This window comes from Xenopus tropicalis, chromosome 5 (genome assembly GCF_000004195.4).
Source record: "Xenopus tropicalis strain Nigerian chromosome 5, UCB_Xtro_10.0, whole genome shotgun sequence".
In the NCBI taxonomy this organism is placed as follows: domain Eukaryota; kingdom Metazoa; phylum Chordata; class Amphibia; order Anura; family Pipidae; genus Xenopus; species Xenopus tropicalis.
The window spans coordinates 88201625-88433499 of record NC_030681.2 but is presented as its reverse complement, the minus strand read 5'-3'; the positions used below and the strand labels follow the sequence as shown (position 1 = coordinate 88433499).

General features: G+C 38.2%; 2 protein-coding genes across 2 annotated transcripts in view; one reads left to right on the top strand and one right to left on the bottom strand.

The window, feature by feature from the left end:
- Positions 1-1794: 1794 nt before the first annotated feature.
- me1 (malic enzyme 1, NADP(+)-dependent, cytosolic) lies at positions 1795-167701 on the bottom strand. Its single transcript, XM_002938454.3, has 14 exons — positions 167421-167701; positions 136996-137129; positions 132070-132219; positions 103906-103981; positions 103002-103163; positions 80209-80312; positions 53015-53124; positions 37558-37655; positions 36734-36847; positions 21781-21886; positions 19049-19191; positions 9689-9862; positions 3285-3383; positions 1795-2065 (listed from the first exon to the last, which is right to left on the bottom strand). Exons 1-14 carry the CDS (start codon positions 167550-167552, stop codon positions 1898-1900), a joined length of 1770 nt encoding a protein of 589 aa, XP_002938500.1. The 5' UTR covers positions 167553-167701; the 3' UTR covers positions 1795-1897.
- A 61845-nt stretch (positions 167702-229546) lies between these two features.
- The window catches only part of prss35 (serine protease 35), a 5482-nt gene continuing 3153 nt past the window's right edge, over positions 229547-231875 (top strand). The window contains exon 1 of the mRNA XM_004914525.4: positions 229547-229880. The gene's annotated coding sequence lies outside the window, so the exon portion shown is untranslated. The remainder of the gene's footprint in view (positions 229881-231875) is intronic.

Sequence of the window (231875 nt, the reverse complement as noted above, 5' to 3'; positions counted from 1 at the left end):
CTGGGGTTTAACTTAAGTTTGTTAAAAATCATTTAAATATTGAATAAAACCAATAGGCTTGTTTTGCCTCTAATAAGCATTGAATATATTTTAGTTGGGATGAAGTACAAGGTACTGTTATTTTATTACAGAGAAAAAGGAAATCATTTTTTTAAATTATAATAATTTGCTTATAATAGAGTCTATGGAGATGGCCATCCCCTTTCTGGATAGTGGGTTTTCAGATAAGGAATCCCATACCTGTATTGGGGATTACCTCAGGAGTCATATATTTTCTGGCACTTATGCAATCTAACCCCACCACCCCCTGTTCTCTTCATATAACTCAACTCTTTCAGTCGTGGATACAAATGTGTGTATTGCTTCTGAGCTATTATTTCCATTATGCTATAGTATCCCTTGCATAGTTAATCTGGCTATTAACAAGAAGACAACCAGAGGAAATGAACCGGACAGGGTTGGTACAGATGTATCACTTAGTTTGAAAGCAAGATAAACACTCACATTCTCGTGCACTGCTCCCTTCCAATGGATTCTCCCCTTGTAAATATCTATATGGGTGGGCTGGTCTCAATATAAGATTAAGATATTTATCTTCTTTTCTGGGATATTTAGAATGCTGGACACACCCAACATTTAGAAAGTATTTAAAATGTGTTTAGAAAGGTTTCTTACAAGGGTGCAGCTGGGTTATACACAATTAACCTCTAATGAGCCTGGACTGTAAACAGCTAAAATACCAGTTATACAAACATATTTTTGACCGTGTGTTTGCATTTTCTGCTTGTGCATGCAGCATTTCGCATTTCATTACCTGTACAGACAACAACATTGCTGATTTTTTTGCAGTTTGAAAGAATGTCCTTCCTTGGTGGTACTGTGTGCTTACGCTTCTATTTAATCCTTCCATGACCTAAATTGCAATATGCAAATAAGGATTCAGATTTGGTTTATTATTTGGCCGAATCTTTTGTGAAGGATTCAAGGTTTGGCCGAACCAAAAAATAGTGAATTCAGTGCATCCCTAGTTAGCATTCTCAACAGTGGCGTAATCCCTTAATTTTCTGTTCTACAAACCCCAATAATACTCAAACCTTAGAATAAGAGTTGGAAAACTGCAGCTGGCAGCAGCCTCAGGCAAAACGCCTGATGAACCTCAGTGTCAGGGAGTGGCCAGTTTAATTTTAAGAGCTAAATTTATATTTTTATAACGGAAATTCAACTGCAAACTCTCTTAACTCTAAAGGTCGAAGTGGGGGTGGGGGGCAAAAGCCCCAGAAATGGCACTGATCTAAAGCTTGGGTTGTCAGCCTGCTGCTCCTATGAAGAAAGCAATTTCAAGGTGATAGGTTCCCCTTACTTAGTCCAACTTTAGTTTGCATTCTTAAAGCTACATCACTGAAAAAATGCTCCTGTGCTTAGGGCAAGTGGCCCAATCAATGCAAGAGAATCCTCCATAAAGAATTCCACCTCATCTGTGAAACCCTTGCTCAGTGTTCTGTGTTTCTGCAGCTGGAACTGGAATTCTACCATAGAACAGCAGCATTATTATTGTTTTCTGAAGTTTGAGCATAATACTAGGAATTGGTTTTTTTTCCATGTGCAGTCTCTCTACCTGGCATATAATACTAGGAAGCCAAAACTGCACAATGTGTTACATAAAAGTAAAATGCAATGTCACAGACACATCGCTGGTAACAGGATTCTCTTGCATCTGTAGTTAGATTTAGACCAACATCTTTAAAGATTTACTGGCTGCATCCTGTTTATTTGTTACACAAAAATACACCATGATGAAAAAAAATCAATTATTTATTAGATGTGAAAGTAGAAATGTTACTCAGACATGGGAGGTAATCATGTAGCTGCATAATCATCTCCTCTTTTATTGTAATGCTTAGAGTTTAACAGTCTGCACTGCCATTGCTTGTTGAGGCCAGGAGTAGGAGTCCACCATAAACTGGTCATAGTCGGTGCTATACATCTGCGAGCGGACAAACGCCTCCTTATTTTCAGGCTCGGGGAAGACAGATGCAGAGTTATCTTTGTAGGCATTTTCTACAATCTGGGAAGGGAAAATATGGCCTTTATATTTCTTATTAATACAGAATAATGACATTACTGCCCAAGGATGTATTTGTATTATACAAATTTTGCTCTCATTATAAAGCTTATGTTCATTCCTTCCAGAGTAAAAGAGTGTGGGAACAGAGCAGGCTTTCATTCCACAGAAATACTCTAGTTTGGGATCATAGTTATACAGCGTTACTGGATCTCAAATCCCAAAAGTCTTTAAAGCAGTCCATGTGTTCTTCCCTAACTGCAGCCCTTGTCCCACCCTACTGGGGTATAAATTTGGATACTATTTTTAAAGGATAAGGACTTTATGGGGGGGGGGTGACAATGTGTCAAACCTCAGTGGCTAATATTATTCACCTTTTACACTAGTCCATTGCACCTCTATAAAACGCAAACTGGCTTAAGATACTCTCCTACAGTGCACCATGCCACAATGGTTCCCAAGTATCCCACACATAGATATACTGTGAGCTGGGCACATGAACACTACAGTAAACTCCCAGAAAGTACCACTTTGCTAATGTACCCAACCAAGGCGGCACAAGGTGTATCTGGTAGCAGTAAAAACAAGCCAGATTAGTGCTCTGTAGGAAAGTACCCAGTTAGTAGCCAGTTCATTTATTAAAGAAGAAAGGAGCACCAGCCTTTTCATAACATATCAACAAACCCTAGGGAATTTGACTTTTCTTGTTCTTGCCCTGACCTGAATTTTCATTGGCGGAGACAGCATTTCAATAAATCACATGCCTATATCTCTCTCACAATAAGAAATACAGAGTTGCATTCAGATATTTTTTACACTATTCTAATCTTTCAAAAAATATCAACTTCCATCAGCAGCATTTTTCAGTAACATTGTAGTCTTCAGTTCCAGGGTAGCAGATGGTCAACAATTTCACCCAATTTGCTCTGTTTACAAATCTTACTCACATCCAGAATATGGGAAAGGGACAACATACAGGCCATATCTTTAGGGTTCATTAACCACTGCAGTGGTGGCTGAGCAAAAATGGGCAGTTGTTTATTAAAGGTGCTTGTGTTCAAAGATTTTTTTTTGCCTATAGTTGTATTTGGCTATAGTGAGTCTGTCCCACCTTATGTTTATAAATCACTCACAAGTGCACATATTGATTCAAGGAGGAGCCATTGTGTCAGTGCCAACAGTGCACCTAAAGAACTGTCTAACGCTTGAATTCTTTTCTTACCTTTACAGCTATCTTTACAGAGACCTCTTGTATTGTTTGCAAAGGTGGATATAGACGTCCCTCCTCCAAGTGTTTATCAGAGACTTGTTGAGCTATGATCTAAATAAAAAAACAAAACAAGTATTTATTAATTACATTGTCTGATAATCAGTTCATTCAAATAGGAATAAAAAACCAAAGCTCAATGTCTGTTTTTAACTAACAGCATTTACTTTGTGCATACAAAATTCCATACAGTCCATTAGCTCATTTAAATGGCTACTAATGGATTTGAAAAGATGGAGCTGTATTTTTAAAAGTACAAGAGGCACCATGGCTCGCATTTCCCTTTGAATAAAAACCTCAGTCACTTGTATAATGTATTTTGGTGAATTTGGGAAAAGAGTTATGTTTCACCTTTCATACTATAGTTGAGGATAACACAGGACTGACAAGTGTTGGCTTAGTACAACACACTCACCCACACCCTTACAGCTTAAGGGAGAACTAAAGTTTAACAAAGAAGTAGGATAGAAATACTGTACATTATGTTTTTAGATTTTGTACTGGCCAAAGGCAACCACAACCATTTAGCAATAAATATTTGAGAAACCAAAGATGCCCAGTAGCTCCACGTCTTCCTTTCTGCTGATTCACTGCACATGCTCTGTGCTGCTGTCACTGAGTTTAGGGACTCAATCCAAGATGGTGACCCCTTGTGCAAAACTTTGAAGGCCTGGACCAGTCCTATTATAGATTTGAACCGTTAGGCTGGTGCAGTAAGTTCAGTATGTCAAATACAGCATTTCTACCAAAACTAGGTTTAGTTAATAACAAGAAGCTGGAAAATAATTTAAGTTTCTTCTTTAAAGGAATGGGACCTCAAAGTTAATGAACAGCTTCGATTTGAGGGTCATCTGCCCAGAAAAAAATTATGGCCAAAGAAAAAATTATGGAAAGAATTGGATCCAATGTTTTTCTTCAAATACACTGACAATTTAAGCATCCAATCCCTTAAAATAGATCTAAACTGCAGTTTATTTAAGTTAAAATAGATCACTCTTGCAGTTTATATTAATTATTTTCTATTTTTCTTGGTTTTTTATACCAGCTTTTTGGCTCTACTGAGAGTCAGAAACCCTAGGTTTAGGGCGAAGACACACGGAGCGATTAGTCGCTGTGAAATTCAACTAAGCAAGTTAATCGCAGCAACTTTTTGCCATAGAGTATTATTAGTATCCCTGCGATAATTTGCGCAACTAAATTCGTTGCGTGAATTGTTGCTGTGGCTTTTTCAAAAAGTCACGGTGACTAATCACCCTGTGTGTCTTTGCCCTCAAGTGGAAGTGCACATTGAGGGTGCTAGTAATGGCTTGCATCCTTTTAATGTCCCAGATTAAAGTTTGTGACCTGTTTCTGGCACTATAAAACAGGAGGGATTTTTAAGTTCGCCTTAAACAATGCAACAGAATAGTGTGTTACTCTGCTGTAAGGCAAAATATTCAATTCAAATAACGCAAATATAAGATAAATAAAGTAATGGGTCAGTCAGAGATGTCTGTAAAAACAAATAGACAATAAAATCTGCTGTATTATTTTCCACAAAGTGACTAATGATCTCAATCTGGTTGCAAATAAGATAAATTGGCCCCACTTGGGCACCAATTCGAATATTCTGTGGGTGTATTAAGCTTCAAGGTTATATAGCTAAATTATCTCTATAAATAAGGCAAGGCAGAAGCCACAAACATACACAAACATAACAGATGGTATAGTCATATTTAGGAAAATACAAATTATCTTACAAAAAGAATAATATGACAACCTGTATATGTAGACTACTACAGTTAAAGAAATGTGATTATTTTCTTATATTATAGCCCTTTGTCTTCCCCAGGTACTATTTTCCTTTCCTGTAAGGAAGCAGGGCTGAGAGAAAAGCAGTATGATCTAGAGGGATTTTACCCTGTAGATCAGAGGTCCCCAACAGGCCTGGAATGGGATTTAAAATAGGCCCTGACAATTCAAATACACAGAGGCCTAAACAGCCCCACCAGCCAATTAAATATAACTGTCTATAGCTAACAGCAGCCCCTCTGGCATTTGCCAAAATCCACAGATTGCCAGTCCAAGCCTGGTCCCCAACTGTCTTTATCCGTGAGCTCCATTCAATTGTTACAAAAGTTGGGTAGCAACACAAGCTTGGGGTGCCAAATATGGGCTGGGAATATCTATTAGGTAGTCGCTATGATGGGCAGCCTACAGAAGGATCTGTTTGTCAGTACACATGGTTTGTATGCAACCAAAACCTGCCTCCAAGCCAGGAATGAAAAAATAAGCACCTGCTTTGAGGCCACTGGGAGCAACATCAAACTGGTTGGGGGTCACTGCTCTAGATGCATGTGCAGCCCACATGGCTATGGAAGGGATCTTAACATGAGATAAGAACACATGTTCATTACCAAAGTGTGAGACTACATTTAGTTGTTACCCCATCAAGATCTACTATTGAAGATGAAACAAGTGTAATACAATAACAATATTGGTGCCATTACTTTCACACATACATCTCCCTTCAGGATTGTGCAAGTATTTGTGCTAGTTTTAGGTTACCTTCGGTACAGGCTCTAGAAACAATTGTTCCAGCTATAAAGTGACCCATTTATGGTTCTGTTGAGATCACTACATACATTTTGGCAGCACTCTATAAGAATATAGTACAGATTACGGACAGGTGAGAACACTGAAAGGGCTCCTCAGTTTTCTTCTGTATCACTCAAATATCAGCTGCTCCCTATCTGAATTCAGGCACACATCTCTTCTGTTAGCCTTAGCTGCCCATCTACTTCACATCCTAGCTCTGTGTTAAAAGTTTGGACACCTCTGCACACTTAATACATAATTTATAAGAGGTTGTTGTTTAATTAATGACTGATCATTAATTTGGCAAAAATAATCGAAATCTTATTTGTTCCATTGTTAGGCTATATCATTTGCTAAACTACAATTCCCAGTCCCCCAAGTAAACAATAACCCACTCCACATTTTTAGTAGCGTTGTGGCTATATAAGTAAACTGAAATAAAAATTTGTTAAAATTAGAATTTGCTTATTGTAATGCCAATCTGCTATGTGCATCACATATGTTAGCAATGCTAAAGAGCTTACAGGCATCATCCTCTCCACCAAAGACTAATTTATTGTGACAGATGCCATTACCAACAATCCGGCACAACTGTGTGCCTCATCTTGCTTCACCACCTCTTTCGTCATTAAAACAACAGTTCACTTATTGTGAGTAAGACAGGCCGGCATTTAGTTGTTCCTTTTCTGAAGCCAAATAAAACAGAATACAAATTTGATTTAAGCTGATAAATGCAAGGTATTTCAAGCTGTAATGCTTTCTAATTGCAGACAATTTCACAGTGATGACAAGCAATGCTCCCTGCTTTTATGAGCTTTACCAAGCAGAACAAAAATGTCAAGGATTTATGGACTAATGAAATAGTTCTGGCACAGATCTCTGTATGCCTGAGCAACTTCGTAGATTACCTGCTTAAACTATTTTACAGCAGAAAGGCCTGTACTGCAACATTAGTGGCATTAGAATGTGTGAAAATATCATCTGCTGAGTCTAACAGTGGGATTAATTATTAAGTATGGTTTAAACAGCCCTAACTGGTGGCAAAGTTGACAAGAATGCCAATGCACAAACCAGGGAATTAATATAATATATTATTATACTGTTGGGCGATAATTTTTTTTTATATAAAGTTTTTGGGACCTAATTAGTTAGTTATATATTTTGGCAAACATGATGAGTGCCATGTGCGTTACCACATGTTTGCTGCTTGAGAGAAAATACACATTGTTTAAAAATTATACAAGAATATAGTTAATTGCATGCAAAAAATATTCCTACCATGAATAAATGCCATAGCTATGTCTGAAGAAACATTGTAGCAGGGCCAAGCAATATGGCAGCTCCACATAAATGGAGAAGCACAAATATGCAGAAAATGACTGTTCTGTCCAACAGCATACCCATGTGCACATACTTAGAACCATTCAATGTTTCCCTTTAATCACCTTCTAGACACATGGAAAACAAAAAAAGCTTTTTGATATTGTGTATCAAAGTCTACTAGAAACTGGAATTCCCAGGAACCAACTGATCAGCTTGGATGGCAAAATGTTTCTACATTATTCTGTTTAAATAGTTTAAATATATTATTATACTGAAATGGAAAAAAAACAGATTAGCTGTCAGTCTCTTCAATCCCATGTATCTGCAAACTGAGGCAGATGAGGATAGCATGCAGAGTGGGATGATTTGCTAGAAACATGAGCCCAAACCTAAATTACAAACAATCGGTAGCCATTATTAGGTTTGGAACTGGTATACGGCTGAAAATGAGCCAGAGTGGAACACATATGGGTGTGTAAGCATTTTGATGGATGAATTCATTACATTCACATTATTGTATTTCTATGCTTGCAGTCTATCTGAAACCAAATCACTGTATCTCTTTAACATCTTACCTCTTTTGTCATTAGAAAAAAGTACTAAGAATTAGTATGGACAATCATAAAAGAAATGCTAAAACATGTCCTGTTAGGGGTGAATCAAGTTTATTTATGAATCCTGTGCTAGCTTCAAGAAGCAAAACATATGTATTTGACACTATAAAATATAGGCAATTTGTAGTGCAAACAACATTGTGTTCCCCCACACAAAGAAAACAAATGAATGCACCAAGCGACCACAGCCTTTTCTTAATATGGTTGTCATTATGGATAAGACAAGCACCATGTAGGGACTTCTGCAAAGTTAACAATATACTACTTTGAAGACACATAAAATTAAAAAATCATTGAATTAATGTTTAAATCACAAGAATGGTTTGATTACAAACTCCACAGCATTTCCTTCATGAAATTATATTTAGATATGTCATCCTCTTTAAAGGAGACAAATCCTATAAAACATAACAATGTACCAGTGAATTATACTCCTAAATATAGAAGGATTGTGCTTAAAAAAGTTGTGTTTCAGACTGATTTATTGAGAAATTCCACCAAAACCTCCACTAGTCCCGCCCATCTGTTCCACTTCCTGCTGGCTGAATTCTCTGGATGAGCTGGGGAGCCGGCGGCTCTCAGTACAGGCACTGTAGGATAGGAACCAATCAGCAGCTAGGCTGACCTGATAGGGAACTGAAGCCTGTCTGTGCTTGTGTGAGTGCAGGGCTGTGATTGGCTCTCCCCCTCCTACTGTATTTCTGGCTGGGACCGTTAGGACACGCCCACTCTTCATTTCAAACTTGGACAGAGAAGTGATAGGATCTATAGGGAGCTCCAATAAAGGGGCCTTTTTTATAGATAGGATTAATTTTTAGCACAAAGTGAAACCAGCACCGTATATTATTTATAATTGCCTACAAAATTAGGGGTTTTCCCATTCATCCAGTATGTCTCCTTTAAACCTCTGTGCCATGTAATTACAAACCTAAAACCTAAGGGACCTTCTGGTTGCAGCACATATAAGATGAGAAGTATACTCGCTTGTGTTGCATCTACTATATAGTTGCCAAAAATGGTGTGATAATTCTAAGCCATAGTGAGTGACAACAGCTTATTATATTTGCATTATGTTTTGTGTGGTTTATGTAGGCAGTCTCCTGTGGTCTGTTGCACCACAAGGCAGATCCATTGCCACATATGGAAAATGAGGACTGCAGTTAGATGTAACATCGGGAGACAGCCTGCTACTGTATAGGTTAGCTTGATCATATATACATCAGCTGAGCAGAGATGTCAGAATAACAGCTAATGTGTCATGTGTGAGGAGTGGTGGGACAAAAAAAACTGTAAATAAAGGGAGCAAAGCCAAAGCAAAAACAGGAAGTACTTCTCCATGCTGTGAGTTAACAATTTAGAACCATTTAAAAACAATACACTCTCTCTCATACTGGTGCCTTCAAACATCTTTATCAAACTTGTGTTTATGTACAAACAAAATTTTTGTCTTAACTGTAGGGATCTATAGGCTTAACATCCCCCATAGTTTTAAACCCTACCTTCCAAATGTCCATGGCTACTGGGCAGATGCCCATGTATCTATTTTTGCTATAAGCATATTGTATATTATTGCCCAAATATTGCCATCCTAGTTTTAAGCAAATGCAAAAGCAGATGTTATACAACACAGTTAATATCCAGGTTTTAGCGCTCATAAGTCATTTTGTTATTATGATGTAGAAGCACTGGCTATTTGTCTACACTACTTGTCTACATGTGCCCTACTGTTCTCTGTAAATTCTTGCCTCTTTGTACCTTAATGGTGCTTGTAAGAGCTAATCTGTTTATAATGAAACTGGTCAATTACAATCTTTTGTAAAAATAGACCATAATAGTTTTTCTTACCTCAGCAGTGGTGAGAAAGACATCATCACTTATGTGTCTCACTCCGCATGCAACAACTCCAAGAGCTACACCTGGGAACACATAGGCATTGTTGCCTTGCCCAGGGTACAATGTGCGTCCATCTGGAAGAGTGACGGGATCAAAGGGACTTCCACTTGCAAAGATGCCACGACCCTGCAATAAGCAGTCAAGAATGGGCACTTTAATCTACATTACATTAAGTACAGTCTATTTTCTTTTTGTATCTTCATTATTTAAAAAGGACAGTTATCAGCTATTGGAATTGTGCGTAATCCAAACTAATTGAGACTGAGATTTTTCCCCTGGTTTTCCACACAAATATATGAAAAATTTGGATCACATAAAGCTGCTGGGAACATTTTCAGGAAATTCACAAATCAAAGTATTCCATGACTTTTCAAGAAAGTTAAAGAATTGCTACTTGCACAAAATTCTAGAAAAAAAAACAGATTTTCAACTCACCAAAACATTAAAGGTAGTTTTTCAGATTTCCAATATGGCACCTTGACAGATTTTAGCTGGTATTATTTTTTACCATAATTTTTTGTTAAACAGACTGAAGGTTTGGAATTTATGTTATATCAGAATATCCCAAAAAAGTACTGGTATAGGACCCGTTATCCAGAATGCTCGGGACCAAGGGTATTCCGGATAAGGGGTCTTTCCGTAATTTGGATCTTCATACCTTAAGTCTACTAAAAAAATCAATAAAACATTAATTAAACCCAATGGCATTGTTTTTCCTCCAATAGGGATTAATTATATCTTAGTTGGGATCAAGTACAAGGTGCTGTTTTTTTTTACAGAGAAAAAGGAATTTAAAAATCTGAATTATTTGATAAAAATGGAGTCTATGGGAGACAGGCTTTCTGTAATTCGGAGCTTTCTGGATATCGGGTTTCCGGATAACGAATCCCATACCTGTATACACCTTTTTCAGCATAAACAATAAATAGAACTTATGCTGTAGAGGTATGGGATCTGTTGGAAACCCGTTATCCAGAAAGTTCCGAATTACAGGAAGGCTATCGCCCATCAGTAATAGAGAACTGTTTTGCTTTCACACTTGCTATCCTAAATACAGTAGCTTAGTTCCGTGCTGTCCAATGCAGCATTCGGCCCTTGACTCCCCTCTGTGTGCCCCCCACCTGCCTGGCTGCTGTGACTGCTTACTTTTGTGTAAACTTTAAATGGTATCAGTACTGGCCCCCTGCATGGTTCACACCTCAGATTCAGACTGTAATTCCCCTGTATTGTTTAAACATGTAATCCCCTGTACTGTTCACATTTTTTAATCCCTTCATTGTTCACCCTCTGCATTTTTCACACCTTAGACTCAGGCTGTAAGCACTCACATTGTTCACCTGTTCACACCTCATACAGACTGTAGGAGCAGTTCCAGCATTGTGCCATTGTATGTACTGCCTGACCTATGCTTTTTGCATTATGTGTATAGTTACAATAAACTAAAATTATTTTACGTTCATATTGAGCTACTCTGAACTTTTCATTTGGTCTCCTAGGCCATAGGGTAGACAGAGCATGACATACACAGGCAGCATAGGGCAGGCAGAGTATGGCACATAGGCAGCATAGGGCAGGCAGAACATGACATACACATGCGGCTAAGGGCAGGCAGAGTATGGCACACACAGACAGCATAGGGCAGGCAGAGTATGGCACACACAGGCAGGGTAGGGCAGGCAGAGTATGGCACACACAGACAGCATAGGACAGGAAGAGTATGGCACACACAGGCAGCATAGAGCAGGCAGAGTATGGCACAAGAGTATGGCACACACAGGCAGGGTAGGGCAGGCAAAGTATGGCACACACAGGCAGCATAGGTCAGGCAGAGTATGGCACACACAGGCAGGGTAGGGCAGGCAGAGTATGGCACACACTGACAGGGTAGGGCAGGCAGAGTATGGCACTGGGTTTTTGCTGCGCTACCACCATTGTGATAACATGGTGTGGTTTTAACTGGCTTCCATTAGCGGCCCTCCACTATGTATGCTAGAGAAATTCCGAGGGGGGCGTAATTATTCAGCCCCCTTTGGTCTGAGTGCAGTCAGTTGCCCATAGACATTGCCTGATGAGTGCTAATGACTAAATAGAGTGCACCTGTGTGTAATCTAATGTCAGTACAAATACAGCTGCTCTGTGACGGCCTCAGAGGTTGTCTAAGAGAATATTGGGAGCAACAACACCATGAAGTCCAAAGAACACACCAGACAGGTCAGGGATAAAGTTAATGAGAAATTTAAAGCAGGCTTAGGCTACAAAAAGATTTCCAAAGCCTTGAACATCCCACGGAGCACTGTTCAAGCGATCATTCAGAAATGGAAGGAGTATGGCACAACTGTAAACCTACCAAGACAAGGCTGTCCACCTAAACTCACAGGCCGAACAAGGAGAGCGCTGATCAGAAATGCAGCAAAGAGGCCCATGGTGACTCTGGGGGAGCTGCAGAGATCTACAGCTCAGGTGGGGGAATCTGTCCATAGGACAACTATTAGTCGTGCACTGCACAAAGTTGACCTTTATGGAAGAGTGGCATAAAGAAAGCCATTGTTAACAGAAAACCATAAGAAGTCCCGTTTGCAGTTTGCCACAAGCCATGTGGGGGACACAGCAAACATGTGGAATAAGGTGCTCTGGTCAGATGAGACCAAAATTGAACTTTTTGGCCAAAATGCAAAACGCTATGTGTGGCGGAAAACTAACACTGCACATCACTCTGAACACACCATCCCCACTGTCAAATATGGTGGTGGCAGCATCATGCTCTGGGGGTGCTTCTCTTCAGCAGGGACAGGGAAGCTGCTCAGAGTTGATGGGAAGATGGATGGAGCCAAATACAGGGCAATCTTGGAAGAAAACCTCTTGGAGTCTGCAGAAGACTTGAGACTGAGGCGGAGGTTCACCTTCCAGCAGGACAACGACCCTAAACATAAAGCCAGGGCAACAACAGAATGGTTTAAAACAAAACATATCCATGTGTTAGAATGGCCCAGTCAAAGTCCAGATCTAAGAATCTGGAGAATCTGTGGCAAGATCTGAAAACTGCTGTTCACAAACGCTGTCCATCTAATCTGACTGAGCTGGAGCTGTTTTGCAAAGAAGAATGGGCAAGGATTTCAGTCTCTAGATGTGCAAAGCTGGTAGAGACATACCCTAAAAGCCTGGCAGCTGTAATTGCAGCAAAAGGTGGTTCTACAAAGTATTGACTCAGGGGGCTGAATAATTACGCACACCACACTTTGCAGTTATTTATTTGTAAAAAATGTTTGGAATCATGTATGATTTTCATTCCACTTCTCACGTGTACACCACTTTGTATTGGTCTTTCACGTGGAATTCCAATAAAATTGATTTATGTTTGTGGCTTTAATGTGACAAAATGTGTAAAAGTTCAAGGGGGCCGAATACTTTTGCAAGCCACTGTAACTAGAACTCCAAGCATTTTCTTCATCTAGGGGGCTGATTTACTAACCCACGAATCCGACCCGAATTGGAAACGTTCCGACTTGAAAACTAACATTTTGCGACTTTTTCGTATGTTTTGCGATTTTTTCGGATTCTTTACGAATTTTTCGTTACCAATACGATTTTTGCGTAAAAACGCGAGTTTTTCGTATCCATTACGAAAGTTGCGTAAAAAGTTGCGCATTTTTCGTAGCGTTAAAACTTACGCGAAAAGTTGCGCATTTTTCGTAGCATTAAAACTTAAAAGGTGCAAAGTTTCGCGTAAGTTTTAACGCTATGAAAAATGCGCAACTTTTCGCGTAAGTTTTAACGCTACGAAAAATGCGCAACTTTTTTTTTTATAATCTCTTTATTTATCAATTTTCCAAAAAAAAAAACAATTTTACATTAATAGGTAACAATATCAGTGACATGGGTTATCGTACGTTTCATTAAGAAAGTGTTGGTTAGTGTCCGTATTCGTGGGTAGTCTCTTTTATTCTGTGGACTGTCTTATTGAGAGTGTCTTGAAAGTTGTCCAGGGTTCCCAGAGTTCAAGATGTTGTTCCAGCGAGTCCGATAAAGTAGCTGTAAGGTAATGCATAGTTTGTATATATTCTATACGAGATTTTAATTGGGAGATGGATAAGTGTGGGGCTAGCCAGTTTAAAGCAATAACCCAGCGTGCTTCCGCTATAAATTGTATGGTCAGTTTGTTCTGGGTTTTTGTTAGGTTTGTGGTGGGTAGTGAAAATAGTGCTAGTTCTTGGTCTATAAAAAATGCGCAACTTTTTACGCAACTTTCGTAATGGATACGAAAAACTCGCGTTTTTACGCAAAAATCGTATTGGTAACGAAAAATTCGTAAAGAATCCGAAAAAATCGCAAAACATACGAAAAAATCGCAAAATACCGATCATTACGAAAAAAACGCAATCGGACTCATTTCGACCCGTTCGTGGGTAAGTAAATCAGCCCCTAAGTGTTGCTGGTAGCTGTAGTACAACAATCATATTTTCTAAACCTTCATTTAGTGCTCAGAGAACCAAACATTGACAAAAATTATTTGCAGTGTCATTGGCAAACATGTGTGAAAATAATAAAGCATGCCTGTGGCAGAAAATTCTTTATAAAATATGTATATATTCCCGTAAGAAACCTTGTATTTAGGCCAATGTAAATATATATACATTTTTTTTGTAAAATATTCTCATAATAAGATTCCTGGTTGTAATTACTGGCTGCTGTTCCACAGATTAACCTGGAAAGAAATACTGGTACTTTTGCCCCCAAAAAGCAGATCATTGGGAATTTCATGTCTGAAATCACAACATGACAGTATGGATTCTACAACACACTAGAGTGTTAAACAGAGGGAGGTGCAAGAACTCCTGTGTGTTTAAAAAGAGCCTAATAATGACAGGTATTAATTCTTAATTATACAATTTGTGAAAGTCACGCCAAAGTGAGTGCACCAGAAACTAGGCTAGCAATACACACAGAACAAAAATGTCTTGTCTAGCATTTCACACAAGGACTGTATGCTCTTATTTACAGTAGGAAGAAATATTTATTACAGTAGGTATAAACACAAAGATGCCATACTGAGTATATGTGTCAGCCATTTATTTTCTTTGCCACATTTGTTATTAGTTGCCCAGCAGCCTTTGAACATGCCAGATAAAGAACAGTTCTCAGTCCCACAGTTCCTGCACATCTGGTGGCTAGCAGGCTCTATTACCTGCAACAATAACAGTTTTTCATGCATACTATGTATTTCTAGCACGAGCCTTTCGGAGACAGTTTATTCTACAGTATTTATGTATAAACTACTGTGTTTTTTTTTTACAAAGGTACAGTATATATCGTGACTACCAGATCTTTCAAGATCATTTCTCCCTCATCAATATAACAAATATTTATTTTATATAGTGTATCATCTGCTCTGAAAGTAAAGCTCTGCAACATACAATTGTGACGTTGAGATTTGTTATTTAAACTAAACCCCAAGAATTGCACAAAATGGATTAATTTTTCTGGGTAGAGTGTAAGACTAGGGGTAAATTAACAAAGGAACATTTTTGAAAATGTAGATTCTGGAATGGGGTGTCAGCTACTGGGTCTTTTTTTACCAGTCAAAAGACTGCTCACTATTTTTCATGTTGGTAAAAGGGCAATACTTACTGTTGTAAGAGGCAATGCAATATAGTTACATAGTTACATAGTTACATAGGGTTGAAAAAAGACCAGTGTCCATCAAGTTCAACCCATCCAAGTAAACCCAGCACACCTAACCCACACCTACCAATCTATACACTCACATACATACACTATATATACAACCACTAGTACTAACTGTAGATATTAGTATCACAATAGCCTTGGATATTCTGATTGATCAAGAACTCATATGCCTGCATATTGTCCATCATGGTTGTACAGCCTCTCTATTTTAATATTACATTGCTCCCTTCTTAACTTTCCTTCTATATACCACCAACCTTCTAATTGATTGGTGAATTATTTTACAAAATGTGCAGTGAATATAAATTAATGTATGCATAAGCCTCCTTATAAGGCCCTCCTCTGGATAACACGGGCTTGGAGTCATGCTAATCATGAAGAAGGTTGCTAAATTTCTGATAAAGGTTCCATGTTATGTTCACACAGTTAATCTGTGCATACTATGAGGCAGATTTATCAAAACACGAGTTCGAATGGGAAAAATTCGGATTGGAAACGAAAATTCGCAAATATCACAAAAATGCTTCCGAAAAAATCGTATTAGTCACGATAATATCATATTGGCGATCTGAAAGTCCCGAAATTTTCGTACCGAACGATTGTAAACAGTGGCAAAACTGATCCGATTTTTTTCGCGCTAAAAATCCGAAAAAGTAGTGCAAGTGTCGAAAAAGTCGCGCAAGGTATGAAAAAGTCACGGAAAATACGCTCATTACGAAAAAAAACGTGTTCGCACGCATTCGGAGTGTTCGTGGATTGGTAAATCTCCCCCTATATGTTACGGGAAAAAGTTAACATAGCATAACAAACAGCAAAATAATGGTTAATTAATTTAGAAACTAGATGTTAATATACTGTATATATATATATATATATATATATATATACAGTGGAGGAAATAATTATTTGACCCCTCACTGATTTTGTAAGTTTGTCCAATGACAAAGAAATGAAAAGTCTCAGAACAGTATCATTTCAATGGTAGGTTTATTTTAACAGTGGCAGATAGCACATCAAAAGGAAAATCGAAAAAATAACTTTAAATAAAAGATAGCAACTGATTTGCATTTCATTGCGTGAAATAAGTTTTTGAACCCTCTAACAAAAAAAGACTTAATACTTAGTGGAAAAACCCTTGTTTGCAAGCACAAAGGTCAAACGTTTCTTGTAATTGATGACCAAGTTTGCGCACATTTTAGGAGGAATGTTGGTCCACTCCTCTTTGCAGATCATCTCTAAATCCCTAAGGTTTCGAGGCTGTCTCTGTGCAACTCTGAGCTTGAGCTCCCTCCATAGGTTTTCTATTGGATTAAGGTCCGGAGACTGACTAGGCCACTCCGTGACCTTAATGTGCTTCTTCTTGAGCCACTCCTTTGTTGCCTTTGCTGTATGTTTTGGGTCATTGTCGTGCTGGAACACCCATCCACGACCCATTTTCAGTTTCCTGGCAGAGGGAAGGAGGTTGTCGTTCAGGATTTCACGATACATGGCTCCGTCCATTTTCCCGTTAATGTGAATAAGTTGTCCTGTGCCCTTAGCAGAAAAACACCCCCAAAGCAAAATGTTTCCACCCCCATGCTTGACGGTGGGGACGGTGTTTTGGGGGTCATAGGCAGCATTTTTCTTCCTCCAAACACAGCGAGTTGAGTTAATGCCAAAGAGCTCTATTTTGGTCTCATCAGACCACAGCACCTTCTCCCAGTCACTCACAGAATCATTCAGGTGTTCATTGGCAAACTTCAGACGGGCCTGCACATGTGCCTTCTTGAGCAGGGGGACCTTGCGAGCCCTGCAGGATTTTAATCCATTGCGGTGTAATGTGTTTCCAATCGTTTTGGTGACTGTGGTCCCTGCTAATTTGAGGTCATTAACTAACTCCTCCCGTGTAGTTCTAGGATGCTTTTTCACCTTTCTCAGAATCATTGACACCCCACGAGGTGAGATCTTGCGTGGAGCCCCAGAGCGAGGTCGATTGATGGTCATTTTGTGCTCCTTCCATTTTCGAACAATCGCACCAACAGTTGTCACCTTCTCTCCCAGCTTCTTGCTAATGGTTTTGTAGCCCATTCCAGCCTTGTGCAGGTCTACAATTTTGTCTCTGACATCCTTGGACAGCTCTTTGGTCTTTCCCATGTTGGAGAGTTTGGAGTCTGCTTGATTGATTGATTCTGTGGACAGGTGTCTTTTATACAGGTGACTAGTTAAGACAGGTGTCCTTAATGAGGTTGACTAATTGAGTAGAAGTGTCTAACCACTCTGTGGGAGCCAGAACTCTTAATGGTTGAATGAAATGCAAATCAGTTGCTATCTTTTATTTAAAGTTATTTTTTCGATTTTCCTTTTGATGTGCTATCTGCCACTGTTAAAATAAACCTACCATTGAAATGATACTGTTCTGAGACTTTTCATTTCTTTGTCATTGGACAAACTTACAAAATCAGTGAGGGGTCAAATAATTATTTCCTCCACTGTATATACGTATTCCAACCGAGCTGCACTCCAACTCTCAAACTTAGCTTTTATTGAAGCTCCAATAAAACACACAATCAATGTACAAAAACCATCAGTACAAGTCCATGTCCATCATGGTAACAGTCATAACGCGATGTTTCGGGAATACCATATCCCTTTCTCAAGCGTATTGCCGTGACTTTCACATTCTATAATACACATTCGTTGCAAGTTCCGTGCATAAGTACGTACACGGAAATGACGTACCCAATCCCCTGGAGATGAGACGCACAACCAATGCGTCTCACCTACACGGAAGTAAGCACACCCATTCCGTGATATTTTGTGAACATTAGAGTATAACCACATAAGTACTCAGACATTATTTTCCCATGTAGGCTCCCCTAACACAGTGCCCCCCATACACAGTGTCCCCCTAACGCTATGCTGGCCAGGGCCCCCTATTGCCCCATACACAGTGCCCCACTGAAGACAGTGCTCCCAATTGCCCCCATACACAGTGCCCTCCATACACAGTGTCCCTACTCTGAGTCCATTGCATCTCCCTAGTGTTGGTGACAGCGAGGAAACTACCCCTGGCAACCAACTGGGCACCTCTCACTCACCCCGGGGTGCGTCCGTATGGTGCCTACTCACCTACCCAGGTGCCTCAGGCTGCTACACTGCTACTGCAGACAGGAGCTTCCGCGTCATCACACAACTAGGACTGTATCAAAGCAATGACCAGGGGGTGGGGGGGAGAGTGGTTGCATTCTACTCAAGTGCAGGCGTAGCCAAGTGAAAGCGCACAAGGACCAGCTACCCCCTCTGTCTTTCAGCCTACTTCATATGGCACAACATTATTGTCGTGCCATATGAAGTATGGCACAACTTCATATCACGGCCGGGCCACTTAAGAAGGGGGCCCAGCCGTACTACAGTATTATCTTGGGCCGTAATAGATTAAAGGGGGCCCAAGCTAGTCAGAAAAATGTAGCATGGCCGGGCCCCCTATAAAAATGAAGAGTGCCCGGGCCCGGGCCGGTCCCCACTGTGCCCCCCTGATGGCGGCCCTGGTGCCACTGCTTATATCAACAACATACTCATTTTTATAAATCAAAATTGTAAACAACTGCTTTAATTAGTATTAGATACAAATGTTGTCTTTCCTTTTACCTGAGTGAGTCGGTAGCACTGCTCTGCGGTACACTCTGCTTTGCTCGTTGGGTTACTAAGGGCAAATATTATTGGCCTGTTATTGAATGAAGCCATATCCTTAATGATCTGCTCAGTAAAAGCTCCACCAATGGCTGCCACACCTAAAGGAGAAAGAACAATGTGCTAAATATATCAGCTCAAGGTTTTATTTCAGTCAACATTCACTAAAGTACAGAAAAGGCTGACCCTGCTTTAATAAAGGAACCTTTTCTTAAAGGACAACTAACTTTAAAGTAAACAGTAACTTGTCACTTGCTAGTACTAAACTAGTGATATGCCCAAGCCTGCAGAAATATTGGATACCAGTAAAAAGGAATGGCAATGATGTAAATGAGGCACTGTGTAAGGGGGTGGAAAAGCGTGTTAGTATAATTATAGGGTAATTTCTAGCTGTGGCCACAAGGTGGAGCTAGTGGGTCATGTAAAAAGGTTCTAGTTGTAATTACAATATAGGGGCCTCTAGAGGGAGCTAGAGGGAGTTAGTGAGTGTTGGGAAAGTCCCAGAAGGAAGAAGGAGAATGCGTCATGGGAAACAGGCACACGCAGGAAGTCATCTGACCGGCAGAAGGGACTAAAACAGGAAGAGGTAGGCAAACTAGCTAGCGAGGGCCTAGCTTGTGTTATAGCACACTGTAATGGTGTGAGGAAGCCCAGGTTAGTGAGAATGGGCAGCTAAAAAGCCCCACCCAGGAGTGAGTGGGAGTAGCTTCCCAGCGGGTACCCCGCCAGTCAGGGTTGAAGTGGATAGTGAGGGTGTAGGAAGGCCTTCTGGGATTCGACAAGTAGTGGCAAACAGTGTTGGACTTCCACTGCAGAGCACCTGGCAAAGCTGGTGTTTTGGGCTAAGCCCTGTAAAGGGGGGGAAGTGCTGACTGGACCCCTATGAAGGCACTGGAGGCTGATGGTGAGAGTGGCAGGGAACACTGGAGGGACCAGAAAGTAAACTTGCCTGGGGAAAAGATTTGCAACCTGACTGTTACACTAATCTGGCATGGGTAACTGTAAACTGTATCCTGTTGTGTTATGATCTGTGTGCCTGTGGTTGAAGAGCAAGGGCTTTATTGGTGTGCACTTTGGTGAAGAAAGAAATAAAGAGTTGATTGTTCCAACTCCCAGCACTCTTTGTGTTTCCTGGTGTAGGCAGGGTCGGACTGGGCCGCCGGGACACCGGGAAAAATCCCGGTGGGCCCCGGCCCTAGTGGGCCCCAGCGGCCCAGTCCGACCTTTGCCGGCGCTCCCAGCTACTGACTGTTCCTCCTCGACGCGTTCAATTTATAGGCGCTCGGGGAGGACGTCAGGCGGGGGCCCTTCGGGGGGGGTTAGGGGGGCCCTTGGGGGGGTTAGGGGACGCGGCTGGGGCACCTGCAGGGCCCCTGGGGCGGGAGCCCCGGTGGGCCCTCCACCCCCCAGTCCGACCCTGGGTGTAGGTGACGTGATTAAAGGTTAATTACTGCTTACAACTGGGCAGTCAGATGATAAGTTAAGGCTGGGAAATTCTATTACTGTACATATGTCTGTTGTAAACATATAATTGTACAGCAACCCAATTAATTTGCAATTAAACCATTCATAAATTTTACCAATTTACCCATGTACTGGTTTATTATGAGCTTACTACATTTCTTATATTCAAGGCTTTTGTTCTAATGATTTACAATTTAAATCCAACCAACATGTTTTATATTTAGCTTTTTGTGCTTATTTACCTACCATTTATCTGGGCTTTTACTTACGTGACATTTTCCACCATTTGCAACATTTTTGTGGTGTATTGTATTACTACATCCAGTTTTATTGCACCTAAACCTTTTCAGTCAATATGCTTAAGAATATTAATAGAAAGAAAAAGCAAATATTTTTGATTCTGACAGCTGTTAAAGGTTTGTTCAGCTATAGTATGTTTGCGTCATCACAGAGTTGGTCAAATAAATACACTAAATTCAGAAAGATTTAAGATACATTAGAAAGTATGGCCCAGACACAGAGCTTTTCATGCATGTGTTCCACACTGTTGGCTAAGATAAAAGTGAATATAGAAGCCAAGCCTGTTTAATGATATTTTTGTATGAGTGCAAAAGATTGTAGCATAAAATATACAGTATTCTTTATTGCATAGCTATGAATCAAAATAGCTTTAAAGGGGTATTCACATTTAAGTTTACTTTTACTGTGTTATAAAATGTTTTTTTTCTTTGCCACTTTTCAGTTGGTCTTTATAGTTATTAAGCTATTTGCCTCCTTCTGTGTTTTTGCAGCTTGCAATTTAAATGCTTACTGGTTGTTGAGAGTCATTATGGTTCTGTAAGGGTATAGTTTTATTTTAATAACTTAAACTACTACCTAGTTGCTAGATAAAGTATGAAAATGACTACAACACTCTTTCTGTGCATATTTTCATTGATATATTTTAACTGGGTGCTACATTTTGAACATGTAATTTGAAGATTTTTTCTGCTCTTGGCTGCTAAGGCTCTCACGGCAATACAAACAACCATTGTTTTTGTATCAACTAGAGGGTGAGACTGAATTGGCAGGGCCTAAGAAAAACCTCTGGCCAAGGCATGCATTTTGGCAGACTATAAATTGTAGAATTAATATTCAAATAAAAACAACTATTATTTAGCTCTAAGAGAAAACAATGGGATAGAAACCATATTTCCCCCACAAAATTTGGACGAAACTGTTCATACCTATCAGTACAGTAGGTTTGATGTCTTTAACAACTTCTTCCAAGCTCTTCATCTCCTTATGCGGGTGTGCAAAACGTTCTTTCTCGTGATTAAGGGATGCTCTGCCCTATAATAAATAATAAAAACATAGAGAAATATAAATTTCACTTTAAAAGAAAACCTGAGCTACTCTGATGCAGTTAAAAAATATCACAAGCCCCAGACACAGCATTTTTCAATGTGTGGTGCTTTAATACAGGTCACCCATTTCAAACATTAAAACCCATTATAACCCATAACACAGAATGTCATATAACACATCAATGATTGTATACATTATCAAATACATATGCAATTTAATTTATTGCGGTGAAAACATGAGACAACTGAAAGAAAGATTAGAATATACAGAGCCAGGATTAAGGCAGCTTTAGATGCAGACAGGGCAGTTAGAAGTAAAATATTGGGCAGAGGCCAGGTATACCTCTGCTGCTGCTTTTAGGTATATGCCAATAGAACATGGCTCCACCAGGCAGGGTCAGACTGGGGGGTTCAGGGGCCCCAGACCCCCCAAGGTGCCCCCGCCGTGCCACCCCCCGACGTCCTCCCCTGAGCACGCCTAAGTGAAACTTTCAACGTGTCCCCACCGGCAGCTGGGGGAGTGGTGACAGGGATTGGGTCTGGGCAGCCCAATCCAACCCGGCCACTAGGGCAAGAAGAGGGGACTATGATACAGTTTTGTTAAAAGAGAGGCCTTCTAAATCCACAAACTGGATTGCGTGGCACAAAGGGCATTAAATGGCCTGTTAATTTTGAGCTGTGTTTTGATTTAAAGGAGACATATTGGATAAATGGGAAACCCCTAACCCTGTAGGCAATTATGAATAATATCCGGTGCTGGTTTCCCTTTGGGCTAAACATTAACCCTATCTGTAACAATGGCCCCTTTATTGGAGCTCCCTATAGATCCTCTCAGGTCCCTGTCTGGGTTTCACATGAGGGGTGGGCGTGTCCTAACGGTCCCTGCCAGAAGCACAGTAGGAGGGGGAGAGCCAATCACAGCCCTGCACTCACACAAGCACAGACAGGCTTCAGTTCCCTATCAGGTCAGCCTAGCTGCTGATTGGTTCCTATCCTACAGTGCAGAGTACGGAGGGCCGCCGGCTCCCCAGCTCATCCGGAGAATTCAGCCAGCAGGAAGTGGCACAGATGGGCGGGGCTAGTGGGGGTTTGGGGGGAATTTCTCAATAAATCAGTCAGAAACACAATTTTAAGCACAATCCTTCTATATCTAGAGGAGTATAATTCCCTGGTACATTCATCATTTTTACAGGATATGTCTCCTTTAAGATGTGATTGTTGTCCTGATGCTTGAAAATGGCAGATTACTGATGCATAACTAGGCTTTGCAACATTTTGATTTTGCCTTATAGGATAAATTATTGTGTATCTCCTGTTTCTGGAAACTAAATAAGCAATTTTATGGAGTTATAGATTTGACTCTAATGGACTAATTCACATTGAGGTCGCACTTTAATCCATGGTGACACCAAATGGTGAGAGAGATTTTTTTTCATGTATATATGTAAAAGCACTGACTTTATTTGTTGTATATTTTCTTACTAAAGCTTACAAAACAAACCCTTGCAAGTAGACCCAGCACACACAAACCTATACTGACCTATCTATACACTCACATACATAAACCATATATACCAACACCAATACTAACTGTAAATTTTAGTATCACAATAGCCTTTGATACTATGCTTGTTCAAGAACTCATCCAGGCCCCTCTTAAAGGCATTAACAGAATCTGCCATTACAACATCACTAGGAAGGGCATTCCACAACCTCACTGCCCTCACCGTGAAAAACCACCTACGCTGCTTCAAATGGAAGCTCTGTTCCTCTAATCTGAAGGGGTGACCTCTGGTGCGCTGATTGTTTTTATGGGAAAAAAGAACATCCCCCAACTGCCTATAATCCCCTCTAATGTACTTGTACAGAGTAATCATGTCCCCTCGCAATCACCTTTTCTACAGAGAAAACAACCCTAACCTTGATAGTCTAACCTCATATCTTAAATCTTCCATCCCCTTTACTAGTTTAGTTGCAGGTCTCTGCACTCTCTCCAGCTCATTAATATCCTTGTTAAGGACTGGAGCCCAAAACTGCACTGCATACTCAAGGTGAGGCCTTACCAGGGACCTATAAAGGGGCAAAATTATGCTTTCATCCCTTGAGTCAATGCCATTTTTTAAGACAGCACTTTATTTGCTTTAGTAGCCACTAAATGACACTGCCTGGAATTAGACAATTTGTTATCTACAAAAATCTCCAGATCCTTTTCATGTAAGGATCCCCCCAACACACTACCATTTAGTGTATAAGTTGCATTTATATTATTTTTTTTTACCAAAGTGCATAACTTTGCACTTGTAAACACTGAACCTCATTTTTCATTTTGCTGCCCAGTTTTCCAATTTTGTCATATTGCTCTGCAAAGTGGCAGCATCCTGCATGGAACTTATAGTTTTGCACAATTTCGTATCATCTGCAAAAAAAGAAACAGTACTTTATATTTCCACCTCCAGGTCATTAATAAACAAATTAAAAAGGACCAAGGACTGACCCCTGCGGTACTCCACTAACAACACTGGCCCAATTAGAAAACTGGACAACTTGGACAACTGAAGTGCCAAGTCTTTAAAGATTTCAAAGAGGCTGTTTACGGATAAAATGTTTTTGTAGGGGATTTATAGGTCCTTTAATACACATAAATGGCACTGATCAGATTATCAACTCAGCATGGTTACATTAGCAAAGTCCCTAGTTTACATTACACACTTACATTTGCTGTTGAGCATGTTGTTCCAGATACCTACTTTTTTGCTAAAGTACCACATGCTGTACCTAGTGCAAGGGTTAATTTCACAAGGTTGAACATAATGACTTTAGATAGCTAAATAAAGTTTGCAGGCATTCCATGGCATAACTCATATTAACATAGTAACATAGCAAGTCAGGTTGAAAAAAGACACATGTCCATCAAGAAAAAAAAAACCTTTTGAAGCCTCTCCAATTTGGTACAGAGCCGGAAAAAAATCCTTCCTGGCTCCAAGATGGCAATCAGACCAATCTATGGATCAAATTGTACTATGAACTATCTTTCATAACCCTGTATTTCCTCACTTCCTAAAAAGCCATCTAATGTATCAGCCAGTAGGACAGGGAGGGAATTCCACAACTTTACAGCTCTTGCAATAAATAAACCCTTTACAAATATTTAATGGAACCTTGTTTCTTCTAATCAGCATGTGTCTGCTGGATGAACCTACTGGTAAATAAAGCATCAGATAGATAGTTGTAATACCCCTTATACATTTATACATAGTTATTATATCCTCCCTTAAGCACCTCTTCTCCAGTGTAAACAACCCCAGCTTGGCCAGTCTTTCTTTATAACTGAGACTTTCCATTCCTCTTACCAGCTTAGTTGCCCTTCTCTGGACCCTCTCTAACTCAATAATATCCTGTGTGAGCACTGGAGACCAAAACTACATGGCATATTCTAGATGGGGCCTTACCAGCGCTCTGTAAAGGGGAAGTATAACCCCCCTCCTCCTGCAAATCTATGCCCATTTTTATACAGCTCAAAACCTTGTTTGCTTTTGCAGCTGCTTACTGGCATTTCTTGCTACAGCCAAGTTTATTATCTACAAGGACTCCAAGGTCCTTCTCCATTATGGATTTGCCTAGTGCAGTCCCATTAAGGGTATAAGTGGCTTGCATATTTTTACATCCCAGGTGCATAACCTTACATTTATCCACATTAAATCTCATTTTAGCTGCCCAGATTGCTAGTTTGTCAAGAACCTACTGCAAGGATGCCACATCCTGGATAGAATTAATTGGGCTTCAGAGTCTTGTGTCATCTGCAAACACTAAAAAATACATATATAAAAATTTCTTATAATACCTTCCCCTAAGTCATTAATGAACAAGTTAAAGGAGAGGGAAAGTCATTTTGGCATTTTACTGCCAATAGATTTGCCACATTAGTGCAGGTGCAGTTATGTGCTGGTCCTTACATTTATTTTTTTTATTTTAAGGAACACAGTAGATTCTAATTGTATGCTACAGAGCTTATCTGTTATCTGCTATGTATCCTGTGCCTTTTTTTCCAGCTTGAATGGCTGCCTCCACGGCTACACAGCAGCTTATTTATATAAACTGTCACAAACACACAACTTTTACCAGAGCAGGGAAACAGTACCTTTTAACCACTTTAAAACATTTTAACTTTTTGGTGTTACTGTTCCTTTAATATACTGTAAACACAGCCTATAATGTAAATGATATATTAGAAAAGTCATCAAACAGTTGTAAAAATACTGTGAATAAAAGTGTTTCTTTGCCACATTTAATTTAATATATTTGAAATGCCTCCTAAATTTGGTGCAGGTAAAATTGCCTCTTTCTTTATGTTGTCCCTGATCTCTTAACCACCTGAGAGGTTTCCAATGGCACAGTAGAGCATCAGTAATGAGGGGATTTTTCATTTTTATTTTCCTGCCAGCAAAGTAGATTTTCTCATAACACGGCACCCTTCACAGCTGACTGGTAAAACATATGGAAGAAAAGCCATACTACTCGAAAGCTTACGGAAAGTGAAAGGAAATGAGAAAAGCATTTTTGTTATATATTTCTTTTGCTTTAATATATACATACACCTAGCTGAGTGGATAAACATACACAAATACTTAGAGGCATTTATCAGCTAGGGGGATAAGTGTTACCAGTCAGGGAAAGCATTACTAGTTCAATTATCACAGACTTACAAAGTGCTTTATTTAAAGCTACTGGAAACTCAGAGGAATTTAGAGTGGAAATTGACCAACTCTGTGCCATGCAGAATTTACTGACATATTCCAAATGTACCAAGCTCCAGTCCTACTCTGGGTGTACCAGAGCTCACTATGTATCAGGAGTGACAACTTTTGACAGACTGATGACAGAGCATATACTGATCTAGACCTGTGGGGAAATCATCTGCTACTTGTGCAGTGGCAGAGATTTCCCTAAATGTATGGAGAATGCACTGTGCATTCCAGTCAGCTATGCAAAACAATAGCAAAAATAATAAAGAGGAAGCCTATCAAGCAGAATTGTACTGCATTGTGTTTTATTGCTCACACAAAATATTTTGAGTGTTCTGGATAACAGGTCCCATACCCATATAGCTATTAGATCAGGTAAAAGAACTGAACTTGATGCAAAAACATCTGTTGTCTCTAATGCAGGTCATTTGTATTTGTTTCCTATTGCACATATGTTTTTCATTACGAAGGACAAAAATATTTAACATCCTTCTAATTTATATTAAGTATCTTTGTTGACTGTATTATATTTATGATTGACCCAATTCTCCAAATATGTATAAAAACTGTGATATTCTTAATACAAGACCACAAAATTGTGATGTTATTATTAATAATTCTGTTTAAAACCTAAGTATATTTACTCTTGCATATCTTGTATTTTGTGCTACTCTTTTCCTTGGTCTCAGAATTGTGAAACCTAGCATAGCAGCAGTTGCATGTAGAAAGAGTGGGGAATAGCAGGCAACACAGTGCAAGATGGCAACAGTATGCTTGAATGGTCAGAAAAAACACTTTATATATGCTGCCCAAACTGTGACTTTTCAGTTGTTGTTGAAATACAACTTCTAGACAGCTTTGGCAGCTAGACTGTTAGAGTAGACTTGGAATCAGCTGAAGGGCAGAGGTTGGAAAGCCCAATTTTATAAAAATAATAGGGCCTTGCTGCAACCACTAAACAATTGTCCCAACTAAAGCCCAGGGTACCATATATAAATAATAAAAGCAAGAATCCATGGCAGGTACATTCTCAGTACTAGGTGTCATTTACCTAGACCCAACAGCAATAAGTAGCGCAAAGGTGCACCCTTTAGTGGTCATTCAAAAAGCACCTTTGTCCAGGTCTGTCTGGCTGCACTCTGCACTTTGTGCTAAATAAAAAAATATGGTGTGAGGGGCAGTGCACAGTGCTGGTGGGTGTGTGGCAGCTGTGTCATTACTGCACCAGCAGGTGTTCCATAACTTGTAAATAAATGATGGGTGTTCGGGGGTTGGAGGTTTGTGTGTCTGGGGTGGGGGGCCCCTAAGGTGACAGGCCCAGTTGGCCCTGGACATGCCAGTCTACTGGATTGATGGGCCCTTGGTGGGAGGTTCTCTGGTGGGCCCTAGTACCCAAGTCTGACTGTCTGTATCTTTTCTGTTAGACATGCAAGATGAGGAGATGGATGGCTGCAAGCCATAAATGGTCCTGTCGTTGCCAATTGTTGCCTAAATGAGCACTAAGGCAAAGTAATATACCCTTTACATGAAGATAACATTTAAACAGTTTTTTCAGAATGGCCAAATGTTCTTTTGTTATCGCATATTTTTTTACAGGTTGGAAAAATCAAGTGAATATCCTGAAATCGGTAATAATTATGCATATTCAAACATTAGATGGATGTATGTACATTCAAAATATCCATTACCAATGGCTTTTTTTTGATGTACTATGTTAAAATAACATTGATTTAAATAGTATGTTCAGCTACTTAATGCAGTACCCTCTATTCCTATGCTTCACAATATTTTGATTAATGTAATGTGCTGTATAACTTGCTGGCGCTATATAAATAAATGATGATGGTGATCAGTCTGTTATAGCAAGTTATTATGCAAACAGCGCATTCCATCAGTGGGTGGCAACCTGTGAGTTTGTAGCTGTTGCTGAGCTACATCTCACTGCATCATCAGAAGTATGCTGCGTTCAGATAAAGCTGCAGACTGCCTTTCCCTGTACTATGTCTTCAGCATATTCAGCATCTGCATCAATTTCTCAGTAAATTCCCACTGCACTAAATGGTAAAATTATAACATGACATTTTTTGATTGAAGAGCCATAACTTATATGCTATTATAGTAAAGGCAGCCTACTGTAACATTATATAAGCCTTGAGCATTGGAATATGAGTTTTCCACATGGTGGATGGAAAAGTGGGTGGCATCATGGGATTACTGGATAAACCCAGCCTACAGGAACTAATTAAACCTTTTCCAGCCTTGGACAGTTACACAATATCATGATTTCAGCTCTGAAAATTATAGCCAGAGAAAAATAAAGGTTATGAGTTTTGTCTGAAGGCATGTTTAATCTGAACAATACCAGGGCTATTAATATTATTTATAACAAAATAAAAGAATGCTCTTCCCTGACTCATAAAGCCTGCCAAAATGATGTGTATCTTCAAGAGATTACCGTATTTTTCGCCGTATAAGACACACTTTTTCTTCCCCAAAACTGGGGGGGGGGAAAAGTTGGTGCGTCTTATACGGCGAACTGTCTTCCTCTCTGTGCCGCAGCTCTCTGCCGCATCCTTGCTTTTATAAGGTTGCGCCCGTGCGTAGTGACGTCACACGCACAGGGCGCAACCTTATAAAAGCACAGAAGCAGCTGGGAGCTGCGGCACAGAGAGGAGAACATCACGGGAGCCGGAGGCCGCTGGGGGTAGGTTAGGGGGGAAATGGAAGGTGCTTGGGGGCCCTGGGGGAAGCTGAAGAATGCTGGGGGTGCCGTGGGGGAGCTGGAGGATGCTTGGAGGCCCTGGGGGACGCTGAAGGATACTTGGGGGGGGCCCTGGGGGAAGCTGAAGGATACATGGGGGGGGCTGGGGGAAGCTGAAGGATACTTGGGGGGGCCCTGGGGGAAGCTGAAGGATACTTGGGGGGGGGGCCTGGGGGAAGCTGAAGGATACCTGGGGGGGCCCTGGGGAAAGCTGTAGGATACTTGGGGGGGCCCTGGGGGAAGCTGATGGATACTTGGGGGGGCCCTGTGGAAGCTGAAGGATACTTGGGGGGGCCCTGGGGGAAGCTGAAGGATACTTGGGGGGGCCTGGGGGAAGCTGAAAGATACTTGGGGGGCCCTGGGGGAAGCTGAAGGATACTTGGGGGGGCCCTGGGGGAAGCTGAAGGATACTTGGGGGGGGGCTGGGGGAAGCTGAAGGATACTTGGGGGGGCCCTGGGGGAAGCTAAAGGATACTTGGGGGGGCCCTGGGGGAAGCTAAAGGATACTTGGGGGGGGGCCTGGGGGAAGCTAAAGGATACTTGGGGGGGCCCTGGGGGAAGCTAAAGGATACTTGGGAGGGGCCTGGGGGAAGCTGAAGGATACTTGGGGGGGGGCCCTGGGGGAATCCTCATTATGTGCGAGCCCAGAGACAATTAACTTTATACAGTTGATATAAAATATTTTACTACAGTATTTAGTTCAGAATCTTTTTTTTTAGATTTTCCTCCTTTAAAATTGGGTGTGTCTTATATTCCGGAGCGTCTTATAGGGCGAAAAATACAGTATATAATTTATCAAAGTAATAAAAGGATGCTAAGCATTGGAACTGTGGGGCATCTCTGGGCAAAATAACATTGGCAATGTGAAAAGCTACAGATAATTTCTAATAAAAACCTAATTCTTCTATACATAAACAGTTTTTATTTTATTCAATAAACGTCTAAATAAGAGTAGGTTAGAATAAAAGGCAAGATGTTGGGAAGAATATACTGGCAGAATCTATGTGTATTCATGTCCAGAAAAAGCTAGCAGATTTGTGAATATATTAAATGACAACATTTTATTTCAGGCAGTTCAAGAACCTACTAGTAATGATTCTCTTTTGGACTAATAATGCTGAACTTATCTCTAACATTAGTGTGGGTGAGCATTTAGGGAAGAGTGATCATAACATGGTCTTCTTTGAGATTTTGTTGCAGAGACAGCTCTATAAGGGAGTAACTAAAACACTCAATTTTAGACGTGCCAGTATAAGGGCATCTCTGCAATGTGTCAACTGGGAAAGGCTTTTTATAGGGTTAAACACGGAAGGAAAATGTAATATCTTTAATATGTTGCTTAACAAGTATACAGGTCAGTATATTCCCCTTGTAAGCAAGGAAAGACATCGCAAAGCCAAACCTTTCTGGTTGGCTAAAAGTGTTAGTGTTGAGGCTGGTAAGAAAAAAACATGCTTTTAACTGGGACAGCATAAACTTTCATCAGGTACAAGGAAGCCAATAAAGCATGAAAAAAGCTATCAGGCAAGCTAAAATAGAGATGGAAAGGGGTATTGCTGCAAAGAGTAAAATATGTAACTAGTAAATACTAAATATGTAAATAGTAAAATAAACTAAGCAAGAAGGGGTGAGACCATTGGTTGATTAGAACAGGGAAAAATCAGAAATACTGAACTCTTATGTTTTATCTGGTTTTAGTCCTTTTGAAAACCCATCCAGCAGAAACTGAAGGATTTCTGACAATGGACAAGCAGCAGGAACCGAAAATCTTCCACACTCTGGCATATATTGTGGATGTCGACTGTTTTCTGGCATACAGCAGGGTGCCTACCACATCCCGAGAAAGGCCTTGAAGGGCTAATATCTCCCTCTCAGCCTCCAGGCTGCTAGACTCCATCTGGCTGGATTCGGGTGCTTCAGGTGCCTCTGAAAGAGAAGATTTGGGTGGAAGAATCCAGAAATCCCCTTGGGACATCACCATCAGGTCGGAGAACCATGTCCTCCTGGGCCAATGGGGGGCAATCAGGATTACTGATGCATGATCTTGCCTGACCTTCTGGAGTACTCTCTGAATCATAGGCAGAGGTGGAAAGATGTATGCCAACCTGAATGCCCATGGAATCAACATCGCATCCACAAAGGTAGGATTGTCCTCTTCCAACAGAGAACAAAATCGGGGTAGCTTCTTGTTCTGCCATGACGCCATCAAATCTATCTCGAGAGACCCCCATCTCTGAATTATTTGAAGAAACACTTGGGGATTGAGTTCCCACTCCCCCTGCCTCACAGTGGTCCGGCTCAAAGCGTCGGCAAAAAAATTGTCCACACCTTTTATGTGAACAGCCCTGATTGACTGGAGATTCCTCTCTACCCAAGACATGATCCTCTGGCATTCTTTCATCAGCAGAGGGACTCTGGTCCCCCCATGCAAGTAAGCCACCGTCACTATGTTTTTGGAATGAATCAGGATTTGATGATGCTTCACCAGCCCTCTGAATTTCAATAAGGCCAGCCTGACTGTTCTCAACTCTCTGAAATTCGAAGATTGAGTATTCTCCCATAATGACCACCTGCCTTGGGCTATATGATCCCCCAAGGTGGGCTCCCAAACCAAAGGCAGAGGCGTCTGTCATCAAGGAAAGAAACTCTAGCACTTTGAAGGACTTGCCCCGCACCAGACGCTGAGTCTTGCACCACCAATTCAGATCTCTCTTGAGACCGGCCGTCATACAGAACTTCTTGTCCAGAGACATAATGGACCAATCCCACACTTGCAAGATCCAACGTTGTAGAGGACGGATATGAGCTTTCGCCCAAGGAACTACTTCCAAGGAAGCTGTCATCAATCCTAGGACTTTCATGGAAAAACGCAGGGATACAAGATCGGAGCAACTCTGGAGCTTTCACTGCTGATTGGAGAGCAGAGATCTTGCCTGGTGGAAGAAAAACCTTCATTTTGACTGTGTCTAACTGGAACCCCAAGAACCTGATGGATGACACTGGATCGAGGTTTGACTTTGCCTTGTTGACGATCCACCCGTGACTCTCCAACATAGCAATCGTCAAGTCTTTGTGATAAAGTAACTGGGCATAAGAAGGAGCTTTTATGAGCCAGTCGTCCAGATATGGCACTACATATACTCCATGCTTCTGAAGAGCTGCCGCCAGGACCACTATCACTTTCGTAAAGACTCTCGGAGCCGAAGTGATCCAAAAGGGCAAGGCCTTGAACTGGAGATGGAGGAGAGTGGAGCCCAATACTACTGCTATCCGCAGAAATTTCCTGCTCCCCTGATGAATTGGTATATGCAAATAGGCATCCTTTAAATCGATTGTAACCATTAAGTGGCCCTCTCGAAGAATGCCTAATGCCGACTTGACCATTTCCATCCGAAATTTTTCTTACTTTATAAACTGGTTTAGATACTTCAAATCTATCACTTCATTTCAATCTGAAACAGCCCCCTTGTTTTGGTATTAGAAACACATGAGAGTAGATTCCCCTCTTTCTTTCTGAAGATGGAACAGGTTCTAATACTTTCATTTGTATGAACTCTGTTATGGCTTTTTCTAGAGCTGTTTGCTTTCTTTGGTCTGCCTTGGGGCTGTTGATACAGAACCTGTGCTCTGGAGGAGAGTGGAAATTTATGAAATATCCTTCTTTTATAATACTGAGGACCCATACATCTGAAGTCGTCTTCTCCCAAGCCTGGAGGAAGAAAGACAGCCTGCCGCCTACTTCCTCCTGTCTTCTGGTGTCAGAATAACCCAGACTTTCCTTGGTTGGCCTCTTTCTTTTACTTGGACTCCTTATCAGTCCATCTTGATCTAAAATTGTTAGATCTGGATCTGAAACCTCTGGATCTGTTGAAATCTCTATTTGATCTTCTAGAAGAGTCAGTGCATGGTGAAAACCTTCTTGAAGAGGAGCGAAAGGACTTCCTTTCTGAAAACTTTTGTTTATCTTGCGGCAAGGTTTTTCCTTTTCCAGAAACCAAACTCTCCAATAACGTATCCAGCGGGCTACCGAACAACTTCCCTGGCTCAAAGGGGATAGAAATTAAACTGTTCTTTGAGGCTAGATCAGCTGACCAAGCCATGAGCCAGAGAGTTCTCCTTCCTGCTGTTGACAATGCCATTGTTCTCGCCCCCAATTTCCTACCCTAGATAGGACAGAAAAAACACTGCTGGGGGGGGAGCAAGGGGGGGGGGTCTAATATGGTCTTTCTTTTTTTTTTATTATTATTATTTTTTATTTCTTGATGAATCAAATCGACATCAACATTGTTACAGTTGCATATTAAAAGTTCAATAAAATAATACAACAAAAAAAATAAAAATCGTGCCTTGTTTCCTTTACAAGGGTTTTAAATCAGTTCTAACTTCACCGATTTTATACATATCAAAAAACCAAAAATGGTAATAAAGAAAGAAAGGAAAAAAGAAAATAGCAATGCAAAACATATAAAGGAAAGAGTAGAAAATAGACATGAAGTAAGAGGAGAAGAGCTTTACTGGCTCCATGACTATATATATCGACCAGGATAAATAAATCTTAGTTTAATATGGTCTTTCTTATTGGTTGTTGTTCTGTCCTACCAGGGATGGGTCCGGTCCTTAACCCATTGTGTGCTGCCTGTAGGACGCCAAGAAAATTGTGCAAAACTATAAGATCCATGCAGGATTGCAGAGCAATTTGACAAAATTGGAAAACTGGGCAGAAAAAGGAAAAATGAGGTTCAAAGTTGAGAAGTGAAAAGTTATGCACTTTCGTAGAAATAATGTAAATGCAAGTTATACACTAAGGGGCTGATTTACTAAGACACGAATTCGAATCCGAATTGGAAAAATTCCGATTGGAAAACGAACATTTTGCGTCTTTTTCGTATTTTTTGCGATTTTTTCGGCGCCTTTACGACTTTTCGGAAATTGTCGCGACTTTTTCGTTACCAATACGATTTTCGCGAAAAAACGCGAGTTTTTCGTAGCCATTACGATTCGCTCGTATCTTGTCGCAACTTTTTCATATTGAGCGCTCGTAAGCGGCGGCCGAAACTTTCAGACTTAGCATGATTTTGGAAGCCTCCCATAGGACTCAATGGCACTCTGCAGCTCCAACCTGGCCCAAGAAAAGTCACCATACTGAAGCTTGAATGAATCCGAACACTACGAAAAAATCGCAACATTTTGCGCAACTTTCGGAATGGGTACGAAAAAGGCGCGACTTTTCGCGCAAGTTTTAACGCTACGAAAAAATCGCCAGATTTTCCTCAACATTCGGATGGCAACGAAAAAGTCGCGATAACTTTCCGAAAAAATCGCCAAATACCGATCATTATGAAAAAAACGCAATCGGACGCATTCGGCCGGTTCGTGAGTAAGTAAATGGGCCCCTAAATGTTGGAGAGATCCTTAATTGAGATAAATCTTGGGATTTTTGTACTTAACAAGTCTTGTATAAAAAAGGGCATTGACTCAAGGGATGAAAGCATAACTTTGCCTCTTTATAGGTCTCTGATAAGGCCTCACCTTGAGTATGCAGGGCAGTTTTGGGCTTCAGTCCTTAAGCAACTAAACTGGTAAAGGGGATGGAAAATGTAAACTATGAGGTTAAACGTTCAAGGTTTTCTCTGAGCAGTTTCAAATCGGACAGCCCATGTAAAAACCGTACTGTCCAGTTCCAAAACAAGCAGGTGACAACCCTATTGTGCTTTTTCCTATGTATTAGTAGTATGCCTGTTAAAATTTTATATACTACCATCCTGTTTTCCTGTAAAGTGTTCTAATATAAAATGTATATTGGAATTACTTTATGATAAAAAATAGCCATTGTTTTTCTAATATTAAATACATTATATTATATATATAGCATCGAAAAGGAATAGTTGGATATCATTTTTCCTTGTCTAAATCTGTTTTATAAAACCAATTATTGAATTACCCTTTAATTCTGCATTGCTTGCATATATTATAAGTTAGTGATGTCCTACCACATCCCAGAATTACAGCCTTGCATTTCTTAAATTGGGTGTGGTATTTCTAGAGTGGTATTTAACATCCCATGCTTCTTGTAAAATATAGGGAATCACTTTAAATCTGCCTCTACCTTCCTAGTAGTTTTTTAAATCATCTTTTAAACAGAGCATGTAAAAATAGCATGCATCAAAAATCTGAAATCCAAAATGTCCTTTATTCAGAAAATGTGTTGTTACTTACACTTCTGTAAAAGAAATCACAGGGTGCATTGCTTCCTTAGATTGTTTTTTCATTTGAACTTTAGGTTTTTATATTCATATCAAGCTTGACATGTCTCATGCGAAAGAAGTTTAGTTCAACAACCATTTACACTTATAACAGGATATGGAAATAACAAGAAAATGTCAAAAAGTAAGCCAGTAATTCTGTGTCAAGATATCATTCACATCATTTTTGAAAGGATAGTTAAGTATTTTTAAAATCAGCAAACATGATTTTACAAAAGGTTGATAAATGTACTAATCTATTACTAAAAGATCTTTATTAGAATCTATTCTGGTATCCTATTCATTTACTTCATTGGTAAACATATATCTTATGTTTAGGTTCTCTAACCTAATAGGTGCAAACATTACTAAATTAACAACACTTGATATAATTTCCTGAAGTGCATCATAATCTACAGTACACAATGTTTGGTAACTGCATTCATGTATTTCATGAACTGTTATGGGCCTTACAACAACCAGTTATAAGGATGACATGGGCACTTTCCATTGTTTTCCAATAACTTATCTGGTAGTCATAAATATACTTGTTGCTGGTTTTCTAGCCTCTTGCTTGATGAAAAGGAATAGTAGTACTGCAATCTTCTAGAAAGTATTTATTTGACCCACTATTGTACCATAATCTTGAATATCGTTTGTACCTCAATATTAGCAAATCTTTCCCTTGGGATGTCAGCCTATAGAGGGTTAATTTACCACCTCACAATTGTTTTATAGCTACTCCCTTTTCCATGGCATTGGTAGAAGCTTATCCTGGTGCTGTATATTTCCCATTTTATACACCTCCAGTTTGAATCCAGACCCATATTAGAAGATCATCCACTCTTTTAAATACTTGAATCTAGTAATCTAGTAATCTACCATTTCAAATGATTTGGTTCCATACCTGGTTGAAAAGCATGATTATAAAAGGGGGTAATTAAAATTGCTAATATTATATTACTGGAACTTTGTTGGATCCCTAAAGCTTACAAACATATCCAGCTCAATGAAGATAGCATCATGCATATTCCATTCTTTAGCTGCTGATTACTTGTTGAACTCAAAAACAAGTATAATTGGTTTACCTTCACTATTAACCCTTTGGAATCCACCATCCAGATGTTTTTGATTGCAGCATCTCTAGGAGTGCCTTCCTTCTCCATTGCCATAACTATGAGGTCAGCAATTCCCATGGCAGCCTTAAAACACAGACAAAAGTAGTACACATTAATTGACTAAAATACTAAGGACAATAACTTTAAATTAACTAATTCTATTTGAGTGCTTTTTTGCACTTTCTAGGGGTCCTTTACCAATCCCTGGGGCACAAGTGCAAAAGTGTGCCCCTTTGTGCTCTCTTGTTAAGTACTTGCACCCTGGGGAGCGCTGCTCTTTGCACCAAGCACTCAGTGCAACATCTGAGCCAGCAGAGCCCTGTCCTTACTGCTTGACTATGACATAGTGACAAGAAAGACCCTGGAGGGAAGGTGTATAGCTCCCAGAATGCGCTAAGGGACAAAGCAGATGAGGAGAACAACAGATTGTATTCAGTCAGGCTGGGAGTCAGTACTTGGGAAAAAGGGAATGGCTGTGAGGGGGTTCTTGCCAGGAAGTATGAAGCAGGAAGTGGGTTGCTACTTGTGCAGCAAGCTTTTGAAAAAGCTGAATAGCGTGCAATATCTGTAAATTGTATGGCATAATTTGCTAATAGTGGCTAAACCTTGTTAAACTTGTCTGCCTTGTCTTAAAAATGCCACCATAATAAATAACCAATAAAATAGGTGAATTTTTGTTTAAAGTTAGAGTCCCACCTGCCTCCTGCTTGTGTGAAGTTACAATATTTGACACATCTCTATAAGCCAACTAGTGTTTATTGTCATAATTGGACACAACACAGCTGTCAGCATACCTCTCCTGCTCCTTGGAACAAGACCGTGTGGTCAGACAGCTTGTTCTTCGTTATTCGCAAAGCTCCTAAAAGCCCAGCTACTGCAACTGCTGCCGTGCCTGCAGTTCAGGATTAAACAGAACAAGGGGAAAAGTGAGTGCATCAGAAACACAAAAATATTAATTGTCTTTATTTGGTCCTTACACTATCCGAAGACTATACAGTTAGACATTAACAAGAAAATACTGCAATGTATATTTTATATACTTTCCATAATAAAGAGTCTGCATCACCATATGAAGGTGTAAAGATTTTAGTTCTGGTGGAAAATGCAATATATATTGCCACAGCAGGTGCCTATTATAGGGCATATTTACTTGATGCTGAAAATGTAGATAGGGCCTATGTGTGTATGCAATGACAAAGACTGTATCCACCTGTTAATGTGCACATGGATGGATAGATAGATTTTGGCCCGGAAAAAGCTCAAAGGATGTGAAGTGACAGGAGGATGCCAGTACAGTCATTGACAGCATGCATAGGGCAGTAGCAGACATATGTAACAATAGCTTTAACTGTATTTATTTACTATATTTTTGCTGCAAAAACATTTACCTAATTTGTTTATTTTCTACCTAAATGAAATCTTTAGAAATATAACATGTTAGATTAGTTAGATCTTTCTCTCTATAATAAGTCACCAACAAACAATATTTTACATCAATGTAGGGCAGGCATCAAACAGTCTCTAAACACAATAAAAAAAAGTTGAAACAGAAGGATAGTGGACTCTGCTCCCAAAAGCTTATAATCTAGCCAGATAAGAAGTTCTAAACAAATGGAACAGTATAAAAGCTACTAGTTAAATGCAACGTTAAATTAGAAGAGTCTGTTGGTGTATAGATCTATAAAAGTCTCCTATGTCAGTTCCAATTCTTTAAAAGTTCATTTTTTGGCAACTTGTAAGGGTACAGCTTGGAATGCATTGTGGTTAAACAATCCCACTCAAATAAAAACAAACCTAGCATCTCACATAGAAATTTAACAAAATGTTTATTAGCCTTACAGGATATCACAGAAATTAAATAACTAGGAGCTAGTTTCTTTGAAGCATAATACGATCGTCTATGAATCTTTTCATCTGTGTTCTTTGCTGCTGTGATGCATTTTTTATATGGTAAATGATGTAATTATACTAACACATATCATTCTCAGTCTGTAGTCCTTGTCTCTTTAGTTTGTATATTTGATCACCTTTATTAGTGGACATCCAGTCTCTGCATTAAATAAAGCATTGAAATCTGACCACTGTCTGCCAGTGGTAAGGGGTTCATTGGTAAGCCTATAAACTATTTGCTATACTTTCATCCCCTTTTTTATTCTTGTAATAACAGACATATTAGCTGATGATTATGTAACAATATTCCTGTTGCAGAGCTGCCTATAATCCCTAAAATGGTATAACTCTTCTAGCAGATTTTCTCTTTCATAAAGGAACGTTGTCTGTACCCTATTTCTATGATCTCCTTATATCCTCTCAAATTCCACCCTCCTTAGTTTTGTCCCCATGGGGTAGGAAATGTAAGAATATGCATTTATAAACACTCTATTACTCACTGGAAAAAAAGCATTTTTAATTATCAAAACCAGAAATAAAACACAATACATACAGTTGCAATCCATTTCTGTTGAACCAAAAATTAATTTGAATGCCAGTCATATGCTATAGAATGGGCATACTGTGTTTAGAAATGTAATGAAACATACAAATGTATTCAATACATGTTTGTGAATATTGCTCTGCGTACTTTTCATTGCACAAATGGTTCCCAGATGCAGGAAATCTGTGTCCCTTTGTATGAGCTCCTAAGGCTGTAATGAGGTTTCAAGTGGCAAAGGAGAGCTATGGAAGCTAGATTCCTGTCACAAAACCTCAAAGGATATGGGCTATGGGGCATTCTGATGACCTACTGTTGTGTCTCATTGATCTGAATGAAAAATGCAAGTTTGCCCTATAGAAAAATAGCTGCCTTAAAATGTGGCATGATAACCATTCATGTCAATGGGAATGGGCATTTTGACCAACACTACTAAAAGTGATGATCAAAACACTACATTGTGTTTTACAAAATGTTTCCTTCTCTTATTTAGAGTTATGGTAGCTATGAGTAAGCTATGAATTAGGCCACCCAATTGTCAATTGTTTCAACACCAGAAAACAATGGAATATAAAGAGAAACATACCAGCAGAGAGAGTACCACTTACACTCTATTGTTTAGTGGGGATCTAAAACCTTTTTCCTGATCTAATCATGTTTTTAATCACCTTCTCTCCCTAATAAGCGAGCAGAGGGTCAACTACACAACCACATTTTAACATTAGTGATCCCCTGTTAAGACTAATATTTGCAATAGGTTGTTCTTGCTTTAAGTTTTCTCTGTTGTCATAAAAGGCCAGCATAAGAGGCTTAATTTTTGTCTTAGCTTTCCTATATTCTTAACTTTTTATGGTGTGAATCAACTTGTCCTGGGTAGAGAAAGAATCTCCAGAAGGGCTAGAGCGAGATCTCTCTCTCTCTCTCTGCAGATTGGCCAATCCTGTATATACAGTATTATGCCTATCTGTTGTAGTTTTTTATTAAACAAAAAGTAGGCACTTTTGCAGTTTGGTAAGCACCAGTTTGAAGGTTAAATTACTCAGTTTAGCAATCAGGTTTTTAAAGCTATTTTTATAATGCAGCACAACTACATATGTCCCTAGCAGTGCCCTGGCCAAAACATCTGATGTGATAGTAGCTCCCCATTGTGTAGGTTGCTGCCTGATGCTCGCTTCATGCAAAGTGAGTAATCATATCACTATATTTTCAGTCATGATTTCCACTTGTTCCAAATCTTGACATGTTGCCTTTGGCTTCTTTCCCAAATAATATTTAGTCATTATACTATAAATATCATTGACATCTAATGACATGTCTACTGACATGTCTGAAAAATTACTCGATTTAAATATTTAAATATAGATATATATATGTATATATATATAGCTAGCATGCTTTTAAAAACATTTGTGTTTGGAATATATCAATGTGTCCCAGATTTAATCACTTTATAATGTAGGTTGTTTAATTTATGGTCTTGGCTAAACTATAACAAATATATGTATTTCACAGCTGCTTCATTTTAATGCAAATTACCTTGCTCTGTTTAAATTAGTATTTAAACCTAAGAATGTAACAGTTTTTATACAGTTTTTATACTGGTTTGTGATCATTTTTGCTCCTTTCATTCCTCATTCCTCCTTTATGAAATAAAACATATGTTTTGGGTTTTTTTTATGGGAAACTAAGCTTTCTAAATCTGGATGGTTTCTTTAATTCCACTTCTGTAACACAATATCTTGCTCTAAATACCTACAAAATGACAACTATTTACATATACAAAAAATACTTTGGATTGCAATGCTTAAAATGCCTTATTAATACAGGTGGTAAGTGGTAAGTGCCAGTGCATGGCTCCCCCTCCATTAATTTTTTTCTGTTATTGTCCTCTTATTCTTTATGTTTCTCTTCACCATGTCCCATTTGCCCCTTATTTTATGTATGCGACTCTCTTCAATTCCCCCTTATATTATCTACCCATGCCATTTTATAACATTAAACAGCCTCATGCTTCTTAAACTCCTGTAGAAGCAAATATTGTTCATGTATTGGCATATCATTTTTTTCTATTTGAACTGTTGCATGTATGCTTTGTCACAGAGTGTTTGAAATTGCTGCTGTCTACACAACATTAAATTTCACTTCCTCTCATTCAAACACAAAGAGGTGTATTTATTACAGTGTGTAAGGCGACATCACCGATGATGTTGCCCATAACAACTAATCGGATCTTTGCTTTTATTTTCTAACTTGTAGTATTATTCATTGCCATTATGGTTTATAAAGAAAGGAAAGGTCTTCTGCATATACACTATGTTTACTAACTGGCATGGGCAGCCAGCCATTTGTTCTTCCAGCAATGAAAAATATATTCTGCTATAGAACTTTATTTCCACTACCTTTGGTGCCCAAAGATTGTCCTCACTGAGAAGGCAATGACATTCCCTGGCTGCACATTAGCTCATGAACTTTCAAATTTGGCATCCTACTGTTTTGGGTTACAAATGTTTTTGAAGGTCCGACTCTAATGCCAAGAGGCACAATGTGTAATAAAATATAAATTAACACCACTTGGTAAGCTCTCAGCTTTATGTATTTACTGGAAAGGCACACTATTAGCTACTATGTCATAGAGAAATGTAATGATTTTGCAGCTAATGGATTGGCATTCAAGAAAGTTAAGCAAACAAAATCCTTAATTTACCTTTAGACATTTATAGTTCTGATATAAAAGCACTTCTTTATTGTCATGTAATGTTGTTTTATTTTCTCATCAACTGATACATTTAGTACAAGTTTTACAATAGGTTTCATTAGAAGTTCCCTGGCACAGCAAGACCCTCCTGCATAAAGAAATCTAACATTTGATATGTTGATTCTAAAAAATCAATATGAGTACATTTTACCAACTAATTATGGACTTTGTTTTCTGGTGATCTCTAGGCTATAAGATACAATCTCTTAATCATTGATATATAATTTAGTATTCTCTCTTTTAAAAAAAACTGATCACTACACATTCATATAAAAGTTGGGGTTAGCATTAGACCATGTTATTGGGATGGTCTTGAAACACACAACTACCTTAAGTAAATGGTAGACAGTATGAGTGTTATATCTAAAAAGAGGAATATCTCATTAACTAAAATGCTTTATTGCATTAGGAAATTTCATGTTAAACTAAATGATTGATACTAATACTTATATGGCTTAGTACATATATGACATACAAGGATCACCACATTATTATAAGGATTTAAGATTTTATATAAATTGAAATTCATAGAGATTGCTTTAGGGAAAGTACATTAAAAAAACAATTCTCCATCTTAAAATTAAGTTTTAAGCACTGTGCAATGTTCTGTTGTATTTCTATAAATTATTAGCATCCGCTAGACTTGGCTTAATAGTGTCACCAAATATAGCATTGTTTTATCTTTGTATAATATACACAATATAATTTGGTTACATTGCTTCTGGGACTTACAATGATTTCTTCCTCATCAAACTAAATTTACTGAATTTGTGTACTTTTTGGCACTATCAGAGGCTGACTGAAGCAGCTGGCTGAAGCTGCACAGAAATCTGGGCTAGATTTCCACATCCTGGTCTGGATTTCTTATTTTAACCTCACCTAGTGTGTTTCCAACTGGGAATCTGCCATATGTTCAAATGGGGCTAAAAAGGCCCTGCACTTTGTGACGCACAGGCACACAGCACACCCACACAGTGGACACACACACGTACACACATCAAATGAGGTATGACAGAACATTTCTTAAGGGAAATCTGCATAAGATTTTCAAAATAATATTTATTGGGATATTGTAAACCCAACCAGACAACACCTAAACCCTGAACATCTATCAAGTATTAATAACTGTCAGATAATGGAATGGAAAGTATTTAAAAACAATCAATTGTAACACTGTTGACTATTTTGGGCCTATTAACACACAGCATATTCTAGTAGAATAAGGGCCACAGTAACTCAGTTTCACAGAAAGGGCCTCGCATGTAGACAAGGACAATAGTGTTACTTCACATCTCTGTGTAAAACACATTGTACCATTAGGATCAGACGGAACCAAAAATGTACCAAAAACTTTTTTCTACGAGGAATTATCCTTTCCTTTCTTATGCACATTTATTTATGTCTTTTTACCAAGAAAGTTAATAGGGGTCATTTACTTCAGAGTAAAAGTTCAGACTAAAATTTAGAGCACGTGATGAAGCAACTTATCAAGGTACTTGCATCCAAACATGATCCTGCACTTCCACATGGTTGCCAAAGCATCCATGCTGCATCTTCTGATGAATGGTGTTCCACTAAACGTGACAGTAGCTCCAGGGTATGGAATGCCCTTAGATGTATGCAATAAAAGCATTTTAAATCAGAAATACTAATGGTTCTGTTCTAAACTGTTTTTTGTTAGGAGCTCCAGGGTACCCATGACGTGTTGCATCAGTGGGCATACCAGACTTGCACCCAGTGTATTAGATTTAAACCCCATTTAGAATGTGCACATCAGAATTGATGAATTAAAATTACAGCTGCACACAATTATGCTGAAATTATGTGAAAAAGCCTGCATTATGACAACAAACTTGTGTTTGTAAATGAACCATAATGTAGTGGGTAGAGTTTTTAATCCAAGCAGTTTTCCAAAAACCTAGATCACTTGCTGGTTTTCTTTTCTGAGAGGTTTCTGTTTGATATGTAATCTATGTGTTTGTATATGAAGTGGAGTTTCAGTTGAAAATGTATATTTCAGAAGTATGATAAAATTTGTTTTCCTACTTATGCTGCTTGTAGCCAAAGAAAATATCTTCCACAGTACTGTAGGCCAAGGCGGCTCTATCACATCATGAGCACTATGAACTGTTGGCTGCAGATTTTCTAGTATCAGATTAAAAAAACAAAGATGTGCTTATGTGTGACTGACATGAGAAGAACATCATTTTTATGTTGGTTTGAAAAACCCAACATACTGTTCTTCCACTTCAGCTTATTCTTCCACTTTTTCTTCTTATTATTCTTAGCGCCCCCCATTTTCTAAACGCTACTCCTCCTACAGTTTTAGGGGTATAATGCCCAAACTCTCCACACTTGTTCGTCCTATAACGGAGCAAGTTGCTTGTGCTTTTCTAAGAGTTCCCGCCCCCTGTCAATTTTCCAATTGAGTTTGACAGGGAAGATTTTCAAACTGCTGCCAATCTTACAGCTTTGAGGCTAAACTCATCAAACTTTAATCACACAGTCATGGGGTCAGCCTGAATGAAAATATGATGATTGTTGGATGCCCAAAAGTGGATGGGGCTGTGAACGGCCAATCAGATTTTACCTATTGACTTTCAATGGGGAAATTCAACCTGCTGCCATTCTCACAGAATTAACACCAGGCTCCCCAAACTTTTCACAATTGGTCACTAGGGGACTGTAGTTTTAGTTTAGAAAAAGTGGGTGGAGCCACCAACAGCCAATCACATTTCTTTAATTGTTTTCAGTGGGGAAATTTTAACTGCTGCCCTTCCCACATGTTTAATGCCAGTGTCCCCAAACTTTTCACAGCTGGTCACTGGGGGACTAAGGTTAATGGTAAGGAAAAGTGGGTCAGCGCCACCAACAGCCAATCGATTTCCACCCATTAAATTTAATTTCTTTATATTTAAACTGATGCCAATGTTTAAGGATTAATTCTAGTGTTGTTAAACTTTGCAAAGTTAGGGTATTTGTGGTTCAAAGTTAGTAAAAGTGGGCGGCCAACATTTCACCTTATTTACTTTCAACGGTGAAATGTAAAATGCTGTCAGTCCCACAATTTTTATGCTTGAGTCCCCAAACTTTGCAGAGTTGGTCACTGAGAGACTGCAGTTTAAAAATAGGAAAAGTGGGTTGGGCCACTGACAGCCAATCAGATTTCATCCATTGAATTTCATTGGCTTAAGTATAAAATGCTGTCATTCTCACAAACTCTGCACAGTTTATCACTGGGTGATACAAGGTTTGAAAAATTGGGCGGGGCCACCAACCACCAATCACAATTCAGCTATTGACTTTTATTGGTTTAAATTTAAACTGCTGCCATTCTTTAACTATTAATCCTAGGGACCATAAACTTTGCATAGTGGTTTTTAATAGGTTAGAAAAACTGGGTAAAGCCAACAACAGCCAATCAGATTTCATTCAGTGACTTCACGTTTCACAAATTCTTTAAAAAGATTACATTTTTTGTTAGCCATATAAAATTAACCCCTAGGTAATACAGTTTTTTTTAGGATTCTTGGAATCCTTAGGTGACACTGTCCCTTAGCGTAAAGGGGTTGTTGACCTTAAAATTAGCTTTTAGTATAATATAAAGCTTGATAGTCTGAGGCAATCTGCAATGGTCGTCACTTTTTATTTTCTGTGTTTTTAAATAATTTAGCTTTTTCTCCAGTAGCGCTACAGTTTGGAATTTTAGCAAGTATATGTTGTTAGGGTCCAAATTACCCTAGAATAGAATGTGACTAGGAGAGGAGCTGATTAAAAAGAGATATAATAAAAAGTAGCAATAACAATAAAATCGCATTCTCACAGAGCTATAGTTTTTTGGCTGCTGGGGTCAGTGACCCCCCCATTTGGTAGCTGGAAGGAGAAGAAAGTAGCAAATAAGCAAAAACTATAACAAATAACAAATGAATACCACTACACAAGAATAACTGTTTCCCCCAGTAATTCAGTGGTAAATATCAGCTTGATAATTTTTTTCTAAATACATAATAGGATGTGTTGGCTTTGGTTATGCTGAAATACCCATGCCAATGATCCATGCTCTAGAAGTTGTTATTATATCAAGAGCAAATTGACTCATGTTCATTCTTTAATCCTGTTATTAGAAATGCTGGACTTAACACTATAAAAATAAAATGCAAAATCTTAAGCAAGGGTAACACAGCTGTGCAATTGCTGTAATCTTACTATAAATAAGACATATCTAATTGAACAACTGGATTTACAGCCTGCAATAAAGAGCTTATGAAACCTACATCTGATACTGTCAAGATGAAAACCCCAAACCAAAATAGAAAGTTCAAAATGCAAACCTTGATAATCTTTCCTCATAGTTTAATTGTTTTACTCCTTTCAGTAATATAGCTGAACATTTCTGCCCTCTTTCCAGCTCATTAATATCCTTCTTAAAGGGATTCTGTCATGATTTTATGGTGTACTGTTTATTTTAAAATTACACTGCTTACACTGCAAATAATTCCTTCTTCCATTTAAAATTGTATTCTAGAACCAACAAATGTATTTTTTTAGCTGTAATACTGGTGTGTAGGCAGCCATCTCAGTGCACTGTGCCTGATTCTGAACGTTAAGAAAAAGCCAGCACTACACAATAGAACTGCTTTCAGATAAGCTATTGTTTTTCCTATTCAATGTATTCGCTGTGACCCAAGTCTCATAATAGCAATAGGGTTTCTTGTATTCTTATATCTACAGCTAGGTGGGACATGGTAAGAAGTTTAGCAATGCAAACAAATTCTGAATTTTACTTTGGTCTAAAATGCTGAAATCTTCTCTAGCCAAACATGTTTTTTTGAAGGGTAAAGGGATTATTTATTCTATTTGGGGCTAAAGTTCCAACTGCTTTTCACTGTATTTAATATACTGGTGCCACTACCCTCTGTCTCTCACTGAATATAATGTATTTTGGGTGCCACTATACAAAGTATTTAGTATCTAGAGATATTGTTCATAGAAGTCAGTGTGCCATTATTTACAAGAGCATACTTTGTGTATATATACCTATATATCCTTTACTGTACAAGCTGATTGAGGCTAGTGGCACATGGACAGTTTTCCCATAGTGTACTTTAGCTGGCAGATAAATGCCAATCTGTTTGCTCTTTCAAAAATGAATATCAGTGCATTATTCTGCTAGAGCAGCACTATTAACTGACATCTTTTGGAAAAAAGGAACATGTTTTCCTGTGACAAAATACCTTTAAGAACTGGACTGCATAAATTGAGGCCTTAACAGTGATCTACAAAGAGCCACAATTTCATCACTTGAGGTAATGCCCTCAAGACAGTACAGGTATAAGATTCCTTATCCAGAAAACCATTATACAGAAAGCTATAATCCCTTTAATTCCTTAAACCCCAAGTCCCAAACATTTCAAATAATAGATCCTATACCTACACTATATTTGCTTTAGTAGCCACTGAGTAACCCTGCCTGGAATATCTTATCCACAAAATCCCAAATCTTCAATTAAGAGGCCCCAAACACACAACCAGTAAGTGTATATCTCGCATTTATGTTATTTTTTGATAACCTTATGTTTTTTTTTATAACCTTGTAAATTTAAATCTCATCTGCCAATTTGCTGGCCAGATCTCCAATTTAGTCAAATCTCTCTGCAAAGTGACAGCATACTGCACTAGTTATCCAAACATCAACCACAGTTTTACCAACCCCTGAAAGCATCTGCTTAGTAACCAGTCTAACATCGTAACAAATAATGCCCTTACACTCTGTATCAAGTATTTCAAAAATAGGGCAATTTACCTACATTTCCCACAAAAATATGCTCAGTGGAATGGGTACCCCACAATTAGATACATATGAGATAAAACATGTTGTGTGGCATTTTCTAACCTGATAACATTTCCATTTCAAGGACCAATGGTTCAATTTTTTGATTTGTGTGCTACAAAAGAACTGGATGTGTTATTACTGCATGGTTATAAAAGTACAAAATAGTGTTTTAGCAGGACAAATTCTCTTTTCATGGAGGTAACAGGAAAAACCTAATAAAATACCCTATAAAAAGGAATAGATAGTGCCTGTTCTTAGGTCATAATGTGTGGTATAAACACATATATTCAAGCTACTTCTTTACAACATCAAAAAGATTTGTCTTTGTGATAAAGTTACTTTTTAAACAAGAATTCTGCCTGAAGATTTGCTCAGTGAGTGCCTGCTCTTCTTAAAAACGGTGATATCTGCTCCCCTAGCTGAGTGGTGCACCTGAGCCTCTTTCACCCTGTGGGAGAGTTGGACATATTTTATAATCTTGCTTTGTGATAAAAATGCAGTTTAATTATTTGGCACAATGGTTAAAGATGTATTGGTGTCAAATACTGGAAGAGGAAGTGCAGTATGACCTCTTACTGCTCATTTCTGCCCTTACTGCCCATTACACTTTTTCACCTGACTGGCTGCACCTGAAAAAAAAAAATTGCTTTATTTAAATATAGTAAAACCGGGCATACACTATAAGATCTGCTCATTTGCTGAGGTTGGGCTATGGGAATGAGAATATGAGCTGCTGGAGTTAAGCCCGCTTCAATGCAGTTCTCGATTGATCAGGGAAATCAAACCTGCTTATTTTTAGCCAGATATTTATTGGGTAGGCCACCAGAGAGCCCCTTACACAGGCAGATAGGCTGCCTAATTGGTCTGAAGGGCTGAATCAGTAGCCTAAAGGAGAAGGAAAGGCTAGTAAAGAGTTAATCTCAAGCTGCAGGCATACCTTCAGTTGTCTCAATAGTGCCCTTAAGTCTCCCCATATTTCACCTGTTCAGAAGATCTGAAGCCAAACAGTAAGAAAAAACGCTGAGCTGTGTAAAGAAAGTTCCCATAATGCCTCGCTCCTGCACAGACACCCAGACCAAGTGTACATGCTCAGTTTGTTAGACTATGAGTCAGCTTCATGCTGATTGGCTCAGATCCACATTCCTAACGGGGGGGAGTGAGTTTTTGAGGGGGGGGGGGCAGGAGAGAGCAGAGAACAGAAAGCTGCATGTCTCTGGCACAGGCATTACAGACACAAGAAATCTTTTTTCAGAGAAGTCAGTGCAGCGTTTCTGTGAGTGCTTATGGCTGTATTTACATAGACCTTTCTGATAAAGCTTACTTAGTTTTTACCTTTCTTTCTCCTTTAAACGTGCCCGTGTAAAGACACTTTTCCTTCTAGGATACTTGAACTTAAATGATGTATTTGTTGTTTCAGGCTCTACAGAAAACAATGATTCTAAGAATAGGTGGGTGTTTTTCTTTAATAAATCAAATCTGAATTTTGTCTCTAAATGAAATATTTTTATAAGTTATACATCAGAATAAATGGAATAATAAGGCCAATGAAATGTTTTTAGTTTTTCTGTTACTGGCCCTGTAATAGGCTGGAATACTGCATTAAAGTCTTTCCACCAGCAGCTGTCTATAGATAAGTAAGTGAGAAAGCTGTATTGCTAAACCATGGATCTCTTATGGCACCACTGAGATCCTGTATAATACAGCAGAAAATCCTATAAATACAAAAGGTGTTAGAACATGTTAGTCTCAAATATTTAGAGGTGTGTTTTTTAAGGTTAGCAGGTTTTAATAAATGAGATGAACCAGATCTTTGCAATGTAATGGATATTATACTGAAGTGTATTTCTACCAATAGCAGTCAGCTTCTGGTATTAATTAACCTGGTATGTTTTCAAGAAGTCACTGTGCTTAAGCTATAGCCACAGGATATCAAAACCACCATCTCTTTTCTTACTGTTTTATGTAAATTTTCCATAATCCCTTGCCCTCTTTGCAAAGGTCAGCTAATTAATGGGGAGATTTATCAAATGTTATTATTAGGATTTTTAAAATTTTCCTACAATTTTAGAAGCAGAGTGAATTGTATCGCAGAATCATCTATCAAAACCTTTCTCCATTTTGCGCTCTGGCTTTTATCAATAGAATTACCTACAAATCTAAAGCAGTTCAATTCCAAAGTTTGCTAGAGGCAGGATACTTGCTAAAATATTTGAATGTGGATGTGACTTTACCTCTCTACATATATTTTTCTTTTTGTAGATGCTGCCACAGTGCTTGCTCAGATGAAAATGACAAAAATTTAATTTATTAATAATTTTTTATAATAATTTATTACTACAGTAGTTGTGTCCATGGCAACTGTTAGTGCAAGCAATATCAACTTTACTCATTTGCACCCCCCTCTTAAACTTCTTCCCACATTAGCCTCTCCTTCTTGCCCTATGTACCTTTGACTTCCTCCCTACTCCTTACATGTGCCTGCGATCTGTAGTACACACCTGCAGATCCTGATCAGGACAACGCTTGGGCTGGTAGGGAGCAGGCCTGGCCTGACGGGGCGACCCACTTTTCAGGAAATATTAACCACCAAATACATAGAGATGTTTTCAGTTACACCTTTTTTGGTAGCTAAAAAATAGACTTTTTTTGCAACACATCCCAGCTCTATAATGTATATAGATTCTTTAAAAAAATAAAATAAAAATAGCTCTTGTAAAATATCCTAATAGAAATAGCAAATTGTTTGCATGCTGCACCTGAATCCAATGTAATATGTACCTGGCAGTAGGTGCACAATTGACTTTACAAGTCCTGGTCTCATCTCACACTCACACTCCCCTTGTGAGCTGTAACAAGGAATTGCACAAGACCCCTGTCTACTGAACTTTGGTAGAAAAAAACAATATCAGGTTATATCACTTGTTTTGGAAAGTCTATAACTTCTTTGGAAAATAATGTTTTTAATAAAAGTAAGACAGCATTCTGGCAACAAGTCTTGCAATAATAATATGACAACTCCAATTTTATAATATTGGTACTGTATGTAGAACAGCAATCTGATGTGCCTAAGAGCAAGTATGTTAGTGTTCCTATAAAATGAATACAAATTCTGCAGATTAGATCTGTAAGATATAGTTGGGTATTCAAGAAGATTTGGTATAGGTACTGTTTACATTCCTAACCGTCCTTAACAGCAAGGTAAATGTACACAAGAAAATATCAAGAAAAAAATTCCAACTGGTGCTGAAGATGCTCTCCTTATGTGTTTGGGCCTTGCTACATATAAATATCACACCAGCCTTCTACATAGGCAGACTGAGTGTTTAGTCTGTGAGTGCAGTGTGAGCCAAGAATTATGATGTATTTTTGAGGAGGTATTTAAATATTCTGTGATCAGAAACTTTAGTAGGTACCTCTAACAGCAATCATTTAAAAGGTAAACAATTTTATTTGCAACAGTTAACAAGTGTTCCCTGCTAAACATCAAATTGCTCCAGAAGAGGGAGACCTCTGCATACAGGCTTTATCCAAAATAACTATTGCTATATCTCTCCTCTTTAAAGTGCAATAAAATAAATATCAAAATAACAAACACATTTTACTCACATTGTGTGAGTCTTAAACACATTGTGAGTCTTTGAGTTGAGCTGGTTTTCTTAACATTCTACCAGTTCTTGACACGTGTATTGTATAATTTACGCAAATTGTTTACATTTTTTTGCTCCTTGCCAATTTCGACTGTTTCCTGTGTTGTTTTGCTTGAAAATTTGCTATTGTACTTTCGCAAATGGCATAGTTTGATATTTATCAACTGGCTTTTAAGGATCTCCAACTCAGCTTAGCTAAATTTTTCCTGTTCACTAACTTTCCTTCTTCTGTTACACCCAAGTAAAACTGATATTTTAGGTTTGCATTATCAGGAAATTGTGTATCTGGAATACCATACTTTGAGAAGTGGACTTTTCTTTTTTGCTCTGTCCACTTTCCGGAAACTGTAATCAACTGTTATAAGAAAGTATTAGAAAGTGATACGTTTTATCTTGTGGGATTCTAATCACACACAGATCTATAGGGAGGTCTGGCAAATCAGCCATTTTCCACATGGAAAGATCTACATTAAATAAATATTCATTAAAAATAAAATGAGAAGAGAAAAATTGTTTCTAATTTTTTATTAAACTCATAAAGCTAAGAACCCCTTCCATATCCAACTCAAGGCAGATGTATGTCAGCTGATTCAGCAAGATTCAGTCTACTTATAAAGAGTGGCGATTTTAGGACAAGAGCTACCCTGGGGCGGCTCCTGTGATGCCATCCCCCCCTTCGACCCCAGTGATTACCTTTGTTGTGGCAGAGGGGGTCCAGGGGGGGCAGAATCACTTGTAATAACCATAAATTCAGCACTTAAAGTTACCTGCAGTGGATTTTGATGCCCCTTGTAACTAATGGGGTGCTGCTGTCTGAGGTGGGTTTCTCAACTTGCCTCAGGGCAGCAGCACCCCTGCCTATAACCACCAAACTCATATGTATTGATTATGGGCATAGCATGGGGCAAGGAGATTGGGTGTAAGATGCTACAAGGTAAGATTTCAACAAGCAAAATATAGTTTAGCAATAAGCTCTTAAAAATGTCACAAATTAAGTCATTTAAATAACATATCTAAATGGTGGGTTGTTTTACGATCATATGTTCTAAGTTGCACAAGTGAAGATATAAACCAATTAAGAAGAAGAAAATGTATTTAAACTGAAATTGTAAATGTATTTACAATTGAATTTTTAAAACTTAAATTTAAACATTTTTATAACACTGAAATTAACCCTGGAGTATGGAAGGCTCAACAGGTCTTAAAATCTATAAAGTACTATTTACATAGATTTTACTGGATGTTTTTAGTAAAATAAAAGCAAAGAACAACTCTTACAATAGGATATAATTCCATCTTGATGCATTGTGTAAATGTCAAACTCATTGAAATACTTCAACAGTTATAGTCTAGACTTTTTGTTTTTGTGCCCAATTCTATGAAAATTTTAGCCTTTTTACTCTATAAGCAAATGAACCCTTTCTAAAATTACTCAGTGGAATATAATCATTACACTTTGAATATTCTTTCCATTCAGTTGAATGCAGAAACAAGCACTTACTTAGATCCATTAGTGTTCTAGGGCTTACTCCATAATCTCTAAGATATTCTATGTCCTGAACACAAAATATAACAAGGAAATTACCTTGAATGTCATCATTGAAAGTGCAGTATTTATTTCGATACATATTTAGGAGACGGAACGCATTGGCATTTGCAAAGTCTTCAAACTGAATAAGACAGTTGATGCCATATCTAAAATGATAAAAAGGAGAATTATACTTGTAGAATTATGTGACTATTATTAGTTTACTGTTCAAAACATTGTATTTTAAATATAGGTAAGTTCTAGAGATGCTGACAAGGTATATTTATTGTCATATACTTGCATACACTCAAACAACTGGAGCAGATATCTGGATCAAAAACTAGAGACCCTGATTCTAATCTTATTGGCACTTACATATGCCTTACATAAGCCATTATTTCACAAATGCCCAGGGTGGCCACAGAAAAGGGCTGCACTTTTGGAGCAGCTATGTCGATAATTCTGTCTTTAGACTTTAGCAAACTATTGCAAAACAGCTTACCTAGTTTGCTGTGCTAATAGGAAAAAATATTTATACAATTCAGATATCTACAATTAGAGAAGTTAGTAAAATTTACTGAATCAGCTATGGTCCTATTTACTGTATAGTCCTTATCTGACTTTAAATGCAGATGCCTTTATGTCCCACATAACCTTTGTGTAAATAGTTTGATTTATTCATTCTCATCAGAATATGAGTAAAGCAAAAATTAAACAAGCATTTTTTTTTCTAAATTAATTCAAACTCTAATTCTGGTATGAGAAATTCTCTTTACTAAGATGGATTAAGTGGAAAATACCTACATATAAATACCAGTTTCCACACAAGTTTCTATATTACCCCTAAAATATAGTGAAGTCTGAGGAACTTACTGAATATATTGTGTAACATCCTCAATGTTGTCATTAGATTTAGAATATGTTCACAGCCAGCTGTACCCTAAAGAGGAGCTTTGTTTCAGTCTGAAACCCTAAGCAGTTGTGGCCCTTTTGAGAAAGTTCAAATGGACAAAGAAGCTATTAATGCTTTGTATTTTATGACTTCTGTGGCTTGTATAGAAAGTCCACCCATTATTGGAATGCTCTTCTTAAAAGGGAAAGAATCTAGTGGAAAATTGAACAAAGCTATCAAAACAGGTTTCTAGACATTGGAGGGGGAGTCTAAAAGGTGGCTGTGAGGTGAGAGAAGCATACTTCTGAAAAACACCATATTTTACCCTTATAAGTACTCCGATGTGCAGAAGTATTTCTGTATTTTAGCCTGCTCAGGCTACTGAACATTTAGGAGTTTACTGTTATATGTACAATGTAATTATAGAATGAAATCATATGTTTTGTTTTATTTATGCTATGTTTATATGCTGGTGTTCATTGATGTCTATGGTAGTATTTGGGTATAGAGACAGATATATTTGTAATTTTGTCACCTTATCCCCTCCCCAGTGTGCTGGTGCCCAGATGGAGTTGTGCCTTTTTGTGCACTTGTGTTCAAGGTGGCTACCGTTGATGCCATAAATTATCTCAGCAGACATTATAGATAAAGCCAGGAGGACAGGCAGGTTATGTGACAGACTCTTGGACTGCCTGTCAGGTTTGTGTGGCACACACAAAAAATGGGAGGGATTGTAAAAGATGTCTCTACTTCAAGTAGACACTGACTGATGTGGAAAAATGACAGCTGAATACTACAAGATAAATACATGATACAACATATAGCAGTTTTATAGAATAGATTTGTGAGTTGGTTCCTAAGCTCATTTAACAGAATATAGCTAATTGGGCACAGAAGGACTTTACTAAAATGCAGCATTTTAACCTTGAATCTTATTTCCTGCTAGAAGAATGTAATTAAATGCAATATGGTCTGGGCTGCTGTCACGTACCAGAGTTTAGGAGCCAACTCACAATATACAATATGTATATATATTGATACAAAATTCACAATACAATTATAATGTAATTTATATTCACATTACTAGGTGGCATTCTGATGGCAGCATTGGAATTGATTTATAATCAACATTAATAGCAATCAGTCTTGTAGCATTGACTTCTATGATCCCACGTTCTAATATTTTTATGATTTATGACAACCCATAAACTCAGCTTCTCAACAGCAGCCCACACCACAGCATATGCTGTGCCATCAAAAAAAACTTCTGTGGGCACCTTTAAAGGCATACGTTATAATTATTGCAGGGTTGCTGAACCTCTAGGCTGGAACTATAATTAAAATGTTATATGAGCTTCATCTCACAGAAATATGAAGCTGTTAAATAATTTAAACATTTTGTACTTTTTCTGAAATAATGAAATTACTTTTCTCTATCTCCCTCACAGCAATCTGTCTCTCTTCAGTTCCTTTATTTCAATGAGATGAAGCTTATAGTAAATCTTAATTTTGCAATAGTTCAGAACATAATTTACAGCATTTCTATCCTTATATTTTTGAAGGCTTTAGAACCTCTTTTAAAATACACAAAAAGGCTTTACTTTCACTCTAAACTACTTACATATGTATGTATTTATGTATATGTATGACTTTTTTCTGCTTTACTTAAGTCTGGTAATGACATGAACTTCTTTGTAGTCCTCATCAGTCATTTACATGAATTTGTTTCTTAGGTTGTGGCAGGGACCTCATTCCACCTTTGTATTTAAACTTCAGCACATATACATTTATTCTTATTGTTTAATTTGGAACTATGCCCCTGTTTGTATCTACATAATGTAAAGCACTATGCATATTTATGGACCTATATAAATAAATATATTACTGTTTAACCTTGCTCATAGAGCAATTTCCTATTTCCATTTGATTTATTTCATATATTTGAGGGACTTTTCACAGCCTCACAGCTTAGAGAATTTAACATGCAGTTAAAAGAAAGTGTTTATAGAGTTAAATAACAGGGAAAAAGGGGAACTGATCATAAAGTAGAGAACACATTAGTGATTACAATAAAAAAACTATTGCTCTTTAAGGGTACAATGTTATTTTTATTTTTTAATTGCTTATTTCTGATTCAGGTACACTCCTATAAATAGACCAGTCTCTCGTTCAAACTATTCCCTGGTTTCTTAGGTAACTGGAACCCTAGCAACCAAATAAATGCTGAAATTCCAAACTGGAGGTATAGGATCCCTTATCCGGAAACTTGTTATCCAGAAAGCTCCGAGTCCATAGACTCCATTTTAATCAAATAATTCATTAAAACTGATTTCCTTTTTCTCTGTAATAATAAAACAGTACCTTGTACTTGATCCCAACTAAGATATAATTAATCCTTACTGGAGGCAAAACAATCCTATTGAATTAATGTTTTAGTGATTCTTTAGTAGACTTAAGGTAAGGAGATCCAAATTACAGAAAGACCCCTTATCCAGAATACCCTTGGTCCTAAGCATTCTGGATAACGGGTCCTATACCTGTACTAAAAATGAAAACCTATCACCAATTGTCTCATTATATCAAACGTTAACTCAAAGGTTAATTCTTATATAGATTAGATTTCATATTTTCATAGAAAAGTAATGTAAGTGCTCATATTTTAGAATACAAAGGAAGGAGCAGCATTGACCATACACAGCATCATAGTCATTGATTCTATTAGTTCATAGATCTCAATGAAATTTATCCTTTAAAGATTTTTGCAATGCCCCATAAACTGTAAGGTCCTATACTGTATAATTATTGAAAAACATTAATCTGCTCTATAGCTATTAATTACTTAGGAAAGAATGTTTATTAGCTCAGAATTGACTCTTGAGAATTCACTCAACATAATGTCTGATGTGGATGGATTTTTCTGTCATTTGGTAAAAGAAATTTGCAGATGTTTTCACTTGCAGAGAAAAACTTTACAATAAGTGCAAGTGCTCAATTCCAGTAAGGGGCGTCTTGCAGGGGCATTATAGAGCAGGAAGAAAAGAAGCACACCTGTTTATCAGCACTCTGTTGTACGGAAAACAGTTAAAGTCAACTTTTATTTGTGTAATAAAAGTTTCAAACTTTTTTTTTTGTGTAGTGTATAATGTATTACAAGAAAGAACTACATTTGAGACAGCCTCTTTAGCGGGGCAAGGCATAGGCCTGTAAGTAGATTGGTAATGTTCAATATTTCCAAAACTGATGTTACATGGTGTTTGTTTGAAAGTATGGAATACTAGTGGAACATAGCAGCAGAACCTAAAAGTCCTGTTGAAAATAAATATCTAAGATTATATTGACATTTTTATCACTGTGATTGCAAGAGTGATCTATACTGGCTTTTATAGTCCAAAATAAGATATATGAACAGGTACTTGCACTTATTAAAACATGTATGTTTGTTATATATGCTAAAAGCAGGGGCATAACTACAGAGGGGGGTGCAGTAATATAGAGGCCATTATGGTCCAAATTAACAAGAAATTTCAATATGTCTTGGTAAAATAGGTGAACTTAACACTGTGTTGCGGCCCTAATTTAAATATGCTGTGGGCCCAGTAACATCTAGTTATGCTACTGGCTAAAAGAGATTAGTTTTAGTTAAACAGTAATTCTAGTTCTGCTGTGAGTATTTGACTGCACCCTATTGTCAGCAATGCTATGCTTCTGTCCTAGGCCAAAGATTCCCTCAAGGGGATCATCTGTTTTGCAGACAGTCACATCACTTTTAACTTATTTCTGTTCTTAATTACATGTAGCCTTTAGTATTGCTATGGTGTTTATTCAAGAACTGGGCAGGTCTTTATTTTATGATAATACACTTCCCAGTAATCTGTATACATTCAAATCTTTGCAGCACTGCCAAACAGAAATGGGAGCTGTGCATGAAATATAATAACAGCTGATATGATTTTGATTTTGTGGTAAAATAATTCATATGGTTCTTGTTTATACAGAAATGAAATAGTCATGTCACTGAATCTGGATTTCTATATGGCAAATGCATTTAGTATCCATATTTAATCCAGGCATAAATTAGGACCAACCCTCTTTCAACAGTGACATATATGGTAGTGGGGAACTGGCATTAGACTAAGCAAAGCACAAAAACTCTAAAAATGCATTTATTATTGCACCTCATGAATCCCTACTGAGATTGTAAGGCATAGATGAAAGAAGACTATATATACTATCAATCTGTGAAACCTTGGCAGCTGTATTAAATATATATATATGTTAGAAATATTCATGTTACAAAATACAGGAAAAGAAAAACATTTAAAAACAACAAAAACATTATTGTAAATGTAAAACCTTTTGGCTATCCATGAGAAAAACCTTGTGGTTAGAATGAATCATTCTGAAATAATTACCAGACTCTATGATCTGGTTTGCAGATAAAAAGTATCTTCTCAGATACGTGCACGCATTCAGTTAGATCCTTGGACAGAGCCTGGAATGGAGCAGGTGCTCCCACTAAACAACAGGACACATTTTGGTTAAAACTAATCATACTATTAAACTGCCTTTGCTACAGCTTTCCTATAGCAAGAAAACGAATGCACTATACAATGTTTTGCAGAACATATGGTTTCAAGTAATACCGGTTTCCTGGGAAATTGCTTTTATAATAGGATTTACTATTCCTTCCACATCTGGCAATTGCACATTGAATACAAGGACAGGAGCTTTAAAGGGATTCTTTCATGATTTTTATTATTAATAAATTACACTGTGTATTTTGCAAATAATTCATTCTACCATTAAATTGTAATTCATGAATAAATGTATCTTTTTAAGTTGTAATATTGGTGTGTAGGCAATCATCTCAGGTCATTGTACCTGATGCTGTGCTTTCAAAAAAAAACAGCACTTCACAATGGAACTGCTTTTTAGATAATCTATTGTTTCACCTACTTAATGTAACTGGAGAAGCCATGGTTGGACTTTGGTGTTCTACTATACGGAGTGCTATTCTCATATTTACCACTAGGTGGAGAATGGGAGCATTTTTAGCAATATAAGTATCGGCTAGCTGTTATCTTGTTACCTTCCTATTGTTCTGCTGATAGGCTGCTGGGGTGGGGAAAGGGAGAGGGTTACATCACCCTGAAGGTGGCCATACACGTTAAGATCCGCTCGCTTGGCGAGGTCGACAAGCGAGTGGATCTTCTCCCGATATCCTCATCTACGAGTGTACAATATCGGGCAAATGTATTCTAATGCGATCAAAATTATAACAGTGGCAATGGGCCCAGTTGGTTTGGGGACCGCATCAATGAGCCAATGCGTTCCTCAATTCGACTAAATCTTTTAACCTGCCTGATCGATATTTGCCCAATTTCAGGCCAGATATTGGTCAAGCATGTCCGTTGTTCCTGCCCCTACACGGGCCAATAAGCTGGCAAATTGGTCCACGTATGGCCACCTTTAAGCTGGTTTCGTACGATATTCGGTGTGTGTGGTGGATCGACAAGATGACCGATATTGCGAAGGCTGTGGATATCAGTCGTTTGTGTTTGGAATTTGTATAATGCTCAGATTACCTATTCAGCGTTTCAGTAGCTATATGTTCCCATTCTCACATATAGTATCAAACTATTTTGATAATTAATATGTGATTATAATTAAGGTTTTTTTCGGTTCTTTTTAAGCAGATATATGGCAGTCCAAGTTGTCAGAAATTGTTTTGTTAATATCTAAAACTTACAGAATCTTACTTAAACTACAGAAATGACATTTGCTAACTCATTACAGTGTGGCAAGAATTAAGATATTTCATGTGGCTTCTAAAAATGTTCCATGTGGTGTCTGAGTATCTTTCTGGCCAGGGTGTACCACTAGTGGACTGATTTAATATTCGATAAGTCTCTTGCCATAAGTCTCTTGCTGGGTGGTTTATAGAAGAGTGACTTGTTATTAGAAGAGAGAAGTTATAAACTTTGAAGCTGCATCTCACCACCTCTAGAAACAATTACTGCTAGCTATAAAATAGGAGTGAGACTTCTGTTTTTTGTTCCAAAGAATCAGTCTGATACACATACCCATCTGATTTTCCACTTAATGACAAAGAAGGTACAGTACATTAAAACTGTGTGGGAGAATCCAAGAAAGAATATAACCCTGTAGATTTTAGTGTTCAAACACAAAAAAATACAACTTCTATTGATGGTCCCTCAACTCCCTACTAAGAACAGGCATGTAATAGTGGCTATGCACCTTAGGCACACCATAGGCACTTATATTAAGAAGCAAATACAATAACAAATTATATAAATATTCTCCATATGCAACTGTATTTTAGAAATGTAACTTTACAAAACAATTTTTGTGAATGTTCATTACTGACAGCATTCCAGTTTAGAGCAGTGGTGTGCAGTATGCAAGATTACAGGGGCTTCATTGGAGTGCTTTTATGAAAATGATACTCCATCCCATTATACCCCAAGATTGCTTTTCTTGCTTCACCGTTAATTCTTTTCTAATCCAGTCTCAATAATACTTTTACAGTGGTGCATAATGTTCTGCTATACAGTGTGTACATGGTGTGTTGTCCAAGGAACTACTAATAAAAGCACCATATTTGCATAAAAACATATAATTGCAGAGAACTAACTGAATGGATAATGTGATTTTTTTATTGCACCATTTTTATTTTTTGTGTTTTTTTTTAATTATTTACAATTTTTGTGTGCAGGGATGTAAATGCTATGAGGTTGATAGGGGTTAATTACCCTATTAACTAGGCAGCATATTGGGGGGTCAGAATAATAGACATCTAATAGAGGACCTGTATAGAAACATAAACAATCATAAATAAGGCTAATGATAAAATTAAAGCCTCACATTAAATCTGTTTTGGCTGCCAGGGTCACCAAGATCATGAACTGATAACTGGAAGTCTGCATGCCTCTAGGAAGCACAAACTAATACAACACAAATTCCTTTAATAGGGTGGACTATACATACAGTGGCTTGCAAAAGTATTCGGCCCCCTTGAACTTTTCCACATTTTGTCACATTACAGCCACAAACATGAATCAATTTTATTGGAATTCCACGTGAAAGACCAACACAAAGTGGTGTACACGTGAGAAGTGGAACGAAAATCATACATGATTCCAAACATTTTTTACAAATAAATAACTGCAAAGTGGGGTGTGCGTAATTATTCAGCCCCCTGAGTCAATACTTTGTAGAACCACCTTTTGCTGCAATTACAGCTGCCAGGCTTTTAGGGTATGTCTCTACCAGCTTTGCACATCTACAGACTGAAATCCTTGCCCATTCTTCTTTGCAAAACAGCTCCAGCTCAGTCAGATTAGATGGACAGCGTTTGTGAACAGCAGTTTTCAGATCTTGCCACAGATTCTCCATTGGATTTATATCTGGACTGTGACTGGGCCATTCTAACACATGGATATGTTTTGTTTTAAACCATTCCATTGTTGCCCTGGCTTTATGTTTAGGGTCGTTGTCCTGCTGGAAGGTGAACCTCCGCCCCAGTCTCAAGTCTTTTGCAGACTCCAAGAGGTTTTCTTCCAAGATTGCCCTGTATTTGGCTCCATCCATCTTCCCATCAACTCTGACTAGCTTCCCTGTCCCTGCTGAAGAGAAGCACCCCCCAGAGCATGATGCTGCCACCACCATATTTGACAGTGGGGATGGTGTGTTCAGAGTGATGTGCAGTGTTAGTTTTCCGCCACATATAGCGTTTTGCATTTTGGCCAAAAAGTTCCATTTTGGTCTCATCTGACCTGAGCACCTTCTTCCACATGTTTGCTGTGTCCCCCACATGGCTTGTGGCAAACTGCAAACGGGACTTCTTATGGTTTTCTGTTAACAATGGCTTTCTTCTTGCCACTCTTCCATAAAGGCCAACTTTGTGCAGTGCACGACTAATAGTTGTCCTATGGACAGATTCCCCCACCTGAGCTGTAGATCTCTGCAGCTCCCCCAGAGTCACCATGGGCCTCTTGGCTGCATTTCTGATCAGTGCTCTCCTTGTTCGGCCTGTGAGTTTAGGTGGACGGCCTTGTCTTGGTAGGTTTACAGTTGTGCCATCCTCCTTCCATTTCTGAATGATCGGTGGAACAGTGCACATTATTCCAAACCTTTCTAGTGCATGCTCAAAAAGTAATTCTGTTCAAATACTGTACAGTACTACAAAAACTTTGATCGTAAGCGTAAGTGTGACATTGACTTTCTTCCTGTTGTGTCTCCCTTCCTTGATTCACCATAAATCTGTCCATTTATTTCACTCTAATAAACTATAGGACATTTCTTACTAGGTGGTTAGCAGAGGAATGGTAATGGCATTGCCCTACATTAATTTATATTAACTTATCTAGTAAGATAACCATATACAGTAGGTGTTTGGGTTGATATCGAAGGGGACTGGAATGTTGTCATGCATGCCAATTTTTTTTTATGAAACTGTAGCAAAATTCTGCTGGGAAAATATCTGCTGGGAAATAAAAGAGTGAAATGAACACAGCAAAAAAAAAAATGGCCATTAACTTCAATGCATTTTGCGTGAAAAAAAAATTACCGCAAAAAAACAGCCTTCAATGTATTTTGTATGCAAAAAAATGCGGCAGTAAAAACACCCATTGACCAGTGCATTTTGAACAATAAAGACTTCAATGTGTTTTGCAAATTTTCACCATTCTGCAAATTTTTCTGCAAAAAGGGACTGATTTACTCATCACTAATAACTATGTATAATCCATTTAAGGCAAATATTACTTTTATTTTTCATCGCAGTCCAACTAGAGGAACAGCAATAGACATGGGGAAAGTATGCCTCGTAACTGTGGGGACATTGAGCAACATACAAAGACAGCATGGTGTGACTGAGCAAACAGGCACATGATTGCTAAATATCAGGCAAGACCAGCAAAAAAGGCAAGTGTCAATACAAAACTACAATTGATTACTACTTGTGTGTTCAACATTAGTATCAAATGACTAGCTCAGTCTGTATCTTCAGGGACAAATGCAGCATGGAAGGCTTCACTGATCCAAGAATTCCATAGTTGAGCAAATAGCTGATAGGAGATTACAAATATTAATAGTAATTCTTTAGTCCTCATGTCACAGCTGTATCCTCTCTATTAATGTTTTATTCATTTGAGCTTGAGAATTGCCAGTAGATGAGTTACAAATAAGCATAAGTTTTGACCCCACACATTTTCTGTCTACAACATTAATCTAGTCTAAGAAATATAAACTGCATTTTTTTGTTGACAGTATGCTGATTTGTGGCTTGTGTAAATCATAGATAAAGCATTACAGAGATGGACAAGTTCAGAAGGACAAGTCATTGCTGCACATAACTCCAGGTGGTGTAAAGCACAGACTGCCAATGACTATGAAGCCATTCACTTTTCATTGAACATAAAATTCCCCAGAGGAAATACATGTCTACACTAACTCCTTGTTTTGAACAGTGTGAGGAATGAATATGTGAGAAATTTATAGTCTTGCATCAGATGCGTATATCAAAAAAATCTGAGTCTATGTATGTAATTCTGGTGCCTGAGAGTGGTTCCTACAGTCTAGTCACCTAGAATGCATGCTTCTGTCTCCTGTAGCACTGATTAATAGTGTTGCAATCTCATATTAAGACCCAAACCTTCTACTGTAAATTCTCTGATTATCTATTTGCTGTACCTGCAGGAATGCCACCTGAGCAGAGGGTCTCAATGCACCTTATATATGGAACATCCCCAAAACAACTGACATTCATGACAACAAAAGTACAGGTATGGGACCTGTTATCCAGAATGCTCGGGACCCGGGGTATTCCAGATAAGGGATCTTTCCGTAATTTGGATCTCCATAACTTAAGTCTGCTAAAAATCATTTAAATATTGAATAAACCCAATAGGATTGTTTTGCCTCCAGTAAGGATTGATTAATTAATTAAGGTCCAGTATGACATTCATAGGCAAACTAATGTTGTTAAAGATATAAGGCTAATTTAATGTGGGATATACTGTAAAAAGGGATACAAAATTATATGTAGTATTAATATCATATCATCAATGCCAATCTTTGCTTTTAGCTGAAAAGGAAAGCTGGAAATGAATCAATATATCATATGGTTTATTTAATACACTTCTTGTAATTTTACAGTAAGAGGAATAAAGTGAAATCATTGTAATGAGTTAGCACAGATGCCAGAATGTTGTTTGATATATATGTTCATAAAGGAATAGTTAGAGTCTTAGAAAGGAGGGGTACTAGAATAAACAGAAGAATGAAAAATTGATCTCTACTACAAAAGCTCTCCCTCTTTCTCATGTATCAACCCAAAGAAAACAATGATAAGTTCATATGGTCAGCACTCTGTGTTTGGTAAATGGAAATATTTTAGTCCTGTATGAGAAAGTTTAATGTCATTTAAGAATCCATAAAAATGTAATTATAATTTTCTAGCTCTTAATTGATCAGGATGCTCACACTAGGATTTAAGCATATCTGTCCAAAAAAAGTGGACGAGCTTGAAGGCTAAATACCTGTATGTCAGGATTTATGCTAATCTGCATTCTTGGTCTATAGCCCATAAGATGGAAATTAAAGGCATTTTAATCGTCCAGATACTTTCATATGGCCACATAGAGCGCAAGTCTGAAAAGTTGTGTAACAGTTTTCAGGCCCTAGTAAACAAAAGTCATTATAAAACTTATCTACAAACTCACCTGGATACCCAGGGTCCATATGAAGCCCAAATCCTGCTCAAAAGAACGGTCACCATCCCTTTAATATAATACTGACAGCAAAATGCAGTATAGGATATAACTGACCTATTACATTACAACTACAACATTAATTAAACAATTACAACATTCCTTGTATGATCTAAGTGAGGGATGCTGTGAATAGCAGAACATTGCACCTGGAGGACCACAGGTTATAGATTACTTTTAATCTGGACTGTAAGACTAGACCAGTTAATGATTTTACACCTTTTTACCGCCTGCATATTTAAACATATCTAATGTTGCCGATGACATGCAATTTGCATTTACTATATTTAGCATTTGCATATGCTATATTTAATTGATAAACTGTGGGTATATGGATACAGCATTCAGATTCTATAAAACAACATATGCCATGTGCAGACAAAAAAGTGGGCCAGTCTGTTCAGTGGAAGTACTGAGTGGGTGCATTCTGACCATCTGCACTTGCCAATAGTTCTAATTTACATGCATGTAAATGAAAGGCAGGAGTGGGGCTACACATTACTGTGAAATTACAGCTAGTGTTATCAAATTCTTGGAATGGAAAAAAAAAAACATTTTCTAGAATAGATGGGTTTTATACCTTAATGGATGGACTTTCATAAGAGTGGATATTGCTTTGAGAATATACCACAATTAAAAAGCTCTTTTCTCATGCATTATTTTTAAATGTGAACATTCCTTTCTTTCTTTTCAACTTTTGCAACTTCGCAGTCTGGAACTTATTAAACATATGCTGACTGGCCTGGCAATGACTCACTTGGATGGATTCTATTGATATACTCAGCTATTTTAATATGAGAAAATGTACCTAGAAACTCCAGTGTAGAAAACCACCAAGAGAAAGCATTTTGTATATATTAATCATTGGTATCAATAATGTGTATTTTTGTAAATTTGTCATATAAGCATATGTAAGGTGCAGTATGGCTTATAAGGTGCTTTTTAATGTTTATTTAAGTGGAGCCAGTGAAAATAATGAATTTTCAGTAGCAAGATCATGGTTATGGTGAAATAATCTTATATGTGCTAATCAAAAGAAAAAGAAATGAAATTATATATGTGGTATTTACATTGGAATGTATTCAGTTCCTTAGAGATATAAAGCATGATAGGGTTATTACAAGGTAGGACTTTATTTGCACCTCATGCTTAAATTATTTTTCTTATATTTTCAGGAAATGTGTATAGCTGCCCAGTGAGATAACGCTGATTTTCGGTTTCATTTTTACCACAAAATATATGTACATTATTTAAAGATATATATGATGTTGTGTATAAAGCAATGCATGAATTGTTCAGGTCACATTATTTTAACTGGATTTTAAATTGGACAATTCTTGGCTTTCAGGCAATTAGTGGTCCATGGTATGTTTGATTTCATTGTGTTTGATTTGAGAAAGGTTAAGAAATATTATTTGTATTCAGGAGCATTTCTGCCATAGACCAAGGCGACAACTTTGCTTTGGAGAGCACTCCTGCAGGGCAGCAAAATGTAAGCTGCAGTAGAAGTTACATGTGCATCAAAGCAGTGCAAACGTTCCAATTATTTAATTACATGTAACTATTTAGTGTAGGAAAGCGCAGCAACACAGTTGTCTTTTCTCTTACAAGTTCCTTACCCTGCCCAACTCTAAAGCTGGAAGACAGTTAATGGGGATGTGGAACACATATTCAGTAACCCATGACTTACAATCAGTAGATAACATTTAGTGGCCCACTATTTGCTAGCCAACATACTATTTCTAGACATGGAGCAAAGTCAAGCCAGTATTACATTACAATGTTGGTAAGTAGTTTAACAAAAAATAATGACTGTTTAATGTAGACTGCACCACTTGAACTCATGGATTTAATTCATATACTGCTGATACAGGGTATGTGATAAATTAGTGCAAATAAAAATGCATTTGAAGTCACCAAATAAAACAACATGAAGTGTAGTGATTTAATGTGGTATATATGAATATGTAGTTTTTTGGATAACTGCATTATATAGTAGCTTTCACATTTATGCTGTATTGGTATATAAATGTCAGTAAACTGCAAGCCTGAAATTATCTCCTGCGTTTGTTGAATATGTTGTTTCATGCAGGAGATACTTGCAGTAGCGCGTTCAAATTTTAGCCCTGATAAGAAACTTAAATTTCATCAAAGCCATTGTCGTTTGTCTCTTAAAATGACATACTAATGTAATATCTTTATGTAGTGAAACCTAGTTTATATAGCTGAAAATGAATAATGAAGATCTTTGTTTTCTTAAGTGCGGTAGAGAGGGAATGTGCCAAAATATTCCCCTGCATCATTAATTCTTATTCCACAGCATAAAATCATTGGTGAGCCAAATCATTTATGGTTTTTATCAGAGATCCTTAAGATGCCAGGGATACCGTACTGCGGAGAAACAGAATTATAGTTAGGTTGAAGACATTAACCAAGGCTGAGAAACCTGACCTCGGAGAATCAAAGCTGTCCTGCTACAGCAAGGAAAGCATCTGTATTATGACTCTTCTAATCATTCTGATATGTGCAGCACAGAAAGAAGCTGCTCTATTTCACTTCTATACTTCAGAAGTAATTTTACTCACATTTGCAAAGTTATTTTATATTAAATAGCAGAATTAGAAATAATATTCTTTTTGGCTTAAGCGATTCCTCTCACATTTGTGATCTTGGATAATTTTTTGCAGAGGTGCCTTCCTCAAATACGTTACAGATATTTCTGTGAAATACAGGCATCGGTATTGGATTTTTAAGAATTTCTGATTTTTTTTACAGGCAGTCCATCTGTAAAAGCTAATTAGTAGTTGATTAAAAAAATAGTCCTCTATGAGAGGTCTTCACTTAAAAGGAAACCTTTCTTAGAAAAAACAGACCATCTGAAATAAAAGATGTGGCCAATAATACAAGATAAAATCAATGCAATATTTGAATGGGACAGATAAAAAAAGCACATTTTACCAACATTTTTTTAACAAATTGTAAGCTGTGAGGCTCAGTTATAAATTTAAATGCTGATTTGCTTCAGTGTGGTTACCCATAACAACCAATAAAATATTTGCTTTAATTTTCTAAGTTGCTCAAATTGCTCATTGGTTGCTATGGGAAACTGCAGTTGTTATATAAAGTAAATATACATACAAATGATCTTTTGTGCATACTTTTTCAAAACTGTGTGTGTGTAGAGTGGCTGATCCTAGACAAAGATGACTTATGAGAGAATATACAAAAACCGTTGTGCACACCACAATTTGTTGTCCAAATGCAGCATCCCTCAATTTAGAGGGAACATTGCATTCAGCATATTACTATATAAAACAGAGAATGGAGGCTAATCCATGGCGATAATGATTATAAGTTAAGGACATTGTATTTAAGAAGCTAGTTTAAATTACAAAATGCAGTTTCGCCACACCAATACACCTGGACTGTATAAAGTACCAAATGTGTTACATTTTACTTTATGGGCTACATAAGATATTCTCAGACCCAGTACACAAAAACCAAGAACTAATACTTACTGATGTAATTAATGCTGACTAAGTAAAACAACTCACTAGAAGCTATATGGCTACTGCTACTAAACAAAATGCTGCATGTATGTTGAACTGCGCATGCTGCTCCACTAATAACGGTCCTGGTATCAGCATTTTATATTACCCAAAATAAAATATGTGCATCATCCAATAAAACATTTTAGGAAACTATAATTCTTAGTATTTTTCTATCCTTGTCTCCAGGCAAAATCCTAAAAACCTTCTGTTTTCGTCTACATACCTTTCTGACTCTGTCTGGTTTCTTTAGAGTTATCTTTGGAGTTATTAAGAGCAAACAGAATCCCCCAAATGATTTCATGTGCTAGCATTTTCACACAATATTTCTAATAGTTAAAATATGAAATATAAAATCAGAAGTAAGGAAAAATAATATGAACATGGGAAGGCCAGAAAGAAATTACTGTGAAGATGCTGCTTTAGACTATATCATACTGTGCAGCCAGTTACCATGGGAAAAAGTCTGCTCTAATTAACCTGATGTATTTTTTTCCATCTTTTTAACTTCAAAACACCACTTGTAATGTAACTACACTGCCATAGTGATGTGAGAAAGATGCATTTTCCACGTATTTTTAGGGTGCAGGACCTTTCCAAGTGATTTTTTTAAATCTTTTTTGCCAAGTTCAGATCTGCCCTTCCCTTTACCATTAAGCTTAAACAACCAAATTATGTTTACACTTCAGCTGGGCCAAACCAGACCAGCCAAGCATTTGTAATATGAGTCAAGATGTACACAGCTGTGAATATAATTCATATCAGATCTGTAGCAAGGAAGCATGGGTTTCTTAATATTAACTTATAAAATTCCAAACCGTCAGTCCTGACTAATTAAAAAACACATCCAATGCCCTTAATAGTTTTGGCAGAGAGTTTTTTTAAGTGTCAAACTTTAATATTTTTGTTTAAGATGCAACAATTTATCTTTAACAAAATATTGAGGTTTTTAAATAAGTCATAAGTTTTGATATAAAGAAAATGCAAGTTTATATATTTAGAAACATTTATGTTCTGTTTAAAACTGAATGGATTTTGACAAGGTAATTTAACACCAACTGAATTACTAGGTAAGGTTATCCTGTTATCCTACTCAACCTTATCATCAGTCTTATCAGTAAGATGTCACAGACAGTGATGGAAGCTGCTACAATATATTAGCACACAATGCTGTGTACATGCATATGGATGGGACCACTGTGAATTGATTTTGTTTACACTATTTTATTTGGTTCTAAAATGAAACTGATTTACTTTTGGCATTCTAAAGACCAGTAAGGGCTCTGGCACATGGTAAGATTAGTTGCCCGCATCAAATCTCTCCTGTCACGGGCGACAGGAGCAATAAACAACTAGATAAGCCTAGCAGTATCTTTTAGACTAGATAAGGTCTGTATTCTTTGAAGTGCTTCCTGAGGTTGCCTAGTCCATAGGTAACCCTATGACATTTTATTTTTGCTTTTAAAACATTTTATTGAAGTTTTGCAATAAACATGTAAGATGAATAATGACAAATTATTTAAACATAGGTTGTACAACAATAATCACATTCGACAGTTTGTACTTTTAAAAGATAAGAAATGAAGAAAATAGAATACTTACAGAGAAACAAAATAAGTAATTTAAATAGAGAAAAACAAAACAAAAACAAATTAACTAACTTTGCCCAGTGGATAAACTATAAAAAGAAAAAGAATGAAAAGTTTCCTAGAGAGCAAAATCAAGGATAATTTTGCTTATATGTTCGTGAATTAAAAATAAATCTATATATGCAGCATTTTATAAATCTGATCCTTATTACTTATATCTATAGCAGTAAAAGAAAAATGACCATGTATTTTTAAAAGGAATCCTGGATTTAGTTTCACTTGTTTTTGCTTTGATGGCCTCTTGCCAGCTAAGCTGATAAAGATAAGAAATAATCTATTACATTTTTTTTATACCTGTGACACTGAGTTCCCAGGAGAAGCGACCCCCCTTTAATTATGATGCAGCCCTGGGCATGGTGTAAAACCCAGGACTTATTTATAATGTGATGGGTAGAAATAAGATATATATTGCCATTTGGACCACTTACCCTTATGATATTTAATATAAACAAAATGTTGAATCAAAGTCGGTGTTCAGGGCTATCTTTTAAACAAGAGAAAAAAAATCTATAGCCTTTTTTTGGAATGGAACTTTGGCATCTGAAATGTGATGCCTCCAAAATATCTGAAATGGCATATTTCCAAGAAGTCACAAGGGAATGGATTTAGACATGAATATATCAAAACACAGGCAACAAACCTAAGCTGAGGGTTCCTTGTTATACCCTTCATTGCAGTTAAAAAATAACTAAATGCTAAAAACGAATATGGGTTAAAATGCCACATTTTATATACTGAACTTACTGCACCAGCCTAGTTTCAGCATGCCAATAGCAGCGATGATCCATGTCTTTACAGTTATCACAGGGGCTTCCTATCTTGAAAAGTGTCTGCGACACTCATGTGTTCTCTGAGCAGCTGTTGAGAAGCTAAGCTTAGGGGTTGTTGCAAATTATCCTCAGAAAATTATCTTTGCCAGTCATAGAAGCTGATGCCACAGGGCTGGTTATTTAATACTGATGCTGACTGCATTGATTTTAGAGCTACCATGTACTGCTACCATGTACTGATACCCAACCAGTGGCTCGGGGCAACATGTTGCTCATCAACCCCTTGGCTCTCAGTGCCCCCAAACCAGGTAGTTATTTTTGAATTCCTGACTTACTGGCAAGTTTTGGTTGAATAAAAACAAGACTTACTACCAAATAGAGCATCCTGTTAGCTGATAGTGTGCATAGGGGCTACCTATTAGCCAATCTTAGCCATTATTTGGCTCCTCCATTAACTTTTAGGATGCTTGTGTTGCTCTCCAAGTCTTTTTACATTTGACTGTGGCTCACAAGTAAGAAAGGTTGGGGAAACCTGATATACAGTATACGGTCTTCATTTAAGCTTTGGTTCTCCTTTAAAGAGTGACCTGTGCGAAACCCTGGAGCATACTGCTAAGCAATAAGAAACAAAAATCTTTATTAAACTGCCAGGTATCTCTCTCTTTCTCTTACTTTCATTTATTTTTGTTTCATTAGTCTATACATCTTCCAATTTCTACAACATAAACTACTCAAGTTGTCTATTTTGTGCTCAGTTTCAAATTGGCAACATCGTATGTGTCTACAATATAGTTATTTGTTATCTGAATGTAACATGTTAAAGGCTTGCCTCTAGTAGGTTTATGTATCCATGAGTCCTTCCTTTTAGATTTTCTTACTGCTTGCCTTTCAGATTTGCTTTGTTTACCCACTGAAATGACTTATGAACAGTTAAAGGTGCATTTGTATAGTAAAGTACATTTAGCAGTAATCGACAGTCATAGATACAAAGCTTACACAAATGCGCGTTGATAAAATTTTCTCATAAGAGGTGGCTGCAGTTCTTAAGGTGGCCACACAAGTGGCGATTTGTACAATCAGCCACAAACCATTCAGGGCTGAAACGGCAGATAAGGAGGTAGAAACAATAGGATTTCTACCTCCTTCTGCTGATTCTGCTGATTCAGCGCTGAAGGCAGATTTTGGTCAGGCCCCTTCTATGGCGCCCGATCAAAATCTTTTAACTGGCCCGATCGGCGAGTCGACCGATATCAGCAGCTTCCTGCGATATCGGTCGACTCGCCGACTTGCCATACACGCACCGAATATCACACGAAATGAGGTTTCGTACGATATTATCGGTGCGTGTATGGCCAGCTTTAGAGAGCAGGGCAAGAACAGTAATTGATGGTTTGGGGCTAAAGCAAGGCAGAGAGGGTAGACATGAAACATAGTAACAAAGTAAAAAGACACATGCCTATCAAATCTGACATTTTCTGTCTATATAGAAACCTACCCTACTGCTAGTTGATGAAGTGGTTACAATTACATTTGTCTGACATGACCTTTCCTTCATAATAACATTCTGGGCCACTCACTTGTGTGAATAGGAAGCTGTAAGCATACATCAGACCCTGAGCCACCCAAGAACCCTTACCCCTGCCCCCCCCCCCCCGTGGTTTTAGGGTCTGCTGTATGCTAGGTACACCACTGCTAAAGATGTTTACTCATTTGTAAAATAATTAGTTATAATCCTGAAAAGTGTCTGTTTAAGAAAAATCCTTAAATCTAATAGAAGAAGATAAAGAGGGTAATTCTTCATTCCCTGGGTCACAAGTGCAAGAGCACAAAGGGGTGCAAGAGTGTTCCCCTTAGTTCTCACTTACTAAGCACTTGCACCCCTAGGAATGCTGGATTTAATCTCTGGCACTTAGTGCAGAATCAGCATCAGGTGGAACAGCAGTGCCCTGTCCTTACCGCCTGCCTCGCCCTTGTTATATTATAATACTATATAATAAAATATTATATAATATAACTTGATGAGTTAAGTAAATTATTTTTTAAATATCTAATTATGCCCTTTAAATATACATAAATGTACTGTAACTTTAAATATACTGTTACTTTTTATATTGAAGTTTGTATTCCAGGAAGGGTTATGAAAAGCAAAAGTGCCAGATAGTGGTTATAGTTATAATTACAGCAACCCTTATTGCCACAAAGCAATTATTATGTAAGCAGAGCATTCAGGCACTACCACTACCTAAATCCAGGCTATGCCTTTCACTTCCAAACAGCACTTTATTGTTATTAAAGGGACATTAAATACAGAACGTCTGTCTGTCTAAACAGAGAGACAGAAATAATTTCAAAGAATGGCTGGAACAATATAAATTGGTTTACAACCTGGGGCCATTCATCTGTAGTTGGAGTATTAAGGACCTCATAGATGGGAGTTGGAATTCCAAGACTGACTATCACTAGTGTAAGCGTTTCAAGTACAAGACCCAGGAGACATATAATTTCAATGTTTCACACTTTATTTCTTGCCTTCAGTGTTGGTGCATTTCCTGTACTATGCTGATGTGCTGTTTCCATGTAGAGCATGATCTCATTTCATAATAAATATCACTTGGCATTTATACATATGTTATATATTACAATAATTTATTAATGCAGATCAATTGTAGTCTTGCCATAAGGCTAGAATTGCTGCCTTCAAAAACAATATAAACTGTCCTCTTAGTTTAAAAAAAGCAACTAACTTGCATTAATAATTATATATATTATATCATAATAGCAGTCCTGCTTTGTTCTGTTGGTCATTATACATTCTAAACATTGCCTTGAGTGCAGTGGGGAAATCTTTTGTATTAATGTTATTGTGTTTTTTGTTACATGAATATTCACCAAATACACAGTAAGATCATTTATGATTTTGCTGTGTATTTAGTAAACATTTAGCTAACAAATTAAAGGAGAAGTTAAGGTAAAATCACTGGGGGGTGCCAAATGTTAGGAACCCCCAAAAATGAAAGCATATAAAAGTAATTACATTTGCCCTGCACTGGTGCAACTGGTGTGTTTGCCTCAGAAATACTACTATAGTTTCTATAAACAAAGCTGCCTTGTAGCCATAGGTTACTTAGCAGATAACAGATAAACCCCCATTATAGTCAACAGAACTTATCTGTTATCTGCTATGTAACCTGTGCCTTTTCTCCTTTTTCCCAGATGAATGGCGGCCCCCAAGGCTACACAGCAGCTTATTTATATATAAACTATAGTAGTCTTTCTGAAGCAAACACACCGGATTTACCAGTGCAGAGCCACAGTATATTATATTATAGTTACTTTAAAACAATTTAATTTTTTTGGTGTTACTGTCACTTTAAGGTGTTATTTAAGCCTGTCTCTTCCTCAACCCTGTGCTGGATCATTGTATCTCCTTCAGTGGTCTAGCCTTCATCCCTGAGTTCCTGAGCAAGTCTGTTCCCAAGTGAGTCTGTTCCCACTTAGCCCTTCTTCTTCATATTCTGATCTCCCTGTTTGATCCCTGGCCTGTTACACAGGATTGTTTTGCCTGCAGTAGTCTTGACAATAATATTATGCTTAGCCCTAGAGCAAACCTGAAGTAATAAATTTACTTCCTATTTATGGATCACATGGCTACTAATTATTTGTAGTCTAACAGTTTGGCTACTTTACTGGGCTACTTTATATGAGTCACGAATCTCCTCATAAGACTTGAAAAACTACGAACGATCGAATGAATCTGGGGAAGGACAAGGGAGAATAGATTCCAGGTCAGGATAGTTGACCTAGTTATTGAGAAATCGCCAGCATGGGGCCATGATTGTTAAGATCAGATTCTGCAGCAGTACTAGGGCTAGGCAGCCAAGCGAGCCTATGCTCCACCCAGGAGCAAGTATATGGGTCATAAACCCTTCAGAACAGGGATCCTAAGTGCTAAGTATTGGGCTGGGGATGAGTCTGTGTAAAGACATCGTACTAACGGTTGAACTGTGAACATTGTCTATCTGTTGTATTGCTAATGATCTGCCTTGTGTATGATTTATTGCCTGGCTGTTCAATAAATCCTTACTACATTTTTGAAAGCCCTGTTACACAAAACCTTATTCTACTATACTAAAGTAATACCCATATATAATTCTATTGTGCCATCCTCCTCTGTAATGTATATGCAGAATTTCCATTCTCATGTTAAAAGGGTCTGAGGGTAGCCTATACTATAGAGAGACGGAAATTGCACAGGCCACTTTTATTAAACAACAATATCCTCCTGTATTATATATTACCTATTAGCATTATCTTATGTTGAAAATACAAAGCAGAAAAATACAATTCAAGGGCCAGTCACATCAACAACCAAAATAATTTTATATATACCTGTATATGTAAATATTATATAGGCTCAACATCTGCAAATGATATAATTCTTGGCAGTAACAATTTGACCTTGATGAGAAGGATTGATGTCCTAAATGTAAAGAGAGCTGTAGATTACATCTGGCCTCTGTTGATCAGTGCTTAAGCACACAAATCCTTAGCTTATCTGCTTATTATCTCCTATTGAAATTGAGCCCTAAAGCTCTACTGAAGCCTGAATGACAGCCCCAGTGGTTAAATAAAAGATACCTAAAATAATCTATATTAGAACTTTTGAAACACACAGTTTTTACAAATGCTGGGGAACTGTACAGTAGATTATAATATGGTCTATTATTGTTTGCTTTTCCTTCATAAAAATTCAATCTGCCTGCCACTATGCACATGGACTGATTTCAGTCAGAAAACACTAGTGTTTGAATTTTCTGTCTGATAGCCATCCTATTTTTGCAGTGACAGGCAGACTGCATTCATTTCTGCCACTACGCACACAGGACAGGTTCGGGCTGGATCAGCCTTTTCTCTCTTTTGCCATAAATATGCAGCCAAAAGAAAACACGTGTGCCATAGACCTATGACCTTTCATGTTTTTTTTTACTGGTCCTTTAAAAAAGTGTTAATTGGGCAGTATAAATTAGTGGGTGATCTTATTTTAATATAAACTGTATAAATAATATGCAATAAAAAGTAATTGCCATTTTTATGGGCAATAAAATATGATGCACTAACCACTTCGCATTTACTTGCTAATTGTCATCATACCATACACAGTAATCCTCAGTACAACCTTTTTACCTCAGTAAACCTAGTTTAAACTTTTTTTTTCTTTTTTCCCTATACTATAAATACTAGTTAAACTAAAAGGCCTACTTGCACTAATTCAGAGTTTAAATGCTTTGTGCCATCAATCAATATAGTCGGCTCTTCTACAGGTGTCTGTAATAATAGGGTGCAGGGCCTTCCATGGTACAGTCAATCTATATTTTAAATTTCTGTTAGAGTAGCTGAGGGACTAGCAAGAATAAACCATCTACTTGATGTTATTAAGAGAGGCAAAAGATTAGTCTAAAGCAGTGTTCCCCAACCAGTGGCTCAAGAGCAACATGTTGCTCCCCAACCCCTTGGATGTTGCTCCCAGTGGCCTTAAAGTAGGTGCTTATTTTGGAATCTCTGGTAAAAAGGAATGTTTTGGTTGAGTATAATGCCAAACGAGCCTTCTGTAGGCTGCCAGTCCACATAGGGACTATTAAGTAGCCAATTATAGCTGTTATTCCTACCCCCAGGAACCTGTTTCATGCTTGTGTTGCTCCCCAACACTTTTTCCATTTTCTATTTAAATGCTTCTTAAATTCAGCTTAGTCTAAATTGTTTAATCCATTTTGAATGAATATGCATGCTAACGTCTGTGTTTTAATTTTTTCTGCTATTCTAATATATGTCTTGTTTTAGGTTGTTGCCCACTAGTTCTCAGGAATCAGAACATCAAAACACCACTGCTACAGTAAGTAGACCGTGGCTCAGATCACCAATTATAATACAATAGATATGTTTGTTCATATTTCTATACTTTTGGTAGTTCTGTAACTTTTTCCTTCTACTTTACTATTTGTTGGTGGTCCCATAAGTGCCACCAGTTTGATTGTGCCCATCCTGAAAGCACGGGAAATGTCAGATATACATTGCAAATATGTGTATTTTAGCAAATAATTAGCAAATAACATGCATTGTACATTTTTTAATTTCAAAGTTTGTATATCTGGGTGGGAAAGTAACAATAAAAATCTAACCCCTGTGTAATAATTATATGCCCATGAATTATATTGGATTGATAGACATGAAAACTGCCATTCCAATATCTATCTTCAAGCAAAGATGCAGATTCATTTTATTATTGTTGGATCTTTGTCGTATAGCCTAATATTGATATTTGCTATGATTACACAGAGAGTTTTTTGCAGTTTGAGTAACATATTGAAAAGGTTAGCAATATCCTGCAAAGTGCTTGAATGTCCACTATCAAGCTATATATCGACCTGTAGGATGAGCCCTTTAGATTTTATAAAGCTGCAGCATGTCCCCTACAGTGCTGCACAAGTTGTGCCACTAGCTTCACTTTGAAACACAGTAGGGCTCATTTACGATGTAAGTGCAAAGTGAACTTTTCAGAAACAATCTGCTATTTTTTATGCATAGCTTATTTTCCCCAAAACTCCAGCATTATTTTGGGTGCTTACTAACTAGTGTCTGCCACAAATTGCAGAACAGGATGGTAATATGAATGCACTTTTTGGCAAATCACACACAAGTTGAGGAAGCCATTCTTGTAGTTGGGATATCTTGCATATGGCATTAGTCAGTTGTATCCATGGAACCACTTTCAGATCCTGTGCTGTGTCATATCAACATAAATTCATATTCTGGCAGCATTCCCTTTTAGTGCAAAGAGAGCTGCAGTCTGTTCCCAGACATGAGCGTGGCTAAGAACTTTGACAAATAGTTTGTTCACATATTTGGAAGGAAAAATGTGTCTCCTCTTTTGTTTCAAGTATCCTGAATGTAACTTATAGAAACCTAAAAAGACAGTATGCCAGCACATTCTTTCCCTTTTGGAGATATGAAGGCAAAACAAAAGAGCCTTCTGTCAATGATGTTATATTTTATATTGCCTTGTCCTTTTATAGATGGTTTAAAATAACATGGCAGACAGCTGGCTAGTTAGGTTAGGGGGATTATCTTTCAGCAGCATCCACTTACTCCAAAGCCAGTTTTTCTTATGTTCTAATAACTAAAATTCATTAAAAATGGTACGCTTGATGGAAAGAGTGACTCATCCTCAACAATTTCTTATCATCAATTCTAATAAAAACAGTTATAATAATATTATACTTTATTTTAAATATGATTCCTAAAAATAAGAATATATAAATGTTTGTGCATCCCTTATTATAGTCATGCACAGATACTGGTGCAAATAGAGTTCAGAGTAACATCGCTTCTGCCACAGTATACACACTGCTTTACTGGCAGGATTAGTTAAATTCAGTGATACCCTACTAGTGGCTCATGAGCAACATGGATTTTGATTCCCAGTGACCTCAAAGCAGGTGTGCATTTTTGAATTTCTGGCTTGAAGTTTTGGTTGCTTAAAACTAGGGGGCTGATTTACTAATCCACAAATCCGAATGGGAAAAATTCGGATTGGAAAACGAACATTTTGCGACTTTTTCGTATTTTTTGTGACTTTTTTCGTAGCCGTTACGGCTTGCGCAAATTGTCGCGACTTTTTCATAGCCATTACAAATTTTTTGAATTGTCGCAACTTTTTCATAGGCATTATGACTTTCGTGAATTGTCGCGACTTTTTCATTGCCATTACAAATTTCGTGAATTGTCGCGACTTTTTCAAAGCCTGTACGACTTTCGCGAATTGTCGCGACTTTCGTATTGAGCGCTTGAAAAACTCGCAAAATACCGATCATTACGAAAAAACGCATTCGGACGCTTTTCGGACGTTCGTGGATTAGTAAATGTGCCCCTAGGTGTACTTACAAAAAAGACTGTAGGCTGTCAGTCAACATAAGGGCTACCAAATAGCCGATTACAGCCATTTTTGGCACCACCTAGGACCTTTTTTTAGGCTGTATTGCTCCCCAACTCTTTTGACGTTTGAATGTGGTCACAGGTAAAAAAGGTGGGGACTCCTGGTTTAATTGAACTTCATGGCTTAAGTTATAGTAAGAGGTATTACTTTGCAATACTCACCCCTACTATATATGCACTCATGGTATGCCATGCGACTTGCGTAAGCAGGATAATATGGGAAAATCCTAAATTAGGCATGGAATTACATTGAAATAATAATGAAATCCTGCAGTGGTATAAAATATGTCAATGAATCATATACACTATAATAGAGCTCTGTGTATTGCTCTTTTGTGATGTTTTCTTTATTTTGAGCCACATAATGAATAGTCCATTGTTTAATAAGATATTCAAAAATGTGTATTATTCTACAGATTCATTTAGGCATTTGTATAATTACCCATGAAGAAGGGATATATTTCTCTTTAGTAATACAGTCTGCACCTCAGAATGCTATCACATGTAAAACAAATAAAGATCTATCTGGACTGGAAGTTTAATCGTTTAATAAAAGCTTTAACTGAATGGACACTTTATGAAGTATCCAGCAGTATTTACTGAAAGCCAAGCTTTATCCACAAACTGACATGTTTGGCAGAGTATCAGGGGATCCTGGTAAGGGATCCTAAATCTTGGATTGTCAATCTCTTTTCTTTTAGAGAAGTGTATCTATCAAATATGCAATTGGCAATCTGTAAGGAAGTGGATAAAGACCTTAAACATTACCCCTTATTTTGCTTTGATTTTTAAAGTGCCTTTACATAGATGAAACCATTTCAGACGTGGAGAAAGCATTGCAGATAATTCCCTGAGAGAAACAGACCTCAGGTCTCCAGTGCTGCCACCCACAAATAACATCATTTTACACAAGACATTAGCTCAGAGTATTCTGGATGTAACAGGTCAATTACAGCTTGAGGTTTGAAATCCCTCTGTAATGAAATTACCGGTGCGGCGGGGACGCCCGCCGCGCCGCTCGTCTTGCCGGCTTCCTACTAGTGCGCGCGCCGCGCGTCTTCATTCTATTTAAAGGCGCAGGTGCGCTGACGCATGACGTCATGACGCATGGCGCATGATGTCAGCGCGCAATGGCACCAAATTTGAAATATTTAAAGGGCCTTTCTTGGCACTTGTTCTGGTATTGGGTGCTGACCGTGACATTATCACGGGCAATGAGTAACAAAAGAAAGGCCCTTTAAATATTTCAAATTTGGCGCCATTGCGCGCTGATGTCATGCGCCATGCGTCATGACGTCATGCGCCTGCGCCTTTAAATAGAATGAAGACGTGCGGCGCGCGCACTAGTAGGAAGCCGGCAAGACGAGCGGTGCGGCGGGCGTCCCCACCGATGGCAGCGCGGCGGGCGTCCCCGCCGCACCGGTAATTTTATTACACCCTCTCACTATTGTTTATATTTCATAATCATCAGATAATGTTGGTATCATTTTGTACTTGTGACCTTCCAAAAACCTGTGGTTATTGAACTTTGCAATGATGTGAATACTACTCATGTGTATCTGAATTAAAGAGCAGCAAGAAGGATGGATTTTTTGTAATTCCTTTTGTACCTTTCAGTCACAGCTTTCATGAATTCATCCACAAGCTCATCATATTCTTTTCCTCTGACTCGTCTATGTCTCAGCCCAATGTACAAGGGATCATTTAAAAGCTCCTGTTGAGAGAGAAATACAAGTTAATATATATTTTGAGTTGACAGAGACATGAATGATGCTGACTAATGAAAGTTCAAAGAACTATTAATACACAGTATTCTTCCCATAGAGTCAGAGCTAGAATATTTGGGTCTCTTGGAATCCCTCCCAGCTACTGGAACTTAAAGCAAATTTTTCAAGATAATTTATACATTTATTTTAGCAGTTGTTTGTCTTTAAATTTTCCATTAAAATATATTGCTTTTAGCAACCATTTTTTAAATAACATTAAAAGAGTAGTTGCCCTTGACCTTGCAAAGAGTAGTTGATAAATATTTCTGTTTTCAAACAGTACACTGTTTGACTTAGTCAAGCAACCTTTGCAGTAAAAATTTGTTGAACAACAGTTGTCCTGTTTATATTTAGGGTAAATATTTTTGTAAATCCTTTAAATAGTAAAATATTTTAATAATGTATTGTCCACAGACACATGTAGCTTGTCCCAGCCAAATCATTCTTCTAGCCTTCTGGTAATGAACTTTTACAAGGGCCCATGAGATGGCCCAAATCTATTACTAAGAACTGAGAGAGGATGCTGGAAGCAACTGATGAACACTATGGGGCACATTTACTATGGGTCGAATCCGAGTCCGAATTGGAAAAATCCGATTTGAAAACGAACATTTTGCGACTTTTTCGTATTTTTTGCGATTTTTTCGGCACCTTTACGACTTTTCGGAAATTATCGCGACTTTTTCATTACCAATACGATTTTTGCGAAAAAACGCGAGTTTTTCGTAGCCATTCCGAAAGTTGCGATTTTTTCGTAGCGTTAAAACTTGCGCGAAAAGTTGCGCTTTTTCCGTAGCGTTAAAACTTAAAAGGCGATGTTTCGCGCAAGTTTTAACACTACGAAAAAATCACAACTTTTTGCGCAAGTTTTAACGCTACGAAAAAATCGCAACTTTCACAATGGCTATGAAAAACTCGCGTTTTTTCGCAAAAATCGTATTGGTAACGAAAAAGTTGCGTCAATTTTCCGAAAAAATCGCAAAATACCGATCATTACCAAAAAAACGCAATCGGATGCATTCGGCCCGTTCGTGGCTTAGTAAATGTGCCCCTATAAGTTGGCAGCAGAATGCTAGGACTAGCTTTTCATTCAGACACCGGCACAAGATTAACTCGACTGTAAAGAACAGTATCCAATGTGGCAGGTTAAAAGACTTTAGAGGACTTAGTCGGCTGAAGTAGTATTTAGGTTGATTTATTGGCATTATACCTTAACACCTTCCAGGAGGAGTTTCCCAAATATGTTTAATTCTGCATTTTGAGAAAGTATATAGCTATTATTTTCTTCCAATGCCACAACAGATGTATTTTGTAGATGATGGTAAGCACATTTTAGACATAAAATATATGCAGCATTTTTCTTACAGATTTATCAAAATGTGAGATTAAAGGTGATCACAGAAAGATTCACCAAATTTCTGTTGAGATTTTAGAATCATAGTTATCAATGGGTGAAAGAGTTAACCATTTGATAAATACACTTCTAAAAATCCAAAAGAAATGAATAGAGTATTTATATTTAGGGTTAATTTGTTAGACTGATTAATTACTGGAGGCTTTCAAAGTGTATGGTGACATAAACAGGCCATTCAGTGGGAACATACAGGTTTGTTGTCATAATTAAATAGGCATCTGCAAATAACGGCTGGAAGCTCACAACTTACTGCCAGCAGTCTTGCATTGCTGTTTAAATGTCCCACTTGCCCTGCTTGCCCTCTGTTCTTCTCAGCTCCCTGCTCCCTTGAGAAAAAAAGCCAAGATGGCCATGCATTCCACTGTGGAAGCCAGGGAGGGGAAGCTAGAGACAGTAAAATAGAGACAAGCACTATGGGAGCAGAATACATTAAGAACATTGGTATTGGTATTCTGCCTGTGCAAGTGTAGACACTGAAATGCTTTCACTATATCCATTTCTGCATTCATCTTACTGGCATGTGTGCATAGGTGGAGGGTGAATTATTGTGGAGGCTAAAAGTCAAACAAATGAAGAAAAAAAAAATATATATATATATAACATAAATACAAATTAGAATTCAAGAGCCAATATGAGATACACACTTGGTATTTTGTATGACAAAGGAACCATGGTGCATCAAAAGCTTGAATGTGTTTTAGCCAATACAGGTATTACTTTTACAATACTATTGTATTTGTTCATTTTTTCATTTGTTATTTTTGCCACTGGCTAACACAGTACCACAGTTTTTACTATATAGCCAAACAATTTAAAATTGGAAAACACACTGTGCAGGATAATCATAATACAATGTTTTTCAGGGGAACAGAAAAGGATTATGAAAAATGTCGTAAAATGTAAAAGCAGAGAAATGTATAGTGCATTATATAGTTGTGGGACTACAAAAGCTGTGTAAAATAAGGGGAAATTTAAAATCAAGGTATGTAAAATTACCCATGGAGCTAAAGTGCAATCTTCTGTAAAAAAGATATATATTAAGATATATATATTTAAATTGACAATAATGTAACTATAATCATGCACTGCTTTTCATTTTTGCTTCATATGTTGAAGTCTAATCCCGTTTTACTTGTGCTCATGTCATTTGTGCTCCATAGTTCCAATGCAGTTCTGGAAATGAGTAAAGCTGGAATATTTCCAGCCTGTGGCAAATTTTCATGATTTCCACGCTCTACTTTCCACTCTCTACTCTCTTACTTTAAGTGATTTTATGGCCTTTGCCAAATGATTTGGCACCTAGTTATTGTATACAGGTTTTGTCAAGAAAAACAGGTTTTTTTTTGCTTTATGACTTTGCAACCTCCCCTCCCCCGTAAAATTCTGCGGAGCCCATGACCATGAGTAAAACAAATTTATAATGTATGTATGGTGAAATTGTATGTTACCTAAGTTTTTAAATGAAGGCAATGCTATATTTTCTTTATTTATGAAGAACTATGGATTTTTTTTTTGTTTTTACATGTACTAGCTCCTTTAATGTAGCTGAATTTACTTAATTTTAATAGAGGTAATGAACTTTTCATAGACAGACCCCAACCCTTGTCCCTTTGCTTTATTGATATGTACATGATGTACATGAGATTTCACTCACATTACTGACAATGTAAAGAAATAAAATTGTATCATAAAGTCAGGGTAGGTAAGGGGAGGATTCCATTAAAAATATACTGTAGGCAACTGAGAACTGCAGCATAATAGCAGGTCACTATCGGGTCTTGAGCCACAACTGGTGAGTTGGACAGATGACATTGCAGTCAGAAGAAGGATTGAGGGGTTCTATGTCAAAATCTTTTATTATCCATCAGTATTAATCAACATACAGTGGCTTGCAAAAGTATTCGGTCCCCTTGAACTTTTCCACATTTTGTCACATTACAGCCACAAATATGAATCAATTTTATTGGAATTCCACGTGAAAGACCAATACAAAGTGGTTTACACGTGAGAAGTAGAACGAAAATCATACATGATTCCAAACATTTTTTACAAATAAATAACTGCAAAGTGGGGTGTGCGTAATTATTCAGCCCCCTTTGGTCTGAGTGCAGCCAGTTGCCCATAGACATTGCCTGATGAGTGCTAATGACTAAATAGAGTGCACCTGTGTGTAATCTAATGTCAGTACAAATACAGCTGCTCTGTGACGGCCTCAGAGGTTGTCTAAGAGAATATTGGGAGCAACAACACCATGAAGTCCAAAGAACACACCAGACAGGTCAGGAATAAAGTTATTGAGAAATTTAAAGCAGGCTAAGGCTACAAAAAGATTTCCAAAGCCTTGAACATCCCACGGAGTATGGCACAACTGTAAACCTACCAAGACAAGGCCGTCCACCTAAACTCACAGGCCAAACAAGGAGAGCGCTGATCAGAAATGCAGCCAAGAGGCCCATGGTGACTCTGGGGGAGCTGCAGAGATCTACAGCTCAGGTGGGGGAATCTGTCCATAGGACAACTATTAGTCGTGCACTGCACAAAGTTGGCCTTTATGGAAGAGTGGCAAGAAGAAGTCCCGTTTGCAGTTTGGCACAAGCCATGTGGGGGACACAGCAAACATGTGGAAGAAGGTGCTCTGGTCAGATGAAACCAAAATGGAACTTTTTGGCCAAAATGCAAAATGCTATGTGTGGCAGAAAACTAACACTGCACATCACTCTGAACACACCATCCCCACTGTCAAATATGGTGGTGGCAGCATCATGCTCTGGGGGTGCTTCTCTTCAGCAGGGACAGGGAAGCTGGTCAGAGTTGATGGGAAGATGGATGGAGCCAAATACAGGGCAATCTTGGAAGAAAACCTCTTGGAGTCTGCAAAAGACTTGAGACTGGGGCGGAGGTTCACCTTCCAGCAGGACAACGACCCTAAACATAAAGCCAGGGCAACAATGGAATGGTTTAAAACAAAACATATCCATGTGTTAGAATGGCCCAGTCAAAGTCCAGATCTAAATCCAATCGAGAATCTGTGGCAAGATCTGAAAACTGCTGTTCACAAACGCTGTCCATCTAATCTGACTGAGCTGGAGCTGTTTTGCAAAGAAGAATGGGCAAGGATTTTAGTCTGTAGATGTGCAAAGCTGGTAGAGACATACCCTAAAAGCCTGGCAGCTGTAATTGCAGCAAAAGGTGGTTCTACAAAGTATTGACTCAGGGGGCTGAATAATTACGCACACCCCACTTTGCAGTTATTTATTTGTAAAAAATGTTTGGAATCATGTATGATTTTCCTTCCACTTCTCACGTGTACACCACTTTGTATTGGTCTTTCACGTGGAATTCCAATAAAATGGATTCATGTTTGTGGCTGTAATGTGACAAAATGTGGAAAAGTTCAAGGGGGCCAAATACTTTTGCAAGCCACTGTATATAGATACTTAATGTGACTAAATGCAATATTTTATTTTAAAGCTGTTGCCTCTGGCTGCTTATCATTATTGTTTTGCCCAGTTAAAGCTCCATTTGTATGTGAACAATTTAAAATCCCCACACCCCTTCTGTGAATATCCTGACATTTATTTTCAGCACATGTGTCATCTTTGAAAGTACTTTAGATTTTGCTCTTCACTGCCAAGGCTTATGATATATGCTAACATACTGTTGGGATATTCCCAACTCTGCAAACTTTGTTTACTTTTGTGTTAAAATGAATCTACACCAAGTTCCAATGAAACACCCACAACATTGTTCACAACTAGCCAAAATGCAGCTAGGAGATATCTGCTGATATATAATGACAATTACATGTGACCAGAGCCATAAAATCTGCATAACTCAGACTTGTCTTTTGCTATAAATAGTATAGTCACAGAAATGCTTTATAATTAAGGCTTCAGCACACATATTATTTTCATAAAAGAGTTCTGTTACAGAAGATTGTCCCAGATTATACTTTACTGTAAACAGGACACAAAAACATTCCAGTCGTATGCATCATTACATATGATTGTCATTTAATGTTCTATAACCGCAATCTATATTCCCATATTGGGACAAATAACATTGCACCAAGACACTCCTTTGTATTTCTATGCACCATGCTGCATGCATGTTGACCCATGTGCACCATTAAAGCCTGATTAAAGATTTGTTGTCATTTTTCATCCCTTGTATGCATAATTTTACCATATTATGGACATTTAAACCAAGGGGGAAAAACAGGAGTTGGGGAAGGTTGAAGTCTTAAAGTAAATTATAGTGAAATAATTTCTGCCCACCGTTGGTAAATTCTGTTGGATGAACAGAAATTTTTTTTTTTTTTTTTTGTATTTCAACAAGTCTTTATTGAATTACTCACAATTTAGTTACAGCATTGTTATCTCATAAGATTTAAGTATGTTCTTGTAACCAGATACTCTTAGATATAGATAATGAACTAGAAAGGAAAAGGGTGAGGGGGAAACCAGAAAAGAGGGGAAGAAGGAAGAACAATCAACCATAATGGAAGCGATGCTCAGAAGGATCCAAAGGGAGGAGAGAGGGAGGGAAGAAAGAGAGAGGCAGAACCAAAACTACACTGCATTTTCAAGGTAAGTAGGTCTTGAAAATTTGTTGCTGGCTAAACACCAGAATTTGGTGTCTTTGTCTACCTGACAAGCTGATAAACTATGGTAAAAGCATATAGAACCCCAGTTATTAACAGTGTACTATTAATTAAGACAAAATTGAATAATGTTTAATTGGCTTTTGATGGACTGTAGCACTGAATTTGTACACTAGACATTTTACCAAAATATATCCTAAATTAAAGTAAAACATGGAAACAGTACCCTTACACCATTTTCCCTAGTTCCTAAATGTTTTGGATCAGAAGTTTGGCTCCACTTGCTTTAACATAACATGATGTCTAAAATCTAAAAGCGTGAAATTGTTTGCCAAAAGAACAGCAGGAAAAAAAAAATAAATGAAACAAATGACCTCATATAACACTTTATAATAATTTTATCAGTTAACACTTTCCATTTGTGAAAAGGCTTGTTGTAATGCTAGATTTCTGCCTATGCATACTATATATATCACAACTCTCTTTTGCGGTAGATACCAACCAGGATTTCACCTTCAATACAAGAGATGTGGACAGGATACTTTTTACAGAAACCCCTCTCGATGTTGCTGTGAGTAAATCAACTATAGACATTTATCATGAGATCTTGCACCTTAGAAAGCGGGAACTTGATCTACAATTGCATGGTATATACTTATCCAATTACCACAGACAAAGACTTATCCCAAGAGGATTCAGAATCAATAATATACCCACCATAGGCCGCAATAATTCAGAATTCTGCAGCAAAGGGTGCGGTATCCTTAACCATTGTTCGTTTGACCTACTCCTCCTAGTTGTGGAACAGGTTGGGAAGGAACTTTCCATAGTCAGGGATGACTTAAAGCAATTAGAAACACAATATAACGACCTATTGAAAACTGACAATACTACCGACTGGTTAAACAAGTTACAACTCAGTGTTGATAAGTATAAACAGGACCTGACTAACTTTAAACAAAATAAATTGAAAAAAGTATCAGACGACTATAAACAAAAACGGGTGTACGGGTGGCTACTGGGCATTAAGTCAGATATCCGCAACCCCAGACCACTGAGAAGGAAACGATTACCCAAATCACTACAGACAGTCGATAGCTCAGAGCAGTCCACTGACTCTGACAATAGCTCTGCCCCCAAACCTTTTTTAGGGGTTACTTCCCGCTCGAAAATATAATATTTAATCTTAGTAAACATACTATGACAGAAGGTGAGATCTCCCTACTGTCAAAGGGGCTCTCCTTTGTCCCCTCCTCTCAACTCGATACCCTAGACACACTCATCGACATACACAGGTTCCAAAGAAAGCTTAAACTGAAGGAACACTTTAGGAATTCACCCACACAGGAACAGCCTAGATTTAGGGGCAAGAGCACGTTCGAACTTTCTAATGTACCACCCACGGTGCGGACTTTCGGGAAAGTACTGTCATTAGAGGCCAAGCAGGCAGGCACAACAGGCTTGGCACATTACAATTTATCCCCAATTGAACGCCAGGCCATACGTACACTGAGGGAAGACCCTGACCTAGTCATTAGACCTGCAGATAAGGGGGGCTCGATTGTGCTATTGGACTACTCCTACTACAGGGAGGAGCTATTGCGACAACTTTCTGACAAACAGACCTATAGGACACTCCTTGGGGATCCCACCCTCAAATTCAAAGGGGAACTTGACAAGTGTTTGTCTATGGCCCTTAGTGCAGGATGGATTACAAGTAATGTGTATAATTTATTAATTAATGTGTATAATTTATTAATATTATACCAGTCGGTCTCTACATATGTGGACTCTTTCCTACAGCCCCTAGTTAAGGCCATGTGCTCCTACACCCAGGACTCCACGCACGTGATTAATAAGCTGAAGACTTTAGGTAACATTCCTGATGACTGTATTTTAGTGACTATGGACGTAACAAGTCTATATACAAGGACCCTTTTACAAGGACCGTGACGCCTAAGGTTTGCCCTGGGCTAATCTGTACATGTGGCTGCTCTGCCTCTGTGACACTTTCGACATGGTGTTTCGCCAATGCAGAAGGACTGCTTGAGTCCTGCTCACCTCTGGCGGGTTGCCTAGCAACCACTCGTAAGCCGCTCGTATGATTTGGCAGATCAGCGGGACAGTTCGGTAAGTGAATGGGAGCGCTCATATCATATTTTGCTAGCCGTGACCCGAAGCAGTGTGTGTCTCGTAAGGGGCGCAAGGGTACTTGGTGATCTTTGTGCATTTCATAGTGCTCTGAGAATAGCGCTCAGGAGAATGTGCTGTTCGTTTTTATGTACCCTTCGTATTGTTATTTTTGTCTGCCTCGCTAAGGAGGTCATACCAAAGGAGCCCATACTCCTTATTCTGTTTGTCTAATTTATGGTGTATTTCTATATTTTCACATTAAAATTGTACGTTTTTAGTTGCTTAGCAACCACTTTTGGCGCCCTTTTGGGCTTAAATAGCGTTCACTGTGCACTACATTACTGTTGTCCCTGATGAAAGTTCCTGTAGGAGCTGAAACGTCGGACTAATAAAGAACCTCACTACTGATAAAACTTCTTGATGTCTCCAGTGTGAAAAAACTTCCTGTGAGTGCCGTTCCTCCCTGCTGCTTTATATATATATATAAAAACACCCCACAAGGTCCCCGCTCTCCCTTCAGACCTAAGAGTACCTTTGAGCCCCCCAATACCCCGGCGGCCATTAAAACTTTTGGTAAGGTTCTTAATCTAGATACTAAGACATTCACTGATGGGCCTAGATCTTTCCCCAATCTAACACCCGCCGAAAGGCGTGCCATTAGAACACTCAAAGATGATACAGATTTGGTAATTAGGCCAGCGGATAAAGGGGGTGCGATTGTTTTACTTGACTATGCCTACTATAAGCAGGAGATTCTAGGGCAATTGGCGGACGCCCAAACCTATCGACACTTACCTTGTGACCCTACTAGCAAATTTAAAAAGGAATTGGATGGGATTCTCTCTGTTGCTCTACATGCGGGATGGATAGATAATGACACTTTTCAATTTATGACCAATGACTATCCACGCACTCCTATTATTTATACACTTCCAAAAATACATAAGTCACTATCAGCACCCCCAGGCAGACCCATCATCTCTGCTGTAGGATCTTTATACCAACCTATATCCACTTTCGTTGACTATTTTTTACAACCCCTAGTGAAATCCATGCCTTCCTACACTCAGGATTCCACTCATGTGATCCTAAGATTGAGGGAATTGGGGGAAATCCCACCTGACTGTATTCTAGTTACTATGGATGTAAAAAGCCTATATACAGTCATACCACATGATATGGGTATTATGGCCTCTAGAAAGGCACTTCTGACCAATACCTCTTTAGGGGTTCCGGTAGAATTTTTGCTACAATTACTCGAACTCACTCTCACAAGGAACTTTTTCCGGTTCGAGAATTCCTACTTTCTCCAGATAGCGGGTACGGCCATGGGTAGTGCCCTTGCTCCATCATATGCAAACTTGTTTATGTTACAGTTCGAAACTGAACACATTGTCCCCTTGTTAGGGGATTCGATACTGGTATACTTTCGTTACATTGACGATTTGTTCCTAATTTGGACAAAAGGGGTTGAGAGTTTACTCTCCTTTCACCAACATCTAAATATGCTGGATAGCCCGGTAAAATTTACCCTTAACCACCATACTGACAATATTGATTTCCTTGACCTGAATATTTTTAGGGATCACTGTCACCTAGGTACTAGGCTGTTTCGTAAAACTACGGACCGTAACTCCATCTTGCATGCCTCTAGTGATCACCCTCCAGCCACCATTAGGGGGATCCCCTATTCTCAATTTTTACGCACCATAAGGAACAATAGTAGACCAGAGACTGCTGTGGAACAATTAAGAGACATGTTCTCTAGGTTCCTTGAACGTGGATACCCTGAAGATATTCTGGAACAACAGCTACAGAGGGCTCTGCAACACACACAAGGTGAGCTTCTGGTGAAACAAAAAGAGATGGCAGTAGACCCACCATTGATTTTTACCACGACCTTCTCAGTTGCTTCTGCACAACTTTCTAAGAGTATACATCAACATTGGCCAATTATCAACCAAGATGAATCCCTTTCTTTGTACCTCTCAAATAAGCCACTTATGGGCTACAGGAGAAATAGTAGCCTTAGAGACTTATTGATGCGAACTGACTTTAAGAACTACAAGATGAATCCATCGGATTGGCTATCAACACAGAAAAAAATGGGATGCTATAGATGCCCAGATTGTGTTACATGCCGCTGTCTCCTCTCTGGCCCTGATTTCCCTCACCCTCATACCGGCAAGAGGATTAAGATCAAACACCGTCTATCTTGTACTTCGAGTTTTGTGGTTTACATAATTACATGCCCATGTGGTTTGTATTACGTGGGCAAAACAGTGAACATGCTGAAGGAAAGAATCGGCAATCATCGCTCCGCGATCAGCAAAGCTCTCAAGGAGGGGACCTCGATTCAACCTGTTGCTAGGCATTTTGCCCAGCAACGGCATCCGCTTCCTACGTTCAAGTGCATGGCAATAGACCAGCAGCTTCCCCTTCAGAGAGGTGGAGACAGAGACTTGGCCCTTCTACGTCGTGAATCCAGATGGATCCACACATTGGACTGTGTGGCCCCCCGGGGCCTTAACGAAACACTACCACTTGGGTGTTTCATTTAAAACTTTATATGTGAACTTCCTCATTGCCCTTTGGGGTGCTCTGGCGTGATATAATATTCATTTGATTTATGACAGCTATATGCTATTGCTTACTATGTGTTTACCCTACCCCCTTCATATTGTACTAGTGTTTTCTTTGGCCTGCCTCCCTTGTCTCCCCCTTTTTGTTTTATTGATTTCGTTACTTCTACATCTGGTACTATTTTGCACACACACTTGAGCTCTACTGAATGGCTGGACATACTGTACTTGACCCGACTACCACCTTTTTTTCTCTCTTAAATTCTTTATTTCCTCATGCAGATTCTTCTATGCTTATCTAGGACGCTCCCCTATTGGCCCCCACGGAACACTCCATCCCCTTGCGTAAGGGGGTCCTCTCATAATGTGCCACTATAGTGCTAGCCAGGCAGTGGTTGGCCTTTACCCCAGCGGCTTAAAACTTTTTAACTTTATGGCAGGAGCACTCTGTGCTACCGATAAGCCTAGTACTGAGTGTCTCCTGCTGACTCGCATATTGAGCCCAATGATAGCACTGCAAATAGGGCAGAATGGTGCCGCCGCCTTCCTTGGTTGCTAGGCAACGCGTCTGACTCGGCGCGCCTGCAAACCTGACTATTCCCGTGCGTGCGGGGTTCACTTGTGGCACAGAGGATTATTGGGGATTGGGGAACCAGGAGCTGTCCACCGTCTGCCTTTATCTCTCTTCCCCTGCTTATTCTGGTGGTAAGTTCGATTAAGTTAAACAGTATTTGGAGGGACTCGATACGTTTATGCCATGTAGCAGTCTCTAGCCAGGAAGCTGTGCAATACTTTCCCTCTATTTGTCTTTTGTCTTATGTGTTTACCTCATCTCCCCCTTGTTCTCTTTTCTTCCCTGGTGGTGTGTTTATGTTTTTTTATATTTTTTGGAGATTCCACACAACTCGGTGGTTGCCTAGCAACGGAGTTTTGGCGCCATCTTGTACCTTTAAAACTGTTTGTACATTCACAGTGCTGTTCTCCCTGATGAAAGTTCCAGTTTGGAACTGAAACGTCGGACGAATAAAAAACCATGCTTCATCACTTGGTTTGAAAGCTTTATTTATTTTCTTTTGATTGATCTAAAGTCCTGTGAGTGCTGGCTCCTTCTGCAGTATTTTGTATTCTTTTGTTTGCATTAGCACCCGGGCATTCGACTCGTTGTAAGTGGAGTGCTACCTTTTGTTGGATTATATATATATATATATATATATATATACAGTCCCAAAATCGACACTCACCAAAGCAAAAAATATAAACCGGGTGCTAACCACAAATTAGCATATCCTCCTTCAGAAAGCACTCACGGTATTAAGAAAAAAGAAAATATTTATTTACACAAAAATGTCTACGCGTTTCGATCCATATAGGATCGTCATCAGGACAAAGACAGGAAGTGAGGTGCGTGTTTAAATGTAGATGCTATCCAATCAGTGTATCCGTGTAAGTAAACTAGTGTTAACCCATTATGTGCTCATAAGAAAACCACGGTGTGTCACTGTTGTGACCAGTAAATAAGTCTATTTAAATATAAAAAACTCCTCAATGTGTAACCAACATATCTATTTCATTTAAAACAATCAATAAGTGTTTATATCATTATTATAGATATATGTGTACATCCTTTTTATAAATATGTCCCCACTAAAAAGTGAAATAAAAAAACATATTCAGAAAGTATTCAAATTAACCTCAAATTAATAGAAATGTTAGTGCACAGAAATACTTAATATATAATATCACTAAGATCAAAACTAAATATGGCAAACAATGTGTTAAAAAGCCATCCCATAACAGAGTGGCATATAAGACTCACGTGTTAAAATGTGGTTTAAAACACATGAAAAAGATTTTTTAAGACATATAACGTTAAAACCATAAATTAAAAAGGAGACCGGTATTATGGGACCCAAAATTGTCACTTAAGGCTCAATACATCACTTAACAGTCCCATTTCACAACTTATCATTATACTGCAGGACCTATAAGTGTATAGCACCTAACCACCTCCCTTTATTTAGTTATAAAGGCATGGGCAGCACATTATCAAACGTGTCAGGCCCTATTACTGTCTAGCAATTCACAAGGACAAGAAAATAGAGAAGCACATTGAGTGCCTTCTCCCCAAAAAAAATAATAAGTCAATACCCATTGCTGTAATATATAGGTATTCAAGACCTGATTTACCCTAGACCGTGTAGTATCCCTAATAAACATCATATATCAATATCCATTGTTATAATGTGTAGATGTTTAAGACTTAATTTGCCCCAGACAATGTAATATCCCTAATAAGCAACATAATGAAATAGAACAGTAATAATCCCATTCAATTACAAACTCTCACGTATTATCAAGTCTTAAGAACAAATATAAACTCAATTATCTCATAAGAAGCAGGAGAGTGAAAACATCTCATTTAAACCACGTGGGGCAATGGTATCCAATCTTCGAATCCATTGGGCTTCTCTCTGTAATAAAAGTTTGGATCTATCACCCCCACGTATCAAGGGAGGGATGTGATCAATCAACATCACTCGCAACATTGGCAATGAGTGTTTATGCTGCACAAAATGTCTTGCCAAAGGGCTATCAGAGTTTCCAGACGCCAGGGCTGCACGAATCACAGACCTATGGTTGTTCATCCGTGTGCGGAACATGGTAATACATTTTCCTATGTAATAAAGGCCACAAGGGCACATAATACAGTATATAACGTATTCAGATGTACAGCAAAGCCTGTATCGGATAGTAAACCTCTTCCCAGTATGTGGGTGGGCAAACGTGGGCCCTGTGATCAAGCATCCGCAGGTCTTACAATTGCCACATCTAAAGCATCCAAGTTTACCCATCCTCAGCCAAGTACCTGGCAATTCAGATCTCAAGTCAGTTACCATAAGCATGTCTCTTAAAGATCGCCCCCGTCGATGGGCACACACAGGAGGTGGCATTTGGGTAAAAGGTAAACTGGAATCCAGTTGAAGAATAGGCCAGTTTCTCTTAATAATCCTATTGACATCTTGACTTATAGGGGTAAAATCACTTACAAAGACCATACGATCTGTGTGAATGTCTGTCCGTTTAGCTTTGGAGGTTTGACCCACAGCATTCTCCTTTGCTTTCTCCAGTTCAGCATTCAGAAACCCCATAGAATAGCCCCTTTCAATAAAGCGATCCCGCATTTCATTGGCTTGTTGCAACGCAGTAACAAGGTCTGTATTAATTCTAAACACTCTTAAAAATTGCGTGTATGGAATGGATCTAGTCACAGCAGGTGGATGAAAGCTGTGTGCATGAAGAACAGTGTTCCGATCTGTACTCTTACGGAACAATGTGGTCCCAATTCCACTGGTTGAGCGGAAAATCCTAACATCTAAGAAGTCAATGACCTCCTTATCACAATTTAAGGTGAATTTCACTGGAGTAGGTAAATCATTAAGACCGGCAACAAATGATTCAACTCCAATGTGGCTCCCACGCCAAATAATAAAAATATCATCGATATATCGCAAGTACAAAAACAAATTATCCGCATAGTTAGGATAGGAAAAATGTACTTGCACTCAAATGAGTCCATATATAAATTTGCGTATGAGGGAGCCACATTAGAGCCCATCGCCGTGCCGGTCTTCTGTAGATAAAATGTCTGTTCGAATCTAAAGTAATTACAGGTCAAAACCAACTGTAATAAGGAACAAATGAACTCAATAGGTGGAGCCCCCATATGTCCCTTCACAAGTGCCTGCCTACATGCAGCGATCCCCTCATCTAGGGGGATGATAGTATATAAGTTACGCACATCAAGTGTCACAAATAAAGTGTCAGTTGGCAAAGTACCACACCCCCGCAGAATGTCCAATAGCGCTGAAGTATCAGGCAAGTAGGATCTCATATGGGCACATAAAGGTTGCAAGAAACTATCAATGTACAGAGCCACATTCGAAAAAAGAGACTCTCTGGCTGATATTATAGGGCGACCAGGAGGGGACAGAGGATCCTTATGCGCTTTAGGAAGCGTATAAATGATGGGACACTTCGGGAACTGTGTCGTTAGAAATCCACGACATGTTTCATTAATCCACCCAGCTGCCATAGCCTGCTCTAATACTGTGTCCAACTTCAACTTAAAACTTAAAGTAGGATCACCCATCAATTTTTCATACACTGAAGGGTCAGAAAGTTGTTGTAATAATTCACGCCTATAGTACATTAAGTCCAGGAGTACAATTGCACCCCCCTTGTCAGCCGGGCGTATTATAAGTTGCTTGTCATTGCGCAACGTATTAATTGCCTCCCTCTCCTGTTTATTTAAATTTGAAAAAAAATTTTTAGAATTCCCAAGTGATTCATTACATTCCATTTGTACCTTCTTAGTAAATGTTCTGATCGAAATAGCTGTATTAGGGGGGTCAAAAGTGCTTATTGGGCGAAACTTCTCTCTCTGTGTGTTTGTTTGTTCTTTAAAATGATCCTTAAGCTTTAATTTGCGCTGAAATTTAAATAAATCAACCTCTAGATTGAAAGAATCATTCCTAATTACAGGTATAAATGACAAACCACGTGAGAGAAGCGAAAATTCACCCATTGTTAAAACATGTTGGCTTAAATTAAATATCACAGTATCGGTTTCTTGGGGGGTCTGCCTCTCCGGTTTACCACCCCCACGCCGGGTATGCTTTCTTTTCCTTTGTTTGTTCCTAAAAAACGAGTCTGAGTGTGGGTAGTTAATCCAACCCCTTCCTGTGTAGTACTCAAAGTGGCCGTGCAAATACCCTCCGTGTCAGATGAAGGGGAATCACCAGAGCTATCAATGGTGGAGAGATCCCTCTCCTTCCTAAAATAGCGTCTGGTTTTCCTAACACCTTCACTCCTCCCAGTTAACCAACCATAAACTCTCCGGTCTTTATAGTCCTGATCCACTTTAATCACCTTAGCCTGTTTAAATGATATAAGATCTTGCTTATATATATATATATAAATATAAATACAGGTATAGGACCCATTATCCAGAATGCTCGGGACCAAGGGTATTATGGATAAGGGGTCTTTCCGTAATTTGGATCTCCATACCTTTACTAAAAAAATCAATAACACATTAATTAAATCCAATATAATTGTTTTGCATCCAATATGGATTAATTATATCTTAGTTTGGATCAATTACAAGGTACTGTTTTGTTATTAAAGAGAAAATCAGTTTTAAAATTCTGAATAATTTGATTAAAATGGAGTCTATGGGAGATGGGTTTTCCGTAATTCGGAGCTTTCTGGATTACGGGTTTCTGGATAAGGGATCCCATACCTGTATATATTCAATATATTCAGCTTTTCAATTATGTGGTAAAAATAAAATAAAATTTACTTTGTGGTTTCCATTTTTGGATTTCTAGATTTTTGCATTTAAAGGAGAGTTAAAGTCTAGAATTTAAAACCAGGGTGTGTAAAATTACCCATGGAGCTAAAGGTGCAATCTTGTGTAAAAAAGATATATATTAAGATATATATATTTAAATTGACAAGAATGTATGGTGCTTACATGTACAAACTATAATAATGCACTGCTTTTTATTTTATATGTTGGAGTCTAATCCCCTGTTATTTGTGCTTCATAGTACCAATGCAGTTCTGGAAATGAGTAAAGCTGGAATATTTCCAGCCTGTGGCAAATTTTCATGGTTTCCACTCTACTTTCTATTCTCTTACTTTAAGTGATTTTATGGGCTTTGCCAAATGATACCTCAAGTCTACTAAAAAATCAATAAAACATTAATTAATTAAAGATAATTGTTTTGCATCCAATAGGGTTTAATTATATCTTAGTTGTGATCAATTACAAGGTACTGTTTTGTTATTAAAGAGAAAAAGGAAATCAGTTTTAAAATTCTGAATAATTTGATTAAAATGGAGTCTATGGGAGATGGGCTTTCCGTAATTCGGAGCTTTCTGGATAATTTAAAATCAGGGTATGTAAAATTACCCATGGAACTAAAGATGCAATCTTGTGTAAAAAACATATATATTAAGATAGAATATGATCAGAAATGTTGTGTTTTCCATCTGAGATTAGTGTGCCATCCCAGAAGTTCAGCAGTCCTATCAGAGTAATGTTCCTTAATAAAAGTTCTTCATACCAGCTCCCCATCTTCAGGTCAACTTTTCACGTTGCAAGGTATATCATTTCATGTACAGTGTTTTTTGTTTTTTTTTTTTAATAAATTTTACATTTTATTTGATTTTAACAAAAATGTTCCAAGCATTGCAAATTTACTTGAAGGGCAATATAGAAACTTGTGTACCGGGTTACAGAACCATAAATAATAAAACAATACCAGCTTATACATAGGAGAAACAAAAAAGAAGAAAGGGATGAGAACAGTAATACTCAGGAAAGCATACACAATTATACACATTGCCCTTAGCCTAATGCAGTAATCCCCAACCTTTCTTACTCGTGAGCCATAGCCAAATGTAAAAAGACTTGGAGAGCAACACAAGCATCATAAAAGTTCAGGGAGGTGCCAAATTAGGGCTAAGATTGGCTATTAGGTAGTCTCTATGCACACTGTCAGCTTACAGGAGGCTTTATTTGGTAGTAAATCTTGTTTTTATTCAACCAAAACTTGCCCCCAAGTCAGGAATTCAAAAATAACTATCTGGTTTGGGGGCACTGAGAGCAACATCCAAGGGGTTGGTGACCAACATGTTGCTCATGAGCCACTGGTTGGGGATCACTGGCCTAATGCATATTTCATTACAGGTGATACTGTGTCTCTTGCTATACAGGTCCACCCACAGGGGGTGGGTTTTTTGTGAAATAAAAAAGTCCCATTTTGACCATATTTTTTGTTGGGGGACTGTCCCTCTGTATCTTGCGAACATCTCTTCCATCAGTTTAGTTTACTGTAGATGAGAGATTACTTCGTTTATCGTTGGAGGTTCTATTGATTTCCAATTAGAATTGATTGAGAGTCTGACAGCTGTGTATATGTAGCTCAAAAACTGTTGTTCAAAATGTGGGATGTGTGCAGTGGGCAGGCCCAAAAGGACGTTAGTGATGTCATTAGGTATCTCCCAAAGGAAGATCTTAGTGATCATATTCTTAATAATCTTCCAAAATTCGGCTCATTTTGGGCATTGCCACACGATATGAGAGAGGGTTCCCTCTTGTCCAATTGCCCTTACTCTTGTCACTCTGGTGCCATTGCCCCAAATTTTTTATCTCACATGTCTGAGATAGAATACAGTTTGAGATAGGAGAGTAAAGTGGATTTACTGTTTCCTCTAGACAGGCTCCAAATAGTAGCAATATTGGTGCGTCTTCCAGGGATAATACAAATATACTGCTAGGTACATATTACCTGGTATGGGCACAACTATAGTAATAGAAGACTGAACTTCACCTTGGGCACAAGAACTCTCTGTGTTTACAGGTTGCAATGACATGTTCCAGTATTGTAAATGGGTGGGGGGTTTATATTTGACAATCGACCTCACATTACCATCATAACTGTTTTATGTTGCTGTTTAACCTCAGTCATATACCACTCTGAATTGCTTACGCACATCTTTATATACACATCTTCATTTACATAGTACATGTGATTATGTGCATAACACTTACTTATGTAATGGTTACAAAAAAAAAAAAAAAGATGTCTCCACAGTGAATAAGTATGATAAGTAGGCCATCACTATTCCACCACTCACTTTTAAATAACATCACATAAGAAAAATCATACCCTCTTATTCCCACAAACTAGAATATCAATTTCTTGATTTCATTCTAAACACTGATAACAAGGAAGATAAGAAAATATTAACAGTGATGAAATGTAAACCACATTTCACACTGAAGAGACATTTAGAACACTTGTTCTCCCACACTTAACTTTTTATCTGATTCAATCGTTTGTACTGTTTTGATTTCACTTTCCAGTTTTTAGATTAAAAACCATTAAACACGGTTGCCTGCCTCGGCTGACTACCATCAATTTGTGTTTTTCAATATCCATTTTATATTTTTCATATTGCAATAAGGTATACCTGTTGTAGACATGTCTGTTTATGTCATCTCATGGCCTTCCTTTCAGATGTTATTGCAGCAGTAGTGGAATTTTGCTTCATGGAAAATTTTGCAAAACTACATAATTTTGCCAACATGAATTGGAGCCAATAGGAAGGTGAAATTACATTGTGCTTTAGACATTTTTAGCTTTGCTAACATAATGTACTGCCCTACATTGTTAAAGAAGCTCTCTTCCACTATGCTACAACTGCTCTTTATAGAAAAAAGGCTTCCATGGATGATGTGGAAGGCATGGGGTGAAACATAATGACATCTGCACATATTGCTTAACAGACCACATTTTTGCCCACCCAAACAGGCCACATGGAGAAATTCTAGCATGGACTGCAAAACAATTTGCTGCTGGAGAAACCATGATTTCCCTGCACAATTCTACTGGGTGAAAAAGCTTCATTTATACCTAGTCCTGGGTTACATTTTAAACAGGGTTCTATTGGTAATTTGTATGTTCTTTCTGGCCCAGTAGAGTTATAATAATTTATGGGCAAACTTGCCAATGTCAACACATACACTCATATCTACATAATCCTTTATGTTTTCTTAAAGGTTTGGCCCATTGGGTGATCCTTTAATTCCCAATTCAATTTGTGGTTTATTTAGTTTGCAATATCCACAGTTGCTAGTGACTAGCATAAACAACACAGAACTTTGGAACGCTGAGAAATAAACTGAAGCCAATCTCACAGTTACAGTATATTACTGAACATCCAGGCAAATATTTACTCTTAATATTTGTGTGCAGTTATGACAAACATTGGACAAACATGGGTGCACAGTCACAAATTTTTGCAAGGAAAAACGATATTTTGTTTTTCATGATTAATGCACTTTACACACATTTTAATTTGTGGGTTTACTGTGCAGGGTACTTAACAAGTCCAGTTGCTTTAGATTTAGTTATACTAGATATCTCATTAGATAGTATGCCTGGGATACAGCATTAAAAAGCTAGTCAGCCAGGGGATCCTATGAACAAGAGCTCCATATACCTACCTTCATAAATACTAAATTAAATACTTGGTAAATGCTGTTATTTGGTACTTCCAAAAGGCACTTGTATTTTCAGTGTCAGACCAGAAATACAAACATTAAAGTACCAAATGTGCTGTGTGTTTTTGACAAACATTCTTACATTTGTTTGTCTACTAGTCTCTTAATACATACATATCATTGGGACATGTGTATATTAAGTAATGATGAGTGAATCTGTCCGGAATATTCGCAAAACTTTGAAAAAATTAATGAAACGGAATTCCAATTTTTCAGCACAAAAAACTTGAATTAAAAAAAAACAAACTCGAGCATTGATAAATCACCTCTTAAATGTTTTCATTATAATTAGTAATGAGCAAAATTTTTCGGCAGGCGTGGTTTTGCATCAAATTTCCACATTTTGCTATTGGAGGATAGTTTCATGAAACAAGCACAAAAATTCACCACACAACAAATAAACTGTGGCATGCATCAAAAATATGATGCGTCAAAAAAAATAGTGAAATGTGAAAAATGACGTGCGCAACAATTTTTTTGACGCATAATTTTTTTTGATGCATGCCACAGTTTTTTTTGTTGTGTGGTGAATTTTTGTGCTTGTTTCATGAAACAATCCTCCAATAGCAAAACGTGGAAATTTGATGCGAATCCACGCCTGCCGAAAAATTTTGCTCATCACTAATTATAACGAAAACATTCAAGGGGTGATTTATCAACGGTCGAGTTAGTTTTTTTTTAATTCAAGTTTTTTGTGCTTAAAAACTGGAATTCGAGTTATGGTTCGAAAACTTGAATGTCTGGTATTTTTGATTTGCAAAAAAATGGAAAATGCAAATGTAAAAATTTGCCATCTAAAAGCTTGCAAATTTCTATAAATGTCAATGGGAATAGTCATAGGCAAAGTCAAGGCATATACTAAGGGGCAGATTTATCAAAACATGAGTTCGAATCCCGAATGGGAAAAATTCGGATTGGAAACGAAAATTTCTGAAGATCGCAAATATCACGAAAATGCTTCCGAAAAAATCGTATTAGTCACGATAATATCGTATTGGCAATCCGAAAGTCACGAAATTTTCGTACCGAATGATTGTAAACAGCTGCAAAACCGTTCTGTTTTTTTTGCGCTAAAAATACGAAAAAAAAGTCGTGCAAGATACAAAAAAGTCGCGCACGGTACGAAAAAGTCACGCATTGTATGAAAAAGTCACGGAAAATACGATTGGACCGATCGAGCAAACGGTTGGAGCGTGGATAAGTAAATGTGCCCCTAAGACTTTAATTTGTTTTACTTTTTTTTTAGTTTTTAGAGCTTGTAAACTCAAAAAATTTGAGATATTTGTTTTTTATTGAAGCGAGTTTTCATTATTAATAAATAAGCGGTCATTCGATATGTGAGTTTATTCATTTTGGAAAAACAAACTCCAATTCACAAACTCGAAAATTGATAAATAAGCCCATTAATGATAAAGGTTGTTTATGGATAGAGCTTCTTTATGTAAAGATATAGAATTTGGAAAACCGTGACTCATCATGCAAGTTAAAGTGGACCTGTCACCCAGACATAAAAAGCTGTATAATAAAAGCCCTTTTCAAATTAAACATCAAAATCAAAATCATTTTTTTATTACCACATCCATACCTATTATAAAAGCATTTAAAAATCCCAGCTGTCAATCATATATTGCCTGCCCCACCTCTATGCCTTAGGCATAGAGGTGGGGCTGGCAGTTACTTTCACTTTCAATTTAGAACTTCTTAGATGTTGCTGCTCTCCTCACATTCCCCCTCCCTCCTCACCATGTCATTTTGTAACCAGTGCATGGATATGGGTACCAGGTCCCCCCATAATGGCACAGAAACAAGATTTTATCAGAATGCAATGCCTGCTTTGATAACAGTGTCCACAAAATGGCACCTGCCTACTTGCTACAATTGTGAATTCCAAGGCTGAAGAAAATAAGATTCAAATAATTTATATAGTGTAAGTAAAGTTTATTTTGCTTGACAAACACAATAGAAAACAATTTGGAATTATTTCTTAAGGTGACGGGTCCCCTTTAATTAGCTATATAGCAGACAGAGAACAACAGATTTCCTGTCAGTCTTACCATGAAAGAAAAAAACCTAGTCTAAGTCCTCCACTTATGATTGCTGGCTATTAAAAACAATATGAAACCCTTAACCTGGCTGATCGACTTAGCGACTGATCACCATTGTACGGAAATTATTGGGGCAATAATTCGAAGCCCACAAATATATAGCCAGCTTTACACTGAATGGCCAGAGGTCTGGTGCTTTGTATTGCCAGGAAGATCATTTGTTTCCTCTGGTCCTACAATCTGTTCTGTAATAGTTTTAAAATTCTGTTACAAGAATCAAAATAAGAATTCTTTACTAAAGTAGTTTTTTAAGGTCTGTGATCAAAACAAAAAGTTGGAGGAACATAAATATAGCAGGATGGGTATCTGTCTGTGAATTCTGACAGATGTTGTAATGGCAGCTAGCTGGGTTACATATACATGGCACAATAACCTCAATTAAGCTGTCAGTCAATAATGGTAGATACATATATTTTATTGTATTTTTATGTGTTCACAGACCAAAGTATGTCCAGGATAAACAAAAATAAAACAACAAAGGTTTTATACACAATGCTTACTTAAGCATACTAAAAAGAGAGCCATAAAAAGCTAAGGGGACTGGGAAATTATAAGACACAACAATAGAGGATAGAATAACTGAGAATCATAACTCAGATCATAATTTTGGAAAATAGTGTACTGCAGAAATAAATAGTGCTGTGTATGTATTATTATTATTTACCTGATTATCAGTGCCCACATCCAGCATTACGGGGAGACACTCTTGGGGTTGTACTCCGCCACAAGCAGTATAAAGAGCCAATTTACCAACTGGGATCCCCATGCCATAGCTTCCAAGATCTCCTAGACCAAGAATCCGCTCTCCATCTGTTACCACAACAGCCTTTAAAATAAGACAAGAGAGAAAACACTCCTAGGTATGTCTTATACATATTGATTGACCTTTAAATATAAAAATCCTATTGCAATAAATCAACATCTATGATAAGGGACTGCTGCTTTATTCTACAAACTTAGCGTTTGTTAAGACATAAAATGGGTAGTTCACCTTTAAATTAAGTTTTACTATGTTAGTAAATGCTCTGTTCTTAGCAACTTTTAAATTGGTCTTAATTTGAATTTTTCCGCCTCCTCTTCTGCCTCTTTCCAGAAGGGAGTCACTGAACATGACAGCCAAAAATATTGCTTTCTAAGACTACAAGTATATTCTTATTGTTACTTCCTATAACTTATCTTTCTATTCAGATTCTTTCCTGTTCATCTTTCAGTCTCTCATTTAAACCACTGCCAGACTGCTAGAGTAAATTGGACTCTAGCAACCAAATTACACAATAAAAATCACTTTTCTGTTGTTACTCCCTGCGTGAATGTTAATTGCTGTGGCATTTATAATACAATTGGACATACCAGTGACACATTGGGGCATTACAGTTTATCAGTGATGCTCAGTTGAAGACCTCGGAATAAAGGACTGTTATATTGGACACTAAAATGTTTTTAACGTATCTTGAGATACAAGATTTGTACCACAGTGGAAGACATATTAGAATTTTACATGTAAGTGCTGCATCTCTCAATACATGTCTTTTGCTTGGACTTGCAGGACTGGTCCTAGTATACTGTACCTTAATATTATCTTCAGGCCATGATTTCATTACTGTAGAAATGTGACCACGATCGTGAATGGTAATAAAAAGACCTCTGTAATCAAAACACAAATATACAATATTAGTGCACACATGAAAATAGAAATGTGTATTGTCTACAGAAATCTTCTGCAAAAGTAATAACTTTTTTTGTTATTTAGGGCGTACATTCTTTGCAGTAATACTAGCCAAATTAAATCCTAAAGATGATTAAAGAATAAGTAAACCTTTTTTTTTCTATCAGTAAACTTACTCTAAAGAGCCTCCAGAATTACCTATCTTTGTCCCAGCATTCTCTCTGACCTGGTTTCTCAGTTAGAAGTTGATCGTTTCCTTTGCTTCATTGTGCAGAGTGAAGCCCCGCCCCCACTTCATGTTCAGTTCTCTCTTCAATTTGACTACCTGTAGTTGACCTGGAGAGCCTTCTGGGCATGCCTGGAGGCAGCAGGAGCCAGTCTGTGCATTAGCAGGGTTTTTTTTGATGAGAGACCTCAACAGGAAGTGGGGGTGGGGCTTCACTCTGCACAAGGAAGCAAAGGAAACGATCAACTTCTAACTGAGGAACCAGGTCAGAGAGAATGCTGGGACAAAGGTAGGTAATTCTGGAGGCTGTTTAGAGTAATTTTACTGATAGAAAAAAAAGGTTTACTTATTCTTTAAACCTTCACCTTAAAGATACCTAACACTCTTAAACATATTGTTTATATAAATATAACATAAATATCAGCAAAGAAATGCATACAAGGTCTACTACGAATGTAGACAGATACAGTGTCACTTAAAGTGTCACCTTTAATAGAGAACTAAAGCATAATTAAAAAAGTAGGGCAGAAATGTTGTACATTATGCTTTGGCCTTTTATACCAGCCCAAGGCAACCACAGCCCTTTAGCAATGAAGATCTGTGCCTCAAATGATCCTCCAGTAGCTCCCCATCTTCTTTTCTGCTGATTCCCTGCACATGCTCTGTGCTGTTCTCAGTTACATAAGCTTAGGGACTGACTCACAATATACTATGTGGCATATTTGTTTTTCTATTGTTTTTCTATTGTTTTCTAACTGGTAGATGACCGTTAAAATCTAATTGCTTATTGGTTGCTATGGGCAACATCACTGGTGATGTTGCACGCTATAATATTTATTGAATAAAAATCTCACATTATAAGGCTGATTAGTAAATAACAGATTATTAGTACATGACATTTCTAAAACCAGTGCAATTAGCATCAGCATTTAATAATTAGCTTTTATGACAATGAAACCTCAATTTGTGCTTGATGATTTGCAACAGTCCCTAAGATTTGCTTCTCAACAGCTGCCCAGAGCACACTGAGCATGTGATTGTCACAGACACTTCCAACAGAATACAAGATGAGGAGCTCCTGTGACAATTTTTCAGACCTAGATCATTACTACTATAGTGATACTTAAACTTTAGACTGGTGCAATAAGTTCAGTATCTAAAATATTTCATTTGTAGCCATAATTATTTTAAGTTTAGTTCTCCTTTAAGCCCTAGAGGATGTGAGGTATAGCAGATACACGTTAATGAACAGAAGAGATGAATTACAAAATGAGATGTTTAAAATCATAAATGATACACTGGAGCTGGAACTATCTATCTCCTGATCCATTGAGAGTGCTACTGCTCTGATTATATCAACCAAAAGGCCTATGCATTCATATTCAGCTAGATGCTACCTAGCTAAAAATTGGAAAGGCATGTCCCCTGTATAACAAGAAATCTAGAAAAGGATATGGCGGGATGCAGAAATTAAAAAAACAAGCTTACATACCTAATATATAACAACATCTGTCTATTAAATTTACTAAAATTCTGAGGATTTGAATGGTTAATTACACTAAAATGAACAGAATAGCATGTTCCCAACCCATCCCAGGGCAAGATAATGTCTAATTACACTAGACTACCCTCCCTTGTTCTCTCTCATTTCCCCTCTTGTCTAGGTTTACCCCTTACATGAAAATGTAAACCTAGGCAATTGTTAAAAATAACAGTTTTGCAAAAAAAAGAAGCCTTTATTGTTGTGGAAAAGAACATTAACTTATTTTCAAATGGTTCTATAATGCAATTGTCTAATCAATAAGTAAGTAAGTAAAAAAACAGCTGAACTGTTCTGAACTGAGGGGAAACAGCTTTCACAGGACCTAAAATGCAGATCTCAGCACACAAGCTACATTGGAGTCCTTGGTCATTTTTTTGGTTACTTTTTCATGAAAATATTCACTGTTGGCAAAATGCAGAATTTCTCCGCTAATCTATAATTTAAAGGCAAACAGCAAATTGTATTGGTTGCTATGGGTTGCTTTAGCTGGGCATTGCCAGAATCCACAGATTGCCAGTCCAGACCTGCCATAATCCATATAGTGCATATATTTGACTAGCACAATTACCTGACTATTCATTTTTTTGTTTTCTACAACTGACCATTAATTTGACATTAAATTGTTTACCTGAATGATTAAAAATGTGGAAATATTAGGATGTTGATATGCAAAGGTTTAAATAATGTATTTACTTTAGGCCACATTTTTATAACGAAAGATAGAGCAGTTAAATAATTGTAACAGAGAAATGGTTAAAATGGGAGGTGCTGGTACTTTATAATGCATAGGTTTTCTTGTATCTGACCAGGCCTGGACCAGCAATCTGTGCATTTTGGCAAATGAGAGAGGGACTGTTGTAAGATGTAATAGACATCCACTATTTAGTGGGTTGGTGGGGGGGGGGGGGCTGTGTGGGCCTAAGTGTACTTGAAATGCCAGAGCCTATTTTCAATGCCAGTCCAGACCTGTATCTAACTTGTGCATTCATCTAAAAGTTTTGCTTGCCTTAGTCAAACTGTTTAGTAATCCTGTTACAATTTGCAAATCTAGATGAATTAATAAGGATATTTAGCCATCAAAATAGATAATTAGTGGAATATTTATTAAGAAGCACAGATTATTTTTCATTTGACTCATCATCTCAAACAAGATAAGAACTCAAACATTATCTTGTTTAATCATCATTAGTAAGAATGTAAAGATATACATTTTACACAAAGCAGCAAAGCAAAAAAAGTGATGCAATTTCAGTTGTTTTAGGTCTTTTAATCATGTATTTGCAGTTTTATTTTTGTTTTTTTCTGCTTGTTTGGTGCAAGAGACCACATACAACTCACAGTCAAACCTGACATTTTTTTTCAAACTACTAATAAAAAGAATGTTGATTTCAATGCATAAGTGAAAACTGGCAACCAGGTTGGGGAATGTCTTAATATCAAGCAGCCAAAAAACATGTGCAAGGCACGGAATAGTATTCTATAAACATACTCATTATCCAATATATTGCCAGCATTTAGATTAAGCATTATTGAATGTCTGTTAAGTGAAACTATCATTACATGCATGCCTCCACCAGGGACAAAGATAGAAAATGTATTAATTACTTCCCAGCAAACATAAAATATACTTTCATTTTAGGGAGTAACTGAAAAACAGCCTAGCTCTGCCAATTTCAGGTCTCAGTATAGATTTCTGATGTATTTCTGGTACTATTTTCTTTGCTAATTTTTTTTATAATCATAGTATTTGAAATAGATTGTGACACACACACAAATTTCTTGGAAAGTCTTTTATTAAATCATAATTACCTTCCAGAAATTTTGGATAAGAAATATTTGGTAATAAGATATTAATGGGGTTATGGGGATACTTTCATGTGTATGCTAATGAGCTGAGTGTAGGAAACCTCGCACTACAGTGCTTTTGTTTGGGTGCACAGTATAAAAATGTACGAATAATGTATCGTGTTATAGACACAAGAGAGCGGAACTGGCACACCTATGTAATGGTTAAAAGTTAAATTTTATTAAGCTTAGTTAAAAAACTGGTTTAAAATCACATACAGGGAAAAAGGGAAGGAATTAAGATCAAAAATGACCCTGTGCTTGTTAGATTTAATAGTAACACTGCCGATAGCCTATTTAGGCTTGAAACAGTTACAAATTCCAATGCCTGCAGCAGGTTTTCATTATTATCGGGACCGAAACAAAGTAACAATTTTTGAGGGACACGACTTTGCTACTATACAGGCTACTCTAAACCCGGGCTTGCATATGTTTCGCCACTAGGGGTCAGGATCTAATGACCACAGATTCAAATTCTGATTAAAGGAGTTGCTCAACTTAGTTGACTTTTAGTATGATGTAGAGAGTAATATTGTAAGACAATTTGCAATAGGTCTTCATTTTTTATTTGTGTTTTTTTTTAAATATTTTACTTTTTTTTCAGCAGCTCTTCAGTTTGGAATTTCAGCAGCTATTTGGTTGCTAGGGTACAAATTAACTTAGCAACCAGGGAGTGGTTTAAATGAGAGATCGGCATATGAATAGGAGAGGGCCTGAAGTACTGAAAAGCAATAATAACAATAAAATTGTAGCCCTCACAGATCAACCATTGTTTTTGCTGCTGGGGTCAGTGACCCCCATTTGAAACTGGAACAAAAGTCAAATTCAAAAGTTCCTTAGACTTAGGCATTCAATAAGTTAAAAATTAACAACCCCTTTAAGGAGGGCATTACTGTAGATACTGTCAGTTAAGAGATATTCAGTACATGTATGCACTGCTTTTGTACAGAATATTCCTTAGAATAGTTCAGTCAAATGTTGTTTTGTATTTTTAAACATTGTTAAATTTAAAGGTAAAATTATTGGACCTAAGCACATATTGTAAAGAAGTTACCAAAACAAGCATTACTGCAGTACCTTTATGCTGCAACAAAATCATAAATGTTTACTGGCCCTTATGATTTACAAATAGCATTAAAATGATACAAAACACATTTCTGGCTCTTACAAATGGCTCTTTCTTTTCTTGTATCTGTAGTGTATTACAACAAAAAAATCACTGTAGATGTCAGTTTTAATAATTCTTTTAAAATATGATATAAATGGTAATTCTACAATCCTTTGTCTACAAAACACAACAAAGCTGAAATATATAATTAAAGGTAAGAAAATTTTATGAAGAGCTTACAGACTAATGAGAGTACAGTTGGAGACTATTTTATTGGCCATTATGTATTTTTTATTTACTAAGAAACCTGCTGCAAAAATAATGGGAAAGGTTTATGTAAGGAGATTGGGGGAAATTTGAAGAATGTAATAGGCTTGTGAGGGTACTTCTATATTGTGCTGCTCCTTTTAAGTCATAGGTTGAAGAAGGGCAAAGAGATAACAAAAAAATAATTAGTGATCTTTAGGTCTAGTTCGAAACAAACACAAGACAGTGGTAACAAGGAACTAAGTCATCCTTTTTGTAAATATTTTTGTAAATTGTGAACTAAATATTATTATAAACAAGTCTGTAAACATGACTTGGAAAATAATATATTGCACACCATATTAATAGTGATGAGCGAATCTGTCCTGTTTCGCTTCGCCGAAAAATTTGTGGCTATTATTTTGTCGCGCGACTATTCTTTTTTAACGCTCGCGACAATTTTTGGATGTGCGGCAAATTTTTCCGCTGCAAATTTTTTCATCTGTTTCGCAAAACAATCCGCCAATGACGAAACGTGGAAATTCACCGCGAATCCATGCCTGCCGAAACATTTCGCCCATCACTACATATTAATCATATGCTGGTTTTCCAATTGGTGTGGGCTATGATTACAATGTATGGCATTGGGCTTAATCTAGCCTTTGGCTGACCACAAGTAACTTGAGTGTTCATTCTAAAATGTTTTAAGAAGAATGCTTATGAAAACTATTACATTCAAAACTTTTTAATAATATGCCAGGACCATGACAGACCACGACATAGTGAACACATTCTACGTGAAAATCAAAATGACTTAGCACAGATTTAATTTTTTATTAACAACCCATCCCTCATATCTATGTCTGTTACATCTTGTAAATCCATCATTCTTTGCCTTGCTATATTAATTTTTGAGCCTATAATTCTAGTAGTGTATGCAGATTGTTTATTAAAGACAAGGATTCCATTTTCTATATAAATTGTTGTATTCTTTTATTATTTTTCTTATTTCCTATTTGGGTAACATACTGAAAAGCAAAAGTTTTGCGTTCTTATATACTGTATACTATGCTGATATTTTTGATAGCTAAAGGTACATGGCTGCATGGCCACTGGTTGGTTATCATTGCTGCTTTGCAGCACTATTAGGAAGATGACCCTTTATACCAGTGGCTTGTGAGCAACATGTTGCTCACCAACCCCTTGGATGTTGCTTTCAGTGGCCTCAAAGCAGAGGCTTATTTTTAGATTGCTGGCTTGGAGGCAAGTTTTGGTTGCATAAAAATCAAGTATAATGGCAAACAGGGCCTTCTGTAGGCTGCCACTCCACATAGGGGCTATTAAGTATCCAATCATAGCCCTTATTGGCACCCCCAGGAACTTTTTCATGCTTGTGTTGCTCCCCAACAATTTTTCCATTTAAATGTGGCTCATGGGTATAAAAGGTTGGGGATCTCTGCTTTATACAGATCTTGCCTGTTATCAATGCGTGTCCCCATCACAGTGCTGGGGTCCATCATTCAGTTTCAACCAGCCAGCACACCTGCTGGAAATGTGTGTGTTCTGTGTTTTCACTCTCCTCAATCAGGTTAATTGGGTTTTGATGAGGCTGACCATAGTGTGAATGTGGTAGGAACCTTTAACTGTTAGAGGTAGATTTATCAAAATGTGAGTTTACAGCTGAATACATAAAAACTCACCGATGAGTTCACTGTTTGATAAATACTCTTCTAAAAAATCCAATAGGAATGAATAGAATGTTGGTGAGTTTTTATGTATTTAGCTCTAAACTCCCAAGAGGGTAATTTTCTAGCAACTCCAAGTTCAGACCTAAATCACTCCATTTTTAGGTGCATTTCCTCAAGATTTGTAAGGTCTTACCTGCACAGACACCTTTATGGTTTGATAAAAGTGTTGGTGTTGAGATTGGTAAGAAAAAATGTGCATGTAAGGTATTCAAGTAGTTTGGGACATCTGAGAATTTTATTCCGCACAAAGAGGCCAATAAAGCATGAAAAATAGCAGCAGACAAGTTAAAACAGAGAGCAGAGAGATTTGACTAAATCTATGAGCAGCAAATTGGCAAATGAGGTTTGGTGTTAATAAGTGCAAGGTTAAGCACCCTAGTAGAAATAAATAGTGATGAGCAAGTTTTTTCACCAAGAATAGATTGGCTGTGAAATTCCTCATTTCGCCATTGGCAAATTTTTTGCTTAACTGACACAGAAATTCAAAAAGTGAGGAAAAAGTTGTGATTCCATCAAAAACAGTTGCGGATGTGTCAAAACAGTCGTGGTTACGTAAAAAAAAAAAAGTCACAATGGTGTCAAAAAAGTTGTGTGGTAGCTGCATTTTGCAAATTTTTTGCCGTTTCACAAATTTTTCAGCAGTTTCACAACTTTTTTGGTGAAGCAAAATGGGACAGATTCGCTCAACACTAGACTTAACATTAACATAAACACTAAGGGGCAGAATTATTAAACCTCGATAATTTCTCTTTTTTTTTTTTACTTTCAAATTCAACTAAACTCTAATATGTCTAATATTTACTAAAAAAAAAGTTGTAACTAAAATTAGCTGCAAGAAAAGTCATAAAAAATTTGACATAGAAAATTTGAATAAAGTTTAAAATTAAAATTGATAGTTAGTAAATGAGCCCCTAATGATAGTGTATTGGGGGTATCGTTCACTGAGAAGGATCTGAGGATTTTTGTAAACAACAAGCTATGTAATTTTAGACTGTGTCACTCAGTAGCTACTAAAACCTTACAGGATGAAAACATAATTTTGCCCCTTTATAGGTACTGGTAATTTCACACCTTGAGTATGATCTGCAGTTTTGGAAGAATTAAACTAGAAGGAAAGACGTGAAGGCTGGGACCATTTTCTATGGAAAAAAGTTGCTTGTAAGGGGTCATAATAACTCTTTACAAGTATATTAGAGCACATTATAGTCAGATAGGGTTTTTTTTCCCCATAGAAAAGATCAAAGAACCAGAGGCAACCCCTTTTCATTTGAAACAGTGAAGTTGGTTCTTGATGGTGAGGGCAGTGAGGTTTTAGAATGCCCTGCTAGTTTATGTTGTGATAGTAAACTCTATTAATACCTTCAACAGTGGCTTCAATGACTTTCTGAACAAGAATAAATACTGTATCTAAGGCTATTGGGATCTTAAGATCTACAGTTAGCTTACTATAAGTATCACTATTTATAGATTTTTATATATGAGTATATAGATAGGTCTTTATATGTGTGTGCATATAGATGCACTAAGGTTCATTTTGAATGGACTGAACTTTATGAACTTTTAGATAAGTCTTTTCAACTGAAATTACTATGTAACTATGCAACTAAACCAGACAAATATATATTAGTTGTGGGATTTTACAGACATTACATTTAAACTGATAGTGTTCAATGTAAATGTCTTCAACTAATGTAGTATTACACAACAATAACAGCTCATCAATAAAGTGAAAACTCTCTTGTATGTATGCAATAGAGTCATATTATATTATGCTTATCCGTTATACTTTCAAATGGTATGTGTGCAATGTGGAGCTGGTGCGTAAGTACTGAATCATCTGCATCCCTTGTTATCAGTAGCAAGATGAATAAAAATGTAAATTTTAATACCACAGAAAAATATGCAATACAGGCATGACTGTTATAAGATATCACCATTAATAGTACTTTAAAGAATATTATGGTTTAAAGAAGGGTGCAGGAGCCTTGACAGTGCAAGGAACAGCAGGGGGAGTGGAAGGGTTTAATTAATAGAGGCTAAGACTGGGGGAAGGAAGGCTTGTAAGTAAGAGGAGGGACCAGGATAAGGAAACTAACAGCAGAGGAAGAGGCGGTACCATTACCTTGTGGAGTGTCAAGGAGCATTGTCCCGCCTGCTCGAGCATTCATATCCCTAACCCCCTATTCGGATGAAGAAACCACGCAAGAGTTTGGGAGCTCCCGCACGGTTTTGGGATATGAATGATATGAGTGTTCATAAATATGCCCCTATATCTAGCCTGAAAGGCTTTTCTCTTATACAGTGGTGTTACAGCTTTTGCTCTCATAGATAAATCATTCAAAACATCCCATAATTAATAAAACGGAACCAGGAACCATTCCTTTTGCAGATCTGCAGCACTTTTGGACTGGTTCTGAATGTTGATGTGCAAGGGCCAGCAGTATGCTACATGACATGCTATAGATGGAAAGATACTTGCAGTGCTGCAGCAATTTAGGTCTTTTAAGCCAAGATAGACATGTATGAGTTGGGGCCCTAAATTGGATGCATTGGTGCTATTAATTAAAGGTACTGGAAACCAAACAGATTTTATGCACTATTGCATTGCTGCCTGGCTAATGCTTCTTTTTTAAAGCTAATGCTTCTTTTTTAATGCTGAATCCCCAGTATAAAAGATGTTCTCTGAAACTGCAAGCTGTTTTCAGTAAATATGCATTGCAGCAGACACAACTTTGCATGGAGCTGCCAAAAAAGTTGAAATAAAAGCATGCGACATAAAACAGGGAGTACTATGTGGTAACAGCTCTATAGACTGATATCCACTGTCTTCTAGATACAAACACTGGATTACATGACAATTTACAAGTATAATACTTCTTTAACAGGAAAGGTTAGAAAGTCTGAATGATCACAGCACTGGTGAAAAATCTGCGAAATGCGGCTACTGCGCAACTTTTTTGATGCAATCGTGACTTTTGCTCACTCTGCGAGTTTTTTGTCACGGCAGATTTTTGCGGTAGTATTCGCCAATGGTTAAAAGCAAAATTTCGCAGCAATTGCATTTTTGGCGAAAAAAATTGCTCATTACTACTAATGACAGAGTGGATTGTATATACCTATGTATTAAAGGAAATCCACACGTACAGCTAAGACCCGTGATTTCCCTGAATACATGGGTATCCGTTGTTATGTGGACTGTGCCAAGACGCAGTACTTCTGAAACGCAATATATGTGACTGCATTCTTTTTCAGTCATAAATATAAATATATATATATATAAATACATAGTTTTTGTACAGATGAAATAAGAATAGCAGCAGAAACTGTTCCATGTAATAAAAGTTAAATACATTAATGTTTTTTCCCTTTACACTCAGGGTCGGACTGGGCCGCCGGGACACCGGGAAAAATCCTGGTGGGCCCCAGCGGGCCAGTCCGACCTTTGCCGGCGCTCCCCCTACTGACTATTCCTCCCCTGACGCGTTCAATTTATACGCGCTCGGGGAGGACGTCAGGCGGGGGCCCCTGGGGGGGGGTTAGGGGACGCGGCTGGGGCACCTGCAGGGCCCCTGGGGCGGGAGCCCTGGTGGGCCCTGCACCCCCCAGTCCGACCCTGTTTACACTTCTATACAAATATATCTGCATAATTTTTTTGAAGGTATAGCTGCTTTTATGCACTTGTCTTGTACAAGCTTTATCAATCAAAAGCTAGAACACAGAAGTACACAACATGACCCCATGAAACATGCAAATTAATTTATATTTCTACAAAAATGTGTTAAAACTAGTGCATGAACTGCTACATAGAGCAGTCCAAGGAGCTTGAAACATATCCCCCAATTCACCTTACATTACTATCATCCTTCAGATCAGGTGTAAGGGCACAACTGTAGTTAAAAAAGCTCACATAATTTTTTAGTAGCTCTAGAGGCAAGACCAAAACGCAATACATTTCCCCCCCTCATCCCATTGCCCTGTTTTTGAATTGATTAAAACTGTGGCAGTCAGTGCTTCCAGGCAGTAGCGTAACTAGTAGTTACTGGGCTCCACAGCAAATTCAATTTAGGGCCCCAAAACATTGGTAAGTTGATCTGTTTTACCAAGTCATATTGACACTCATTAATTAGGGTCCCCTACATTCCTGGGGCCCCTGCACCACAGGGTCTGCTTTTCACACCCTGCTTCCAAATGTCTAGTTCATGATAATCACATACAGTATAAGGCAATGCATTGCAAGCATTTTGGCACCTGTAGGCTGCTAAAAAAAGCAACTACCATTGCACCATTGCCCTTAGTTTTTCTTGGTTTGGCAAGTAGGTCAGAGTTTATCTATGCCATTTAAGTAATTGTGATTATATATTCATAATGCATTACCCTATGCTGTAACATTCTTGCCTTTGAGTAAGGTTTTACTACTCTGAATGAAAGTGGAAATTATTCAATCTATTTACATTTACCCTTCCAGTTGGTCTTACTTTAAAGGAACTAAATAATCAACTGTGACATTTGTAATATAACCACCAAAAAGGTTTAGCACTGAATCAAAGCATAGCTTGTTGTGGCCTTACACAGATCCTATTGAGCACTAATGTTGTTTGCTTGCTTTTCATCTTTGTAATGAATTATTCAATTATACCACAACTTTTTATATTGTCATCTTTACTGAGAATGTACAACTATGATTCTGAAATGATTTACTGTTAATTATTAGAAGTTGGGTTTCAAATGAGCTTATTCATATTACTGCTTCCTGAGCATGTCTATGTTTCTGAAGGTGCATTGATAAAGGTATGATAATTGGTTGCTAGTTTTACGGTGCTCAAGAATAACAGTCCTGATATTAGCTGGGGCCCGCGGGACAAAAAGAAAACAGAGCATAAATTAACTGGAACACACGCACAATTTACAAAATGCTTCCCACCTTATTGGGAATTAGACCATAGAAAAGGAAAGCATTATTTTATATACTGAAAGGGTTTCCAGAGGGCTTGGAGCAAAAACAACTCTGCCATTTAAGCTTAAATTCTTTAGATTATTTGCCTAATATAAACCACTTGCCTTAGATCTGAAAGCATGCTAGAGATGGGCCCTGGGAAATGATTTACACTTGCTCAGTTGTTTCCTATTTCCTTAACTAACTAACATAGTTACATAGTAACATAGGGTTGAGTCCATCAAGTTCAACCCATCCAAGTAAACCAAGGGGCACATTTACTAATCCACGAACTTTCGAAAAGCGTCCGAATGCGTTTTTTTTCGTAATGATCGGTATTTTGCGACTTTTGCGATTCACGAGAGTCATAATGGCTATGCAAAAGTCGCGACAATTCACGAAAGTCATAATGGCTATGCAAAAGTCGCGACAATTCACGAAAGTCATAATGGCTATGAAAAAGTTGCGACAATTCGCGCAAGTCGTAACGGTTACGAAAAAGTCGCGACGGTGACGAAAAAATCGCAAAAAATACGAAAAAGTTGCAAAATGTTCGTTTCAAATCCGATTTTTTCCCATTCGGGTTTCGGATTCGTGGATTAGTAAATCAGCCCCTAAGTGTTATAGATTGATTGGTGTTTTTAACACATAAAAAATCACTACAAAAAATAATAAATGTCAAAGATGGCTTCCCAGTATAGTTTATTATGAATAATATGAGGTCATGATCTTTGCATGACAGGAGTGTTTTTGGTGCCAATATCTCCTGTACCACTCCTGAGCTTCATATGAAGCCTTCTTTATTTTATTCAACTACTTTTCCCTGCAGTCACAATGTTGGAAAGAATAAACAGAGGCTGGATACAAAAAGTCATCAGAGACTAAGTTCCCTGCCTTGCATGGCCTTGTGTTAAATTTATCTTGTTTTTCACCATCAACCACATTTGTTTTTATACGTTCAGTAAGAGTCCCTAGTTCTCAGTCCTGTTGCCTCTTTCTGCGTTCACTGATCCCTGATAGGGGTTTGTATATTCAGACATAATGCCTGCTCCTTCATCAATTACTACAGCACTGCCTTATATACAATGCTTCTACTTTGCAATTACTGGCCAACTCCTCCCAGCTCCTTTCCAACCATCATGTTTCAAGGTTCTCAGTAGCCTGCAATTAAGGCTATGCACTAGACGAGAGAATGAAACCAGTGTTTATCACTCACAATACCCAGGGTGCATTGCTAAATGTTGTACACTGGCAGGAAATTGACTATAAATGCCAGCTTTTAAGGGGTTTGACAAATAGAAAAGGCAAAATAGCCTATGAGACATGTGGTACTGTTCATATGACCTGTGGCAAGTGCTCCACTACTTTAGACTGGATGCCTAGATTCTGTTTGTAGTCAGAGACAATCTTATTCATGACAGACATTATCCTGTTTTTAAAGGGGTAGTTCAACTTTAATATGTTCTAGAATAGCCATATTGCCGCAAGTTTCGAATTGGTCTTTAGTTTTTAATAAACCTATTACCCTGTAAGGCTACAATTTTATTGTTATTATTACTTTTCAATTCTTATCTTATATTCCGGCCTTCTACTGCTAAATAATGCAAAAACCACAAATAATAAAAAACAAAGACCAGTTGCAAATTGTCACAGAATATCACTTCCTACCTCATACTAAAAGTTCATTTAAATCAGGACAACCCATTTAAAGACCACCTTGTTATAGGCCTTTTCTTTCACTGCACAACTTCAGCTGTATATCTGCCACCTGAAAGACTTAACTAGTGATGAGCAAATCTGTCCTGTTTTTCGCCATAAAATTTGCCAAACGCAGAAAAATTCACGAAACACATTTATCGCGCAATTTTTTTTTGGTTGCACGCGCTTTTTGACATGACTGCGCCCAGTTATTACACGACCGTGCCCAATTTGATGTGACCACTCCCTTTTTTGACTCGACTTAGCCCAATTTGACACACGCCGAAATTCTTTACGCGCGCCGAATTTTTCCGCTGCAAATTTTCACGGAAGTCTCGTGAAATAATTAGCCAATGGCGAAATGCAGAAATTTGCTGTGAATCCACGCCTGACGAAAACATTCGCTCATCACTAGATTTAACCAGTTGTTTGTTTATAGTGAAGGGTTTAGTTTAGTGGCAAGAATCTTACAATATGGCACAAATCTTACAATATGATTAAAACATCTTTGTTGCAAGACAAAATTGTAAAACATACTAAAGCACATACATCACATAATTTAATTTTTTTTATTTTGCAAAATTTTAAAGTTTAGTTGTAACCAGACATTGGGCAAGCTAATGGAAACAAAATCTACTTTTGGCACTTAAAGTGGACCTATCACCCAGACATAAAAAGCTGTATAATAAAAGTCATTTTCAAATGAAACATAAAACCAAAATTCATTTTTATATTAACACATTCAAACCCATTATAAATGCATTTAAAAATCCCAGCTGTCAATCATATACTGCCTGCCCCGCCTCTATGCCTCAGGCATAGAGGCGGGGCAGAGTTGCTTCAACTTTCCATTCAGCACTCACATTCCCCCTACCTTCTCACCATCTAATTGTGTAGTCAGTGCATGGGCAAGGGCATCAGGTCCCCCATTCTGGCACATACACAAGATTTTGGGGTGATACAAAGCTTGCCTTAATTACAGTGCCCACAAAATGGCAACTGCCTGCTGGCTGTGATTGTATATTTCCAAGACTGAAGGAAAAAAGATTTATATCATTTATATAGTATGTGAAGTTAATTTTGCTTAACAAACACAATAGAAAAGAAATTGGAATTATTTCTTAGGGTGACAGGTCCCCTTTAAGGGAGGCAATGCCGTGTCTGTTTTCATTAGAGTACAAAAAATTATGAATATACAGTACTCAATAAAACTGGAAATGCATCTGAAGGCTATATTTGTATGCATTAATTACCTATACATTCCTCCATATCCAGAATCACATTCAAAGTTTGCAGTAGAATATTTTGTAAATATATATATATATATACATATAATATGTTTGAATATTTATAACAATTTTTATTTAATAGCTGTGGCTTGCAGAAATCCTGTACTATTTGGGACTAAAGGTGGCCATACACGCACCGATATTATCGTACGAAACCTCGTTTCGTACGATAATCGGTGCGTGTATGGCATGTCAGCGAGCCGACCGATATCGCAGGAAGCTGCTGAAATCGGTCGGCTCGCCGATCGGCCAAGTTAGAAAATTTTGATCGGGCGCCATAGAAGGCGCCTGACCAAAATTCTCCCTTCAGAGCTGAATCGGCAGAAGGAGGTAGAAATCCTATTGTTTCTACCTCCTTACCTGCCGATTCAGCCCTGAATGGTGTGTGGCGGATCTGACGATGTTTCGTGCGACCGACGGTCGTACGAAACATCGTGAGATCGCCACGTGTATGGCCAGCTTAAGAAAACTTTAAAGCTTTTGTAACATCTATTAGTGGCTCAACTGTGCCTTTCCAGACTAGTACCAGTAGAATATAGGTCACACTGGACTCACTAGAGTACCAGCAAATATATAAAATAATGGGTTAACTACATTAGATAAAGGACTGACTTACAATTCCCTATACCTTGAATAATAAACATCACACATTAGTAGGATGACTTTGCATTTAATGTATAGGTTTTTCTTTACTTGGTGTGCTGGGGGTTGTTTGTATTACTTTATTGACAGCTACAAATATTAAACATGATGGCTGATTGTTCTTCATTCAGGGATGGTGCCTTACACAGTACATGACAATTATTTTTAGTTCTTTTTAACACTTTATAACACCCAATAAACCCCAAATGAATACTTTACAATTCTGACAACCCACAAAACCTTAAAACTGTCACTGAACTGTTTTCGCTTATAACTGATTCCATCACCAAGTCCTTGGTACAAAGGTAATAATAAACTGTGCCTTGAAAAGGCAATCACAGTTTCATTCTGAGGGAGTAGGCACTAATTAAAAAGAAATGTGTTGACTAAAAGTGTGGTAAAAGGCATCTATGGAAATTGAAGAATAAACCTGGATCGTATCCTAAGGTAACATTAGAAAGCATTAGACAGCTGGAATCTGTCTGGCTTGCTGTCAACAAAAATGAACCCAACTCATAGGGAAAATAATATTCTTGTACTTTTCCTTCTCTTAAAACAAATTACCTCATTGCATGGGGGCATTTTATTCTTTCATGCAGTAACATTTTTCTGCCAAGTAGCACAGTTCTAGATAATTTTCTAATCTGATATAGCTCACTTATATCAAATATGCCACTTTTTCACAGTCAGAATAATAAGCTACCAGCAAAACAGCCTGAGACTTATGAGAGAAAACTTGGCCCAGGTATAATGTTTATGCCTGGACAGTGTGGGATATTGACATTTGTCTTTCATTCAAATAAGAATAGTTATCTTTGGTATTTCATTTTCAGAATAATTAGACCTCCTAGCCAGAGAAGTCGGAGACTTTTCATCCTCTATTCTACGATCAGTCTGGCTGCTTTCCATAAGCTTCTTCATGCATATTTGTGTTTCATTAGAGCACTTGGATAAGTTAATCTTGCCAGAGCTAGCCTGACTTCTCTGACTGATATAAATAAACACAATTATGAAGATAAATACAGAGCATAAGGTCCCCTTAAAAATATTAATTGATAAAATTCACTTTGGCTCCAAATCAAGAGAGGCGCATTTATCAACACTGGGCACATTTTCACAGAGGCAGTAACTCTAAGCAACCAGGCTTTAAACAGCCAGCTGCAGGTAGAATAATAAAAGCAAAAATGTAATTGGTTGCAATGAGTTACTGCCCTGAAACTAATTGGGGCAGTGTTAATAAATAAGCACCAGTCATTAAAATAAGCTACATCTACTGTATATGCTGGCCTCTAATTTTTAAAATGAGCAGGTTTACTTGACATAAATTTTACAATAGCAAATTATTCCTAATGTTGCATTCTACTGTGAAAAACTTTGCAGATATTGAAATTAAAGCCCCTTTCTTGCAATCACAAGAGCCATCTTTACAGCTTTGGTCAATCTTGTTTGATTCAGAGTTATTGTTTAGCTCTTTTTATATACATACACAAGTATAGCTGTACTTTTTTTTTCAAATCACTCAGCTACGATTTTCTACACCCCCCAGATTAATAAAACAATTTGTTGCTGTTTTTCACTGTACACAGTACAGTTTATTCGACAGGTGTTCTTGCACACTATCTTAGAAAACCAAACTGTTGACACAAAGCATGAAGCACTGAATTGTCAATAATGTAATTGTCGCCCCCTTGGGTATCACTGATGTGCAATATATGTACTAGTATCAAATAAAGTCTGATGATACATGGGGGCTATGAAGAAACTGTGGAGTATAAGGCTAATGCCACACGAGGCGTAGGGCGGATTTTTTAGGCAAGCGTAAAAGCGCTTGCTGAAAATTCTGCCCTACGCCTCCTACATAATGCAAAGTCTCGCATTTTTATGCGTATATCGGCTACATGTGCCTGCACCCGAGTGTATCTCATTCGTTCTGGTGCAGGCACATGTAGGAGGCATAGGGTGGAATTTTCAGCAAGCGGTTTTACGCTTGCCGAAAATATCCGCCCTACGCCTCGTGTGGCATTAGCCTAAAGAGCAGGCTAATTATCTATTTTGCAATCAAATAATTTCAATTCTTTGACTGTTGTAACTTGCTCAACCTCACCACATATCCACACCAGAGCACTTAACCTTTCAAAATACTCTGTAGATATTCTCAGCAGCTTCAGTAAAGGGCAAGCCAGGTGTCTGCAGAACAAAAAAAAACACAGCTACTGTAGCAAACTATTGGCTCCACAAAGTAAGATGAGGGGTTGAGTGCTAACTTGGAAGCTCTATATCTCCTTTTTTTAAAGTAAACACATTATGGACAAAATTAATAGCTGATTTATGTTGTTATGGGTAATTGTACTGGTCCAATGCAACACTTACCGTATATACTTGAGTATAAGCCGAGTTTTTCAACACCAATAATGTGCTCAAAAAGGCACCCTCGGCTTATACACGAGTATATACACGAGTATATACTCGTGCCATCGCTCGCATCCCCCCCAACCCCCCCAGCCCGTGGACGTCTGTTCTGCACTCGCTCGCATTCCATCCCCCTGCCCGTTCGTACTGCGCAAAATAAAAATAACAGCAATATCACCAATATCACCCGACGCATCCTTGTTCAACCTGGAGAATCCCTTTGTCGTGACGCGGCCCCCCGAGTTTAGCCCCAGCAAGCACACACGGCGCGTACTCGTAAGACGCGACTTGTGTGCGTGCTGGGCCAGCGCATGGAAGGGGTGGTACTCGTGTGATATTCCTTTTATTTTTATTTTGCTCATTACGAACTGGCCGGGGGTTGGAATGCGAGCGAGGAAAACATAAAACTTAAACATATACATACCGTATATAGTTGCGCGCGTGTAAGTCTGCGGTGAGCGCTGCGCCGATCAAGCATGGATATGATACCGCAACTTCCCCGTGTATGCTTTGTTGTGCCAAATGAAAGCAGCCTGTACATATATGCACTGATACAATGTGTGTAGTATACTACTTCTTGGCCATTCTCCAGAGTAGATAAGAGAGCAGCTGGGAAGGGGGGATTTATAAAAACTATATAGGAAGCAGACACTGCTGTCGAGGCCCCAACCCTGTGATCTCTATGGTTATGCAACTGTAAATAATGTTCGTCGGGGTGAGGAATAAGGGTGGCCAAAGAAGTGCACGTATATATGCACTGATGCAATATAAGTAGTATAGGGTTGAACTTAGGGCCCAGATTCAACACCTCTTGTTTAATATCTGGGCTCAGAAGTGTTTGGTGGGTTGCAAATAGGGTCAATGTCTCAGGGCCCTGCAGGTGGTAGGTAGGATTTTAGAAAGAGTAGTGAATTAAGCACATAATAGAGCAAGATGGGGTCAGTAGAGAAAGGTGGGGAGAGTAATGCTAAGTGTTGGCCATAGGGGCTGCTGTAAGATGCTATAGACAGTCACTATTTATCAGGCTGGTGGGGGGCTGTTCACAGGGGGTCACGCTGAGTGTCCTTTTATTATTTATTTGATTATTGAAACTTAGCAGTAGCGGCTACATTTCCCACCCTAGGCTTATACTTGAGTCAATACGTTTTTCCAGTTTTTTTAGGTAAAATTAGGTACCTCGGATCGGCTTATACTCGAGTATATACGGTATGTTTTGTATAGTAGTTCCAGCCAAAGAGAAATGTACATCTGTTGGCAAGTACAATGCACTGAGGTAAGACAAATGCAATATACGCACACTTCTCTAGCAATACTACTCTGTGTGTGGCCTGATGCGAGCAGTGATTTTCCTTTCTGAGATTCAATCTCTTAAGTGTCATTAAGGTTATAATTAAGAAAAATCACCCTTCCGTTTCAGACCAGTGCTATTCTTCCGAACGAACTACAAGTCATTTTTCAAAGTTAGAAGGTGGTTGTGAGCGAGTATACCTTTCATGCAAGCAAAGATTGAATTACAAAATTAAAATAGTCGCCCTGGTCAATTAAATATGTGCATACTTATTGCAATGAATAAAGACTGTAAAACCAGCAAGGCATGGAGGAGAAGTACCTTTTCTACAAGGTGTTCTTTGTACCTGTGATCTTATCATTTCCTATAGAATGGCCAAACCTTTTTCCCAAGGTAGGTGGTCTAGAGGAAGAGTCTGTAAACTAATCTAAAGTGCTCTTCAACTCTTATCATCAATGCTTGAATAACCGGAGCTAATTTTAAGAAGTTAGTCGTTTGTAACAATCAACAGTTGTAATTTTATCTTAAAGCTGTTGGAGCAGTATTCGACAATATATAACACTTCTAGCTTGGCTGCGGTAAAACTGCTGACCAAGCAGTAAATACCTTACAACTTTAAACAGGTACATTTGTAAAAATGCAGCAACCAATTAAAAAAAGAGATTAAGAATAAAGAAACACATACACTACATCCCTGCAATTAAATTCATAAAGCCCTGCATTTTTCATAAGCAAAACTGAACTTTTCAGATTGCAGATTTAACTTTAATTATTTAACTCTGTGCCAAAACAATATGCCAAGATTTCACTTACTTGGAAAATGTAAACTATGAAAAAAAATCTTTTTTCTTGGTTTGTTATACTATACAAAAAGTTAATTTAAGCTAAACTCCCCTTTAATTCAGATTTCATGTAGTCAAAGAAAAAACAGTGCGTTAGGTTACTATTTAGATGGCAATTACGAGCTGATATTCTTTCACAGACCCTCATCAGTCACGAAGCTGTGTTTCCTGTGTCTTCCTTTCAGATGGAGGCAAAGATGTTTAGCCTCAATCATTTTGTGATTTTAAAAGTGAAAGACCAATTGCAGTACCAGCAACTTCTACATTTGATATTTAGAGACTGCTCTAGGGGTGCATCGAATCCACTATTTTCAGATTTGGTTGAACCCCCAATCCTTCCGAATCCTAATGTGCATTTGCAAATTAGATAAGGAAGGGACAAACAGAACTGCGCACTTAGCGCACATCGAAAGATTTTCAACTTCTGGGCTTTTGTGACAAAAATTCATGTGATTGTACGGATTCGGTTCAGTCAAGAGCGTGGATTTGGCCAAATCTGAAGCCTGTGGAAAAGGCCGAATCCTGGATTCACTGCATCCCTAGACAGCTCTGAATCCTCAGTTGAACTTTGTAATTTTCTGCACTGTCAGCGAGGTGACCAGTTGGTTTTACCAATGAAATTGCGCACAATTGAAGGGCATGTAACTATATACCTATGTGCCACCAGCCTGCAGCATCTTCTCAAGCACCAGCAATTTTCATTGTGGGTAAAAATGAGTGCGTTTTGGGACAATATTTTGCATTTTGCACTCCTTTAGTAAATGTGCACTATAATCTCTAGGTCTTTATTATGCATTTTATCAGGTTTGTTTGCATAGCTGAAAAATGTACACTCTTTCTTTAGTTTGAGGAAAAGAGGATGTGTTAAACCAATACTTAACTCTGTACCTTGTACCTATGACACCGGGGAAAGTAGTGCTACCTGACTGATCACTAATGGCACACTTTTCTCTGGGTTTTTTCAAATGACCCCTTATGTATGAACATTCATTGCACATCTAAGGCCCAATAAATGTGTCAATAGGTGTCTTTATGAGACTCATCCTGGGTAAACACTCTTGCAGGTCCAGCAACAGCAATGTAAGGGTTTGTGTGTTGTAAAGGCCCATAAAAGGCCCTGATGGGCAGGAACATTTTACATTTGTTTAATTTTAAGGAAAGCTAAATTAAATGAAAAGCCATGCTTTTATTTTAAAAGGAGGGTACAGGGATTAAAATGCTCTTGCTGTTGGGGTTTAGTTGTCAATGGACTGTTTAATGAGCATAATAATGATGTCAATTGCAACCACCAGCTATCAAGCCAGTATAAAGTTTACGAGATTTATAGGCCAGTTTTTGAGTTATCAACTACTTTCAACACTGATCAGCTTAGCAGAATCTCATGGCATAATGTTGCATTGTACTTGCAGAATATTGTTTTCTGCAGGTTACCAGAACTTTAAGAATTCTTGCCAAGAAAGCCACATAAAAGAGATTAGTCATGAAGCTGATAAATGACCCTTTATGTGATTGGGCTGTATATAAACAAGAAAGCATATACATAATATGTGTTTGTATGTATATGAATACTTCATCCTTCCAGTATGGAGAGAAGATTGAGAAATGTTTACTTCTAACAATACTTATCAATGAAACTGTGTTATAATATATATGCATATATATATGACATGGCAGATGACAGAATAAACACATATGGTTTTACAATAAATCTATCCCTATTATGCTTTCCTTTAAACTTCTTAATTATATTTTAAGTGAGGTTTTGAGATATATAATGCCAAGATTTCAGTATTTATCTGTCTATAAAGGTGGCCATACACGCACCGATATTATCGTACGAAACCTCGTTTCGTACGATAATCGGTGCGTGTATGGTATGTCGGTGAGTCGACCGATATCGCAGGAAGCTGCTGATATCGGACGACTCGCCGATCGGCCAGGTTAGAAAATTTTGATCGGGCGCCATAGAAGGCGCCTGACCAAAATTCTCCCTTCAGAGCTGAATCGGCAGAAGGAGGTAGAAATCCTATTGTTTCTACCTCCTTACCTGCCGATTCAGCCCTGAATGGTGTGTGGCGGATCTGACGATGTTTCGTGCGACCGATGGTCGTACGAAACATCGTCGGATCGCCACGTGTATGGCCAGCTTAAGTCTGTGTAGCTCAGCTTCTGGGGTCAGTAATCTGCTAGTTGTAGGACAATTCAATTTAACATGAAATTACATTAACATTTGTCATTAACCAAAATGTCAATGGTAAGCAAACACTAGAATTAGACAGTGAGACAATAACATGGCTATTCTATAATACTAAGCAGTAACAAAGCATGCTCTTACAAACCATTAACTTAATTAAACAATTCTATAGCAGACAGTTATGGAAAGTGGTGCCCACAGTAACCAGTTTAGACAAAGAATACATTTATATATTTAACTTATAATGTATACTTAAAAACATTAGGAATTGAATACCAATGTCTTTATTCCAATAAAAATTTATTTTATGGAAAACTTCTACTTTCATATGTGAGAGAGGCAAGAAATTATGAACAAAACCACAAATGCACACAGTTATACTTATCGGTGCTATTCATTAAAGGTATTCTGCAGTACTTGTGTTTTTATATAGTTGTGTCTAGTGCCATTGTGCAGTCCTGCCTATTCTGCTGAGTTCTGCACAATTGTGTCTATTGATCCCTTGGAACCCTGCAGCTACCACCATCACCATCGCCATGTTACAGTATTTCCAAGTTTCCCCACAGAGATTGCATCAATAGGCACAGCAGATATTCACCAAAATAATCACACACTAAGGTCAGTTTAACTAAGTGGGCAGGTAGTGACAAAATTCCAATCTTTTTAGCTGCAAACGATTTGTTACTACATTCACAATGGGTTCTGGGTTTTGGGTTACCGATCGTGACAGAAAGAGTAGAGGAAGCAATCTAGTATCATGCAATTATTTGGATCTTAAAAGATAAAAGATCATGGAATAGCAAGAAATAATCAACAATGTCAAAGGCTGCAAATAGGTCATGCAAAACAGAGCCTTTGAATTTTGCACCAAACAGACCATTAGCTAATATTAATAAAAACAGGGTGTAGTAGATCCAATAGGGAGTTGGATGATATTGAGAACACTTACCATACATATTATTTCAGTAATTAAGTAAGAAGAAAGGAAGAAGGCAGAATGGCCAATAACTGGAAAGGTATGTACTATACTACTTTACACAGCTGAACACACTGTTTTCAATGAAAAGAAAAAACTTTTATTTTGATGACTATATCCCTTTCATCTTTCCTTGTATCCATGTGTTTCTTAGTAGGGGTTCTCCCATTGTGTAATGGCATTTAGTCAATGTGTAAAACATCTAAAACTGCTGTAATAGTGGTCAGAGGAAGGGAATTGATCTGGTGATGTTTAAGACTCAAAGGAGAGCTAGGATAGCTAGTACCCCTGACTCTTGTAACCTGGATAGCACTTGTGAAGAGGAAAATTAATAAAGGTTGCTCTAAGAGGAAAAGAAATCACATCTAGAATTTAGCCAGGACATTATTTATCTTATAGCAAGTCTAAAGGTAGGCATACATGAGCAGATTTAAGCTTTAATTTATCCATTTAATTGCCTTAGGCCAAATGATTGCATTAGCATGAAAGATTAGCTTGTTTTTCAGCGAACTCACCAAACAAACAAATCTTACTGTGTATGGCCACCTTAATACATCCATGTCTTCTAATGCTTAAACACAGAAGGCATGGGCACAGACAAGAGGATACAGCAGAAAACTTAATGTTCCCTCACATACTCATACCAGATGTTAAAAAGGCTCATATCTGATGGCTAGTTTGTACAATTGATACTGCCTAACTGTACTGCAGGGGATTGGCAAATGTTTTGCACTAGGGATTGTTATGCATTTATGATGTGTTGCAATGTAACCTACAGCATGCATCAGACATGATTAATCAGCCCTGTAACACATGGATATTCAAAATGAACTGCTAAACATATCCAATAGCGTTATTGGAAAACTAAGAATTTTCCAATTATTATAATAAACAAAATGTTAAAAACCAAATTGCTGTGTTTAGCTTCTGTTTCCTTTTTTGTTTTCATTCTCACTTGCATTTTCTTAGATTTAGTATAACTCAAATCCAAGATGGTGAAATAATACAAAAAGCATTTATCAGGAAATTCAGTTTTGTGGTACAGTGCGATAGGCTAAAAAAAAACTGTCTCCCGGTTAAAAAAGACAATGCGCCTACAGCCATGAGTTCCTGTAAAATGAATTATATGTATTCATTGCAAAGGTCTGTAACGAACCCTGATGTCCATGCAAGTGAGACTCTGTGCGTCATATAATTTATAAGCTGAAGCTGTCCTGCTGAATTAGTTATGTCACCAGTAAGTATGTGCTGTGAAACAGCAAATAAAATTAATCATGAACCGTTATAGATCTGGCACTTCAAGGGAGCCAAGGGATTCATCTTAAAGTGTTATAGAGTCTGGCAACTCTATTATTTATTTTTACTTCTTCAGTCTGTAGTTCAGGGTTCCAGTGTTTTAGCAGACTAGATTTACTGTAAGACTAATAACAGGGTATGAGAAGTATGTAACATTCAGAATTAAGATTTTAAAACTTTGATATCCCCGACTTTTTTACTCTTTGGCAGAAATAATGCCTTTTAGTCTGTACTATATATATTGTTTCAAAGGTTATTTGTACCTGCTCCCAGGTAAACAATTGCTGAGGCTATTGAGTAGAGATCTGAAGAAGCAACAAGAGTATATACTCTTGCATAAAAGTGTTAAAAGGCCTGTTTTGTATAAAAAAAAGTTCACCACAGGATTCAGGTTAATAAAACACAGATATTTCACTTGGACAGAACCTTGGACTATGCCCAACCCACAGAGCAGAAGAAACCAAGGTATACATTATGCGTACTTTTGTCTGCCAATTCTTAGTGGGCTCTTCTGCCCACTCATAGCCTTAGTGTGAGCAATCAGCTATCTTGGACTAGAGTTTAAACTTATTCTTTTCAGTATAGGGCAACTTATGACCCTACAGGACAACTTGTGTTCCCTGTCTTGCTGTGCGTTTGCTAAAAGTCAGAACCCTGAACTATTGCAGCATACACATTTTTTTTACATCTATCATTTGCTTTACTTGATCTAAACAAAATAACAACTTCACTGCCACAATGGGTATTTCAGTGCAGAAAGCCTGAACACAGAAAAGCAGACTCTGGTAAGGACCAGAGGACTGTGAATCACCCTACTCTATTACACAGCTGATTGTGTACATATACTACTGTGCTTAGACCATAACAAGGACAAAGCAGGGCTACAAACAGGAACTAGGATGCAGGACAACCTTATATCATCCTGAGCGCAACCAGGCAGAGGAAGGCTTCTGAAATAAGAAGGCTCCTATATAACACAAGTTGGAGACTTGAGAAAGACAAAGGACTCAATGGGACAGAAACAACAAAGGGGTTAACAGGTAGTTATATGTGTCTAAACAAACTTCACATACCAGCTGATAACTGCACAGCCTGAATGTGAGGCTAAGAGCTGAGTCCATCTCTACACGTGTGTACTCACAGGTAAGCCCCTACTGTATGTGTGAAGATAAGGACAATGCTTCCAGAAAAAAAGTCACCTCTGGTTAGAAATATCCTATTTCTAACAACTTTCCAGGTGATCTTCATTATTTTTTCTTATAGTTTTTGAATAATCTGCCTTCTTGTGCTGTCACTTTTCAGCTTTTAAATGGGGGCCACAGCCAAAAAATGAGTGCTCGGGGAGGATACAATTTTACTGTAATTGTTGTTTTTAATACTTATCCTTCTATCCAGTTTTTTTCCTATTCATATTCCAGTCTCTCATTTAAACCACAGATATGGTAAATAAGACCCTAGCAACCAGATAGCTGTTGAAATACTAAACTGGAGAGCTGCTGAGCTGAGTAACTGAAAAACCACAAAAAAGTAAAAGATGAAGACCAACTGCATTTTCATTGTTTGGTGAGTGATTCTTTGGGGGCAAGTGTGCTGCACCTAGTGATGCTGGGCACAAAGAGAAATCTAGAGCTACTGACTGGTCAGGAGGTAGTGATAGCTCTAGGGTTCCCCTATATCAATAGGCCCAGCAGCGCTCGATTTGAAACAGAAGGCAGGAAGGACTGAGTAGCTCTGAGTGCAAATATATTAAAGTGCAAGGAGCTCATTATGAAACAAGTACCTTTAATGAAAGTGGTTTTACGCACAACTGAAAGTAGGGAAATTGCATGGGTCACAACTGCAATTATGTAACATAGTAAGAACATAGTAACAAAGTATGTTAGGTTTAAAAAAGACAACCTTAATGCCTAACTGCTGGTTGATCCAGAAGAAGGCAAAAAAAACCATATGATGCCTCTCTAATTTGCATAAATGTACATAAATGAGCTCTCTTAACATTTTATTGCTCCTGTGTTCCAATGTATCTCTGAGCCAGTTAGGATTGGATCAGCAACTGTCCTGGATAAGCTTTGCCCTATACTGTAGGTCAGTGCTGTCCAACTTCTGTGGTACTGGGGCCTAAATTTTTCTGGCCTACATGGCGGAGGCCCAATAATGGAAGCCCATTTTGGCCACTACCTTTTTAAAACTACACTCCGAAGACATAATTATATACTTTAGGGACCATATAATGACTATTTCCAAATTCTAACAAACTCTCAGAACAAACCCCCACAAGGTTCAGTGTAGTGCAGGCAGGCAGAGTATAGCACATACAGGCAGGATAGGGCAGGCAGAATATGGCACACACAGGGGGCATAGGGCAGGCAGAGTATGGCACACACAGGGGGCATAGGGCAGGCAGAGTATGGCACACACAGGCAGCATGGATCTGAGGTGTGAACAATGGAATGGCTTAGAGGTATGAATGATGGAAGGGGTTTACAGGTGTGAACAATACAGGGGTTTACAGCATTAATCTGAGGTGTAAGCAGTGCAGGGGGCCAGTTAATTTCAGTACTGATACCATTTAAAGCTTATACAAAGGTAAGCAGTCACAGTAGCAAGACAGATGGGGTGCGGCCAGTTGGACAGCACTGCTGTAGGTTATTCCATGAAAATTGTATATACTTTTAGTATATATTCAGCTTTGCATAAAAATGAGGAGAGGCAGTCTCACTGGATGCACTCTTGCTAGAAAACATTTTTGTATATGAATAAATTCATATGGACTACTGGAACTGCCAGTAGTTAGAAGAATGTTGTGCATTAGCGGATGGGCCTTTGACCCATTCTGTACATACACCCATGCATAGAGTTGGTAAGCAAATGTCTAGTGGAAACCTTCCCTTTATGTCTTCTACCTAGCTCTGTTCTAGGCTTGCACTTGCAGCTTTCTCTCAACCAGACAGTATCCATGATACCAGATACACAGCACACATGGCTTTTTGTAAAGTGGAGTAATGGTAGATGCAACTTTAAAATGTTCTGAATATTTGCCAAAAATCCCATATGAATGAATTTATTTTCCCAGATGTTTAAGGAAAGAAACTGTGTACCTATCCTTCAGTCACTGATACTATCTCGCATGGCACCATTCCATGTTATTTTGGGGCAGTGATTCATGAAACACTGACCTCTGTATGATTTATCCATGCAGAATAACATTATAGAAACATTCTATTTTCCCAAACTATTGGCTATAGTATAAATGTAGCTCATGGCCTGAAATCATTGATTTATTTACACAGCTCGAGTCTAGTGTAACCTGCCATGTCTTTGGTTTTTTGTTTTGTTACTGAGCTCAACTGTTTATTTCTGTAGTTCAAGAGCGTGGCGAGTGTGGAGCTGATGTTGGTGCATCTGGCAATTCATGTCAAGGAAATTATATTGGGCAGTGTAGCAGGAATTGGCGCAGATTGAGATTTCATTGGTCAGACAGACTTTGGCTGCTGGAATTTTTAATTAGCAACAGATGGAAAGCCATATGGTTGGAAATCACTGCTATGTAGCACATAGTTCCCAGGTGTTACTGGACTGAAAATTTCCCTTTCCACCAAACCTTATGTCACTTAAAGGGCAAAGCAATTTAAAAGTTACCAGCAGCAAGATGGTAAACAACAATTACTAGCAACCAACACACATTTGTATCTATCAAACAGAAATAATAGGAATAATTTTTGAAACAAATAGTATTTATTTTAAGCTTTAATTGGATAAAGTGACATTAATTGAGCACTGTACCTTGGCCTTCGGAATGCTAGTCCATACTGTTGGCAAGCCAAGCCCACTGTTGGAGTGTAAACAACTGGCATGAACCTTTCAATGTCTGAAGTCAAAACTTTATAGAAAAGTTTCTCATTTCGATCTTGAAGTCCCATCAACAAAATATACCTGCAACAACATTGAAAGGGTACAATTCAGTATTTCTTCAATGGTGCAACATTGTTTGTCATTTTTCTGCACTCAAATACCACTGAGGATTAAGCTGTGTTTCCCATTATCCCTTGACTGGATGTGTTATTTCTTATACAATAAATGGCTAGAATTCTGAATGTGTTTCAAAATATATCAGTCTACCACAAAACTTCGAGATATATAAATACATCTAATAACATTCTTTCATAATGCAACCACTTTTGCTGTGAGCACAGTCATGTTGTTATTTTGCTATGCCTGGTCTTATATTTCTCAAAGCAATATTAACTGATGAGCATTGCTGGTAATTAGTGTTCAGCTGCTTAAAGTTAAAAATTAATTTTGCAACTATTTTCTTCCAATAAGCAAATAGATTGCCAGTCATTTTATCATTTGCCAAAGGTATTGAACTCCATTTAAGTCTGGTATCATTAGATCAACATCTAATCAGTGTTAACATGTGCTTAGATACTCTAATTAAAACACAGAATGGATCAATATTTCAGTGAATTTTATATAGATAGATAGATAGATAGATAGATAGATAGATAGATAGATGATAGATAGATAGATAGATAGATAGATCCACAACTAGCAAATCTGGACATAAAGGAATTAAAAAAACAGTTTTTCTTAAAATGGTAAAATTAAATTCGCAATTACATGGCAGTCATAGATTCATAAAGCAGTTATGCTATACTTTTCCTCAGACAGCTCCAGTATGGCGTACCTACTGTCATTAATATACAACTGTCATTAGGTTCATTGTTGACTGGAGAGCATCTGTTTCCACACAGGTCTCCTTACTGGAGTAACATTCTATTCATGGTAAAATGTACTTCTAGATCAAAATATAACATATTTAACTTGAGGTTTAACTGAAGATTTTACTAATTATCTATAGGAAATAATCTCAGTTTGCCTAAATCTTGCTGGCAAACACTACTGATCACTTCTTGAGTACTCTCTATAAAATTTTCTGCATGGATTCTGAATCTTGATACAGTATAATGTCTTTAGTAGAGGTGCCCATCTGTCAAACCATTGTCAAACCATTATAAATAGATAGTGGAAATAGATGAGGATGTTTAAGGATTTAAAATAATAAACCCGGATATTTACATTACACATACATAAAGATAAATATACACACTGGAGGGATCAGTGAGCTTAATACGGTTTGGCACATGTGCCATAGGTATCTTTAGCAGTTAAAATGTAATGTCATATTTTAAAGTGAAAAATATAGAGGGGTAAATTTTCAAAGTTTTATACATCTTAACTTTTGTGACATCTGACATGCAATTAAAAAAAATATTAGCAATAATTGTATTCAAATCCTGCCACAAATTTTTATAGCTTTACATAATACATTTTAATGATTTCACTGATCTTTGGGGCGGGGGGGGGGGTTAAAACTTTTTTTCTGCATCTCTCCAGTTGGGAATAAGTGGCTACTTGGTTGCTAGGACTAAGTTTTCTTTCTAACAGGGAAGTGTTTTTAAAGTAATAAAGGAAGCTATATTAATGAAAACTAAACAACAGTTTTGTTGTTGCATTACATATTCCAAGGAAAGCAAATAATACAAAAACAAAATAATGCAAATAGAAATAGAAAAATACAAATAATAATAATAATGACAAGAATAGGTCCATATAAAATAGCAAAAGTACATTTAAAGGTAAACTTCACATTTGCTTCATATACCAGTGTGGCCATATTTTTAGTAAACTCCTTTTGTTAAAAATACTCCTTTTTTTGATTAAATATTTGGGAGCTGTCTGAGATGTTTAAGAAAATAAATTAAGTTCCCATTGTGTCAGTCACTGGTTAGTTTATTTCTCATGACATGTTTGGCCTTACTAGATTCTTAATTCCAGTTATGTTAACAAAAACACAATCCCTGGGTGAGAAGTTGATAGTAAAAATGAGGTTAAATGGAAAATTTGGAAATGTTATTTCAATATTTTTTTATGTCATTTATTCAAATAAACAGTACTGTTATGGGAAAATTTCCTTAATCAGTCCCCTAACTAATTCAAATAAGGCACCAGTGCATCCAGTTGGTGTTACCAATGCTATCAAAATTTTAGTTTTAGTGGTGGAAATACTGGGATACACAGATCTGTGTAAATCTTCAAAAAAAAAAAAAACAACTAAACAGCTGTCCCTCTTTCCCTTCTGATATTTGATTACAATATAATATAAAGAATGCAACATGACTAGTGATGGGCGAAATGTTTCGCCAGGCATGGATTCGCGCCGAATTTCCGCGTTTCGCCATCGGTGGATTGTTTCGCGAAACAGATGAAAAAATTTGCCGCACGACAAAATAATAGCCGCGGGTGACAAAGGAATAGTCGCGGGCGACAATTTTTTTGCCGCAACACATTTTCGCCATTTCGCGAATTTTTCGCGGATCTTTTGAAAGATTCGCTCATCACTAAACATGACACAAAGTGACTGACATAGTCACTTCTCGTTTGTGAATTTTCTAGCATCTTTAATTAACTGTTTGGTCAGCAGCATAGTCATTAGTGAACTGTCTTGCATTTGTAATTAAAGAAGAATGAAAGGTCTAATCATTGGGGGGGTGCCAAAATGTTAGGCATCCCCAGTGATTGTAACCACTTACCTCATTCCAGGCCGGTGCTCATGTTAGCAGAAAAACGCACCAGCCAGGAGTGATGCTCTTACTTCTTCTACCTTCTTGAACATGCACAGTAGAGTGAAAGCCAGCTTTTTCACTGCGCATGCACCAGCCCCCAGGATTCTGAATATAGACGAGTGCAGGAATAGGATTGCTCAGTTGCATGAACCGCTGGCCAGTGCAGTTTTCTGCAAACAGGAGCACCAGCCCGGGATATCAGGTAAGTGATTACAATCACTGCGGGAGGGCTAACATTTGGCACCCCCCAATGATTGTAACTTTCTTTCTCCTTTAAGGAGTCCTCCACCCAGTTCTAAGCAAATGTACTGTAACCCCTATTTCCTGTGAAAACAGGCTATACTAGCTAGATAGGCTTTAGAGCATGGGGTACATAGGACTCTAAAACACAAGATGGGCTTTTGCTATGTGGAAATATCCTTGGGGTGTAGTGCAACTACAACTCACTAAGGCTGTGTGCAAAGTAATTCAAAGAATGGACTCCAGAGAGGTCTTTTGCAGTAAAACAGAACCAATAAGTCACAAAATGTTAACATAAAACTAGATACATGGGTTTTTGCCCAGTAACAGGAAGATACAGGAAATGGTAGGGCTTGAAGCCATAAGGACATATTAATCCTATGGATCCCTACAGTACATTAATGGAAATGTTTTCAATGTTTTTTAAAGTTATTTGAAAAGTTATTTCCATTGAAAGGAATATCTGTCTGCACTACTGGTTCTGACTCCTAAAACAATGCAGCCGAAACCAGCTGTTTAACAAACCTGTTGGAGAACTTCTGCTATATTGTTTCAAAAGTCAAAACTAGTGACTAACATTATTAATTAATGTATATTGGAAATTTGCTTTGAACAATATGTTCTTCCTTCCCTCTTCATAATGCAAAACAGGTTCCTATTTCTCTAACATAGATACTGTATATGCTGGATAACTAGGATGTGCAGTAGAACTGTTTAAATGTGCATTTACAACCCTTTTAGGAAAACCTTATTTTGGAGCTAATACATCTTTAACAAAAGAAGAACAAAATATACATTGCAGTGGTTTGCTAAAAATAAGCATGGTCTCAGTCTTTACTCCAAAAGATAATCCCTAACTTCCTGGATGCATTTGTATAATACTGTATATTAAGCAATATGAAAAACAGATCTATAGATGCTGGTAAGCTCATCATTTACTTTTAATTTGCTGTATTTTGGCTTACACAATATCCCTGCTTTAAAAATACAATGATTAATTGTATTACTACATCAGGAAATAATCTAACACTCCATAAAATGTATATATTATTTTGCAGAAAGGCAGTAAGGCACATAAAATGCTACTAATTTCACTGCCTTGCTTAATTAAATACATCAATGAACTGAACATGTGAAGTATAAAAATAATATTTTTTACTATTAGGAAAATGACGTTGGGGGGTAGTTAAGTGATGGAATTTCTTTACTTGCCTGGAGTTCTGCATACAAAATGTTTGGGGTTTGTGCCCCCCAAATAAATAGCTTTCTTTTATCTTGTGCAAGAAATGAAAAGCCATGCATCTGCAGAAAACTTGCTTTCACATTATTGTGTCAACAATTTGTGAACGTCCTATTGCACTGCTGAGCATGCAGGTGACAATAAAGTGCAAACTAACTTAACAGTTATGTCCCATGTGTTCCCCCTTCAAGTCGCTGACTGACTAACTGGTTAGAGAGATTCAAAGAAGGAAGTTGTGTTCTGGCTTCTACATTAGACGCAATCTTTTTTACCCAGTTTATCTTTTTACCCGGTTTCAAATTAATGATATTGTCAAACTAAAATAAAAAATACATCATGTAAATTGCTCAGAAGAGCCCTCTGAATAATTTGGCATTAAGTTGTTTGGGTGGGTACATGTTCCTTTTAAACATTCACTATATTGCTTGGGAAAGGATGCATCTTGGCTGCAAGAGGATATCTTCCACAGTGCACAACAATAAAACTACTGGCTGCAATACACTATAGCAAGTGTTGCTTTACAATTTAAAGACAGAAAATGATCTAAATCTACTAATTTTGTAGATTTTCTTTTTGTTGTGTTCCTTATGTGTACTCTTTTACCTGTCAAGGTCACACTTTTGCCGCTCATAGTTCCTAAGAACTCTCAGGACTTGGACATCTTGACTGAGAAAACAAGGAGGCAACAATCCATGAATACCCAGTTGTAGCCTTTCCTCCAGTGAAAATGCCATGCCCTAAATAATACAAGATACAGACATATTATTCCAGGGAAACAAAATGATATAAAATGCTTTTTACACTCATTTTTCACTTTACACGCGTTATTTCATATTACTTCTTCAAGTAGCCTGTGTAAGCACTTCCACACTAGGAATTATGTAATACACATGCACACACTGATGCCAGAAAAACAATTTGTGCAGGATTAAACAACACAGATGGTAATTTTACATCTTCATAAATCACACACTGCTGGGCCAGCTATTTTGTGGATGCCCGCTTTTACAGTGCAATTCCTTGCACTACCACAAGGGAGTGCAAAGTGTTCCTTTCACCTCTCTGTGTATGATTTACTGTTTGTATTTGTAGTGCTACATACAGGATGGCTGGGCAGAACATAGTTTGCATATCATTCAGAAGTGCAAGCCTGGAGCCACAGGGGACATAAAGCTCACAAGAGTTCTATTTTACTTACCACATGCATTCAGTACAGAACCCCCTTGAGCCTTTAAGCTTCAAATGTATATTTTGTTGTTGTTTATTATGACAATGGCAGTTGCCTTTATTAACTATAGTGTTTTAATTATTCTCTGACTGCCTGAAATACCACTATAAATCTCATGACTGCAAAGCTGGCTGCACTGTGTGCTCATACCGTGTGAAAATCACATTAACAAATAAACAGAAGGGCACAAAACTCTTTAAACCTACTAGCAGTTACAGGCTTACATTTTTGCAGACATGAACGCTGTTTATATTCATTAGAAAAATACAACATTCATTTTTAGATTCTAGTACAGTATGGCCAGTTCTGTTGATGTATAGTTTACAAGCATAATTACCGTGAGTGAAATGATCACCATTACAATTTAAAATCACAAACAGGAAACCAGTTATACAAACTGTGACAAACAGCACAGTTTCTCGACCTGCGTATTAGTGTCAGCTAAGAAGCTGCCCTTCTACTCCAATCCACTCTTCCTTGTGTCTGCACCCAGAATCACTGGATGCAGACAAACAAACAAATTTTAGCATGGAATGGCGTGAATATACATTTTCCCTCCAAAATCCGCTCCACTGTCTACACCCAGGCCAATGCAGGCAAAGAAACTGCTCTGTGTGGCAGTAGCCCAAACCAACACCTAAGTAACACATTTTGGAAAAAATGCAGGCTGTATAACCATTTACTTCATCTGAGACTGATAGGGCAAAAATACATTTCTCCACAAAAGTGTCTCCAACAGATGCAAAAGAGCTGCTGGTTGGTATCATGTCATAATATCCGCAATGCTTGGTATAAATTACTAAAAAATAAATCATTTAAACATTAAATTATATTAATTATAATTTAATTATATCTTAGTACCTTAGTATCTTTGGATCTAGTACAAGGTACTGTTTTATTATTATAGAGAAAAAAGAAAACATTTTAAAAACTGAATAATTTGATGGAACTGGAGTCTATGGGAGACTGCCTTCCCCTAATTCTAAACTTCCTGGATAACAGGTTTTCCGAATAACAGATCCTATAGCTATACTGTTTTCTTTACAGCTGTCATTCTCCTTTGAGCTGCTAATATGACCCTTCCCTTTTCTTTCCTGTTTCTTTTATATTGCAACAAAAACATCAATGGTGGCTGAACCAGTGACTGGTAGCTTATAAATTGGTAGTAGCTACAGGTCAATTTCAGGATCACTTTATATGCAATTTAATGGAATCTGTTGCACATTACTTTCCATAAAAGCAAGAAAAAAGTTGGGCATGAATTAAGGGGTGATAACTGTCCATGTGCTATACAATTGGGCAGTTCCCTCTAGTTTTTGTAGGAAGCTATTTAAAACAATACCTATTTATTCCTAAAAAATGACTGCAGATACAATATTGAGACAACTCACCACTATTCCCTAAAATGGATGTGGTTTGTGAGAATGATCTGTAATGCATCTATTAAACGCTTAACCATTCTTACAATTTAATAGCACAGTTTGCCTTTCACATAACATTTCTATTGCAGTCATCTTTAATAATGAACTTTCTTTCAACTGATCATGGAAATACAGGAGCGTAGGCTCAAATGCAATTCTATTCACTCTAGAAAACAAGGTACCCATTCTTCCATATTTCAGTATCCAGTCCCAATTTCCTCCAGGGAGGTTTTTCTGGCTTCAGCAAAGAATTTTCTTTGTAGAAAATAATATATTTTATCACAAGTTTAGCAAAAGAAATCTCACTGGATTTAATCACTGTATATATACTTGGGAAAATAATATGCCTTTATAAATTCCATTGAAAAACTATAAGCAATATTTGTAACAAGATACGGATCTGTTAAAGTTAGAATAGCACAAAGCTTAATACGGAAGATGGAGAACACAAGGGTATAATTCTTCCACCCTATCTTGGCTAAAATGCTTTATTTCTAAAAGAAAAGAAGTATCTAACATTAATTATGTTTGAGATATTAAGCATAGAATTCGAAAACCATTAGAATTTTCTTTCAAAATCTAATTTCAAAAGAGAAGTAAAAATAAAATCTTTGTTCATTAAGCAGAACAGGTTTGTTCACTGGCAGACTGGCTACATTGGTCTTTCTTTCTTCTGCAAAGTCCAGCTAGGCAGTTAGGCCATATATCAAGTTTTTACAGACTTGGCTCAGTTTTTTTAATCTCCCTGCTTCAGAAAGCATGTTACACACTTCCTACTTCCTGCTTCCCTTGGCAGAAACCTCCCCTCCCCAAAGGGTATGACTCATCATTTACAGCACCTGCGATAGTTGATTGAATATTCATAGCCTGTCTTATTCTCCCCATATGCTGATCAGTGCTCTAAACAATATATATATATATGAGTTTGCCGGCACTCACGTCAATGAAGAGTAACTTGGCCTGAGTGCAGTCTTCAACGTATTTCAATAAATAATGTGTCAGATAGAAGCCACTCTCACAGGACTCAAAGTTGAGAAAGGCTGGTGTTACAGCCAAACGTCAGTTGCTTCTGTGTGAATAAACACTTTATTTCTTTATAAGTCCTGTGAGAGCGGCTTCTATCCAACACTTATATATATATATATATATATACAGTATATATATATATATATATATATATATTGTGGTATATATATATTGTGGTAAGGTCACTATCAGGATACCTGGAAAAGTTCAGGATGGAGATTATATATGTCCCAGGTTGCTAAGAGAGTGGTTCCGGGACTGCTAGTCCAGCCCGGGTTTTTAGAGACTACCTGAGGCATCTCAGCTGGCTAATTACAAGGCAGCTTGGGCCAAAGTAGAAGGCTGCAGTCTGGGGGAAAGACACAGGAAAGCTGCCTGTGTGAGCTCACTGAGAGGCTTGAAATCACTACAAGGTTGGAACTTTGTTTTTTCTTTTCTCTGTGTGGGAGACAGGTGGTAGGCCTGCTCCTGGTTAGTTAGGACAACTGACCTGTGTTAGTTAGAGCCCCCTAAGTGTCAAGGAATTTATTTTGAACTGCTTGATTACACACACACACACACACACACACACACACACACACACACATATATATATATATAACCTTAGCATTCAAATATATTTGCAAATAACCCTAAAATGGAACAGAGTAACTTGAATGTTGTAGCCACTAGAGGTCAGGCTTCTTAAACTCAACACAAGGAAAAAAGATTGTTTGAATTATACCTCTCTGTGCCATTAGTATCAGAAAAGTAGACTAGTCTATTTACATGGCCATTATAAATAAATGAATTGATTTCAGAAATGTACATTTACAATTATAGTAATGCAAATCTTTTTGTACAAATGATTAGATTATGCAAAAATGATAATTTTAAAGAGCATTGAAAAAAAGTGTTTAAAAGAATCAAATGACATGAAGACTTTGAAATATTTAACTTGTAATTCAGCCACCTGCTAAGCCTAAGGGCACCTGAAATCAGCAAAGAAGCCGACTTTTATAAAATTAAACAATAGAAAAAGCTTGGCTTGCTAATATTTAGCAATCACATGTAACCAAATACAAGTTGGTCACAAAGCACAAGTGTATGATGGGAACACATTATGCAGCCTGCTGTGAATGTGGCATTTATACAAAATAATAATAAAAAAAGGAACTGTCTGGAAATGATATAAATCAGTGCAGTTTGCAATGGAATCTGGATAGCTAAATCAGACAAAATGTATTTACAGTATTTTAGTTAACGATTATATAAAGGAACATTTGTAACTTTGTGTGTCAGAGTTGATTCTTAAATCAGAGATAACAACATGTTTTGCTATGATGACTGGCACAGTATACCAAGTAGTTAGTTTAGCGTTAGGGCTAAATGTCATCAATAAAACTTCACATTAAATGTGGAAAAATAATGTTTTTTTCCAGTTGTAAACACACAACCTTTTGTAAACACCCATCAACATATTGAAAAATGTTGCTGCACACAAATTCAACAAAACACCTTCACAAAAAACAACCAGATGTTAATAAAACTTCCATTTCCAATAAAATCCATATAGTGTAACACAGTGATAAGTTTAATAACATTCTTCAACAGTTGTTGAACTATGTAATTTTTTCTTACAAGGTAACATATTAATTTTCTTCCTATTTATTATTATTAGAAACATTTGTTGTTGCTCATCCTACACTTCTCCCAAGTACAACTAAGAATTTTCATCCTGTGTGAAAATATTTAAATCACTATTGTAATAGCATTTTGTTAAATTTTTAACATTTTTTACAGGATGAAATGATATTTGCCACCTCAAAGTTAGCAAACACTACTAGGAGAAAAAAGAAAAAAATGGAAAAATGTTGTACGCTGAAAATTGAAGATTCATAATTGGGGAAACAAATCTCAGATTTTCACAGTAAAAAATGGCATTTTAGTAAATCTTTCCTTTAGTATTTTTAATATGAATAAAGATGGCACCATGATAAACCTTTAACAGTTCTACTGACAATTATAATATGCTATGCGGCACATGAGCAGAGCCATCTTTGTAGAAAAGGATGTAACAATTGTTTCCAGTCAGTCAGTTGATGAGTGATGTACCCATATACAAAACCAGGGTTGATATTTCAAAATGTTAAATGGTCTTGAATATGATATTGTTTAATGATGTATTGATAGTAGTTTATTACTGCAGGCTCCATTGCAGCTGTGTGTGGAATACTGTATCACTGCATTATGCATACTGCAGCGGCATAGGCCTGGTCACAAAGGGGTTAACACTGACATTTTTGTTTTAGCCAGATCTTCAGTGATATGTTTAAACAGAGAATGTACCATCTGTTGCAAGAAATTGTCAACTGGTATCCAAAGTTCCAACAGCTGGAATGTGGATTTGTGAACAGTTTGTGTATATAAATTTATACAAACAAGAATTCAAACTTTTCAAATGGTGAGGTTTAGTCAGCATGTTCATTTAACTGATCAAGGCCTGTTAAGTTTGTCACCCAATTTTCAAATTAAAAAAGTATGCTAATGCCAGTTTTTAGTAAAAAAAAAAATACAGATCTTTAGAAGGAGAAATTATGTGAGACACCTTGAATAAACAAAGCATACCTGAGCAGCTGATTAAATCATAAAGCTCTTATGAGAATGATATGCCAAAATAAAGGCTGTACCATGAGCCATAGAACATCTTATTCTGTTTCCAAAAATCAAAAGATCTTTGGTTTTAGATCTTTGCAAGGGGAACAAAGCATCTATGCAAACAACGTTTCTTAAACCACAGAGCCCTTACGTTTACTAGGCACAGCTGCATGGGAAGAAATGAGGACAGAACTTTCAGGTGGTTTGGATTAAGTTGCAGACTAAAGGGAGGGATTAGCTGACCTTAATGGAAAAGTACAAATATGGCTGTTTGACATCTAGAATATCTGAGGTGGGATAGACATCCTTCTAGGAGACGAAGGAGAAGGGGAACTTATTTTATACAGATGTTATTTTAATAAAACTGCAAGAACCAACAGATAGGGTTATGTGGGAGAGGCTCTAAGCACTGCTAATTTTTTCCATAAAATAAAAATAGTCAAATAGTCTGCAAGCTGACTCAGAATGAGAATATACACACACATAAATTTCCCATTAGAAAGGTCTCATATTGGAGAACAGAATTATCATGATAGAACTCCTGTATGAATATTTATGGATTTGTCTGTGGGGTGTTGCACATAATCTAGTCTTCATTTATAAAACCAGAGGCCTTGCATACAATTTTTGCATGTTGCACTTGTTGCCCCATGGGTTTATTTTAATAGCACTGTATTCATAAGGGCTTGGTGGTAGGGGGAACATAGGCATTCCATGGAATGCTCCCTGGATTGTGCTACAATCAGAAGATCAGGCTAGGTAGTACCTGGGGCCACATGGTCCAAGATGGCTTCTCTGGTTGGCAAAAGAGATTGCCAGCTACTGTCAAACAGAAATGTGTAAAGTTTGTCTTTACTTTACAATCATTTGTCCATAAAATAAAAACTCATCGCTGTAAACTACTATTATAAACACTTGCGTGTCCCTCTAGTAGTCTCACAGCAGATTTATGGCATATTTGTGCCACATTTTTGAGTTTCAAAATACATAGCACCTGAAACTATTTTACATCTTTTACATGACAAAGCAAACACATAAAAATGTCCTAAACAAGTACCTCCTGAAAACGTAGCATATTGCAGAAAATTATATAGTAGAAAGAATGGCAGTGCTTTGTTCCACCTGGCTTTGTCCTAGCACCTGGCATAATAAGATCAACTGGTCCCAGTACAATGTAAGATCTGTGATAAAATCTATGTTTACATTGCAAGAGTTGTTCATCAGTCTCCCTGTGCATACTGAGAATTGTCACTTTGGTCTGTTCTTTTATATAGTCTGTCATGTAATAAAATGTAATTAAAAAAAACCTGAAAAATATGAGCAACGCAAACAATTTTTCCTTAACTTCATTTTATATGGAATTTGTGAACCTGCAAAAGTATTTAGTGACCCATCTGCTATTGGAAAAAGAGTGTATATTTTATCATTGCACTAGTGCACAGTTTATATATTAAAACTTCTTACTGAAAAAGTCATTGTATTTGTGCCAAATATACACTGCCTTAAGCAGGTTTTAAAAAATGGGGTATGTACTGTATGTGCAATTAAACTTGCATTGTAATGACTATATATAACTTTATATGTTTGCTTTTCTTTCTGTAATGTTGTTTCTGTTTATGAATTTTATGACATTTTCCCAATTGATTTTTATTATACATGAAAACACAAGTTCTCAACCTGACTTCTGAGCTAGGCTTTCTGGTGTATCTGGAAGAGAGAAAACAATTCTCCCCATGTCTTGCTCTTGGATATAATTAATTATGGTATTACATGCTTGAAGAAATATAAAAATCAAACTTTCCAGCTGTACTGAAACCACACCTTTCTATATGAAAACACTAGTTCTAGTTCTCACCCTAATTGACTTCTTTCTAAACTAGGCTTTCTGGTGTATCTGGAAGAAAGAAAACAATTATCCCCAGATCTTGCCCTTACTATTCATAATTACTTTCCCTTACTATTCATAATTAATTCAGCCTGCCACTGCTTCAGCAGCCCCCCCCCCACCCCGGGAAGGGCAGGTCCACAGTGTAAAAAACACTAAATTATATTCACATAATATATCTATAGGGTTTTGGCTACTGCAACAATGCAGCTTTTGCATGGGAATATAATTAATTATAACCCAGCAACATCAGTATTGTATGCTTAAAGAAACATAAAATAAAACTTTTCAACTGTACTGAAATCACGCTTTCCTACCCTGTTAGTAAAAATCCCAATTTAAAAATATAAATTAATAAAAGCAGAAAAAAACTATATTGTAATGGTAAATGACGTAGTAATGAAAAACCAAAGTAAAATTAAAATAAAAAGCTATTAAGGAAAAGAAGTTTTGTATAGCTTGGCTTTTAAGCATACAAGTTATGTAACATAAGCAGACATAAGGTACAATAACAGATTTGTCTTCTTTGTGGTAAATATTATATGATGACCCATAACAGGTAAAAGGGAAATAAACAAAATTTACTGAATTTATGGTGACTTGTCTACTTGGAAATCAGAATAACAGAAAAGTAAGATTTGTAGAAATTACAATCATATTTTGTGGCATCCAATGAAAGAGGATATTCAGTGTTCCTGTTTAGATAGGATTAAGTAGTATACATGTATTTAGTTCATTTTAAGCACAACCTAGCAATAGGGACAGCTTCAGTGGATGAATGCTTGTTCTGTAACCAAATTACATGTATGTTTTTATAGTTGCTGCTGTGTGTAAGTAACACATTAAGAAGGAATTAAAATATTTGTTTTTGTAGGAAAAGTTTAACGCTGAACTTGCTTCTGGATTAGTGTCAATGTCTGATGATCAGAAGGGTCCTTTAAGACTGGACTAGGTCTTTAGGAGTATGGAAAATAATGGAATAAAAGGCATGGGGCACAAGCTTTGCACGAAATCTAGTAACCCATTACAACCCAATGACATAATATATACAGGTGATTTGTTGGGTTAGTAGGCCTGGTACAAACTTTGTGTATTTTGTAACAAAATCCAATAGGCTTTTAATTAGTATAGCACAACACAGTCAGGTCACTTTCTTCAGCATACTAATTCATATATGTATATAGTTTACCAAATTCACATACTAGAGATTATGTTCTCTCAGGAAACACACCTTACAATAACACTGCAGCAGTCAGCAGCATAAATACCTACACATACACACACCCACACACCCCTCACACACAAAATTTGCATTTACACATATATACTTACTTATATACATACATACATGTTTTTACTCATTTCACTACAGCGTTAGACTGTGTACATCAAGTAAAAGGTCTTTCAAATTCATACTGTATGATACATGGACTGTAATGTTTTCTGTGTTCCAAATTGGATAAATAACAGATTTACTATTGGCAGAGCTTTTAGTTTTTACTTGAAAAAATGTGGGGATAAAAGTGCAACAAAACAGAAGAAATGTTTAAAAATATAACAAGCAAAGAACAGTGAAATGAATAGATTAATTAGACCTGACAGTAAGGTAGTTTTCAATTGTAAACTAGTTGTCTAGAAGCTCTAGTGCTTTGTGCAGTTATATGCCAAATCTGTCTTTAGGATGTGTGATCAAAATGATTTTTTTATGAATTGTGTGCTCTGTATGTAGTACAGTTTTATATCTGGCCTGTCAATAAAATTGTAATAAAATTTATAATCATGAATTCAGTTTGTGAGGTTCTTACAGCCACTTATTTTCGTTCTCATATTTAGTGGGTTACCCCCCAAGGGATCTGTGGTGATTAGTGACTTTTAACCCTATAGTGACCCAAAGTTATCACTACATCAATTTTATTTGTAGTGACTTAGCAATTTTATGTATGAACTTGTGCAGAATAAATAACTATAGTCCAGGCTATAACAAGGGGCCAAAGAATGTACATTAATTAATGCTTTTTTTGTATTTGTTTTATTAGTAAATTTAGCCTGCTCAATCACCTTTTCATTACACTACTTCCCCTACAACCCTTTTGTAATCTGAAGGTTTCTATTGTTTACAAGCTACACACAGAAGGGATGTAGTTAGTCTGAAGCTCTCCATCCATGTGACAAACCGTCCAACCTCCCAGGAAGAGCAACCCAAAATCAAACTATGCCTTTGTAGGAAGTCATTACAGGGCTAGTCTTGTAATGGCTTCTTACCAAAGTATAGAATGATTTTGCCGTCGTGAAAAATTCGGATTGGTTTTTCCGGCGTTTACTATAGCGCAATACGAAAAAATCGCAACGGCGACGTAAAAATCACACAAAATACAATAAAGTCACGACAAATATGAAACAATTGCGACGGCGATGAAAAAAACGCAAAATTTTCATTTCTAATCCGTTTTTTTTCCCATTCGGGATTCGGATTCGAGGATTAGTAAATGTGCCCCTATGAGTCAGCTTCCTGCTGATTGGCTCAGATCCACATTCCTAAGGGGGGAGAGTGAATTCTTAGCATTCTTGAGGGGGGGCAGCAGAGAGGAGAGAGCTGAAAAGCTGCGTGTCTGTGGCACAGGAATTACAGACACAAGAAATCTTTTTTCAGAGAAGTCAGTGCAGCGTTTCTGTGAGTGCTTATGGCTGTATTTACATAGACCTTTCTGATAAAGCTTACTTAGTTTTTACCTTTCTTTCTCTTTTAATACTATTGCAAGAACTGCTAATACAAGAACCCTAATACACAGGCTTAACACACAGTTTGTTCATGTCCAGAAATCCACAATATCATGGACTGCATGGGTTTCAGATACCATGAACTATTTCACCTTCTCCTTAAGCTGAAGACCAAGGCTTGCAGCTAACAGCTGAGGGGCCATTAGACTGGGGAGGAGTAATATGTGTCTGGGAGAAAATTATATCTAGTTGGTCTTTATTGCTGCCATATAACATAGGACTTTTGTCACACTGATCTAAATGTTAAACTGGCTTAGAGACAATTAGGTCTACTTTTATGATAAAATCTGTACAGCTGTTCTGTGTATGCAAACATCCATGAAGGAGTTCTTGTACTGGCAGAAAGAGAAACACATTATGAATAAGACAGCTATAAACAGGGAAAGATTTATTAAAACCCCAAAAGACCAACGCATACATTCCTTCTAAATGAACTGTGCTTTTCTGCCGATCTCAGCTGATTTTCTTTTATAAATGAGACATTACTCATTTGTTTTGTTCTATTTTGACTTAAGACATGCAGCACTTTAATCGGTCAGCATGATTCACCTAGTTAGATAATCATATCACCCAGAGAACACAGATAAAATTACATATAAAAATTTTTTTTCGTCCTCTGCATAGATAATCAGATCTCACTAAACATACTTCATTGAGTGGAACTACATTTATGAACAGTATTCAACACAAGTTTCATAAGAAATACAGCTGTGCCGACCTAAAACTCTAAGTCTGTAATCAATAGAGCATTTATATATTTTATATGTTTATTTTTTTAAATTTGCAGCTTCAAGCCAAGGCACAGATATAATATACAATGCATCAACTTCTACAAATGTAGGCTATTTACAAAGATATTTCAGTAACTATCTAGTATACAAATTAATTGTATTTGTATAAACAGCCAGTTCTAGATCAAGTTTATTATTCATAAATATTATCTCTGTGACAAAGTCTCTAGTTCCCATGCATTTAGCTGGTTGAACTAAGAGCAGTAATGAATAAAATTAGTGCTTAGTAAAAACACCAATAATCTAATTACCTGTGCTAATTTTAGTTTAGGAAGGGAAATCTCTGCAGCTTGCTTTGGGGTTTTAAAATTGATTTTTTCTCATGTCAGGATTGACCTTTTTTATTCTGCGTGGGAAGGTTGGCTTAAACATCACCCACTGATCTCTAATAGGAAGGAAAAAGTGGTCAGTCATCTGTATAATATCATACACTGTTAGCAGAGTTTAAGGCTTGTTTTTAGATCGTTGTGGCAACCAGACTGACTTTTTTTCCAAGTAGCTTAAGTTCCCCCACAAACACAAACAATCTGTTCAATGCCCAGTAACCAGGAGAAAGAGGAGTTCTACATAAAACCCCCCTTAAATATTTCTTGTACTAAGAAACAGTGACATTCAAGTGCATAATCCTAAACTTAACAGTTAAAACATATAAATCATAATGATTTGTTTTAAGATAAAGTTGGTGACAAACATATGAAGCCAAATTACTCTTGGGCTGAAATGAAGAACATCAGGGGTTCATTTAACTTTTTTGCCATTGATACATCTTTTGGGTAAACAAACCCATAATAGGGCTGATTCACTAAGGTGCGTTAAAATGAGCGCTATTTATAGCATGCATTAAAAATGTTATCTCGTCTTATTTTTCGTGTCTTAACGCACGATTCACTAAAAGGATATTTGCAGTAATTAAGACGTGATGCTGTTTACATTATTTAAGTCGTGAAGACTATTTTTGTGCGGTATTTGACACAACGTGCACTAATTAACGCAGCACGCTACTTGTCATGCATGCTAACCAACGCACATGCGCTACTTTTCGCGCGCACGCCATATTAGCCATACACACCATTACGTTCGTAAAACTACTTTTTTTTAAAATGACCATTACCCTGCAAACTGGAGGATGCATCACTTTGGGGCCAACACACACAACACAAATCACACTGCAAAGTCCATATTGTGTTGCCAAAAGCTCATGAACTGTACTTTTCGCCTGCTCCAAGTAGGTGTTAATTTTCTCATAGACTAATGCGATATTTAGCGCATCTAAGTGTTTGTGAATCATGCGTTAGTATTATTTCTGCCGCTAATTAACGCAATGCGGTAAAATTAACGGATGCGGTTGCATGCTAATTAACGCACGCGATATGCGATAATACTTAAAGGGGACCTGTCACCCTAAGAAAAAACTCCAAATTCTTTTCTATCATGCTAGTCGAGCAAAATAAACCTTATTTACACTATACAGATAGTATAAATCTTGTTGCCTTCAGTCTTGGAACTATTCAATCACAGCAAGCAGGCAGCTGCCATTTTGTGGACACTGTTAGTAAGGCAATCTTTGCATCACACCAAAATCTTGTTAAAGGACCAGATGCCCATACCCATGCACTGGCTACATAATTAGGTGATGGGGAGGGAGGGGAAAAGTGTGAAGTGCAGTGACATCTAGGAAGTGCTGAAAGGAAAGCTAAAAGTATTGTCTGCCCCGCCTCTATGCCTTAGGCAGGTAATATATGATTGACAGCTGGGATTTTTAAATGTCTTTATAAAGGATATGGATGTGTTATTTAAAAAAATAATTTGGGTTTCATGTTTAACTTGAAAAGGACTTTTATAATTCAGCTTTTTATGTCTGGGTGACAGGTCCACTTTAAGCGAATCACGCTTTTTTTGCGTTTATTTTTACGCGAAAAAGCATGCGATAAGCGTTATCACACTTTAGGGAATCAACCCTAATATGTCCTAAATAGAAAAACAATATTATTTGACTATATTATTATATGACTGAAATGTTCAGCATTTCAAGGCTCTACTAAATCGTCACTTGACACTTGTCAGATATCAAACGAATCATTAATTATTTTTAACAAACATGATGTACTCAAATGTATATATCTTTATGTAAAAGAAAACTGGAAATATGGTGGTTATAATACTGTAAATTTAAACATGAATATTTGCTTACAGTGTTAATCTATTTAAAATAACATTATGTTATTTTAAGAAAATTCATATGGGTGTTTCTAAAAGGTCAAATAAAAAAGAGCTATGGTATGTAATTTTCTGTGCCAAATTTACCATTCTTATGCAAGCATATCCTTTGATAATAAAGAGTTCTAGTCCCTGATGACCTTTAAAGTTATACTTCAAAACTAAATTAAAAAATATCATCAAATCAGCTCCAGAATGCTCATAGTATGATATGGTTATTCTACGGGAGTGCCTTTGGGCATTCGGAGCTGTATACTACAATGGGATTTTATAGGTGATTAGTGAGTAAGTAGATATCTGGCAATGGTTTCATTTTAAAGCTCCAGCACTGGAATTTGAAGACTGAGACCTTCTCTTTCATTTCCTGTGTGAGAAGAACTAGGTTCTGCTTAATTGCTTTGCTGAAAAATACACATTAATTTGGTTTATTAGTTTCTCAAAGGTTTCCGAAGAAAAAGAAAATACATTTGTACAGAAATGATCCTCTTAAGAAAGAAAACCAAGCATCATTACAGTAAATGGCTAATTTTATTGAAATATTTAATATTAAAAATAATGGGGATGTTTAGGTCCAGCTTACATTCATTATTGTTTTCATAATATACTGTATTTAAATTTAATTTTGGATGCATATAAAACAAACGAAAACAAAAACTAAATCCAATCACTTCTTGGCATAAGAGCACAAGGCCTCCACTACATTTAGGTTTGTTAAAATACTGAAATATTTTGCCCATTTGTCTGGGTAGGAAGCATTAAACAGCCTATTTTATTAGCTTGTGATGTTTTCTCCATAACAAAATAATGGAATTGTGACCTGGGTTACACAGGGTTACCACTTCTGCTGGCTTCTTTCTCTGGGCAGGGGGTGGGCGGTGACATCACAAGGGGCGGAGAGGGGTGGCCAGTGACATCACAGGGTGTGTGTTTTAATTCATGATCTGTTTGTGTGGAGTAAAGCATACAGTGGTGCTTGAAAGAATGTGACCTAAAACATCATCTGATTTTCAAACAAGTCCTGAAGGTAGATGAAGGTTATGACGTGGTGATCAGGGATCGGCCACTTCAATGTCAGTGAGTCCTGGCCAGCTTACCTAATTTGGAAAACTGGGCAGGCAGTTTTGACCCGGACAGCCCTTCTGAAGACAGGTGGTAACCCTAGTGCTAAACAATATGTAGGGGCTGCTCGGTTACCCCACTGTACAGAGTACTCACTTCCCTGCCATCACAGCTTTACCCAGTGTAGCCTTACTGTCCAGAATCTCATTTACTGGGTTGTTACAGTATTTTATTTCTCCTTTGAGTGGCACAGCTTAAACAACACACGCCCAACCAAGTGCCATACAACACTATTGCCCTGTAGTAAGTGTTTCCTAGAATTTCCTAGTAGTTTGGAATGGTACCTGGATGGCTTAGTCACCAGTTCCTCTGCACCCACTGTCGGTGTGCTCTGAATTCAAATTCATATAATATAACTATCAGTATTTAAATATCACATAATGGGCCCGATTCACTAAAGTCCGAAATAAGGGGCCCGATTCACTAAAGTCCGAAATAAGGAGTGCTATTTATAGCATGCGTTAAAAATCTTATCACTTCTTATTTTTCGCTCGATTCACTAAAAGGACACTTGTCATAATTAAGAAGCGATGTTCTTGGCGTTATTTATCTGACGATGACATATTTTAATGAAAAAAACTATGCGATAAGCGTTATAGGGGCCGATTCACTAAAGGTCAATAACGCTTTTCGGAAAAATTTTTTCATTAAAAAGCATGCGATAATTAAGTACCGATTCATCAAAGTCATTTTGCATGTGTTAATCCGCATATCGCATGCACAAAAAAAACGCATTGCGTTAATTAGCGAATAGAAATAGTACTTACGCATGATTCACAAACACATATGAAGCGTTAAACGTGCAAAATATCGTGTTAATCTGTGTGAATATTAACCCTACTTGGGGCAGGCGGTACTTAAAGAAAATTGCGGTTCGTGAGCTATTGGCAACACAACATGGAGTTTGCAGTCGTATTTTTTCAAGTATATGTTGGCCCTAGAGTGATGCATCCTCCAGTTTTCAGGGAAATGGTGGTTTTCAGAAAGTAATGGTTACGTGCGTAATATATTGCGCTCTGCGTAATATATTGCGCTCTGCATAAAATATTGCGCGCTGCGTAATATCTTTGCACTGCGTAATATATTGCTTGAAAATATGTCATCGTAAGATAAATAATGCCAAGAACATCGCTTCTTAATTATGACAAGTGTCCTTTTAGTGAATCGAGTGAAAAATAAGAAGTGATAAGATTTTTAACGCATGCTATAAATAGCACTCCTTATTTCGGACTTTGGAATTGGGCCCAATTTGTCTTATATGAACCTTTTAGTTGAGTAACACCTCATGGCAGGGGCAGCTAAAAAAATGCAAATGCCCTGCAATATTACTTTCTAACAGAAGAGGTCGCTGAGATTTTGAGATGAGAGATGAGATTTTGAGAGGTGAGATTTTGTTTGACTAAAATGTATATGTGTTTTAATGCATGTTCTGTTCGTGTGTAAAGAATACAGTGGTGCTTGAAAGTTTGTGAACCTTTTAAAATTTTCTATATTTTCATATGAATGTGACCTAAAACATCATATGATTTTCAAACAAGTCCTAAAAGTATTTGAAGAAAACCCCAGTTAAGCATTTTTTTCAATAAATACATAACCAAATATAATTAATTTAGTTTCATTTGTTTACCTAGGACTTGTGCGGTTTTTCATTTGTTCCCGACTAACCCAAAATAAAAATATTATAATGATATAAATATTTTATAAATACACTAATATACACTAATAGTATGGGGTGGAAAATCACATTAAAACTACAACCCATAGTTAAGAAAAATAGTCCATAGCTAAATTTAGCAACGTAATTGGTTCACTTAAAGCATAAGTACATTTTAAAACTACGGCTGTTCTTCGGAAAAATAAATTAATTAAACAGATGAGGTTTCATGTTTCTGCATCCAAAATAAACATAAGACTCTACACAGAAAGACAAAATACTCATTTTAAGTCCAGGGAAATAGAAATTATCAAAGCATTCTCTTCTCTATACTGTAGCCAACTCAAAAAAAGTCTTAATATTTATAGAGAGAGTGATTAACGTTGATATGTCCCAATTTAAAAAGTAAGATTAGGGATACAGTGTAATATATTTCTCACTCAGCTAGGGTTATAAGGTTAGGCTTACTTGCCTTTATCCTATAGACAGAAGTATTTCTACAAAACAGCTCCTACAATGGCATTCCGAGAAATAAGAGATGTAGCAGATAGCAAAGAGCTATCACTTTTTAAAACGCTGGAAATAAGTGGCTAACATCCTTTCCTGCTTCAGCATGCCAAATGAAGTGGCAGCCTCTTTCAAAAAGACAACCTGAATATTATAGATCTGCCATTTAGTTCTTTCTTGGTTCAGACTGCAGTGGACATTATTGTTTTCAGCTGAGGGCACACAAGGTGCAACCCTAGTTTCTCTCTGACTATGTCTTCAAGCTGATGCACTCCCATCCACTCACAAAGAGCGGTGAACTAAGCATTTTTTCACTGATATCTGTTTAGTTTGTCTGCACACAGGCTGAATCTGTGCCTGCCAGTGCAGAGAAACAGCTGAGAAGACCGGTGCGCATTAGCTTCTCTCTGCCTGTGGGGAAAACAGGTGGAAAAAAAGCTGAGCCTGGGCCTTGTGTGTCCTCAGCTAGTTTTTTTGTACTGAATCCTCACCAAGCCTATTAAGTACCATGGGCAATGCTGTTTAGCACCATATTGCAAACTACCCACAAAAAGATACGGATCATTTATGAATGCACTCAGCAAAAAAAAAATGTAAAAATGTAAAAAAATTAAAAATGAAATGTTAATAAATTGGTCCCATATCATTTTTTATCATTTGTGTTTATTAGGGATGCATCAAATCCAGTATTACACTGTTAACTCTTCCTCATTTACACACCTTCCACATCCCTATCATAACACAGATACTGTGCCTAAATACATACCTACAAAAACTCCAACACAGGACACACCTTCGCATCTACAGACATGCAAAGAAATTATGCCCATGACTAGTCAAAGACCTGTTCTCATGTCTTCAGCACAAGCATCCATCATCTTGTCATTTTTCATTACTCACTTACTGTGAACTCCCTCTGCTGGCCATCTAGTGCATCTGTATAAAATCATTTTAGTGTCTTGGACCTTTTGGCCTATTACGGTGCATTGTGGGCAGGGCCGGACTGGGGTGTGAAGGGCCCTCCGGGGTTCCCGCCCCAGGGGCCCTGCAGGTGCCCCCGCTGGCCGTGTCCCCTAAGTCTCTCCCCCCCAGGGGCCCCCCTAACCCCCCTCGCAGCGCCCCCCACCTGACGTCCTCCCCCGAGTGCGCATAATTTAAGGCGTCGGGAGGAGCGGTTGGGCAGAGGGAGTGCAGCAAGGGCTGGGTCTGGGCCGCCGGGGCCCACTAGACCCGTTGACCACCAGGATTTTTCCCGGTGTCCCGACGGCCCAGTCCGACCCTGATTGTGGGAGTCCAGATTCAATTTTGTAGCCCATTAAAACTAAACTGAGGCAAAAAGTTTACCTTTGCAACATGGCAATGACATAGCTAAAATGACTACAATGAAAGCAGCAATGCCCCTAGTGACAATTTGTGGTTTGTTAAGATAACTGGTCTCATACAGACAAATCCAAGCCTTCAGTGCTGGTAAAGCTTCATCCCAGATGACTCATTACCAGTTAGTGCCAAATGTCTTTGCAGTAAGACCTTTCAGAAGTGAATAGAAATATGCAACTGTGTAAAGCTTAGTTATACGGTTTTAAAAGATTTTTGTTAAAATTAAAAAAGTTCACTATAAAAGTTGGGGTTGTGGTGTGTGTTAAGTCATAGAATATGTCCAGTTAGGACATTTTTTTTTCTACAGTATACTGTACCCCACTGACATCCAGTAGTTTTTTTATATTTTGGCATCTCATTATTACTCTCGATTTCAAAGCATTCTGGATAACTTGTTTCTGGTTGATAGACTGATGGTATTAAGCATACCTTAGAACTTGGAGTTTTCCAGATAAGGGATCATTATCATTATTTTTTAAGAAACATGCATAAAATCTGCTAAAACACATAAACATATTAAATAAACCCAATAACATTGTTTGGCACCAGCACAAGTTTATTTTGGGTTAATATGAATCAGTCACAAGGCAATCTCTCATTTATTACAAAATAACCAGGTAAGAATACATTTTAGTTGGGAAGTGGCATAATTACTTTTTTTTTTTTTTAATAAGCAGACTATTTACTAAGGATCATTTACAATGTGGAGGCATAATTTACCATTTTTTTGCACTTTGCACCCTGCCTTCCATGCTGCATGAATTGCCACAAGACTCTGCATTCCATTTTGAAACACAGAGACCTGCGGCCACCCTTTGTTTATGAGGAGCGGATGGGGGGAGACACCTTGGTACCCCCCCTCCTACCCTCTACTCGTCTCCTAACTTGGAGTCATTCAGACTTTCAATTTAGGGAACAAATGTGGGTGCAGGCCGTAGCTGGGCTTGCACCTACCAGTGTGCAAGAACCTATATATAAGCTCTCTTTATGAGCAAATTACCGCTCATACTTGGGTACCTTAGTATTCAGAACTATTTAGAAAGCTGAAAAAAATATTTATAGTGTTCTTATGTAAACTCAAAGCTGTCTGAAGGTATTGTTCTTGAAGAAGAAGAAAAGGTTGTTAAGCGCCCCCCACTGATTATAGTTGCCTACCCTTTTTTCAAAAATTCAGGGTGCATTTACCGGACTGAAATCTTAAAAAACTTCTGTAATGCATTGCTGCTATGAAATACGGAAACATAGAGCTGGTGCAATAAGTAAGAGTTTAGTTCTCCTCTCCTCTCTCCAAGCTCTTTGCTTGTTTATATGTACTTGGGCAAATAAAACACAATTTTTTCACGGCTTGCATCTTCAGTGTGCTACTGGATTTTTTTGCTGTTGGATATTGACCCCCATGCAAGGTGAGGTTCTTCCAGTATTTGCACCTGATACCCGCTTGGGTAAGTTAACAGAGGGTTGAGCTCCCCAATACTGCTATTGCTGTAGTTCTCCTTTAATATCTGCCCAAGGCTTAGTTAGAGGCACCGCACATTCTGCTGACAATAACTTCCTTCTTTCTTTTAGCAGATGGAAAGCAATAGCAATCAATGAGAGACAATGCAATTTCCATCTTTCAAATGGAAAGATGGAATTGTGTTCCTCACAATTCAAGAAACATGTCACTACTGATGGCTTTCATGAATGGCTTTCATAAATGGGGCAGCCACTGTGGACCCAGCCAAATATGGACCCATATACAGTTCTTCAAAATTGTAGTAGGGAATGACAGGACAGTACTCAAGGATCACATGATTAGGAAAATCTAGTTACAATGTCTTTCTCATGTCCACTGGCATCCAATGAATTAATGCTAAACACAGCAAAAAATGTATGACAATAGTGATTTGATTTTACTAATATAGCCATGGGGCTCACTGAGTACCTGCCCTTGTCTGTTAAAGGGCAACCCATATAATAAGTTTTTGCCTAATAAAAGAAAACATAATAGCATAACATAAAGTTATTTGTAAATGTAATTGCTATAAAAAGCAGCATTTGCTGAACTCAGGTCAGTCTCCACCAGTAAGACAGGTCTGTCAATCTGCTGCCATTGTTTCAAGAGTCAGAGCCACCAGGGCAGAGAATAGAAAAGGACACTGCTTTTAATAGCAGTTATAGATACAAATAGCTAAACAACCATTACATATTTGTAATTAATCTATATTGCAAAGTTGCTTAGAATTTGGTTTTCTTTTATTAAGCAAAAAAAAAATTATTCTGGGTTGACTTGTCCTTTATGGTGTGTAATTGCTTTAGACTCAATCATCATTTGCTACTTAAATATCCTTGTATTTTGCATGCTGTTCCATCAACACAAGCAAGTTCACATATGTGTTCTTTTATCTGTTAGTGTTTTAATCACATACAGGATTTCCTTTATACAGTATATTACATTTAAAACTACTTAAGCAAGTGGCAATAAAATCCTAATGTCAGTACAACTTTTTTATTTTCATATTGCTTTAATTTAATACTTGCTACTGGCTGCAAAGAAAAAAAGGCACTATCAGTTTAAGAATGAGTCTATATAAGGAAAGGAATGCAGTGTGTCTATAAGCACTTAATACATTTTATATGCTAGAAGATGTTTAAATGTTACATCCACATTCTTTGCCTACTGTAGGTCATATCTGATTAATGAGTTATCGGCAAGCCAGTATGGTATATACATTAATTTCTTACAAGCGGCATAAAATAAAATAAACAAAAGCATTGAGAAGGGCATTTCATATACAGACACTCAGAGTTTTTGAAGCCCATCCTAAAGCAACCAGAAAAATTGTTTCCAATCCAATGTTTCTCCTAAAATATATGAATGTAGTTAACCTTGCTAATAGGATGCATAGCATAACATGGACAAAGACAAAAGACTTCAGTCATAGAGTTAAGATGCTTGGCATCCTAAGGTTCTAGTTTCTTAATTTTCAAGCTTTTAAAATTACATAAAGTTTAAAAGCTTTTGTGTACTAAATATTTCAGCACTGTAAAATAAAAATACATCATTCAGTTTATGCAATAAAATGAAATTAACTAGACTTTATCATTTGAATTTCTGAAACTTTGATATTATAGGCTGTCCGAATGATAGTACCTAGGTCAAATGATTCAATGATTTTTTTTGATAATGAGAAGACTGCCCAATATAAACTTTTTTTTGTATTACATCCAACAGTCATTTTTATTATTTTCTCCTTTGCCAATACCCAACTGCCTGGTTAACTCTTTTTCAAGCACTTCATTACTGAGGGTCTCTTCCAACCTCCTCCCCTACCTGGGTCAATCACTGCCTGAGTAGTTCCTTCCAGCAGCATAACCTCCCTTGTCAGACGGCTCAGCTAGCTAATCTGCTCCCATATACTGTATCACTCATAGAGCAAGCTATTACAAGGCTAAACTTGAGTAACTAAACCTTCTGTTACTTGGCCCATCTTCTGAGCTGATTTTTAATTCAACTAAATACAGAGTCATCACAATGCACACTTATTTCATACTAGCAGTTTAAAGTCTTTGAACTTCAAGGGGCAGATTTATCAAAAAGTAAAATTAGAACTTGTCACAGTGAAATTCCGCCACTTTGTTGCTATGGGATTTTTAAATGGGTAGTTCAACATTTAGTTAACTTTTAGTATGTTATAGAATGCCCATTCCTAGCAACTTTGCAATTGGTTTTCCTTATTTATTAGTTTTGAATTATTTGCCTTACTCCTCTGACTCTTTCCAGCTTTCAAATGGGGGTCTCTGACCCCGGCAGCCAAAAACTATTACTCTGTGAGGCTACAATTTTATTGTTATTGGTACTTTGTATTACGTCTCTTCTTTTTCATGCAACCCCTGCCCTATTCGTATTCCTGTCAACTGCCTAGTTGCTAGGGTAAATAAGACACTAGCAAACATATAGCTGCTTAAAAATCAACTGGAGAGCTGCTGAAAAAAGCTGATTGCATATTGTCTTAGAATATCAAAGCCTGTATCATACAGAAAGTTAATTTAAAGGTAAACTACCCCTTTAAAGACCGAAAGTAAGCATTCACCCTTTAATAAATACACCTCACAAAACCATATAGAACTAAAGAGAGTGGCAAATTTTCATTGTAGCAAGCTTTAATTTCACTCTTTTAAATCTGCTCCAAAAGGAACTTGTTTTTCTATATGCACACAACCTGATTATTCCAAAGAACCAAAGCACTTTATATTCAGATGCACTCAGCAGTCTACAAGAAACATAGCTCTTGCTGAAATCTCTTTCTCTACTGATTGGAGGGCAGCTCAGAAACAGAATCTTCTGCCCTGTGAGCAAAACTCTCTCACGTGCACTTTCCTATACCAAATTGCACTTCATTACTGCTATGGATAATCTTTAAAGAACCTTTTAAAGCAAAGTACTGAAAAGGCATAAAATAAATTGTTATTCTAAATCTAGTACTTGAATATTTAATTTGTTTTACACAAAATTATTTCACCTGCTTAGTGTAATTATTCACACTAGCATTTAACAGAATCCTGCTCTGCACATCTGGTTATGTTTGTATGAAGTTCTTAATGTATACAGAAATCTTTCTTGCAACCAACAACTTTGTGAACACTGTTCAAAGGAAAAAATACTGAGCGCATTGAATTGTGTTGCAAAAGGGCAGGCCTTTTAGCTACCTTTCCAGATGGGTTTTTATGGCATTAACAACAGCAAAAGGTAATCAGAGCCATCTCTTTCTATGTACGAACTTTGGCAGTTGGATTAAGAGACAGAACATTCTAAGATCTCATATCTAAATGAATACTGTATGTGACTTTTGAAATAATCTGCAGGAATGTGTGTGCCAATATAAGCAACTCAAATGCCTGTAGGTATACGTTATTTAGCAGTTTATAATATCTGTTATCTTAATATACAAGCACCCATATGTAATAAAAGGCACTAAGTTTGCCCAGAAGCAGAAACAATAGCAACCAATTAAACAGGTGACCAGTAAATGCTTACTGCTGATTGGTTGCTATATGTTACTGATCCTGATTTTATAGAAATTTTTTATAGAATTTATCAAATTATTAGATTAAAAAAACACCTTCGCAGGGTAAATATGCCACCCTGTCAAACAAATAGAACAGTAATTTAATTTCTGCTTCTATTCAATCTATACTAAGATTGAATCATGGAAATACAGTCAATATCAAATGAAAATTATTTCATTCAGTTTGCTTAAATGTTTCAAATATTGTGATGAGATTAGTGGTAAAATTCTGCATTTCACAATTTTTTTTTTTTTTTTTTTGCAAAACCACAACCTCCATGAAAAAAACATGTAAAACAAAAGGGTCATTGACTTCAGTCCATTTGCATAAAAATATACTAGGAAGTCAGCAAGGTATTATATTCAAGTTTTCAAGATTTTTTCATTTGCCAAATTTAAAATTTGTGTTTTAAAAACCCTAACTATATTTGTGATTGCATGTTTTTATGGTATTCTCATAAATTTGCCCCACAGAGGCCCATTTATCAACGTTCTCATCTTTGTGGTTTTGGAGGTTTTTGAAACCACAAAAAAACTCATTTTCTTTATGTCTATGAAGATTCTCATTCACCCAGGTCATGATATACAGTATCTAGTAGAATTAAGTCTAAAACAACTGGACTTTCAAGCAAAAAGAAAAACAAAAAAACCCGCAAATTTTTCATATTGTCAACCTCCCCCCCGAAAACCTCTAAAACCATTAAGCAAAGAAAGATCTTTTAGTTGTATAAATGACACCTGCCATTGACTTCTACATGACCTTGACAGCTTTTAGATGACGTAGTTTTACTTTCAGATTTGTCTCAGTTTTGACGCATAATAAAAGACAAAAAGTCTTTTAAAAAAAACTTTTAAGGTTTGTCTGTGAAAAATTTGTAATTTAGAAATTCTGGAAAAAATAAAATACGAATGTTAGTAAATGCCCCCTAGTGTTGAATTATTTGAAATCCTATGATTACAATGGTAATCCTATAAAAGATACTGCATTTTAGAAAAAAAAAATAAGTAGAATTTGTTAAAGCAATGTTAATGAGCACCATCTCTGTATTCTTAGTAACAAATTATTCTGCCTTTTCCCAGCTTTAGTTAAATAATTTGACAGTTGTAATGGCACTGTATTGAAAAGATTAGATGGCATGATATTGTGTAAAATGTATTTACAGTACCCTGTGTGATGTAAACTAATACCTGAAGGTCAGAGCACCGAAAGAAAAAAAAAAAAGATAAAATAATGGCAGTTCAGTACCTGGCATTTGAGCAGTAGAAGCCAGGCTGTGAATAAATGGGAGTCTTTGTAATGCTAGATGCAGCCGTGTTATTCCTCTAGGAGCCAATGTTCTGCAGCAACAGTGCCTTCATTTTAACGGGGCATTATCACTTTAGAACAGAAAGATAGATGTGTCTGAATTAAACTGCTTAATTAGGCTTTGCCATACTCAAAGCCCAGTTCAGGTGCTTTTACATTAAACAGGAGGTCAAGATAAAAGTATCTTAAAGCATAGAAAGTCTCTTCTTTCCTAGGTGCCCGACTGGGAGTTACACACTCAACTGATTTGTTGTGCTGCGATAAGAAAACACACACTGTTACAAGTCTGAAGTTAAACTTGTCTTCTCCTGATGTGGAGCCTGATATTCCCCCCACAAGGCATCATTTCACTCTGCAGGATACTCTTTCAGCGTTTGCCACTGTTTTTGTTTTTGTATTAATTTCCTATTTTCCTGACGTATTTCCTTTGACCAACACTTTCTGAAGAAATTTTTAGTAGAAGGGTCTTATAGGCTGCGTTCCCCCAGTTAGGTACAGATCAAACACAAGGCTGCAAATAGCTGTACTGTGCAACTAAGAGTGACTGATTTATAAAGTCTACCTTATGCTTTCATCACGAAAGAATTTCAAATTTTACATGCTATTTATTTGTTTGGGAGGTTGAACTGTAAGTGATATTTAATCACCAAAAGTCAAAAGTCTAAACAGTTCTAAATCAAGTTGATTTGATAAAATATTTAACATTTGAGCATTTATATAGCACAAACAAAGATCAAGCCAGATGTACACACTAGGGCAGGAATGAGCAAAGTACTCCAGCTGCTATAGAATTCCTGTATGGGGCTGGCAAAATTCTGTAGGGAGTTGTATTTAGGGTTGCCAGCTGGCCTGGCTAAGAAAAATGCCACCCAATGTCAATGTTATTAATATGGTAGGAAGATGCCCCAGTATTTTAAACTGGTGCAAGATGCAGAGCTCAGCTTAGGGCCATGGTAGACAGGGAGATTAGTCACCCGTGACAAATCTCCCTTGTTGCGGGCAACTAATCTCCCCGATATGCCACCGTCTTGAATGTAAATCGCCAGTGGGATTGCATATGCGGCGCCGCGATTTCCCGAAATTGCTGCAGTTGCCTTGAGAAGAAATGTGAGATTGGTTGACCTTGAGAGATATGTATGGTAATATATAGTACCATATCAGAAATATATACAAAACCTCACAATGCAACAAATTATGCTGTTTTTTTCTTAGCTCTTCTGTCTGCAAGTAGCAATGTTAAAAATGACTGAAATGCTTGTTAACTCACAGGCTTAACCCTGTTGCTGACCTCAAGATATACTGGATAACATGCACTGCAGTCAGCACTAAAAACCTGAGATGGCAGTTATGTAATTTGCACACAAGACTTTGGCCAGCAAGTAGAAGGCCAATTAAACAAAACAAAACATAAAGATAAAAGCATATATTCATAGCTGCCAGTAGCGTAAATGAGAAAAATACTACTAATAACAAAGAACAGATGTGTGGGAGGGTGATTTAACTTAAATGACAGACCTGGCTGTGGCACTCCCTAAGGGATGACAGTACATGAGTTGTTCCAAATACACCAAGACATTTTACAATGCTTGCTGTTATTTTAAATAGAAATATTCATATTTGTTCAAAAAGGACAAAAAACTTTTTTTTATGGTTTTTGTTATTAAATCAAGAGGCAAAAAGTATGTTCAGCACAAGCTTTACCCATTGAATTTATGTTTAAAAGGGGGTATACTGCCCCTTTAAAAACTCCTGGGTACAGGAGCCCAACTAATTTTTCCCTTAATCTAGAGCCCCTCTACCTTTGTGGCATTATTGCCTTGGGCTCTCAAGTGGGCAGACAAAGAGCGAGAATATTGAAAATACAAAGACAATAAAGAGGGAGGATGGGTCTATAAAAAGTTATATAATAAAGGGTGCAAAGTTTGGCACAGGTCTAGTTACTTACAGCAACCAATCAGCAGGTAGCATTTATTGGTCACCTGTTAAAAACAAACATCCTAATGGTTGCTTTGGGTAACCACACCTGGAAAAACTATTGGGGCTATGTAATAAAAGACAAAAAGTTTGCCCAGGTGTAGTAACCCAGAGAAACCAATAAGCAAGTAGAATTTACTGGTCACCTGTTTAAAAGCAAACATTTTATTGGTTGCTATGGGTTACTGCCTTTTATTATATATGGGGGTAAGCCTTTATTTGGGGTTAGAATCAAAGGGCTGCTGTGATCGTGGGATTGTTTAGCAGCTACTATGACAGTGGTACATTGCACACGTTGCTGTGGGATTTTTAAGTCTTTTGTTAAATGTGTTTCACATTTCTCTTCTAACACCAAGCTGGAAATGAACCAGAGAAACATGTCAGCTCATTTCCAAAAAGTGTTCTCTTGCCAAAGGAAACTAAAGTCTTTAAACATCTCTGTGAGCATTTGCCATATTTTAAGCAACATCATGCATAAACAATCTGATTAATGTTCATAATTTTGATTCCCTGATGATATCATTAATTGCAACCAGTTAATTCATAAGTGTGTATCCATATTCTGATTGGTTGATTGCTACATTTGTGAAATTCACTATACCTATAAGAAGTACCAGCACACCACGTCACATCAATATCTTCTCTTTATTCACCATGCGATCCAATGTTTCGGTCCCTCTTGGGACCTTTATCCTGATAAAGGTCCTAAGATATATATACTGTATATAAACACACGCAGGGCCGGAACTAGGGGTAGGCAGAAGAGGCAGCTGCCCAGGGCGCAACGATTGGGGGGTGGCAGGTAGGAGCCTCTCCTGCCTACCCCTAGTCCGTGCTCTTTTGCCATTGCCCCCACCGCATGTCATTGCATTGCAACCCCCGCAAAGCGCACACGGGGGGGGGGGGGAATGTGCAGGGGCAAGATGGCCGACCGGGATTTCTAGTCGGCTTGGCCCGCCCCTGTGCACATGTTCTTATTCACTGAGGTGGGATAAACTAAGGAGACTACAACAGTTACAGGTGAGAAAATGAGGGGTACCCACTTAATATTGCTATTGTTAGTGTCAGGGGCAGTGCAAAGCTCTTTTATCAGAACATAGATGAATTTTAATCAATGTTGTCTCTGGGAGGACTGTAGCAATCACAAACGCATGTCTGCGATTAGGCTAAGACCTTGCCAATCCTAGGGGGCTATACAGCTGTGAGGCAGATGTCTCACTGAATGATGTTCATTTATTTAATCCATTTGTTCTAAAGCAAGATAAGGTCCAGTTGGCCACCACTTTAAAACATAATGAATGGAAGAAATTCACAATAATACTGTTTAGCCAGTTCTTTGACTCCATGCCGTCCATTACCAGTGGCAGGTGATTGGGCTTTAACAATGTTCTTGACTGAGCAATTGTGGCTCATATATAGTTTCTATACAAAGTACAAAAGGTCCATAGTTATCACAAATGCTAACAAAGCTATAATGAGAGAAGGACAGCAGAGAAAATGCCATTACCTCATGTGTACTGAAATATGTGAATATGCACTGAAAGGCTTTGTGTCCGTGGGGATTAAGGGAAACACAAGAGGGCTAACACAAGCGTGAATTTACCATAGTTTGCCAGAAACTTCCCAGCTCCTTAAAATGTGAAGCGAGAACTATAGTTTTGAACTCTGAACTGTGGTAAACTCTATTTTCAACGTATGCTAAATATTTATGTTGCCCTGTGATAATGTGGCATCTTCAGTAAATTATACAGAGTGCTTAAGAATATTTATGGGCCCAACTGATGTGTGCCTTGTATCAAACTCATGGCCTTATAAATGGAGATCAAGCCTAACTATAATTATGTATTTTCCACCTGTGATCAGTGTTTGACTCTTCCAAGTGCTGCTGATTGTGGGCAATGATCAGCAACTGCACCAATATACAGAGGAAGCCTAAAACAATAATAAAAGACTTGACCGATTTATGCCATGTTAATCAAGAACACAACCTGAATGCTAAGGAAAATATGGAACATTGGTCCCTATAGGAAGTGCATCATTGATCCTTAAAGGAAGCCCAGGCCTATACACAATGCAAGTTAAAATTCTATTAGGGATTATGAGGATAAAAAAAGAAGGGCCCCAAACCAAAATTGTTATTATTGTTATTTTAGCTATTATATTTTAGATTTAGTAACTCGCATTTTAAATATATATAACATGTATAATTGAAATACCTGGTGTGTGACATAACACTGCTCAAATGTAATGTAAATTCAACAAATGACTGCTTATTAATAACAATACGTACATATATGAAGACAGTTTAAACAATATAGCCCCTTTACAATATAGCCACACCTTCTACTATTGTTCTATATTACCCTTATATGGTGCCCACTAATGTGCAGGGCTGACATGACACGGTAGAATTAGCTAGAACTAGTTTGGTGGTTTATGTAACCCTGATGCTACCAATTCTAGGATGAATAGCTTCACTTTTTTTATTGCCTTTTATATAGCCAGCAGTAGTGGAATTGGGGGAAAGTCTCCTTCCTTTCCAAACTATGCAAGCTGTAGTGATTGTGCTGAGCAAGATAGGGAAAGGTCAATTTCCTCTTGGAAACACTCTCCAATGTCAATGTATATTTGTCACTTCTCTTTCTGTGCTGTCTGGAGATGGGAGTACAGAGCTGGTTTGCCAAAAAGGACATTTCATTTTACAAATGGGCAAATTTCAGTTACAGACAGTCCTTGCCCAGGTATATCAGTTACCCATAATTATATGCCCATGTAAAAAAAAACGAAATGAAACATTTCAGTAAAGAAATTCTTCAGCAATACGTTTATATCTGTTCTCTGACAATAGCTGAATAGTGCCAAATGTTCTGTCAGTCTGTTAGCACTTGTGCAATCTGTAGCTGTACTAGCTGCCAGTCTTTGTATTTCCCTTCTGTAGTGTAAAATAGAACAACCTTCACATGATTCCCTTGCACTGAGGACACTGTCTATATTATTTTCTTACAGTACAGAGCTGCAGGCTATGGGGCATATTTACTAAAGTGAAAATGTTCCCTTTCTCCAAAATTTGCATCAATACATCAGGCATATTTTGTGGTAACATTGCATATTTGCTTAAAATTGCAAGTGCATAGAGTAATGTGCTGACATTTTGCTGGCATAAATACTTTGTAATTAGCCAGCATATTTTCCCATACAATTGTAATGCTGGCAAACAGGACTGGAACTAGGGATAGGCAGAAGAGGCAAGTGCCTCTACATTTTAGTATGATGTAGCGAGTAATATGCTGAGACAATTTGCAATTGGTATTCATTTTTAATTATTTGTAGTTTTTTTTAGTTATTTCACTTTTTGTTCAGCAACTCTGCAGTTTGGCGTTTTAGCAGCTAGGGTCCAAATGACCTTAGCAGCCAGGGAGCAGTTTGATTGAGATGATGGTAATTGAATAGGAGAGGGGCCTAAATAAAAAAATAAGTCATAAAAAGTAACAATAACGATTAAACTTTAACAATAACAATTAAACTTTAGCCTCACACAGCAATAGTTTTTGGCTGACCCCCCTCCCCCTTCATTTGAAAGCTGCAAAGAGTTAGAAGAAAAAGGCAAGTAGATTAAAAACTATAAGAAATAAATTATGAAGACCAATTGAAAAGTTGCTTAGAATATTTGTAACTTCTGTAATATACTAGAAGTTAACTTAAAGGTAAACCACCTCTTTAAGTGATTTCTGTATCTTTAGAATGTAGGACTGACTGTGCACAGGTAAATACTCAACATTTGTAAAGCCCGGGCTGCATGCACACAGCACTGCATACACATAAATATGGAGCTTTATAGAAGAAATCAGTTAGGAGGTGCTGCTCATAAGAGTTTTTGTACATTCTGACATTTTGCCTTCTATTTTCTCATCTCCTGAACGTGTTCCTTTTCTGAAACACAGGCTCAGTTAATTCCTGCTGGTGTCCAGTTACAGTTGTGCATCTGCTGGAAGATAACAGGGGCCTACAGTGCTCTAACTGCCAAACAGTACAATCTTTATGTAGGATTGCTCTGTAGTACCTTGTTGAGATGTGGGTCACGTGTTATGTCGTAGCCCCTCTTCTTTGTATAATGAAAAGTCTGCTTGGCATCCTGATTTTCTGCTTGCTGCCCACTCTGATTCTGTCTCTCAGTGTCCTTATGAGAAGACATGGTTCGGCTGGAAGCTCAGAAACTTTCTATTAGTTCCAGGGAAATGAAATAGAAAATTGCTTTCAGGAGTGGTTTCTACTGTACGCTCTTGTGTGGCTGCCAGTGCAAAACTTGCTAGGTGTGTTTAATTCATGTGAGTGTGGGCAGAACTGGCTCTGGGAAGATCAGCTGACAGCTCTGTGTGACAGTAGGGACAGGCGGAGGGATGGGATATGCTGAGTCACAGAGACAAAGCCGAATATCAGATGGAGAAGGCAGTTTGCAGCCTGTTGGTTTTTTTACAATCATTAGCCTCAATTACAGGGTAATAACTTCTGCCTGTTCCAAATGCTTGAGTAGGGGGAAAATGTAATGACACATACAGTACAAGGGTTTTTTCATGCTGACTTTATAAAAGCTGCTTAGCAGTGTTTTTCTTCCTATATCAAATGCTATATGTATTGTGCTCTGGTTTGTGTCACTACACTTTTAGTGCAAAGGTCTATTACTTATATGGTAGGGTCCATTTACAAATAAGCTATATTCATTTTAAGGGTTAGTTCTCCTTTAAGGTTGTCATACCCCCCAACTGTCCCGCTTTTTATGGTGCATCCCGCTGTCCCGGATAGTTCCATGAATGTCCCGCATTGCGGGACATTCATGGAACTAGCCAGCACAGCAGGATGCGCTGGCTGGAGCCGGACGTTCCGGCTTCTACTGTGGTGTTGCTCGTTATGCGGCTCCTTGTACAGCGAGCAGGCCCTTTTATAAGGTTGCGTACGCGTGACGTCATTACGCACGGGGCGCAACCTTATAAAAGGGCCTGGCACCGCCGCATAAGGAGAGAAGTCGTAGAAGAAGGCAGAGCACCTGTGGGGTACTGTGTATGGGGGGGCTACTATGTATAGGGGGCACTGTTTATGGTTGGGCTACTGTGTATGGGGGACACTGTTTATGGGGGGTACTGTGTATGGGGGGGCTACTGTGAATGGGGGGTACTGTGTATGGGGGGCTACTGTGTATAGGGGGCACTACTGTGTATGAGGGGGCTACTGTGTATAGGGGGCACTGTTTATGGGGGGCTACTGTATATGGGGCTACTGTGTATGGGGGGGCTACTGTGTATGGGGGGGCTACTGTGTATGGGGGGGCTACTGTGTATGGGGGATACTGTGTGGGGGGGCTACTGTGTATGGGGGATACTGTGTATGGGGGCTACTGTGTATGGGGGGCTAGTGTGTATGGGGGGCTAGTGTGTATGGGGATACTGTGTATGAGGGGCTACTGTGTATGGGGGGCAAAACTGGTACATAGTTAGAACTCACTTATAACTGACTGCCTTCTCTCTATATTTGTATTTTAATGTATATAGTTGTACAGTATGAGAGAATAGCACATTTGCGTCTGATCCCGCCATTTCATCTATATAAAAGGAGTATTTTTTTTAAATGGGGTGTGGTAATTGGGGCGTGGCCACAAAAGTGGGTGTGGTCAAAAATTGCCTTTGGCCAAGCCCCCCCCCCCCCCACACACACACACACTTTTCATGAAATGAGAACAGATATAGGAAAATATTGGTGTAATTCAGTCATAGCTTCAAGAAAATCAAGGACATCATATGCTCACTCCTAACCAACCCACATGCAGTGTTGGACTGGAGTACCTGGGGCCCAACAGAGAACCTCACACCATGGGCCCGCCAAATAAATAATCACCCCAGCTACTTTGACCGCCACCCACTGCTGTGTGAATAGATAAGCAGGGCTATGTCAAGGTTAGGTAAAAGTCAGGATTGAGGATCCAAATGCACTCGGTTTACTACAAATTGTAGGTCTTTTGCAACAACCTTTAGACATAACTAACAAGACATACCAGTAAGATCACTACAGAAAATTAATTATGAACATGTTGACCACAGATATGCTAGTAAGTTCAGTGCAGAAATGTACAATTAGTATATTAACTCCAGACATGCCAGGAAGATCACTGTAGCAATAGATTATGAGCACATTAATCCTAGGCCAGTGTTCCCCTACACTTTCTACATTGCACCCACTATGATAAAGTAGCTGTTATGAATTACAGGGTATATAAAGTATTGTTGAACTTGTCAGTTTGCTAAACAAGCCCAAAAACGGGTCAACAACTAGAGCAGAATCACAGAAATGCAGTTGTAAGATAAGACTTTTATTGGGTAATGTAATAAAAGGCCTGAATTTTGCCAAGGCCAGCTAACCAAATTCTTGCTTTCTACAACAACTTGTAACACATACTCATATTTCACTTAACAAGTTGATGAGCATGTCTGCACTCATGATACAATGATTACCCCTATTAGAAATGCTCATACAAAATATAAACAGCATATACAAACATAACTTTGGGTTGTGCATATACAGTACGGCTCCAGGGGCCCAGCAGGGAGACATGCTGTAAATGCGTCTATATGGAAGGGAGGATAGAAGGAAAAAGCACTGCAAACTCAGGCGTGCATAAAAATTAAAGATGACCGTGCTTTCCATACATCTTTAACTGAAAAGTCTGTATAGTGGTGCTAGGGGGGCCAAGCAGGGAGGCACACAGGCAGCGTCCAGCAGGCTGGCAGGCGATCAGTGGGGATAGAAGGAAGGGATCAATGATAAAAGGCAGGCAGACTGTCAATGGCAGTAAGTAGGGCCCACTGAGATTTTTCCTGGTATCCAGGTGTGCCAGTCTGACCCTGCCCACATGCTGGGCTTTGAGTGTATCTAGCAATAGGGCAAGTTAGCATTCTCCCCAATTCTCACCTAACTCAGACCTGGATTGGGATTTAAAATAGGCACTGACATTTCAAGAACACAGAGACCCCCTCATGCCCAATAAATAGTGACTGTCAATGGCATTTTACAGCATTCCCTTTGGCTTTTGTCAGAATCCACAGATTTCCAGTCCGGGCCCGCCCTAACTGGCCTTCAAGCTGAACACCCCTTCCAGTGCTGCTTTGGTGATAGCCAGAAAATGTGTGATGGCAAAGATGCACTTAGCATCCACAGTTGCAGAGTAAGTTCATTAATACAGTTCCAAGCACTAAACACTCCTAAGTGACTGGAGGCAGGACTGCCACCAGCCAGAAATGTATTTTTGTTTCTGCTGGGGCTTTATACAACTATGGGGGGATTCCCAGATACTCTGATGATACGTTACTTGACTCATGATTAAATGGTATAAAACTGAAGAAAAGTGGGTTTTTTTTGGTTTCCATAATATAAATTATTGCTCTGGGTTTTTTTTTGTCAATTTGCCACACATTTGAGACCCACGTTTGAGAGCACCTAAATGCATCAGTTAACTAATTATATTTTGCTTTGTTATACTCATTAGCATTTAGAAGTTTTTCATTTCTTGTGCTTGATGCTCATTCAAAAGTCAATAAAATGAAAGGCTGCACAGTGCGTTCTTCACTATTCTCCATTAAAGGACAAGGAAAGGCTAAGTCACTTGGGGGTGCCAAAATGTTAGGCACCCCCAAGTGCTTACCTTGTATCCCGGGCTGGTACCCCTGTTAGGAGAAAACAGCACCAGCCCGGGGTAGCTGTAGCGAGCGCAGTAGAGTGAAAAGCCGACTTCTCTGTTAATGTTCGGCTTTTTCACTCTACTGCGCATGCGCGCACATGAGAACAGGAAGGATGCATCGCTACAGGTACCCCGGGCTGGTTCTGTTCTGTTCAGCTTGAAGGGGCCCCAGTCCAGGGTAAAAGGTAGGCGATTTAAGTCACTTAGGGGTGCCTAACATTTAGGCACCCCCAAGTGACTTTGCCTTTCCTTCTCCTTTAAAATGCTGAGTATAAGCTGTTTGCTAAAAATTCAGTATATGTTTAAAAAGGCTTTTTTTGTCATATAAGGGCTGTGACAGACAGGGAGATTAGTTGGCGCACAAACAAATCTCCCTTGTCCCAGGTGACTAATCCCCCCGAAATGCCATCCCACCGGCTAGAATGTAAATCGCCGGTGGGATGGCATAAGTTGCGCCTGCAACAAGGGAGATTTGTGGTGCGACAACTAATCTCCCCGTCTGTCACAGCCCTAAAAAGACCTGTTGATTTCTGATAATGATTTCTGAACCACTTCTCATTGGTCCTGTTCTACCAGGACATTTTTTATGAAAAGCTGTGTAAAATAAATGGTGAATTTGGAGTTTTGGAGGTTATGGTTATATATTTTAAACACTGCATTAATGCATTAACATGTATTTGCTTATGGTCAAATTCTGATATACGCCATTAAAATTTGTGTATGTGTCACAGAGCAGAGCATGCCATGTTAACAATAAGATCTGCATGGAGCCAGAGACTGACACAGCACTCATTTATAGTATAATATATCATAACAACTGAATTAAGGAAGAAACAGAAGTACTTTTTTTTCAGGAGGAACTTTAGAGAGTGATACAGAAAATCAACAAGTTGGAAGACAGAGCAGCAGATACCTTGAAGATAATAAAACAGCAACACTTGTTTATACTCAGAGTGGGTACTCTTTAAGGGTAGGACAACATGTATAATAACATAAAGCAACAGTTGGTTCCATAATGTACAATAATGCCTCACAGGATAAAACATTACAGTAAGAGTGGTTATAACACTTATTTCTCAAGACCAACAATGTTTGAGTTCATTTCTCATCATCCCCAATCTACATTTTTCTGAATGCACAAAGTAGCTTGTTAGATTTCATATGTGTAATGAACTGTGTCAAAATTCTGTAGGCCTAAGATAAGGAGAGGCATTGAGGCACCCAGCATTGACTCGTATCATAAATCAGTGTTTCCTCTCGTGACCAGAGACGTGACTAGGAAAAACACTGGACAATCACACTAAAGTGAGATGAAGCAGATGGTCTTTCAAAACAAAATATGCTGTAAGTTTACTACACTAACATTTAATTAATCCAAAATGTCAACACAGCTTTATTTATTCTTTTTAGAAATTTAGTTTTAGATTCAACTTACTGCACTAAGATGAAAAATTCCCCTAGTGGTACAATTAAATACTAGACAAAGAAGGGGGTTACCTGGAAGATGTTAAAATAAGGTCTGTGATTTTTTGCAGAAGTTTCTTTAAATATTAATTCAGTTGAAATTTGTAGTTCATTTTGCATCAGGGCATTGTGATGCCAACAAAACCACAAATGATTGAATAAGCGTTTGAGGTTCCCAGAAATGGCATTAAACACACTGAAATCAGAAGGAACAGCTTCAAAACACTTGTTCAAGAGAAGGATATACTGATAAATGGCTGACAGGAGCCATTTGGTCCCACTATTTATAATAATATTTTTCGTATTTTTTTGTCTTGAAATTATTTTATGAGGTGGAAATAAGGCTGAGACTACATGTGCATAAATGCAATATCTAGGAGTGGTCTTGTTTATTGGAGTTTATGGGAATGTAATAATATATTCTGATACCTCACCCTAGCCTTTTCTGCTCCTCTTAACTTGTTCTTTTCCTGCAAGAACTTGTTTGGAAATGGCTGGAAAACAAATGCAATAAAAATACACTCAGTACTGTTTCCAGACATATCACATAAGTAGGGAATAGAATCACACTTTTAGCACTCAATCTGGAAAATTATTGATTCGCATTTAATAAGACATCTTGATATATTTTTCTAAAGTATGGATTTAATAAAGGCTTTTTATGTATTTCAATAGGTTTGGTCTTTAATAGTTCAAGTGGTTTAGGGGTTTAACTATTGAGGACACAGACCCTGGAGTGTAGGGGGACCAGAAGGGCCCTAAATAAACAAACATTTTTTATATATCTTGGTAGAACAGGTCAATTTACTAATATCTACTAATGTTTTGGGGCCAATTGAATTTGCTGTGGGGCCCAGTAATATCTAGTTACACCACTGAAGTGATTCATTCTAATTCATAGTCCTACCATTCCCCTTTAAGTTATTGCCTTTAGAACATGCTGTAAATGCTGTATGATTTGCAAGGTACAAGTAATTGCTCAGCATGTCATTATACCTAACAGTACTTATAAATTCCTTTGTAAAGTAGCCTCTTCTTTATACCAGCTTAAATTAGTTTTACATTTTAAATACTTAAAGTAAAAAACATGATTATGTGCTAGCAGTACCATAACTTGTACCATAGACTGTGTGGCTTTACATGCCACACAGTCAGCAAGGATGTTCTTAATATTGTATATCATATTATTACATTCCATCTGCTCACTTATGTCATACTAGCATGTTTTTAAGACTAACATTTGTTGTTGTTGGTGCTGTTTAAGACATTATTGCAAATATATTAGTTTATATATATACTCTGCCTTATCGTTAGTTTATTTATAAAGGGTCCGTGTATTCCTCTGAGCTGTACAATATATTGAAAGACAATACATACAATCTGACAAACACAAACAAGCAATTGCAAACATGCAAAGCAACAAGCATAAGGAAAAATGACATGAGGTCACAGGACCCTGTCCATGAAAGCTTACAGTACAGGGTGGGCACAAGTATATAATGCTTAGGTTATGGCAATGTTGCACAATTATTTCATTATTTTATATACATAGCTACCAATACTGATATATAAAATTATATCTATACTATTTAAATGGTAGAATAACCAAAGCCTTTATCACCAAATTGAATCTGTCTCATGTATCTTATGTTTAAAGGCGGCTATACAAGCACCGTTAATATCATACAAAACCTTGTTTTGTATGATATTCGGTGCGTGTATGGCTGCTCAAAGAGGCGACTGATATCGCAAAAGGGAGTGGATATCGGTCGACTCGTTGATTGGCCAGGTTAAAAGATTTTGATGGCACCCGAGAAAAATCTATGTTCAGGGCTGAATCAGCAGGTGGAGGTAGAATTTCTATTGTTTCTACCTCCATATCTGACGATTCAGCCCTGAACATCAGTGGAGGGTGGAAACGATCGAAATTGCTACGTGTATGGCCAACTTAAGGCTCCTGCTGAACCAGGTTGATTCTCGGAGCAAAGCACATTTTGGCGCCAAAATGCTCTTTGTCACCAAAATCAGCTGTGCGTATGTGCACTTGGGCAATACGAGTGGCTCCAAGTTGCAGTCACAAGGCTGAGGCAAGCGTAGGGGCTGATTCTTGATCTGCGTTTATATGCAGCCCAACAATCAGCCTGGTGTGACAAATGTTCCCTTCTACTTAACATAACAATTCTTGCATTTTTTTTTTATATCATTTGTTATTGAAGATCATTTACCTTTAAGACATCAAGGCTGATTTACTAACAAGGTACTCAGCTGCATGAGTGCAGTTGCCAGTAGTGATCAGTCAGATTTTTAATTAAGTAATAGAGAGGGTCAGACTTGGGGGTGTCCCGGGGCCCCTGCACCCCCCAATGGTCCCTGCCTCCTTCACCCCCACCCCCCCCTGGCAGGGGCTCCCACCACCCGGCCAACCCCAAGCATGCGTACCTGCAGTGCATCGTGGGAGGGAGACCGGTGGATGGGTGGAGCGGCCTGCGGGCATCGGGTCTGTTTTTTTCCCGGTGCCCAGTCCAGCCATGGTAATAGACACTTCAAAACCAATTGCCAATTGGTTGCTTTTGGCACCTGCACCTGCACAGTTTTTAACCTGTGTTCATAAATCAGCTTCATCCATTCCAGCATAACCCTCTCTATGAATGTATAGGCTCTTGAATAGCAATAAAATATTTTCTCTACCTTTACCTGGTAACATTCTTTGACTCACATCTTTGGTTTGGTTTGGTTTGGAACTCAACTCAAGAATTAATTTACTATATTGCTTTGCTGTAGCTGTCAACTTGCTAGCATATGATTTTTTTAATTCTTGTTACAGTATATATTGTAAACAGAAAACATGTGTATTATACACACTTCTCTTGATACAGACAAAAGACAGAACAATGACTTGGAGAGTCGTCAAAAAAGGAAATGTACTATAGTTGACCACTTTCCTAAACAGATGTTGTGTGTCATAATCGTTTCCATTAAAATTTTATTTATTACAAAGTTATTTTTAAATAGCATGTGGTTACCCTTTGTTTTCAGTGCTGAATAACTATTAACTGTTTTATTGTAAATACAACATTGTGATCAATTTAGTATTATTACAATTTGGGAAATTATTTTTTACTCTCAGACATTCAAAAGTTCTGCTGATCCATAAGACTTGATCCTGTTTTATTTTATGTTTTTTGCTGCCTCTTGCTGCATATAATAAGTATCGGTCTTAAGTTCTATATGTACTACTGAGCAATGTAAAAGTAATGTTAAAAATTCATGTTGTTCAACTTGTGATGTGTGGGTCAGGAAGAACTCAACCCATACCCAACCCTAACCTGCAAAACCTTAACACCTTAACACAACTGACTAACGTAACTCAAACCCACAATGGTTGCCCAAATTTCAACTCTAATCTGCCTGACCAAAGGGGAAACCTGTGGGTCCTGTGGGTTGCAAGTGTTGCTGAACATCACTATGTTCAACAGTGGCTTCAGGGGCATTTGGGGGGGGGGGGGGGTGCCAGAGGCCTATGTGAAGAGCTTGCAGGTGATGCACAATTTTGTCAATGATGCACAAAAAAGCAAGTGACCTGCTTCTCAGGGGATGGGGGATTACACCACTGGTTAACATTATAAATGGACTGATTGATTGTGTATACCTCCACTAGTAGAAGCAAATCCAATTACTTATGGAAAGAGCATCTTTTGAAGCATCTGACCTACAGTTAAGATGCAGGTTTTGGTTAACTGATTTTATTTTATTTTGCCTTTTTTATCATACATTGCTGGTACTTTTTTAATTCATGGCTAATGACTATATAATTTTTGCACCTCTAGTAAGTTTTGGGTAGTATAATTAGGTGCTGGTGATATATAAGTAACAGAACAAATAAATAGTGGAAGAGGTGAGATTGACACAATTTCCTAGTCCTGTCATGCCCTTGATTCCCCACACTGTGTTGTGGCTCACCAGGATACTCTATTTTTTCCTTTCAAAGCTAGAAATAACATCAGTTCAGTTTGTACATCTCCCTCTGGAATAACAGAAAAGGAGTCTGGTTAATGTTCAACTTGATTAACCTCAGAAGCTATTTTGAAACTCTGAAACATTCCACCTACTTACATGTTTCATACACATTTTGATTTAAGAATTGATGGACTGATTGATTGTGTAAACAAATAGTTGTCGGCAGAGCATGCTTTTATTATAGGTATTTTACCACACATGAGTTTCATCATAATTTTTTTATCGTTTGGCCTGCAGTTCTCAGAAATGCTGAGATGAGAAATATTGCACTGCCCTAAATGAGTTATTTCCAGCAGACATTGCTTTACCCTAGCAGCCTTATCTCTTAATATCTGCTAGTGCAAGATATTATCTAGTATGTGATGTGAACATTGAACCAATTTATTACACCTGTAAATAACCTTCTGTATGAAGTGCATTATCAGCATTGCTTTTCCTGGCTAGCAAGGAATGATTTGAGAAATGTTAAATAGTAAAAATAGTAAAAATATTATATTTTTTACCCTTTTCTTGCCACAGATCCTAGAATCAAAAGCACAAGCAAACAGCGCTGCCACCATTGATTTTTAAAAAGAGAGATAAGGAGCTCTGAATAAACAAACTTCCATCTTCATTTAGCTGCAACCTTTAACATAGGGAGCAGATCATTATACAGAGGCTGGACGACGGACTGGTCATTTACTTGACATATTCCCTTCTGCTGGCATAACTAGAAAGGGGTTGATTTCTATCAAGACGTAAGAAAGTTAATCTGGTTTTACCTCTTTTGGTACAAGAAATATAAAAACCATAGATATTATTAAAGAAAAAGCAAAAAGTGTTACTGTATACACCTCATGTTGAAAAAGGAATTTTCAAGAAAGTTTTTAATAAATTGATACATTTATCAAAATAGATGCATGAGTCAGTTTGTGAGAATGTGTTCAAATGCTTTGAGCAGCAACCTAGGGTGTTAGAGCAGAACAATAACATTCTGCCCCCCCCACCACGCCAAGGAACATTTGTTGCAAATGACAAGGTTCTCTTTCTCATTTTGACTTAAGCCATTAACTGCCCTTAACCAGCTGTTGGTGACTATAGGGGTAATTTATTTAGCAATTGCCTATTTCCTTGGACTTTTACATGTCTTGGTTTCTAATCTTTGGCCTAATCCTTTAGATCTTTCAACACTGGTTCTCTCCAAGTAAGGTACTCTCTAAAGAGTTAGCATTGCCTTTATGGGGGCTGACCATAACCCTTTCAAATTAAAATATGTACGCACTATTTTCCTACAATTTTTAGCTTATGAGTAAATCAAGGGTACTCACAAAAGACTTTTCAGAAGATTTATTATATGCATAGCCTTAACTATCTGTAAGTAATGCCACATATGAGATGTGTATACGTATAAAGAAGAGTATGCTCTAAGTTTATTTTGTACCCTTTCAACTTCAAAGTGTCATTTTTTTAAAAATATATAGATTATTACAGCAGACAATCCTATATTTAGTTGGCAAATAAATACTGTCTAGTATTGTTTCTAATCTGGTGTTTAAAAGGCTACACCTATAAATAGTAGAGTCATTATAAAGCATTCCGGGATTTAGCTTTTAGTGCCTTGGGGGTTTGCACTTTGCTGAGTAATTGGGCAGAGCACCGAGTTCCAATAAAAAGGAATTTTTATGAAGGTGTTGGTATTTCATTTGGGCCACCAGTTTGAAATACGCTGCATATATGTATATAAATGTGCCAGTAGTCAGAAGCTTGGCTGCTAAAATACATTGGCAAGAATATAATGAATTGAGCATTATTACTTTTTTGGAGTTCTTATATTAATTGTATTGTGGTTGCTTTGTTGGACAATCTGGAAAACTTATTGGAAACCAGTTATTTAGAAAGCTGTGAATTACAGGATGGCTATCTCACATAGAGTCAATTTAAAGCAGATACAGTAATTCTAATTTTTTTGTAATGATTTCCTTTTAGACGGTAATAATAATACACCTTGTGCTTGATCCTAACTATGCTACATGAACCCATCAGAAATGTCAACCTGCAAAAGAAGGAAGCCAGGGGACAGCCCTTTGGAATATAACAAATAGCTTGTTGTACATGTGCACACTGGACAAACAGGAGATATTGTAAAAACTGGGAGAATGGCCTATCATCACGGGAGTGCAGGGGAAGGGCTCCAAAATGAGGTAACTCACATAAAATCTGGGGGAGCTGACATCTCTTAATACACATAGGTGGAAAAACTATCCTACTGGGTTTATTTAATGTTTAAATGTTTTAGCAGACTAATGATATAATGATTCAAAATTACAGAAAGATCCCCTACCCAGAAATCCCTGGTCCCAGACATTCTGTATAATAGATTCCATACCTGTAAATTCCACACACAAAAATGTAATCAGTGAACAGCTTCTTTGAAATATTTCAATACCTGCCACTCTGGCTGTCCAGAGGTTAATAGTAAGGCTGCAGCATCCCTTTAGATATACCATTTAAATCACTTAGATTTCCTTCTCCTCCTGTAACCCACTCAGCCCCCTCCCTCGGAAATTGGCTTTGGCTGTTGGCTCCTGGGCATGCTCAGTTTTTCTCAGCTCATATTACTGAACACACCCTCCATTCTAGCAGTCAATGAAGAGCTAGCATTGTTGTTTGCAGATTTAAATGTAACTGATGATGTTTCAGAGGCAAAATGGGCGCTGGATAAAAGCTGCAATTTTTTTCAGGAAATTGGAATGGGGCTGGAAAATGGAGGAGATATTTGCAGTATAAATTATGCCATTTGGGTGGGGGAGACGTGCCCAACTGATATACATTGTAGGTAAATGTAGGGTTTACATGTCCATTAAAACAGACTATAGGGGTCATTTACAACCTAATTGTAATTGTTGCTAATTTGATACCGCTAATTTCGTACCACAGTGCATCCTTAATATTGTCCCATTTAATATAGCCTGTTGCACTCTCTGCATTTTTTAAAGGTAGGCAATTGGGGGTCCACTTATAACTAATATTTGCTGATAATTTTACTTACATTTTACCCATTTAGTACCATTATTTAAAAAAACAGTACTCTGTGGTAGGCAATATATATGGATGTCAATATTGGTATGACTAGGTGATCTCTTTGGAGCTAGACTTAAGTAAACATTGCAAACACCTTGCAAAACAGCTTAAATAGCATGATGCAATTTGCTACAAACCCTCACAATTACAGAAGTGATTGCTGTTTTATAAATTGGGCCTGGCTTTTTTTCCATTTTCTTGATTTTTTATTGTTGTATATTGCAGAGTTGAAATTATGCTTACTTTTCAAAAAGCTTTAGTTGGGTTTGGGTGGGTTCCCCTTTCATAAGCGGAAATGCACACAAATAAAATAATAATTAGTGGAGCAGAAAGAACATATTATATAAGATGGCAGCAACTATTTCCATAGGTTGCTGTACTGGAAACTACTAATATAAAGGAAAGAGCCCCTTTAATAATATAGGCACTTTTAATAAAAGTATAACTACATATACATAAAACATCAGTATCAATACAATAAAGCAGGGATCCTCAAACTTTTTAAACAGGGGGCCAGTTTATGGTCCCTCAGACTGTTGGGGGGCCGGACTATAGTTTGTCCTCAAACTATGGCCCCTGCTGCAACCACACCTCTGGCTACTACCTGTCTGCCTTGGCGTGGTCCTCGGCCCCAGGGTGTCATTTACGTCGCCCAGTGGGTGGCCAAGAACCATGCTAAGGCAGACAGGTAGTAACTAGGAGTGAGGATGCATCGGGGGCCGGGTAGATGACCATGGTGGGCCGTATCCAGCCCATGGGCCATAGTTTGAGGACCCCTGCCCTACAGTAATATTAAGTCCTCTTTCGAATATTGCAAAAAGCCTGTATGCATCAAATCCTCCCAGCGAGCAGGAATGAAAACCAATAACCAAAGACTTTAGACGGCACCATCTGAAACCAACACCTTAGCGATAATGTCCCTCATTAAGGATAAAGGTGGCTTTATATTGGATTGTACATTGATAAAGGCTAAGTGCAACCAAGTCACAAAGAATTAGCGGGCAAACACCTTCTTAACCATATTATTAACTGTTTTAATACAGAGAGCAATGTAGGTTTTTTTAAATATAAAGGAAATTTAAAATCTCCAGGGTCTACATTCTCTAGAGGTGGTCATATTTCCATTACGTCGTCAAATGCTTTCCATTAATTTGGTTTATTATTTGCTTGCCTTTCCCAGTACTTAATTCACACCATAGGTCTCATGTTCCTGGGAAACACAATACATAACTTCATGTTTTATCTGTATGGTTTATGACCCGTTGCACTTAGAAATCCTGTATGCCGCGAACATGTTTCCTATTAATGCTCTGGGATTATAAAAAAAACATACAATTGTTTAAGTATGTTTACCATTAATTATTCAAAAGGGAAGTTTTTTTTAAGTTAAAGAAACATTATTTAGAAATTATGGAAAAATAAATCTTCATAAAGTAAAAGAATATTTTTAGACAATTGAAGGGGTTCTGCTATTGCTAAAACTAATTAGCTGTGGATATTTTTCTTTTTTTAATCATAAAATCATTTATTGCCTTCCAGTAAGAGTAGAGCAAAACCATAACAGCTAAAACAAGAGCACTTTACAAACTGGAATGCATTAAATCCAGCATTTGGTTTAGGATTTGACCAAATCCCAGTTTTTGCATGACCCATGCATCCACCTACACTTGCTCACACCTCACTCACCAATAAAAACTGCGTGACGATATCATTGTTGGAAATGATAATGGCCACAGCTTTATTTATAAATTACAAACAGTGCAATAAATTGAATACAAACTTATAACATGTTTAAATATATAACAATACATCAATGTAACAATTGCAAACATTACTAAACCGAAAATACTGACCCCGAGCCCCTTGCCAGTCTGCCTTTCCACAACCACCCTGAGCCGTGCTATCCTCTAGCTGCCAAATCCCTAGCTCAGAGGATAACCGCCTCCACTCCGGGACCTATCTGGCCCCCTTTCCCAATTAGCCATGTTCCGTACCCACCCAGCACTTTTTTAACCCCCAGCTAAGGGAGGGTGGGTGGGGATCTTTCCTCTGCTGTTATCTCCCAAAATGGTGGATAGCCAGCCCTCACTGCCTCTCCTATATACCCACTCCTCCCGCCTTTTTTCCCCCTCCCCTCTTAACTTAACTGGCCTATCCCCACGCTAGAGATGCTGAGCTGGGTCATGCAGCCCCTCCCCCAACCCTGCTGCTCCGGGGCTCACAATATATTAGGATTCATATAACTTAAATTACTCCCCAGTCTATTCCAAACCTTACAATCATCAGAACTTAAATCACTGGACAAAAAAAGGCAGCAAATTATGTTAAAAAGCTTTTTTTCCTTGATTATGCTAAAATTTGCATATGTAAATTGGGTCTCCATAAAGTGCTTCAAAACCAAGGCTAAGCACCGATAATTCTTTTATAATTGTGTGTCTGCAGAGCTTACGGATTGCCTTCTCCTGACAAATCTACACCAAATTTGAATGCAGAATGCTTGGGACCTGGGGTTTTCCAGATAAGGGGTCTTTCCATAATTTGGATCTTAATACTTTAAACCTACTAAAAAATAATTTAAACATTAATTAACCCCAATAGTATTGTTGCACTTTGCATGATCCCTTCAGGAAACGACTGTTGTAATATAATAAAGTGCCAATATTTTGAACAGGGTTAAATAGGTTTTTCTTGTGGAACCCAGACTGAAAGCTTATTAGTGAGGATTTGTAGTGATGAATATTCTAGTGACTACAGTACAGAGGGACGACAGTAAACCATTTATTTGTAACATGTCTATTATATAACAGGGTTACACAATTTGTTAAACTGCAGAGGGGAACACATTCTACAGAATGAGGTGCCTACTTTGATGGATGCTCTAAAAATGATTGTATCATGAGATGCAAATTCCTCAGTTAGTGTAGAAGAATTTTGCATTTTCTGTAAGTGTCTGAAGCTTTATATCAGTCCTACCTATAGTAATATGCACCTGAATTCTTTCCATGACAACTTGCTCTACATTCTGACCAGTGAACAGTGGTTTCATTTGTGCAGGAATAAAAAAGAAAGAACTGTCCTTTTAAAGAGGAATGTATTTTTAATGTTGTGTGAAATATTTACTTTAGCGTGTGTTTGCACAACCCAAACTCTACAATAACCCAGTGTAACAAATTAGAGTTGATATAAACAGTTATGTCTGTTCAACCAGTTGCAGAACACACCTTTAAAAATGTTGCCTTTTCTCAGTGTTTAGCAAGTATTGTAGGTTTTTGAAATGTTAAGAAGTGATGCATGCCACACATGCTAGACATCTGCTTTTTGCACAGAGATAAATAGTGAAGTGCTATATCACACTGAGACAAAAAAAAAATATGTCCAATAGTTGATGGACAGAATATCATAGTCTTATTTATGACATTAAACAACACAAGAAGTGTAACCAAAGTAGACATTCTCTAGGAAAACACTTTAAAAATTGCTGAACATGGATAAACATATTGCTGTGTGGCTGCATTTTATCACTTCATCTGAGTGTCGCAATACATTTTCAGTTTCAGTGCCTTTCTATCATATAAACAAACCCAACACACTATCTGACCATCTCCTTGTCTCTCCTTACCCTTCCAATGTCAGCTGGTCTGTATTTCTCACAAACTCTGTCAGACAATGGGTCATTTTGTGGTGGGACAGTTAGTGGAAGGGTTGGCGTACAGATTGTCACTGTTGTCTTTAAAACTGAAGCTCTTTGACCCAGGCCACAAGACACCTAAGTGCGATGTCTTTCTTGGGCATGAGGCATACTCATTCTGACTAAGCCTGCATTAAGCATGTTGCTTTCAGGAATCACCTGCCAGATACAATAGAGAGAACTACCGTGGTATTTCCAGATGGAAAGTGGTAAGCAAAAGAACAAAACACTTGTCTGAGAAAAGAGAGGAAAAAAAGAGTTAAGGTATTTCAACCGCCTCTGTTGCTTCCATAAGAATACATTTAACTGTTCTTCTCTCGCTGATTTGTAACCCCCACACTAATGCATTTCTAATACTCACCTATTACACATGCTACTCTGTCAGTATTTCTCTAGTCCTAGCATAGATTTGTATAGGTTTCAAGCTTTAACTCAGTCCAGTCATACAATCCTAAGCCAACTACTGGAACTGTACTTTCATCTAATACTGGCAGCGTCACAATTGGATAACATCAGCCCTATAATTTCTAAATTTTACAATACGGAGCACGTAATTAATCCTGACTGCATTGATCTAGATTATAAATAACTGTTGTACTAACAATCACTTGATTTTACTTTAGCTGCCAGATGCTTACCTAATAGAGATCATATTATGCTAAATATAGAACTTTTGTTTTTCCTAAAACAGCTTCCAGAGAATGAAGTTTTATATAAGTTTGAAATATGGGGTTTAAGATCCCAAGACTATCAGAATAACTATTCTATTAACTGGAAATTCCACTTTGATAAAGCTTTTAAGTGTAGCGTGTAAGTAATTAACATATAAATATATTACGAAACGTAACCTTTTCATGCATTTTTCAATACACAACTAATTTTTTGCAATAAACTCGGTGTTGCTGGTCTTTTTTTCAATATTTTTCAATATATACAGTATATATATATATATATATATATATATATATGTGTCCATGTGTCAGTTTAACAGGAGTGCTAGGAGGAATCCATGCACCATTGTACTGTGTGAATAATTAAAGGGATACATTGACAGTGCTAGTAGGGTATCATATTTGGTATATATTTTTTTTTTTATAATTTTTTTTTGAATAAGCACCAACAAAACACCAAATAGACAGATATCGGTTGCCCTGCAGAACATGCATGCTCATTAAAACGGATTGGAAGTGCACATGTGCACCACGCCAGGAGACATGCAGAATTCTGAAGGGAGGGGGGAGAGGGAGTTACTGAGCTGTGCAGTGAGAGAAACATCAAGGGATCGCTGCAGCTTCACTGTTTGCTTTTGAGGGACAGAAATGGCAGGTATTTAAAGAATGCTGTGAGGCTTTTCACTACTAAAATTTTTGGTTGGGGGGGTGACATGTCCTTTAATATACTTGTGCAAGTATTTTACTGCATGTTTATATATATTTATCATTTAATGTAAATATAAGAGAACTTACCACTGACTAGGAGCATCAACAAGGTATAGAATCCAATGGCAAGGAGCAGGAACATGACAAGGGGACTCCTCAATTGCCCTTCGCTTTCAACCATCCCTCTGAACCCCATTGTTACATACCTTAATAAAACACCAGGAGCCAGAAATGGGTAAAAAGAGGCCACAGCATTTATTTACATTTTATCAAATAAATAGGACCTTGCCAGCCTCACCCCAAGGCAATATTCAAAGCCAGAATTCCATAAGAGATCGCTACTATGCTCTGCTGTTCCTTACTGAAGACTTGAGATCGGCACTATGTCATTATATCCACCGCTGAGTATTAGGCTGCCTCTACCTACAGAGAGGATGGCCCCAAACTCTGCTACCAGCAGGAGCTGCATCTCCCACCATGAGAGAAGTTCAGCAGCCATGCTGCCGGTCCTGAATCTGCAGTGTCTCGATGATAGGAAATCCAAGCTCGCTGTCACCTAGCACAAGCAGTAGTAGTGTCTGTATCAATCAACCCACCGTGCAGTCAAAGGAGAGACCCTCTTCTAAAATTTCCTGTGCAGTACTCTGGCAAGGTCCTACCACCACAACAAGCCCAACTGAAAACCTTCAGTTGGGTTCGTCCCCACCATAACTTTATAACTTTGTTATAAAACATTTATTTTTGTATCACACATACTGTACCACAGGATGGAATCAAATTGGACATTAGCTCTATGGTATAATTTTTTTTTTTTTTAAATATCATATGTATACAAAACATAAATAAATACTTTCCTTTATTGAAATACCTTTAAATAATCTATGACCGTGTGCAATTACCAACATGGCCAGCTATGGATGTATATTTTTTGGACACGTTATAGCAAGGCAAAACTTTACACTAGGATACCTGGCATATCAGCCCAAATAGTTCTGAGCTAGAGGACTTGATGAGCACAAAAACCAAAACCACAGGACCATTCTATTGGCCAAGAGACTTGCCTAAAAATATGTAGCATTATTTGCTGCAAATTACCATGTATTCTGCCCATGTGGTAGACTAGGATGCAAACACGGCCTTTCAAAGGCAATCTGATTCCATCCTGGATACCAGACTTGCACTTCTATTAATAACAATCGAGCACAAGTCAACCGACCACTTACCATGCCTTCCAGCTGTACACCCCTAGCTCAGATGGTAAGATCAACCAACCACTTACCAAGCTGCTCCCATAGCTGCCCGTCCTCTCTGTGGAGACCTCCATCCAGCCATACATGCCTGGCTCAGAGGGTAAGGTCAACCGACCACTTTGCCATACTGCTCACGTAGCTTCCCATCCACTCTGTGGAGACCTCCCTCCAGCTGTACATGCCTAGCTCAGAGGGAAAGCTCAACCAACCACTTTTTCTTAGGCTTTGATATTATAGTCACTGTAGTGACAACTATCCACATAAAGACATAAATGATAACCTTGTCGAGAATGGTAGGCTATTAGTTTCTTGCCTGCAGTACACTTACTCCTTGTTCTCCCTCCCCCCCAGGTGATCATCTTATGATACACTGACAATGGGGAACTGCTATTGAGCAGCCTGCCCAAATAGTTCTACCCCCAATGCTAGTAGTATAATGAGGAGTAAATGTGTATATACTGCAACTAATAGCATTATGTAAAAGAGAGAGGTCCATGATACACTCACAGGGGCAACTGTACTGTAATCCCCTTCTCACACTTTCTCTCTCTCTCTCTCTCTCTCTCTCTCTATATATATATATATATGTATGGAAACACAGTAGAACTACTTCTTTCCTAGGTACACAGCCTGAATGACAATGTGTAGCCTCTACAGGGGATAACAGGGCAGCTGGAATGTTGTCCAAATAACTAGATGGCTATGTGGCAGGTTCTGCATGGGTTAATAATATATAGATAGATGACATCCGCAACTGAATAAGGCCCAGTAAAAACTCTGACAGCAGGCTGCTGAATCAATGACTACTGTATATACTCGAGTATAAGCCTAGTTTTTCAGCACCCAAAATGTGCTGAAAAAGTCACCCTCGGCTTATACTCGAGTTGGGTGCCATGGGTCCCTCCAGACTAGCACCCTCTCTCCTTTGTGTGCAAATTAGGCCCCCCCGCAACCAGACCCCCCAGTGCCCTGGCCTGTTTCCAAATTCATCTTCATCTACCCTCCTCACCTGCCCCATTCTACACTAGACATTGCACTTTATATTCGATATAAACTATATATAGTTTTGAAGGATTTTAACTCTTTGTGTTTTAGCTTGGTTGCTGATAGAGCTAAGGGGGTAGTACTCTTAAGGTATCATCATTGATACCATATTGTTTTTGTTGACCCTCTTCTCCACTAGAGCTAGTTTACTGTTTAAATAAATATTTAAAAACACATACCCCACTTATTTAATGTAATTCTATTGGTATTTATTTTGATTATTGAAACTTAGCAGTAGCTGCTGCATTTCCCACCCTAGGCTTATACTCGAGTCAATAAGTTTTTCCAGTTTTCTTAGGTAAAATTAGGTACCTCGGCTTATATTCGGATCGGCTTATACTCAAGTATATACGGTATATCTTTATAACTACTGTGCAATACGTAATGTTAGTAAAGCAAAGCCCAGGAAAGTTACTGAATTCAGGCTTTGCCCTATTACAAACTGAGCCCCCCTCCAACTACAGCTCTCCCTGTATACTCCAACTACGGCTCTCTGTATACTCCAACTATAGCTCTCTGTATATCCAACTACAGCTCTCTGTATATCCAACTACAGCTCTCTGTATACTCCAACTACAGCTCTCTGTATACTCCAACTATAGCTCTCTCTGTATTCCAACTACAGCTCTCTGTATATCCAACTACAGCTCTCTGTATAGTCCAACTACAGCTCTCTGTATACTCCAACTATAGCTCTCTGTATACTCCAACTATAGCTCTCTGTATACTGTAGTGAGTTGCAGTAGCTGCAGCTCAATGTCACAGCCTGTATTTCTATATAATGTAGACAGTACATTTTTTGGGCCCAGACTGACCATGCTGCCTGAGTGACTACAGTGAGATTAACTGCTGTAAAACTGTTAAGGCTCTGGTGCACAGGGAGATTAGTCGCCCGCGACAAATCTCCCGTGTCTCGGGCGACTAATCTCCCCGAAATGCCATCCCACCGGCGAAAATGTAAATCGCCGGTGGGATGGCAATCCGGGGAGATTAGTTGCCCACGAACAGGGAGTTTTGTCGTGGGCGACTAATCTCCCCGTGTGCCAGAGCCCTTAATATACAGCAAGAGCCTACCAAGCAGCTTGCCCACATAGATCTACCCCCAAAGCCAGCAGTATAGTGAGGAGTTAGTGTGTATATACTGCAGCTAATAACATTATATTACAGAGAGAGCTCTGCCTCATGTTTCTACCTGTTCTGAAGATAGGAAGTGACAAAATTTTGTTCCCATATGGAACAATGGGGACTTCTCCCCACTGCTCTGTAGGGGAGTTTAAATGCCTGTGCATACGCGCTTGCATTGGCGCAGTGCGGGGGGAGGTGGAGGTTTGTTTGCGTATGTGCGGGGGGCGGGGTGAGGGGCGCGAATGGGGGATGGCCTAGGGGCACCCGGATTTGAAATCTGGCACTGTAAACCAGTGTTATCTGGCTGCTGGTCATTCGGATCCCTTGTCATGCAGCCCCTGCGTTTCTAGCTTCAGGGCTTCCTAGACTGTGACTACACAAATAAGCAAAACTAGGAATAGAAACTAGGCTAGAAATGCAAAATAACCACACACTCAAGCTGTAACAGGCAAGGATGAAGTGTAGGACTGGGGCTTATAAAGGTAGGCACAAATGGAGGTGTAGAAAACTGCTTGAGAACCAGACAGCAAACTACATGTTACAAAAAGATTATAGGGGTCAACCCTGTCCTCACCAGGATTTGTCCCTGAGGAAGAGCACCGGTCGTGCTTGAAACTGAATTTTTCCAATATTTTTTTTCTTTTGCACCAAGCCCCTGTGTGTGTGGTACTCTTTTTACATATTTTCATACTTTACCTGCACCCAGGGAATTTGGACTTGAGTAGGGTGTGCTCCTCTCTACCTACTATATATATATATTTTCTATATTATGGATATTTATAGTACTATTGGATATGGTGAGTTTACTTTAATGTCCCTACAGGCATAGAGTGTTATATTATATTTATAACTTCTTAACATGACAATACTTAGGTAATATGGGAATATAATATTTTTGATAACTTTTATGGGATTTTTCTATATTAACTAAATTGATGTTATTTTCTACCCATATATATGATCGTATAATGGACTCCCTATGCTTAGTTAGGGGATATTTAGGTGTCCACTAATATAGTAGTGATATATATGATTGTGATTATACACTGCAAACATTGGGTTAAAATATGCTAATTGATGCTGTGCACTGATTGGATAACATTTGTATTTAACTATGCACCTCATTTCCTTTCACCATCCTGATACGATCCCATGTGGAATGAAACGCATAGATATTATGCCTGAATAAAGGATTTTTTCTATGGATATTTATACCGTTAGTACTCTCTGTGGACTGGAGAGTCAGCACCCGGCTTATATTTCTTGGACTGGTGAGTGCCGATATCGTGATATATACAGTATATATATTTCCTGTCATAGGCGGAGGGTGATTTTTTTGTTTGGGTAGGCTAATGTCACGTGTTTCATAACCAGCGATATACACTGACCCGTCGCAGAGCGTACAGGTGGATTTTGGCATTGGCTAACATAAGAGCTAACAACGGAGAGGCCCACAGGCTGAATGGCTAAGTACTGAGTATTTTCTTCTAAATGACATGGATGAAGCTCAAACTATTTTGAAAACGATATGCATGGCAATCTTGTATTATATACATTTTATTTACAGCAGATCTTACATATAGTGTAGATAAATGTTGATCCTCTTGCAAAAAAACAGTAGCTGATTTTTAGTGCGGTTTCAAAGTAACACAGTCTAATAGCAGATGAGGTTAAAAAGGACCTGCATCCAACCAGCAATTCAAATATTTGTCTGAATGAAATCAGCCTCACTGCTCTGCCAGTTGAACCAGAGGAAGGTGAAAAGCTGTAGCCTTAGATGGGGGGAAATCCTTCTTGAATCCAAAAGGGCTATCAGACCAGCCCCTGGATCAAAGTACAATAAAGCTGTTGTTGCACAGGCATGTTCCGAAGGAGCTGTAAACAGCTGAGTATTCACAAAATATGGAAGTCCCACCGCAAACGTATAGCCTTTGTCCATTACTGTTAGAATTAAATGTACTGTGAAAAAAGGTTCATTGCAGCCCTGGGTGCCCAGTCTGCCAGGGCGACAATACAGAACAATGAATATCAGCAGCATCAGAAGCCTTTATTTGGTAGGTAACTAAGGACACAAGGACTTTAAACCCTTTAGTGAAAATATAGTCACCAAAAACCCAATCACACTGGCTCACATTGAACTATTCAAGTATGTGTTAGTTAAAACTCACTATGGAACCATATTGACTGGATCACACCTTCACACCTCTATGAGTTTCAATTAACTCCTAACTAAATAAGTTCTGTAACACTTGTTTGGCTGTAATATGGGTATTAAACAGGCTAGTTGGATGCAGAGCATGTGTTACATGCAACCCCCTCTCCCAGGATGGGCCTCCGCTATAGGGGAGATATGGTATAGGGCTGATGATGTAGTTGAACTACAACTCACACTGGTGTTGTGCAATACGCAGAACGTTTTGAAGAATTTAGAAAGTCCAATTGCTTTAGATTTAATACTAGATACTGTATATATTGACCTGGATGAATAAAAATCTTAAAAGACATATTTAAATGTTCTGTTTGTATGACACTGTAATACATTTTAAAAGATAACAGGGTATTAGATACACATTGTGCATATGTATACACACTGCCCAATGCTACCTCCTTTAAAAATAAGAAATGCCTAGACACTGAATGTGGCTGCATTCCATTTACAACAAGTATTCTCACATAAACTGCCTGCTATTGTATGCCAGTCATTGCAGGGACCCTCACATGCAGCATTAGAAGAGGCAACTTTGATGGCAACCATGACAAGAGCTTCAGTTATACTGCCTGCTGCTAATCCATTTATTTCACATTCAGACTGACTGCTTCAGCAGACACACTTCTTTTTTATGCTAATTTTAATAGTAATACCCCCAACACACACTGTCTTATTCAGGAACTCCCTTTTACAGGAGTGACCCAGTAAGTAATAATAGTATGTGCTAATAACTCCTTGCAATCCCATACTAGAGTATAAGCCGATCTGAATATAAGCCGAGGTACCTAATTTTACCTACGAAAACTGGAAAAACGTATTGACTCGAGTATAAGCCTAGGGTAGGAAATGCAGCAGCTACTGCTAAGTTTCAATAATCAAAATAAATACCTACAGTATAAAATTACAATAATTGAGGCATCAGTGGGGTATATGTTATTCAATATTTATTTCAAAGAAAAACAGTAAACTAGCTCTGTAAGCGGAGAAGAGGGTCAACAAAAACAATATGAGTACTACCCCACGCTCATTGCACATTGGCAAACTGGCAGCAGACTCGGTCCCGGAGGGATGTAAGGGAGAATAAGTATTGCTAGTGGGAGCCTAGGCCAGGGCACTGGAGGGTCTGGTTGCGGGGGCCTAATTTGCACACAAAGGTCAGAGGGTGCTAGTCTGGAGGGACCCATGGCACCTGACTCAAGTATAAGCCGAGGGTGACTTTTTCAGCACATTTTGGGTGCTGAAAAACTAGGCTTATACTCGAGTACCCAGGATGAGTTCAGCTCATGTATGTAAATAACAAACAATCTCCACATACCATGCAAGCAGATAGAGGAGCAGCAGCTGCTTTGTCTCTTGCCCCCAGTCACCAGCACAAGCAGCCTGTGTAACCCTCTGTCACACCTGCTCCCTCACAGTGCTTGGCGCGCAGAGCAGCTCTCAAGCTTTCCTAGCCAAAATCTTGCGAGATTTCGTACTCAGAATCTCAAGAGACTTTGCACAGGAAAGCTTGTTGGAGCTGTTGCTGGAATCACTGTGAGCTGGCAGGAGTGATATTTTTCTACAGATACTAGTAAGCAACACTACCCCAACAAGCACAAGTAGGCAAATTGGATTTTTTTTTTTTTTAAACTTTGAGTATTTTTTTTTTTGGGAGGGGGCTGTGTTTTTCACAAACAGGTTTGGGGAGGCTTAGCCTCCCCAAGCCTTAATGAAAATCCACCCCTGTTTCCTGTCTCATTCTAGCTTATTTGTACCTTATTATCCTCACATTTTGAACATTTTGATTTTCTTGGTTTAAGAGGTTTTTGAAACCACAAATAAACTTATTTCCACTAAAACCACTAATGTCTTGTCATTTATTCAAATTGACAAATCACGGACAAATTAAAATGCGGAACGAAAATGAAAAGAACACGAAAACTTCTAAACCAGTGGTCCCCAACCTTTTTTGCACCACGGACCGGTTTCAAGCAAGGCAATTTTTCCAAGGACCGGGGTTGTGGTTGGGGGGTGGCGCAGCCAATGCATAGTATATAATTGAATTATTACATATATGATGTAAATGTAATTATTATTGCACTTTATTTTATTATTATTATATCATAAAATATAATACAGCTCATCATAATTCAAACTCATTGGGGGACCTAAGCTTGTTTCCCTGCAACTAGATGCGCCCAGCACCCTTGCTTTTCTTACTCGCACCTAAGGGGTGACATCCTCTGATGCTTAGTATGGAACTTTAAGTACTTTGGGCCTTGTCGCAATAAGTAGAAAGCTTCCTGGGCTTCGCATTGCTGTTGTCATGGCTGTGTAATACATTGGAGAATTGAGATAACAGGTATTTTGGACCAGAGGTGGCCCAGTTCAGCACAGCCCACGGCCCGGCACTGGTCCCCGGCCCGGTGGTTGGGGACCCCTGTTCTAAACCACAAATTAAATAAATACTGTTAGAATTAGCCTAGGACAACACCCATTGACTTCTAAACGACCCTGAATATTTTTCTATGGTACATTTTTACGTAGTTTTTTTTCATGGTTTTGATGCATAAAAATGACAAAAAAATCACTTTTGGAAAGGAAAGCCCTGGAGCTATAAGTGCAGGGGCTGCATGTTTGGGATCCGAATAACCAGCAGCCAGATTACACTGGTTTATATTTAGAGATTGGCAGAACTAGGTTCAACTGTGATTAGGTGAAGTTAAGGCAGGAAAAAGCTGGCCTGGGGGGTGGAGAAAGAGAGCATTGTGATGTAAGAAAAAGAAGCACTCACTTCCTTATCTTCTGACCTTGCCAGAGTACTGCACAGGTAATTTTAGCAGAGGGAGAAAGGAGGTTCTCTCCTATGACTGCACAGTGGATTGATAGATACAGACACTACTACTGAAAAGGTCATCAGTCCAGCTTTGTACCGTCACCTTTACCCAGGCGAAGCCACTCCATGCCTATATGGACTCCCAAAAATACACAAAGAAGGAGCCCCTTTGAGGCCAATTGTCAGCAGCATTAACTGTGTGACTTATAACATTGCTAAATACATGGCCAACATCTTAGCCCCCTTAGTTGGAAACACAGTACACCACATTCAGAAATCCATGGACTTTGTCAAAAAAGTGAAGGAGTTAAAGCTGGAGATCGATGATACAATGGTGTCCTATGACGTAACATCTCTGTTCACATGCATACCCACTGCCGAGGCAATTGATACAGTGAGGAAACGGCTGAAACAAGACACCACCCTCAGCAGCAGAACAAAGCTGACCCCAGAACAAGTTTGTTCCTTACTGGACTTATGTCTCAATACCACTTACTTCAAGCACAAGGAAGTTTTCTATAGACAAAAACATGGCTGTGCCATGGATTCGCCTGTGTCTCCAATTGTAGCGAACCTTTACATGGAAGAAGTGGAAAAGAAAGCCCTGGACACCTTCAAGGGAACAACACCAAGTCATTGGTTCAGATATGTGGATGACACCTGGGTCAAAATTAAAGAACGCGAGGTTCCAGCCTTCACCAAACACATAAACTCGGTGGACAAAAACATCACGTTCACAAGGGAAGATGTGAAAGACAGCAAACTGGCTTTTTTGGACTGTGCTATAGTTATCAAAGAGGGGAGGGACCTGGATATTGAAGTATACAGGAAACCCACCCACACAGACCAGTACTTGCTGTTTGATTCCCACCACCCTTTGGAACATAAACTGGGTGTAATTAGGACTCTACATCATCGGGCTGAAACTGTGGCATCCAATGCAGAGGCCAAGGAGAAAGAATATAAACATCTAAAAGGAGCTCTGAAAACTTGTGGGTACCCAGACTGGGCCTTCATCAAAACCAAATCAAAGACCAACAGAAAGACCAGACCTACAAACAGAAGGGAGGAACACAGCAGGCGAAACAACATAGTCATTCCATATGTTGCTGGAACATCAGAAAAACTTAGGAGAATTTTCAACAAACATCGCATTCCTGTGTTTTTCAAACCCAGCAACACCCTGAGACAGAAGCTCCCGAAAGACCCAACACCCAAGCACATGAAAAGTAATGTGGTCTATGCTGTCCAGTGTAGTGAAGAGTGCTCAGACTTATACATTGGGGAGACAAAACAACCTCTCTGTAAGAGAATGGCCCAACATAGGCGGGCAAACTCCTCAGGACAAGACTCAGCGGTCTATCTACACCTCAAAGAAAAAGGTCACTCTTTTGAGGACAGTAACGTGCATATTTTGGACCGAGAGGACAGATGGTTTGAAAGAGGTGTGAAAGAGGCCATTTATGCCAACCTGGAAAAACCATCCCTGAACAGAGGAGGGGGCCTGAGATACCGCTTGTCACCAACATACAATGGCGCGTTGACATCCTTACCCCGGCAGTTTCACAACAGTTCACACTTCCAGTCATGTACTTTGAAGGATTAACACCTTCATCAATGAGAATCTTGGTACCATTGTGATTGGATCATACCTTCTTACACCTGTCAGTTTCAGCTAACACCTAACTGAACAAGTTCAATGGAACCATTGTGATTGGATGTCTGTGACTCTACTACCATCAAGAGTTTAAATACCGGGGAATTCCCTACCAGTCATTTGAACTGAAGAAGCCACTCGGATGAGTGGTGAAACGTTTTCAAGAAAAACTCAGAAAAGTCCAGTTGTTTTAGACTTAATTCTACTAGATACTACTGCTTGTGCTAGGTGACAGCCTGCTTGGATTTCCTATCATCGAAACACTGCAGAAACTGGACCGGCAGCAGGGCTGGCAAGGTCCTATTTATTTGATAAAATGTGAATAAATGCTGTGGCCATCCACCTCTGTCTCCTGGTGTTTCATTAAGGTATGTAACAAGGGGGTTCAGTGGGGTGCCCCAAGGCGAAGGGTCAATTGAGGAGTCCCCTTATCAAGATCTCAAAAACAAAACAGTTCTTACCAATGGATAATTCCTTTGGAGTGCAGAAATTACAGGCCACACACCATCTCAGCTCCATAGAACCTTTGCACCAATTTTTTAAAAAATGGACATAGTGCATATATATCCCTTACCTTACACATTTAAGGGACAAGGAAAAGCTTAATCACTGGGGGGTGATTATAATTGTTAACTAAAAAATGTAGAGGCCAATGTAGAGCAAAAGCTTGCATTCTAAGTTCTAAATTCTGATTTTTCAGCCTCTAAGTTGCCAACAAGATGGTGTATGCCAGGCGCTGGTGTAGTGTTTGTGTTGCTGCTACAATCTGGAAGTCAAAGGCACAATTTTATTAGAGCAACACACACTCCATTCTTGTTGTATGAGAAGCAAAAAATCAACCCAGATGCCCTGTAAAACTTTGTTTAATGTAGGATAAGGACAGCCCGATATTTTATTTTATTATAGCAGAGAAACCCACACAAGATGGAACACAGCCCCCTCAGCTTAGTGATACATTATGCAAATAAAGAAACAAAAGGTCTCCTAATAGTATAGTGATCAGGAGCAGATGTGTAGGTGCCACAAGTATTTCTCTAGCGCAAAACAACAACAATAATGAAGTCTGAAAAGCAGGGGGTAGATACAGTGCCAAGATCAACTATATTTTCTGATTTGTTTTCAAACAAAAACAGGAATTTTAGACAATATTGTTAGTAACTAGGTCTTCTCTCTATGTAAATTCAGGTATCAATTTGCTGGGCCCTGTAAGACACAGGGATACTGCATTTCCTCTAAGCAAAGTGTTCTCTAGGAAAGAAGTCCACTCTATCAACATACCTCATGGCAGTATGACACTATGGGGCCCATTTATCAATGCGTGATCGAGTCCGGATAAAAAAAAATCATATTTTTTTAACTTTTTAGAGCTCTGCGTATTTTCTGCTATTTTTTCGTTAACTTCTGTGACTTTTTCGTACTTTGCGACAATTTGGGCGACAAAATCGTATTTGCCGCAACGAGTATGAAAGTTTTGGAATTCATTCAAACTTCAGTATCTTGACTTTCTTTTGGCCAGGTTGGAGCTGCAGAGTGTCATTGAGTCCTTTGGAAAGCTTAAAGTAAGTACAACATTTTTGTATTCAAACATTTGCGATCATCAGAAATGATCGGATTTCACGATTCTAATTCGTACATTTGTGAATCAGTCCCTTAGGGGAGATTTAGCAACTTTTTTGTCACAATTTTTTAGCACAAAAAACTTGAATTTGAATTATATTTCAAAAACCCAAAAACTTGATTGTAAAAATTTCTATAGAAATCAATAGGAGTTGTCCTAGGCAAAGCCAAGCCATATTTTCAAACTCAAATTTTTCGATTATATATATAATCTAAGCAAGAGAAAGTAAAACACAAAGGATAAAAAGCACATTGTGGATAAGCTAAATGCTATCTAGTAAAATATTTATTTTAATTAAGTTAATTACCATATATACTCGAGTAAAAGTCGATCTGAATATAAGCTGAGGCCTAATTTTACCTAAGAAAACTGGAAAAACGTATTGACTTGAGTATAAGCCTAGGGTGGGAAATGCAGCACAAAGAGAAAGAAAGTTTGCCAGCGCTTAGTTTGCCTTTAAAAATAATTTTTACAAAAAATGAGGTGTTAGTACCACACTTTGGCCAAAATATGTAAGCTCACATGCCACGTCAAGGCCCCTCATTGTACATGAGTCCTACACTGTCTAATGACTTTGAGTCTTTGATGCAATTAAAATAAAGTCCCCCAGAAAACAATGTGACTGAGTAGTAAGAGCCTGTTGCACCTTCCTTTAACTCAAAACGTTCTAGTGAAAAAGCAGAGAGCTTTTAAGCCCCAGCTCATTAGCACACACATGAAAGTGATTCATTGGTTTAAAGGCTACATAGCAGCTAGAAGCAAAATTTGGCTACAATTTGTACACAAAACACAGAAAGAAATCGCCAGCGCTCGGTCTAACCCACGCTGTAGCTATGTAGCCTTTAAACCAATGAATCACTTTCATGTGTATGCTAATGAGCTGGGGCTTAAAAGCTCTCTGCTTTTTCACTAGAACCTTTTGAGTTAAAGGTAGGTGCAACAGGGTCTTACTACTAAGTCACATTGTTTTCTGGGGGACTTTATTTTAAGCCATGATAATCCAGTCTGTTCATTACAGTGAATGAATGTTGTCATATTTCTATCTGAACCCCCATAATTTGAATTGATTACATTGGAAGTTGGAATCTAACTGGTAAACAGAGTAAAAGACTAAAATCAAAAAGTATGAGGTGCGCTTTCTGCACCCCCCCCCCCGGACTCGCTCCGACATGGAATAGGTACGCAAGAAGCGCGTAAGGGGAAGCGGCTTCAGGGCTGCAGCCTAAGTCGGCAGCAGCCCCAGAAATGCCACTAGTGCTACAGAACATTTTTTGTTATTTATTTCATTGCTTTTCTTGTTTTTATTGTTATAATATAAAACAATGCCATATTCAAATAACAAATCTTGAATTTCTGCTTTTAAATAAAAAATTATGTGCAGGATTTGTCATTTAGTAACAGGAAACTGGTCAAGGAGTGTAAATAAATAAGCACACTATTATGTGGCTTTGTTGTTTATTAAAACACCTTGTCAACAGATAAGCCATCAAATATCCCAATATAAAGGGTACTTCAGAGGATTGGAAAAGTAACTTGTGTATGGGTAAAGTGTTCTGAGCATTAGACCCCCCCCCCCCTAAGTAATCTGCATGGGACTTTCTATGCAGACTGGAATGTGCTCACTATACACATTTTTGGATGAATATATGGAAGGCAGAACTAACTGTCTTATGTGGAAACTCATTCATTGAAAAATTAGAAACAGGTCAGGTTTATAAGCATTGGGAGCTGTGAATAAGGTTATTTACTGTGTATATATTTCCTAGTTTCACTTTCATATCATGTGCACTGTTGCTTTGCCGTTATTTTATTTGGCCCAGAGAGATTGGGGCACCTGGACTGTTACCCACCCATTTTTCCAATACTACACATGGTGCACACATTGCTTTGTTTACAAATTCCATTGTGCATAAACACTATTTATGAGTGCGTGGAACAAATTTTGTTGAGATTCAACAACTGAGAAACCAAAATAAAACACTTGGCATAAGCAGTAATGAATATTTTTCTCAGTGTGTTGTATACAGCCCTATAAAGAGTGGGATTAGTTATAAGGATACTGCCATATGTTCTTGAATTTGAATTTGTAGACTTAGATTAGAACAAATAACTACAGTAACTCATGAACCTAATTATTTTGCCAGAACTGTAAGGCATTGTAATTGATTTTGGCAGAATTATTTTTTATACTAAATAGTTACATTTTGTAACTGGAAGTACATGAACCTATTTGGCTATATATACTCATAATACAGATTTTAAGACGTCAACAACCACTATTCATAAAGAAATATACTTTTAAAGGTCTGGTTCTGCTTTATATTTGAAAGAAAAAATTCAGTTGACTGGCAAATTGGGACAATGCTCACATTGTTTGTTTATTTACAGTTCAGCCAGTAGAGGGTCTGTAACTATGTCTTTTTAAGCTTTCCAAACTCATTGGTTTATTGGAAGACTTTTTTCCTTTGTTACAGTGCCAAAGAAATGCTTGGGCTGCAGAACTGAATTTAAATACATCAGCCATATTTGTATCTCTCTAAATGATTCACTTTAAGTAATTAGCTACTTTCTTGCTGAATGTAAAGCCTGGTTTCCTGCACCTTAGGCACTGGCTGCTTGACACAGTGTTTTCATGTGTTAAACAGTGTTTATTTCTCAATGAATTACACCCAGCTCTATGGGAAAATCTGGCACTGAGTTAGTAAATTAGCCAGCGGAGTAACTTGGTCACCTCCTCCAGTCCTTTCTCCCCTAACCAAGCCCCCCCCCCCCAGCACCGACTGCGACGCACCATCCCAGCTCCGATCACCGCAAGTATATTTAAAGTAGGAGAGGGGAAGTGGGGGTGACTAAGGCACAGCAGACCCCGCATTCCAGACCCCCCTGCTGCCCAGGCCCCGTGACCCCAGGGTTTGCTGTATATATAGTTATGTTACTGAGATAAGCTCTTCACATTAAACTGAATCTTGCCCAAGTATCCTATCCCATCTTAAACATGCAAAGGCTGCAAATAGGAAATGCCCGAAAGGACCAGTACTGGTGCTTGCTGTAATGTTTTTAATATGGCTTCAGGACTGGTGATCTTGGGCATTTTCTATTGAAGATAATGACAGGCAGCAGGATATGAGCACCAGAAGTGCTCTTCTGGTGTCCAAACAAAAATCCTTGTGCTATCAACTTACAGTGTATGTAGGGGCATATCTCATGTGTATGTTTCTGTAGCAAAATAAGAGGGGTCATTTATGGCCCACAAGTTTTGCTGCATTGCGTGAATATACAGCATTTTTTAAAAGTACCTGTATCTAAAGCCACTCCTTGCACTGTCACATAGAGCAGTGACCACACACCTTAGGCCAAGGTCACACAGAGGATTGGATCTGCTTCTTTCCATCTGCATTTTGTAGGCAAGCAAAAAGAAGCGGAACCACTCTCAGCCACAGCTCTGTGTAGCTGCACTTACAGGCACAGCTTCAGCCTGAGTGCAGCTACATGGAGTGGAGACTGGCCTAAAAAAATCATGTAGCTGCACTCTAAATCTGTGCCTGTCAGTGCAGCTGTACGAACCTTTGGAAGAGAGTGGATGCGCTTCCCTTTGGTGGCCTACAAAACACAGGAGGAGAGAAGTGGAGCCAGTGCTCTATGCGATTGGCCTTAGTGCTTTAGACTTCTGCCTGACAAGGGAGTGGGGTGGTCTTTCTCTCTGACCTCTGTCTTATGTGTGAGAAAAGGGCATGAGATGCTCCCTGCCCCCAGCCTGAGAGAAGAGCAGGTGCTTGGTGGGAGAAAAAGTGTGAGAGCTGGAAAGCTACGGTTGTGAGTACTGTGTTTGTGACGTGTTCTGGTTTCACTAGGAGAAATACTGCATAGGGAGAGAAACCCTATGTAAACCCCATGTATAAACAGGAATTGCTCAAGCAGCCATTTTAGGAGCATTGGTGCTCATTCTTTGAAAACAATAATGTGTTTAAGTTTCACTCGAAACTGGGTGAAATAGAAAACAAAGATGGTATTAACTTCCCCTTGAAAATGTGTGAAATACAAAACAATGAGGTGATTAACTTTCCCTTGAAAGTGTGTAAAATAGAAAACAATGATGGGATTAACGTCCCCTTAAAAATGTGTGAAACAGAAAACAATGATGGGATTAATTTCCCCTTGAAACTGGGCAAACTGAGAAAACAATGATGAGATTAAATTCCCCAAAAATGTATGAAATAGAAAACAATGATGGAATAAATTTCCCCTTGAAAATGTGTCAAGGACAGGCTGTCACTGACTATTCTATTCCTCTACTATTCTAAACCTTCATAGGACTAAATGGTACACCACAGATCAAACCTGTCGATTTTTTTTTGCCAAAAAAAGTTAACTAAACGTTAATGAATCACAAATTATTAGAGTTATTTTCAAAAAAACTCTAATTTGTCGGGGAAACAATATCGTAAAAATTGAGTACAGGTATTGGACCCCTTATCCGAAAGCCCATTATCCAGAAAGTTCCAAATTACGGAAAGGCCATCTCCCATAGACTCCATTTTAATCAAATAATTCACATTTTTAAAAATGATTCCCTTTTTCTCTGTAATGATAAAACAGGACCTTGTACTTGATCCCAACTAAGATATAATTAATCCTTATTGAAGACAAAATAATCATATTGGGTTTAATTACTGCTTAAATAATTTTATTATCAGATAGGAGATCCGAATTACGGAAAGACCCCTTATCCAGAAAACAGGTCCCGAGCATTCTGGATAACGGGTCCCATACATGTACTGGCAAAAACCCATAAATCTAGAAAATATCTAGAAGCAAAAAAAAATCTACTTTTTTTCAAAATTGCTTAGTAAAAGTGCCACTGAACTGCCATCTGAATGCGTATGACAACCTTGAGCCCTTTGTAGGGTCTTAGCAATGACAGTATGCTAAGGAGTAAGGTAAGTAGGAGGTAAAAGAGTAGACAAGTCTAAGTAAGGACAGAGTTGAGAACAGGCCAGGTACAATTGCACTTGGCAGTGGTTCAAACAACGATAATACAGTGATTACTTGCAAGAACAGAGCCAGAGGCAGGAATAAACAGACAAAGCAAAAGATCACAACTAGAACAGTTATGTAGGGACCCATAGGGTTAAGCTCCCTATGGCTTTATACCCTACCTCTTCACACCTTTACTGCTATTGGGTAAAGCCCTCTGTACTCAGGTTACAGTTTAGAACCACTATCCCTATTGGTCTAGTTAGGTTGTTCACACCCCCTGCAGACTGATGTAGTGTCTAGCAGGAGGGTATGACTTCCTCTTTGGCTGCAGGCTGTCTCCCAAGCGCCACTCCATTGAGCCTGGAGGCAGACCTTAGGCCCCAGAAGCCATTGTACTCTAGAGGATACTATACCTCTAGTGAAAGTTGGGGACAGGGCTCCGTGAATGAGGTTAGCAAGCACAGTCAGATTGTTTAATAGCACTTTCTAGGAAAGTGAAGGTAGTTAGCTCTAGCAAGAAAGGACAGCCATTAGCCCCATCCAGGAGTGATTAGATCCAGGAGTAGTTCTCCTATCTGGCAATGTTGCCTCAGTGCAGGGCCACGGAGTAGAGATAGTGATAGGCAGGATAACCCCTGATCCCTACTCACCTGAAGGACTCATCCACTAGAGGTTATCAACCTGAAGGAGTTCCTACTACTTGGACTACCTCCCAAGGGGTACTGGTTGAAAGGTGTGTTTCCCTGCCCAGACTCTACCAAGAGGTGGGATAAAATGGTGCATACCCTCTCTTCTGCAAAACAGCATTTCCTTATTGTACCAGCTCAATCTGCCTGTCTGTGAGTATGATAACCCTGCGTAAAATCTGTGTCTTGGACCAATAAATCACCATAAGAACCTCTCTGGCGTCCATTTATACTATCTGCACTACACAGTATCAGCAAGTTGTAGTTCAACTACACCCTCAGCTCCTATTTAACTTTCTTCCAATTAGCGAAGGCCCAGCCTAAGGGCTCTGGCAAACGGGGAGATTAGTTGCCCGCGACAAATCTCCCTTAACTACCATCCCACCGGTGAAAATGTAAGTCGCCGGTGGGATGGCACACACTGCGCAGGCAATTTCGGCAAATCGCCGAAGTTGCCTCGCGATGCATTTTTGGCAGTCTGCCGAAATCGCCTGCGAAGCGTGTGCCATCCCACCGACGACTTACATTTTCGCTGGTGGGATGGCAATCCGGGGAGATTAGTTGCCCGCGAACAGGGAGATTTGTCGCGGCCGACTAATCTCCCCGTGTGCCAGAGCCCTAAGAAAGAGGGTTGCATGTAACACATGCTCTACATCAGTGCTGTCCAACTTCTGTGGTGCCGAGGGCCAGAATTTCTCTCGCATACATGGTGGAGGGCCGCTAATGGAAGCCAGTTTTGGCCACTCCCCCATTTTAAACCATACCCACTTCAAACCACACCCATTTTATCACAATGGTCGCTGCAGGGATATCAACCATCATTCATATGTTAAAGAATTATATTATGTCATATTAAGACATACCCTTAAATCCATATGCCTCCCCTGTGGATAGCACAGCAACCCCCAGCATATAGTTACACACCTTAGGGACCATTTAATGGCTATTTCAAACTGCTAACAATCTCCCAGAACAAACCCCTGCCAGGTTCACCTCACACAGGCAGCATAGGGTAGGCAGAGTATGGCACACACAGGCAGCACTCTGCCTGTCCTATGCTGCCTGTGTGTGCCATACTCTGCCTGTCCTATGCTGCCTGTGGGTGCCATACTCTGCCTGTCCTATGCTGCCTGTGGGTGCCATACCCTCCCTGCCCTATGCTGCCTATGTGCCATACTCTGCCTACCCTATGCTGCCTATACACAGGCATACAATGTCTGAGGTGTGAAGAGGGGAACAATGTGGGTGATTACAGCCTGAGCCTGAGGTGTGAACACTGCAGGGGGTGAACAATGCAGAGATTAAAAGGTGTGAACAACACAGGGGATTACATTTTTAAACAATACAGAGGGATTACAGCCTGAATCTGAGGTGAGAACCATGCAGGGGGCCAGTTAATCTCAGTACTGATACCATTTAAAGCTAACACAAAGTTAAGCCATTAAAGCAGCCAGACAGGTGGGGGGCCACACAGAGGGGGGTCGAGGGCCGCATGCGGCCCGCGGGCCGCCAGTTGGACAGCACTGCTCTACATCATCTACTAGCCTGGATTTACCTCTTTATAGCCAAAATAGTGTTACAGTTAGTTATCAGAACAAGAGATATCTGTGAGCCAGGCAAGCATCACAATAGGAATTCAAGGAAGATTAAGCTGCTAACGATGAAAGATTATTCTTACTGCATGGATAACCTTGTGTTGTGCTTTAGTTGTACTACAGACCCAATTTAGTGCCAATACTGTAAACATTCCAAATAAATAAATAAATATATTTATATATTATAATATATTTATAAATATAAATTAAAAGAGTTTCTACAACATATATTATACAAATCCTAACCTCATACTAACAAACAATGGATAAGCAAACCTTTTATATATTAAAGTGCTTACGTGCCTGTGTAATTATAAACATTATGGGGCAGATTTACCAAAGCACGAATTCGAATCCCGAATGGCAAAAATTTGGATTGGAAACACAAATTTTGCCGTCTTTTCGTCGCCGTTGCAACTTTTTTGTATTTGTTGCGACTTTTTCATTGCGGAACATACGAAACAGTTGCGCCGGCGACGAAAACACCGCAAAAATACCGATCATTACGAAAAAACACATTCAGACGCCTTTGGACCATTCGTGGATTAGTAAATCTGCCCCTAAGTATTGCATTTCTCCATAAAAATACCTCAAAATATACAAATAATATTGGCAGAGAGAATTTTTAAAGTGCTAGTATATTGTTTATACTATTCACTTTTACTTTAAATGAGCCATTAAACGTCACTTTCAAATGCAAATCTGACCCAATAAAGACTTTTTAATAGGCACGATCCAATAGCCATAAATTTTACCTAAAAAAAAAAAACTTAAGACACTCATTAACTCTTTTGAGGTTTAACAAGGAAAGCACAATAAAGGTGTTTATCCAAAATGCCTGAGGCCAAAAAGGTGGTGTAGTAAGGGTGCCATCATAAACTTTAAATGTTAAAAGCAGGGTCACATCTGCTGCTAATGAAGCACAATATAAACCAGGGACATTGTTATTAAACAATCCTCCAAGGTAGGGTACAGGTTGATTCCTGCTCTCTTAGGGTGAATGAGATTTACATCTGGATTGGGGTTTATGTGTGTGTTTCCCTGAGAAAACTGTTAATGGCGAATGATTATGTAGAAGGAACTAAAGATCACCTATCACTAGTAAGCAATAATATTTTATGCATTTAAGCTGTATAGTAATTGCCCTTTTCCAGTTTCTGCAGGTTCTGTAGTTGGCCTTTGAGGATCCTATCTCTTTTTGTTCAATTCTCCATTATGTGTTAAGTCTATAACTTGCAGCTCTGATCTCCCCCTCATTACCAGATTTCATTGCATAGTTGGGCAGATTCAATCCCCTTCATGAAGAACTGAGGAGCCTGTGCATTTTCATGTCAGCATTCGACTAGAAAAGCAGAGACGTAAGTGGAAGGGGATTTGGCACCATATTAAGGATAAGGGTGCACATGGCTTCTAGGGAACTAGTCTAAAAAATGTGTATTATATTAAATTCTATATTAGTTTTATGCCTGTTAGCTGTACATAACATAAATATTTGCAGATTTTTTATTAGAAAAAAGTATCTAGGGACTTCTGTAGTCAATTCTAGGCTAAACGTTAAAGGTGCGGTATACAAATTGTTCAGTATGGGCTTGTGCTGAACATACTTTTTTCCTATTGACTTGAATCATGCCCTAAAATGTGCAAGCATGCATTTTTTGTGTGATGCTGCACTTGGGACAATGTTGTTCCTGTCAGGGAGCTACACATAGGAATTTATAGGAGCTCCGCTTCTCTCCTACTGCTGTACAATGCGGGTGGAAAGGAGCAGTCCGTTGGGTCAGGTGTGACTGTGCCCTAATGGAAGCTACCCCATGTTTGGTGTTTGAGAGGTAGATAATTATATCTTTAGATCTTGGATACTCCTCCTGCATAATGGACTTCTGTTTATCTGTGCACTAGTAATCTATAAGTAAATTGTATTGCCTGGTGTACAAATGCTTATTTGTCTGGCTCTGCCCTGCAGCAGATTAAAAGGGAAGGAAAGCCTGAGCATTGTATACTAACAATGAGTGGTTTAAGCACAAAAAAGTAATTTTAATATAATATATAACACAGTCCAAAGCCTGATCTGTGACCTAGTTAAATACTAGGTTTTAAAGCCATCATCCAGCTAACCAGAATGCCCAGGCACCAGATTGTTTTGGAGCTGGGATTTATAGTAGATGTAGGTTTTGCGAAAATCAAGACAGGGGAACAATTGTTGATGTATGCTTGGATTAAAAAATTATGCTGGTTTAACTTCATAATACAAGTATGGGATCTGTTATCCAAAAGCCTTTTATCCAGAAAACACTAAATTATGAGAAGGCCATCTCCCATGGACTCCTGTTTAATCAAATAAAACAATTTTTTTAAAAATATTTTATTTTTCTCTTTAATAATAAACCAGTAGCTTGTATTTTATCCCAGCTAAGATATACTGAAATTAATCCTTATTGAAGGCAAAACAGTTCCACTGGGTGTAATTAATGTTTAAATGATTTTTAGAAGACTTAAGGTATTGAGATCCAAATTACAGAAAGATGCCTCATTTTGGAAAGCCACAGGTCCCAAGTATTTTGGCTAACAGGTCCCATACCTGTACATGGTTTACATGAGTTTTCACTTTACTAATGTTAATGATTATGTATTTAATATGTATGTGTAACTGTAAATTGTAATAAACGAGCTGATGATTTTTCCACCTGAAAGTGGTATTGGGTCTGTCATTTAAAAAAAAGAAGTGTGTTGGCTCAGCATCTGAATATGTTCGCAAGGTACTATATTTATGTATGTGAGTGTGTCATTAATGCACGCTTGTCAAAAAAGATTTTACCTAGCAGTAAGAGGGGCTGCAGAGCTATAGTAGGTGCACTGTATGTTTTTTTTTCCTGTCATATATATTGATCAAAGCCTCAGGATGTCATTTCTTTAAAAACACTTGACACATGAATAAACTTTACAAAGAAAAAACAAAATATACTAATGTGCAGCTCTGTTAAAGAACAAAGCTTCCATATGTGTATTTTAAAACCACTGACTCCTAAAGCTCAACTCAAGTCTAACAGGCCTAGTGCATTTGTCAGGCTCCCTATTTACTTGCAGATTTTCCCATAGACTGCAATGAGATTTGTATGCAATAAAACACAGGATTTGTAAACTGAATTAAATGTACTTTGAAATACTATTTGTACAAAACCAACCAAATATAGTAATAAAGTGCAGGGAAAGAAGTGAAATAATACAAAGTACAGCTGTGAACAGAGTTTGGAGGGCTGGAAATATATGATGTTAAATGGACCTTGAAAGAGATCTGTGCGGTGTTTTACTCATCAGACTGTCTGTCTCTCCTTTACTTGACTTAATGTTATGCTGACTAGAAAACAAAATGCTATGTTATGTACAATCACATTTTGTCTGCACAATCTCCTCTTGAGAAGTATAAAAAGAATATAATGCTTGTGAATTCTTCACATCTCTGAATCCTTTCATCCTTACCCTACTAGCCTTCACTTGTGGTTTAAAGGACCAGTAATACAGAAACACAATCAATAAAAAGATTTATTATAAATCAAACATAAGTTAAAAGGTTACCAAGAACAAAAAAAAAGGTTATGTGAGTAAAGAGATGTGGCTCTACTGTGAATAAATCCAATCACATTCCACATATGGTGTAACTAAGCTCAACATACAGACTTTTGTATATACTATGAGTAAACACAAGCCAGGAAATAATGTACACCTTAATATGAACACAATTAATATGATGGATCAATATTTGAAAAATTGTACAATCTTGTGCAAAATCTGTTGTGCACCAAACAAGAAGCCTGTCCCCATAAGTACAACTGTATGATCTAAATGATAGTAACTTCAAAGATTAAGTTAAATTAGGTGCACAGGGGCTTGAATTAACAATTGTCTTGAGGTTCCAAGGCTGCTTCCTACTCCATAGAAGCATAACTTATTAAAATTATCAAAATTAGCTTGGGAGGTTTCACAAAATGTGCCTGAAATGACTTGTGCATGCATCTGTTGGGCTACTGGTGATAAGAAATACATTCTGTGTGGGAAGATTCACCCACCTAACTTGGATGGATTCTGTTCTCAAGCTAGCCTTAGTTATGTCAACTATATCTTTGAAGACAGAACCACCTAAGACTTTGTTTGCACTGAACAGATATTTCTATGCGCGTACACTGGTACACTGGTAACGCCTATGTTCATACGTTTCTCATGACATATGTTACTGTCACAAAGTCTGTATAAACCCTGTGCTGTCTTTGTTCTGTAGTTCAGTCCTTTGCTCAGAACCCACATACATGTCTAATAAACCTTACCTATTTACCTCAAACGACTTTCGGTATCTGAAACTTCCATAACACTAGCATTTAGAAACACTGTGTTTCCAATTGAGAAGTACTCGCGTGATCACATTCAGGTGATTGTCAAGCAATTGTCATAGCAAGCATTGGGATCTTATTTTGGATGATTTGGCCATGCCTCCTGGACTATTACAATTGTGTTAAAGTGCCCAGAATTACTCTGCTTTTGGCCTAAGATGAAAGCTCCAGCACTGAGCTATTAAGGCAGTTGCTTTAAATGGGCTGCCACATTTTCCTGTACTTTTTTTCTTTTCTAAGGTTTCTTACCAGGCCTTGACTGGCCATCTAGCCTATTATGCCTGAAAGATGAGCTGTCTGCTGTGGTACAGGGCCCTTTAAGAATAAGTAAACTTTTTTTTAAAAGACTCTAAACAGCCCCCAAAATGACATATCTCTCTCCCAACGCTGTCTGCTGCACCTGCCTGATTGATTTCCATGGAGCAGGAGCAGCAAGCATGTGCAGCAGTGGTGTACCTGGAGGTTGGGGGGCCCTCATGCAGACTAACATAAAGGGACACCCTCAGAGGACTAATAAAGTACACTCTGGCTGGCAGTTATAACTCCCAATACATAAAAAAAATTGGAAGGGCAGAATAATGAGCTGCTGCACCAAAATGGTCACCACCATTTTATGACATATGGTGCCCCAAAGCATTTCAAGGCCACTGCAGAAATGGCCAATTAGAACTCCATAAACCCGAGACTTGCCAATAACATTACTATTACAATGTGTAATGAACACTCCATTACCCCCAGACTTGCCAGTAGGATCACTGTAAATAAAGCCCCCGCAGACCACCTCCCCCCCACATTGCAGGGTCTGTGGGGGCCTTATAAACACTATGATGCACAGTAGACTATTGTAGACTATTGTCTATTTGACTGTCTTCCTCTTCAAAGGGGAAGGTAGATTCGTTTTACTAAAGGCACTTCGCAGTAGATAGGGAGTGACTGATTTCTGCAGAATGGTTGAGCTTCTATCATGATTTCTGCAATACGGTTCAGCTTCTAACTTACCACCGAATACATCATTTTGGTATCTGGCCGAACCCCAGATCCTTTAGTGAATACCAAATCTACATCTTTTGAACTTCTCCTGATGAGCATTGGGTACGATGACTGTATTTTGCATTTGAGTACTCTGCATCACTTTGCATTATCAAATAAAGCTGCATGAACACCTACATCAGAAGCAGTCAGATGCATCACATTCTATTTTTATGCCTCTGGTGCTCATACAGATTATCTCTGAACTGCAGTTACAGTCATTTATTGGACATGGCAATAGCTAACTGCAGACAGAACATTTAAGGGCTGTTATATGTAACTGTAACTGTTAGGTTTGTATATATTTTTTTAATTAAATAGGATTAGTTATGTTTATTATTATTGTCTTGGTTTCAGTATGTTAACATTAGTCAAGGCCAAAGTTGTATTTCCACTCAAACCTTTTGATTTACAGATCCAACAGTTCAGAGATTGTAACCTGTGATTATACAAGATGCAGTAACTTGCATTTCTTGTGTTTGGTTTAAGTCACCTGGTGTTCATTATACATGAAGTAAGCAATTAGAGGTTTCTCTTTTCAACATGGCTCTGTTTATATAGCATCTTTACTGAAACATGCTACTTGCCACAATTAGCAATGCTTTAATTGCAGAAACAGGCTTGAATATCTGTGCGAAGAATATCCATATTGGTTAACAACTGTCCTCAGGGCACATTAGTAGCTCGTGAAATACTCTTGCCTCGTAATAATTCAGCTCATCAATTTGTCTATCTGGATGTACTTATTAACTAATATGACTTTGATACTTTAGGGCTATGTACACATGGATGTCTGGGAAATTTTGATGTTGTAACAGAATGCATATTCAAGCAATTAAAAACATATGGGGTAAGGTAAGTTACAAAGTTTACCCCAGGCCTAGTAACCTATAACAACCAATAAGCTGTATATTAAGCTGGGCTCTCTAATCCTCTTGTTTCATTTTGTATCTCTTGTCTGTAAGGAGGTAAAGGTTTTGCCAACCTTTATGTCAGGAAGTCCTCAGGAGGGTTTTGGCTAGCTATAAGTCCCCCCCATATTATTATAACAAAAAATTGGCCCTTACAAAAAATGGAAGCCACCACATGCTCTGCCTCTTTTGGTTCCTACTACTGGATGGGAGAGGTTGTGTGCTGAAGACCTGGAAAAAGTAGGGCTCAGTATATGATGTAAGTTCTAGGAACCTTTAGGAGTAAAAGCAGCATCAGTGTAGTTAGTAGAGCGCCCTGATGCTCCAACAAGGAGGCCAGGGCAGGGTTAGTAGCCTGCTGTGTCACCTGCCAATATAGGGACTCAAGCAGTCAGACTCAGGAATAGATGATCCTGGACTAATAATTCACTGTGAGCATCTGCAAGTGCTAAGGACTAGTTCACAGACCTGTGAGTACTACTTCTGTGGTGTTGGAACACTATATCTGTGATTTTTAGAATACCAAACGAGGGATGAGAGTGTCTGAAGCATTTATGATATGATTTATCATTGTACCATTTAATGGCACCCACCAAGATGTTGTGTAACATCAATAATACCTATCAATAAAGAGTTATAATTTTGTTTTAAGAAATACTAGTGCCTCAGTTATTTAATAAGTGTGGTGTTTGTGATACAGTGTGGTTAACCCTTCTTCCACAAGTACAGCAAGGGCCCATCTGAGTAAGAGTTGCATGTATTACGTCGTCTAGCGGGAGTTGTGACTTGGCAGGCCAAGACTGCGGGTCCACATCTAATAGTAACAGCACCTCATATTCAGAAAGTTGTTGCAATAATGTAAAGTGCTGTGTAGTTTGTTGCTGCTATAAAAATGTAAGGCCATGTTAACTAGTCACCTATTTAAGCGAACTTTTTTCAAAGAAAGCCTTATGGATTGTCATGTTGAGCTGGACTCTTAAAAATGGCTTAGCTATTAAGAATTGCATTTCTATGCTTATTACCACTTTTTATACAAAATATTTACACACTGAATGTAAGTACAAGATGCTACATGCAGATGAACCTAAGACTTTATTTGGGTATTGCCTGCCTGGGGCGATTTGAATCAGCCATAGCAAAACTGTATTTACCTACCTTATGGAACTCCTGTCACAACAACATTTTTATTTCATCAAATATATCACAAAGTGCAAAATCCCTATAATGGGCAGAGAGATCTGCACAAATATGTAGGCATAATTTAATAATTGCTGATTTCGAGATTTTCAGATAACAGTAACTTTCTAATCTGTTTTGACAAAATATATATACACGCACACAAAATTACAACATATGTAACATGCTTTGAGACTAAATTAGCTCAGCAAGAGCCAACCTGTAACAATTTACAATTGGTTAAAGGAGACATATACCTTCAGTTTCAACTTTGATCCCACAGATCATATATGATGGAAAACTGAAGGCAAAACATTTTTGATTTTGAATGATTTTGCTTCAGCAAAACTTCTGACCTTTTCTCTGACTTCCTGTTAGTCCCTTCTCTCTTTGCCCGGGTGCTGGTGGCATTTGTAGTAGTATTTTTACATTTAGTAAGTTAGGCAGACCAGGGAGATGCTTGCGAGTGACATCAATTTGCTGCACTCTTCTTATTACTGCACAAATTATTGTTATTACTGCACTTATTGAGTCATCATTCCCTATGGACGCCCAAACATTTGTAAGGTCCATTTCCTCTCTGTTAAGGCCACTGCTTACATGCAAAAAATATATCAAATTTATATGAATGCAGGGAGTTGTTAATCAGCAATATTATAAAACCATATGGAGCTCTTCTTGTTAAATATCTAAACAACTAGCATTAGTTGCAAAATGCATAGCATACTGTAAATGCATTGCTATGTAGCTAGTACATGTCAGCAAACAGCAAGAGGGCAACCTGTGGACATGGGGATTTTGTTTTTGCACTTTCTCCAATGACACAATGGACCTGTTATCCAGAATGCTTGGGACCTGGGGCTTGAAAAGGATCTTTCTGTAATTTGGATCGCCATACTTTTAATCCATCAAAAAATATTTAAATGTTAAATAAACCCAATAGGATTGTTTTGCCTCCAATAAGAATTATTTATCTTAGCAAGTACAAGGTGCTGGTTCATCATTAAAGAGATAAAGATATCCAATTTTCCAGATAACAGATGTTGTATTTTACCTAATATATATAATTTGAGATTTTTTATTAAATTATAATAAGCAGTAATCAAGGGCCTTCATTTCTTTATGAGAAATCACTTTGTTTACCACTTGCTGACAGGGCACCAGGAGAAAACCCAGTGTCCCCCCCCCCACCAACCCAGGCTCGCACCCCTGCTTACGCAGCAGTAGTATGCAGTAAGGAGGCAAAAGTTATGTGATGCCACTTGCAAGCGCTTGCTCATGGGGGGCAGGAGCTGCATACCTCAGGAAATTGGCCCTTCAAGTTGCATGGTGGGCTACTGCTGCACCACAGACACTGTGCTTTATATACACTGATCAGAAACCCTGCATTATACTTTTGAGCCCTTAAAAGTGCAAAAGCAGCTTGTAACTATGATCTGATCTGCATCTGATAGCATCCCTAGCTGTGCTTAAATCCCCATGGTTTAACTCACTGTATATTCTATTCCATTCAAATGGAAGGACTTTAAAGGAGAAAGACAGGTAAAAACTAAGTAAGCTTTATCAGAAAGGTCTATGTAAATACAGCCATAAGCACTCACAGAAACGCTGCACTGACTTCTCTGAAAAAAGATTTGTTGTGTCTGTAACTCCTGTGCCAGAGACACGCAGCTTTCTGTTCTCTGCTCTTTCCTGCTCCCCCCTCCCTCAAGAATGCTAAGAACTCACTCCCCCCCCCCTTAGGAATGTGGATCTGAGCCAATCAGCAGGAAGCGGACTCATAGGGGCACATTCATGAAAACGCGAGTTTGAAAATTCGGATTGGATACGATAATTTCTGAAGGTCGCAAATATCACGAATATGCTTACGGAAAAATTGCACTAGTCACGATAATATCGTATTGGCGATTCTAAAGTCACAAAAACCGAACGATTGTAAATAGCGTACGAAAAAGTCCTGCGGGCGTCGAAAAAGTTGCGCAGAGCGTTCATGTCTTAGTAAATGTGCCCCCCAGTCTTACTAACCGAGCATGTTCAGTTTGGTCTGCATATCTGTGCAGGAGTGAGGCATTATTGGAACTTTCTCTTTATTAGCCTTTCCTTCTCCTTTAAGGAAAAACCTTACTTCCTTCAAAGGGTTTTATAAATGATACTTACTGCTATAAGAAGATAAAATAAATCTGGGTTCAGTCTTTGTTACATTTAGCTAGTTACATTACCTAATGCCTTTAATGTATAGAGCATGAACACATAATACATTTTTTTAAGCAAAAATGAATGGTTTATTAGTAATATGTCAATGCTATTAGTGATGGTGCTAACATTTTACCTGTATCATTTCAATGCAATGTAGGGACCCAAAGGGTTAACCTGCCCCTAGGGCTTTAAACCCTACAACTTCCTTAGTCTGTGCTGTTACTGGGCGAAGACCCATGTATCAGTTTAGAGTTATGCCTTATTGGTTACTTGGGTTGACCACACCTCTTGCACTCTTATATAGTGTTTAGCAGCAGGGCGTGTCTTTCTCTTTGGCTGCCTCTGTGTCTTAGGTGAAGGTCCACTGAGCCTGGGATCAGAATAGGCCCCAGTAAAGCCATTATTGCCCTAGAGTCACCAACTACTCTAGTGAAGTCGGGGACCAGTTAGATAATTACTCTTGTTGAGCATTTTCTAGGAATGTGATATAGAGTGAAGGAAGCAAGAGCAGTTTCAACTCCACCAAGGAAAGTAGCTGGAAGTACCCTTCCATACAGACACTGTTGCCTCATTATAGGGCCATGGTTAAGACATAGGAGACAGGCAGTATCTCAACCCTGATCCACAGTTGGCTGTAGGACTCTTAAAGCTAGAGGTATTCAACCTGAGGACTGAGGTATCTATCCAGACTGCTTCCATAGGTCAAGCTGACCAGTTGCATTTACCCTGCCCAGACTCTAAAGGAGGTGTTATAAACCGGTGTGCATCCTCTCTTTACTGTCCTCAGAGTACTACTATCATATAACATCAGTATGTGAGTATATGCAATAACCTTGCACATTGATTGTCTCTGACAATAAAACCAGTTCTATTGTTCAACTGCAAGAACCTTCTGGTGTCCATTTCTGCTATTCTGAGTTGTAGTTACTCTACACCCCTGGTTCTGCTGGTTACTTCCATTTAGCGAAGGCCCATCCTAAAGGATTGAGTTGCATGTACTCCATGCTCTAAACCTATACTAGCCTGGGTTTGACTGTTTTACAGCCACATAGGGGTTACAGCAATAAATGCTATTTATGTGTAAATCATTGAAGGCATATTTAATGCAATAAACAAAGCATAATTGAGGTGCAAGTTACAAAATACTGTTGAATTTATAAACTGTATTGTTAAAATATCTCTGCTTACGTATGTAAAGGGGTAGGAAAGGTCTAATGTTTTCACTTCAGAACTACTGCTGCTTAAAGGGCATGTTCACTTTTTGCAAAGTCCCACTAGTCTGGTAGGACTTTGCAAAAGAAGAACTTTACCCTTGGTATTCAATTTTGTAAAAATTCTTCCTTTATGGAATACACATGTATTAAATTGCCACTTACTGGACCATCACAGGACTACTTTTGACCACCAGCCCTAACTAGTGGTGTTTCCAGGGCCTCTAGTTGCCACAGACAGCAGCCTTGTAAAGGGCTAGACAGGGCAAAAATGAAACCCTTTGGGTGTTTTATAGTTTTGTACTACTTATAAAAAGCTCCATTTAAAAGAAGGTGACTCTATAAAGAACTGGGTGCTCGGTCAAATAATCACTCATGTTGTACATGTCTGACTGTTCCACTGCTGTTTGGTAACAATGCTATATAAGAATAAGCTTAATGTCACTTCTAATATGACAGCTTTTAATAAAATGTGTGTTTTCCCAGCAGCACTAGAGGGATAGTTAGTGACAAGTGGAACAAAGAAAACCAGACCATATGTTGCTCTAATGTGATGTGATAAATGTTGATGGATATCTATTAACTTTATTCCATTATTATTTTAACAATTGTGTTTAGTTGTTGCCCTTAGCCTTTCTCTTCTAATTGAGTGTGAATGCGACCTGTAGTCGGCTGGGTTATGTGAACTGCTCACTGGACCTGCCAGAAACTTTGGAGAATGCCATCCAGTCTTCATTCTCTCACAACTGGATTTTTTTCAGCACCATTTAAACAGTGAAGTGTTTTGAGGGTGCAACCACCCTTTGTGCAGCCATACAATGCACACATAAAGGCTTTGTGAAACACACTTGCTTTCTGGGTGACTGACTAGCAGCCATACAGACAGAGGGGTTAGCAGCAAGGAAATAATATAAAAGTAACAGCACATAAAAGTGGCTGCAAATACCTCTCTAAAATCTAATGCAGCTGCCAAGAACACAAGTGAAACCTTAACAAATAAATGAAGTGATGTGACTCTAAAAAATGAAAACACAAAGCAGGATTTTGATATTATACATGCCTTCACAAGCACTCTGCCAATGCAGAAAGCAAAGTTTATATTCCCAAACACCAATATGTCCTTATTCGGCACTGACAATAAGAAAGATCCTTTATCATGTCATAATAAGTAATTACTAGGAAAAGTTCTGCAGTATACAAATCATTGTATTTGCTGGTGTATGGCTTTACTACAGACATTTTTATAACCCACCCTAACCATAACCTTTATGCTTCACTTCATTTCTTATCAGCAAGCAAATATATTTGCAGGTTTTCTAGCAAGATGTTTTACAGGAAACACAATAAACCTGGTTTTGTTGTTTAAAGGAGAAGGAAATTCACTGGAGGGAGTCAGTTTGCTGTGGGTTGTGCTCCTCCTCTGTAAAAAAAAGAACAAGCAATGCACCAGACCAGGGTTCATCAGGGGGCCCATTTTCTGTCATTCTCCAAGGGATCCCTTGTTGTGTGCATGCAAGTATTGTACTTCACAGAGTGGAGCAAGGGATCCCAGGGAGAATGACAGGAGAAAGTTACATAGTTTAGTTGGGTTGAAAAAAAGATCAAAGTCCATCAAGTTCAACCCTTCCAAATTAACCCCCACTCATATATATAAACACCAATATGTCACAATAGACTTGGATATTATGCCAGTTCAAGAAATCATCCAAGCCCCTCTAAAAGACATTAACAGAATCTGCCATCAAAACATCACTGCCCTCACTGTGAAACACCACCTACGCTGCTTTAGATGTAAGTTCTGATCCTCTAGTCCAGGGATCCCCAACCTTTTATACCTGTGAGCCACATTTAAATGGAAAAAGTGCACTGATTATGTACTCATGGTGGAGGAATGTACTGCGGGCCAAGACATTTTTTTTGCTGTCAGAGCTTGTCTATGGCCAGTGTTCGGCATATGCACGTTAATTTAAATGCATGCAAGCACGTGCACATTAATTCTCGCGCACATAAGCGTTCTTGCGCACACGTTTCCAAACAAGCCCGTGTTCGAGCATGTGTACTGGTGCACTCGCGCGTGTATTCTGCCACATGTGCATCTAGTGTAAATAGACGCTGAGGCCTACCCTCCAGTGCAAGGTGATAATGGCTGACACCGAGCATTCCCAAATATCTTTCTGATCCTTGGACTTCTGACTTCAGCTTGTTTCCTGAATTATCTTCGGTTTACCCTCCGGCTTGATTATGACGTTGATCTTATGGTTCTGACCCCGGCCTGTTTTGTGACTACTGCTCTCCACATCTTGTGACCTGCTATTGGTTGCCAACCTGTGTTCTAAAAGACTTTCATCTGCCACACAAGATTTCCTGGCACTCCTGCAATTCTTCAACTGAGCCTGTTACTGTTCCCATTCCCAGTGTTCGGGTTCAGTGGGAAGCGTAGGGGAGGCTCTAACTCATCGTGGTACGCGACAGTAGCACCAGTCCATGGAAAAATTGATTTTAAAAACCTCTGTAGCTGAAGAACTTTTTGTTTCTTTGTGACATTCAGATAAGGTGATGGTTAATTGAAGCAAAGCATCAATGTTGTTACTGTATCAGTTTTAGATTACGTTTAACACAAAATTGCAAGGGGTATTGAGGGGGAGATTGAATGCCCCCTATAAATGATGCTAAGTCTCCTGTGAGAGCTCACTAAGAGCCAGGAAAGCAGAGGCTCTGCATTATTATGATATAATTTGCTGAGCAGTAAACTTTTGCTTTGCCCAAGATTGAAAAGGCATGTAAGTAGCATGCATGTCTGTAAATAATTTGGGCTGGAAGTTTATAGCGATTGTGAGGCTTCCCAGGTATAATTTTATAGCCACCTAAGATTTCAATCAAAATAAATGCATAATGGGGGGGAAAATGGAAACCGCTATTAAACCTACGGTTGTTTAACATGAGCTCATTTATATGAAGGAAACTAGCAAACAATTAAGCTCTTTATGTGCTCACACTTGTGCCATTTTCCAAAGTTATTTGAAGTCATATTTCATCTCAAATGCTACGGTACTCAGACACCTGGAATAATCTAAAATAACTACATTTGGCAAGTTTTCTATGTGCTAAGTACCAGCTTGGCACCAAATGCAACGCTTGCATCTCTGCCCTCCCCACTGTTTTATTTCCATTTATTCAGAACATTTTAATTTCTTTTTCAGTGTTTGAGAAAAAGCATGGGTCCTTTTCACACCCCACGCCAATAAATAAGAAATTGCAAAATTACAGAAACCAGTTTCAACAAGAATGAAAATTGCTGTAAAAAGAACTGTAATTTTCGTCTCTATAGTTAATCGCTCATATGTTTATAACTTCAAAAATACATTCTTTAAACTTTAGCAAAAATCAACAGAAAAGGAAGAGAAAGGGGGCTTTAAAGGGTGGTAACACATTATTTTCACATAGTTCACAAAGGAGGAACCTAAAACTTAATAACAAACGCAAGATAAGAATTATCTATACCAGTATTATGCCCTGGATCTGTGTAGAATTTAACATGACTGCAAATGTTGCTGGGCACTGAGTTTTTACAAGGAGACTTATAACATTAGACCTTCTTCTCCTGGTCTCCTAAATAACAGTGTGGGTCTTAAGGTGGCCACACACGTGGCGATTTGCGATCTTTCGTGCAACCATCGGTCATCAGCCACTAACCGTTCAGGGCTGAAACGGCAGATAAGGAGGTAGAAACAATAGGATTTCTACTTCCTTCTGCCGATTCAGCCCTGACGGCAGATTGTGCTCAGGCGCCTTCTATGGCGCCCGATCAAAATCTTTTAACCTGGCCGATCAGCGAGTCGACCAGCCTCCTGCGATATCGGTAGACTCGCCGACTTGCCATACACACACCAAATATCGCACGGAATGAGGTTTTGTACGATATTATCGGTGCGTGTATGGCCAGCTTTAGTCTATCACAGCCGTTTAGTTGGGCTAACAAATAAGAACTCATTCAATATGGGGTCTGAGCTCTTAATGAGAAAAAATGTTCTTATTCTACCTATCTAGGTTTACAGTGTAGCTGCAGGCATGAAGCAGTACTTTACCCATTTTGCAGCTCTTTCTTGGCTACTTCTTTTTCACTACCCTAATTTGTATGCAGACTTACTTAAAATTGCAGCATACCCCTTGCTCAATATGGGTGCAATAAATATGGCTTTTTGCCTTTTGTATTAATCTAAAATAAATCTATAGTTTTTGCAAACCAGATATTTCGCTTAACCCCTTTCTTCTCCCTTTGTTAGCAGAATTCCAACATGCGTGGGGGGGGGGGGTATTAAAACAACAGACAAAAGGTGTGTTCATGTGTTCATAACAAGCTCTTATATCCAATATCCAAATAAATGACTTCCAAATGCAATCCCATAACAGCAATATATGTGTTACTGTGTAAACCGACACAAATCATTGTACTGGAAGGGAAGGGTGGTTAAGGAAAGTGCAATGAACAGGAAATGAGGAAAAAGTGATAGTTTGCTTGCTTCTAGGTCTCTGTTTTTATGGTCTGTCCCTGACCCTGACTTCCTGTCATCATCAGCAAATTTTCATTGTTTTACACTGCTATAATTGGAAGGGATTTTTTCCCTTTAGGTGTTGTAACTGTTTCTTGAACGTGCTGTGGAAGAAAATGTCACATTACTCAGTAGGCACAACGTACAGCACCCAAGGCAAGATCTGAACCCAAGACCCTGTGCTGCCACCACACCATTACCTCCTGTCTGCCAGATTTAGTGCAGAGGCAGACCAGCAATACCAGGGCAGCAGTAGTAGATGTTTTATGAAGATGTGTCATTGCTATTGATTATAACAATTATTGATAACTAGGGATTTTGGCAATAATACTGGGGGAGTAATTTATGAATACTTTTTCACATGGGCAGTAACCCATGGCAATCAATCAAATGTTCCCTTTCATTGTTCTACTTTCAGCCAGCTTAAAAATGCTGATCACCAACTGGTTGCTATTGGTTACTGTCCAGGTGCAAATTTGTGCTGTTTTTCTAAATGAACCCCCCATTATCAGTTATTCCCCCCACCTTTTCTTAAAATCAACAGGTGCCCCTCTTCCCTACCCCTAGCTCCAGTCTTGCTGCTCAGTGCTTATAACCTGCCCTTTCTTCCATTGCATGTGTATTCATGGAAAAAGCATCCACATCATGGTGACAGGGCAGCTAGCAGACAATGTTAACCTTATTCTTAACCACAACTTCCTTGACCAGCTAGGGAGGAGAGTGGTGTAAAAATGAAAAATTGTCTCCATTATACTTGGCACCAAGAGGTTCCAAAGTAAACGTGATGGCATGTAAAGTACGCACATTTTCAAATGACTGAGCACGTAGGAACTCTAAGGGAAGCACAGGAGGGAATCCACCTTTTGCCAAAATTCTCACATTGTCAGTGGATCAAGCAAACATTTCCTGCCCACCAATATAACTCACAGTTACATAATCACAAAATTTCAGCTTTAAAAAACACACACTTAAGTTTACGAAGTGCAACACTTGCACTCTGCCCTGCATTTTTCTGAATTGCTACGGAGTCCTGCATGTTTACCATGAGTATGACGCTGCCTGCGTTCAGCTGTGCTGCATTTATGAGAGTGGCACATAGGCACACCCCCTCCCACAGTATTGTGCTCTGCATCTAATTCTGAATTTACAATACAGTGCTAGGTGCAGAGTGCTGCCAGACTAAGTAAAATAAGTAAAATCATTTTTCATGACAAATGAAAATGGCACTGCGTGGAAATACAATAGTGTTGATGAGACTTGGGGTCATGGTCCGATTTCAATATATTGAGCTAGAGAGTTTAGTGGCCCAACCTTATAAGAAGGTTGAAATAATTATTGCAATGCAATATATATAATATAATGTACAGATTGGTCATTTCTCTATGAGATCAAATTGTAAATTATATCCTTATAAATGGTGCTTATTGATGTCATAAGTTATAATCGGAGCATAGTGATGTAATTTCTGTCACATGACTCACTAAAACTTGTATATTATAATAAATAAAGAAGCCCCTGTTGTAAAATATAAATATATTAGAAGTCACCTTGGAGTTCCAGGACCTGTATAAAAGCTCTCGGTCTTCGGCCTTGTGCTTTTATATGGACATGAAACTCCTTGTGACTTATAATATCCCTATATTTTACAACAGGGGGTACTTTATTTACTATATTATTATTTACTGCTAGCAATTAATATGTACAGACTTAATAACTGATAATGAATTGACTATAATTTGCTAATGCATTGATGAAGTGGCTATAAATTTCAAATAGAATATATTGATACTTTATAGAAGCTATTAGTGTTGTCTGTTTTTTGGTGGAAAAAATCCTTGTGAGATTTATAGCACAAAATGGAGTCCACCTAAACTGCCAAAATGAATGCTGACATTAGCTCTCTAACTTGCATAGCTATCACAAGACAAATTAGGCACATCACACTTAAGTAAACACGGGAGCTATGTTAACTTTGGCACTAAAAAATCTGCAAAAAAATAACACCTACTCCTACAACCTGTAGAAAAACACTGAGATGAGTCATTTGTTTAACAGAATTAAAATGACAATTCTGTGGCAGAATCCCAAAAAGTCAGATTGGGGAGAATTGTATGTATTGCATATACAGAATATAAAGGAAGTTGGCTAGAATTCAGTAGGATTGCGTTTTATCCCATTCCATGGGCTTTGCAGGTTTGTATAGCAAGATTTCTTGACGTGATCAAAAATGAGCCATATTTAATAGTTAAGCAACTAAGGTTTATATAAAAACCATTGGCAGGGCCAGGACTAGGGGCAGGCAGAAGAGGCATGTGCCTGGGGCAAAACGGTGAGGGGGAACTTGGCATGTACCTCATTTGCTCACCTCTACTCAGGCCCACTGCCCACATGTCCCCCCCACTGCCTGCATGCCCACATTACCTTCCCCATTTTCAGCACAGCCACCCCGCACTCATTTGTGCATGCAGGCAGACAAGAAGACGGCGGCCAACCGGGTTTCCCGGGGCACCCGGCCAGTTTGGCTTAGCGCTGACCCAAGGAATTGTCAGGGCCCACTCTAAAGATCCCTTTAATGCTTGTTAGTGATCTTACTCAGTGACCTAATATTTATTTGTCTAGAAAATATATGCTACTAACAGAAGATAATAAGAGATTAACTAATAATCAGATTCAGGCATTCAATAGATTATGCCCAAATGCAAAATGTATACCTGATCTGTTTGCCCTCACTCGGAACTTATGTACATTCTTCTTCCACAAGGACCTATATAAAAGTGAATCCTGCATAGGTTCATCATACAGACGGAATTATACAGTGACATCTGTACGTTACTTTCCAGAGATTTCAAACTGGACAACATCCTGATAAGCAACAAGGGATACATAAAGATTGCTGACTTTGGCTGCCGAGAATGTCTTTGGTAACAACACCATCAAAGGATCAATTGGGACATTACACAACATGGCCCCAGAGGTGAGAGACTTGTTACTTATATATATAATGCACAACCTTAGACAACAATTTAAGTGGGAGCATACTCTATGTAATGTTTCAGAAGCTCAATAATCTGTCTCTTATCCTGGTGCTGACAGATTGAAGAGGCCAATAATTCCTGGGTTCACCTCTTTGCTCCTGAATGCCAACATTGAATGTTAGCTTCTGTATTTGGGGCAGTGGGTTTCTGCTAGTTTAGGGGTAGAGTATGTTACTTGACACAATTGACACACAGAGCTATTAATTTAAACTAAATGCCTAAATCAGATCTGCAACCCTCAGGCTGATGGAGTCAAAGGGGTCTGCAGCAACTGTAAGCAGATTATTACACACACAACAATGTTGTCATCATCTGAACTAGGTACATCAAAATCTTGGTCCTGCCCAGGTATTTGGGGCCCTCTGCATGGATAGCAGATTAGTTGTGCAACTCTTAAACCACTTATGAAAGCAAATGCTTTCCTTTAATTATCTAGTTGTTGCACTTACATAATTTGACCTTTTTCTGCACATGAAGCACAAGTTTCTATGTTTCCTGGGAGTATATGAACTAATCTTTCCTTAAAAGAAATGATCAAATTTATCATAGAGACAATGTTGAACTCGTAAATGTCATCAAGCCATACTTGCACAGGTGTATGTCAATGATCTGTTATTTCTATTCAAGATGATCTTATGTGAAGCCTACAATTCAGCAGTAGACTGGTGGGCATTTGGGCTTGTCCTGTGCAAAATGGCTACTGGAAGGTAAAATTTTCTGAAGGCCATGAAGTACAGGAATCTTGCCATTCAGTCCTTGAATGCAAGCCCAGCATTGGCCATATTTGTGAGACTGGACAAAAACATTCACTTATTGGCACCCCCATAAATTAGTGTTTTGTTGTCCTTTACATTAAATCATTTCAAGACTCATGTCTTATTAACTGAAATAATGGCTGCCCAAAAGAGCTTACAATCTGCAAGGAGAAAGGGTGGAGATACAAGGTGTGGGCAAGTGAGAGGTGTCGCACATGTTATTGCTTTTAGCGGCACACTGAGGTTATGTTAAACTAAATTAGGGTAAGCTTCACTAAATAAATGTGTTTTTAGAGGTCTCTTGAAGGCAGAGAAATTGGGAGAAAGTCTTGACAGTTTGTGGGAGAAAATTCTAGAGAAGGGGTGCAGCCCTTGCAAAGTCTTGAATACGAGTGTGTGAGGAGGGAATCCTCAACCCAGAGCTTCTAACTCGCGTCTCTTCCTGCCTGTCCGCTATCTCCACTTGGATGTCCCAACGTTACCTTAAACCTAAGACTGAATTGGTTCTCTTTCCCACATCCTATGCCCACACTGTTCCCAAGGTATCTATAAAGGTTAACAATTCCACCATCACCCCATCTTCCCAGGCCCAGTGCCTTGGGGTTATCCTTGATAACCCCAAGGCTTTAAACCAATTAAAAAGATGTATTACCACTGCTTGCTATTTTTGTTTTTACCATTTTTCTCAAACTGAAGTTTAAAGCTTATACTCATCTTCCAGTATAATATGCCCCTTCTTTAAATTGTACAGTGCCCCAGATAAACAATGTTTTTTTTAAAAAAAAATTATCTACTATAAACATGATCAGATCAGAGTTGCTGCTATGCCAGATTTGTTCCTTTCAGTGTCCTGGCTGAATTGAGGGCTGGGCATGTCTCTTTATTCTTCCACAGGAATTGGTATGGGAGTAAGGGGACAGGCAGAACTATGTAGCAGCAGCCCAAGCCACATCCAAGTCCCTACCTCTGTCTCACTGCTCCTAACTTGTCTATATTTATAAGATGGCTGCTGATCTTGCTTAGCAGCTCCAAAGATCCAAATGCATATCACATATGTGCTATATATTAAATTTGATTATTACCATAATAGATTCCACAGCTTCTGTTTCTCTTTTTGCACATGCTGCCATAAGAAGGAGGGCCACCTTGTGTACATGCTCTTTTTCCTTTATCCTCTGACATAAATCCAGAATTGTCCCTCCAGCTGTCAGCCAATCAACTACCTGAACCCTTAAAAACAGCCAGGTGTAGTTCTGCCCAAGCTGTGTATGGAACTACATAAAAGTACCAGAGCCTAAAGTGAGAGGCTGAATCAGCTCCTGTATAGGAAAGAGACTGATTGATGCTGCTTGTATGTGTGTGTGCCTGTGCCAGTGTGTATTACTGTGTAGCAAGTGGGGGACTCCTGTGCCAAGGGAACCCACCAATTCACATCACATTTAACGCAATTGCACTAGTGTAGTGGGTAAGGAACATGCTGAATTGCATCTGAAATTGCACAGTGTGCACTACAGCTGCATTTAGGATTTTCAGTGGAGGATCCTCTGGTATTTAAGCTGCCCATGTAGGAGAGCCGGTGAAAAGAATTATAGAGCAATGTTTCCTGAAGAATCCAGCCCAGATGTTGCTGAACTACAGATACCAGTATGATTTAACAACTGGAGAACTCTCAGAACTCTTATTGAAGGTGTGTGTTCCCTTTCTGTTCCAGACAGAACCAAAACAGGACCTGCAAATAATGTGCAGGTTCTCATAAATCTTCTGTATACCATGCTGCCCTAAAGGATCAGCGGCCTATCATTCAGGAGTCTGGACCCCAGTATTGCTACCTTTTCTGGAACAACATACCAGCGTTATTATCTTTTTTATATATTAATAACATTGACATCAAGCTTAATTTTTACTAGCTAGCTGGTAACCCTAACCTATTGGTTTATGGATGTTGGGATTAAGAGGCTGGCAAGTAGAGGGCATAAAGGGTGTGGGAATATTTGTAATGGGGTTAATCAAACTCTTTTTATACCACTATAAAAGCATAAAAAGTTTGCATAATGCTGGTTTGAGAGACTAATTGCAGAGACGTCATCCTACCAGCAAGGAAGTACAGAAGGCCCATGTTACATTCCTTTACACCCCAGCCACAACATATTATTCCCCAACCATGTCCCTTGCTTTACCCCAGCTAGTAGTATAAATATGAATAACTCTTGATAAAAGTTGGACATTTGACAGGTCTGTAATTGCCTGTGGGAGTGATAATAGGGTTAGTTCATCTGTCTTCCAGTTATGAAATGCATCTTCCAACAGCCCCATACAGCTCTGTCCTAGCAAATATGAATGGAATACATGTCTTCAAAACTTAGTTCATTACACACAAATGTAAAACATGCAAACCTAATAAAACAGTACCCATCAGGGCACTGAAGTGAAACATGGAACATTCCTTTCAAAACCTGGCCCAGAGAGCAGTCTCTCAGGATTAAATTCCATTCGGGCCACCTGTGCAACTGGGCAGGCGCTTTCTTGGAGAATTATCCAGTTCCCTGCCCTCTGTACTTTTGGGCCAAAATTCTCTAGTTTCAAACAACACTAAAATCATATTGTAAAGTACACACCTGCTGTATCACATTGGTGTTCCTAGGTGCCCATGGAAACAGTGCCTATGAATGGCAACTCTAAATGTTATGTAATACTACAGAGAATGTACAGAGCGACCCTACAGGGTTAAGCAAACCATAACATATTTAAGGAAATGTAATGAGTGGCCGCCCAGTAGAAAATAAAATCCATGGTCGCTTGGCTTCCTCCTTTTCAATGAGCATTTTTCTGTGCCCCTTTATATCTGGGTTCTAGGAACAAGGCATATTACAAAAGTCTATTTAGAAATGATTTGCAAAGTAGGTCTACATGGAAGATGCTTATAATGAAGAATTACATTTTTTAAACTTCCCTTTGCTTGTTTTTCAGATGGCTGTGAATAGCCAGCTTTGTGCTTGCCCAAAAGTCCTGCATGCTGAGCGCTACACCAAAGCCGGGCTTTCCTTGGAAAATTTTAGATAAATGTGGAGGCTGTCCTGGGAGCTATGAAAGACCCCATGGGTCGCTCACAAAAGCGCTTTTCTAAATTATCCTTGCTTTGATGCTTTGCAAAGTGAGAAAAATCAAATAGTTTTATGACCCTGCAGGTTTTAAAAAATAAAGTGAGTTCTTGGAAGACTGCAGGGACTGAGCTCACTGGCCTGCAGTCTCCTATGTAATTACAGGGAAACATAGAATTTGCACATGAAGAACTTGCTTAGAGCCGCACTGACCTTGATCTTTACACAACAAAAGTGTTTAGGAGAAGCTGAAATTATCATATAAATATAGAGACATAAAGGCTTAGCCATCTCAAATTTGGAAGCACATTGCAGAGCGCATCCAGAATTTAATGTGCAGTTTCTTTTGGAAGCAAAGTGGAAATATGTAGTAGAAATTAAGGTTATTGGCAGCCGGCAAAGCAGTGTGACAGCTTCAGTTTGTCATGTACAGCACAGCCAGCAATGAAGTGGAAATTAAAAAATACAAGGCAAAGTTAACCCCGAATTTATTATGTTGAACCAGGCATTTTTATATGTGAATCTGAACACAAAACTGTAAAAACAAAACAAGAGCATGGCAGAGCATGTAGCTTTCTTTAGACAGCACCTATTCAGAACTTTCCAAGGGACAGAAGTAAAATTGGCTGAAAGTGCAGGAAAGAACATGGAACATGGAACATGGAGATGCAGACAGATGCTTTCTGCATGAAACACGGGGAAGGATTTGCCTACATAACCCAGTGACATTCTAGACTTCCTGCACACTGCAGCAGTTACTGAATATAGGAAGGATTATACCTATTCTTGGCTGAATTAATGTACCAAATGAATTATCTGCTGATTAAAGCACTCAGGTTCATGTGAGGATATCATTATATGTTTGTGTCACCTTTCTGCACCCTTCAGTTACATAGGAGGGAAAATGGAATTAGAGCTGCTATAAAAATAACAAACCTGTAGTTTTCAACCCAGAACTCAAGGCTTATTAGAGGCAATACCAACACAGGACTCACTCATTTTAAACATAGCTGTTTTAGGTAGGGACCATGTGTATGTAACATATCTATGTGTAAGGAGAAACCCCTCACTACAACCCACTTATCGGGTGCTCAATGTGTAGTAGAATTATGCAGAACAAGAAAAGAAAATACACATATATAACCCTGGCACACCTATAGAACGAATAAAAATTGATATCTTTATTGGTTATTAATTTAAAATCAATTTTAAAAAAGAAAGAAAAAGCAAGAAAAGAAACTTAAAAATCAATTACCCTATGCCTAAAATAAATTCTACTGACAAGTCTGTAGGACTAGTCACATTGTAATGTCACAAATGTGACTAGTCCTACAGACTTGTCAGTAGAATTTATTTTAGGCATAGGGTAATTGATTTTTAAGCTTCTTTTCTTGCTTTTTCTTTCTTTTCTAAAATTGATTTTAAATTAATAACCAATAAAGATATCAATTTTTATTCGTTCTATAGGTGTGCCAGGGTTATATATGTGTATTTTCTTTTCTTGTTCTGTATGTAACATATCTTGCTTTAGTATATAGAGGAAGCAAGGAGTCCTCAAATAGTTACTTGTGTGGCTTTTGGCCATGACACTATATGTTTAAAATGAGATTGGTCTGTCCTTTTTTGATTTGCTATAAAAGCCTCTATTACTGTGCAAATGCTTTCTGTTAACATTAGATGTTATTGGTGGGAACAAGTGAGGTTGTGGATCAAGCCTGGCTTACATAAGGCATTCTAGTTCATCTCGTGTCAAACTGGGTTGAGGTCAGGGCTCTGTGCAGGCCTGACAAGTTCTTACACACCTATTTCAACAAACCTAATGTGTATACACCGTGCTTAATTCATAGGAGCATTATTTCCTGCCTCACAATAATAATGATCCCACTGCCACAAAGAAGCTCACATTTGTCAAGGGTGTTATTGTATGCTTTATCTTTAGGGTTTGTTTTCACTGGAACCAGGTGCCCTAGACTAAATGATGCCTGTTACGTACCTGTTCTGTCTTTTGTGCACAAATGCTGATATACCTTGCTATATATAGGCATTTTTGCACAAAACAGTGAGAGTATGGCACACATAGGCAGGTTAGGGCAGGCAGAGTATGGCACACACAGGCAGGGTACTCTGCCTGCTCTATGCTGCCTGTGTGTCCCATACTCTGCCTGCCCTATGTTGCCTGTGTGTGCCATACTCTGCCTGCCCTATGCTGCCTGTGAGAGGTGAACCTGGCAGGGGTTTGTTCTGGGAGTTTGTTAGCATTTGAAAATAGTCATTATATGGTACTCTGCCTGCTCTATGTTGCCTGTGTGTGCCATACTCTGCCTGCCCTACCCTGCCTATGTGTGCCATACTCTACCTGCCCTATGCTGCCTGTGTGTGCCATACTCTGCCAGCCCTATGCTGCCTGTGAGAGGTGAACCTGGCAGGGGTTTGTTCTGGGAGTTTGTTAGCATTTGAAAATAGTAATTATATGGTCCCTAAGATGGGTAATTATGTGCTGGGGGTTGCTGTGCTATCCACAGGGGAAGAGGAGGCATAGGGATTTAAGGTTGTGTCTTAATATGACATAATATAATGCTTTCACATATGAATGGTGATATCCTTATAGTGAGCACCAACCATTTGGGTTTTGCTGCGCTGCCACCATTAATGTAGGTATAGTCTTAAAAGCTCTTGTGATAACATGGGTGTGGTTTTAAGTAGGTGTGGTTTAAAAAGGGGGAGTGGTCAAACTGGCTTCCATTATCAGCCCTCTACCGTGTTCCGTCCCTCGGTACCACAGAAGTTGGACAGCGCTGCCATAAGTGACCTAAATATATAGTATCTATATAGGTCCTTTTTAAATACATTTCTCATATATTAAACAGTGTTTTTATTTGTTTATGTAAAGTGTTCAGAGTTCATGAATGCATAATATAGATCGATATAGATGATGATAGATAGATATAGATGATGGAACATATAGATTGATGATAGACAGACAGACAGATATAGATGACGATAAATATAGATAGAAAGATAAAGAAAATAACGGTGCAATGAAGGAGCAGCTGGGAGATGTCTCTGCCCCACCCTGTTTCGCTGAGCCCTGGCTCTGACTCCAAAGCATGGAAATCTCACAGGGGTTACTTTTAGCTCATATGTTTAATGTGACTGTTTCAGAGTATGGCACTCTGTAATTACAGTTGTTAGGTGCAAATGGAATTACAGGATGCACAAGGAAGAATGCTAACAAGCCAAGAGGAAAATGGCAATTGAGCCAAGTACAACCCTGCTCTCAGGGTCGGCAAATGATGGCCAGAAATAAAGAAGGCATCGGAGGAAGCAAATGTTTAGCACAAAAAAGACTCTGCTGCCAAACTCCTAGACAACTACGTACAGCTTCCAGCTTCTAGCTTCTCCTTTGTTGGTGTTTTTGCTCTTTCCCTGCTAGTAGAGAAGTCTTGGGAGTACTCGGAGCAGCCTTACGTCCCCTGCTGGTGATGGAGGTGCCTGCCCAAGGCATTCAATGCATTCATTCTGCCCCACAGAAGCAGTTTCATCATCCCACTTCTCTGAATGATTTGCTTTCTGCAGCCTGATCTGTAAAGCATTCTGCATACACCCCCTCCTGCTATTTTCTTTTCCTCAAATGTCAGAGCACTGCCAGAGTAGGGAGACTCAGTATTGTCTTCTTTCTCCTCCTCTCTCTCTCACACTCCCTGCCCTCCTATTGCCCCCCTCCCATGCACGTCCCTCCTTTCCCCTGCATGAGTTGGAGGTGCACTGAGTTCTGCCGCTACCTTCAGGGTAGGAGCTCATGTCTCCCCCTTCTACAAGGATCTATGATTTAAGGCAGGGACTGCTTGCAGAAAAGTCATTCTTTAACAGGTAAGTCTTTTTCCTGTAACAATGAGCTAGTGCCAGTAGATGGAGCCCAGACCCTTCACCTGTTGCTTGCAAAGCGGCCACTTTATGCCAAGGCAGAAGGGTATGCACCTGATGCCCTCCAAGGCAACACACATATTTTCTCATCTTAAAAGAAGGATCTGACAGAGCCATGGGTTTATAAGGGAGAAGTTATTAGTGTTACTCAATAGACCTAGTTAGGTTTGAAGGTAATTTATTGTTTATACCCAAACTGGGACAGCTTGTAATGATTTGGGGGTTCAGATAAGAAACACAAAAATTAGAGAGTTAAAAATGCAAATATATGTTATAAATCATAGGCTATTTTACCCTGCTCAGTCAGCTGCATGTAACTCAGGTAGGTTGCTTTTTTTCTAGGCTAAACCCTCCCAAAAATCTTATGCATGCAGTGCTAGGGTCTCATTCACAAGCTGTCTTCTTTTAAGCACTTATAGAAGCTGGCTCCCTAACATTAAATTCCCTGTGAGTGTGCAGAATGGGTGCTATAGACTGGCACAGGGTGACTTAAATGGACCAATTTGGAATGCAAAGCTCTGATTGTGTCTTTGGGAAACCTGATAACGTCCCTGTTTGCTGCCGCTTCTTCCCCCTATGCAGAGTATTTGATGGGGCAGTGCCTGTAGGTTATATGCCAGGGCTGGTGGGTTTATCAGGTGTAGCTAAATGGCGCATTTAGCTCCAGTTTTGTGCCTGACAGGGGAAACATGAGGCACTTTCCTGCCCCTATGTATAGTTTATATGTATATTTGGCCCTTAGCTTGCTGCATACTGGCCACTTGTTTAGTTGCACCACAACTGAACTGAAGCAATAATGCCAGCGTGTACCTTCTCTGTGTTTGTCATGTCATCTGCCCAGGAGATATAGCCATGCTTAACTATAGGCTGGTGGTGATTTGAGTGCAAGTATATACAAGACAGGAAAAAGGGAACTCAGTGTATGACACCTAATAGTTCCCACAATAAACTTTCCATTCATCATGATGAATACAAAAAGGTGTCAGTCTGAGAAACTCTCCCTGACCATATCTGCAATAGCATTCTGTGGCAGAGCAGATAAAGCCTGTGTTGCCATAGAAGTAGATAAGTCCCCAGCACCATGCAGTGTGTGTGCCAGTGGGACCTAGCTGTTATTATACTTAGCCGGTTATCTAGGTCCCACCAAGTAAGGAGACAGTGTAAATCAGCAGACAGGCTTAGTTCAGCCAGACTGTACTCCTCTGTGGGCTTGCCTCGAAGGCAAAAAGATGAAATGTTTCCATGACATATAAATACAGCATTATTTTTATGGCAAAGCCACATTTGGGCTTATATGTACATGTTTAAACCTCTTCTGCCACCTGCTGGATTCACTGAATATCACTGTGATGCTCCATCTCTGCACTTCTGATTTTATTAGCAATGTGAGCTCCTACATCCCTTCATTTATAGACAAATCCAACATTTTGAAAAATGATTTTAGTAATAAATCTCAAATCTTTTAATGAGACAATACTTATTTGTTATTAATTGTAAGCAGCACAGGCAACAACCCTGCAGCTAAGAAGCTAAAGAATTCTCTTTATTATGCAGTTCAGACATTATTTCTATAAAACATTCACATTACATTAAAAATAACCTCTGTGAGGCAAAGTGTGAGACAGAACTTCCCTGACCTAGATGTCAGATCGCAAAGCGGGATGGAATGTATCACCTCATCTTGCAGCACAATCCATGAGTTACCAGCGTTTGTCATTTTGAGGTCGGTTTACAGCATTATTGATGGTAGATCCCAACTACATGTTATATCTACCTCCCAGATATGGAAATGAAAGAAGTTTTTCTGTGTAAAAATTTACACTTCTGTTATAGCTTTAAGGGTACTGTTGCTTATCTCTATAGCATATATTAATGTACATGCAAAATCTGAATTAAACATTGCAGGTCAGTGTACATTTCTAGTCTGGCCCACTGGATGAG

Bases quoted from the DNA above. Each gene is read 5' to 3' on its own strand.
- me1 (XM_002938454.3), bottom strand. From the start codon at position 167,552: ATGTCTTCTCATAAGGACACTGAGAGACAGAATCAGAGTGGGCAGCAA. The intron at 21,887-36,733 runs GTAAACCAATTA...TATTTATTATAG, and splicing joins CCAAAGGGTTAATAGTGAAG to GGCAGAGCATCCCTTAATCA. The intron at 2,066-3,284 runs GTAAGAAAAGAA...TTCCCTTCCCAG, and splicing joins CTGTAAAGATAGCTGTAAAG to ATTGTAGAAAATGCCTACAA.